The 230,283-nt window shown below is 41.4% G+C and overlaps 2 protein-coding genes across 7 annotated transcripts; both read left to right on the top strand.

Annotated features, from left to right (window-relative positions):
• Window positions 1–6,058: 6,058 nt before the first annotated feature.
• On the top strand, window positions 6,059–141,660 carry LOC110501594 (nck-associated protein 5). 4 transcript variants are annotated; one of them, XM_021579268.3, is made up of 14 exons: window positions 21,750–21,858; window positions 24,250–24,345; window positions 25,031–25,150; window positions 53,998–54,088; window positions 55,747–55,908; window positions 61,139–61,207; window positions 73,005–73,043; window positions 74,048–74,167; window positions 104,745–104,918; window positions 105,078–107,986; window positions 114,868–114,985; window positions 116,601–116,682; window positions 119,848–123,031; window positions 141,374–141,660. In XM_021579268.3, the coding sequence occupies exons 3-13, from the start codon at window positions 25,122–25,124 to the stop codon at window positions 120,324–120,326; spliced, it is 4,272 nt and encodes a 1,423-aa protein (XP_021434943.3). In that variant the 5' UTR covers window positions 21,750–21,858; window positions 24,250–24,345; window positions 25,031–25,121; the 3' UTR covers window positions 120,327–123,031; window positions 141,374–141,660. The 4 variants fall into 4 exon arrangements, with proteins under 4 accessions (XP_090071865.1, XP_090071866.1, XP_090071867.1 ...); XM_090215739.1 differs by lacking the exons at window positions 21,750–21,858; window positions 24,250–24,345 and adding an exon at window positions 6,059–6,729; XM_090215740.1 differs by lacking the exons at window positions 21,750–21,858; window positions 24,250–24,345; window positions 114,868–114,985; window positions 141,374–141,660 and adding an exon at window positions 6,059–6,729 and having other exon boundaries at window positions 119,848–122,627.
• Window positions 141,661–170,487: 28,827 nt separating this feature from the next.
• On the top strand, window positions 170,488–228,150 carry LOC110501591 (ly6/PLAUR domain-containing protein 1-like). Of its 3 annotated transcripts, none has more exons than XM_021579266.3 (3): window positions 170,488–170,778; window positions 177,175–177,309; window positions 225,823–228,150. In XM_021579266.3, the coding sequence occupies exons 1-3, from the start codon at window positions 170,730–170,732 to the stop codon at window positions 226,077–226,079; spliced, it is 441 nt and encodes a 146-aa protein (XP_021434941.1). In that variant the 5' UTR covers window positions 170,488–170,729; the 3' UTR covers window positions 226,080–228,150. The 3 variants fall into 3 exon arrangements, 2 of the variants coding, with proteins under 2 accessions (XP_021434941.1, XP_090071864.1); XM_090215738.1 differs by lacking the exon at window positions 170,488–170,778 and adding an exon at window positions 170,802–171,222; XR_016490573.1 differs by lacking the exons at window positions 170,488–170,778; window positions 177,175–177,309 and adding an exon at window positions 214,575–215,205 and having other exon boundaries at window positions 225,823–225,960.
• The last annotated feature ends 2,133 nt before the right edge of the window (window positions 228,151–230,283 follow it).

Here is a 230,283-nt window from a genome sequence, read left to right as displayed (position 1 = left end):
CTCCTTGGGATGTTTAAAGATTGGGAAATCTTTTTGTATCCAAATCCGGCTTTAAACTTCTTCACAACAGTATGTCGGACCTGCCTGGTGTGTTCCTTGTTCTTCATGATGCTCTCTGCGCTTTTAACGGACCTCTGAGACTATCACAGTGCAGGTGCATTTATACGGAGACTTGATTACACACAGGTGGATTGTATTTATCATCATTAGTCATTTAGGTCAACATTGGATCATTCAGAGATCCTCACTGAACTTCTGGAGAGAGTTTGCTGCACTGAAAGTAAAGTGGCTGAATAATTTTGCACGCCCAATTTTTCAGTTTTTGATTTGTTAAAAAAGTTTGAAATATCCAATAAATGTCATTCCACTTCATGATTGTGTCCCACTTGTTGTTGATTCTTCACAAAAAAAATACAGTTTTATATCTTTATGTTTGAAGCCTGAAATGTGGCAAAAGGTCGCAAAGTTCAAGGGGGCCGAATACTTTCGCAAGGCACTGTATATCATCTACTGCATCTTGCATGTACATGTATCACTAGCCACTTTAAACCATGCCACTTTATGTTTATATATATACCCTACATTACTCATCTCATATGTATATACTGTACTCTATACCATCTACTGCATCTTGCCTATGCCGTTCTGTACCATCACTCATTCATATATCTTTATGGACATATTCTTTATCCCTTTACACTTGTGTGTATAAGGTAGTAGTTGTGGAATTGTTAGGTTAGATTACTCGTTGGTTAGTACTTCATTGTTGGAACTAGAAGCACAAGCATTTCGCTACACTCGCATTAACATCTGCTAACCATGTGTATGTGACAAATAACATTTGATTTGAGTTATGTCATTATTGCCTTTTGTGATTGGATTTAAAATGACAATTTTCATAGAAATGGCTCACTCCAAAAGTGGTCAAGGATAGGGTTAAGTTTAGGGGTGGTGCTTAAACTATTCAAGATAATATGTTCTAATGTCCTCCACTTTGGAATTTGGGCGATGGTCAGGTCACTTCCTGTTTGGTATAAATAAGAAACTGTGTTTACAGATGGGTCCTTGGTAATTTCCTGTAATTAAGCATACATCGCTTTTAGTCAGTCAGTCTTCTGAAGGCAATTTTTGCCATCCAAGATACAGATGCATAATACCCTAGAGAATCAATGTTATGTATTCATATAAAGCATGCACTTTCACTATACGTTCAACTAATTGCATAAAGTATGCCAATTAAATGAATCTATACTGAACACAAATATAAACACAACATGTAAAGTGTTGGTCCCATGTTTCATGAACTGAAATTAAAGATCCCGGAAATGTTCCATACGCACAAAGCTTATTTCTCTCAAATTTTGGGCAGAAATGTGTATTTAATCCCTGTTAGTGAGCATTTCTCCTTTGCCAAAATAATTCATCCACCTGGCAGGTGTGGCATATAAAGAAGCTGATTAAACAGCATGATAATTACACAGTTGCACCTTGTGCTGGGGTCAATAAAAGGCCATTAAAAAATGTGCAGTTTTGTCACACAACACAATGCCACAGATGTCTCAAGTTTTGAGGGAGCGTGCAATTGGAATCCTGACTGCAGGAATGTCCACACGAGCTGTTGCCAGTTCATTTATTTACCATAAGCCGCCTCAGATGTTGTTTTGGAGAGAGAGTGTGGGCGAGTGGTTTGCAGATGTCAAAGTTGTGAACAGAGTGCCCCATGATGGCAGTGGGGTTATGGTATGGACAGGCATAAAGCTACGGACAACGAACACAGTTGCATTTTATCGATAGCAATTTAAATGCACAAAAATACTGTGATGAAATCCTGAGGTCCACTGTGAGGACCATTTTTTAAAGGAATCTGTGACCAACAGATGCATATCTGTATTCCCAATCATGTAAAATCCGTAGATTAGGGCCTAATAAATGTAGTTAAAATCTATGAAATTGTTGCATGTTTTGCATATTTTTGTTCAGTGTAGCTTGGCTACAAGAGGGATATGTACTGTATGCATGTCCACTATGCATTGTGATAATTCTACTTATTTAATTCACGTTATTACTCATTTATAATTTCATCTTCACATTTTCATGTTTTTAATTGTCTTTGTGTATCTGTGCACTGTGAAATTTGAGTGTTACATTACAGAGTACTGTAGTGTGTATTGTGAGGCTATTTGCCTCCCTTTTGACTCACAGTATTAACCATTTGATGACATGCTGGGGAATTTGGCTAGATGACAAGATAGTGCTGGGACGAGATGATTACACTCATTGGTTACATGAGGGCAGTTCAATCGAGTACAGGCTTAACTGAATGAACAACAAAGGTGGAATTTTATTAAATAGTTTCGGGATTGGCTTCGTCTCTGAAGGAAGATCCTCAAAGCTAGATGATGTGATGCCATCAGCCCCACATACACCCCCCCCCCCACACACACCTCCTGAAAACCCTGCACAGCTAAATCAAGTGTACCTAAAGTAACTGAAAGGAAGGAAACATCATATTATTTTTACCCTGGTCTGTTTTACATACATTTGAAAGCCCACAAGCGATCTGATGGTGTGAGCTATCAATGCATTCCAGAGATAGAATTTGATGTTGCACCCTTGTATGCATGCACCATCGTTATGAATTTATGTACTTGCATGGTTTGTGTACTTTAGGTATGTACTTTAGGTCCTACAGTAGGCTGTATTTGTTTGCATTGGCGTTTAAATGCATTTGTACTTTCCCTCTTAATGTGTGCACATTAATCTCTTTGAGCCTCCAGCTGAGGCTCTTAGTCATACAGTTAATGCAGCCATGCAGCTTCATCTCATCAGTACAGTACATACTGCACAACACACACAAATACACACTCCCTGCCAGCCTTGGGAGCATCAGGCCCCAATGTAGGTCACAGCATAAGCCCAGGGGTGTCCTGGTCCTCCCAACACTCTCACACACACGTATGGACTTGTACATGGAACCCTATTCACATTTTTGCTATTTTAACATCCAAACAGTATCTACCTCAAACTCATATATTAGCACTCACTCTGCACTTTGTTTTGAAAAGCTACCTAATGTAATCTAAGCAGCTGTCACTCATGTCCCCATGTATTAGCTTACTTTTATGGGATGAAAATGGTCCAGGTAATGCGTGGCATCTGGTGGCTTAGAACATGTTTGTCAGCCACAAGTCTGAAGTCTCATGTATTTCCCTCATGTAAAGGAAATCAACTGATTGAGCATTAGATAGATAGGTACTTTATTTATTCCCAGGGAAATGTAATTTAAGCTTCTCTCGGTCTCGAGCTCACTCGGGCTCTCTCTCTGCTTCCCTCTCTCACTGTCTTGTTTTTTGCTCTTTTCCTCACTCTCTTTTCCTCCCTCTCTATCAATCTACACCCCACCCTCCCTCCCTATTAACCTCATTAGGCCTAGTGAGTCACTTCTGATAGCCTTAACGACTGTAAATGCAACCATGCTAGATTCTAGGTTGACACTTCCTTCTATAAGGACTTTCAAGGAGGGCCCTTTTAGATACTCACTAGAAAGTGTAGATTAGGTAGTCACTAGGCAAACAGACATTATGATAGAGTGGCATTGGTTGTCTGTTACTGTATATTTCATAGCAATAATATACTGTAGATATTATATCAAATCAGGTGTTAATGTTACAGCCCTTATTTTCACTATAAATATTCATATCTAATAAAATGTTCACTGTAAACATTTCATTGTAATAATCCAGTGTTTTTAGAGTTTTGTGCCTTTTTAGTTCTTCAATAGATGCGACATAGGATTCTTTCGACATGAGTTAGCCTGACAGTGTTTCAACTGAGTGTCATGTGACATGATACAGACATAAAGGATCTGATTTATTTACAACAGTTTCCAACGTACTATTAATAATATTCCAGAGCAGTTATTTTTTTCTCTCTCTGCCCTGTCAAATGCATAGATAACTCCGTCTTCAGTGCATCTTTTATTAAATCATACGACTCCGCTGAAGAAGGACTAATAAATGATGTGCGCAAATGGGCAACCATTCATAAGCAAGTTATTAAGCTGATATGTGAAACATAACATTTTTTTCTTAAGTAAGGTGTTTTCGCTGTGATTTTATCATTTTATTTCGGATAATTTGAGACCTGAGGCCAATTCAGTCGTTACAGCATAACATTATCTTCCTCGGCAGTACCCAAAAGTCAAACGCATTCCTTTTAAACCTAATTTATTCTGCCAATTCAAAGAAAGTAATGTATACCGTTGGTCAAATATCTTGGAACTACCTTTTGACGCAGTGTTAGAATAATTGCCCTTCTCATGTAAAGTATTATGTATGTATTGTGATTTTGAAGTAGCTTTGGAGGAAACTTACAGTGCCTTGCGAAAGTATTCGGCCCCCTTGAACTTTGCGACCTTTTGCCACATTTCAGGCTTCAAACATAAAGATATAAAACTGTATTTTTTTGTGAAGAATCAACAACAAGTGGGACACAATCATGAAGTGGAACGACATTTATTGGATATTTCAAACTTTTTTAACAAATCAAAAACTGAAAAATTGGGCGTGCAAAATTATTCAGCCCCTTTACTTTCAGTGCAGCAAACTCTCTCCAGAAGTTCAGTGAGGATCTCTGAATGATCCAATGTTGACCTAAATGACTAATGATGATAAATACAATCCACCTGTGTGTAATCAAGTCTCCGTATAAATGCACCTGCACTGTGATAGTCTCAGAGGTCCGTTAAAAGCGCAGAGAGCATCATGAAGAACAAGGAACACACCAGGCAGGTCCGAGATACTGTTGTGAAGAAGTTTAAAACCGGATTTGGATACAAAAAGATTTCCCAAGCTTTAAACATCACCAGGAGCACTGTGCAAGCGATAATATTGAAATGGAAGGAGTATCAGACCACTGCAAATCTACCAAGACCTGGCCGTCCCTCTAAACTTTCAGCTCATACAAGGAGAAGACTGATCGAGATGCAGCCAAGAGGCCCATGATCACTCTGGATGAACTGCAGAGATCTACAGCTGAGGTGGGAGACTCTGTCCATAGGACAACAATCAGTCGTATATTGCACAAATCTGGCCTTTATGGAAGAGTGGCAAGAAGAAAGCCATTTCTTAAAGATATCCATAAAAAGTGTCGTTTAAAGTTTGCCACAAGCCACCTGGGAGACACACCAAACATGTGGAAGAAGGTGCTCTGGTCAGATGAAACCAAAATGGAACTTTTTGGCAACAATGCAAAACGTTATGTTTGGCGTAAAAGCAACACAGCTGAACACACCATCCCCACTGTCAAACATGGTGGTGGCAGCATCATGGTTTGGGCCTGCTTTTCTTCAGCAGGGACAGGGAAGATGGTTAAAATTGATGGGAAGATGGATGGAGCCAAATACAGGACCATTCTGGAAGAAAACCTGATGGAGTCTGCAAAAGACCTGAGACTGGGACGGAGATTTGTCTTCCAACAAGACAATGATCCAAAACATAAAGCAAAATCTACAATGGAATGGTTCAAAAATAAACATATCCAGGTGTTAGAATGGCCAAGTCAAAGTCCAGACCTGAATCCAATTGAGAATCTGTGGAAAGAACTGAAAACTGCTGTTCACAAATGCTCTCCATCCAACCTCACTGAGCTTGAGCTGTTTTGCAAGGAGGAATGGGAAAAAATGTCAGTCTCTCGATGTGCAAAACTGATAGAGACATACCCCAAGCGACTTACAGCTGTAATCGCAGCAAAAGGTGGCGCTACAAAGTATTAACTTAAGGGGGCTGAATAATTTTGCACGCCCAATTTTTCAGTTTTTGATTTGTTAAAAAAGTTTGAAATATCCAATAAATGTCGTTCCACTTCATGATTGTGTCCCACTTGTTGTTGATTCTTCACAAAAAAATACAGTTTTATATCTTTATGTTTGAAGCCTGAAATGTGGCAAAAGGTCGTAAAGTTCAAGGGGGCCGAATACTTTCGCAAGGCACTGTAAGTCTATCATGGTCACTCTCATTAAAATAGTCCAAAATGCAACGGCTATCCTCACCCGCCTTGCAGGAGCAGAACGTGCCACCTATGAAGTCAGCAGTCCCCAACCCCCACCCTGAACACATGTTATACATCCGCTGGGCACAGGCTGAGCATAACGCTGAGACACAGCTGAGAATACGGAGAGAAAGAGAGGGAGAGAAAGAGAGGGGGCACTGAAGTGGAAGTATGAGTGAGCATCAGAGAGAAGGACAGAAATAGAGCGCTAAAGGAACGAATTGCAGAGGGAGGATCAGAGAGAGAGAGCAATGGTGGTGCACATGGGTTTATGGTATTGTTGCAAGAGCCTTTTCTGTCATTTTCTGTGGACATGAACCTCACGTGGATTTTCTCAGACTCCCAGTGGATTTCCCTGCAATTCCTCCCTGGATCTAAACAGCTGTTGAAGACTTGAAGACCAAACCATGCCTTCTCTTCATTGTAGCTTCAACATGGGACCTTGACTGGGTTCCCTGGCTGGATTCTGACTACCACGGATACCCTTCACAATTTTTTATTTAACTCTATCTTAGTCCAAATGAGATCAAAATACCTATTTTTCAAGGGAGACCTGACGACGAAGGATGGCGCTATGTGGCACCTCCACTAAGCACCACCCCTCAGTGCATGCTCTGCAGTGAAGATTCCTCCATGTGCTATCTATACTGACGTCCCTAATCGTGGATAGCCACTGACAGGGTAAGATGCTGCCATGATGGCTGCTTTGAATTAATGGCTGTCATGTAGAAATGTAAGACTGTTCAGTGTGGCATTGAATTACCACATCGTAGGTGTGTTATACATGGCCTGAGAATTGCTCTGGTAGCACCTATCTAAGCAAGTCTGCACACACATCCAAAAAGGCGATTACAGAATTTTGAGAAGTACGTAGTCATGTGTTGAAAGTGCGTAGCAGCCGATATGTGATATATTGCTTCCTGATGAATAGGTAGTCTCATACAATAGAAATGGAAGACTATGGCAACAACACCACAGCAGCCCTGAATAGGACAGAGCACTTACTCAACAGTGGATGTGATGTGGCTCAGGGCAAGGGGATGGTCAATGTCCACAGCTAGATTTTCATGCTTGGCCCGTCAAGGCACACAATCGACTATGTGGACAAGGGAGACTGAGAAATGCATTTAGGAAGAGGTAATTTGTCTAAATTTTTTGGATACAGTACAGTAATTAGTCTAAATTTTTTCTGGATACAGTACAACAAGAAGATGATAGACAGTGAAACATAGATATGTATGCATATGGTAGTGTGCATACATTTTTATTTAATTAAATCAAATAGTTAATGTAATCAAGGTGTTGTTTATGTAATCAAGACATATGTGCGTGCTGCAGCAAGCAATAGCTTGGGAACTATGATGGCTAGCCCCGCTTATACAGACGTAGCGGTGTTGTAACCAAGCTAAATGTAATGCACACCCACACAACAATTATTAGATGTCGAGGTTAAGTTCATTTTCAGCTGACTTCGGAGGTTTAAACAACAGTTTTTTATACTTTATTTTAGAACATTACTGGAGTTGTTTCCAGAACAGTTGGTCCAGCAGAGGACACTGCCGTAATGTCTGTTAGCACTACTGCTGAATCTGAGAAGTGGGGGGGACATAGTTGGTTCTGGGTTCTGGAATAAAACAGCACAGTACACTGTATTAAGACAAATTAAGTCAAATTATTAAGTTGTCTGGGTTGCAGCTGCATGTGATTTACTGAAGATGTATGTATTTAAATGCTCCGGGGGAAGGTCCCAAGGCCAATGTGAGAGGAAGAGGAAAGCTTCCTCAATTATACCAATTTACCCCCTACCCAGAGGAAGACATTTAATGACACTTTTCTGGCCCAAGTCTTTCCATATAAGCACACATACAGAAAACTGCTGCTGCTGACAAGACGGTAATGGAATGACTGTAGGCCCATCCTCAGTTGTTCCCATACCATGGGCTCAATTTAGGACTGTGGCTTACATGTTTGCACACATTTAAGTATTGCTCACGTAAGGTTCAACATAATCTTACTCTTATATTTTCACTTGTCATGGGAACAATTTGTGAGGATAATGTGGAACTACACAGCAAATTCTCTAGTAAAAAATACAGTGCCTTGCGAAAGTATTCGGCCCCCTTGAACTTTGCGACCTTTTGCCACATTTCAGGCTTCAAACATATTTTTTGTGAATCAACAACAAGTGGGACACAATCATGAAGTGGAACGACATTTATTGGATATTTCAAACTTTTTTAACAAATCAAAAACTGATAAATTGGGCGTTCAAAATTATTCAGCCCCCTTAAGTTAATACTTTGTAGCGCCACCTTTTGCTGCGATTACAGCTGTAAGTCGCTTGGGGTATGTCTCTATCAGTTATGCACATTCGAGAGACTGACATTTTTTCCCATTCCTCCTTGCAAAACAGCTCAAGCTCAGTGAGGTTGGATGGAGAGCATTTGTGAACAGCAGTTTTCAGTTCTTTCCACAGATTCTCGATTGGATTCTGGTCTGGACTTTGACTTGGCCATTCTAACACCTGGATATGTTTATTTTTTAACCATTCCATTGTAGATTTTGCTTTATGTTTTGGATCATTGTCTTGTTGGAAGACAAATCTCCGTCCCAGTCTCAGGTCTTTTGCAGACTCCATCAGGTTTTCTTCCAGAATGGTCCTGTATTTGGCTCCATCCATCTTCCCATCAATTTTAACCATCTTCCCTGTCCCTGCTGAAGAAAAGCAGGCCCAAACCATGATGCTGCCACCACCATGTTTGACAGTGGGGATGGTGTGTTCAGCTGTGTTGCTTTTACGCCAAACATAACGTTTTGCATTGTTGCCAAAAAGTTCCATTTTGGTTTCATCTGACCAGAGCACCTTCTTCCACATGTTTGGTGTGTCTCCCAGGTGGCTTGTGGCAAACTTTAAACAACACTTTTTATGGATATCTTTAAGAAATGGCTTTCTTCTTGCCACTCTTCCATAAAGGCCAGATTTGTGCAATATACGACTGATTGTTGTCCTATGGACAGTCTCCCACCTCAGCTGTAGATCTCTGCAGTTCATCCAGAGTGATCATGGGTCTCTTGGCTGCATCTCTGATCAGTCTTCTCCTTGTATGAGCTGAAAGTTTAGAGGGACGGCCAGGTCTTGGTAGATTTGCAGTGGTCTGATACTCCTTCCATTTCAATATTATCGCTTGCACAGTGCTCCTTGGGATGTTTAAAGCTTGGGAAATCTTTTTGTATCCAAATCCGGTTTTAAACTTCTTCACAACAGTATCTCGGACCTGCCTGGTGTGTTCCTTGTTCTTCATGATGCTCTCTGCGCTTTTAACGGACCTCTGAGACTATCACAGTGCAGGTGCATTTATACGGAGACTTGATTACACACAGGTGGATTGTATTTATCATCATTAGTCATTTAGGTCAACAGTGGATCATTCAGAGATCCTCACTGAACTTCTGGAGAGAGTTTGCTGCACTGAAAGTAAAGGGGCTGAATAATTTTGCAAGCCCAATTTTTCAGTTTTTGATTTGTTAAAAAAGTTTGAAATATCCAATAAATGTCGTTCCACTTCATGATTGTGTCCCACTTGTTGTTGATTCTTCACAAAAAAATATAGTTTTATATCTTTATGTTTGAAGCCTGAAATGTGGCAAAAGGTCGCAAAGTTCAAGGGGGCCGAATACTTTCGCAAGGCACTGTATATGAAAAAAGAACACTGTTAAATCAACACTGACAGTGGACCCATATATTGTTGTGGCCAAAAGTTTTGAGAATGACACAAATATTAATTTTCACAAAGTCTGCTGCCTCAGTCTGTATGATGGCAATTTGCATATACTCCAGAATGTTATGAAGAGTGATCAGATGAATTGCAATTAATTGCAAAGTCCCTCTTTGCTATGCAAATGAACTGAATCCCCCAAAAACATTTCCACTGCATTTCAACCCTGCCACAAAAGGACCAGCTGACATCATGTCAGTGATTCTCTCGTTAACACAGGTGTGAGTGTTGACGAGGACAAGGCTGGAGATCACTCTGTCATGCTGATTGAGTTCGAATAACAGACTGGAAGCTTCAAACGGAGGGTGGTGCTTGGAATCATTGTTCTTCCTCTGTCAAAAATGGTTACCTGCAAGGAACACGTGCCGTCATCATTGCACAAAAAGGGCTTCGCAGGCAAGGATATTGCTGCCAGTAAGATTGCACCTAAATCAACCATTTATCGGATCATCAAGAACTTCAGGGAGAATGGTTCAATTGTTGAAGGCTTCAGGGCGCCCAAGAAAGTCCAGCAAGCGCCAGGACCGTCTCTCCTAAAGTTGATTCAGCTGTGGGATCGGGGCACCACCAGTACAGAGCTTGCTCAGGAATGGCAGCAGGCAGGTGTGAGTGCATCTGCACGCACAGTGAGGCGAAGACTTTTGGATGATGGCCTGGTGTCACGACTTCCTCCAAAGTTGGTTCCTCCCCTTGTTCGGGAGGCGTTCGGCGATCAACGTCACCGGCTTTCTAGCCATCGCCGCTCCATTTTTCATATGTCCATTTGTCCATTTGTCTTGTTCCATACACACCTGATTTTCATTCCCCAATCAATCTACATGTATTTAGTCCTCTGTTCCCCATCATGTCTTTGTGTGTAATTGTTCATTGTTTATGGTGTATGTTCATGTAACGGATGTGAAACGGCTAGCTTAGTTAACGGTGCGCGCTAAATAGCGTTTCAATCGGTGACGTCACTTACTCTGAGACCTTGAAGTAGTAGTTCCCCTTGCTCTGCAAGGGCCGCGGCTTTTGTGGAGCGATGGGTAACGATGCTTCGTGGGTGACTGTTGTTGATGTGTGCAGAGGGTCCCTGGTTCGCGCTCGGGTATGGGCGAGGGGACGGTATAAAGTTATACTGTTACATTAATGCTGTTGACCCGGATCACTGGTTGCTGCGGAAAAGGAGGAAGGTCAAAAGGGGGGTGAGTGTAACGGTAGTGAAACGGCTAGCTTAGTTAGCGGTGCGCGCTAAATAGCGTTTCAATCGGTGACGTCACTTGCTCTGAGACCTTGAAGTAGTAGTTCCCCTTGCTCTGCAAGGGCTGCGGCTTTTGTGGAGCGATGGGTGCTTCGTGGGTGACTGTTGTTGATGTGTGCAGAGGGTCCCTGGTTCGCGCCCGGGTATGGGCGAGGGGACGGTCTAAAGTCATTTTTGTGCCTATTGTTGAAAGGAATAAAAGTGTGCATATTTACTCTATTCTGCTCTCCTGCACCTGACTTTGCCTCCCTTACACCGCCATAACACCTGGTGTCAAGAAGGGCAGCAAAGAAGCCACTTCTCACCAGGAAAAACTGCTGAGGACTGGGGTAAAGTCATTTTCTCTGAAGAATCCCCTTTCCGATTGTTTGGGGCATCCGGAAATGTCCGGAGAAGACAAGGTGAGCGCTACCATCAGTCCTGTGTCATGCCAACAGTAAAGCATCCTGAGACCATTCATGTGTGGGGTTGCTTCTCAGCCAAGGGAGTGGGCTCACTCACAATTTTGCCTGAGAACACAGCCATGAATAAAGAATGGTACCAACACATCCTCCGAGAGCAACTTCTCCCAACCATCCAGGAACAGTTTGGTGACAAACAATGCCTTTTCCAGCATGATGGAGCACCTTGCCATAAGGCAAAAGTGATAACTAAGTGGCTCTGGGAACAAAACATCGATATTTTGGGTCCATGGCCAGGAAACTCCACAGACATGAATCCCATTGCAAACTTGTGGTCAATCCTCAAGAGGCGGGTGGACAAACAAAAACCCACAAATTCTGACAAACTCCAAGCATTGATTATGCAAGAATGGGCTGCCATCAGTCAGGATGTGGCCAGAAGTTAATTGACAGCATGGCCGCGACTGTACAAATGGCAACAGTGTTAAATTAGCGTGCTGCTAAAGCCTTATTCAAATATTTCCCAGTGTCTTGCCTTACCCAGAGTTACCACCCATGACTGTATTTTTTATTGACAGACATGGTTGTTGCATTCATCCATTTTCAGCCCTATGGACTTCACCAATTGAGATCCTATGGGAATATGTTATAATAAATACAGTGCCTTCGGAAAATATTCAGACCCCTTGACTTTTTCCACATTTCGTTACATTACATTTCCTCAGCAATCTACACACAATACACCATAATGACAAAGTGAAAACAGGTTTTTAGAAATTGTAGCAAATTTATTAAAAACAAAAAACAGATACCTTATTGACATAAGTAAAAATGTTAACACAATAGCATATGTATTTCAATATCTATGTTTGTGCATGCACATTGCTTAATTAAAAGTCCCAGGGCCACTTGATTTCTGAAACGTAGGACCTCTTTAGGTATCAATTTTATATAATATATTTCTAAAAAAAATACATATATATAATTTGATGAAACATTGAATTTGGCCATCGTTTTATTTCCCCAAAGAAACGCATTGTATAACAGATTCATTCAGAACTGAGTGCTCGGATTGGGGTGTAGGTTTTTTAGCATAACCTGAAGGTAGGTAGGGGCAGTTCCGCTTTCTGTTCTGTAGGTAAGCACCATGGTCTTGTAGCCAGTGGAGTGTGTTAAGGAGCTGGGTAACAAGAGAACTTTGGAAGGTTGAAAACCAGGCAGCCTGTAGCGTTCTGGATAAGTTGCAGGGGTTTGATGACAAAGCGAGGAGCCCAGCCAACAGCGAGTTGGGAGTCCAGATGGGAGAGGACAAGTGCCTGAATTAGGACTTGCGCCACTTCATGTGTGAGGTAAGGTTGTACTCTACGGATGTTGTAGAGCATGAACCTGCAGGACTGAGTCACTGCTTTGATGTTTGCAGAGAACAACAGGGTGTTTTCCAGGGTCACGCCAAGGTTCTTTGCACTTTGGGAGGGTGACACTGTGGAGTTGTCAACCGTGATGGAGAAGTCTTTAAGCAGGCAGGCCTTCCCCGGGAGAAAGCAGTTCAGTTTTGTTGAGCTTGAGGTGGTGGGCGGATATCCAAGTTGAGATATCTACCAGGCATGCAGAGATGCGTGTTGCCACCTGGGTGTCAGAAAGGGGGAAGGACAAAAGTAGTTGAGTGTAGTTTCAACGAGTAAAATCACATTCATATCTATTCCTCAGAGATCGTAGAAGGTAACAAGACTTCACTATTTCATTAGGGGTGTAGTGTATCCTATAGGACACCATATTTGGTCAGAGAGCGACGCCTTCATAGCACGCCGATGACGCGGGTGGCCATCTCTTGTATCTTTGTCAAATAAGCACCATTTGGGATCAAACAAAGCTAGCTCGATAGCCAATGAGCAGGAGTACCAGGAGTACCCGGAAACCCTGTATATGTTGTAAAATGTAGCTTCTAACCTTGTATGACAGCATGCATTTTCATTTTGAACAAAAATTATAAGGATATTCAGAGTTATGAAAACTGGTTGAAAACTAATTCTGAATGCACGTTGCAGGTGAATAAAAATTCCAGCTGTTGAATATCCTGACTCTGGATGGATTCCAATAGGAATTACGCATCAGTTAGCAAAGTAAGCATTTCACTGTAAGGTCCACACCTGTTGAATTCGACGCATGTGACAAATAAAAGTTGGTTTGATTTTCTGTAAATGCTGGTTGAAGGAAGTGAAATGCTTACTTTACAAGCCCTTAACCAACAATGTTTTAAGAAGTTACAAGGTACCACTAAAGTGAAATGTGTTTGTACCCCTTTTATCTAAACCTTTTATTCTGAGTGTAATACAATGGACTGAAACTCATGGTTTACAGACCACATCAGGCCTGCAAGTCACTTTAAGCAGGATTGAACGGTGATTCCAATTGGAATCTAGCCAGTGTGGGTATTTCCCCCCAAAATGTCACCCACAACCTTTATTTAGAATGACTGCCAGGGTTGGGAAGACTATGCTATGAGACTATCTAAAGCGTCTAAACTGGAACAAGCATTTCAGTAATGGGTGTAATAAGTCCAACTAACATATTGGATTAGTTTAGAAATTTTTTGAAAATGTATATTTGAGTAGTATAAAAATAACGACTAAATAAATCAATCAATGTACATGCACAAACAATTCAAAAAATCTAACTGCAATAGAGCTTGTAGGGAAATATGAAAATCATGGGTGTGGTTTTGGTTCAAAGTGATTCAGGCCCCTTTATTAGGGTAAAACTAGGCCCTCAAATTATGAATGATGTATGATAGGCGGTGTTTACACAGGCAGCCAAATTCTGATCTTTTTTCACTAAGTTGTCTTTTGACCAATCAGATCAGCGCAGAAAAAGATCCGATGTGAAAAGATCTGTTGTGATTGGTCAAAATACCAATTACTGAAAAAAATATCAGAATTGGGCTGCCTGTCTCAACATTGCAGTACTGTGTTAAATTCATTTTTTTTATGACTACATATTCAGTTAGCATCTCACTTGGTGAAGTCCATAGGACCCAAAAATGGATGAATGCAACAATGATGTCTCTGTTAATAACAGATACAGTCATGGGTGGTAAAGTCTACAATTTACTCGAAAGGCACTCTGGGAAATATTTGAATAAGGCTTTACACTAAGCAGTGTGTTAATTTAACACTGTTCCGGTGTGTATATGGGTCCACAGACTCCACACATTCAGTGTTGATTTAACACACAGTGTTAATTCTTATTTTTTATGTTGGATCATTTGGTGTGTATTAATCCACTATGACCATTGGCTACAATGTTATGCTCTACCCGGGTCACCATACAGTGGATGTTTTATTTATCTGAGCATATGAGGGCCTATCAAGGTTGTCCTCACAGTAAATCCCAACAGTGGGTGAATCATTTGACTTGGTAATGTAATTATGCAACAAACAAACCACAGTACAGCAGCACTTGTACAGCCCTTTTGTAACAATTCTCCCCCGTCTGAGGAAGAGTAGTCAAGATCGGACCAATACGCAGCGTGGTAAGTGTCCATGAGAATATTTTAATATAACAGAACACAAAACAAAAATAACACAGAGAATGTAAGAAACAAAACAGTCCTGTCAGGTGAAACAACACAAAACAGAAAACAACTACCCACAAACACAGGTGGGAACCATACCATACCTAAGTATGGTTCTCAATCAGAGACAACGATTAACAGCTGCCCCTGATTGGGAACCATACCAGGCCAAGCACATATAAGTACAAAACCTAGAACAAAACATAGAATGCCCACCCCAACTCACGCCCTGACCAAACAAAATAGAGACATAAAAAATGAACTTAGGTCAGGACGTGTGACGACCCTCCCACTCTGTCTGCTGTATTCTCTCTTTGTTCTTGTTTCCTTATTAGGATGCCGGTGGGCGGAGTTGGAAGGGTCATCAGCTACATGGGAAACACCTGGGCCAGGTGTGTCCCAGGATAAATAGACCTCTTCCACATTCATGGAGGAGATTCTCTCCATGCAGATACTTTTCTAGATTTTGTTGTGTTTCTTGGTGGCGTTTTGGTTGTTTGCTTTGGCACCTTTCAACACCCTGCATTATCACATTCATACATGCAAAACACTCACTTACTCTACTGATTACACACACCATTGTATATTATACTTAGTTACTTTTTTTAATAAATATATATTTTGTTACTCCTCATCTCCACGTTGTCTCCCTTTTTGTTACGGGCTTTGAGCCGGTTCGTGACAAGTGGGGGCTCATCCGGGATCTTTGAACTATTGGTTTGGGAGACCGTGGAGGTACGTGTTTAGTTTGAATATTTTGTTTGAGTTTGATAGGCCCAATATTGGTTGCTTTTGTTTGGTTTGTGTGCTGCATTGGAGAGAGTATAATGGTTAGTTTCCAGGCCCTGCCTAGCCTTGGAACTCTTGTTATACTTTCTGTTGGGACATCAGTCTGAGGTGAGTAATTGGCTGTGTACCTCGGTGGGAGATTTGGGTAGGGTAGTGGAACTTGCTACACGGAGCTATAGCCTTTTTCCCCTGATAGGCTTAGTGATGTGTTTCATTTTTTTGGAATATGTTGGGCATGGTTAATGTTTATTTTTTGTGTGGTGTCTGTGGACTGAGCAGTTGTCTCAGGGGCACATCCGTGGCTTGGTGGAACTTGCCAGCATGCTGGGGAGTTTTTTTCCTTGCCAGCGGGCTACAGTGCATCAATTCCCACCGCAAATCCGCACGAAGACTAGGGTTGAGTTACAGAGCTTCCCCAAAACCTACAGTATCTCATCTCTCCTGTGGTGCTCAGGGTGATTGTCAATTCTCGGGTTGTGGTCTGGTGTGCTCAGCAGAGGGGAAGAATGAGATTTTTTTTTTTGTGACTATGTAGAGTTCATTCGGAATTGTTAGATTTAGGTACTAAAGAACAGCTGAAGGTCGCTGAACACTACAAGGTTGAAATTAGTGATAAATGTTTAAAGAATTATATTAGGTTGATATTGAAGGCCAATCTGATGGAGAGTGGTATTCTTGAAGTTACCACTGGGCCAGTCTCTGCTGAGGACTTGTCTTCTCCCCATAATGTTACAATGGCCATTCCATCGTTTAGTCCTTAGTAGCCTTTTTGAACAGCAGAAAGAACTGCTTCTGTTACAGCTAGAGCATGATCGGCAGCATGATCCTGAGAAGCTAGAGCATGATCGTGTAAAGTTCGAAAAGGAATTGGCATTTAAACAAGATATGGAGCGTGCTAAAATCAAGTTGCAACAAGAAAGTGTAGAGTTGGTTAGGGAAGGAAAGATCTCAGGGGAGTGTTTGTTCTGGGAAGGTGACCCAGATTTACCTAGGGGTAGTTCCTCTTTTGGTCGTGCCCCAGAGATATTTGATATTGTTGGGAACTTTTTAATGAAAAAGACCCTGAGACATTATTTTTGTTGTTTGAGTGTTTCTGCCTATGCAGTTGTGACTTTCCAAGGGCTGTGTGATCTGAGTATGTTAGAGCAATTTAAGGACACAATTCCTGATCGTATTGCCACGTATATTAACGAACGGAAAGTAAAGAATGTCGCTGAAGCTGCGGTTTTGGCAGACGAGTATGTGTTGACTCACAAGTGTCGTTGCAGAGCCCCATATTCGGAAAGAGTGGGGGCGTTCGGATAGATTTGGGCTTTGCTCACCGAGATACTTTGGTTCACAGGCAGTTCTATTCAACTAGGGTTGAGCCTAACTCTCATGGAAAAGCTGACTTTGGGCAGGAGTGTCACTACTGTCAAGGTTCAGGTCATTGGAAAAACAAATGTCCACTTCTCAAGTCCGCAAAATCTAAGCCTACCGCGTTAGCTGCACCTGTTCCACATCAGTTCACTCATGACTCATTTCCTTAGGCCCAGGAGAATGTGAAAGTCCATATTGATCCAGACTATTTACCTTTCATTACGGAAGGTTTTGTGTCTGTTAGGAAGTAAAGACCTAGTGCCAGTGAAGATCCTGAGACACAGGTGCCTCTGAATCATTTGTGTTGGAGTCTGTGTTACCCTTTACTGCTGAGACTGATTCGGGGAATAGTGTTCTAATTAGGGGAATAGGTTTGAATACTCTGTCAATTCCATTGCATAAACTGATGTTGGATTGTGAGCTGGTGAAGTTGTTGTGGGGGTGCGCCCTTCCTTGCCTATTGAGGGTATCGACGTTATCCTTGGGAATAACTTGGCTGGTGAGCGTGTATGGCCTGTCGTATTTCCATCTCTAGTGGTTTCCACTAAGCCGTCATTTGTTGGGATTCCCGATGAGTGTACAGAGTTTCCCAGAGGTGTTCTCTGCGTGTGCAGTGACACGTTCTATGAGCCGTGGTGAACTGGTCACTGCGCCGACTAATGATGATGATACAAAGAAGTGTCACTTTTTTCCCTGTTATCCCGTTATCTGTAACCCGCTCAGATCTGATCAATGCGCAACGGGATAACCCCATGTTAGAAGAGTTGCGTGACCAAATTGTGCATGTAGAACAGTTGGGAGATGTCGCCCATGGCTATTTTCTCCAAGAGGATGTCCTGATGAGAAAGTGGGTGTCTCATGATAGTTGTTTTCTGGGGGTGGCAATTAGTCAGGTTGTTGTACCAGTTAAGCTTCGTGAGTTGGTGTTGGAAACTTCTCACAGCGACATTGCTGGACATATGGGGGTGAGGAAAACCTACAATCGCATATTAAGACATTTCTTTTAGCCTAGATTAAAGAGGGATGTTTCTGATTTTATTAACTTGTCACACCTGTTAATTAACTGATAAGCCTAATCAAGCTAAGCCGGTACCCTTGTTTCCTATTCCTGTACTCAGCCAACCTTTTGAGTATCTGGTTATTGACTGTGTGGGTCCTCTGCCGCGTTCTAAAAAGGGTAGCAGTTACCTGTTCACTGTGATGTGTCAGACCACTAGGTTTCCTGCTGCCTATCCTCTCCGATCTATCACGACTAAGTCTGTGGTAAAAGCTTTGACTCAGGGATTCCAAACAATGAGAGAAACTAAGGTCATTCAGTGATCAAGGATCTAATTTCACCTCTAATCGGTTTAGTCAGGTTCTTCAACAACTCCATATTAAACACAATTTGTCTAGCGCCTATCATGCGCTAAGTCAAGAAGCACTGGAACGTTTCCATCAAACACAAGTCTTTGTTGAGAGCTTATTGTACTAGATGGATAAGGATTGGGAGGAGGGGTTGCCTTGGTTACTGTTAGCCGCTAGGGAAGTTTCACAGGAGAGCACGGGTTTCAGTCTAAATGACCTTGTATTTGGACATAGGGTGCGTGGACTTTTATCTGTTCTCCAAGATGACTGGAAGTCTCCCGAGCCTCCTCAGTCCCTGTTATCGTATGTGTGTGATTTCCAGCGACGCCTGTACGCCGCTGGTGAAATGGCTAAAGAGAAGTTATCATCTTCACAGGAGAGGATGAAGGGCATATTTGATCGCCGAACTGAGCCTCGTCACTTTAGTCCGGGTGACCAGGTTCTTGCGCTGCTGCCAATTGTTGGTTCTCCTTTTCAAGCCAAGTTTCAAGGTCCATATACAGTGGTGTGCCAGTACACTGAGCAAAATTATCTAGTTGCCACTCCAGAACAGAGGAAAGCACACCAGCTGTGCCATGTAAATCTGTTAAAACCCTATTATGCACGTTCCTCAGACAGAACAGTGGGAGTCTACAGAGGATGGTAAAACCTGTTCTTTTGGCTGATACCGTTGTTTCCTTGGGTTCTTGTCGTGCTTGATCTGTGCATGAGGAGGATGTTCCTGGTCCTGACGATTGTATATTGCAGGGTAGACTGAAAAATTCAGAAACACAGGATATTTTAGACAGTCTTCTCCCTCACCTACCTGTTGATGGGCGGAAAGTGATGGTTGGTCTGATACAGATTTCCAGGTTTGTTTTCTGATACACCTACGCATACAAACTTAATAGAACATGATATTGACATTGGAGATGCTGACCCCATTCGTCAGCGGTTCTATAGAGTTTCTTCAGAGAAACTACGTTGTCTGGATGCTGAGGTCAAGTACATGCTGACATGCTGGAGAGTAAGATAGCAGAGCCTTCTTTCTCCAGTTGGGCTTCTCCCTGTCAGTAAATCGGATGAAACAAACCGATTTTGTACGACTACCGTAAGGTAAACAGTGTCACAAAGCCAGATTCATTTCCTCTTTCTCGAATGGAGGACTGTTGATGAAGTCGGTGCAGCTAAGTTTGTGAGCAAATTTGACTGACGACTAGGGCACTTGGAATCACTGCCTTTATTGCACCCTTTGGTCTGTACTCGTATTCGGTTTAGGTCTGCGTAATGCACCTGCCACTTCAGCAACTTATGAACAAGGGTTGTCGCCGGTCTGACCGGGTGCGCTGTTTATTTCTGACGATGTAGTTATATATGCAGATACTTGGGAAGAACATTCAACATATTCAATCCTTGTTCAAACGTCTGGCTGATTGTGAGGCGACCCGCAATCTGGCTAAATGTGAGTTTGCTCAGGCGACCGTTACATACCTTGGAAAAGTGGTTGGGCAGGGTGAAGTGTGTCCTGCTCGGGCTAAAGTGGTGGCTATTGATGCTTCTCCACCACCAACTACTAAAAAGGAACTGATGCGTTTCTTGTGCATGATTGGTTATTACCGTAGTTTTTGTAATAACTTCTCTACTGTGGTCGCTCCCTTGACAGATATGCTGAAAGCTAAGGCTGTTTACATTTGGTCTACTCGTTGTCAACACGCTTTTGAAAATGCAAAGAGGTAGCTTACCTCAACTCCGGTGCAGGCTGCTCCTTGTGTGGATTTGTAATTTACCTTGCAGGTGGATGCTTGTCATGTGGGGGCAGGTGCAGTTTTGCTGCAAGCAGATGTGTCTGGGGTTGAGAGGCCTGTTTCTTTTCTAAGAAGTTTAACGATTATCAGTTGAACTATTCGGTTATTGAAAAGGAAGCGCTAGCACTCATTTGGGCGCTACAACACTTCGAAGTGTATGTCGGGGGTAGTACCTATTGTGGTCTTCACCGACCATAACCCCCTCACTTTTTTGAGGTCCATGATGTGTCCAAACCAGAGGATAATGCGATGGTGTTTATTTTTACAATCATTCCATCTCGATGTGCGGCACATCCGGGGGATTGAAAACGTGATTGCTGATGCGCCCTGTTCCTAAATGTTTACGTGACTGACCATTATTTCGTATTGTCATGTTCTCTCTGTCCTGTCTGCCCCCTCCTGGTCTTGTTTTCTACTTTCCTCTTAAATGTTGCTTCCTGTGCGACGGTTGCTGAGGTCTGGGGAGGAGGTTGGCTGTGTCAATTTGGGACGCAGGGGCTGTGTCAATTTGGGACGCAGGGGCTGTGTCGTTGTTCCGGGGGCCTTGTTGGTCCCCGGTTTTATGGGGGGGAATGTGACGAACCTCCCACTCTGTCTGCCATATTCTCTTTGTTCTTGTTTCCTTATTAGGATGCCGGTGGGCGGAGTTGGGAGGGTCGTCAGCTACATGGCAAACACCTGGGCCAGGTGTGTCCCAGGATAAATAGACCTCTTCCACATTCATGGAGACTCTCTCCATGCAGACACCTTTCTAGATAGTTGTTTCTTGGTGGCTTTCAACACCCTGCATTATCACATTCATGCATGCAAAACACTCACTTACACTACTGATTACTGATTACACACACCATTGTATATTATACTTAATTACTTTTTTAATAAATATATATTTTGTTACTCCTTATCTCCACGTCGTCTCCCTTTTGTTACGGGCTTTGAGCCGGTTTGTGACGGGACGTGACACCTTCAACATCCTAGCGTGACATTCCTAGGTCACTTGTCCTGAATTCCAGCAGATCCTAATTCAGTGAACTCTCACACAAATCAAGGATCTTAATTTATTTTGTGGAATAAGATTATCTTATTGTAGCCTCTGAGCTTTCACAATCTCTTTGATTGATATCGCCTACTGTATTTTAAATGCAGAGTCTGCATTAAAAAAAAGATAAATTAGCTGATATCAAGCTAGGTATAATGCTTTCTTAGAACGGTCTTGGTGTTATGATTATGAACCATCTCCATGGATCCATAATCCACAAGCTATAAAATGATGGCATTGTAACCGTGTGCAGATACACATGGTGTGCTGCCATCCTGTTAAAGGTAACAGATTATTTTATTACAATGGTTCAATTGGATTTTCATTGTGTTCAATGGTGTTATTTGCCCCCTAGTGGATGTTTCTGGTACTTAGAAAGACTACGCAAACAGGAAGTAGAGAATTTGTTCTGCACGCATAGAAGCAGCTACAAACAACGCTACGGTGCAGGTCTTTCAATGTAGTTATTTCTTGTCACGCTTCAGCCTTGGAAAATATTTGTTTGTAAGTTCAATTCAAGCATTTAGCTAATGATTATAATCTTGTTATTGATAGCGTTGCTTACATATCAATGTTGGTTGCATTTACTCACAAATTGCAATGCCTTTCATGTATGTCGTTAGCTGTATTACTTTGCTCGTGCGTCATGCAAACGAATTGTAAAATATACAATACTGTAGTTGTTACTGTTCCTAGTGTAATATGCTTATTCTACATAAATGGTTGTGCATTATTAGAGTAATGAAAGGAGCCAATTACCATATGAGTAACAATTAGCTATATGGTTTGGCATCATGCCAGATGCATGGTACCTTAGCGCGTGCTTTGTATTTATGCAACTTCAAATGTATAATGTACAGCTACAGTGTTTCGGTGTGAATTGAATACTAAAGTATATTCTTTTCTGTATTTTGCAGTTTCACAACAAACGTTTTCAATATATTCATTCAAGAAAAGTCACGCCTTGGGAGTTTTATTGAAGACTTAGTTGTTAGCTATCTGTCTAGTTTTGCATGGGAACGCAACTCAAGGGCAGAATACATGGCACTTATCAACTAAGGCATTTAAAAAAAAAAAAAGAGAATCCCCATTAGTCGACATCAATGGCGACAGCTAGTCTTACTCGGATCCGACAGAACTAAAGACATACAGACAAAAGACTTTACAATTTGCATGCATTCAAAAACATTAACATCTAGTGTGTGTGTGCATCTATTAGTTACTCGTACATGTCAGTACATACACACAAGTAGGTCACATGGGGGAGAGGCATTGTGCCGTGAGGTGTTGCTTTATTCATTTTTTGTAACCAGTTTTGCTATTCACTTGTATTATATAAGATGGGAGTTCCATGCACTCATGCCTCAGTAATACTTTATTTTTCCTTGAATTTGTTGTGGGACATAAAAAGGTAAATTCCAGGTCATTCATAATTGCATGTCAAAAGTTCATGCTCTTGGACTGAGCGCTACCTCTGCAGGGGATAATAGAGCAAAAAGATAATTGATAATGTTATGAGGCAACCTGTTATATAATGCCCCTACATAAGACTGCGTTTAATAACCAGTATAGTGCGTTTTCAGTGCATTTTTAAGACAAATATTTGTCCTTTATGTATATTTCCAATACACAGAACATCCATAACAGTGACAAACACAGACATAATGCTAATACAAGAAGAAACATGCTGGGATTAAATCAAACGTGTCACATGACATGGAGCCCCGAGGGTCTAGTAACTGATGGTGTTCACCACTAGATGGGAGTGGTGACCCAAGTTATAGTCAATATTGCCAGGCACCTGATCTTGGCAACGCAGAGACAGAAATTATACAAAATTGACATTCAAATGTATGTCTCGCACATTTGTAGTTAAACTGTAAAATGTTTTGGTAGATACTTCCAGAGATTAAATTGGTTCCTATCCAACAAAATTAAATCATTGCATAATTTTAAATTGCATACAGGTATAATGAAAATCTTTCACTCTGGGAAAGATTGAGTCAATGAACCAACATTTTACTGCAGTTAGCTCATACATACTATCACAGAGCTGACATTGTCTGGAACACACTAGGTTGTGTTACATGTGACTCATTGGTTTTGGATCTTTACAATTCTGTGATTGTTACATCCATTTTTGGACTTTTCAGTTAATGCTATATACCCATTTATTCTTGAAGAATATAACTTTTGAGGCCAGTTGAGAACAAGTCCTCATTTACATCTGCGACCTGGCCAAGATAAAGCAAAGCAAAGCAGTGCAACACACAACAACAGAGTTACACATGGAATAAACAAACGTACAGTCAACACAATAGCCACTTTAAACAATGCCAATTTATATAATGTTTACATACTCTACATTTATCATCTCATATGTATATATTGTACTCTATACCATCTACTGCATTCATATATTTTTATGTACATATTCTTATTCATTCCTTTACATTTAAGGTAGTTGTGAAATTGTTAGGTTAGATTACTTGTTAGATATTACTGCACAAGCATTTTGCTACACTCGTATTACATCTGCTAACCATATGTATGTGACAAATAAAATGTGATTTGATTTGACAATAGAAAAGTCTATATACAGTGTGTGCAACTGAGGTAAGATTAGGGAGATAAGGCAATAAATAGGCCATAGTTGCGAAATAATTACAATTTAGCAATTAAACACGAGTGATAGATGTGCAGAAGATGAACGTGCAAGTAGAGATACTGGGGTGCAAAGGAGAAATAAAATAAAATAACGATATGGGGATGAGGTAGTTGGATTGGTTATTTACAGATGGGCTATGTACAGGTGCAACGATCTGTAAGCTGCTCTGACAGCTGAAGCTTAAAGTTAGTAAGGGAGATATGAGTGATTTTTGAAATTTGTTCCAGTCATTTGCAGCAGAGAACTGAAAGGAAAGGCGACCAATGGAGGAATTGGCTTTGGGGTTGACCAGTGAAATATAACTGCTGGAGCGAGTGCTACAGGTGGGTGCTGCTATGGTGACCAGTGAGCTGAGATAAGGTGGAGCTTTACCTAGCAAAGACTTACAGATGACCTGGAGCCAGTGGGTTTGACAATGAATATGAAGCGAGGGCCAGCCAACGAGAGCATGCAGGTCGCAGTGGTGGGTAGTATATGGGGCTTTGGTGACAAAACGGATGGCACTGTGATAGACTGCATCCAATTTGCTGAGTAGAGTGTTGGGGGCTATTTTGTAAATGACATCACCGAAGTCAAGGAACGGTATGATAGTCAGTTTTACGAGGGTTTGTTTGGCAGCATGAGTGAAGGATGCTTTGTTGCGAAACAGGAAGCCGATTCTAGATTTAATTTTGGATTGGAGATGCTTAATGTGAGTCTGGAAGGAGAGTTTACTGTCTAACCAGTCACCTAGGTATTTGTAGTTGTCCACATATTCTAAGTCAGAACCGTCCAGAGTAGTGATGCTAGACGGGCGGGCAGGTGCGGGCAGCGATCGGTTGAAGAGCATGCTTTTAGTTTTACTTGTCATACCTTCAACCTGTAAACTATGGGGCTTTTACACATTTTTGTGGAGTTCATCTACAGTATCAACAGTTATTTTCTCATGTTGATGAAAAAAGTGAACATATGTAGCCTACTATATTTTTTCATTGTATTAAATTATTATACTATTCATTCCTCTTACAGCCTGAGCGATCCGAAAGTCTAGCCGGAGAACAAACAACATCTGGGCGTGGGGAGAGAGGACAGGGACGAGACTCAGCAAGGATATTAGCAGATGGTGTCACTACAACAACACTTTGTCAGGTACTGTAACGCAACTTCATATCCACCCACTCCACCTTAGGGAGCCATGCAGCATATATGTAAAGCAGTTAAATGATTTCCCTTCCCTTATGTGTGAGGGAATTACGCCTGTAACTTATAGATGGTAATATGGCAACTCAAACCACACCTCACCAACCCCCAAAACACCATGACAATCCACAACAAACTTACATCCATGACATTTACTGGTATGTTTGAGGAATTTCAGGTGGAAAAGATTGGAAGAATGGTACCAGAGGGGATGGCTGCCATATTACGGGCTCCTAACCAATTGTGTTATTTTGTGTTTTTTTTCCGCATTTATTTTGTACATTATGTTGATGCTACCGCCTCTTATGAATGTAAAGAGCTTCTGGATATCAGAACAGCGATTACTCACCTAACTGGCCGAATTGTTTTCTTTAATGAGTCTGACGCAAAGGATAAAGATTTCTTTTTTTTTAAGCTTGGCATTTAAGAAATAAATTGTGATGCATTTGTGACATGCAACAGGCTGGCAGGAGCACTCAGCATCTCAACAACACATCAACAACAGCATTTCAACAACATGTCTATACATTTCTTATTTAGGCTGTATAAAATTATCTGTAAAAAAATATGACTTACAATTAAGTAATTTTGAAACGAAAAATGCCTTATTAGGCTATACAGTCATTCTACATTGCCTTTGGTTAAGGATCATGCGGTGAGCTATGCATGCCTAGTTTGTTAATTTAGCCTAGAAGACGCCTTTACAGTATATTCCTATGCCCTAATCACAGTCAACACAAATCTATTTTGTATCAACAATAGCATGGAATCAATCAATCAATCAAATGTATTTATAATGCCCTTCTTACATCAGCTGATGTCATAAAGTGCTGTACAGAAACCCGGCCTAAATCCCAAAACAGCAAGCAATGCAGGTGTAGAAGCACTGTTGTGGCTAGGAAAAACTCCCTAGAAAGGCCAGAGCCTAGGAAGAAACCTAGAGAGGAACCAGGCTATGAGGAGGTGGAGATTATAACAGAACATGGCCAAGATGTTCAAATGTTCATAGATAACCAGCAGGGTCAAATAATAATAATCACAGTGGTTGTCGAGGGTGCAATAGGTCAGCACCTCAGGAGTAAATGTCAGTTGACTTTTCATAGCCAATCATTCAGAGTATCTCTACCGCTCCTGCTGTCTCCAGAGAGTTGAAAACAGCATGTCCGGTGAACAGGTCAGGGTTCCAGAGCCACAGGCAGAACAGTTGAAACTGGAGCAGCAGCACAGCCAGGTGGACTGGGGACAGCAAGGAGTCATCAGGCCAGGTAGTCCTGAGGCATGGTCCTTAGGGCTCAGGTCCTCTGAGAGAGAGAAAGAAAGAACGAAAGAGAGAATGAGAGAAAGAAAGAGAGAGAGATAATTAGAGAGAGCATACTTAAATTCACACAGGACACCGGATAAGACCGGAAAAATTCTCCAGATATAACAGAATGGCCCTAGCCCCTCGACACAAACTACTGCAGCATAAATACTGGAGGCTGAGACAGGAGGGGTCAGGAGACACTGTGGCCCCGTCCGACGATACCCCAGGACAGGCCCAAACAGGCAGGACATAACCCCACCCACTTTGCCAAAGCACAGCCCCCAATAAAATAGAATAAATTAGAAAATTATAGTTATAGTTATATATATATAGTTATATATAGTTATAGTTAAAGTTATAAATGCGTACAGGCCTCATGATGATATGCAACTGCAATGTTAAAAAACAAATGGCCTTTTCTCTAAATTCATGTGTGATACTTCAGTTGGTTCTGTTGCGCTCTATTTTTACAGTCAATACACAACTTTAGCACTGTTTCAAACTTAGACTATGTATAGAAATAAAAATATATACGGTGCTGCAGCATGCACCCATTCGTTGTCATGCTCTGTTGTGGTATTAAAAAAATATATTCTGCTTGTCTCCAGTCATGTAAAATGCATAAAATGCGTTTATAAAAAACATGTAGTTTCTCAGACCGCAAATAAGGTGATAGATTCATGAGGGGCTTTTATTATAATGGAGATCTTTTCATGTCTACCCTTGTCCGGGGTGGTCTGCGAATCCACAAACTTCTGACTACTTTGCCATGTAATGCTTACGAAACAATGAACAGTTTCTGAAACTGCATAGGCCTATATAAGGCTCTGGTCTGTCCTAGGAGTGAGGGTAAATGGTAGGCATGTTCTCTGCTATCGACTTTGTGTTTTAATTATTACTTTGGGTCTAGAGAACGGTCGCTTGTTTTTTTCAAGGGTTCAGGGAGGGTCGGGTAAAATGATATTTTATTGAAGGGAGGGCCATCCATTTTGATTTCAGAGGTCCGATTTTCTCCTGGTATCAGTCAGTATAAATAACGTAAGCTACAACACATGCGAAAATGAAAAACAAAAATCTGAGTTTGCAAGTTTTTTGATAATTGACTTTAAAGGTAAAAAATAACCGAATTTGTATGATTATTTTTTGTTGTTGTTCACGTTTACATTTTAGCAGACGATCTTATCCAGAGGATCAATTAGGGTTAAGTGTCTTGCTCAATGGCATATTGGCAGATTGTTAATTAGTCAGCTCAGGGAATCTAACCAGCAACATATTGGTTACCGGCGCAATGCTCTTAAACCTCTAGGCTACTTGCCATCCTAATACTAATACTCAAGAAATAATTCAGTATTTTGACAACCCTGCTTATAAATTATATAAAACTCAACCGTTTATCTTTTCCAGTGACGAAGACATGGATGTCTCACAGCAGGGTGTGGTATGTAGAATGGATCAACTGTGAACACCTCTATCTTATAAATGTTTTGACATTCAGGTCCAAAAGGTAACTTTATGACCACTTCTATAAGAAAATATGTAGTTTAATTCAAATTAAAAAGGGGTGCGGACAATAAGTTATGGAAATCAAATGGAACAATCCCATGGCAACCTATACAGACTTCAGACAAGGTAACCCAACCCAAACACTGTCATAACCTATTCAACATATCACTTTTTTTTTTTTACTTGGCAAGTCAGTTAAGAACAAGTTCTTATTTTCAACGACAGCCTAGGACAGTGGGTTAACTGCCTTGTTCAGGTGCAGAACAACAGATTTTTACCTTGTCAGCTTGGGGATTCGATCTTGCAACCTTTCGGTTACAAATCCAACGCTCTAACCACTAGGCTACCTGCCACCCCATCCTGCTGATAATCCACCTTAATATCAAACTGTCTATCACCACAATAAACCTCTATGAAGCCACCCGCTGGGCACACACTGGTTGAATCAACGTTGTTTCCAAGTAATTTCAATGAAATTATGTTGAATCAACGTGGACTAGACATTTTTCAATGAACAACAAAGCCAGGTGTGAACACTTTTCTCCAAAACGTAATATGAAGTGTTAACCATTTGCAAAAAGCCGGCACTGCATTTATTTTATATCGTTCGCCTTCTCAGTGCATTAGAAAGGAAAATTAGACTGCTGTTGCTGCATTCTGTCCTACCAACTATTAGACCAGTGACAAGCATGCATGCTCCAAGGGTCCGATCCCATCTATGTGTGCGAGGTGTGAGATTAGGCTCAAATGATTTATGTCTATAAGTTAACTCACCCTGTTGAGCTCAAGATATTACACACATCACTCAGAAGCTTGCCACTGAGTAAAACCAAGCTAATTGGAAAAAATATTATTATTATCACATATTATTCTGTCATTGTAAGTAGTAGAGGAAAGTGGAACGATGTGTAGGCCTACAATGTAAACTGACATTAATTGTATGACCTATCAGTGACAAGCATATCATCAGGTGGATGTGGAGAATTAAAAAGTAGCCTTAGTATTTTAGATAGGCTAAATGGATATTATACACTCTATAGGGCCAAGTGACACATGATTTTAACTGGCTTTGAATGGACAACTTCAACATAAGGGGGTAACATAATTATATTGTAAATTGTATTTCTTCACACAATAGTGTTTATTGAGTAATTCTTCCCAAATTGCATAACATTTCTCAGATGGTGTATGATACTACACAGTAGAGCTTGCCGGTTTGTGCAATGTTGGTGATTTCAAAGCATGGAAAATGTAATATTTTATAAAGCACATCCAATCAACACATTCACTATTTTACATTCACATTCACTATCTTCATGACACTTGCTCCTCTGAACATGAACATCATATGGTATGTGTGAGAGAGATGTTTATGCTCCTTTTTAAATGATTTAATTTGGATTCATTGTTACGATTGTAGAGTACTAACGATTCAAGTATTTTAAATGGAGTGTGTAGAAATTCCAGGGAAATTAAAGTTCCATCCATAATTGTATTTCTCTAAAAAAAAAATACAGCAAATTTAAAAACTGATCCGGAAAAAAATTCAGAATAACATTTGGGATGTTGTAAAGCACTGTTACACTCCCACTGACATTAAACAATAAATATTATGACAGAACCAGAAAATCTATTACAGCAAATGCATTATGAGGTTGTGCTAATGAACATTGGGCCATATGTCATCAGTCAGATGGAAGTGAAACTCATTTAGCTATGAACAGTGGAGAAAATCTGTTGCGTTTGAGTTTTAGAACACCCACTCATTCAAGGGTTTTTCTTTATTTGTACTATTTTCTACATTGTGGAATAATAGTGAAGACATCAAAATTAAGAAATAACACATATGGAATCATGTAGTAACCAAAAAAGTGTTAAACAAATCCAAATATATTTTATATTTGAGATTCTTCAAAAAGCCACCCTTTAACTTGATAACAGCTTTGCACAATCTTGGCATTCTCTCAACCAGCTTCATGAGGTAGTCACCTGGAATGCATTTCAATTAAAACCTGTTAAAGATATGGCTGACTACTGCCCCCTTTGGAGCAATTGCGTGCCCATAGTAAACTGAAAAAAAAAATGTCAAAAATTGCTAATATATGCATATAATAATTATTATTGGATAGAAAACACTCTAAAGCTTCTAAAACCGTTGGAATTATGTCTGTAAGTATAGCAGAACTCACAGGGCAGGCATTCTTCCAAACTAGTTTTGTGGTCATGAAAGTTGGAGCAACTTTGACGTCATCGCCCCCACCCTTCCCAACCACTTATGGATATGGGGACACTTTCTATGTCTTCCACTAGATGTCCTCATTCTGTAGAGCGTTTAATCGTTCAAATCCCGCGAGAATTGGCCCTATGGGAGTGATTTGAGTAAGTGCCGCGAGAAAAAACCTGTGCGTTAGGGCGCGAATTGGTCACAGCCATTCCTTTGTTCCAGTACTCAGAAGAAGGACAAACAATGACCGGTTGAATTGAAAATTGTTTTGTATGTCTATAACATCCTAAAGCTTGGTTTTGTACTTAGTTTGACCTGTTTAGTCAACATATAATATGTAATTTTGAAGTTTTGATGCGCAACTTTTCCGGACCAGAGGACATTTTGGGTGCATTTCAGCTGATGTTATTAGCAGTAGCTAATACAAAGACGCAAGACTTGAAACCAAACGATGTATTGGGTAAGTATGAACCTTTCCAGAACATTCTGAACGAAGACCATCGAAGGTAAGGGAATATTTATGCTGAAATCTGTGTTTCTGTTGACTCCAACATTACGGAGAAATGTAGCTTATATCTGAGCGCCGTCTCAGAATATTGAATAGTGTGCGATTTCTGTAACGTTAAAAATAAATGTAACAAAGCGATTGCATAAAGAAGCAGTGTATCTTTCTAACTATATGTAGAACATGTATATTTAGTCAAAGTTTATGATGTCTATTTACGTTATCTTGCGGCGCTACCTACATTTTCTGCGGACATTTTTGAGTATTTTCTGAACATGAATTCAATGTAAATGGACATTTATGGATATAAATGGCATATTATTGAAAAAAAAAAAGTACTGTGTAACATGTCCTATTACTGTCACCTGATGAAGATTTTCAAAAGGTTAGTGAATGATTTATTTTTTAATCCTGCTTTTATAATTTTATATTTTCTGGGACAAAATGGCTGCCTCTTGTCTTGGTTTCGGTGGTGGTCTAATATAAATATGTGGTGTGTTTTCGCCGTAAAACATTTAAAAAATCTGACATGCTGGGTAGATGAACAAGGTGTTTATCTTTCATTTGAGCTATTGGACTTGTTAATGTGTGGAGGTTAAATATTTCTAAGAATATTTTTGCGTTCCATGCGCCACGGTTTGAGCTGAACGGGGGGGGGGGGGGGGGGGGGGCGTTCCTCTAGGGGAACCCCTGGCGTCAACAGGTTTTAACAGGTGTGCCTTCTTAAAAGTTGATTTGTGGAATTTCTGTCCTTCTTAATAAGGCTAGGCGTCCCACTAAGCAGGACACCTGTCGACTACATCCGGTGAAATTCAAATTCAAATAAATAATCGTAATATTAAACATTTATGAACATACAAGTATCTAATATTGTTTACAAGCTTACATTCTTGTTAATCTAACTGCATTGTCCGATTTACAATAGGCTTTACAGCAAAAGCATCCCATGTGATTGTTTGAGAACGGCGCCCCACATCAACACATTTTTCAACAAGCACAGGCTTCATAAAATCACAAATAGCGATTAAATAAATTGCTTAACTTTTGAAAATCTTCCTCTGTTTGCAATCACAAGGGTCCCAGCTACAACATGAATGGTCGTTTTATTATATAAAATCCTTCTTTAAAAAATCCACTCATTCAACGTGCAGACAAAGGAGCCCAAAAAGCTACCGCTAAAACTTCGTTCAAACTATGTTTCTACCCAATCCGCAGGTATCCTAAAATGTAAATGAACTACAATATTTCATATGGAAAGAAGTATGTTCAATAGAAAAGTAAAATTATTAAGCGCATCCTCTTCATCGCGCACCTACAGACTGATATTGTACCGGGATTCTTTGTACAAAAACTCTAACTTCTTGCTCATTTTTGAAGAAACAAGCCTGAAACAATGAACAAAGGCTGTTGACATCTAGTGGAATTGCAACATGGGAGCTGGAATTACAAAGAACCCATAGCCCATTTCCATTATAAGAGCCTGGGAGCTAAAAACAAACAAATTCTGGACGGTTTTTCTTTAGATTTTCGCCTGCCATATCAATTGTTTCATAGTCTCATACATTATTTTAACATTTCTACAAACGTCAAAATGTTTTCTATCCAATGCTACCAATGATGTGCTTATCCTGGCTTCTGGGCCTGAGTAACAGGCAGTTTACTTTGGGTCAGTCAGGCGGAAATTCTGAAAAAAGGACTCTAGTCTGAAGAAGTTCTTAATGCATTTGAGCCAATCAGTTGTGTTGTGACAAGGTAGGGTGGGGTATACAGAAGATAGCCCTATTTGGTAAAAGACGAAGTCCATATTATGGCAAGAACAGCTCAAATAAGCAAAGAGAAATGACAGTCCAACCTTACTTTAATTAAGACATGGTCAGTCAATATGGAACATTTCAAGAACTTTGAAAGTTTCTTCAAGTGCAGTCACAAAAACCATCAAGCTCTATGATGAAACTGTCTGTCATATGAGGACCACCAGAGGAATAGAAGACCCAGAGTTACTTTTGCTGCAGAGGATACGTTCATTAGAGTTACCAGCCTCAGAACTTGCAGCCCAAATAAATGCTTCACAGAGTTCAAGTAACGGACACGTCTCAATATCAACTGTTCATAGGAGACTGTGTGAATCAGGCCTTCGTGGTTGAATTGCTGCAAAGTAACCACTATTAAAGGACATCAATAATAAGAAGAGACTTGCTTGGGACAAGAAACACAAGCAATGGACAATAGACTGGTGGAAATTTGTCCTTTGGTTTGAGTCCAAATTTGCGATTTTTGGTTCCAACTGCCTTGTCTTTGTGTGGGTGAATGGATGATCACCGCATGTGTATTTCCCACTGTAAAGCATGGAGGAGGAGGTGTTATGGTGTGGGGGTGCTTTGCTGGTGACACTGTCTGTGATTTATTTAGAAATCAAGGCACACTTAACCATCAAGGTTACCACAGCATTCTGCAGCGATACACCATCCCATCTGGTTTGCGCTTGGTGGGACTATCATTTGTTTTTCAACAGGTCAATGACCCAAAAAACACATCCAGGCTGTGTAAGGACTATTTGATAAAGAAGGAGAATGATGGAGTGCTGCATCAGATGACCTGGCCTCCACAATCCCCAAACCTCAACCAAGTTGAGATGGTTTGGGATGAGTCGGACCACAGAGTGAAGGAGAAGCAGCCAACAAGTGCTCAGCATATGTGTGAACTCCTTCAAGACTGTTGGAAAAGCATACCAGGTGAAGCTGGTTGAGAGAATGCCCTTTTTTGGTTACTATGTAATTCCATATGTGTTAATTCATAGTTTGATGTCTTCACTACATTATTCCACAATGTAGCAAATAGTAAAAATAAAGAAAAACCCTTGAATGAGCAGGTGTTCTAAAAGTAGTGTAGTGTACCTCTCCCTTAGGCTCAATGCCATTGGGCATAGGTAGTAGATATAGAATTATGTTATTATAGCCTGAAAAAAAAGGTCTGCTTTTTGTTAGAGTTCCTTAATTGGGTTCCAACTCTGGTTTGAGGACAGACAGAGATAGCTGTAGCGGTAATGCTATTTTTTAGTCATTTAAAAATCAGACATTTTACAACTATGAACAGGAATAAACCCAGTTTAACAGGCACACAAAGGATTGCTCCCCCACAAAAGTAAATGAGGTGTTGGCCTACAGAAAGTTTGTTTGGCCTAATTGAGGCGTATCCAAACAACTAAACTGCAAACAACTTTACAGACCTAAACTACAAACGCACTTTTGCAAAATTAACTAACACTATCACAATTTAAGTTACAGTACATGTTACAAAATCAGCTAACTTTGTCAAAATATAATATTTAATCATCAAATTAGAAGGTAATCTCACCACTCATTAGATAATGGCTAAAACAAATACTAACTATAACCATCAATAGGCCAACTTTTTCTGTGGAAAAGAGTAAATGGAATAAGATGGTAATGAAACATTTAATAGAAGTGAGACTATTCTTAATCCCTGAATAAAGATCCAATATTTCCCAAATAGTTTCCTTCACAGTGTTCAAGTAATCGAGAAAACTGCAAGTGCTTACATAACCATTAGACTTTTCCAATTTAATGAGGGGAATCCGTGTCTGTTGTGTGGGTGGCACAGCACCCACCATCGACCATGTACCATTTAAGGTGAAGATTTCACGTTCTGACCTTAGTTACTTTGTTATGTATTTGTGTTAGGTTGGTCAGGGCGTGAGTTGGGGTGGGCAGTCTATGTTCCTTTTTCTAGGTTGTTATATTTCTATGTGTTTGGCCTAGTATGGTTCTCAATCAGAGGCAGGTGTCATTCGTTGTCTCTGATTGAGAATCATACTTAGGTAGGCTGTTTTCCCCATTTTGGTTGTGGGTGTTTAATTTCTGTTTAGTGTCTGTTCACCTGGCAGAACTGTTTTGTTTTCTCTTCGTTATTATTTTGTGTAGTGTTCAGTTTGTTCAATTAAAACACGACGAACACTTACCATGCTGTACTTTTGTCCTCCTATCCTTCCACCAACGAGAAGTGTTACAGAAGAACTTAAACTTCTGTGATTTAATCTTATCCATGCATTTTTTAAGGTGGATTTTCCTCATGAGCTACTGCCAATGTGTGTAAGTGATCTTATGACTTCACAATAGACTCATTATGTGAAAGCCAGGGTAGATAGAGCTCACCAAAAGGCCAACAATGAAAACACAGTTAAAGCACTGTGTGACCAGGCTGTGTTTTTGAATCTTGGTCAAGATAAGGCATGAGGTCGACCTGCGTGACCCCAATTCATGAAGAAACAAGCACCTGATTGTTTTCCTGTCTCTAAGGTGATTTGTAGCTGTCATGTTTTGATGCTGTCACTATTAGAGGCACATATAACAGTAATGGAGTAAAACATTTTAATAATAATTGAACAGGGTGCTGTACTAGGACCATGCAAGCCAGGTATGTTACTACCTGCCTCCTATCCTACCGCCTGGTATGGCAACTGCACCGCCCTCAACCGTAAGGCTCTCCAGAGGGTAGTGAGGTCTGCACAACGCATCACCGGGGGCAAACTACCTGCCCTCCAGGACACCTACACCACCCGATGTCACAGGAAGGCCATAAAGATCATCAAGGACATCAACCACCCGAGCCACTGCCTGTTCACCCCGCTATCATCCAGAAGGCGAGGTCAGTACAGGTGCATCAAAGCTGGGACCGAGAGACTGAAAAACAGCTTCTATCTCAAGGCCATCAGACTGTTAAACAGCCACCACTAACACTGAGTGGCTGCTGCCAACACACTGACACTGACTCAACTCCAGCCACTTTAATAATGGGAATTGATGGGAAATGATGTAAATATATCACTAGCCACTTTAAACAATGCTACCTTATATAAATGTTACTTACCCTACATTATTCATCTCATACGCATACGTATATACTGTACTCTATATCATCGACGGTATCCTTATGTAATACATGTATCACTAGCCACTTTATACTATACTATGCCACTTTGTTTACATACTCATCTCATTGTACATACTGTACCCGATACCATCTACTGTATCTTGCCTATGCTGCTCTGTACCATCACTCATTCATATATCCTTATGTACATATTCTTTATCCCCTTACACTGTGTACAAGACAGTAGTTTTGGAATTGTTAGTTAGATTACTTGTTATTACTGCATTGTCGGAACTAGAAGCACAAGCATTTCGCTACACTCGCATTAACATCTGCTAACCATGTGTATGTGACAAATAAAATTTGATTTGATTTGATTTGAATTTGTTTGTGCTTTTACATGTGTACATTGTCTCTCTGGCAGTCCCCCAATCCCTTTGCCTTCCGTCTGCCTGCCTGACTGCCTGTCTGAACTGTCCATCTGCCTGGAAAGATGACATATCATATAGCCTAGTTTCATGTACTCAATGAAAACAAAGCAATTGTTGTAATGATAACTGTGATTAGGTGGTATCTTAGCAACATTTCTATAGTGTGTCATGCATGCTTGTTAAAAGCAGTGAGCAGTTCTGATATTTTTTAACTGTAAGAAATGTAAGTCCTGTATGAGGAAAATAATAACATAGTTAGGGTAAGAGGCCGACGACCCATTTTTTCGAAATGCCCACTCATACACACGAAATACAAACTGACTCCCAGATACAATATGGATCTGAGGAATCTGTGCACCATGTTTGTAGCGTTATTTAGAGGGAACAACAACGTCCCTGAAATTGGATTGGAAAAACAGCAGGGGGTGAGTGGTTGAATGTGTGTGAGAAGAAGAGTCTAAAGCAAGGTTTTATTTATATTAAAGATAAAGAATAGTTTGGTTTAAGAATATGCCATTTTATATGAATTGCAATGAATGAAGTGAGACAGAGCTGAAATGTAATGAGATGGCGATATAATGAATGAGACATTGCTTTGATGTTCTGAGGATCATACTATATGTGTTTGAATAACGGGGCTGAGATGTAGTGAGACAAAGCTGTGATAAATGCAGCATTAGAAGAAAGGACATCTTCAAATATAAGAAACTGGAACACAAAAGTAGTAAAAAGTCCAAAGTTGGGTTGGCACGGTAAGGATAAAAACACAGCAAACAGAGGACATAGAAGGCACGGTTTGTGGGGCAAGTATGGTTGTGGTGGAATTTTGTGCAGATATGGGATATACATTTTAAAATAAATTACAAATATAGTCTATTTATTGTCCTATCACGATGGAACCGTCCCCAACCCAATACCCTAAACACCGAACCTTAGTGACCCACACACTAAGGAGAAGTCCTTCACTGTTTTATAGGCCTACTGAAAGTATCCTATAGACAACCAAGACAGAAAGATAAATTGCGTTCAGAGACCCACTAAAGCAGCACCGTCCCCTCAAGAGTTTGAGGTTGCCTCATCAAAGCCCCCGGGTGAATGAGCATAATTGTCAAGGAATTTCTCAAAGCTGCTTAATGAGAACCTTGACAACCTTTTACTTAAGTGGTGGGAATTCCAGGGGAGACCTCATCCCAGGTAATGGCAGTGCTGGCAACACTAGCTGCAGTAACACATGGGGAGAGGGTCAAACTCGGACAATCAGAGAGGGAGCAAATTATTGTGGCCCGGTCGGCACAAAATAATCAAAAGGTTTGACTGCCCAGAGATGCTTGGGAAAATGGTCACAACGGGGGACCAGCGTGTGTGTGTTTCAGGGGAAAGGGGTGTTTCTGTGCTCCTTCAGCTAGGACTTGACATTGGTTAACTTGTTATGGCTGTGTCATCAACAACCGCTGAATAGCATAGTGCTACATTCAATAAATATTACTACAAATATTTATATTCATGAAATCACAAGTGCAATATAGGAAAACACAGCTTAGCCTTTTCTTAATCCACCTGTCGTGTCAGATTTTGAAATTGTGCTTTACAGCGAAAGCAATCCAAGCGTTTGTGTAAGTTTATCGATCGTACGACAAAACATTAAGTACACTTAGCATCAGGAAGCTTAGTCACGAAAATCAGAAAAGCAATCAAATTAATCCTTTACCTTTGATGATCTTCGGATGTTTTCACTCACGAGACTCCCAGTTACACAACAAAAGTTCCTTTTGTTCCATAAAGATTATTTTTATATCCAAAATACCTCCGTTTGTTTGTCCCGTTATGTTCAGAAATCTACAGGAAAGAGCGGTCACGACAACGCAGACGAAAATTCCAAATAGTTTCCATAATGTCCACAGAAACATGTCAAATGTTTTTTATAATCAATCCTCAGGTTGTTTTTAAAATATATAATCGATAATATATCAACCGCAAATGTCTTTCACAGTAGGAGAGGGAAAAGCAATGGCTGCCCAAACTCTGTTGCGTGAGCAAAACTAATGTGACCACTTGAAGCGATGTTATCGTTCTGGCTCATTTTTCAAAATAAAAGCCTTAAACTATGTCTGAAGACTGTTGACACCTTGAGGAAGCGATAGGAAAAGGAATCTGGTTCATATCCCTTTAAATCCAGCAAAGGGAGGCTATGGAACATGGAGTTTTCTAAATAGAAGCCACTTCCTGTTTTGATTTTCCTCAGGGTTTCGCATGCAATATCAGTTCTGTTATACTCACAGACAATATTTTGACATTTTTGGAAACATTAGTGTTTTCTTTCCTATACTAATAATAATATGCATATATTAGCAACTGCGACTGAGGAGCTGGCCATTTACAATGGGCACCTTTTTATTCAAGCTACTCAATACTGCCCCTGCAGCCATATGAAGTAAAGCAAATCTCCCCATTCTTGCTAAATTTTGCATGCCTCCTCAAACAGCTACAACTGTATATGCATTTGCGCATCAAGTATTTTCTTGAGTTTGGCTCGGAGATGGAACAACTGTTGAACATCTGAGCTTGTGGTTGTTTGAGGGGGAACGGTGGGGAGAGTGTGTGTATGTATCCCACATCTGTTGCTAAGGGGTAATGATGTTAGGTAAAGTATAGGATGAATTACAATAACTGTTTCACAAAATATTAATTGCTTGCCAAACAGTTGTTTTTGTAATGCCGGTCCTAATTATAGGTAACAATCCTTTGTATGAAGTGCCTACATTATTACGCATATTATTAGTTAGTTGTGGATATGTTTTATTATTACTGTTATTAGTTTTTTTACCTTTATTTAACTAGGCAAGTCAGTTAGGAACAAATTCTTATTTTCAATGACGGCCTAGAAACAGTGGGTTAACTGCCTTGTTCAGGGGCAGAAAGACATATTTTTTACCTTTTCAGCTCGAGGATTCAATCTTGTAACCTTTCAGTTACTAGTTCAATGCTCTAACCACTAGGCTACCTGCCGCCCCAACAATTGAATTAAGATGTGCAATATATACAGTGGGGCAAAAAAGTATTTAGTCAGCCACCAATTGTGCAAGTTCTCCCACTTAAAAAGATGAGAGAGGCCTGTAATTTTCATCATATGTACATTTCAACGATGACAGACAAAAATCCAGAAAATCACATTGTAGGATTTTTAATGAATTTATTTGCAAATTATGGTGGAAAATAAATATTTGGTCAATAACAAAAGTTTATCTCAATACTTTATATACCCTTTGTTGGCAATGACAGAGGTCAAACATTTTCTGTAAGTCTTCACAAGTCTTCACACACTGTTGCTGGTATTTTGGCCCATTCCTCCATGCAGATCTCCTCTAGAGCAGTGATGTTTTGGGGCTGTTGCTGGGCAACATGGACTTTCAACTCCCTCCAAAGATTTTCTATGGGGTTGAGATCTGGAGACTGGCTAGGCCACTCCAGGACCTTGAAATGCTTTTTACGAAGCCACTCCGTTGCCCGGGCAGTGTGTTTGGGATCATTGTCATGCTGAAAGACCCAGCCACGTTTCATCTTCAATGCCCTTGCTGATGGAAGGAGGTTTTCACTCAAAATCTCACGATACACGGCCCCATTCATTCTTTCCTTTACACGGATCAGTCGTCCTGGTCCCTTTGCAGAAAAACAGCCCCAAAGCATGATGTTTCCACCCCCATGCTTCACAGTAGGTATGGTGTTCTTTGGATGCAACTCAGCATTCTTTGTCCTCCAAACACGACGAGTTGAGTTTTTACCAAAAATATATATTTTGGTTTCATCTGACCATATGACATTCTCCCAATCTTCTTCTGGATCATCCAAATGCTCTCTAGCACACTTCAGACGGGCCTGAACATGTACTGGCTTAAGCAGGGGGACACGTCGGGCACTGCAGGATTTGAGTCCTTGGCGGCGTAGTGTGTTACTGATGGTAGGCTTTGTTACTTTGGTCCCAGCTCTCTGCAGGTCATTCACTAGGTGTGGTTCTGGGATTTTTGCTCACTGTTCTTGTGATCATTTTGACCCCACAGGGTGAGATCTTGCGTGGAGCCCCAGATCGAGGGAGATTATCAGTGGTCTTGTATGTCTTCCATTTCCTAATTATTGCTCCCACAGTTGATTTCTTCAAACCAAGCTGCTTACCTATTGCAGATTCAGTCTTCCCAGCCTGGTGCAGGTCTACAATTGTTTCTGGTGTCCTTTGACAGCTCTTTGGTCTTGGCCATAGTGGAGTTTGGAGTGTGGCTGTTTGAGGTTGTGGACAGGTGTCTTTTATACTGATAACAAGTTCAAACAGGTGCCATTAATACAGGTAAGTGGAGTGGAGGACAGAGGAGCCTCTTAAAGAAGGTCTGTGAGAGCCAGATATCTTGCTTGTTTGTAGGTGACCAAATACTTATTTTCCATCATAATTTGCAAATAAATTCATTAAAAGTCATACAATGTGATTTATTTATTTATTTTTCTCATTTTGTCTGTCATAGTTGAAGTGTACCTATGATGAAAATTACAGGCCTCTCATCTTTTTAAGTGGGAGAACTTGCACAATTGGTGGCTGACTAAATACTTTTTTGCCCCACTGTATATATAAATATGCTTTTTGGTGTTAATCTGCATTTGTTCTGTCGGTGGCACTGTGTGCTCTTTTTAAAGGATGGGTCTCAGTCTCTCAAAGGCCCAAGGATCCAGGTGGACAGGGGTGGACTGCCAGTCACTAGGATGACATCCCAACTTGGGATGGGGGAAGGTTTTAGTGGGTGGAATAGTGAGAACAGTTTACTCAGTAGCAGTGCAAATATCATGATACAGCTGTATGGACACTCAATCATCATGGTACTTAAAAAAAAAATTAACAAACATATATTACGATAAATATATTTGAAACTTGTATCTCATTATGGTAAATGGAGAATAAGTGTAGCCAGTTATAATTGTAATGGCTTAGCAGACAATAAGAAAAGATGATCAGTATTTACCTCGCTAAAAGAGAAGGCATTAAATATCTATTGTTTACAGTAAACTCATTCAACAATTTTAGATGGAGTTGTATGGGAAAAGGACTTGGGGGGGGGGGGTGATATATAATTCTCCCATGGGCAAAGAAACTCAAAAGTTGTGATGCTATTAATTAACAATAATTTATCCGAATGTGCAAATACTCCAAACAGATCGACAAGGTAGATTGGATCTTTTGAATATGTTATTAGACCATAAACAGATTTGGCTCATTAATCTGTACGGTCCAAATAATGATGATCCATGCTTCTTTGAAAACATATATAATAACTTATCAAGCCTACAATCAATGATGGCGGTGATACAATCTTCGGCAAAATCATTCGCAAGGAGATTCCTGCAAAAATATTTTTGGAAGATTCTACTATTATGGTGGGAGATTATAATACAGTTTTAAATACCTCAATGGGTGGTAAAGGAAATCACATTACAAACTACAGTATCACCCTCATGCATTTAAGGAAATCATGAATATCATGGATATATTGGAACTAGTGGATATATGGAGGCTTAAATATCCTGACCTAGTGAGATATACATGAGGGAGGCTCAGTCAAGCTAGTCGTCTTAACTACTTTCTTATGTCATTCTCGCTGGCACCAAAAGTTTTAAAAAGTGTTGATACGGGACTAAATGCGCTAGGACCATCCAGTAATTGATATATACATTACTCGGACAGAATTGCCACGTGGACGAGGATGTTGGAAATTGAATCAAAGCCTATTGGATGACAACTTGTTATTGACCAGGACAGACGCATTTATAACTGACCTTTTCCAACATGACATAGGTACAGCAGATCACCTTATTCTATGGGAGCTTTTATATGTGCCTTTAGAGGCCAATGCAATACTCATCTTTTAAACCAAAGCAATTTAGGTCAAAAGAGTTCATATTAACAAAGGAAATAGAGAGACTAACAGTACAGATAGCAATAAAAACTGTACCATAGAGGCAGTGAATAACTTATAGGAAAAACAAAAAGAATGGGAGGAACTTATTCAAGAAAGATCAAGTGTAATATATTATAAAAAAATAAAGTGAACTGGATGGAATTTTGGAAAAAATGCACCAAATTCTTTTTAATCTTCAACATAGAAATGCTATCAAAAATAATTTACTATAACCTGTTACAAAGGATGGAGTCACCCATGATTCACCAACCATATTTTGAAAGAGGAAGCAAAGTACTTTAAATGTAGGTTCTCATTACAGTTTACTCCATCTCCACTAACCAAAGTTAATTGTAAAGATTTGTTTTCTATTCATAATGTAAAATGAACAGCTGTACAGAAAGACTCATGTGAACGCCAAATTACAGGTGAGGAACTTGATACTTGACTGGCATACCAGTGGAAGTATACCAAACCTTTTTTCATGTACTCAGAGGACCATTATTAAGTTTTAACCACTCCTATAAAAATGGTAGATTATCCAATACTCAACAAGAAGGTCTGATACCCCCCCCCCCCCCCCCAAAAAAATTGGAGGCTCCTTAGACTTAGTGCATAGAATTATAAAGCTACTGTACGATATTTTTCATCCCTTTCAGAAAGCTTTTTTACATGGATGATACATTGGAGAGAATATAAGACAAGTAGTGGAAACACTAGAACACTATGAAAAATCTGGTAAACCAGGATTAGTAGACAAAGCTGTCGTTGAAAAGGCTTTTGATGAAGTATGCCTGGACTTTAAATATAAATGCCTGGAATATTTCCATTTTGGAGAATCTATTATACAATGGGTTAAAGTTATGTATAGTAACACCCCGCTCCGGCAGGTATATTTCACTGGTCATCCCCAAAGCCATATTTATTATGGCCATCGAAATGTTAGCTATTAAAATCAGAACAATAATATCAAGGAGCTAGAAATCCAGGGTTTAAAAACAAAGGTGTCATTGTATGCTGATGTTTTCTTTTAAATCGACAATTTGGATCCCTCCAAAGCCTCGTAGAGGATCTAGATAATTGTTCTAAACTCTCTGAATTACAACCAAATGGTGTTTACTATACTGTACTGTATTACATGTTGGATCATTACCATGTAGTTTACCAATAAAATGGTCTGATGGTGAAGTGGACTTGGTATTCATATCCCAAAAGAAAAAAATGGTCTCACTACAATACATTTTAATAGAAAGTTAGCAGAAATAGATCTTGCTACCAAGGAAAGGAAAATACCTATTTGTGGAAAAATCACCCTAATTTAATGCTTTAGTCATATCCCAGTTTATCAATTTGCTTATGGCCCTGCCAACACCTAATTACTTGTTTTTAAAATTATACTGAACAAAAATATAAATTCAACATTCAACAATTTCAACGATTTTGCTGAGTTACTCTTCATATAAGGAAATAAGTCAATTGAAATAAATTCATTAGGCCCTAATCTATGGATTTCACATGACTGGGCAGGGGCACAGCCATTTTTTTCACCTTTATTTAACCAGGTAGGCTAGTTGAGAACAAGTTCTCATTTACAACTGCGACCCGGCCAAGATAATGCATAGCAGTGTGAACAGACAACAACACAGAGTTACACATGGAGTAAATAGAGTCTATATACATTGTGTGCAAAAGGCAGGAGGAGGTAGGCGAATAATTACAATTTAGCAGATTAAACACTGGAGTGATAAATGATCAGATGGTCATGTGCAGGTAGAGATACTGGTGTGCAAAAGAGCAGAAAAGTAAATAAATAAAAACAGTATGGGGATGAGGTAGGTAAATTGGGTGGGTTATTTACCGATGGACTATGTACAGCTGCAGCGATCGGTTAGCTGCTCAGATAGCAGATGTTTAAAGTTGGTGAGGGAGATAAAAGTCTCCAACTTCAGCGATTTTTGCAATTCGTTCCAGTCACAGGCAGCAGAGAACTGGAAGGAAAGGCGACCAAATGAGGTGTTGGCTTTGGGGATGATCAGTGAGATACACCTGCTGGAGCGCGTGCTACGGGTGGGTGTTGCCATCGTGACCAGTAAACTGAGATAAGGATGACTTGGAGCCAGTGAGTCTGGCGACTAATATGTAGCGAGGATAGGGTCGATGAAGAGCCATGAGTGGACCTGGGAGGGCATAGGCCCACCCACTGGGGAGCCAGGCCCAGCCAATCAGAATGAGTTGTTCCTCACAAAAGGGCTTTATTACAGACAGAAATACTAATCAGTTTAATCAGCTGTTCGGGCAACTGGTCTCAGATGATCCTGCAGCTGAATAAGCCAGAGGTGGAGGGGTTACACGTGGTCTGCGGTTGTGAGGTTGGTTGGACACACTGCCAAATTCTGTAATATGACGTTGCAGGAGGTTTATGGTAGAGTGTACATTGGTGTACATTCCTGCAGTCAGCATGCTAATTGCACCCTGCCTCAAAACTTGAGACATCTGTGGCATTTTTTTTGTGAGACATGACATTTACATTGTAGTCATTTAGCAGACGCTCTTATCCAGAGCGGCTTACAGTAGCGAGTAGATACATCTTTGTACTTTTTCTGGTACTGGTCCCCTGTGGGAATCGAACCCACAACCCTGGCGTTGCAAGTGCTATGCTGTACCAACTGAGTCACTGAGCCAAAACTGCGCATTTTAGAGTGGCCTTGTGTTGTCCCCAGCACAAGGTGCACCTGTGTAATTACCACACTGTTTAATGATATGCCACAACTGTCAGGTGGATGGATTATCTTGGAAAAGGAGAAATGCTCACTAACAGGGATGTAAACAAATTTGTGCACACATTTTGAGATAAATAAGCTTTTTGTGCATATGGAAAATATCTGTGATATTTTATTTCAGCTCATGAAACATTGGACCAATACTTTGTTTACATGTTGCGTTTAAATTTTTGTTCAGTGTATATGAGCAAAACATATTCTATTTTATTTGGAATGGTAAGCCAGACAAAATTAAACTGGCCTATTTATATAATGAATATGAATTCGGAGGGCAGAAATGATTAAATATTAAAGCATTAGTGAAGACATCACAACTCACTAAAGGCTTCAGTCATACAAAAGCTATACTTAAATCCGAACTGGTTCTCTAGCAAATAAGTAAGAATGGCTCACCCCATGCTCAATAATGACCCTTTCCCTTATTCAGATTGCTGCAACCATTTATTTTGGTTATTTGAAAATGAAATAATCTCCAAAATGTAGCCATTTTTAAAACAAGCCATAGAAAACTGGTTGCAATTTCAGTTTAATCCACCAATAAAGATAGAACAAATATTATGGTTAAACTCAAACATACTAATTGATCAAATAAACTATTTTTGGAAAAACTGTTTTAAAAACGGTATAATCTTTGTAAATGAAATCATAAACACGACGGGTGGAGTTATGTCACACATGCAGTGAACAAAAATATATGGACATGTCTACTCTATCCAAAATTACAACCAACTAATTACAGCATTACTGCAAAAATGGAAGAGGCAAGTGGAAGGGGGGGAAAGTAAGGAACTTGTCTGTCTTCCCTGTGTTAAAGACTGAAATGGTTAAAGAAAATTGTGACAGATAAAAAGGAAAGCAGTTTAATTTAAGGACAAAAAAAATACAGATTTGCAATAGATTGCTAAATAGTTGGGAAGAGATTTTCAACGTACCGATTCCATGGCGCATGATTTATGAACTGATACACAAAACAACGCTGGATTCAAGTCTTAGTTTTTCAAAATTAAATTATTATACAAAATTCTTGCAACAAACAGAATGTTTTATATATTGGGGATACAAGCATCCCAGCACTGCAGAATTTGCTATGAAGAGACCCGAATCATTAGATAATTTATTTTGGTACTGTCCAAGCTTGTTTTTGGTCTCAGGTTCAGGAATGGCTGAAGAATTGCAACATTTACCTGGAGTTAACTCTACAAAGAACACTGCTGGGTGATCTGAAAAGTCATAGTCAATCGATAATTTTTTTTTGCTAAGAGTATTATTATATTATTTATCTTTAATGTAAAAACCTACAGAAACTATGAGAATAGAAAGGTTCAGAACTTTTCTGAAACATCAAAGCTCAGTTGAAAAATATATGGCAAATTGAAATCAAAACTGGATGGTCTTCAGAGACAGATAGCTGAAGGACGGGACTAAAAACAAACAAAAGATAACTCATGTAAAATATACTGTGTCTGTAAAATGTATATAGTATGTACTGTATAAGCTGGAAGGAGACGCATAAGTGTTGTCCAATAGTTTACCCCTTTAGGGGAGGGGTGATAGGGTTCAGGACAAATAAAGGAAAATATATTCTAAAAAAAGATATACAGTGCCAGTCAAAAGTTTGGACACACCTACTCATTCAAGGGTTTTTCTTTCTTTTTACTTTTTTCTACATTGTATAATATTAGTGAAGACATCAAAACTATGAAATAACACATATGGAATCATGCAGTAAACAAAAAAGTTTTTGTATTTTATATTTGAGATTCTTCGAAGTAGCCACCCTTTAACTTGATGACAGCTTTGCACACTCTTGGCATTCGCTCAACCACCTTCACCTGGAATGCTTTTCCCACAGTCTTGAAGGAGTTTCCATGTATGCTGAGCACTTCTTTTCCTTCACTGCGGTCCAACTCATCCCAAACCATCTCAATTGGGTTGAGGTCAGGTGATTGTGGAGGCCAGGCCATCTGATGCAGCACTCCATCACTCTCCTTCTTGGTCAAATAGCCCTTACACAGCCTAGAGGTGTGTTGGGTCATTGTCTTGTTGAAAAATAAATGATAGTCCCACTAAGCGCAAACCAGATGGGATGTTGTATCGCAGCAAAATACTGTGGTTACCATGCTGGTTAAGTGTGCCTTGGATTCTAAATAAATCAGACAATGTCATCAGCAAAGCACCCCCACACCATAACACCTCCTCCTCCATACTTCATGGTGGGAACCACACATGCAGAGATCGTCCGTTCACCTTCTCTGCGTCTCACAAAGACACGGCGGTTGGAACCAAAAATCTCAAATTTGAACTCATCAGACGAAAGGTCAGATTTCCACTGGTCTAATGCCCATTGCTCGTATTTCTTGGTGCAAGCAAGTTTATTTTTCTTATTGGTGTCCTTCAGTAGTGGCTTCTTTGCAGCAATTCGACCATGAAGGTCTGATTCACGCCGTCTCTGAACAGTTGATGTTGAGATGTGTATGTTAATTGATCTCTGTGAAGCATTTATTTGGGCTGCAATTTCTGAGGCTGGTAACTCTAATGAACTTAAACTCTGGGTCTTCCTTTCCTGTGGCGGTCCTCATGAGAGCCAGTTTCATCATAGCGCTTGATGGTTTTTGCAACTACATTTGAAGAAACTTTCAAAGTTCTTGAAATGTTCCTGATTGACTGACCTTCATGTAATGATGGACTGTTGTTTCTCTTATTTGAGCTGTTCTTACCATAATATGGACTTGGACTTTCACCAAATAGGGCTATCTTCTGTATACCACCCCTACCTTGTCACAACACAACTGATTGGCTCAAACACATTAAGAAGGAAAGAAATTCTGCAAATTAACTTTTAAGAAGGCACACCTGTTAATTGAAATGCATTCCAGGTGACTACCTCATGAAGCTGGTTGGGAGAATCCCAAGAGTGTGCAAAGCTGTCATCAAGGCAAAGGGTGGCTACTTTGAAGCATCTCCAATATAAAATATATTTTGAATTGTTTAACACTTTTTTGGTAACTACATGATTCCATGTGTTATTTCATAGTTTTGCTGTTTCTTCACAATTATTCTACTATGTAGAAAATAGTAAAAATAAAGAAAAACCCTTGAAGGAGTGGGTGTGTCCAAACTTTTGACTGGTACAGTATATTTATAAAAAAATATATATGTGGGATTGGAAATAATGCAGACAATTACATTGATAGAAGCCACAATCTATTTGCACTATTAAAGCTGATCCACCCCAAAAAACTAAAACGCTGTGATAAATGGAATAGCACTGAGATGGGGATATGAATGATATTCTGAATGAGACATAGCTGATGTAGTGAAACTGGTATGGAATACATTGATTGAAACAGTGATATCTGTGAATGAAACAGTGATGTGAAACTTTGTGACACAAAGCACCAGGCTGCCATAGGTTAGCCCGAGTGTCAAGGTCAGTCAGTGTGACAAGTGAATGGAGAGCAGAAAAAGGGGGGATGGAGTGTCCAGTATGACGGTTAGACAAGCTCTGAGAAGAGGGGCTCCCTCAGCAGGGTTGAGAAGAGGTTATGGCTAAACGTCATGGTAAGAAATCAATGAGGGAGAGCAGTGTGAAAAGTATTTTAGTAAAGTACAGTATTATGTAAACCTTTGATACAGCTCAGCAATTTCTATGCTTATGTAACCACAAAATATCACACAGTGAATCTGTTGTTCTTAATACTTTTCTCTAATAAATACATAGAATTAAATGTATCTATTAGGATAAAGTACTATGAAACTACAACTGTGTAGCATTGTTGCATTAATGAATTTCGTTACTTTCCTTTTGTTTTATTTATTTCAATCCTTCATTTCTTTCTAGCTAAAATTCATGGAATTTGTTTGTAATTTCCTCCTAGTCAAGCATACTGTTAGTGGCCTCACTCCTCCTTTTCATTTGCTGGGTGGGTTTCAGGTCAGTGACAGTGTTAATTTCCAATATCCAAGACCCTCTCTGAAAGTGTTGCCTAGCAAGACTGTCAAAGGCCTGGTCACAGTTAGCTGGGTTGGACTAATATCCGTGCCACATGCATTAAGCAGAGAAGGGTTGCTATGGAAATGACTGGGCAAAATGTCACTGAGTACAGCGTTATGGGAAACACGGTCAGTGTCTCTCAAACATCCATTGTTCTAAGGGAAAGCAATTATAAATCAGTAAACAAGGATCTGCCAGTTTAATGAGGAGTAAGAGTGCAAATGTCAGCTAGCATGATGGTTGTTTGCAAAGGTTACTAACTGATGGGCAAAGCATTCACCAGTAGAGAAATTTAAAGCATGGATACAATGGGCGACTGATGGCCCCTTTGTAGGCTACTTGTTGTTAGTGAGGAGGTTTTGATAATGTGGTTACACTATGCATTCATAATTCTTATATGATGGCTAAGTCAGCTGGGAAATAGTCATGCGTTATGTGTCCCTTAGAATAAAGTGTTACTTTGCTGTGTTGGTTGACACACTATCCTGGGTGTCGATCTGAAACGCAGCCAATATCAGCCTCATGACTTGTGCTATTATGCATTTCTCCCTCTATTGATAAACTACAGGGATGTTTCTGCCATTGCAATCATTGGGCAGGCCGCCTAAGCCTTTCTTTGGGTCACCTTAGTCCAAACAATGTTTAAAGAATATACACTACAATTCAAAAGTTTGGGGTCACTTAGAAATGTCTTTATTATCCAAGTAAACATACATGAAATAAGTTGCAAAATTAATAGGAAATATAGTCAAGACGTTGACAACGTTATAAATAATGATTTTTAATTGAAATAATAATTGTGTCCTTCAAACTTTGCTTTACTCAAATAATCCTCAATTTGCAGCAATTCCAGCCTTGCAGGCCTTTGGCATTCTAGTTGTCAATTTGTTGAGGTAATCTGAAGAGGTTTCACCCCATGCTTCCTGAAGCACCTCCCACAAATTGGATTTGCTTGATGTGCACTTCTTATGTACCATACTGTCAAGCTGCTCCCACAACAGCTCAATAGGGTTGAGATCCGGTGACTGTGCTGGCCAGTTGACGGCTTCTTCCCTAAATAGTTCTTGCACTGTTTGGAGCTGTGCTTTGGGTCCTTGTGCTGTTGTAGGAGGAAATTGGCTTCAATTAAGCGCCATCCACAGTGTATGGCATGGCATTGCAAAATGGAATGATAGCCTCTCTTCTTCAAAATCCCTTTTACCCTGTTCAAATCTCCCACTTTACCACCACCAAAACCCCTCCAGACCATCACATTGGCTCCACCATGCTTGACAGATGGCGTCAAGCACTGCTCCAGCACGAATGTTCTTCTTTGTGATCCGAACACCTCAAACTTAGATTTTTCTGTCCATAACACTTTTTCCCGATCTTCCTCTGTCCAGTGTCTGTGTTCTTTTGCCCATCTTAATTTGTGAGGACTTGTGAGGTGTCTGTTTCTCAAACTAGACGCTCTAATGTACTTGTCCTCTTGCTCAGTTGTGCACCAGGGCCTCCCACTCCTCTTTCTATTCTGGTTAGCGCCAGTTTGTGCTGTTCTGTGAAGGGAGTAGTATACAGTGTTGTACAAGATCTTCAGTTTCTTGGCAATTTCTCACATGGAATAGCCTTAATTTCTCAGAACATGAATAGACTGATGCGTTTCAGACGAAAGTTCTTTGTTTCTGGACATTTTGAGCCTGTAATGAACCCACACATGCTGATGCTCCAGATACTCAACTAGTCTAAAGAAGGACAGTTTTATTGCTTCTTTAGTCAGGACTACAGTTTTCAGTTGTGCTAACATAATTGCAAAAGAGTTTTTTAAATTATCGATTAGCTTTTTAAAATGATAAACTTGGATTTGCTAAAACAACGTCCCATTGAACACAAGAGTGATTGTTGCTGATAATGGGCCTCTGTACGCCTACGTAGATATTCCATAAAAAATGTGCCGTTTCCAGCTGCAATAGTAATTTACAACACTGTATTTATGATCAATTTTATTTGAATGGACAAAAAATGTGCTTTTCTTTAAAAAACAAGGACATTTCTAAGCGACCTACTTTTGATTGGTAGTGTAAATACAAATAAATTATATATATACAGTACCAGTCAAAAGTTTGGACACACCTACTCATCAATAGTCTTCCTTTATTTTATTTATATGTTCTACATTGTAGAATAATAGTGAAGACATCAAGCTATGAAATAACACATATGGAATCATGTAGTAACCAAAAAAGGGTTAAACAAATCAAAATATATTTGAGATTTGAGATTTTTCAAAGTAGTCATTCTCCCAACCAGCTTCATGAGGTAGTCACCTGGAATGCATTTCAATTAACAAAGTAATTAATTAATTAATTCCTTCTGAATGCGTTTCAGCCAATCAGTTGTGTTGTGACAACGTAGGGCTGGTATACAGAAGATAGCCCTATTTGGTAAAAATCCAAGTCCAAATTATCGCAAGAACAGCTCAAATAAGCAAAGAGAAACACAATTATTACCGTAAGACAGGTCAGTCAATGCGGAACATTTCAAGAACATTGAACGTTTCTTCAAGTGCAGTCGCAAAAATCATCAAGCGCTATTATAAAACTGGCTCTCATGAGGACCGCCACAGGGAAGGAAGATCCAGAGCTACCTCTGCTGCAGAGAATACGTTCATTAGAGTTAACTGCACCTCAGATTACAGCCCAAATAAATACTTCACCGAGTTCAAGTAACAGACACATCAACTGTTCAGAGGAGACTGCTTAAGATCAGGCCTTCATGGTCAAATTGCTGCAAAGAAACCACTACTAAAGGACACCAATATGAATAGACGACTTGCTTGTGCCAAGAAACACAAGCAATGGACATTAGACTGGTGGAAATCTGACCTTTCGTCTCATGAGTCCAAATTTGAGATTTTTTGTTCCAACTGCCTTGTCTTTGTGAGATGCAGAGTAGGTGAACTGATTATCTCTGCATGTGTGGTTCCCACCGTGAAGCATGGAGGTGTGATGTGTGGGCGTGCTTTGCTGGTGACACCGTCTGTGATTTATTTAGAATTCAAGGCACACTTAACCAGAATGGCTACCACAGCATTCTGCAGCGATACACCATCCCACCTGGTTTGCGCTTAGTGGGACTATCATTTGTTTTTCAACAGGACAATGACCCCAAAAACACCTCCAGGCTGTGTAAGGGCTATTTGACCAAGAAGGAGAGTGATGGAGTGCTGCATCAGATGACCTGGCATCCACATTCACCCGACCTCAACCCAAGATGGTTTGGGTTAGACCGCAGAGTGAAGGAAAAGAAACCAACAAGTGCTCAGCAAATGTGGGAACACCTTCAAAACTGTTAAGAAAGCATTTTTCATGAAGGTGATTGAGAGAATAACAAGAGTGTGCAAAGCTGTCTTCAAGAATCATGAAGAATCTCAAATATATATATTTTTATTTAACACTTTTTTTGTTACTACATGATTCCATATGTGTTATTTCATAGTTTTGATGTCTTCACTATTATTGTACAATGTAGAAAACAGTAAAAATAAAGAAAAACCCTTGAATGAGTAGGTGTGTCCAAACTTTTGACTGGTACTGTATGCATGTACATAGAAAAGATAAAAGACCTATGTAAACTTAGTTGCCAGTTTCTCTAGTACTGGTCAGAACCACCTTTTCCTCCAGAACAGCCTTAGTTCTTTGTGGCATTGAAACGTTGCTCAATTGGTATCAACGGACCTAACATGTGCCAGGAAAATGTTCCCACACCCTTACACTACATCTACCAGCCTGTAGTGTTGACACCAGGCAGGATAGGGTCATGGCCTCACTCACTCCAAATCCTGACTCTGCCATCAGCATGACGCAAAAGGAACCGGTATTCGTCAGACCATGCAATGTTTTTTATTCTCCTCAATATTCCAGTGTTGGTGCCCACTTGACCAAGTTTCTTCTTGTTTTCAGCTGATACGAGTGGAACCCGATGTGGTTTTCTGATGCAATAGCCCATCTGTGACGAGGACCGCTGTGATTTCCGAGATGTCATACTGCACACCACAGCTGTACTGTTCCTTTATTTGCCTGTTTGTGGTCCGGCTGTTAGCTTGCACGATTCTTTCCATTCTCCTTCGACCTCTCATCAACAAGCTGTTTTCGCCCACAGGACTTCCGCTGACTGAATGTTTTTGTTTGTTGCACCATTCTCGGTAAACCTTAGACACTGTTGTGCTTGAAAAGCCTAGGAGTTTTTTTTCCTTATTAAATACTGGAACCGGCGCGCCTGGCACTAATGATCATACCAAGTTCAAAGTCATCTAGGACACTTGTTTTGCCCGTTCTAACATTCAATCGAACACTAACTGAATGCCTTGATACCTATCTGCCTGCTTCATAAAGCAAGCCACAGCCACAGGGTGTTGTACCTAATAAACTGACAACTGAGTGTATTTTTCTCATCTTTGAGAACCAACAATCACCAAGCTAGACAGTCAGGGAGAATTGAAAATTCCAAAAACAATGAATTTAGCAGTATTGATTTTGTCATAATCTTTGAGTATGGATGTCATTTTTGTTTTTTGGCACTGGCCAGCTGGGCTAGTAGACTGCAATATTTTACGAGACCTGGTCCAAAATATGTTCCATGAGATATTTGAAAATACAGAATTTCAATAGCAGGCAGGCTAGTTTACCACATTTACAACTAGCCTTGTCTGAAAAGTACTAGCCACCGGCTAGCGGGCAGCTTTTGTCCATCCCTGTGTTGGAGCAGAAGAACACAGCATTAGCCATGGCAGAACGCATAGAATTACATAAAATTCGTTTTAAAACTGCAAAATGTTCTCTCAGCTCCATGGCACAATGTGTATAATTGTAGGAAATTAGCTTTAAATTGTAAAAATGTCTCTCAGCTACATTGAGAAAATGAATGGCAGAAAATTGGCCACAAAATTCAAAAATGTCTCTAAACTGGCAAGATGGGGGGGGGGGGTAGTAGAGAAATTCAGTCTCGTTGACGGGTCGATCGCTCCCATTGCCACACCCCCTGCCATGCCCACCACCTAATCCCCTTTTTGATCCCGAAAAATACCTGAACTAGCCTATTGCTCCTATATTGGAACCTGGATTGTGTTCATTAGGCACCAAACAGAATGAAAACTGACTGAAACGGATGAACTAACCATTTTCTGTTGCATGCCTTCCAGGCTTGTTTATTGCATGGTCTATGTTCTGATTGGTCCCAATGCTCTGTGTTGCTGCAGTATGGAGGAGACTGTGAGGAGCCTGCTACAGAACCAGGACACACTGGAGGGCCCCAGCGTGGATCCACTGGACCTTATGAAAGCCTACAAGGTAGAACATTGACCATATTTGTTCTTACTTGATTTCTGTTTATTTGATTAAATAAACAAAATATTTTATTATGCAAGTATGCAACCCTTGATAAATCATCCTACAGGTTCCTTTATAAACTGTGTTGATTAAAGGCTGTGAACAATCCATAAAAAATATATGTCCAATCATTGGCAATCCCCTGAAATTTTGTACTGTACACAGTAGCATGGTGATAGGGCATTCAGAAGAGATAGAGGGAAGAGTGGCAACCCTTAGGTTAGATGCTATCAAATCTCCTGACGACTGTCATACAGCATCTTAGGCCTGTCATACATTCTGACACGAATGCAGCTACCACCAGGAGTAAGTACCACCACTGGTGGTATTTGAACCTTGGTCACCTGGACCCAAGGTGAGTATGCTAACCACAGTCCCAAAGAAGTTAAATAGCTGGGGAGTGCTGGTTCAAAAGGCCAGGTTCATTAAAATACAATGCGGTGACATCTTACACATTTGTGTAAGATTAACCCAATGTGAGGTCTGCAGCAAATATTCAGGTTTTAAGTACCTGTAACATATTCTTAATCAGGATTAATGAGAAAATGGTTCCATTATAGTGCACGATTATGTAAAACATTGACATTATACATTTTAGCAGACACTCTTATGCAGAGCAACTTACAGTACTGAATGCAAGCATTGTTATACTTTTTCATACGGTTCCCCTGTGGGAAACGAACCCACCACCCTGCCGGTGCAAGCACCATGCCCTACCAACTGAACCACACAGGACTACACTGCATTTCATTACTACACTGCAAGTCATTATGAGCCAACTATGCTTGCCTGGAGGCCTTACTAATTGTCTACTGGATGGTTGCTTGGTTCTGAGAAAGTTGCAATGTGATGAACTCTAAATCGATTTGAGGCCATGACGTTTTGAAGACTAGACGGCACACTATGCACCCACACGCCTCTATCTTTTCGATTAGTCCTCACCTTTAGCACTTGTGAGATGCAATTGATTGGTGTAGGTAGCGAGGGTCAAGGTGCTTGACATAAAAACCAACGAAGCGTATTACAAATGCAAATAAGTCTCATAATTCACAATGCATTTTTAAACAGCAGTTCACAAGACTTAATGGATTGATGCAAGGAAGGAGACCTTCGTAAATGTTGATGTTTTTGTAACATCTGGGGTCCCATTTTTCATAATGTTAGAAAAATTGGGATGAATTATCTCTATGGTTCAATCAATAAATATTGGGGGGTCAACCAAAGACACCCATATGAGTTCAGGTGGAAAACCAGTCAAATGAGCAGCCAGAAAAATAAGAAGTAACCTACAGTATTAGTGGTGGCTATCAAACTAACTATAATTGTGAAGAGGCAGCTACAGAATATAAATATAACATCAAACATATCCTGTGATTGATTTTCTTGGAAGGAGTCAAAATACAATGAATTGGAAGTCTAATACAGAATAGCTGTTCACCTACTGTACATGATTAAATAAAATCCACAAATGATGGCCAAATTCAAGATCTTTCCATTAATACTGTGTATCTTGTAGGTTGGAGAAAATTGACGAGGCACATACCCCGTTAGTTCCAATAGGCAATGCAACTGTTTCAACAGCTCTGTGTTTCTCTCCAACCTCTCTTTCAATGGTTTAGAACAAACTCCTGGAGGAGATGTGGAAACAGCAGAACAGTCTGGAAGGCCCAACACCCCCTTTGATAGATAGGAGGCCCAACTCTCCAGGATGCAGCAGTAGGGGACATGAGGAGGACTCCCACGAGGCCAAGCCCCTTCTAGAGCGACTACGGGCCCTGGAGGTAAGCTCAGGCACGGTAGGGTCTCTTCTCCACTTAGTACCTCTCTCCATCCTCAATTATGGATAATTATTACTTCATAGGGTGATTTACCATGGTTTATTTTTTTTGCTGTAATACCATATACAGTGCCTTGCGAAAGTATTCGGCCCCCTTGAACTTTGCGACCTTTTGCCACATTTCAGGCTTCAAACATAAAGATATAAAACTGTATTTTTTTGTGAAGAATCAACAACAAGTGGGACACAATCATGAAGTGGAACGACATTTATTGGATATTTCAAACTTTTTTAACAAACCAAAAACTGAAAAATTGGGCGTGCAAAATTATTCAGCCCCTTTACTTTCAGTGCAGCAAACTCTCTCCAGAAGTTCAGTGAGGATCTCTGAATGATCCAATGTTGACCTAAATGACTAATGATGATAAATACAATCCACCTGTGTGTAATCAAGTCTCCGTATAAATGCACCTGCACTGTGATAGTCTCAGAGGTCCGTTAAAAGCGCAGAGAGCATCATAAAGAACAAGGAACACACCAGGCAGGTCCGAGATACTGTTGTGAAGAAGTTTAAAGCCGGATTTGGATACAAAAATACTTCCCAAGCTTTAAACATCCCAAGGAGCACTGTGCAAGCGATAATATTGAAATGGAAGGAGTATCAGACCACTGCAAATCTACCAAGACCTGGCCATCCCTCTAAACTTTCAGCTCATACAAGGAGAAGACTGATCAGAGATGCAGCCAAGAGGCCCATGATCACTCTGGATGAACTGCAGAGATCTACAGCTGAGGTGGGAGACTCTGTCCATAGGACAACAATCAGTCGTATATTGCACAAATCTGGCCTTTATGGAAGAGTGGCAAGAAGAAAAGCCATTTCTTAAAGATATCCATAAAAAGTGTTGTTTAAAGTTTGCCACAAGCCACCTGGGAGACACACCAAACATGTGGAAGAAGGTGCTCTGGTCAGATGAAACCAACTTTTTTTTTTTTTTTTTTTTTTTTTTTTTTTTTTTTGAACTTTTTGGCAACAATGCAAAACGTTATGTTTGGCGTAAAAGCAACACAGCTCATCACCCTGAACACACCATGCCCACTGTCAAACATGGTGGTGGCAGCATCATGGTTTGGGCCTGCTTTTCTTCAGCAGGGACAGGGAAGATGGTTAAAATTGATGGGAAGATGGATGGAGCCAAATACAGGACCATTCTGGAAGGAGTCTGCAAAAGACCTGAGACTGGGACGGAGATTTGTCTTCCAACAAGACAATGATCCAAAACATAAAGCAACATCTACAATGGAATGGTTCAAAAATAAACATATCCAGGTGTTAGAATGGCCAAGTCAAAGTCCAGACCTGAATCCAATCGAGAATCTGTGGAAAGAACTGAAAACTCACAAATGCTCTCCATCCAACCTCACTGAGCTCGAGCTGTTTTGCAAGGAGGAATGGGAAAAAAATTCAGTCTCTCGATGTGCAAAACTGATAGAGACATACCCCAAGCGACTTACAGCTGTAATCGCAGCAAAAGGTGGCGCTACAAAGTATTAACTTAAGGGGGCTGAATAATTTTGCACGCCCAATTTTTCAGTTTTTGATTTGTTAAAAAAGTTTGAAAAATCCAATAAATGTCGTTCCACTTCATGATTGTGTCCCACTTGTTGTTGATTCTTCACAAAAAAATACAGTTTTATATCTTTATGTTTGAAGCCTGAAATTTGGCAAAAGGTCGCAAAGTTCAAGGTGGCCGAATACTTTCGCAAGGCACTGTACTTGGTTATAATCGAAGTTGGTCAGGAATTTGAAGCTCACTCACATTGGCACATGCTTCATTTGTATTATATCATTAAGATCATGATTAAGCATAAATGAAAAGTAAATACAGTGCCAGTCACAATGATGTTACTTGTATGTAGGTCAGGGATGGACAATCTTGGAGGCTTTCTCTCCCACCAAGCAGAAACACTTGATTCTGTAAATCAAGGCCAATTGGTCCTGCTATGGTTAGTTGAATTAGGTGTGTTACTGCTTGGCTGGAGCAAACACCTGCCCCTGCTTGTATCTTTAGTCTGAATATGGCCCACAAAGATAACTTTTTAAATTCTTCAGTATTGTATACGATATTGCATCGGGCATTGTACTAAAGCGGATAGAAACACTGAAAACTATACACATTAATTCTGTCTGTTTTAGCTGCCAGGTATCATTCCTTAGACCGTCAATCATGGCTGATTCCATTGTTCCAGGTTAAAGCAGACAGAAGCTTGGTGAAAAAATACGATGACAATTATTATTTTCTACTTTATTCTGTCCATTTTTAAGTAATTTATATGTAAAAAGTCCTGAGAAAAATTTACATTTGGGGACCTGGAACCCCGACTACCGGGGTCCCTGCGTACCTGTTCGGTAATCCGGCCCTGATTCACGCAGAGAAGACTGGGTCTGACTTGACAGTACTTAGTCATATCCTGTGTGTGATAATTCAATCACTGACAAGGTAGTTGAAGGCCCAGTACATTCAAAAACACTATAAAGTTGGAATAATTCTTTGAAATTAAAAAAATTATGATAATGCCCTCTTAGTGTAAGAGCTGTTTGAAAAGAGTGCATGAAATTTAAGCCTGTTGTGGTGGGATGGTGTTTTGGCCTGCCTGGTGTCATCACCAGGCAGTAAATCTGCTAATAGACCAATAAGAAAGTGAGTTCCAAACCTGAAAACACTCCCAGACAGTCTTAGCAAAATTGCTTGAGAAATTGCTCTTTGATAAGATGTTTTTTAAATTATTTATGACAATTTTAATTGAGAACAATCACAGTATGGCACTTAATTGTTACCCAGAAATGATTCCATGCACATGATCCTGTGATAGTATTCCTCAATCACACCTGCTCTACAGAAAGCTAATAGAACTTACCATCTGTCTGCAGACCCCAGATCAGCAATAGTGATCTGTTTTTTTCCTGAAATACATTCATGTGGAATAGTGATGCTCTGACTAATGCAAACTTACCAGTCTTTTTTTGAACCAGGAAAAGATAGAGATTCATGCACTACATAAAACACATACTTTTAGGATAAATAGTACGATAAAAAAATGTGTCTACCTTTGCTTTACCAGTTCATACAGAAAGGATTTCATAAATGTGCCTCACCCCGTGTGACTGTGATTTAGGTCTATACCCCAATCAGATATATTGATGATCAAGGGATCAGCAGGAGTAATGAACTATTATATCCATCAATGAATTAGACTGGATTAATGCAAACATTGTCATCTAACTCAGCAATAGCATTCATAGTTTTCATTTTATTATAATGAAATTCATCTGGAATTGAGGACATCTCAGGAGGACGATATCCAAATTCCATTTAGCATGCAATCATGACCTTGACTTTTTTAGTAATGCCATTAGATAAACTGGCTTCTTGAATTACATTGATTAACTTGTCTGCCTCTGTAGACCCTATTGGATATTTTCAGACTTTAAGACTCATATTTTCATGGTGGATGCTATCCCTTTAAATTCTACATGTAATTACACTTTTAGACTGAAACTCATTGACCTGACATGTTTTTCCATTTAATTTCAAACTACTTTCCTAGTTTTCCAGCCGTGAAGGCACACTTGAGAGCATGTGTAATATGCAATGAACAATTTGCTGCATATGAAAGTGAGTCAATAAACAAATGAACACAGATCCAGCCCACTGTGCTCACTGTCTGGAGAAGCCTCTCATATGATTCTCTTCACAACCTCAACCAAAAAGTAATTTGTTTCACATTTGCTTGCTGAGGAGTGAGACAGATATCTGGGTTGAAACTGTGTTAACTGCATGTCAATCAAAATGGAAGGCCTGGATAACGCCAGCAAGTAGTGGAATGATCGGCAAATGAGTGCAGCTTGTAAATCAATAAGACTCATTTGGAAAGGTGAAGTGATATTACATCAATAGCAGATTGAGGCCCCATCCAGCCCATATCTTATAAGGCACCTCTTAAAGTTCAAGCTCATAACTTGGATTTCCGTGACCTTTAAATGGGATAGTCTTATAGGCTCTATGACTTTGTTGGCCTTTTTAACTCAAAGTGAAGGGAAAGGGGTACCTAGTCAGTTGCACAACTGATTGCATTCAAATGAAATGTGTCATCCGCATTTAACCCAACACCTCTGAATCAGTGTCCTATGATCTATCAGTGTCCTACGATCTCTTTCTCCTCAGAAGCACTTTGCCTTCTTTTCAGACACTGTTGTGATTTATATTGCCACTCTTTTTAAATGAGTGTTGCTCAGACGTTCACCATTCCAGAACCAGTGCTAGGCAATAACTCCACACAGTAGGTCATATGAACACACCTGGAGAACTAAACAACCTGGATCACTAGCCAAAAGCCAGCAATGAGCCGTTTGAACTTACAGCATTCTGTCAACGGTCATTTAAAAATCGCTCTCTTCTTTTCTTTGTCTTTCCTATTATTTATTTTTTTTTACCACAATTTCTTGGTATCCAATTGGTAGTTGCAATCTTGTTCCATCGCTGCAACTCCCGTACGGACTCGGGAGAGGTGAAGGTCGAGAGCCGTGCGTCCTCCGAAACACAACCCAGCCGAGCAGCACTGCTTTTTGACTCCATGCCCGCTTAACCCGGAAGCCCAGCCGCACCATTGTGTCAGAGGAAACACCGTACACTTGGAGACCGTGTCAGCGTGCATTGCGCACGGGCCCGCCACAGGAGTCACTAGAGCGAGATGGGACAAGAACAAACCCTCCCCTAACCCAGACGACGCTGGCATGTTTTAATAGAGATGAGCTGGAGGAATTACACATCTGAGTAGTCAGATTCAATAGCAGGAACACTGAGATAAGGGTGCTTTACAATAACCTTTAACCTCAACACAGATTCACATGAATGTCTAAGTTACGGGCATGTAACTCTGGTCAGAATTCTGTTAGTATATGTTATGGACAGTTAATGTGATGGACAGTTAATGAGATGAAAGGCTTGCTCTAATTCATTTGGTTAGAAGTAAAATCTCATGGCATGACCATGTTAAGAAGCACCGGGGTTACCTTCAGCTCAGTCAAGAGACAATGTGTATACGTTGTATACACGTGGTATCTTTATCTGGAAGACTGGAATTGTTCACAGATTTATATTTAGAATATGGACACATGTGAAGGTGTTTTTTGTGTACATATTCAGTTTATCTGGAGGTGTTTGCTATTACAGGTGGAGAACTCTGCCTTGACGATGGAGAACGATAACCAGAGGAAGCAGTATGAACGTTGTCTGGATGAGGTGAGTGTGTATTTCTCTCTCTCTATCTCTCACAGACACACAGTTCACTTGGTTTACTCTAAGCTGAAATCCTTGATACGGTCTGGAAAGGACTAGGAATTCCTGTAGTTTCCTTACAGAAACATCCACAAAGTATAGAGTGTAGTTATACAGTTCTAAGGAATGAGACCTCTCCTCCTGCTCAGAGACTGGCCAGGAGCGAGCTAGTGTGGGTTGAGTGTGCTCCTTTCCTCCTCTCCTCCATTACAACGGGCTGATTGTCTCTCCATCTCCCTCTCCATTTTTGAAGAGGCTTCCTTAATGAGGCAGTTACCATGGCAATTGCTGCCCTCTTGAATTTTAAGTATTCAGGTAGAAGACAAAATGTTTCAACACAACTGTAGTGAGAGTAATTCACTCTGCCAAAAAATCCCATCAAAAACTAATGTTCCAAACTCAGGCAATCTCTCAGGGTGCTTTGTGTCATGATGACATCAGATTTGTCATGATAGTTATATTTATTTGTTTATTTAACTAGGCATGTCAGTTAAGAACAAATTCCTATTTACAATGACGGCCTACCCCGGCCAAATCCCTATGGGACTCCCAATCGCATCCGGTTGTGATACAGCCTGGAGTTGAACCAGGCTCTGTAGTGACACCTCTAGCACTGAGATGCAGTGCCGTAGACCGCTGCGCCACTTGGGAGACCCATATTAAAGGGCTATATTTTCTATTGAATAGAAATGGAACAACCGACTCAACTATATTGGTTCATTCATAACCGAGTCATGTCAAGCCAAGCTGTACTGCAGGGTTCCTCAACTGTCTGCGGGCCGAATTTGGGTGGTTTAATTTGGCCCCCCCAAGTCTTCTGAGCAAAAAAATATATACAGTGGGGAAAACAAGTATTTGATTGTCACGGTCGTCCTCCTCTTCGTCTGAAGAGGAGAGGCGAGAAGGATCAGAGGACCAATATGCGGCGTGGTAAGTGTCCATGGTAAAATCTTTAATAAAGAAAGACTGAACACTATACAAACGAGTAACAAAAACAATAAACCAAATTCGACCGTGAAGCTACAAAATGAGACCTGTGCTGAAACAAGCCACTAACATAGACAATCACCCACAAACAAACAGTGCAACCCAGGCTACCTAAGTATGATTCTCAATCAGAGACAACTAATGACACCTGCCTCTGATTGAGAACCATACTAGGCCGAAAACATAGAAATGCCCCAAAACATAGAAAAACAAACATAGACTGCCCACCCAACTCACGCCCTGACCATACTAAATAAATACAAAACAACGGAAATAAAGGTCAGAACGTGACATTGATACACTGCCGATTTTGCAGGTTTTCCTACTTACAAAGCATGTAGAGGTCTATTATTTTTTTATCATAGGTACACTTTAACTGTGAGAGACGGAATCTAAAACAAATCACATTGTATGACTTTTTAAGTAATTAATTTGCATTTTATTGCATGACATAAGTATTTGATCACCTACCAACCAGTAAGAATTACGGCTCTCACAGACCTGTTAGTTTTTCTTTAAGAATCCCTCCTGTTCTCCCACCTGTATTAACTGCACCTGTTTGAACTCTTTACCTGCATAAAAGACAACTATCCACACACTCAATCAAACAGACTCCAACCTCTCCACAATGGCCAAGACCAGAGAGCTGTGTAAGGACATCAGGGATAAAATTGTAGACCTGCACAAGGCTGGGATGGGCTACAGGACAATAGGCAAGCAGCTTGGTGAGAAGGCAACAAATGTTGAAGCAATTATTAGAAAATGGAAGAAGTTCAAGATGACGGTCAATCACCCTCGGTCTGGGGCTCCATGCAAGATCTTACCTCGTGGGGCATCAATGATCATGAGGAAGGTGAGGGATCAGCCCAGAACTACACAGCAGGACCTGGTCAATGACCTGAAGAGAGCTGGGACCACAATCTCAAAGTAAACCATTAGTAACACACTACGTCATGGATTAAAATCCTGCAGCGTACGCAAGGTCCCCTGCTCAAGCCAGCGCATGTCCAGGCCCGTCTGAAGTTTGCTAATGACCATCGGGATGATCCAGAGGAGGAATGGGAGAAGGTCATGTGGTCTGATGAGACAAAAATAGAGCTTTTTGGTCTAAACTCCACTCGCCGTGTTTGGAGGAAGAAGGATGAGTACAACCCTAAGACACCATCCCAACCGTGAAGCATGGAGGTGGATGATCATTCTTTGGGGATGCTTTTCTGCAAAGGGGACAGGATGACTGCACCGTATTGAGGGGAGGATGGATGGGGCCATGTATCGCAACATCTTGGCCAACAACCTCCTTCCCTCAGTAAGAGCATTGAAGATGGGTCGTGGCTGGGTTTTCCAGCATGACAACGACCCGAAACACACAGCCAGGGCAACTAAGGAGTGGCTCCGTAAGAAGCATCTCCAGGTCCTGGAGTGGCCTAGCCAGTCTCCAGGCCTGAACCCAATAGGACATCTTTGGAGGGAGCTGAAAGTCCGTATTGCCCAGCGACAGCCCCGAAACCTGAAGGATCTTGAGAAGGTCTGTATGGAGGAGTGGGCCAAAATCCCTGCTGCAGTGTGTGCAAACCTGGTGAAGAACTACAGGAAACGTATGATCTCTGTAATTGCAAACAAAGGTTTCTGTACAAAATATTAAGTTCTGCTTTTCTGATGTATCAAATACTTGTGTCATGCAATAAAATGCAAATGAATTACTTAAAAATCATACGATGTGATTTTCTGGATTTTTGTTTTAGATTCCGTCTCTCACAGTTGAAGTGTACCTATGATAAAACTTACAGACCTCTACATGCTTTGTAAGTAGGAAAACCTGCCAAATCAGCAGTGTATCAAATACTTGTTCTCCCCACTGTATATATATAAAGTGCCTTAGGAAAGTATTCAGACCTTTACTTTTTCTACATTTTGTCATGTTACAACCTTGTTCTAAAATTGATTAAATAAAAAAACTCCTCAGAGATCTACACACAAGACTTCTGAGTGAATCAGTCATCTAAGGCATCACAGTGCTAGCTGTGCCACTAGAGATCCTGGTTTGAGTCCAGGCTCTGTCTCAGCCAGCCCCGACCAGGAGACCCATGGAGTGGCGGACAATTGGCCCAGCGTCGTCCGGGTTAGGGGAGGGTTTGGGCGGCAGGGATGTTCTTGTTCCATTGCGCCGGGCGCAGTGCCCGCTGACACGGTTGCCAGGTGTACGGTGTTTCCTCCGACACATTGGTGCGGCTGGCTTCCGGGTTAAGCGTGCATTGTGTCAAGAAGCATTGCGGCTTGGCTGGGTTGTGTTTCAGAGGACGCATGACTCTCGACCTTTGCCTCTCCCGAGTTTGTATGAGAACTATAGCGATGGGATAAGACTTTAAGAACCAAAACTGTACACACAAAACCCCATATTGACAAAGCGAAAATAAAAAACAGATACCTTATTTACATAAGGAGTCAGACCGTTTGCCATGAGACTCGAAATTGAGCTCAGGTGCATCCTGTTTCCCATTGATCATCCTTGATGTTTCTACCACTTGTTTGGAGTCCACCTGTGGTAAATTAATTGATTGGACATGATTTGAAAAGGCAGACACCTGTTTATATAAAAGTCCCTAAATTGGTAGTGCATATCAGAGCAAAAACAAAGCCATGAGGTCGAAGGAATTGTCTGGAGAGCTCAGGGGGTTGTGTTGAGGCACAGATCTGGGGAAGGGTACCAAAACATTTCTGCAACATTGAAGGTCCCCAAAATGGAAGAAGTTTGGAACCACCAAAGACTCTTCCTAGAGCTGGTCAAACTGAGCAATCGAGGGAGAAGGCCCTTGGTCAGGTAGGTGACCAAGAAACCGATGGCCACTCTGACAGAGCTCCAGTGTTCCTCTGTGGAGATGGGAGAAACTTCCAGAAGGACAACCATCTCTGCAGCAGTCCATCAATCAGGCCTTTACTGACGGAAGCCACTCCTCAGTAAAAGGTACATGACAGCCTGCTTGGAGGTTGCCAAAAGCACCTAAAGACTCTCAGACCATGAGAAACAAGATTCTCTGGTCTGATAAAAGCAAGATTGAACTCAGAACATGCTGTAGGAACGTCTGGAGGAAACCTGGCACCATCCCTACGGTGAAGCACGGTGGTGATCACGATGTGGGGACGTTTTTAAGTGGCAGGGACTGGGAAACTTGTCAGGATCGAGGCAAAGGTGAACAGAGTAAAGCAAAGTACAGAGAGATCCTTGAACAAAACGTGTTCCTCAGACTGGGGTGAAGGTTCACCTTCCAACAGGACAACAACCCTAAGCACACAGCCAAGACAACTCAGGAGTGGCTTCAGGACAAGTCTCTGAATGTCCTTGAGTGGCCCAGCCAAAGCTCAAATTTGAATCTGATCGAACATCTCTGTAGAGACCTTAAAATAGCTGTGCAGCAACGCTCCCCCTCCAACCTGACAGCATGTGAGAGGATCTGCAGAGAAGAATGGGAGAAACTCCCCAAATACAGGTGTGTCAAGCTTATTTTTCATACCCAAGAAGACTCAAGGCTGTAATTGCTGCCAAAGGTGCTTCAACAAAGTACTGCGTAAAGGGTCTGAATACCTATGTAAATGGGATTTTTTCAGTTTAATTTTAATACATTTGCAAACATTTCTAAAAACCTAGTTTTTGCTTTGTCATCATGGGGTATTGTGTCTAGATTGATGAGGGGAGAAAAACTATTTTATCAATTTTAGAATAAGGCCACAATCTAACAAAATGTGGAAAAAGTCAAGTGGTCGGAATACTTTGCGAATGTGCATATATTTTCTATTTTTGTTGGACACAAGGGAATGAGCTCCAAGTGATTTTAATTTAAGAAATCTGTTCCCTACTATTCCCACGTATAATAAAGAGACACGTGATTGTATAAAAATATAAGCAATGTTTGAAAGTATTATGTTTTAGTCAAACATATCTGTTTGCTTCTTGCAGTCAATTTGCAGTCGACAAATGATTTGTTATTATAAACTGGGTGGGTCGAACCCTGAATGTTGATTGGCTGACAGCCGTGGTATACCACAGGTATGACAAAACATGTATTTTTACTGATCTAATTACTTTATAATAGCAAAAAGGCACTTCAGGGGTTTGTGGTATATGGGCAATATACCATGGCTAAGGGCTGTATCCAGGCTCTATGCGTTGCTTCGTGAATAAGAACAGCCCTTAGCCGTGGTATATTCTCCATATACCACACCCCCTCGGGCCTTATTGCTTAATTATGTTCCAGCCCCCAGACCATCCGCTAAAGAAAAAAATAGACCTGCGACTGAATCTAGTTGTAATCTAGTTGTATTGTGTCTGAGCTAGCCTGGGTACTCATCTACCATAGTTTCAGGATCTGCTGAAATGGACAATGTGAAAGAAATGATCTGAGCCAGCATGGTATGTTAGGGGGAGGCGCAATTGTCTTTCAGACAAAGAATAATCTGTTTGTGTTCAAATTTCTGTTTACAGATTACTGCTGTACATCAATTTCCAACCTTCCTCCCATCCTTCAGCTCTTATTGATATTACATAAGGTTAGCGTAACTCATTAGATAAAATTATGCCATGTTATAGCTGTGAATTTGTGGTCACTGTGACGCAACTCTTGACCAGTCATCACCTTTCAAAGTGCCCTCCAAAAGCACCACTATCTTCTGCCCCCTACCAGCTCACACAGTTGGCAATATGTAATGCATTCAACATCACACTAGAAAATGCAAAAATGTTGAATGATCTCTGAAACTAAACAACATAATTGCACAATTATATAAATTCAAGCCTTTCAGGATATTCTGCTACCTTAATTCATATTCAATGCTACCATAAAATAAATGTATCCCCAGAAAAATAATAATCCAGCTTTGAGGAAGAGGACGGAGGGCCTCTCATATTAAAACGTTATTGAAAAGATTTGAGATTGTCACGTAAAAGTTTGTTTTAATTATAAGAAGTACAGCAGTTTAAACAGACAGATTTTAAACAGTGTAAAAGAGGATATAATATCAAATATCAAACCAGGAGTAACAAATGTGCAAGCTACTCTCCTAGTTAGGTAGCTGCACTAGGGTCGGACAGCATGACAGTGTAGATCAATACACAGTGGCCAGCGTGAGATAAAAAAAAATGTATCCCCTTTTCTCCCCAATTTCGTGGTATCCATTTGTTAGTAGTTACTCGGGAGCTCGGGAGAGACAAAGGTCAAAAGCCATGCGTCCTCTGAAACACAACCCAACCAAGCCGCACTGCTTCTTAACACAGCGCGCATCCAACCCGGAAGCCAGCCACACCAATGTGTCGGAGGAAACACCGTGCACCTGGCGACCTTGGTTAGCGTGCATTACGCCCGGCCCGCCACAGGAGTCACTAGTGCACGATGAGACATGGTTATCCCTACCGGCCAAGCCCTCCCTAACCCGGACGCAAGTGTTTCTATGTGTGAGTGTGTGTAGTGCTGTAAAGTACTTAAGTAAAAATAATTTAAAGTACCACATAAGTAGTTTTGGGGGGTATCTGTACTTTACTATTTATATATTTGACAACTTTTACTTTTACTTCACTACATTTTTCAAGAACAATGTACTTTTTACTCCATACATTTTAGAAGCATTTTAGAAATTATTCATACTTTGATACATAAGTATATTTTTGCAGTTATGCTTACTTTTGATACTTAAGTATATTTAAAACCAAATACTTTTATATTAAGGTATCTTTACTTTTATCCACATATGACAATTGGGTACTTTTTGTACCACTGAGTGTGTGAGTGTGTGGCATCAATTTGCTTGTGTGTTTTGTGTGTGTGAGCGTATGTAGGTGTATGTGTGTGTTGGAGTGTCAGTGTAGTATGTGTGAGGGTAGAGTCCAGTGAGTGTGCATAGAGCCAGTGCAAGAGAGTCCGTGCAAATAAAAATGGGGTCAATGCAAATAGTCAGGGTAGCCATTTGATGAACTGTTAAGCAGTCTTATGGCTTGGGGATAGAAGCGGTTTAGAATCCTTTTGGTTCCGGTACTGTTAGCCGTGCGATAGCAGATAGAAGTGGAGTCTTTGACAACTTTTAGGTCCTTCCTCTGACAACGCCTAGTATAGAGGTCCTGGATGCAGAGAGCTCGGCCCCAATGATGTACTGGTTCTTACGCATTACCCTCTGTAGCGTCCTATGGTCGGTAAGACAGTCAAGATGTTCTCATTGGTGCAGTTGTGGAACCTTTTGAGGATCTGAAGGCCCATGCCAAATCGTTTCAACCTCCTGAGGAGGAGAGGCATTGTTGTTCCCTCTTCATGACTGTATTCATACCATGAAAGGTCCTTAGTAATGTGGACACAGAGGAACTTGAAGCTCTCGACCTGCTCCACTACAGCGCCGTCGATGTGATTAGCAATTATTGTACTGGAAGAGCATCCGTAGTTTTGGGAGAGTTTGACATATACTAAGCCATAAACCACGCTGTACTTTTATTTTGACATTTCCATAGCGTGACGACGTAGTCTACACGGAGCCTGATTGGCTGAATATCCTTTGTTGTTCAACACACGTTCTAGTGCCATTAGAAAATGGCTGACATCGTTTCTGCTCATAGAGATATATAGAGGACTCATCTTTGTATCTGTGCCATTATAGCATCTGTGACACTATGGGCAGCGTTATTGAGGCTATCTCCATTTTGAAGTAGTCAATTTTCTTCTTCACGATTGGCTGATCCATCCTGATGATCCTGTTGGACATGATTCCAACAGGGTCACCAGGGGGGGGGATCAGTCAATGTAGTTGGAAGTCTCACCCAGTTGACTACAATAAAATGGCAGAAGCCTTCTGGTGCTGCCCATGTTAATATGGCCTTTTGACGACTCGATGCTTCTATCATTCTCTATGCTTCTGCTACCTGAGGACAAAAAGGGCAGCTTTTTGAAAAAACTAGCAGTTGTGTAATCGATGTAACAGTGGGGATAATGTGACAATTGTGAGTACATCGCATTTCTCATCCCTGGATTGAGATACATCAGAGAGAAAGGGGTGAAGCAAACTCGGCCCAAAATCTGTCTTCTCCAGCAGGTGTTTTTTTGCGCTCACCAAGCGAGAAGTTTTTGCAAGGAGGTCAATGAGAGTGTTGAAATTGGTCAACAAAAAATGTAATTGGTTACTTGCTACTTGACGCTTATTTGATCAAATACACATTTTGTAAATCTTAGGTTATTAGGTTGTTACGAGTGTACTGATATAAGTAGGACACGTGACATCACGGCAACTTTGAGAAATAAATACTCTATATTGGAGTTGTGCCTCTTTGTGCTATCCAGGGTCTTTGGGATGTCGCTTCCCTAAACCCTACCCTAACCATTTTAAATTTCAACTTCAGTGGGGTAGGGACAACCTAAGGATCCAGGATAGCAAGGACCGTTGTGGTTGTTCACACACGTATCTGCCCTCTCATTTGGCTAGAATGGTACCACCTGATCTTGCCTCATCACAACTGCCTTCCATTTTTAAAGACATTTATTTCAATTGTTAGTGTGGCAAAAATAGGATCTGGCCATATCTCCTCCTGGCTCTAAAGTGTCTCCATCTACACAGTCATGCTGTCCGACCCCAGCGCAGCTCAGTGTAAACAAGCATAATGGTAGAGTTGGCTGAACGACGACATGAATAACATACATACATTTTAAGCTTTTTCATCAGGATAGAACAGCGGCCTCTGGTAAGACAAGGGGTGGCGTTCTATGTATATTTATAAACAACAGCTGGTGCATGAAATCTCAAGTCTCAAGGTTTTGCTCGCCTGAGGTAGAGTATCTCATGATAAGCTGTTGACCACACTATTTACCAAGACAGTGAATTTTTCATAGCTCTCTATATACCACCACAAACAGATGCTTGCACTAAGACCACACTCAATGAGCTGTAAACGGCCAATAGCAAACAGGAAAAATGCTCATCCAGAGGCGGAGCTCCTAGTGGTTGGGAACTTTAATGCAGGGAAACTCAAATCCATTTTACCTTATTTCTACCAGCATGGTAAATGTGCAACCAGAGGGAAAAAAAACTCTAGACCACCTTTATGCCACAAACAGAGACGTGTACAAAGCTCTCCCTCGCCCTCCATTTGGCCAATCTGACCATAATTCTATCGTCTATCGTCACTTACAAGCAAAAACTAAAGCAGGAAGCACCAGTAACTCAGTCAATAAGAAAGTTGTCAAATGAAGCAGATGCTAAGCTACAGGACTGTTTTGCTAGCACAGACTGGAATGTGTTCCTGGATTCTTCCAATGGCATTGAGGAGTACACTACATCAGTCACTGGCTTCATCAATAAGTGCATCGTCCCCACAGTGAATGTACGTACATACCCCAATCAGAAGCCGTGGATTACAGGCAACATCTGCTCGGAGCGAAAGGACACATTCAAGGAGCAAGACTCTAACCCGGAAGCTTATAAGAAATCCCGCTAGGCCCTCCGACGAACCATCAAACAGGCAAAGTGTCAATACAAGACTAAGATTGAATCGTACTACGCCAGGTCCGACGCTCGTCGGTCCGACGCTCGTGGCAGGGCTTGCAAACTGTTACAGACTACAAAGGGAAGCACAGCCACGAGCTGCCCAGCAACACGAGCCTACCAGACGAGCTAAAAAACTTCTATGCTAGCTTCGTGGCAAGTAACACTGAAGCATACTACATGAGAGCTTCAGCTGTTCCGCACGACTGTGTGATCACGGTCTCCGTAGCCAATGTGAGTAAGACCTTTCAACAGGTCAACATTCACAAGGCTGTACTCCGAGCATGTGCTGACCAATTAGCAAGTGTCTTCACTGACATTTTCAAACTGTCAGTTACTGAGTTATTACTGAGTGTAATACCAACAGGTTTCAAGCAGACCACCATAGTCCCTGTGCCCAAGAACACATTGGTAACCTGCCTAAATGACTACTGACCTATAGCACTCACGTCTGTAGCCATATAGTGCTTTGAAAGGCTGGTCATGACTCACATCAACACCATTATCCCAGAAACCATAGACCCACTCCAATTTGCACACCCCCCCCCAACAGATCCACAGATGATGCAATCTCTGTTGCACTCCACACTGCCCTTTCCCACATGGACAAACACATGGACAAAAGGAACACCTATATGAGAATGCTATTCATTGATTACAAATCAGCGTTCAACACCGTGTGCCCTCAAAGCTCATCACAAAGCTAAGGACCCTGGGACTAAACACCCTCTGCAACTGGATCCTGGACTTCCTGACGGGCCGCCCCCAGGTGGTAAGGGTAGGTAACAACACATCCGACATGCTGATTCTCAACACGGGGGCCCCTCAGGGGTGCACGCACAGTCCCCTCCTGTACTCCCTATTCACTCATGACTGTGTGGCCAAGCACGACTCCAACACCATCATCAGGTTTGGCAACTGCTCGACCTCCGACTGCAAGGCACTACAGAGGGTAGTGCGTACAGCCCAGTACATCAAGCTTCCTGCCATCCGTGACCTCTATACCAGGCGGTGTCAGAGGAAGGCCCTAAAAAGTCTCCAGCCACCCAAGTTCTCTCTGCTACCACACTGCTACCACACTCTCTGCTACCACACAGAAAGCGGTAGCGGAGCGCCAGTCTAGGTCCAAAAGGCTTCTTAACAGCTTCTACCCCCAAGCCCATAAGACTCCTGAACAGCTAAGCAAAGGGCTACCCAGACCCCTCTCTACGCTGCTGCTAATCTCTATTTATTATCTATGCATAGTCACTTTAACTCTACCTACATGTATACATTACCTCAATTACCTCGACTAACCGGTGCCCCGCACATTGACTCTGTACCGGTAGCCCCTGTATATTGCCTCGCTATTGTTATTTTACTACTGCTGTTTAATTATTAGTTACTTATATTTTCTATTTTCTTCTTATTTATTTTTTCTTTAACACTTTTTTTTCTTAATCTACAGTGCTTTAATACGTTTTAAGGGCTTGTAAGTAAGTATTTTACTGTAAGATCTACCTACACCTGTTGTATTCAGCGCATGTGACAAATAAAATTTGATTTGAATCTTCTGGCATCTATTTTATCGCTCTTTTCCCGATCAACAAACACTAGATTTTAGCCATGGCTTAATACGCAACTGTACTGTATCAGAACTTAATGAGGGGCGTGTGGGGATTTACCATCTACAACATTCCACTGGCTGTCCTAAACACACACACACAATCAACTGTAGAGATGTATATGATAGTATAAGCTTTAAATATATGTAATGAAAGTAACAACTAGGGCCCTTGAAACAAACAAACAACAACAAGGCAACAGTAAACTTGTTGTCCCCCATGAATGATGCAGCACCCCCTTGGGCCAATTGAGATATTGAGTGTGACTAACTAATTTCAGTTAATTACTATCGCTCCCGCCTTTGGCCAATCCGTGTACTTTTGTATATGCCAGATCTCTATAGCAGGATGCATCATTCACCCAAGTCTAGTCAAAATCATCCCAATGCTGTCTGAGATATCGCGTGTGACTAAAGTACAAACAAACGGAGGGAGACAGATCTACAGTCCCCTCCCGATTTCATCATGGGGGAAAATTAAAACATTGGGGAGGTAAATGTCTCTGCATCTTCACACAAACGTTGTACAACAAGCCTGAAAGACAAAGATTTCTTTATCATGACATGCTGACTGAACATTGTCTTAACTTTTCTTTGAGTGTTGTGTTTATGCAAGGTCTCTCTTTTGTTTGTCTCCTCTCTCTCTCTGCTCTCTTTTGCTTGAAGGTGGCTAATCAGGTTGTTCAAGCACTCCTCACTCAAAAGGTTTGTCTTTGTTTTGTTTGATTAAAGCATCATTAGTCAATCAAGTCTAAGGGAGGCTATAAAATAAATAATGATGGAATGCTAATAATGATAAATAGAATTAGTTGTGTTCTAGTTAGCACGTCATGTCTATTTTAACTGAAAAACCACATGCTCACTACTAGTTATTACATTGACTAGTCAGGCCATTACTACTGTTCCAGCTAGCTGATTGCCGTTGTTGCTTATAATGTAAAGCATAGCACAGAGAATTTTTAACCAACCAATTTTTAACCAATCAATTTCCGACTTGGAAGGCAATGCATGTCTTCTAAACTTCCATTGCTAGTTGCAGGTGGTTTGTTTGAATTAAGAAAAAGTTATTAAATAAAATCAAGGTTTTGCTCCATGAAGTCTATTCTATTTCCCATCTATCTCAAATCATGCTTTGCGTTCAATGACACTCACCTGTCTTGATCAATGAGAAGATTTGAAATAGGTAATATAGCGGCATACACTTCATGGAGCAAAAAAATGATTTCATTTAATAAGGTAACATTTTGTCAATTTAAAATGAACCACCTGCAAGTAGCCATGGAAGTTTAGAAGAAATGTGTTGTCTTCCAATTCAGGAATTGAGGAAGTAACATATCGCCAAGTAAGGTTGGCTGAAAATTCTCTGTGCTTTACATTACCTAGGTAAGAATTGCTATCAGCCAGCTGGAACAGTAGTATGGTATATGCTTATCAACTTTCTGCTGATGTGCCATGCTTGGGAATTAATAGTATAGGGACACTTTCTATGAGTCGTGTGTATGTAAAATATTATGAATGCATACTACCATTTTAATGTATGAAGATTGTCTTATAGGGCCCTAAGTGTTTCCGGGTTAGGTCACATGGTCAGGAAAAACTCCTAGCGCTACATAAATCATAATGGAAGGCACAATGGACATGTATAATTATAAGCCGGTTTATACAACGTTTAACCCACCTTCTTTGTGCTTGTGTGGGTGAATGTTCAGGACCTAAAAGAGGAGTGTGTGAAGCTGAGGACACGCGTGTTTGACTTGGAGCAGCAGAACCGCATACTGAACGTTCTGTTCCAGCAGAGGGTCAAAATATCCAGCAACCCTGTCTCCCAGGTAGGCTTGGCTTAGTATAGACTGGATAAAGACCAACAATAAATCTAGTTAAAGGTAAGCTATATTAGCTCTTGAGCAGGTTCATGGGATTGGTCAAAAAAATGTTTACTTCATTGGGGCATGGACTCTACAAGATGTCAAAAGCTTTCCACAGGGATGCTGGCCCGTGTTGAAAGCATTCCACAGAGATGCTGGCCAATGTTGACTCCAATGCTTCCCACATTTGTGTCAAGTTGGCTGATGTTTTTTGGATGGTGGACCATTCTTGATACACACTGGAACTGCTGAGCATGAAAAACCCAGCAGCGTTGCCGTTCTTGACGCCCTCAAACCGGTGCACTTGGCACCTACTACCATACTGTTCAAAAAGCACTTTACTCTTTTGTCTTGCCCATTCACCCCCTGAATGCCACACATACACAACCCATGTCTTAAGGCTTAAAATTCCCTATTTAACTTGTCTCTTCCCCTTCATCTACACTGATTGAAGGGGATTTTTAACAAGTGACATCAGTAAGGGATCCCAGCTTTCACCTGGAAGTGGATTTCTATGAGTACTGTAAGTCTGTCATGAAAAGAGCAGGTATTTTGTATGTTCAGTGTATAGACATTGCTTATCCTGTTGAGTGTAGGGGGCAGTATTTTGATGTTTGGATGAGAAACGTACCCAAATAAAACTGCCTATTTCTCAGGCCCGGAATCGATAATATGCATATAATTGTCAGATTAGGATAGAAAACACTCTAAAGTTTCCAAAACTGTCCAAATATTGTCTGTGAGTATAACATAACTGATATTACAAGCGAAAACCTGAGGAAAATCCAACCCTGAGGTGCTGTTTTTCCTGAAATGTCTCTGTTCCATTGCCTGCCTTCGCTCCATTTAAAGGGATATCAACCAGATTCCTTTTCCTATGGCTTCCCCATGGTGTGAACAGTCTTTAGACCTAGTTTCAGGCTTTTATTTTGAAAAATGAGTGAGAAAGATCACATCGCCTCATTGGATGGCTGGGTGCCAGCAGCGTTTTGCATGCGCAACAGTTTGGAGCAGACATTTTCTCTCTCTCTCCTATTGAAGAAGCTACAGTCCCGGTTGAAATATTATCGATTATATATTGTAAAAACAACCCGAGGAGTGGTTATAAAAAACGTTTTACATGTTTCTACGAACTTTACGGATACTATTTGGAATTTTCGTCTGCGTGGTCGGGACCGCTCGAGCCTGTGGATTTCTGAACATAACGCGCCAACCAAATGGAGGTATTTTGGATATAAAATAATCTTTATGGAACAAAAGGAACATTTATTGTGTAACTGGGAGTCTCGTGAGTGCAAACATCCGAAGATCATCAAAGGTAAGCGATTAATTTTGTTGCTTTTCTGACTTTAGTGACCAATCTACATGGCTGCTAGCTGTTTGTAATGTTTTGTCTACTGAGAGAGATGTCCTTACATAAATGCTTGATATGCTTTCGCCGAAAAGCTTTTTTGAAATCTGACACGCCAGGTGGATTAACAACAAGCTAAGCTGTGTTTTGCTATATTGCACTTGTGATTTCATGAAAATTAAATATTTTTAGTAATTTAATTTGAATTTGGCGCTCTGCAATTCAACGGATGTTGACGAAAATGATCCCGGTAACGGGATGGGTGCATCAAGAAGTTATTGAAGACAATGACTTACATACAGTACCTGTCAAGAGTTTGGACACACCTGTTCATTGTGGTTTTGATTTATATTCTACTATTTTCAACATTGTAGAATAATAGTGAAGACATCAAAACTATGAAATAACACATATGAAATCATGTAACCAAAAAAAAGTTAAACAAATCAAAATATATTCATATTTGAGATTCTTCAAAGTTGTCACCCTTTGCCTTAATGACAGCTTTGCACACTCTTTGAATTCTCTCAACCAGCTTCACCTGGAATGCTTTTCCCACATATGCTGAGCACTTGTTGACTGCTTTTCTTTCACTCTGCGGTCCAACTCATCCCAAACCATCTCAATTGGGTTGAGGTCGGGTGATTGTGGAGGCCAGGTCATCTGATGCAGCACTCCATCATTCTCCTTCTTGGTCAAATAGCCCTTACACAGCCAGGAGTTGTGTTGGGTCATTGTCCTGTTGAAAGATAAATGAAAGTCCCACTAAGCGCAACCAGATGGGATTGTGTATGGCTGCAGATTGCTATGGTAGCCATGCCGGTTAACTGTGCCTTGAATTCTAAATAAATCACAGACAGTATCACCAGCAAAGCACTCCCACACCATCACACACCACAGATTTCCACCTATCTAATGTCCATTGCTCGTGTTTCTTGGTCCAAGCAAGTCTCTTCTTATTATTGGTGTCTTTTAGTAGTGGTTTCTGTGCAGCAATTTGACCATGAAGGCCTGATCTTAAGCAGTCTCCTCTGAACAGTTGATGTTGAGATGTCTGTTACTTGAACTCTGCAAAGCAGTTATTTGGGCTGCAATCTGAGGTGGACTTAACCCTAATGAACTTGTCCTCTGCGGCAGAGGTAACTCTGGGTCTTCCTTTCCTGTGGCGGTCCTCATCAGAGACAGTTTCATCATAGCACTTGATGGTTTTTGCGGCTGCACTTGAAGAAACTTATTTTTCCACATTGACTGACCTTCATGTCTTAAAGTAATGATGGACTGTCGTTTCTCTTTGCTTATTTGAGCTGTTCTTGCCTTAACATGGACTTGATTTACCAAATAGGGCTATCTTCTGTATACCAACCCTACCTTGTCACATCAGAACTGATTGGCTCAAACACATTAAGAAGGAAATAAATTCCACAAATTAACTTTTAACAAGGCACACCTGTTAATTGAAATGCATCTCATAAAGCTGGTTGAGAGAATGACAAGAGTGTGCAAAGCTGTCATCAAGGCCAAGGATGGCTACTTTGAAGTATCTCAAATATAAAATATATTTTGATTTGTTTAACACTTCTTTTGGTAACTACATTATTCCATATGTGTTATTTCATAGTTTCGATATCTTCACTATTATTCTACAATGTAGAAAAGGGTAAAAATAAAGAAAAACCCTTGAATGAGGGGGTGTGTCCAAACTTGTGACTGTTACTATGTGTGTGTGCATGTGTGCGTGTGTGTGCATGTGTGTGTGTGTGTGTGTGTGTGTGTATACACACAGACTAATCATGTAATTTAAATGATATTTCCGAATAATAATTTAGTGTTATGACATCCAATTACAGTATCTTGTTAATTGTCTCATTTAGATATTCAAAAACAGTTGTTAATGATATTGATTTCACAATAGCTAACGGCAGATCCAAGACAGAGGAGACCAACCTTAATTTCCTTGAACAGCTAACTTTGTCATCTCAGGGTGTGGCTGCTTTCAAGACTCCTAGGAGCTACTTTGTTAATACCCCAAAGTTCGAGGTAGATCAGCCGAACTTATAGTGGTTTCACATAGGATTTATGGTATTTTGCCTATTAAAAAAATAGGCAATGTTTATATGACCCCCTTACAAACAGGCCCATTTTAACCACATTCTTGTCTGGATACACCTTTTATACCTCGCATGTGCATGCCAGTGACAAGTGGTAGTAGTGGTGTGAAGATGTGGTTGGGCGTCTATTGTTTAGGCAGGTCCTAAAAAACACAAGACTAATATAATTTATTTTCAGAACAATAGAATAGCATATTTTGAGTTTGTTACATCCAAATGAATGAAGTCAATAGTTCATTATTTTGTTCATTAAACAGACAAACACCTACCCTGACCACAGTCAACACACATATTTGTTTGTAAGAATATAATTAAATATAACAGAATAAAATGCAAATAATATATTTTTCCCACACATCTTGTGTCACGGAAAGGTGTGGAACTGCTGTCATATAAAAAAAAAGTGAAACAGAGCCCAAGGCAAGTCCATGCATTTTTTTTTTTATCCTTTCATCTCTTTCCTACCCTCACTCCTCTTTGTTAGGGAACAGGCGTAGGGTCTTACATTGAGAGTAGGCTATCTTCATCATGATACCGAATGAAAATAATAGCAATATATATTTTCAAAAGCATGTGTCTCATTCATATTTCACAACCTCTGTTGGCTTTTGGAGTCACCTTTACACAATCGAACAAAATAATAGACCTATACTTTATTTAGTCTACATTATGCAAGGGATAATCAACACGGGATATGCTTTCTATGGAAAATAGTGAACGACGTGGAAGCGGACCTACCACAGAGTTGCATTATTTTCCAGAGAACACATAGAACCCCGAGTTGATTATCCCTTTTATACCATGGCTATAATTTAACACATTTGCCACTAGAAATGTGTTAATTTGTTGGTAGAAATGTGTTCAACATCCACTGAAGTAAGTAGCAAGTTTACTAGATAGCTACAGTAGTTGCTGTGGTAACAAAACAAACAGACTTGATAGTTTAGCTAACCATGAAAATCTATTTCAACAATACCAATACTGTTTTCAATTTGACTTTTGCTTTCATAAGCATATCAAACAAAACGTGTAAAACTGAACTATAGCAATTTAATTCTACCGTGCAAATATAAGCCAATCAGAAAGGAGTATTCAATGCCATTATATAATGCATGCTAAATGTTTCTAATCAGTGATAATTGAGCAAATGAATAGATGAGCTATACCACCACTTATTTGATCAGCCAGATAATTAACCAAATATACAGAAGGAGATTCAGTGAAACAAAATCACGTTAAGATAAGTCAGAGGCTTTTAGTTGGGAGTAGGCCTAGGCTACAAAGTGACTTCGAGTGAAGAGCAAAATAATCCACTTGTTAAGCTACATAACATGCTGGCAAAATGTTCTGATTAGTGCTAATAAATTAACCAACTGGGAAAGATGATAATGATCAGCACTCAACCCAATTTAGCTAATATTTCTACGGCCAAATTGTAGCCTAACCAATATCCAGAAAAGAAAAATCTGACGATTGATTTATTAAGACGAGTCTACACACTTGTCTCAAAGCAACTCGAAACCGTGGAACACATGCAGGTAGGCTTATTGCTTAAAATGAATTATAACAATTGGATGACTTTTGGAGTTTCAGTAAGCAACAATTTGACCAATTTGACCTACTTTCGTCCAATATTTTTGTCATTCAGTTATATTTATTCCCACAGTAATTCTTTATAGATCTATCCAGTTGTGGTTAAGAAAACAGTGCAAATGGTGGGCTATTCGAAGAGATGGGTGAAGTGACACGCTTCGCAAAGTTTAGTATTACCAGGAGGATAGTAGTAACAGGCCTTGCCTAGCAACCATCAAGAGCTTAAGAGCGTAGTGAGTGCCAATTCCGCCTCAGCATTAAGGTTACATTTCACACTAAGCCGTAGGCAGAACTTTACTGCAATCATGACTAGGTTGGTTGGCGGAAATAAAAGTGGTGGCTTTCTTATTCCACATTTTGTTGTGTTACAGCCTGAATTCAAAATGTATTATATTTATATTTCCTTACCCATCTAAACACAATAACCCATAATGAAAAAGTGAAAACGTGTTTTTAGAAAATGTTGATAATTTATTGAAAATGAAATACAGAAATATCTGATTTACAACAAGTATTCACACCACTGAGTCAATACTTTGTAGAAGCACCTTTGGTAGTGATTAAGGCTGTGGGTCTTTCTGGGTAAGTCTCTAAGAGCTTTCCACACCTGGATTCCCATGATTCTTTTCAAAATTATTCAAGCTCTGTGAAATTGGTTCTTGATCATTGCTAGACAACCATTTCCAGGTCTTTCCATAGATTTTCAAGTAGATTTAAGTCAAGACTGCAACTCGGCCACTCAGGAACATTCACTGTCTTCTTGGTAAGCAACTCCAGTGTAGATTTGGCCTTGTGGCAGCCACCACTATGGTTGAAAATGTGGAGACTAGTACTCAGTAATGTGTTCTATTGGATTTGCCACAAAATTAGCACTTTGTATTCAGGACAAAAGTTAATTGCATTGCAGTATTACTTTAGTGTGTTGTTACAGACAGAATGCATGTATTGGAACATTTGTACTCTGTATAGGCTTCATTATTTTCACTTTGTCAGTTAGGTTAGTATTGTGGGGCAAAAAGTTAGTGGGATGCTAAAGTTGGCGGAAAAACATCTTGGTTTGAAAGGTGTATGAGACACTTTTAATATTTCTGTCTTGTGGGGGATTCAGCACATCTACTCCCTGTGCAGTCTTGTAGATGTTTTCACATCTACTGTACGGTGGATCATTTTATCTTTTTGCAAAGCCTTGGCCAGTTAGGAGGCTACACAGGTCCACAAGGGAGTAAAAAATCTTTGACGATTTAAATGTTGGTATTTAATTTTAAGAAAAAGGAAATGCAATAGAAGGAGAGAATTACAGATTACAATTATTATGGTCTCTGTCTTGTTCTTTTCCTTTTTTGACCTCACTGGAAATGGTCATGGTTTGAACATGAAATGTTTGATTCCCCTGTCAGTTCATTAAGTTTACTATGAGCTTAAAAGGGCAGTAAACCGTTGTCCCACATCCCTGGCCTTTTCTGTAAAGGTCAAATTCACCAACTCACTAAGGGAGCAACTGACTGCACTTCTTCCTGCCGGAGATCAGTGGTACTGAAGCAGGGAGTTGTATTGGTACAGATCCGACAGGGTAGAACCAATAGTGTACATCAGAGATGGGCAACTGGCGGTCCGTGGCTCCCCTTTTGAAGGCCCTCAGGTCAATTTACCCAAAAAACTAAACAAAAACAATTTAAAAAACAAAATAATAACAATTTTGGAACTCAGTCAGGCTTTCAACTTACTGTTGAAGGTTAGATGGTAAAATACACAATTTCAATATTTGATTTTCCATCAGCAGTTGTTCTCTTGTTATGTCAGTCAATTGGGCCGGCAGGGTAGCCTAGTGGTTAGAGAGTTGGATTAGTAACCGGAAGGTTGCAAGTTCAAATCCCCGAGCTGACAAGGTACACATCTGTCGTTCTGCCCAGGCAGTTAACAGGCAGTTAACCCACTTCCTAGGCCGTCATTGAAAATAAGAATTTGTTCTTAACTGACTTGCCTAGTTAAATAAAGGTTAAAAAAAATTGGCCATGTCAGTGAAGTCTTTTTAGACTAAGTTAGTTTAGCAGTCAGCTTTCTAAACTTGTTATCATGGTCAAATTAACAGCTGCAAACATTTCTCACCACCCTATGGCAAAATGTGTAGAATTGCAGGAAACAGCTCATTTTCCTCTCCGCCCCATGACAAAATTTGTAGAATTGCATGAAATTAGTTATAAAATGAGTTCAGATTTTGTGTGGCCCCCACCCCCATCAAAGTTGCCCATCCCTGATGTATTTCAATCATGGATCTCTGATGCTATGTACTGGCCAATGATAGGCGTTTGAAGCCACCGGTCAGCTTTTTCATTATTTTTTACTCATCTACCAATAGGTGCTCTTAATTGCGAGGCGTTGGAAAACCTCCCTGGTCTTTTGAATCTGTGTTTGAAATTCACTGCTCGACTGAGCATGTGTGGGGTACAGAGATGAGGCAGTCATTGAAAAATCATGTTAAACACTATTATTGTGAGTTAATGCAACTTATTTTGTGGCAAATATTTACTCCTGAACTTATTTAGGCTTGCAAAGGGGTTGAATACTATACTATACTATATACTATTAGTTAATTTTAGTATACTGTAAATGAATGGTATCCTTTCAGTTGATTGTACTAGCACTTCACCTGTATACTGGAAGTGTATCCTGTTGCTATGCAACTTCTTGCTAGCTTGTTAGCATAACAAATTACTAGCTAGACATCTTACAACTTCATTAAGAATGTCCATTTGAGAACGCACAATGACTATACCACTTAGCTAAACTAGCATTTCATGAATAATCAAGTCAATACACATTGGGTAGTTAGTTAGATTGCATATGGTTAATATACTGGCAAGTTCGATGTATTAGTAGCCAGCTAGGTAGCTAGCTAACAAACTGGTACATACAAGCAACTGTTATGACATGCTATGTGGTTTGTAAGGCTAGCGTAGCTAACACATTGTAATCCAACATAATATGTAACGTAACTTACGTATTTGAAAAGTAATTACTTTATTACATTGCTAAAAAATGTCTTAACATTTGTCATAATTTGTTGAAGCAATTAATGTATATCTGTTTTCGGCAGAGTTCGGCTGTACATATTCCACCATTTTCTTAAAATCTGAAAACGTTGTAAAGCTACGCCCATTTTCTGAAGAATTGCATTATTGCCCTAAAAGCACGGAAATTTTGTCCACTGCTTGTGGTGACGCAGGGTACCATACTAAACTACAAATGACCTCTAAGTATCGCAGCATAATTACAAAACTTTTACTGGAGTAAACCACTGTACTTTGTTTTTTGGCGAATGTAGTAGGACATCCGGGAGCTTTTGGCATACTAACTATATCCATACTATGACCAATAATCATACTACATACTGAATTTACTTCACAAATAGTACAGTTAGAATGAGTATTCAAATGCAGCTAATATGATATATTTAGCATTGGAATAAAGTGGTAATGGCCCACAGGAACATGTAATGTGGAGATTGCTCCCAGTTCTGACTTATTGGTTCAGCACACACCATTATCCAATATGCTGTGGGTGTACTAGACAGCCTTACTATGCCATTGAGATGCTTAGGCAATGACTTTATGCTTTTAGGCAGAATCATAACTTGAAATCTGGGCATGTAACTCACATAATGCTATTCTTCTATAGACATTAATACATGATTTTTACATACAGTATCTCGTGTCAGGGTTCGGTCCACTTGCTACCGGTGTTCATTCATTGAGGGAATTTACGGTACTTATTTGATCATGTTTAGATTCCAATAACAATCCACCTTTACTCTATCCACATGACACTGGACTGAATAAATGTCCTGTTTTCTCCGTTCAGAGTGTCAGTGATGTGATTTGATGTGTTCTGAAATCACTTAACTGGAAGAGCTCGGTGTCACCCGTCCCTCTAGAGGTTGGCTGACAGTGTTGAGTGAGTCACTCTACCCATCGGTGACATCTGCCTCACTTGAGCCTCAAGCTCATTCAGTACATACACTGAGTGTAAAAAACATGAAGAAAACCTCCCTAATATTGAGTTGCACCCCACCCTTTTGCCCCACTTATTTAACCTGTGTCCTCCTCTTCATCTACACTGATTTTAAGTGGACATCAATAAGGGACCATAGCTTTCACCTGGATTCAGCTGGTCAGTCTGTCATAGAAAGAGCAGGTGTCCATAACGTTTTGTATACTCAGACAGAGATAGACGAAGAGTGAAAGAAGGGGTTGATGAAGACAGTAGAGAAAGGAAAGAGTTGGAGTTGGAATTATGTACCTTGTGATTTACATTTTAAAAGTATTCACTGTTTTCAGTTAAATGTTAGACATTAAGTTTGTATAGAACTGTATTATATCCGAGACATATTAGATGTAGAAGCCTTTGCTCATGCATTACTACAACAGTCTCAAGGCCCTGTCTCTCTAATGTGCAACAATGAAGCCTGTGATGATCAAGACAAGGGTCCATGGCCTTAGGACTGCAATAGTGCTGGAGCAAAGTGCCCAGGTTCCATTAGAGGTTGTGATTTCTCTATACGGCTGCAGAGAGCTGAAACATCTTATTATACCTATCACTGGCAATTTCCCAAATAGCCAAAGCAGACATACACATACTAGAGATGGTGGCTATAACCATTGCCTGTTCAAACACACAAACATGAAATCAAACAGGGCCCAGAAACAAGATTAATAACATGATGGAGAGTAGAAGTATTTTGGGTGTTTCCCAAAACCTTTGTAGCTAAAGTGGTATTTCGTACATATCAACGAGCCAGATGCTCACCACACATAAAACAGCAGTGCTTAATTTAACGACTTGCGTTCCTTCAGGCACAGAAGGCTGATTGTCAAACATCTATTTTTACTATCGTTACTGTCTCATGAAGTGTGGCTGGGTTGTGGAGAGCAATGAAGATTCAAACATTTTTTTAATTGTTTATTTAACCCTCCTGTTGTGTTCCGGGTCAAAAATGACCAGTCATTAGAAATGAATGGGTGAGACTACAATTAGTGTAGAAAAATTGAGTTCAGGCACATGCCCATTCATCAGATGGACACACTTCCTCTCTCAAACCCCCACATGCATGTGTGTTTGAACACACACACACACACACACACACCCACACACACACACACACCCACACCCACACCCACACACCCAGACCCACACACCCACACCCACAGCTCTGGTATATAAAGCTTCTTTGAGGCCTTGCTCACAATTCTTTCTGTGGCAGCACAATGACCAAATGATATACTGTATGTGAGGCTCTTGATCATATCTTTGAGGAGGAGAGAGGCCAAGGAGGAGGAGGAGGAGAGGCCAGGAGGAGGAGAGGCCAGGAAACTGACAGTGAAGTAGTCTGATAAATAGCACAATATGTTTCCACTGAATATTTGTTATAGTCAAAATAATCCATGCATTATGCTTTTTTTTTCTATCTCAAAAATGAGTTTATGGCTTTCAGGCCATAAATAGCAAATAGAAACTTGTAATGTTCACAAAAAGATCTAACACAACATTATATATATGTGTATATGTATATATAATCAGATATATTGGGGCAGTCAATTTGGACCGGGTACACAGAATGAATTAACATGAAACGAACACAACAGGAGGGTTGAACTTTATTTAACTAGGCAAGTCAGTTAAGAACAAATTCTTATTTACAATGAAGGCCTACACCGGCCAAACAAGAATGACACTGGGCCAATTGTGCACCGACCTGGTTGTGATACAGCCTGGATTTGAACCAAGGTGTCTGTAGTGACGTCTCTAGCACTGAGATGCAGTGCCTTAGACCACTGCGCCACTTGGAAGCCACTTAACATACCAAGGTTTTGGGAAACTCACCCCAAGACAATAAGTCACTTTAGAAAGGTAGTCATATTGAGGCTCTGTAGAAAGGTCACATAGAGGCACACAGGAGATTAATTCCCTCAGGGTTACATTACGCTACATAGGCCAAAACCTAGCTTTATCTGTTGGCTTTCCAGGCCACCAGTGCTGGTTTCACCATCTCTCTGTCTAGTGTGAAAATGAAAGTGAACAGCAGTACAGCCTAATTATTGTGTGAGGCATGGTGCTCAGCAACCAAGAGGAAATAGGAGAGATGAAGAAGATGTAGAAGAGGGGGAGAGGGTGACTAGCTGAGGGTGGGGCAGTGGGGGTCAGGGAATGGAGAGGGAAAGAAGGTGGGCAGGGGAAACAAGAGGGACAAGAGCACTGAGGAGAATGATTACCAGAGAGCCAAGTCTACGTCCAAGAGGCTCCCAAATACTGTAGCGTCTACCCCCAAGCCATAAGACACAGGTGAGGGTAGCGTGTCACCTTAGCTAGGGTAGTGTGTGGAGGGGATATAGTGGAGGGGATATAGAGATATATTTGGAAATGTTTGCTACAAACGATTAATTGCAAAGAGAACCATGTCAATAAATCATGTTTACTTTGCCCCCATTTCAGAGTTCGTGGTCAGAATAATAGATGTTTGAGGCAAAGTGGCATCAGTAGAGAAGCATCAACAATTTCTCCAAGACTTGTCTATACTGTACATGTGTGACACAAACACAGATATTGTTTAACTTTCTTGTGGCATTTTTTACGCAATCTTCAATGTTCTGAGGGCTTTGAAGCATAATTATTCTCCAAACAAGTTTCCAGAAAGTCTTCAATATGCCATTTTTTTGTAGTGTATGTCCTCCACATGCAAAGAGTGTACGTTTTACCAATGAGAACTCCTGACATACGTTGCTTGATTGTAAATGCACATATACAGTGGGGTCCAAATGATTGAGACCCTTGAAAAAGATGAGCAAATATGACTGTATAAAATAAATAATTAAAATACTAAGCTATATTGTATGAAAAAAATTATATCATTTTATACCAATACAATTTCTCGGAGAAGCTAAAAGGTAGGGGTTTCAATACCTTTCAACATCTCACCTTGTGATGATAATGGCACTGAGCCTTTTTCTAAAATGTTTTATGAGTTGGAGAACACACAACATTCTGTATAGACCATTCTTCCATAGAGAATCCTTCCAGATCCTTGATATCCTTAGTCTACTCTTATGGACTGCCCTCTTCAATTCAAACTACAGGTTTTTAATGGGTTTCAAGTCTGCAGACTGAGATGGCCATTGCAAAATGTACATTTTGGAGCCAATTATACATTTTGTTAGGATGGGGGAGGGTGATGTGTGCTTGGGGTTATTGTCCTGCTGGTAGATCCACTTGTGGCCAAGTTTCGTAACTACTAGGTTTTTGGCTAAAATGTCCTGGTACTGGGTAAAAATAATGATGCCGTTGACCTTAACAAGGGCCCCAGGACAAGTGGAAGCAAAATAGCCCCATGACATCAAAGATCCACCGGCCCAGACGGAATCTCTAGCCTCATCCTCAGAGCATGCGTAGGCCAGCTGGCTGGTGTGTTTACATATTCAATCTTTCCCTATCCCAGTCTGTTGTCGCCACGTTTCAAGATGGCCACCATTGTTAATGTACCCAAGAATGCAAAGGTAACTGAACTAAATGACTCACTTCTGTCATCATGAAGTGCCTTGAGAGTCTGGTCAAGGATCATATCACCTCCACCTTACCTGCCACCCTAAACCCACTTCAATTTGCTTACTGCCCCAATAAGTCCACAGACGATGCAATCGCCATCACACTGCACACTGCCCTGTCCCATCTGGACAAGAAGAACACCTATGTAAGAATGCTGTTCATCGACTACAGCTCAGCATTCCACACCAAAGTACCCTCCAAGCTCATCATTAAGCTTGAGGCCCTGGGTATCAACCCTTGCCCTGTGCAATTGGGTTCTGGACTTCCTGACGGGCTGCCCCCAGGTGGTGAAGGTAGGAAACAACATCTCCACTTCGCTGATCCTCAACACTGGGGCCCCACAAGGTTGCATGCTCACCCATGACTAAGTGGCCATGCACGCCTCCAATTCCATCATGAAGTTTGCAGACGACACAACAGTAATAGGCTTGATTACCAACAACGACGAGACAGCCTACAGGGAGGAGGTGAGGGCTCTCAGAGTGTGGTGTCAGGAAAATAACTTCTCACTCAACGTCAACAAAACAAAGGAGATGATCGTTTACTTCAGAAAACAGCAGATGGAGCTCCCTCCTATCCACATCGACTGGAGAGCAGTGGAGAAGGTGGAACGGTGTAAGTTCCTCGGCGTACACATCACGCACAAACTGAAATGGTCCACCCATGCAGACAGTGTGGTGAAGGTGGCGCACCAGCACCTCTTCAACCTCAGGAGGCTGAAGAAATGTGGCTTGTCACCTAAAACCCTCAAACTTTTACAGATGTATAATTGAGAGTATCCTGTTGGGCTGTATCACCGCCTGGTACGGTAACTGCACCACCCACAACTGCAGGGCTCTCCAGAGGGTGGTGCGATCTGTACAACGCATCACCGGGGACAAACTACTTGCCCTCCAGGACACCTACAGCACCCGATGTCACAGGAAGGCCAAAAAGGTCATCAAGGACAACAACCACCCGAGGCCCTACCTGTTTACCCCACTACCATCCAGAAGGCGAGGTCAGTACAGGTGCATCCAAGTTGGGACCAAGAGACAGAAGTTGTTTTTCAATCTCAAGGCTACTGTTAAACAGTCATCACTAGCACAGAGAGGCTGCTGCCTTACATACAGACTTGAAGAATCATTGGCCACTTTAATAAATGGAACACTAGTCACTTTAATAATGCCACTTTATTAATTTTTACATATCTTGCATTACTCATCTCATATGTACAGTGCCTTGCGAAAGTATTCGGCCCCCTTGAACTTTGCGAACTTTTGCCACATTTCAGGCTTCAAACATAAAGATATAAAACTATATTTTTTTGTGAAGAATCAACAACAAGTGGGACACAATCATGAAGTGGAACGACATTTATTGGATATTTCAAACTTTTTTAACAAATCAAAAACTGAAAAATTGGGCGTGCAAAATTATTCAGCCCCTTTACTTTCAGTGCAGCAAACTCTCTCCAGAAGTTCAGTGAGGATCTCTGAATGATCCAATGTTGACCTAAATGACTAATGATGATAAATACAATCCACCTGTGTGTAATCAAGTCTCCGTATAAATGCACCTGCACTGTGATAGTCTCAGAGGTCCGTTAAAAGCGCAGAGAGCATCATGAAGAACAAGGAACACACCAGGCAGGTCCGAGATACTGTTGTGAAGAAGTTTAAAGCCGGATTTGGATACAAAAAGATTTCCCAAGCTTTAAACATCCCAAGGAGCATTGTGCAAGCGATAATATTGAAATGGAAGGAGTATCAGACCACTGCAAATCTACCAAGACCTGGCCGTCCCTCTAAACTTTCAGCTCATACAAGGAGAAGACTGATCAGAGATGCAGCCAAGAGGCCCATGATCACTCTGGATGAACTGCAGAGATCTACAGCTGAGGTGGGAGACTCTGTCCATAGGACAACAATCAGTCGTATATTGCACAAATCTGGCCTTTATGGAAGAGTGGCAAGAAGAAAGCCATTTCTTAAAGATATCCATAAAAAGTGTTGTTTAAAGTTTGCCACAAGCCACCTGGGAGACACACCAAACATGTGGAAGAAGGTGCACTGGTCAGATGAAACCAAAATTGATCTTTTTGGCAACAATGCAAAATGTTATGTTTGGCGTAAAAGCAACACAGCTGAACACACCATCCCCACTGTCAAACATGGTGGTGGCAGCATCATGGTTTGGGCCTGCTTTTCTTCAGCAGGGACAGGGAAGATGGTTAAAATTGATGGGAAGATGGATGGAGCCAAATACAGGACCATTCTGGAAGAAAACCTGATGGAGTCTGCAAAAGACCTGAGACTGGGACGGAGATTTGTCTTCCAACAAGACAATGATCCAAAACATAAAGCAAAATCTACAATGGAATGGTTCAAAAATAAACATATCCAGGTGTTAGAATGGCCAAGTCAAAGTCCAGACCTGAATCCAATCGAGAATCTGTGGAAAGAACTGAAAACTGCTGTTCACAAATGCTCTCCATCCAACCTCACTGAGCTCGAGCTGTTTTGCAAGGAGGAATGGGAAAAAATGTCACTCTCTCGATGTGCAAAACTGATAGAGACATACCCCAAGCGACTTACAGCTGTAATCGCAGCAAAAGGTGGCGCTACAAAGTATTAACTTAAGGGGGCTGAATAATTTTTCAGTTTTTGATTTGTTAAAAAAGTTTGAAATATCCAATAAATGTCGTTCCACTTCATGATTGTGTCCCACTTGTTGTTGATTCTTCACAAAAAAATACAGTTTTATATCTTTATGTTTGAATCCTGAAATGTGGCAAAAGGTCGCAAAGTTCAAGGGGGCCGAATACTTTCGCAAGGCACTGTATATACTGTATTCTATATTATTTATTGCATCTTAGCCTATGCCGCTCTGTCATTGTTCATTCATATATTTTTCTGTGTCTATTGGGAATCGAACCCACCACCCTGGCGTTGCAAGTGCTCTATGCTTTACAAACTGAGACACACGATACCACAGTATTAAGACATTTTAGCTAAAAACCTAGTGGCCTCTGCTAGTAGGCTGAAACTTGTCCACAAGTGAATCTTCCAGCAAGACAATATCTCCAAGCACACATCAACATCCACAAAGAAATGGTTAATTGGCCACAGAATCTACATTTTACAATGGACAGCTCAGTCTCCAGACTTGAAACCCAATGAAGAGCTGTGGTTTGGGAATTGAAGAGGGCAATTCATAAGCACAGACAAAGGATATCAAGGATCTGGAAGGATTGCTCCCAATGTGTTCTCCAACTCATAAAACATTTTAGAAAATGGCTGTGCTGTTATCCTCGCATGGCGAGGTATTGAAAACTATTGAAAACAAACATTTTGACCCCTACCTTTTTGAGAAAAAAGTATTACATCTTAAACAAAATCTCTTTCTCTGAGCAATATAATTTCCCTATTTTTTGGCAAATAGAATATAGCTCACTATTTAAATTATTTAATTCATACAGATATATTTGATAATCTTTATCAATGGTGTCCATAATTCTGGGCCCCACTGTTTGTGTCAATGCAGGAAGTAAACTGAAATTCTCAAACTGATAAGTAGAAGATTAATGTTTTAATTTTGAATTCGCATCACTTCCTGAATTGACTGCTTTCATTTCGAATGGAATGAAAGTTTAAATGAGTCAGCCTTATAGGGTTTCACTATACGATTAAACTGACATTTTGCAATTACATTAATCACAGCACAAATTACAGCACACATTCAAATATGTGTAATCCTCCGATGTCCTTCAACATTGGAATCCGACTTCTGTCAATTCTTTACAAGAATGAGGTAATGTCAACCAATGTTAACTCAGCTCTTAGAGGGGCATAGAGTAAGCAGGCTAATGATCTGCTCAGATTGACATTTGATTGTTACTGAGTAGGGTTGCAAAATTCCAGGAACTTTCAATAAATTCCCTGGTTTTCCCAAAATCCCGGTTGGAGGACTCCCAATATCATGATCGAATAAACAGGAAATCTGGAATCTTTCCACTCTCAATGTATGTTCACTAAAATACCTGCTTCATCCGTCAAGACAATGTTCTAAGTCCCTAATTATATAAAAGCCCAGGGCATGCTTGAATATTCCATCTCCCTCCATATAAAGTCATTTAATAAGCAATGTTGCACAGAAATCAGTCTGATCGAAATCTGTAGTAATTACTGTCCGCGCTGCAGAGTTTGTCCAGTTTTCTTCAAAAGGCTATATCAATAACACATTACATTGCTTATACAGAGGATGGACCACTATTTGAGGAATGTGCAAAAGGAAAGACATTTAAATTGTCCAGGTCAGTGGTTCCCAACCTTTTTCAGTTACTGGACCACAAACTGACTTTTGCTCTGCCTGGAATACCCCTATAGTACCCCTTGTGAATTTTACCAGTAGGCCTATGGTCTCATGAGTCTTTTCAAGTACCCCCTGGGGATAAGCCAAGTACCCCCAGGGGTCCTAGTAAGCCCTGGTTGGGAATCAATGGTCTAGGTTAAGGTCCAGGGCACTAATGTTTTTGTGCCAACTCCAAAGTGTTGTAGCCTTTAGGTTAAAAAAAAGTATTGTGCAATGAAGGCCAATCTTTCATGGCTAAAGCAATTGTTGTGTTACATTCAATTGTTCTGTAGTTCCTCCAAATTGTAATTGTGTCACTTTCAAAAGTAATCTCAGTAGCAAAAAAAACACAAACATTTGAGTTATTGTACAGTAAACTTCCCTTAAAGTCCTTGAGATAATGAAAGGAGGAACAATTCTCCCAGCACTGGCACTGAAGTCACCCTTGAATCGTAGTTGCTGCTGTAAATTCAATGTTTTTATCTGACTTTATCAGTGATGTAAAATCTCTGAGAAACTCTTGGAGTTGCCAACGGCAATTAGCTCCCAGATTAGTCCGCTGGAACGTGCTTTGGTTTGGCATTCTGCCGCAGCGCATGGGAAATAAAGAATAGAGCGGATCATCAAATACTAGGTGAATATCAATGAATGGACCAAATTGACCTCGTCCCCAGCTCCCTGATGCAATTATTTACTATTCACATCAATTATTGCTAACAGACGACACTAATGATTTTGAGCGAAAGTTGGCGATGGCTGCCCTTCTAGAGATCAATGCTACTTAAAGAGGAGTCACAGCGCACACAACACTTGCCATCTTTCAGGGTGTTTCTATCTGGATTTGACCCAGAACCGCATTGAGCAATTATAGCACGCTTTTGACGCAGCATCTTTAAGTCATTTATGTGTGTGTGTGTGTGTGTGTGTGTGTGTGTGTGTGTGTGTGTGTGTGTGTGTGTGTGTAACAGTACTCGTCTTGCGTTGTGTACAATCAGTCATCGACACGGAACTCCAACATGTAGCACCAGTCATGTAGCTTTATTCTGATAAGAACGACACAAAATTGCACGTCATGCAATGCACGTCTCACCATCCAACTCTGCACTCACGCACGCTGGTTTGGTGCTTGTTCACTGGGACAGTTACCAAAATAATACAATTACAATATAATATATTTAACAATGTACCTGATAAGAACGACACAAAATTGCACGTCATGCAATGCACATCTCACCATCCAACTCTGCACTCACGCACTGTACAAAATATATGAACCCCCCCACCAGACACAGTAAGTTGCTAGCTAATACTGGCGGGAATTCTCTACAACAAAATGCACAACAAATATTCTCCAAAAACCGCTGCATCTTATCGAATAACATTTACAAACAATTTGATATAAATTGTACATTTAAATTATCACTTGAGAGTATAAAAATCACTTTTGATGTACAGTGCTTTGCAACCAACAACTTACCGCTGGTTTGGTGCTTGTTCACTGGGACGATTCTAACTGGAACATCCCCCCTCGTAAGCAAGCTACGCAAACCAGCCAATAAGATGCCATGTTGAGTAGGTGAAGACAAAACAAACTCAAACCTAAAACCCATTGGCTTAACAATAACGTGGCAAGTGGAATCACCAATATAACTCTGTTACACTCCCCCCTACTGAATTCCACTTGCCAAGAAAAATAACAAAATACAAAACGGCACTGTGCAAACATACCAGATACAGAGACACTCAACATATGTACAGAATAATCCAGAGAAAAAAAAAATATATATACTACCTAATAGAGAGAACAAAAAGGTAAAGCTGTGTATATCAAGGATGCAGACCCTGCTTTAAATCAGTCACTAAATATTCCAGTCATTAGACTATTCTCCTTGAGAATTAGAGTGAAAAGCAGTTGATCAAACCCCTTAGCCCTCATAGGTAAACATGCCTGTCACATGTTAAGTACACTCAGTGACTTTAAAACATCCAAGTAATAAAATAAACCACCATAAGAGACTATCATATCCGTCACATTACCATCCTGCAACCTCTAATCATGTTCACAATGATGTAAAAGCAAAACAAATAACAGATGTCAATACCATTGACCCTCTATTCACATATTAACCTTCAAGAGCTAACTTTCTGCTGATTCATAATCTCAATCAGTCTTGACACTGGTTTAAATAGCCTTCCTGCCCTTGACCTAATATGACCCCGACTACCTTCAACTGCATAAGGGGTAACAGTGTTGTGTACTGTTGCAATAGTGTGTCCGTCAACACAATCAGTACGTAACTGATCAGGTAAGGAATGGTCCGTGTTTGGTAGGTCAGTACGGATATCGTAAGCAGACTGGTCAATTAGCTCACTCACTACACTGTTACAGTCTCGGTCAGATTCTTGAAGACTCTCTGATCGAGGCAGACCTTCCAGCTGCAGTATATCATCCACGGAATCCAAAGGTGAAATATCCTGAGCATCCAAGGATCGCACATCACCCTCCAGGCTTGTGTCACCTGTTCCTTCAGAAGACAACTCTGACACCCACACTCTGGTTCTGTACTCAGCACCATCATCCACTGCAGTGTCCATGGCAGCTGAGACCACAAGGCTGTCATTCATGTCCTCAGACATGTCTGTTCTCTCCTCAACAGCAGCATGGGGAAGAGGAAGAAAGTTGACTGGCATTATCAGGTTGCGATGTACCGTCTTCTCCCGTCCAGTGGAGCTGTTCTGAATCTTAAAAGTGTGACTGACAGCATTCAATCCAGTGACAAGGTAGACAGTATCCTCCCAACGGTCAGCGAGCTTCCGCTTTCCCCGCTCCCCCTTGTTAGCCAGCAATACTCGATCCCCAATCTCCACTGGTGCTCCTCTGACTCTTCTGTCATAAAGGTCAGCATGCCTCTTCAACTGCTTCGCTGCAGATGCCTGTGCTGCATTCATGGCTTCTTTCAGATCTCTCCTCAAAGACTGAACAAACTGGTCATAGTCGACAACTTCTGGGTTCTCTATGACAGAGCCAAAGACTATGTCAACAGGCAGTCTTGGCGTCCTCCCAAACATTAGCAGGAAAGGGGCAAAGCCTGTGGTCTCGTGGATTGTACAATTGTATGCAAACGTAAGGGACTTCAGCGCCTGAGGCCATCTGTGCTTTGCTCTCGTTGGCAGGGCCCGGATCATATTTCCCAAAGTCCTATTCATCCTTTCGCAGGACCCGTTCCCCATCGGATGGTATGGCGTGGTGTGAGACTTCTGAACGCCTGCAACACTCAACAGTTCGGCTATTAAAGCGCTCTCAAAGTTGGCTCCCTGGTCTGAGTGTATACGACGAGGCATCCCGTAGACACAGAAATAGTTGTTCCACAACTGATGAGCTACTGACTTAGCAGACTGGTTCGGACACAAGAAGGCATGAGCCAATTTGGTAAAGTGGTCAGTAACAACGAGCACATCCAAGGATTTGTTTGAAGAATCTTCTGCAGACCAGAAGTCTATGCACACTAGTTCAAGAGGCTCAGTTGTTATTATGCTCTCAAGAGGAGCTCTTGCTTCCGGATCAGGAGTCTTGCTCACCACGCATCTCCTGCAGCACTTCACATAAGCTTTTACCTCCCTCTCCAGGCCATGCCAGAAGAACCTCTGTCTTGTCAGGTAGACTGTTCTCTGTTGGCCCTGGTGGCCAGCTTCATCATGGACACCCTTCAACACCATTGCTTTCATGGAGGCTGGAACCACATACAGATACATTTTCCTCTTTGTAACCACATTCTTCGAAACACGATACAGTACACCCATCTTCATGGTCAACTTGTCCCAACTTCTGAGAAGACACAAAACCTCAACACTCTCATGGGCACGCTCTCTCCGGGATGGTCTTCTCCCCCTCTCCACAAAGAAGATGACTTTGCTGATCACGTTGTCATCACGCTGCTTACTCATCAGTAAGTCGTGTGGCAGAACATCGACATCGGTCTGCTCTGATGGCATAACAGCCTGTGGGAGCTGTGGCAACAGCAGTGCATGTGAGCCCACTTCACCCACCCAGCACCTGTGTGAATGAAGAACAGCTGCAACTTCATGTCTTGATAAAGCACCAGATGGGGGGTCAACAGTAGCCTGACAGCTAATGACCACTTCGTTGGAGTCAGAGGCTTTGTCAAAGGGGTGGCTGGACCAGCGAAACACATCTTGCACTCTGTCTGTGCGCACAGCGTCGGCTTCAGCTAGTAAGGTCTCGTACGGAACCCTTGTCAGGCGATGGAGTGCACTGGGTCGTACGAAGGGCTCTCTGCTCAAAGCATCTGCAACAACATTTATTTTTCCAGGGATGTACTTGATGTCAAACTCGTACGGTGCCAGCTTGGCGACCCATCTCTGTTCACAAGCATCAAGCTTTGCTTTGGTCAGAATGTATGTCAAGGGATTATTATCCGTCCATACCGTGAACTGCTGTCCCCGTAGCCAATGGTGGAACTTGTCACAGATAGCCCATTTCATGGCAAAGAACTCGAGCCTGTGCGCAGGATACCTCGACTGTGCATAACTGAGGGACTTGCTCGCGAAGGCTATAGGTCTCGCTGTAGTTCCCGGTTCCTGCACCTGAGATAGCACAGCACCTAAGCCATTACTGGATGCATCCACCGAGAGTAGAAAGGGTTTTTCGAAGTTGGGGTGGGCCAACAAAACCTGGTCCAGTAAGGCTTGCTTTAGCTGGAATAAGGCCTGTCTGCATTCTGTTGTCCAGTCGGCAGCCGTCAACTTCCTGACAGGTGAGCTTCGCTTCTTTTTCCAGCGTGGAGCCTTGTGTCCAGTAGTCAATCCAAAGAGAGGCTTTGCAATGGTCGAGCAACCTTCAATGAACTGTTGATAATACACCACCATCCCAAGGAATGACCTCAATTTCTTCTGAGATGGAATGTCAGTGCCATCTTTCATCAGATCGGCTTCTGTTACTCCTGTAATGGCCCTCACCTTCTCAGGGTCTGTAGCTACACCATCCGCACTAATGATATGCCCCAGAAACTTCACAGACCTCTGCAGAAAGTTACATTTTTTTGGCGCCAACTTCAGGTTGTGAGCCTTGAGACGCTCAAAAACCATTTCCAGGCGCTGTATAGCCAGATCTTCAGTGGGCGCATAGACCAAGACATCGTCAAGGTAACACAGCAGGCTAAGAAAGTTCTGATCCCCAAAGATGTTTAGCATCATCCTCATAAAGGTTGCCGGACTATTACATAACCCCTGTGGCATTCGATTGTATTCGTACAATCCAAATGGCGACGTAAAAGCTGTGAATCTCCGGTCATCCTCATGCACTTCCACATTGTAGTAGCCAGAGGTAAGGTCCATTGTCGAGAAAAAGGCATTTCCACCTAACGCAGCCAGCGCGTCAGCCTGGTGAGGGAGTGGGTGGGCGTCTTTGATGGTGCGAGCATTGAGCAAACGAAAATCAGTACAGAGTCTCAGGTCTCCAGACTTCTTCCATACAAGGACAAGGGGAGAGGCGAACTCACTACTAGACTTCCTTATGATATCACGTTCTTCCATCTCATTCAATGCTTGTTTGAGCTTCTCATAATTATTTGGTGAAAGGCGTCGGTAGGGCATCCGAAAGGGTTTCTCATCACTCAGTTGAATGCGGTGAAGACATCCGGAAGCTTTTCCACAATCCAACTTGGAAAAAAAAAAATAGACTGGTACTCAGCTATGAGCTGGATGAGTTTCTTCTTACCAGCAGGAGACGCTTGACAGGAGGAGACATCAATATCAGTCAAACCTAAGTCACGTAAGACCTCAGGATCGCTTGAACTGTCCGGTCCGTCAGTATCGTGAAGTTGGCTGGAACCGTCAGTCAGTGTCAAGTCATCTTGGCAGTCAGTGAGTATATCAGCCGTTCTCTGCACTTGCTGCTGGAAAGCTGCTGATGAATCATCCTTCACACACGAACAGTCAAAGTCCTCTAGAGCCATGCAAGGAAAGACATCGGCTAGAGTGGCGTTTCGTCTCAATGTCACTGTCTTCTGAGAAGGGTTAATCACTCTAACAGGGAGCCACCCATCCCCCCGCAATAGAGCTACTGTCCTCCCTACGAGTATTGACCTTGGTGTTGACCTTGAACTGCTGGGCTCAATGACAACAGCACTGCCAGCTGATAGATTCTGAGTGTTTCGTAGTCTGCCCCAGACTAAGTGCTCCTGCATAGGCTCTAGAGTCACAGCCCCTTTTACTCTCACAGTTCCAACTTTGTCAGGTACTTCACTGTCTCTCCATCTCTCCACATTAGCCATCATATCGATTAGCTTGCTCTCCTCACCCCCGTCACACACAGGAGTATAAACCCTCTTCCAGAGATCTCCATCCGTCTTCAGGTGGCGAATCAAGTGCTTTAGGAGATTGCTGCCCAAGATGAGGTCATCACTCTGGCCTTCCACCACCAGTGTAGGCACAGCAACTCTACATCCGTACACCTCCATCTCCAGCTCACATACTCCCAAAGGCCTCGTCTTCAACCCACCACAACCAACCAAGACTACCTCTGTAGGACTCAATGATGGACTTTTCAACACTCCTGCATGCAACAGTTCAGGTAAGACCCTAGAGCTCAAGGTACAAGCCATGGATCCACTGTCAAGCATAGCTCTCACTTCTACTTCTCCTCCTATTAACACCTTGGCATAGAATAAATCATCATACGGGGTAAGTCTCTGTGTGTTCTGCATTATGATACTCTTCTCAGTTTCCATTTCGTCACAAACACTTTTATATACAGACTCCAAATCAACAGCTCTCACTGATGGGGACTCTACAAAAGGCCCAACACTCTCCCCTTCTACATGCAGGCCTACTAGTTTTCCGGAAGCTGAGCAGTGATTACTGTAGGGACTCCACCAGCTGTGCTCAGAGCTGCGGCCTTGGGGCACTGAGAGCGTGCGTGACCAGCTACATGACAAAGAAAGCAGAGGTGATTGGCCCTGCAGTGAAAGTAAGTATCATGTCCGGCATCCCCGCACACGTTACATGGCCCATTAGACTTCACTTTGCTCCTATTCCCTTTTTGGAACTTATGGTCAGACTGTTGTGGCCTCTGCTCCAGCACACGCTCCAGCATGGCAAGGATACGTTCCATCGGCTCATTGGGTACTTCCATGTGGGTTCTCACAGCAGGCATGGTGATCGGCATGACAGCACCAACTTCCTGCTTCATTGTTGCGATGGCTGGGGTCAACTTAGGTAAGTGAGAGTACCTCCGCTCCCTCCTGTACTCATCCAGCCTCTCATGAACATCTGCAGCAGTCCACTGCTGTAATGGCTTGCACTTAAAGATAAGCGACAGTTCAGCATTAGGGCAATGTCTGATAAACATGACTGTGAGCTCACGAGATGGGTCTTCAACACTTTTTCCCTGTCTCTTTAGACAATCTTCAGCAACCTCCATAGCCCTGTTCAGTCTGAGCCAATATTCAAATGGTTGTTCATCAGTCAGAGGTAATGTGGCATAAAAGTCAGCAAGGGGCATGCTTGAAAAAACAGTGTCACTAAAATGTTGTTTCAGTATGTCAAAGATGGGACTCGGGCCTTTAGATAAATCAATGGAGGGATTGCTGCGTATGCCAACTTTAACAACATCGCGGGCCCTTCCCATTAGCCTGCCCATAACCTCAACTGCTTGGTCCATCACAGACACGCCCCTCTTACGCATGTAAACCCTTACCATATCCTCCCACTCATGCACTGTGCACTTTTCAGAGCCATCCCCCCGAAAGTACACCGGTTCCCTGATATCAGACTCCAATACCAGGTTCAGGCCTGACACATCCATACCCCTCGAGCTGCATACACTCCCCATAACATTGTCCCCAACATGCCCAACAATTGCCTTTGACTCCAAACAGGAGGCAATGTTCTCCCCAATGGAATGACCAATCTGCTGTACTATGTCTGCTATCAAATCCATGGAGACCTCCCCACTCCCTGTATTTGGCAAAACTCTTTCATACACATCCTTGGGCGTGTCCATGGGTAACCTATCATCAAAACCCTCCAGTTTGGGCATAGGTGTAGAAGTAATGGGAATTTTGGCTGAACCCCTACCAACAGATGGTGACATATTAAATGACAGGAAACCCCTACCTCTCCCAACACTTTCCATTTTAACAATGGGAAATCAACACCCTAATAAAAATGTAAATAGCAAAACATGTATATATATATATATATTTTAAACCTCACGTCAAAATCTAACCTATATCTAGTACACTGGTAAAACTCACCCTACTTATATCAGATATACATTAGAATTGCAATTAAACAAGTAACACAAAAGTTCATCAATTTCGATAATAAAACGTTCTAGTGGCGCCCTCTTGTGGCGAAATGCGATATCGCCATAAACTGCACCAGCAACGTCTTATCTGATTCTTCAACAGCAACCACGGCGAAGTTCTGAGATGGAAATCCAGCGAAGGATGATCCGATCCAGAAGAACGGTAACGGCACCACTGTAACAGTACTCGTCTTGCGTTGTGTACAATCAGTCATCGACACGGAACTCCAACATGTAGCACCAGTCATGTAGCTTTATTCTGATAAGAACGACACAAAATTGCACGTCATGCAATGCACGTCTCACCATCCAACTCTGCACTCACGCACGCTGGTTTGGTGCTTGTTCACTGGGACAGTTACCAAAATAATACAATTACAATATAATATATTTAACAATGTACCTGATAAGAACGACACAAAATTGCACGTCATGCAATGCACGTCTCACCATCCAACTCTGCACTCACGCACTGTACAAAATATATGAACCCCCCCACCAGACACAGTAAGTTGCTAGCTAATACTGGCGGGAATTCTCTACAACAAAATGCACAACAAATATTCTCCAAAAACCGCTGCATCTTATCGAATAACATTTACAAACAATTTGATATAAATTGTACATTTAAATTATCACTTGAGAGTATAAAAATCACTTTTGATGTACAGTGCTTTGCAACCAACAACTTACCGCTGGTTTGGTGCTTGTTCACTGGGACGATTCTAACTGGAACATCCCCCCTCGTAAGCAAGCTACGCAAACCAGCCAATAAGATGCCATGTTGAGTAGGTGAAGACAAAACAAACTCAAACCTAAAACCCATTGGCTTAACAATAACGTGGCAAGTGGAATCACCAATATAACCCTGTTACATGTGTGTGTGTGTGTGTGTGTGTGTGTGTGTGTGTGTGTGTGTGTGTGCGCGCGCGCGTGCGTGTTTCCGTCCGTGCGTGCGTGCGTGCGTGTTTCCGTGCGTGCGTGTGTGTTTGCGTGTTTCCGTGCGTGCATGCGTGTATGTATGTATGTATGCCCAACTTTGGGATGGGACTAGTTGTGAATGGATAAACAAAGGTTTATCCCTCATACAATTTGATACTTGCTAAATAATAGTGGAAAGACTACTGAAAATAGAGGGCTACATACTTGTTTTGCTACTGATGTAACTTCTCACCCATCAAGTATGGCTGAAAACACTCTCTCTTTGCTCACAGACTATGTGATTGACATTTTGATGAAGAATTTTCCTTTTGGGAAAGAAGATTCCATGGTTCCAGCCAGTGAGGCAGAGGCTAAGAGAGGAGGAATGAAGCTGAGTAATAGATCACTGCGTGATTATTGATCATTGCCCATACTGTATTATGCATTACCTTTTGAGATATGATAGAACTCCAAAACCCAGCTCCAAAACCCAGGGGGCAAGCGCCAGAACCGTCTCCTAAAGTTGATTCAGCTGCGGAATCGGGGCACCACCAGTACAGAGCTTGCTCAGGAATGGCAGCAGGCAGGTGTGAGTTAATCTGCACGCACAATAAGGCAAAGACTTTTGGAGGATGGCCTGGTGTCAAGAAGGGCAGCAAAGAAGCCAGGGACAGGCAATAGACAAGGCAAGGCAGGCAGAGGTCAGTAAACCAGAGGTGGGGCAATGGTACCAGGCGGCAGGCAGGCTCAGGGTAAGGTAGAGGTTGTTAATCCAGAGTGGGGCATAGGTACCGGTCGGCAGGCAGAGTGGTCAGGCAGGCGTGCTCGGGAGTCAGGACAGGCAAGGGACAAAACCAGGAGGGCGAGAAAAGAGAGACTCGAAAAAGCAGGAGCTGAGACACAGGTTGACTGGAACAAACAAGCCGAACTAGCAACAGACAAACAGAGAACACAGGTTTAAATACACAAGGGATAATGGAGAAGATGGGCGACACCTGGAGGGGGTTGGAGACAATCACAAAGATCAGGATGTGACAAAAGAATGCAATCTTTCAGTTAACATGCTAATAGAGGTAAAGTGCCTTGCAAAAGTATTCATCCCCCTCTGCGCTTTTCCTATTTTGTTGCATTACAACCTGTAATTTAAATGGATTTTTGGGGGATTTCATGCAAACATTAAATAGTCCAGATTGGTGTGAAATGAAGAAAATAACAGGTTTAAAAACATGTTAAACTGAAAAGTGTGCATGCATATGTATTCACCCCCTTTGCTATGAAGCCCCTAAATAAGATCTGGTGCAACCGATTACCTTCAGAAGTCACATAATTAGTTAAATAAAGTCCACCTGTGTGCAATCTAAGTGTCACATGATCTCAGTGTATATATACACCTGTTTTGAAAGGCCCAGAGTCTGCAACACCACTAAGCAAGGGGCACCACCAAGCAAGCGGCACCATGAAGATCAAGAAGCTCTCCAAACAGGTCAGGGACAACGTTGTGGAGAAGAACAGATCAGGGTTGGCTTATAAAAAAATATCTGAGACTTTGAACAACCCACAGAGCACCATCAAATCCATTATAAAAAATGGAAATAATATGGCACCACAACACACCTGCCAAGATAGGTCCGCCCACCAAAACATCATGGACCAGGCAAGGAGGGCATTAATCAAAGAGACCAAAGATAACCCTTAAGGCGCTGCAAAGCTCCACAGCGGAGATTGGAATATCTGTCCATAGGACCACTTTAAGCCATACACTCCACAGAGTAGGGCTTTATGTAAAGAGTGGCCAGAAAAAATACATTGCTTAAAGAAAAAAATAAGCAAACACGTGTGGGAGACTCCCCAAACATATGGAAGAAGGAACTCTGGTCAGATAAGACTAAAATTGAGCATTTTGGCCATCAAGGAAAACGCAATGTCTGGCGCAAACCCAACACCTCTCATCACCCCGAGAATATCATCCCCCTCAGTGAAGCGTGGTAGCAGCATCATGCTGTGGGGATGTTTTTCATTGGCAGGGACTGGAAAACTGGCCAGAATTGAAGGAATGATGGATGGAGCTAATTACAGGGAAATTCTTGAGGGAAACCTGTCTTCCAGAGATTTGAGTCTGGGACGGACAATGACCCTAAGCATACTGCTAAAGCAACACTCGAATGGTTTTTGGGGAAACATTTTTAAATGTCTTGGAATGGCCTAGTCAAAGCCCAGACCTCAATCCAATTGAGAATCTGTGGTATGACTTAAAGATTGCTGTACACCAGTGGAACCCATCCAACTTGAAGGAGCGGGAGCAGTTTTGCCTCCCAGTGGCTAAATGTGCCAAACTTATAGAGACACCCCAAGAAACCTGCAGCTGTAATTTCTGCAAAAGTTCGCTCTACAAAGTATTGACTTTGGGGGGGAGTTATGCACGCTCAAGTTTTCTTTTCTTTTTTTGTCTTATCTCTTGTTTGTTTCACCCCCAAAAATATTTTGCATCTTAATTAAACGTGGTAGGCATGTTGTGTGAATCAAATGATACAACCCCCCCAAAAAATACATTTTAATTCCAGGTTGTAAGGCAACAAAGTAGGAAATGGCCAAGGGGGTGAATACTTTCGCAAGCCACTGTATTTTCAGTTGAAGTCGGAAATTTACATGCACCTAAGTCAAATACATTTATATTCAGATTTTCACAATTCCTGACTTTTAATCCAAGTAAAAATGTACTGTCTTGGGTCAGTTAGGATCACCACTTTATTTTAAGAATGTGAAATGTCAGAATAATAGTAGAGAGAATGATTTATTTCAGCTTTCATTTCTTTCATCACATTCCCAGTGGGTCAGAAGTTTACATACACTCATAGTATTTGGTAGCATTGCCTTAAAATTGTTTAACTTGGGTCAAACATTTTGGGTAGCTTTCCACAAGCTTCCTACAATAAATTGGGTGAATTTCGGCCCATTCCTCCTGACAGAGCTGGTGTAACTGAGTCAGGTTTGTAGGCCTCCTTGCCCACAAATGTTCTATAGGATTGAGGTCAGGGCTTTGTGTTGGCCACTCCAATACCTTGACTCTGTTGTCCTTAAGCCATTTTGCCACAACATTGGAGGTATGCTTGGGGTCATTGTCCATTTGGAAGACACATTTGCAACCAAGCTTTAACTTCCTGACTGATGTCTTGAGATGTTGCTTCAATATATTCACATAATTTCTCAACCTCATGATGCCATCTATTTTGTGAAATTCACCAGTCGCTACTGCAGCAAAGCACCTCCAGAACATGATGCTGCCACACCCGTGCTTCACGGTTGGGATGGTGTTCATCGTCTTGCAAGCGGTAGTCATTATGGCCAAACAGTTCTATTTTTCTTTCATCAGACCAGAGGACATTTTTCCAAAAAGTACGATCTTTGTCGCCATGTGCAGTTGCAAACCGTAGTCTGGCTTTTTTTATGGCGGTTTTGGAGCAGTGACTTCTTCCTTGCTGAGCGGCCTTCCAGGTTATGTCGATATAGGACTCGTTTCATTGTTGATATAGATACTTTTGTACCTGTTTCCTCCAGCATCTTCACAAGGTCCTTTGCTGTTGTTGTGGGATTGATTTGCACTTTTTGCACCAAAGTACATTTACCTCTAGGAGACAGAACGCGTCTCCCTCCTGAGCGGTATGATGGCTGAGTGGTCCCATGGTGTTTATACTTGCGTACTATTGTTTGTACAGATGGACGTGGTACCTTCAGGCATTTGGAAATTGCTCCCAATGATGAACCAGACTTGTGGAGGTCTACCATTTTTTTTCTGAGGTCTTGGCTGATTTCTTTTGATTTTGCCATGATGTCAAGCAAAGAGGCACTGAGTTTGAAGGTAGGCCTTGAAATACATCCACAGGTACACCTCCAATTGACTCAAATGATGTCAATTAGCCTATCGGAAGCTTCTAAAGCCTTGACATAATTTTCTGGAATTTTCCAAACTATTTAAAGGCACAGTCAACTTCTGACCCAGTTAAATAATCTGTTTTTAAACAATTGTTGGAAAAATTACTTTTGTCATGCACAAAGTAGATTTCCTAACCGACTTGCCAAAACTATAGTTTGTTAATAATGAGACATTTGTGGAGTGCTTGAAAAATGAGTTTTAATGACTCCAACCTAAGTGTATATAAACTTCCGACTTCAACTGTAGATAGTACTTTGGCCTCTTCTGCTGCACATTAGTTTTTACTTTGTATCGTACTGAGCAGTAGGTGCCTGGATCACTATCTACTCTCCAGAGGCAGTAAAGATTGAATTGAATTTCTGAACACACTCCTTATTTTTCAGGAGGTCCAACGGAATGGGAAGGCCGGTGTTCCTGCAGTGAGGTGGCCCAGCCTGCTGAGTCTGACCTGTCCACACAGTAGCTGCAGTGGCAGTGAGGCCTCCTTATCCAGTGCCTGTAGTGAGTACTCCAGTGGCTCACATACTTGGGCAGAAGGACGCGGCTCCACCAAGCAGGTGAGTCTCCCAGTCTGATCTTAAACAAATTGCTGTTTCATTCAGTGAAGTAAACTTGTAATAAGTTACTATGCAGGAAGGTTCCTCAACATTCATCAATAAATTCCATGTCTTCTTTTTTCTTGTTGATGACTAAATTGTCTCTCTCTTTTGTAACAGTCTGCAATAAATCGAGAGAAGAGGATGAGTGCAACTTATTGCTCTGTCTCAGCAGAGCAGCCGGACCTAAGCTGGAAAGAGGGCCACATTCTGAAGGGCCTAAAGAGGCTCCAAATGCGCAGCCCAGCTCCCCAGGAGCCATCTTCACTTGCCTCCACGTCACATTTCAAGAACTGCATGACCTCCAACGAGGGCATATACTCTCTAGGGGTCAAGTGTCATCCAATAGGGGTACTGCCCGCATTGGCAAAGGGAAAGCCTTTCAAGCCAGGAGCAGGAGTCAGTACCTTAATCTCTGACTCGGACGATGCAGATGATGAATCGCCTCAATCCCCAGTCAGGGAGTCTTGCTGCCCACCCATCAAAGACACTCATCATCTGGAAGGACAGCCTGCGTCTGAATTGGAAATGGCACAAGGGGAAAAGAGCTTTACGGACTACAACTCCCAAGAGGAGCCTGTAAGACTCGTAAGAAGTCCCAGCAACCCCCCCTCACCTATCAAAGACGTCTTCTTGCTCAAGGGTCCTACACTGAAGCCTGGACTTAGCCCAACAGCGACCCCTACCACTGTGAGTGGACTTGAGAATACAAACTGGATAGAAAAAGACAAGCAGTCTGCCTTTACAAACTGGAATGTTATGGACAGTTGCAATTTGAGGCCAGAGAGTGTTAAACAGCCACAAGAAAAAGTTACAGACAAACAACTAGAGACAGGGGCTAGGGAAGTGAGACAACCCATTCATCATTCAGCATCCAGAGCTCTGAGTTGGGTTAGTGAGGTCAGACAGCGCAGTGCTTCCATGGATACGAAGCATTACAGAGAGCCGAACAGCCAGGGTGAAATTGATACCAAGGACTACACCATTTTGGAGTCCCGACAGAGGAAAGCAAAGCCTAAGGCCTGCAACTCAGCAAGGAAGGCCTTTTTCCTCCGAAGCAAGAGTGCGGACGGAGGCCCAGACCAGGCCAAGCTACACCAGCCTCTACATCAGAAGCTGATAAAGGTCAATCAAAGGTCCAAGAACCACATGAACACTCCTGAGTCCAGTGGCCCTGGCACAAAGACTTACCTCAACAAGGCACCAGGTCCAGCAAAGGCATCAGTACAAATGTTTGAGAAAGGTAAGAATGCTACTGGTGCAAGAACTTCAGGGCCACTTGAGAATAGGGTACAGAGGTCCCCTTCTTCTTCACCTCAGAAACTGGTCAAGGTATTTAAGCCCCCTGGGCTGAATGATTACCCCAAGAGACCATCTAAAGTATCCCAACCAGTCTCCAAACTCCCATCAAGTGGAGCAAAAGCCCCCAACTCCAACAATTCAGCTTGCTTTCCACTCAAACAGAGACAGCAAGACCAGCACTCCGATCCACCTCGCAATGATATCACGTCCCTTTCTCCTCCACCCCCACCAGGTCGGACCACCTCCCTACTAATACGACCTGATCATGACTCATTACCTCAGGCGCATAAGCCTGTGGTTCAGCCCCAAACCTCTAGCACTGTGAAGGCAACCACCAATAGCACCAAATCTCAGTCAGGTCATCATTCATCTATTTTACAAAAGCAAGCTCAAGCCCCCATCAAAATGCAAGACACTCATCATATGGATCACAAAATGGGCTCTCAGATGAAAAAGTATCCGAAACTGGTCCCTACCAAAGTTCACCATACCTTACCAACTTCTACCCCTATTCGAGAATCTAAGGAAACAGCCTATTCCCAATCCTCACTGAGCTGGACTGTGGCACAAGCTTCCCATCAGGAAAATAGTGCCCCCTTTGTGGTGCCAAACCAGGGCTGTTTACCTGTGTCCCAGCAAAGCAATGATGAGCTACAAAGTACAGAGCTCTTACCTCAGGCCTCAGCATCTCTTCTCTGCCATGGCATAGTTAGTAACTCTCAACATTCTATGACCAGGGTAGTGAAGTCATCCATTATTTTTGGCTCCAAAACCAATGAGTCAACCTCAAAGCCGGGCAACAACTCTACAGTTAACACTGCTACAAGGGGAGTGCAGACTTTTGAAAACCTTTACCAGGACACCTACACACGTCCAATGATGCACTGTGTCAATGCAGCTGTAGCCAAGGTCAATGCTAGGAGAAATCTCAAGACCCGCTGTAGCTCACTAGAGGAGCCTACACTCCCACCTACAGCAGCAGAGAATGGTGTAACTTTGGACTGGGGATTTGATGAAGAGGGCTGGCTATTCAAGCGCTCAGTCTCAGTCTCTACCCAGCCTCCTATCCACCCAGTTATGGGGATGAACGGAGCAAAGGCTCGCAGTCAAAGCTTCGGAGCACGTTACATGGACAGACCAAACGTCAGCAGATCAGGAAAAGTCCGTTCTCACATCAAAACTAACTCAGGAAGCTCTTTGAACTCTCTTGGTGATGTATTTTGGGGCAGTATGAGTTGCTCCAACAGCTACCATTGTCCCATGAACAGATCCCACGTTAACAATTTCATGATTGAGGAAGGCTTACCACTACCTCCACATCTGGGGGCTTCCAGTGATCGATTTGATCTGAAACACAAGAGGTTAAACTCAACATCACATCTCCAGACTGAGATACAGCTCTCTAGCACCTTCTGTGAACCCATCCATGGGGAACCAGAAAGGCAGTCCATCATCGAGGAGAAGGTCATGATGGGAATCAAGGAGAATTTGCAGAAATCTCAGGAGCAGGAGAAGACAACTGAAACTAAGCAGAAATCCGTCTCATCCCTGGCAAACTGGTTCGGATTCCGTAAGAACAAGCTCCCAGCTCCGAGTGGCAAAAACGTAGATACTCAAAAGGGAAAGGAGGAGAAGAAGGAGCCTAAGCTTGGATCTCTCTTGGGTGGGAAGCAGGCAAAGTCCGACAAAAAGGAGAGGAGGAAAAGTGAAGGTCATCGAATGGACAGGTAAGGCTTTTATATTGTTTAGGTTGGGTAGCTGAGAAGTCATGTTGACTGTTTTACTGCTGGGAAAATAATGTTTTTGAGAGGCATCAAGATAATGTAACATCTCATTAATTACAAAATAATGCTTTGCTTTATTGAAATGCATTTGTCATACTTACCACAAAGGCCGAAATATACTGTACTATATATTCGTAACCAGAGATGCAGTAAAGATTAAAATCAATGAAATCCAACATCAGTATCTCTGCTTAAACCCCCTAGAGTCGACTGACGCACCTGTGCATCAATCTAAGTTGCATTACAAAAAAATCCCCATCAAAATCTGTCAGTTTTATCTGTTTGTTTTGCATTGGATGCGTCTCAATCCATCAAAACCACTAGTGTCGCAATTCCTCATCTGCGGTCTAAGATAGCAGAGCTAGAGCTGTGTTATTCAGACCATGAGACATTCTAAAAATGTGTCTTCTCACGTAAATGTCTGTTGCATCTGAACGGTTTGGCCGACAAACTCAGTTTTACTCCAAGGCCCCCACAAGTGTCAGGAGACTCGTCTGAAGTCGATACGGTCCATGTGCCAATTCTGTTTGGTAGAGTCCGAACCGTTTGAGCTACAAACTAATGGGACTCCACTGTGGAAAGAGGAAATTCTCTCAGTTTTTCTCTACGACCCCCACAAGTGGCTCAGGACTCGTCTGGATGTAACCGGTACCGGTTAAGAAAAACAAATGAAAGAATGAAGGTACAGTAGTCTGTGCTTGACCAAAAAAGAGGTTCAATATGTGTAAAAATATATATATAAACATATATACAGTTGAAGTCGGAAGTTTACATACACCTTAGCCAAAAACTCAGTTTTTCACAATTCCTGATATTGAATCCTAGTAATAAATCCCTGTCTTAGGTCAGTTAGGATCACCACGTTATTTTAAGAATGTGAAATATGTCAGAATAATAGTAGAGAGAATTATTTATTTCCTTTCTTTCATCACATTCCCAGCGGGTCAGAAGTTTACATACACTAAAATATTATTTGGTAGCATTGCCTTAAAATTGTTTAACTTGGGTCAAATGTTTCGGGTAGCCTTCCACAACCTTCCCAGAATAAGTTGGGTTAATTTTGGCCCATTCCTCCTGAGAGACCTGGTATAAATGAGTCAGGTTTGTAGGCCTCCTTGCTCGCACACGCTTTTTCAGTTCTGCCCACAAATTTTCAATAGGATCGAAGTCAGGGCTTTGTGATGGCCACTCCAATACCTTAACTTTGTTGTCCTTAAGCCATTTTGCCACAGCATTGGAGGTATGCTTGGGGTCATTGTCCATTTGGAAGACCCATTTGCAACCAAGCTTTAACTTCCTGACTGATGTCTTGAGATGTTGCTTCAATATATCCACATAATTTCCCACCCTCATGATGCCATCTATTTTGTGAAATGCCCCAGTCCCTCCTGCAGCAAAGCACCCCCAGAACATGATGCTGCCACCCCCGTGCTTCACGGTTGGGATGTTGTTCTTCGGCTTGCAAGCCTCCCCCTTTTTCCTCCAAACATAACGATTGTCATTATGGCCAAACAGTTCTATTTTTGTTTCATCAGACCAAAGAATATTTCTCCAAAAAGTAGGATTTTTTGTCCCCATGTGCAGTTGCAAACCGTAGTGTGGCTTTTTTATGGCGGTTTTGGAGCAGTGGCTTCTTCCTTGCTGAGCGGCCTTTCAGGTTATGTCGATATAGGACTCATTTTACTGTGGAAATAGCTACTTTTTTTTACCTGTTTCCTCCAGCATCTTCACAAGGTCCTTTGCTGTTGTTGTGGGATTGATTTGCACTTTTCGCACCAAAGTACGTTCATCTCAAGGAGACAGAACGCGTCTCCTTCCTGAGCGGTATGACGGCTGCGTGGTCCCATGGTGTTTATACTTGTGTACTATTGTTTGTACAGTTGAAAGTGGCACCTTCAGGTGTTTGGAAATTGCTGCCTAGGATGAACCAGATTGTGGAGGTCTACAATTTTTATTTCTGCAGTCTTGGCTGATTTCTTTAGATTTTCCCATGATGTCAAGCAAAGAGGCACTGAGTTTGAAGGTAGACCTTGAAATACATCCACAGGTGCACCTCCAATCGACTCAAATTATGTCAATTAGCCTAACGGAAGCTTATAAAGCCATGATATCATTTTCTCTAATTTTGCAAATTGTTTAGAAGCACATTCAACTTAGTGTATGTAAACTTTTGACCCACTGAAATTGTGATACAGTGAAATATAAGTGAAATAATCTGTCCGTAAACAATTGATGGAAAAATGGCATGTGTCATGCACAAAACTATAGTTTGTTAAAACCTCTCTGGGATATGTGGGATGCTAGTGTCCTACCTGGCCAAAAGACAGTGAAAATGCAGAGCGCCAAATTCAAATAAATTACTATAAAAATCTAACTTTCATGAAATCACACATGCAAGATATCAAATTAAAGCTACACTTGTGAATTCAGCCAATATGTCAGATTTCAAAAAGGCTTTTCGGCGAAAGCAAACGATGCAATTATCTCTGAGGATAGCACCATAGTAAACAAACACTGACAAGCACATTTCAACCCTCCAGGCACGACACAAAACGCAGAAATAAAGGTATAATTCCTTATATAATTCCTTACCTTTGGCGAGTTTCTTTTTTTGGCACTCCAATATGTTCCATAAGCATCACAAATGGTCCTTTTGTTCGATTAATTCCGTCTATATATATCCAAAATGTCCATTCATTTGGCGTGTTTGATCCAGAAAAACACTGGTTCCAACTTGCTCAATGTGACTACAAAATATGTCAAAATGTACATGTAAACTTTGCCAAAACATTTCAAACTACTTTTGTAATACAACTTTAGGTATTTTTAAATGTAAATAATCGATACAATTGAAGACGGGATGATCTGTGTTCAATACAGGAGGAAAACAAACTGTAGCTAGCTTTCAGGTCACGCGTCTCTAACAAAGAGTCCTCTTCACTCTAGTCTCGTTCTGAACTGTGTAACTTCTTCATTACACAAAATAAAAAACCTCAACCAATTTCAAAAGACTGTTGACATCCAGTGGAAGCGGTAGGAACTGCAAGAAGGTCCCTTAGCAATCTGGATTCCCAATGAAAACCCATTGAAAAGAGTGACCTAAAAAAACAAAAACTGAATGGTTTGTCCTCGGAGGTTCGCCTGCAAAATAAGTTCTGTTATACTCACAGACATGATTCAAACAGTTTTAGAAGCTTCAGAGTGTTTCTATCCAAATCTACTAATAATGTTCATATCTTATCATCTGGGGATGAGTAGCAGGCAGTTGAATTTGGGCATGCTTTTCATCCAAAATTCCGAATGCTGCCCACTATGCACTTTTAAACAAGAAATGTGTGGAGTGGTTGAAAAACGAGTTTTAATGACTCCAACCTAAGAGTATGTAACTGTAAACTGTCGTGGCCAAAAGTTTTGAGAATGACACAATTATTAATTTCCACAAAGTTTTCTGCTTCAGTGTCTTTAGATATTTTTGTCAGATGGTACAATGGAATACTGAAGTGTAATTACAAGCATTTCATAAGTGTCAAAGGCTTTTATTGACAATTACATGAAGTTGATGCAAAGAGTCAATATTTGCAGTGTTGACTCTTTTTTTTCAAGACCTCTGCAATCTGCCCTGGCATGCTGTCAATTAACTTCTGGGCCACATCCTGACTGATGGCAGCCCTTTCTTGCATAATCAATGCTTGGAACTTGTCAGAATTTGTGGGTTTTTGTTTGTCCACCCTTCTCTTGAGGATTGACCACAAGTTCTCAATGGGATTAAGGTCTGGGGAGTTTCCTGGCCCTGGACCCAAAATGTCAATGTTTTGTTCTCCGAGCAACTTTGACTTATGGCAAGGTGCTCCATCATGCTGGAAAAGGCATTGTTGGCCACCAAACAGTTCCTGGATGGTTGGGAGAAGTTGCTTTCCGAGGATGTGTTGGTACCATTCTTTATTCATGGCTGTGTTCTTAGGCAAAATTGTGAGTGAGCCCACTCCCTTGGCTGATACGCAACCCCACACATGAATGGTCTCAAGATGCTTTACTGTTGGCATGACACAGGACTGATGGTAGCGCTCACCTTGTCTTCTCTGGACAAGCTTTTTTTCTGAATGCCCCAAACAATCGGGAAAGGGGATTCATCAGAGAAAATGACTTTACCCCAGTCCTGAGCAGTCCAATCCCTGTACCTTTTGCAGAATATCTGTCTGTCACTGATGTTTTTCTTGGAGAGAAGTGGCTTCTTTGCTGCCCTTCTTGACACCAGGCCATCCTCCAAAAGTATTTGCCTCACTGTGCGTGCAGATGCACTCACACCAGCCTGCTGCCATTCCTGAGCAAGCTCTGTACTGGTGGTGCCCCAATCCTGCAGCTGAATCAACTTTAGGAGACGGTCCTGGCGCTTGCTGGACTTTCTTGGGCGCCCTGAAGCTTTCTTCACAACAATTGAACCGCTCTCCTTGAAGTTCTTGATGATCCGATAAATGGTTGATTTAGGTGCAATCTTACTGGCAGCAATATCCTTGCCTGTGAAGCCCTTTTTGTGCAAAGCAATGATGATGGCACATGTTTCCTTGCAGGTAACCATGGTTGACAGAGGAAGAACAATGATTCCAAGAACCATCCTCCTTTTGAAGCTTCCAGTCTGTTATTCGAACTCAATCAGCATGACAGAGTGATCTCCAGCCTTGTCCTCGTCAACACTCACACCTGTGTTAACTAGAGAATCACTGACATGATTTCAGCTGGTCCTTTTGTGGCAGGGCTGAAATGCAGTGGAAATGTTTTGGGGGATTCAGTTCATTTGCATGGCAAAGAGGGACTTTGCAATTCATTGCAATTCATCTGATCACTCTTCATAACATTCTGGAGTATATGCAAATTGCCATCATACAAACTGAGGCAGCAGAATTTGTGAAAATTAATATTTGTGTCATTCTCAAAACTTTTGGCCACGACTGTACACTACCGGTCAAAAAGTTTTAGAACACCTACTCATTCAAGGATTTTTTTAAATTATTTTTACATTTTCTACATTGTAGAATAATAGTGAAGACATCAACACTTTTAAATACACGTATGGAATCATATAGTAGCCAAAAAGGTTTAAACAAATCAAAATATATTTGATATTTGATATTCACCAAATAGTCAGTTTTTGCCTTGACAGTTTTGCACACTCTTGGCATTCTCTCAACCAGCTTTACCTTGAATGCTTTTCCAACAGCCTTGACAAATTTGTCACATATGCTGAGCACTTAGTGGCTGCTTTTCCTTCACTCTGCAGCCTACTCATCCCAATCCATCTCAATATGTTCAAGGTTGGGGGATTGTTGAGGCCAGGTCATCTGATGCATCACTCCATCCCTCTCCTTCTTGATAAAATAGCCCTTACACAGCCCGGAGGTGTGTTGGGTCATTGTCCTGTTGAAAAATAAATTATAGTCCCACTAAAACCAAACCTGATGGGATGGCGCAACACTGCAGAATTCTGGGGTAGCCATGCTGGTTAAGTGTGTCTGTGATTTATTTAGAATTCAAGGCAGTGTCACCAGCAAAGCACCCCCACACCATAACACCTCCTCATCCATGCTTTACGTTGGGAAATACACATGCGGAAATCATCCGGTCACCCACACCGCGTCTCACAAAGACACGAAGGTTGGAACCAAAAATCTCCAATTTGGACACCAGACCAAAATACACAATTCCACTGGTCTAATGTCCATTTTCTTGGCCCAAGCAAGTCTCTTCTTCTTATTGGTGTCCTTTAGTAGTGGGTTCTTTGCAGCAATTCGACCATGAAGGCCTGATGTGTCTGTTACTTGAACTCGGTGAAGCATTTATTTGGGCTTCAATTTCTTAGGCTGGTAAATCTAATGAACGTATCCTCTGTAGCAGGGGTAACTCTGGGTTTTCAATTCCTGTGGCTGTCCTCAGGAGGGCCAGTTTCATCATAGCGCTTGATGGTTTTTGCGACTGCACTTGAAGAAACTTTCAAAGTTCTTGAAATGTCCTGTGCTGACTGACCTTCATGTCTTAAAGTAATGATGGACTATCGTTTCTCTTTGCTTATTTGAGGTGTTCTTGCCATAATATGAACTTGGTCTTTTGCCAAATAGGGCTATCTTCTGTATACCACCCCTACCTTGTCACAACACAACTGATTGGCTGAAACACATTAAGAAGGAAAGAAATTCCACAAATTAACTTTTAAGAAGGCATACCTGTTAATTGAAATGCCTTCCAGGTGACCACTTCATGAAGCTGGTTGACAGAATGCCAAGAGTGTGCAAAGCTGTCTAGGCAAATGGTGTCTGTTTGAAGAATTTCAAATATATTTTGATTTGTTTTACACTTTTTTGATTACTACATGATTCCATATGTGTTATTTCATAGTTTTGATGTCTTCACTATTATTCTAGAATGTATAAAATGGTAAAAATAAAGCAAAACCCTTGAATGAGTAGGTGTTCTAAAACTTTTGGACCATCCCAACATCTTAGTCTGAAGAATTAAAGATACTGAGTTCTCCATTTTAAGTCATTCATCATGTGCACTTAACCATCACCACTTGACTGAACTATCAAACAGATCTCTTCATATCTTTCCTTGATATCTTAAGCTATTTTTTATTAAGCGCTGTTAGAAACATTTATAATACTTCTAAGTCCTGAGACCAGTTCTGACACATTTCAGACACTTAGCACAGTGAGAATTCAAGAGGTAGGCAGCGGCTGCACATTATACTTTATTATCTGGAACACCCTGGGCATGTTGCGTAAATATGAAAGATACGTAGATTATAGTGGTCGAGTGAACCTGTTTTCTTTCAGCTCGGTGGGGAAAAGAGACTCCCAAGATGCATTTCTCCTCTGCCTCTCGATGGCCTCCCAGGGAGCCTCAGTTAACAGCAACATGCAAGGACAAACTGGCATCTGTGGGGACACAAAGGTACATTCCATTTGACCCAGAATGCAGAGAAGGACTGTGTTGTCGGTTAGGGCCAATTTCATGTAGATTTGATTCAGTGCAGGGATTAAATTGTAACTGGAACTACAATTGAGAACTGCTCAATTCATGTTATGGGCATTTTCCCATACACATTCTATGTCCAATCACTTTCCTGAATTGACTGGAAAATTAAATGACCATAACTCTACGACGTGTCAATTAAATGTCTAAGGATTTTTATTGAATATACATGTCTGCATGGCCAGTGAGAGAACTGTATTTCTGTGTATGACAATTTGTGCCAACACCACTTTGCATGGACCATAAGTAAGATAAGGAAATTATATTAACATTTAACTGTGCTAGTTCATTTCAACCTGTCAGTAGCCTAGATCCTCTGAAAGACTTGCAATCTCTTCCCTAACACTAGAAAACACAATTTCTGAATGGTAGTATTTCTGTATAATACCACAATCTATACAGAAAGGAAGTGAAGCGAAATAAATACTGTATTATCAAAACTGACCTCGCAAGGTCCCATCTAATTCAAAAGTAGAAATGTGAGATTAATTCAAGAAAAAAGGGATGGGTGACCGAAAGAAAGGAAAATATGAGAAGAATATAAAGGACCCAGGAAGATATGTGGCAGATCAGATGGATATGGAATTAGGGTGAGAGATTAAAAAACTATAAACTACTAGACACCAATGAAACAGATAACCAGAACAAAACTTTGTGTTTCACAGATTGTGTGAATCACTCCAACACACGTTCACGCATGTCACATGCTTTCACACATACATGCACACAAACATGCAGGGAATACTGGAGATACTTCATGTAGATACTGAGGGAAATCTATGGACTATTTAGATACAGTATCTACAAACATTCACAGGCAGTCTTGATAATGGAGTGATCATTAGAATGAACACTGCTTAAAAGCATTTTCAATGACAGTCCATCATTGTCCTGATGTGATTCAGATAAATATTGTTAGCCTGTTGCACAAATAGATAATCTAGACAACTAAAATGGCAATTTAATTAGTTTATAGAATTAGTTTTTCCCACCAAACTTAACAAAAAGTCTGACCGCCGCTGTTCAATTAGATTACCAAGGGGTAAAAATAAGTCAACAATGCCAATTTCTGTGAGATTGTGCTTTACAAAGAACTCAAAACATGTCTTAACATAGAGGATTGCATGAAAGACGAAATTTGAGTCAGCCAATCAGTCTGCGTTTGTAAGGAATACAGTCATACCACTTTATAATCATAGATTCATGCAAACCACAAATTAAATATAAAAGATGTAATCACAAGTATAGAGAACTCATTTTATTGATTTATTTAACTAGGCAAGCCAGATAAGAACAAATTCTTATTTACAATGACGGCCTAGGAACAGTGGGTTAATTGCCTTGTTCAGGGGCAGAATTACTTTTTACCTTGTCAGCTCAGGGATTTGAAATAGCAACCTTTCGGTTATTGGCCCAACGCTCTAACCAGTAGGCTACCTGCCGCCTCATCTACTTCTTTACAATTCACAGAGCCAAATTTAGTCCTCTGTTCCATACAGGTATAATTATTCTCTCTTCTTGCTCCCACAAACAGACAAAAACACAGAGGATGAACCTCAGGACTGATAACGACAATGGAGCTGCATTAAAGAGCCCCGGTCAAGATCACGTGACCGGTAAGGGATTTAAGAAAACAATTTGTATTGAACTTGGTAGATTGGACCTGTCGAGAAGCAACCTTTTGCTCCTGCCCATGGGAACTTCATGTAGATTTAAGAATTAGATAGGTGTTTCATGGTCATAAGCCCAACTTGCACCTATCCAATCCTATTAGATCTACACAAGTGTACTCTTTCCATTAGTCAAGGCCAATTTTACCCTCTGTTTAAACCCCAATATAGTATTTTTCAAACTTGGTTCCGAAAACCTTTTACATTTTTCAGCCATCAAATTACTGAGGCATTGCTAATACTGGCAGATTTACTTCCTAGCTCTCTGACCTCTTTTCTGACATGTCAGTTTAACCTGTGAACCAGAGTGAAAGAGATGGAACCACAGTTGAAAGAGCAAGGTTGTGGGCATACACTGTGTTTTGACTGTACGTGACACCCCCTCACTCAGATTTATTGATTTCCTTCTGTGCATTTAACTTCACAGAGAAATACTGAAGTACAGTGCTCTTTCGCTCTGTCTCTATAATTAAGGACGATTTAGATAGTATCAAAGCCCCTGCCAAGCATGCTAAAATGAAATGTTTCAACTCTGCATGAGTCTAAGAAGTAATATAAGTATCCAATTTAAAGGCAACTAGAATCAACTTCCAAGTGAGTGGAGGTCTAAATGTCACTCAGTATATTTGAGCAATTTTCTTTGTGCCATTTGAGGAGAATATGCTGATGTGTTTTTAAATATTTGGCTTTTTGAATTAATTTACTTGTAAAATCGGTCTGCCAAGACATCTGTAAAGTGTGCATGTAACAAATGCATTTACGTCTCCTCGGAATTAATTCATAGACTCATAAAGATCTTTGGTCTGTACTGAAGTGATTTTCTAACTTTTTAGGCTAAGAACCCCTACCCCTATCAACCCATACCAAACCCATGACAGTCATTTTTTTTAATCAACATTACGTCATTTCTGGGTAACAAACCTAACTGTAATGGCTTTCCATTAAAATGGTCAGAAATAGATTTTTAGCAAAAAAACTATTTCTCAAGCAAGAATGTTGTTAGGACTGTCTGGGAGTGGTCTAAGTGAGGAAGCAAAAACTGTTATTGGCAGAGAGGTTTGGAACTCTGTCTTATTGGTCAATTAACCAATTTACCGCATGGTGATGTCACCTTGGAAAGCCGAAACTCCCACCCATGCAAACCTGCTGGTCCTGTGTAGATTGTATTTTCAACCAGAAACTATCAGGAAATAACACAGATCACATTTTTTTCACACTTTTAAAGAGTTTCATTAGCTGAATGTGACAAAGACTGTATTGACTAGGTTGACTTTTTGCAAATTCAACCACCTAGCCACATTGACGCAAAGTTGATAAGTCAGTTGAAATAATGAAGAAACTATGTTGATTCATCCATTTTGGCTTATTGGGGTATAGTTGACTGAAATGACATGTCAGGCTTTAGTATGAACATGTGACTATGTTAGACTAGTACTTTGAACTATGCTGCTATGCATTGAACTTCAAACATTATCTTGAACGCTTGAATATGGATGAACTGTAAACATCATGCCATGTATAATACTACGCTCCTTCTCATGAATATTAACAACAGTTGGGGACTATAGTCATCCTTTTATGAATTTCAATTTTCATACTGTTCCATTTGTGCATCTTCGGCTGTTTGTAGCCCCTGAACTTTTTAGGTGTTAGCTTGTTAGTCATCATTCAGTCTTTTCATTCCTTCAGGCCAATTGAAAGGAGATCAGACAAGGACATGATCCTTAGCTAGTGTGTAGTGTAGAGCTACTTTCATCGTTATTTATTTCTAGAGCTGTTTATCACAATTTGAAACTGACCACCTGAATCATTTAAGTTTAATCATCTTGATTCATGAATAAAATGCATACTAAATGAAGACACCCAATTATCAAAGAAGTTGTCAAGCTTTCCTCTGGATCACTGGAGAGGAGACAATATTTTCCGTTGATAAAGAAATCTACTGGATATTATGTCAAAAATCATGTTAGCATGACAAAGACTTTGATGTTTGAATTCAGGATATCTTGTTCTGAGCTGTGTTTGTCTGTGCCAGTTCATTGGAGGGATAGTTGAAACATTTCAGAATAAAGCATCAGCGGCTTGGTCAGGTTTTCGATTTCATGACAGCAGGAATAAAACCTTCTTTTTTTTTCAATTCTTTCAAAAAGTTCACATAAGATCTGAAACTGCTGTTTTTTTCATTGTATCAAAGCGAGAAGTATGAGAATGAAAAATAAGTAATTACTGTACTTGAACTATTATGTAGGCCAGAATACTATATGATGTGCACAGTTAATTGTATTACATTTTAAATGTATACGTTACAGCTTGAACAGTAATTCATTAGCAATAGGTTTGCCACCAACAAGTACAATATCAAATCAAATGTATTTATATAGCCCTTCGAACATCAGCTGATATCTCAAAGTGCTGTACAATAGCATATATTCACCTCATTTGACACTGACACCAAATCAATGGTTAATGTGCCTGATTTTCTCTGGTGGAAACAATAGCGAGGAATCATAAGCCAGCGTCACAGTTACATGTAATTGTACTGAACTGCCATCCATTTGGTTCTTAGAGGACATTTGTCGAGTGTGGTAGAATGAAATAACCAGACCATCTGTTGCATTTATGCACTGAAATTCTACAAGGCTGCCTGGGTGTCAGGAGCCAGTCACAACTGGTTAAGACGCACTCATGCACAACATAATGTAGGTGAGGTAGGACAGGGGCAAGGAGGAAACATACAATCAAATCAGGTTGGAGAGAAAAAAATGCATGAAATTTAATGGATAATGTTGTGGATAGTGTTGCACTTTGAGATTGCAGTTCATGTTGTTGAGACATATTCCCAATGTTATTAGAAACACATTCATTCCTAGATTATTAAACTGGTCATGAGGAAGTTTATATTATTCTTAGGGTATAAATAATTGTTGCAGTATTATTGTATCTCATTTTTATTTGATGCACTACAATAGGCATGTGCTTGTCTTTTGTTGATTCCTCTTCAACCAATTATTTAAAAATGTGTCATTCCGTTATCTCTTTCCTTTTGTTGTGTGTAACTCTTGTCATTGCCTGCATCCCCAAGCCCCATCATGTGTTCTCCTTGTGTCTCAGGCTCTGGCTGCAAGATGCGAACATTGGACAGCGGCATTGGAACGTTCACCCTCCTTGATTCCTCCTCCTTCCTCCACTTCCTTCCCAAGTCCCCATCGGCCCGGGGTCACTCCCTCAGCCCACCCACTGTGCCCAGTTCCTCTAGTGCAGAGGTGTCGCTCTCCCCATTACCCAGGTGGAGAGTGCCTGCCGGCTCAAAGGACCATCCCTGCAGCCAACCAGAGCTTGTCAACTCCTCGTTATCCGACACCACTGTGACCCGTGTTCAATCAGTGCCTTATCCCACTGTGGCCTTCCTTCAGCCCATCCAATCCCTGTCTGAGCCCCTTGTGACCTGTGCCAGTGTATGTGATACTCAGAGCAGGCTGCCCAGACTAGTCTCAGGTAAAGCCCAGAGATATCTTGTTCAGAGATACAGTGCCTTCAGAAAGTATTCGTACACCTTGATTTATTCCACATTTTGTAGTGTTACAGCCTGAATTCAAAATTGATTAAACATATTTTCTCTCACCCATCTACACACATTACCCCATAATGACAAAGTATAACGTGTTTTTAGAAATTGTAGCAAGTTTATTGAAAATGAAATGCAGAAATATCTCATTTACATAAGTATTCACACCCCTGAGTCAACTTTGCAGAAGAACCTTTGGCAGCGATTCCAGCTGTGAGTCTTTCTGGGTAAGTCTAAGAGCTTTCCACACCTGGATTGTGCAACATTTGCCCATTATTATTTTCAAAATTATTCAAGCTCTGTCAAATTGGTTGTTGATCATTACTAGACAACCATTTTCAGAACTTGCCATAGATTTTCAAGCAGATTTAAGGCAAAACTGTAACTCAGGAACATTCACTTTCTTCAGGTAAGCAACTCCAGTGTAGATTTGGCCATGTGTTTTAAGTTATTGTCCTGTTGCAAGGTGAATTAATCTCCCAGTGTCTGGTGGAAAGCAGACTGAACCAGGTTTTCATCTAGGATTTTGCCTGTACTTAGCGCCATTTTTTAATCCTGAAAAACTCCCCAGTCCTTAACGATTATAAGCATACCCGTAACGTGATGCAGCCACCACTATGTTTGAACATTTGTTTATTTATTTTTACCCGGCAAGTCAGTTAAGAACTAATTATTATTTACAATGACGGCCTAGACAGAACACTTTGTATTCAGGACAAAAGTTAATTGCTTTGCCACATTGTTTGCAGTATTACTTTAATGTCTTGTTGCAAACAGGATGCATGTTTTAGAAGATTTTTATTCTGTGCAAGCTTCCTTTTCACTCTGTCAATGAGTTTAGTACTATGGAGTAACTATAATGTTATCCTATCACAGACTGTTTGAAAGTTACCATTGGCCTCATGGTGAAATCTCTGACCAGTTTCCCTCCTCGCCGGCAACTGAGTTAGGATGGACGCCTGCATATTTGTAGTGACTGGGTGTATTAATACACCATCCAAAGTGTAATTAATAACATAACCATGTACAAAGGGATATTCAATGTGTTTTGTTTAGTATCTTTCCCTCCCGTCCACTAAAAGTGCCCTTCTTTGCGAGGAATTGGAAAACATCCCTGGTCTTTGTGTTTGAAATTCAGCGCTTGACTGAGGGATCTTAAAAGATAATTGTATGCGTGGGGTACAGAGATGAGGTAGTCATTCAAAAATCATGTTAAACACTTCTTGTACACAGAGTCCAGTCCATGCAATTGAGCACATTTTTACTTCTGAACTTATTTAGGCTTGCCCCAACAAAGGGTTTGAATACTTACTCAGCTTTTAATTTGTAAAATTTTAGAAAAGCATAATTCCACTTTGACATTATGGGTATTGTGTGTACGGCAGTGACAAATTACAAATTGAAACTTTTAATTATGTCAGTCACATAAAATGTGGGAAAAAAATCAAGGGGTGTGAATTCTTTCTGTCTGGTCATGAGCATTAACAGAGGATTCGATTTGGGGCTAATCAAATCTCAGGGCTAATCAAATCTCACTTAGGGGACTCAAAATGCTAGTTTCAATGGAAGGCAGTATCAAGGGATAATATCATGCCACATACAATCACAATAGGTTAATCATTATCTCAATATTGACTGAAGTATTATTGAAGTGTGGCTGGGAACTTCAATGTCCCATCATGCCCGTATTATGACTGTTATGGCACTAGGGTGCCAGTAAAATAGAAATAGGGTCCTATAAATGCAATAACTCGATGTAAATATAGTCCTGGAGGCGACAGGGATCAGGCCCTGTTATTACTACAACTAAAGCCAGCATCAAGGCAGACGATCACCTTTTCAATGAGCAGAGGAGAGGCTTGCCCAGATTAGTATGCAAATGATAGCCCCAGTTTAGACTCTGCCAAATAGACACAAAATGATCCTGTCATGAGGGGAGATGTATTTCACAGAAATAAATTATATCGGTGGTAATTTAAATTCATACCTCATTGCAGAGAGGGTGATCAGGTGGCCCAGACTGCTGTATTTTTTGGTTGGCACAATTTCTGAGGTGGGGTGTACTGTCAACTGGAAAAACAAAACAAAATCACCAATGTTAAGTGATGACCATGCCTTAAGACGGGACACTAGCAAACCTTTTTGATTACCGAACACCAGATTCAGTGAAAGAGGCTCTAGATGTTTTATTCTACAACTGTCTTGCTCTCCTGTTACTGTGTGCAATTCAACAGGACATATTCCTTCAACTTATTTTCTGTATGAGGTTCATTTTGTGTGTAATGACACTCGACAGTGCCATGGCAATAATAATTTTTCGCAACAGCAAGGATTGTTTGTCATATTTAGTTTGAAACAAAAAGGTTTGTGCTCAAACAAATAGAGGTGCTGCAGAAAAATGTCTAACTACTGGGAATGGATGTAAGGAAGGCACAACACTCTTCATATATCAAGTGATTTAATTTAACGTAATAAACTAACTTAATGTAAAAAAAAATACTTTTTATACATGGAGTGTCACAATTTACCAAATTCGTATGCACTGCAGATACTGTAAACCTGAGGTTGTAAGAGCAAGGTAACTTGACACTGCTGTTATAATGCGGTCTTAGAATTTCTTAGAACTTAAAACAGTGCTCTCAGCTACTGCTCTTTTTCCCCTTTTCTCGGCAGTTAGAATAACATGATCGTGAAAGAATGACCAGGACGACTGCTAAGAAGCCATCAGCAGTGAGTTTTTTTTAAAATGATTGTTGCTTTTATTGGTAGGTGGAATGTAACCAACAAGATTTAACCATTTCAAATCAAAGACCACCCCTGCTATGAGCCAACAGAGAGAGCAGTCGATACTCCAGTTTAAGCACTGTTAGAACCGGTTTTATATCCAATTAATTGATTATAGCAATCAAGTAATGCAAAGGAGTTTTCTGAATGAAATAAAAGTCTCTTAAATCCGCTGTAGTTGAGCAACCATAGGCATGCACTTACAGGAGTGGATATGTAAAAGGTTGGGTTCTGTGGAGCCAGTTTAAATACAAAATTACACACAACAAATCAAATGTGGGATAATGAGCTCCGAATCCTTTGGCAAACCATGCATAAGGCCTGATGAAGTGCGTGAGTCATGGTTGATAAAGTGTCTGCCTATTGCAAACATCACATTTGTTAATGAAAGCAGATGTTAAGTTCCAATGAATAAGCACTATGCTCAAGAGGCCTCATTCGGTATTTTATTAGGAACCTGAAATCTCTCTTCACGTACATTTGTAATATTTTTTAAATTGCTTAATGCTTAAAATGATTACTATTTCTTTTCATGGTTTCCACAAATGGCCCATCCTGTCATGTTCTATAATGAATCAAGGATTTCCGATGTGATGGTCACTACAAGTTTTTTCGTAATCTAGAGATTAATAAGAATTGTCTTGTGAAAAGGATTCACAATGGTTGACATGTCAATCAATCATACAATGTATGTTAATTGTATAAAATGCCCCAGGCATATTTTGTAATCCTTCACAGCATAAGAGAATATCTTGTATATCCTTTTTTGTTTTGGTGGATATCAAATACAGATGGAATTGATTATTTTTTTTCAAGAAAGTTCAAGGAGTCTTATCTATTTTGAAATAGGTGGTGTTGTTAGGTTTGAGAACGCAATCTCTTTAACAAACAAGTGGGTCAATTAATATCAATTAATTTAGTCTGAAAAGTATTATATTGTTTCCTGGTTGCATTCGACCACCACCATAAATGCTCTCTTGGTTATTTCTCTTCAAATCCCTTGCCAAATTGGAGCATGGTGAGTCATTTAACAATGTCCTGTGCACTTATAGACTGGGGCCAGCCTGATGTCTCTGTCAGGATTGAGAATATTGACCATCACAATACAACCCCACAGGTCTAAGCTATTTGTCAAGCCTCTAACTATCCTATTTCACTGAATGTCTCCTGGAAGATTGATAACAGACAGCAGGAAAGAATGACCATAAATCTACTCTGTGTATTCCAGTGGGTCACTTTAAGTCACATGTATTGATTGGAATATCAGCAACAATTAGTATTTTGTTTCATTTTTATTTTACTTTTATTTATTTAGGAGAACCCATTGAGACCAGAGACAACACATAATGGCGCTGGAGGGGAGGGCTGCCGTTTTACGGGCTCCTAACCAAATGTGTTATTTAGTTTTTTTTCTAAATTGTTTAACTCATTTTGTACATAATGTTGCTGCTACCGTCTCTTATGACTGAAAATAGTTTCTGGACATCAGAACAGCGATTACTCACCTCAAACTGGACAAAGATGTTTTATTTAAATAGTCCGACGCAAAGGATATACTGCTTTGTCGAGACAAGGCCCAAATCCCAGTCATCAGCGTAAAGAAAAGACAGAAAAAGGGGGAGGAGGGCGGGGTGCCTTTAAGAATTTGCAGACGAGTAGGTAAACCACCACTAACCTCTGTATTATTGGCCAACATGCAATCATTGGAAAACTACCTGGATGATCTACAATTAAGACTATCCTAACAACGGGACATTAAAAACTGTTGTTTCACCGAGACTTGGCTGAACGATGACACAGATAATATAGAGTTGGCTGGCTTTCTGTGTTTCAGCAGGACAGAGCAGTTACTTATGTTAAGACGAAGGGTGGAGGTGTGTATTTGTCAATAACTGCTGGTGTGCAATATCTAATATTAAAGAAGTCTCGAGGTATTGCTCACCTGAGGTAGAATACCTCATGATAAGCTGTAGACCACACTATCTACCAAGAGAGTTTTCATCTATATTACTCGTAACAGTCTATTTACCACCACAAACCGATGCTGGCAATAAGACTGCACTCAACGAGCTGTATAAAGCCATACGCAAACAAAAAATGCTCATCCAGAAGCGGCACTCCTAGTGACCGGGAACTTTAATGCAGGCAAACTTAAATCCGTTTTACCTCATTTCTACCAGCATGTCATATGTGTAACCAGAGGAGAAAAAAAACCTCCTAGACCACCTTTACTCCACACACACAGACGCATACAATGCGCTCCCTCGCCCTCCATTTGGCAAATCTGACAATAACTCTATCCTCCTGATTCCTGCCTACAAGCAAAAACTAAAGCAGGAAGTACCAGTGACTAGGTCAATAGGGAATATGATGAGGATTCTATGCTACAGGACTTTTGCTAGCAGACTGGAATATGTTCTGGGATTCATCCAATGGCATTGAGGAGTATACCACCTCAGTCACTGGCTTCATCAATAAGAGCATTGACGACGTCGTCCCTACAGTGGCCGTACGTATATATCCCAACCAGAAGCCATGGATTACAGGAAATATCCGAGCTAAAGGGTAATCCGGACACTTATAAGAAATCCCACTATGCCCTCAGACGAACCATCAAAAAGGCAAAGGGTCGATACAGGTCTAAGATTGAATCCTACTGCACCGGCGCTGACACTCGTCGGCTGTGGCAGGGCATAAACTGTAACGGACTACAAAGGGAAACCCAGCCGCGAGCTGCCCAGTGATGCAAGCTTACCAGATGAGCTAAATGCCTTTAACGCTCGTTTCATGGCAAGCAACACTGAAGCATGCATGAGAGCGCCTGCTGTTCCAGATGACTGTGTGATCAAGTTCTCTGTAGCCGATGTGAGCAAGACCTTTTAACAGGTCGACATTCCCAAAGCCGCGGGGCCAGACAGTCCACGTCCTGGTAATCCAACTGGCAAATGTCTTCACTGACATTTTCAACCGCTCCCTGTCCGAGTCTCTAATGCATACATGTTTCAAATAGACCACGTATAGCGCCTGTGCCCAAAAAAATGATGGTTAACAACGTGAGTGCTACCGGCCCATGGCACTCACGTTGGTAGCCATGACTTGCTTTGAAAGGCTGGTCATGGGTCACATCAACACCATCATGTCAGAAACCCTAGACCCACTCCAAATCGTATACCGCCCCAACAGATCCACAGATGACAATCTCAATCGCACTCCACACTGCCCTTTCCCACCTTGACAAAAGGAACACCTATGTGAGAATGCTGCTCATTGACAACAGCTCAGCATTCAACACCATACTGCCCACAAAGCTTATCACTAAGCTAAGGACCCAGGGACTAAATACCTCCCTCTACAACTGGATCCTGGACTTCCTGATGGGCTGACCCCAGGTGGTAAGGATAGGCAACAACACATCTGCCACAGAGATCACTCAACACTGGGGACACTCAGGGGTGCGTGCTTAGTCCCCTCCTGTACTCCCTGTTCACCCCCGACTGTGTGGCCAAGCACGACTCCAACACCATCATTGAGTTTTCTGATGACAACAGTGGTACGCCTGATCACCAACAACGATGAGACAGCCTATATGGAGGAGGTCAGAGACCTGACAACAACATATCTGTCAATGTGAGCAAGACAAAGGAGCTGATCGTGGACTATAGGAAAAGGAGGGCCGAACAGGTCCCATTAATATCGACAGGACTGAAGTGGAGCTGGTCAAATGTTCCTTGGTGTCCACATTACCAACAAACTATCATGGTCCAAACACACCAAGACAGTTGTGAATAGGGCACGAAAACACCTTTTCCCCCTTAGGAGACTGAAAAGATGTTGCATGGGTCCCCAGATCTTCAAAATGTTCTACAGCTGCACCATCGAGAGCATCCTGACCGGTTGCATCACTGCCTGGTATGGCAACTGCTCGGCATCTGACTGTAAGGCGCTACAGAGGGTAGTGCATTCGGCCCAGTACATCACTGGGGCCAAGCTTCCTGACATCCAGGACCTCAGAGGAAGTCCCAAAACATTTTCAAAGACTCCAGTCACCAAAGTCATAGACCGTTCTCTCTGCTACCGCACAGCAAGCGGTACCGGAGTGCCAAGTCTAGGACCAAAAGGCTCCTTAACAGCTTCTACCCTCAAGCCATAAGACTGCTGAACAACTAATCAAATGGCCACAAGACTATTTACTTTGAACACCCCTTTTATTATTCTATAGTAAAATTGTTAAATTACAAGCCTAGTTGGTTTAGCCACAGAAAACGAGTGCAATTTTCCCGCTAGCCGGGATTGGCTGAGATAATGAGTGGCCTGGACATGCCGAACGATGAGTTTGGATTGGTCAGCTTCTTTTTTTTTTTTTAAATGTATCTTAAATGGAAACTTTTGACTGGTACTATATACAGTGCTGCGAAAAAGTATTTGCCCCCGTTCCTGATTTCTTATTTTTTTGCACATTTGTCACACTTAAATGTTTCAGATCAAACTAATTTAAATAGTACACAAAGATAACAAGTAAACTCAGCAACCATCACTCCTGTGTTCCAATGGCACGTTGTGTTATTATTATTGTTTTTTTAAATCAGCCATTTCCAGCCACAAAAGTTGTTTACAACACAATGTCTACACTTTATTTCGGATGAATTGGATGTTATTTTAAATAGACAAAAAAATGTGCTTTTCTGATTGAGCAATAAAAGCCCCACTTTTTTCCATAAGAAACGTCCTTTCTGAATGTAAAAGTAATCCTCAAAGTAATCAGTTTTCAAAAGTATCTAATCTGATTACAATATTTTAGCTGTTTTAACGTAGAGGATTACATGTAAATTTGTTACTCCTCAACCCTGATGGTAGACGGCATTCAAAGGTTCAAGAGTAGTGTCTGCTGCATTCTTATAAATGGTGTCACCATAGTCAAGAAATGTCAGGAAAGTTGACTGTACAATCTTCCTCCTGCTGTTTAGGGAGAGGCATTATTTTTCTATAAAAGAAGCCTACCTTCAATCTCAGCTTCTTAATTAGCTCATCCATATGTTTTATAAACACCTTGTCCCCCTCCCGGTCTTGACTCAGAGGGAGAAAAGAAAATCTCCACTTCGGAGAAATTAGTAGACGTGCCACCACTGCAACGACCAGATGCTCTTGGACTATGAGAGAAAGAACAGCTGGAGTAGCAGTGTTCTCTGGGGTGATCCATGTCTTCCTCAGGGCCAAAAAGTCTAGGGACAGAAGGGTAGCATAGGCTGAGATGAACTCACTGTTCTTGAAAGCAGTGTTGTGTCTTTGCTATGCCAGATTAAATGATATAACATGCTATTCTACAAAATAATTTATCCGTAATTAATATCACCTGATTGAGCTAATTATGTAAATGTAATTAACTAGAGAGTCGGGCACCACAAAATAATATTTATAGAGCTGTTATCTTCCGAATAAACTCTTAAAGACCTAGTAATATTTTACATCAACAGTCAGTCAATATCAATTGTCATCTTAATTCAGTCTCATCTGAAAGTTGTAAATCCTTTTAATGCACGAACCCTATGTAACGGTTTTCTTTAGGTGAAGGAGAAGCGGACCAAAATGGTTGTTATTCATGTTTTTTAATGAAGAAAACTATACATGAATAAACTAACAAAACAATAAATGTGAGAAAACCTAAACAGCCTATCTGGTGACAACAAAGACAGGAACTGTAACGGTTTTCTTTATGAGAAGGAGAGTCGGACCAAAATGCGGCGTGTAGATTACGATCCATGTTTATTGACTATAGCAACACGAATCTAAATACAAACAGTGCAAAATAATAAACGTAATGAAAACCGAAACAGCCTAAACTGGTGCAAACTAACACTAAGGACACAAAGGACAATCACCCACGACAAACTCAAAGAATATGGCTGCCTAAATATGGTTCCCAATCAGAGACAACGATAAACACCTGCCTCTGATTGAGAACCACTTCAGACAGCCATAGACTTAGCTAGAACACCCCACTAGCTACAATCCCCATACAAACACACCACATACAAAAACCCATGCCACACCCTGGCCTGACCAAATAAATAAAGATAAACACAAAATACTTTGACCAGGGTGTGACAGAACCCCCCCCCTAAGGTGCGGACTCCCGAACGCACCTCAAAACAATAGGGAGGGTCCGGGTGGGCGTCTGTCCATGGTGGCGGCTCCGGCGCGGGACGTGGACCCCACTCAATCAATGTCTTAGTCCCTTCTCCTCGCGTCCCTGGATAGTCCACCCTCGCCGCCGACCATGGCCTAGTAGTCCTCACCCAGAACCCCACTGGACTGAGGAGCAGATCGGGACTGAGGGGCAGCTCGGGACTGAGGCAGCTCGGGACTGAGGGGAAGCTCAGGAGTGAGAGGAAGCTCAGGAGTGAGAGGAAGCTCAGGCAGGTTGACGAATCTACCAGATCCTGGCTGGCTGGCGGTTTCGGCAGATCCTGGCTGACTGGCAGATCCTGGCTGACTGGCAGATCCTGGTCGACTGGCAGATCTGGAAGAGTCTGGTCGACTGGCAGATCTGGAAGAGTCTGGTCGACTGGCAGATCTGGAAGAGTCTGGTCGACTGGCAGATCTGGAAGAGTCTGGTCGACTGGCAGATCTGGGAGAGTCTGGTCGACTGGCAGATCTGGGAGAGTCTGGTCGACTGGCAGATCTGGGAGAGTCTGGTCGACTGGCAGATCTGGGAGAGTCTGGTCGACTGGCAGATCTGGGAGAGTCTGGTCGACTGGCAGATCTGGGAGAGTCTGGTCGACTGGCAGATCTGGGAGAGTCTGGTCGACTGGCAGATCTGGGAGAGTCTGGTCGACTGGCAGATCTGGGAGAGTCTGGTCGACTGGCAGATCTGGGAGAGTCTGGTCGACTGGCAGATCTGGGAGAGTCTGGTCGACTGGCAGATCTGGGAGAGTCTGGTCGACTGGCAGATCTGGGAGAGTCTGGTCGACTGGCAGATCTGGGAGAGTCTGGTCGACTGGCAGATCTGGGAGAGTCTGGTCGACTGGCAGATCTGGGAGAGTCTGGTCGACTGGCTGCTCCATGCTGACTGGCTGCTCCATGCTGACTGGCGGCCCTGGCTGCTCCATGCTGACTGGCGGCCCTGGCTGCTCCATGCTGACTGGCGGCCCTGGCTGCTCCATGCTGACTGGCGGCCCTGGCTGCTCCATGCTGACTGGCTGCTCCATGCTGACTGGCAGCTCTGGCTGCTCCATGCTGACTGGCTGCTCTGGCTGCTCCATGCTGACTGGCGGCCCTGGCTGCTCCATGCTGACTGGCGGCCCTGGCTGCTCCATGCTGACTGGCGGCCCTGGCTGCTCCATGCAGACTGGCTGCTCCATGATGACTGGTAGCTCTGGCTGCTCCATGCTGACTGGCTGCTCCATGCTGACTGGCAGCTCTGGCTGCTCCATGCTGACTGGCTGCTCCATGCTGACTGGCAGCTCTGGCTGCTCCATGCTGACTGGCTGCTCTGGCTGCTCCATGCTGACTGGCTGCTCCATGCTGACTGGCGGCCCTGGCTGCTCCATGCTGACTGGCGGCCCTGGCTGCTCCATGCTGACTGGCGGCCCTGGCTGCTCCATGCTGACTGGCGGCCCTGGCTGCTCCTTGCAGACTGGCAGCTCTGGCGGCTCCTTGCAGACTGGCAGCTCTGGCGGCTCCTTGCAGACTGGCAGCTCTGGCGGCTCCTTGCAGACTGGCAGCTTTGGCGGCATCCTGCAGACAGGCAGCTCTGGCGGCTCCTTGCAGACTGGCAGCTCCATGCAGACTGGCAGCTCTATGCAGACTGGCAGCTCCTTGCAGACTGGCAGCTCCTTGCAGACTGGCAGCTCTATGCTAACTGGCAGCTCTATGCTAACTGGCAGCTCTATGCTAACTGGCAGTTCTGAACAGGCGGGAGACTCCGGCAGCGCTGTAGAGAAGGAAGGCTCTGGCAGCGCTGAACAGGTGAGAGACTCCGACAGCGCTGGAGAGGAGGAAGGCTCCGACAGCGCTGGACAGGCGAGGCGCACTGTAGGCCTGATGCGTGGTGCTGGCACTGGTGGTACTGGGCCGAGGACACGCACAGGAAGCCTGGTGCGGGGAGCTGCTACCGGAGGGCTGGGGTGTGGAGGTGGTACTGGAAAAACCGGACCGTGCAGGCGCACTGGAGCTCTTGAGCACCGAGCCTGCCCAACCTTACCTGGTTGAATGCTCACGGTCGCCCTGCCAGTGCGGCGAGGTGGAATAGCCTGCACTGGACTATGCAGGCGAACCGGAGAAACCGAGCGCAAGGCTGGTGCCATGTAAACCGGCCCAAGGAGACGCACTGGGGACCAGCTGCGTAGAGCCGGCTTCATGGCATTAGGCTCGACGCTCAATCTAGCCCGGCCGACACGCGGAGCTGGAATATACCGCACCGGGCTATGCACCCGCACTGGAGACACCGTGCGCACCACTGCATAACACGGTGCCTGTCCGGTCTCTCTAGCCCCCCGGTAAGCACAGGGAGTCTGCCCAGGTCTCCTACCTGGCGTAGCCATACTCCCTGTTAGCCCCCCCAAGAAATTTCTGGGGTTGCCTCTCAGGCTTCCATCCGCGTCGCCGTGCTGCCTTCTTATACCAGCGCCTCTCTGCTTTCACCGCCTCCATTCTACGGTAACCTTCCTCGCACTGCTCCAGCGAATCCCAGGCAGGCTCCGGCACTCTCCCTGGGTCGGCCGCCCACCTGTCGATCTCCTCCCAAGTAGTATACTCCATACTGTACTCCTCCTTGGGCTGTTCCTGTTGTTTCTTCTCCCGCTGCACCTTAGTGCGGCTACACTCCCCTGGTTTAGCCCAGGGTCCTCTCCCGTCGAGGATTTCCTCCCATGTCCAGAAATCCTTATTGCGCTTCTCCTCGCGCTGCTCCTGCCTGTTGACACGCTGCTTGGTCCTTTTGTGGTGGGTGATTCTGTAACGGTTTTCTTTATGAGAAGGAGAGTCGGACCAAAATGCGGCGTGTAGATTACGATCCATGTTTATTGACTATAGCAACACGAATCTAAATACAAACAGTGCAAAATAATAAACGTAATGAAAACCGAAACAGCCTAAACTGGTGCAAACTAACACTAAGGACACAAAGGACAATCACCCACGACAAACTCAAAGAATATGGCTGCCTAAATATGGTTCCCAATCAGAGACAACGATAAACACCTGCCTCTGATTGAGAACCACTTCAGACAGCCATAGACTTAGCTAGAACACCCCACTAGCTACAATCCCCATACAAACACACCACATACAAAAACCCATGCCACACCCTGGCCTGACCAAATAAATAAAGATAAACACAAAATACTTTGACCAGGGTGTGACAGGAACAATCACCCACGAAACACTCAAAGAATATGGCTGCCTAAATATGGTTCCCAATCAGAGACAACGATAAACACCTGCCTCTGATTGAGAACCACTCCAGACAGCCATAGACTATGCTAGATACCCCTACTATAATACAAACCCAACACCTAACAAAAACCCCAAGACAAAACACACCACATACAAAACTCATGTCACACCCTGGCCTGACCAAATTAATAAAGAAAACACAAAATACTAAGACCAGGGCGTGACACCCTGGCTAACAAGTTGAATCAGCAATACAAAATTGGGTTTAATTATTTATTTACTAAATACCTAACTAATTACACATACACACAATTAATCATAACTTTATTACAAATTATGTCATAAAGGAAAACGTCCCTAGCGGGCAGAACAGATATGACAGCTTGTTACACAAATGAAAAGTGTCTGGGTTGAGTGAAAGAGCGGGAGACTGAGGAACAAAGGGAAAAAGCTGTGCTATGGTAAATACAGTATCTACAGTAACCGCAGCTGCGGTTGCTAACTCAACGGCTAGGAGGTATCACTTCTGTAGTGAATAAGAGTTCAAAGTTCATACCATTCGCAACCAAAGCTCACGCTGATGTTGGCTTCATTCTGTAGTTATTATCTGAACCATTCTGACATAGGACCGTCATCCTCATATCATCGGAACAGGAAGTTATGTTGTCATCAAGAGCTTATATAGGAAGGGAGAGGAGGGTGTGTTTGAAAAGTTTTATAGCCCTTGTCCATTCACAGGGGAGGGCCACTGATTGAGCAGCCCTATCTTATGAAAACCCAAATGTCACATTTTAGAAGCTAAAATCACATTTCATCCCATCACAAATAATTTCATATTCAAATTCATTTAAATTGAACAACAATTCCATGTGAATCCGATAACTCTGATGTGTAGACTTTCCATTGTAGAGTTTATGTCATCTTATCATTGATGAAAATGTCTCAGATGACAACGGAACTGACATCATATTCATTAAGTACCACCACATATGTTCAATTGTTTGGATTACCAGAATATAGTTAATTTCTTGCCACATTCTGACGTTTCCAGAATCTCTATGTTAACCAAGGGTTTTGCAAATGTAACCTCAGAAGGGTAGAGGGGAGACTGAAGAACTATCAATAATTGCTAATTGCCTAGCAGAGGTGGAGAGCCACTCACCCCCCAATACAGATACTGGTTACCAAACAAAGTCACAAAATGCCCTGCCCCTTGATCCTGGTTGATGTGTCAACAACTATCTGCAAATTATGAGCAGTCAGCCGTTTACACACCAAGTAGACCACTGGGAAAATAGGCAGCACTTAAAGTACATGGCACTAGCTAGCAAAAAGATGGAACTCTACCACAACAGATAAAGACAAAAATATATTATACTTCTCACTAGTTCCTACACCTCCTCCCTCCTTAATTCTCCACCCCTCCCTCTCTGCAGACAACTTTGTCAACCACTTTGAAAAAAAGGTTGACCACATCTGCTGCTCATTCATTCAGCCTATTGAGTGCACTGGTCTCACTCACACAGAACTACCCTACACCTTGACCTCTTTCTCCCCTCTCTCTCCAGATGACATCCTGCAACTAGTGAGGCCTGGCCGCCCGACAACCTGCCCGCTCGACCCCATCCCCTCCTCCCTTCTCCAGACCATCTCTGGAGACCTTCTCCCATTCCTCACTTTCCTCATCAACTCATTCCTGACCACTGGCCACGTCACCTCTGACTTCAAAATGTCCCGAGTTGCTCCCCTCCTCAAGAAACCAACACTAGACATATCTGACGTCTGATCAACTTTTTCATTATCACTCTCAGAACGATCCTCTTGACCCTAACCAGTCAGGCTTCAGGATGGGTCACTCAACCGAGACCGCTCTTCTCTGTGTCACGGAGGCTCTCCGCACTATCAAAGCTGACTCTCTCCCCTCTGTTTTCATCCTCCTAGATCTATCCACTGCCTTTGACATCGTGAACCATCAGATCCTCCTCTCTACCCTCTAAGGGCTGGGCGTCTCAGGCTATACACACTCTTGGATTGCATCCTACCTGGCAAGCTGCTCCTACCAGGTGACGTGGAGAGGATAGTTCTCTGCAAACATCAAAGCAGTGACTCAGTCCTGTAGGTTCATGCTCTACAACATCTGTAGAGTACGACCGTACCTCACACAGGAAGCGGCAGAGGTCCTAATTCAGGCACTTATCCTCACCCTTCTCGACTACTGTTGGCTAGGCTCCCCGCTTGTGCCATAAAACCCTTGCAACTTATCCAGAACGCAGCAGCTCGCCTGGTTTTCAGCCTTCCCCATGTTCTCTAATGTCACCCTGCTCCTTGACACTCCACTGGATTCCAGTTGAAGCTTGCATCCACTTGAAGACCATGGTGCTTACCTACGGAACAGCCTACATTCAGGCTATGCTCAAACCCTACACCCCAACCCGAGCACTCTGTTCTGCCACCCTTACGGGAGGGCCGCTCCCACTCAGCCCAGTCCAAGCTCTTTTCTGTCCTGGCACCCCAATTGTAGAACCAGCTTCCCCCTGAAGCTAGGACATCAGACTCCCTGCCCATCTGGAACCCCAGCTCTTCAAACAGTATCTTAAATAATCCTCCTCCTTACCTCGAAAAAAACACCAACACTTGCACTAGACCCCACTAGACCACCACCACCCTCTTCTAGCTCTGACTACTGACAGCTAAGGTATTGAGGAAAAATGTACTTTCTATGCCTGTGATATGTGGTTGTCCCACCTAGCTATCTTAAAATGAATGCACTAACTGTAAGTTGCTCTGGATAAGAGTGTCTGCTAAATGACTCAAATGTAAAATGATTGAAAGAGAAGTTGGGGAAACACGTGTACAACATTTGACACCAATACTCCAAACTGAGAGAATTAAAAGATAATCTGCGGAAAGAGGAGATCATCATGCATATTGACTTTGCAGAGACTACCTGTGTAAACACACCAGTGAAATCCAGGCAACTCACTTAGGTGATTCTCACAAGTAGGTGACCCTCCACACCTGTGTTGGATATGCCACAAATGTGACCCAATTCAGGAAACTAGGGGTATGTCGCAATTCACGACGTCACAGGAGAGCCGTTTGAATGTAAAAAATGTGTTTTTATCAAAATGCGTTTTTTTGGCAGAAATGCCTTCTCGAACATGTGAACCTTAATATCAAACTCTGTAAAGACTGATAAAATTGCTAAATTACAAGCCTAGTTGGTTTAGCCACAGAAAACGAGAGTAACCTTCCCGCTAGCCATGATTGGCTGAGATAATGAGTGGTCTGGACATGCCGAGAGATGGGTTTGGATTGGTCTGCCTTATAGCACGCTTGTCAAACACAGCTTCCTTTTTTAAATGTATCACGTAGTAAAACTGCATAAACCTAATGTCAAGTTAAAGTGTACTGTTAACGTTAGCTGGCTGGCTCACTATCTAACGTTATGTGCATGCTCTCCATTTTCTGGAGGACTGAGTTTTGAAATCAGTGGAATTCGAGTATGATAACAAAGGAGATGGAGAAAACACCAGTCTGGATTACATCTTCAAACTATGGGCAACCATGCATGGCATCAGACAGGAGACACGTCCAACCATGATGTAAGATAGTCTAGCTAGCAACATTTTCAGATATTACACATTTCTAATTTTGACAGAAAGTGGTAGCTAGCTAGCTACATTTCTTAACAAAAGACTCCACTATGCAAGTATCCATTCCAACTGTTGATAAGACGTACTAGCTGGTAAATTCGCTCTGGCTATCTACTCTGATTTCAGACCATGGTCTAGCTAGCTACATGTTCAGATATTACGCGTTTCTAAATTTGACAAAGTATTTTCATGCCAAGTTAGTGTACTGTTAGCTAGCTAATGTTAGTTGGCTAGCTCGCTAACTAACGTTACGTCATGCGTTGGGATTCATTGTTTACCTAGCTAGTTATCTAGCTACATTGTTTAACAAAATACTCTCATTTTAGTGTGCCAGAGCGCAGAATAACAGATTAATTTTTGAACACTCAACACCCGTATAATAAGTCTGGTGTCAGTAAATGTCAACAAAGCATAATTCAATTGTTGCCAGCAGCACAGTTACAGTCACCAACGCTCTGGATAACATGGAAACAGCCTAACCAGGTCTGCTAGGGTGGTCAGAGTGGGGTGGTCAGAGTGGGGTGTTCTCTCATTATGTGTCTGGAAGTAGCTAGCCAATGTTAGCCAGGTAGCTTGGGTGCTTGACTGTCATTGTGAGGTCCAGTGTGTGCTCTTAACACGGAACACTCTGCATTTACGAACGGACAATCTGACAGCACAGTTACAGTCACCAATGCTCTGGATAACATACAGTAACAGCCTAACCAGCTCTGCAAGGGCAAGTAATGTTCACTCTCGCTCTCTTAACCCTTGTGTAGTCTTAACAGTCTGCATACTCTCCTTGTCCTAAGGGTCAAAAATGACCTGCCTTCACTATCTAAAATAAAGAAGCTTAATTGAATTTTAAACCCCAAATCTATTTTGCATGAAGAAATAACCAGCCATTCATCACAAACTTTGTGAATATCTGGGTTTTCCCTCTTCACAATACAGAAAGAATGCATTTAATCAGTGGACACCACTAATTTCTATTACAACACACTTGTCATAATTGTTTTCTTTACTAAAATAGAGGTTTATTATTGTTATTTATTTTTATTATTGCTAAAGGTACTGCATAGGTGTAAACATAATATTTTTTGCAAGATATAGCACTTGTATGGCTTAAGAAAGTAGCAGAAATGTGCAGAAAGTAGTTTTGAATGCATTTCATTGAAGGGAAAAAATAACAGTCTTAGTGAAATACTCTTACATACTGTTATATTCTTGTGAGTATGTTATACTCTTATATACTTATGTACAATGAGGAATTCAACTACAAATGACTAGTCTTCCCCCATTTTTAACCATTGCCCCCACCCACATGGTGTATAAACAACAACAATAAATAAGAATAAAATAAGATAATAGATACAAAACAAAAATATGAAGAATGTAAATCATTCAACTCTAATTAGCACATGTAGGACAGTATGCAAGTGTGTATGCACGGACTTTGCAGATGTATTTCTCAAATGTGCAGCACAGAGTATTTGTTTTTACAGTCCTTCTTTGGGGGGCAGAATAGGCATCTCCTCCTCTTGCCTGCCCTAGCTGCAGCCTCGGGTGGATCAGGACAAGATTTAGCTCCCTGAACAGGTTTCACAAGTGCTGCAGAGGCTGCTGTGCGGGGGATGCACTCCCTTCTTTGAATGTGTGGGGTTGCAAGTGCCTTTCCCAGCTGCTCCAGGATCACCCTCCTCTTGTTCCGCTTATCAAGCATCCAGGTAGGGTTGATCTTGTTCCATATCACGAAGGCTATGTATGAGGACCAGTAGCACACAATCTCAATTTCTAATTGTGTGTGTGTCTTTGTGGTTTTTGTGGTGTGTAAATGATTTTAGAACTGCCGGGTCAAACATGACCCTAAGACAATCTTTGCACCCTGGTGATGTACAGCTTTCATGGAAAAATGAATAATGGCGACTTTTTCTAATGTTGAGGTCACTCTAGGAAAAGTCATCAAATTTCAAGTTGAAAAAGTGTAATTTAGGGGGGTTTCTCTACTGTTAAACATAGTGGCGGGTCATTTTTGACCCTTAAGACAACACAAGGGTTAAATGTCTGGAAGTAGCTGGGAAGTTAGTACAGAACTCACGGATCAACCCTTAAAGAGATGGGTGGGGCTAAAGCTTAAGAGGGTGTGAACAATGCTGAATGGGTGTAGACAAAGAAGGGCTCTCCAATAGTTGTACCAAAACATTGAAAGACGGTTTTCTCAAAAGTGAGTGTACAAGTTGATCAACTTTCAAAGCAAAATTACTTTCCCATTGTTTCCTCAAATTCAGTGTATGATATACCATTTTGTAGCTCTGAGTCTCTACTTTTAACATAGTGGCGGGTCATGTTTGACCCTTAAGACAATACAAGGGTTAAATGTCTGGAAGTAGCTGGGAAGTCAGTACAGAACTCACGGATCAACCATTAAAGAGATGGGTGGGGCTAAAGCTTAATGTACCTAAAAAGTTTGATGGACCCAGATAGCAAAGGGCTCACCTGCATAGAAGAGCTCAGTGAGCAAAGTGAAACTGTATAATTTGTGACTCACCACCTGGATTCGTAGGTGTAGACAAAGAAGGGCTCTCCAATAGTTGTACCAAAACATTGAAAGATGGTTTTCTCAAAAGTGAGTTTACAAGTTGATCAACTTTCAAAGCAGAATTACTTTCCCATTGTTTCCTCAAAGACAAATATACAATTTTGTCTCTACTTTTATCCAATGTAAAAAACAGAAGTTGAAATGTTGCTACATAAGAACGAATCCAGGTGGTGAGTCACAAATTATACAGTTTCACTTTGCTCACTGAGCTCTTCTATGTAGATGAGCCCTTTGCTATCTGGGTCCATCTCTCAAAAACACCTTGAGCTCTGCCCATTGGCTACTTTTGGAATCGAACTTTGTTAAACATTTAATTAATATAAGACAATGGTTGTTGTTCAAAATGTACTGTAAAATCATACTTTTTTATTTTACATGTAATTTCCACCACACCCATATTTTTAGGTACATTTGTATATTATGTATAATTTACATTTGATTTGTTTTAGATATGGAAATCATATGGTTGGCTGGATATATCTTATTTTTCACGATAAATACATGTTTTCAGCTGTCACAAAGGCAAGTTTATACATTCATGGGTCATACTGAATTATTAATATTAGGAAAACCTTAAACATCCCTAAAAATAATATTCAATACAAGTTCATGTACAAATGTATAAGACATTTTATAAATTAATTGTATGATATTTTTAATTTTCAACAATAATGGATGTTTAATGACGTGATGGAAATAAAATTTGTCTATGGCTGTCCTCAGACAAAAATGACAAAAATATATACATTCCTGAATAGTACGATCGCAGTCATTATCAGACAAATCTAAAGCAATTATAATACTAGTAAAATGGTTTCAATAAGTTTTAATTTCTGAGAGGTTGCAGGGCCAAAGTAGCCAAAGTTGCAGAATCACCCACACACTGTTTTAGACTATTACAGAACTGCTCATATGAACAGTTTCTGCCTTATGTCTTGTTGTTTTAATAGCAGCAGAATACTTTTAAAAAATTCTTTATACACCCTTCACTGTACCGTAGTTTGCTGAAAGGTTAGATATTCAATGGCCCGATGACTGATATGTGTTATGTTCTTGGCACCTTTATCTGTCAGAAAACTTTTGTGTGCATGAAATTGAAGTTGACATGAAGTGTGGCTTCTGTATCATATTTCTGTATAGGTAGCTTTTTTTCTAAGACGAATTCAGGAAGTGTGTGTGTGACATGTTTTTTTCTCCTCACTCCAGGCAAATTTCAAACCTCTGTTCCGGTAGCCCTGAAAGTATCTTTGCAATGTCCTGGTCCCAAGGTCAAAATAGAATATTATCAAGTTTTTATTTTTTACAATGCCATAGTTATTGTCTTCCTATTCAAATACGGCTTTTATTGAAGCATATTGTTATTAACAAAGTCATAGTGGTTTGCTACCTGTATTTAGCAGGGGTTGGAACCAAAATTATTTTCCAATCTTTTCGTTATGAACAGAACCATTATTTTTTTTCATTCCGTTCCACTATTCCGAGGTGTAAAATAAAGTTCTAAAGTGGTTCGAACCCAAAGAAAGTACAGTTTTTTATCGTTCCTTTTTAAACCTCTAATTTATTTTATTAGCTCTACATTAAATTACTTCACCAGTCAGTACAGGTAGAGCAGCTTGCTATGCAGGGGGCAACTTATAGTTTTTTTTAGCCTAGGCAGTCAACTGAATTTTTGTTTTGTATCAGTATAGGTCACTTTCGTTCCCAGTTTTCGTTGCTGTATATCAACAAATTACGTTATTTTACAGTTTTTGGTTCTGTTCCCTGAACCGGTTCCAACCCCTGGTATTGAGGCAGGAAGTCCTTTGTGGAGCCTTAACAATAAGTTTAGTACTTTGGTGTGTAGATTATCTAAGTGTATAATGGTTTTCTCATTAGGGTGTACCATTAGTTGGCTCTTCACAGTATTAATAGTAATGTAGGATTGGTGATGATTAGGAACCAGGGATTTTGCTGGTCACGACACATGCAAGGGAAAACTTTGGGCCCTATATACAGCTGTATTTAAAAAAAATGAACTATCTTTATTTCAGTCCTCTAGGTCCCCACTTTCACCCAATGATTGGCATGATGATTAGCATTATTGGTATGTATTTAACAGCCAAACGCAAGACCTTATCCATCTGTGCCCCTACACAATTTCCCATTGAAACCAACTAAATAGTCCAGCAAAGAGACATAGTTCCTCAAATGTTATTAATAAACACATCAGCATGTTTCACCTTTCCTCAAATCCCCCCCCGAAAGTCTGCCCTGTAGGTTTTGTTTAATGCACTAATATGCACTTAATTAAGGTTTAAAACTCCTTTGCCATTTGAATAACTACCGTCAGACTTAATTTTATGGCTTTGACCCGATGTTACATTCCAACACGTTGGCAGCTGCAGAGCGACAGGTCTCAAACATTTTGCTGAGCTTATAATCGTTCAATTGCAAGTCATTCATGCCATTTGCAATGAAAATCCACTATTGTCCATATGGCTGAAACACTAAGATTTGATGTACTAGGAAAGTTGACCCAGTTTTACTTTCTGCCCAACAGCAGTGGGTGAGCAAAATTTGCGGTTTTTCATAATGAAACAATGGCATTTGCATTTGTTGTGTAACACAGATGTTGATTTTCCCCACTGCATCATCTAATCCTCTTTTCCTCTTCCATTTCAGACTAAATGATCAAACAAAATGTGCAGCATCGTGGGGAGAGGGCAATCAGCAGCCATGTAACCTGAAGGAGAGAGTCATGATTATAATGGCTCATGAGTCAGGCAAAAGCTACCATTCCTACCTATACCATCCTGGCTCCACCGAAGCTCAAATCATGGCTCATCGAAAAGCAACACGGTGTCAGTGAACAATGGGTGCTCGCTGAAAACCTGTGATAATGGATCAACCTCTGAATCATGTCTTTATTCTGTGTGTTTTGAATTTCAGAATAAAATTGCCAAATACAATGTTTTAGGGTAACATATGAAGGCTACTAGAAGCCTGAAAGCTGCCCATTTCTGTCTGATGGGTTTCTATCCACAGTACGTACCTGAAGTGTTAAGATCAGCATGCCATTGATTTAAAGTCAAGGGAAATAGTCATGGTCTGCTGTAGTTGACACACATTAGCCTCATTAGTAGCTTTACCAGTTAGCTCACACTTAGCTACGGTACTGTAGCTGACTAATTGTTCCTTATTTTGTCAACTTACATGTAGATGGATGGCTTGGGAAGAAGGTCCCCATGATCTTCATTCTTTCACAGTTTTTATTAAAGGGATAGTTCACCCAAATTACAAACTCACATACCTTGTAAGCAGTCATTGACCAAGGTAAGGCAGCAATCCATGCTTTGGTTTTACTTACAGTGTAAGGAAAGCAACATATAATTTGTGTGAACTATCCCTTTAACAGTTTGCAATACAATACAGACTGACTAGCTCCAGTACAAATAATTAGCTAGGTTCTGTGCTGGGCAATATGTACTGTCAACTGACGCTTCAGTTCACAACAAACAACTTCAAGGCTCTCTGATTTGGATAATAAGCCACCAATCAAAGAAGTACAGTGTAGGCGGGATCTCTACTTATAACTGTACATCAGTAGATGTAGTACATTCAGCCTCAAACCGTATGAACAAGTAAATATAAAAGCAGGTTAACTTTGTATTTATCAAGCACTTTTTATTACGTGTTACACATTCCTAAACTTGTGTATAGTCATATAGGCCTCAGATCTCAGTTATACATAAGCTCAACATGAATATTGCTATGCAGCTTGCTCAGGGAAATGCAATTACTCATTTAGGAAATATTTATTAATATATGGCTATATTGAAGTTATAAGTTATAAGCAGGTGTTCAATTCAACCCCAACACGTACACTAAAAGAAAATCTAGTTTCACCTAATTATTATCAAGTATCTGGTTCCTCAGCTTTTTTTGGTTTACTTCACTTTTCAGTCAGTGTTACCTGAACGTAACATTTTTAGTTTGCCCAAACTTGAGAAAACATATGCACATTTCAATTTTTGTCAATCAAAATTTTTTCTCAATTTGTCTCATATGTTCATTCAATTAGCAATTATTATTTTGGCATCTTACCGGGAAAAAAAGGCTGGAAGTACACACACACACACATACAATGTTTTCAACTTACTGTACTTACTGTACTTAGTGTAATTATTAGGACAGTGAAGTATTGTTTCTTCTGGCTCTATACTTCAGAAGTTTGCATTTAAAATCAAACACTGACTAGGGTTAAAGTTCAGACAGTCAGCTTTAATTTGACAGTATTTTTTATCCATATCAGATAAACCATTTTGAAATTACAGCACTTTTTGTACATAGTCCCCCCATTTTAGGAGAGCAAAAGTATTGCGACAAATTCACTTATGTGTATTAAAGTAGTGAAAAAGTTAAGTATTTGGTTCCATATCCATAGCATGCAATGACTATATCAAGCTTCAAACCCCTCAAATGTGTTGGATGCACTTGCTGTTTCTTTTGGTTGTGTTTTAGATTATTATGTGTCACTTGTAAATAATAATAGAAAATGTTTCTAAACACTTCTACATGAATGTAGATGCTACCATGATTACGGATAATCCTGAATGTATCGTGAATAATGATGATTGACAAAGTTACATATGCACAAATATCATACCCCCACAAAAATTATAACCTCTCCTTATTGTAATGTTCTGTTAATAGTACACAATAAAAACTATTTTATTAATAATACTGATTAAGGAATAACATCAAAACAGAGTAATATGCCCTACCAACATTTGACAACTATACAGAAAACCTAAAATTGCTTAAATAAGTAAATCAAATTAATGATGAGAGAATAGTCAGATTAAATGATAACTGACACAAACATGGTGGCGTAGCAGGAATATCGGAATGCCATGTTGAATAATAGTTCATGTATAAATGAACTATGTAAGCATGTGCAGTGCATTCAGAAAGTATTCAGACCCCTTTAGTTTTTCCACATTTTGTTACAGCCTTATTCTAAAATGCATAAAAATAAATCCCCTCATCAATCTACACACAATACCCCATAATGAGAAAGCAAAAACATGTTTTAGGAATGTTTGCAAAATTATTACAAACAAAAACTTGAACTTGAACTTGAAGCGCCGTTGGCAGCGATTACAGCCTTGAGTCTTCTTGGGAATGACGCTGCAAGCTTGGCACACCTGTATTTGGGGTAAGTTCATGTTCATTCTTCTCTGCAGATCCTCTCAAGCTCTGTCAGTTTGGATGGGCAGTGTCGCTGCACAGACATTTTCAGGTCTCTCCAGAAATGTTTGATCGGATTTAAGTCCAGGCTCTGGCTGTACCACTCAAGGACATTCCCATCTCTACAGAGGATCTCTGGAGCTCTGTCAGAGTAACCATCGGGTTCTTGGTCACCTCCCCGACCAAGGCCCTTCTCCCGATTGCTCAGTTTGGCCGGGCGGCCAGCTCTAGGAAGAGTCTTGGTGGTTCCAAACTTCTTCCATTTAAGAATGATGGAGGCCACTGTGTTCTTTGGGGACCTTCAATGCTGCAGAAGTATTTTGGTACCATTCCCCAGATCTGTGCCTCGACACAATCCTGTCTCAGAGCTCTACTGGAAAATTCCTTTGACCTCATGACTTGGTTTTGTTCTGACATGCAATGTCAATTGTGGGACCGCATATAGACAGGTGTGGCCTTCCCAAATTATGTCCAAGCAATTGGACTCCAGGTTGTAGAAACATCTCAAGGCTGCATCTGAGGTCAATTTCGAGTCTCATAGCAAAGTGTCTGAATACTTATGTAAATAAGGTATTTGCAAACATTCTAAAAACCTGTTTTCGCTTTGTCATTATGGGGTATTGTGTGTAGATTTCTGAATGCATTGTACGTCAATGTGTCAAATATGTTGAAAATATGTTAAAGGTACTGTGTGTGTGTGTGTGTGTGTGTGTGTGTGTGTGTGTGTGCGTGCATGCGTGCGTGCGTAACTAGTTCCACCACCTTTTTTTAGGTAAGATGCCAAAATAATAATTTCTAGTTGAATGAACACATGAGACAAATTGAGCGTAGTGCACATTTAACAGTTGACAAATAACAATATAAAAATACAACAGAAATACTATTAGTCTTTTATGGACTACATCTGATACTTTTTTAGGGCCCAGTGCAGTCAAAATGATATAGTGTTTTATACATATTAATAACACACTCTAAGGTTGGAATAATACTGTGAAATTGTGAAAATGATGATAATGCTCATTTAGCGTAAGAGCTGTTTGAAAAGACTCCTTGAAATTTCAGCCTGTTTTGGTAGGATGGAGTTTTGGCCTGCCTGGTGACGTCACCAGGTCGTAATTTGGTAATAGACAAATAAGAAATAGTTCCAAACCTCTCTGCCAATAACAGCTAGTTTTCCCTTCCCAACTCAGACGACCCCCAGACAGTCCTAGCTACATTTTTGCTTGAGAAATTGCTATTTTCTAAGAAACTTTTTTTTTTTTTTACCATTTTAATTTATGGTAATGTACTTAATTGTTAACCAACATGTGTTTTCCATTCATCCAACTTGATCTAAAATGGCTGTGTGAGGTATTGCATGTAGGCAACTCCATTTTATGCTCCAAATATAATGTATATTGTCTGACCTTTTACTTGTTATGAACGCATCCTGACATGTTTGGCAACTTAAGCTGCTATATGAAATGTTTTACTTCCCTAACGCTTTTGGAAAATGTTTCCCTGCCTTGCCTTGTGATGACCATTTACCTCAGGGCGGTCTCTCTCCTCTTGTGTATATAGTTCATCTTCAGTCCTGTTAACCTGGGGTATATAAAAAAAAAATGTACTTAGAAGAAATTGGCCCACAACTCCACCTATACAACAACATAGGCCTATGCATCCTAAGCAGGGTTCATACAGACATTGGCAAGTCAAATTCAAGGATTTTCATGGACTTTTTCATGCACTTCATTGTTATTTTCAAGGACCTCAATGTTATATAATTGTACATATAGGGCCTAATATAGAACTCCCCCTCCCCACAAAAAGCATGCAAAAAATGTCCAAAACGTAGGCTTTTTTCTGTAGCCTACAGTATGTGGCACACATAATTAGACATGCACAGCGGTAGCATTAATCTCACCATTGGAATCTCACCATCGCTGTTATATGTTTTTATAATGAGAAAGTGACCAAAAATGAAGTAATTTTTTTAATGGAAAGCCAAGTCGAAGCCAACATTAGATGCTGTCGTCCTCATAATAACCGCAAATGGTTTTACCGCAACATAGTAGTGCAACACCTTTCAATTGAAGAGGCAGGAAACAAATAACAGAAAGAAATAACAGATAATTATAAGGGGGAGGGATAACTTATACATAGGCTACAATAAACATTAGAACTTTTCAAGCATCAGATTGAGGATTGTCTGAAGGTAGTAAATTAATTTCGGAGCTTCAAATTCAAGAAGGCTACTTCAAGCCCCTTGTATATTGTTTAAAATTGCAGGTCTAACATGGAAAACAAAATGTATTTGTCATGTTATTTCATTACCAAATCATATTGTGAATAAACCCACTAGGCTATGTCATTTTGTCATTATATCCAGAATAATTAATAATGTTGCGTGTTGCTCAATAGTCTATCCTACACAATTGCTCACAGTAGACTCCGTGTCCAATCTATGGCACAAAAACATATAAAAACATGAAACTTGACTATTTCTCTGTTAAATCTAACGAGACCCTGCTGTAAATCAAGCAGACAACAACAGATGATGAACATCAATTAACTAGGGATATTAGATCCAATGTGGATCCAGGCACAATCACTGGTGTAACAAATGAGACCAAAAAATATTCTGGACATTCCTCGCAAACACCTTTTTTTCCAGCACTTGGGCTGTTGTTGCACCACATGCCCTATCACAACATCAGTTTTCACTTGACTGTCATTCTGAAAATGTCTTCCTGGATCAGATGATGTGTGAAAATATCATGGGGTAACTATTCAGCTGGACACCAAATGTGCATCCAATAAATATTATGCATAATTATTGAATAATCACATTAATCACAGTATCGATTTAGGTTTTATGTATCAAGGTAAGGGGATACTTTTGGTTAGAAGCATTTGATTTTGCAATGCATACTTTATTTTGGATTTATGTGCCCATAAACTGTTCACCCCCTAACATAAAGAGACACAAAATGTTACATAGTTACACTGCATTTCTGAAATCCTTATAGAAGAAACTGTCAGACAGCTGGATCCAGGATTCAAGTTCCACTTAACTGATTAATTCTCAATATATGATACAACGATAACTTACACAGCCGTAAATGCAAGGCCAGAAAAGTAATGTTTTATGTCACACGATTTTGGACAAATCCGTCAAGACACCAACCATAAAGGGTTAAACATTGGTTTAAAATCAACTCATTAATTGTATTGAATATAGCTATGATTCCCCATTATATCTTAATGTAATGGGATGGGAAAAAATTGCAGATTATTATCAACAGCTGTAACAAGTTGTCCAGTGAATCCTCACTGGTGCCCTAGTTTATAAAAGAAAAAGACCCATATATGTTACCTATTGTATTGCCCCCATATTCCCAACTGACCATAGTCCAGCCTACATCATCACTCATGACAAAATGGGTAAATGTATTATGACAGAAAAAGCCTTTGGGCTTTCTGAGAATCAAGCCAAAAAATGCCTAAAACTATTGGGATACATATCAGGTACATTTTCAATATGACTACTCTATGTATACTCCCTATAAACAAACAAAGGGAAATCTGCAGTTCAAACGATTACAAAGCACATCCCCCTCCACCGTTTTGGTAAAAGCTGGTGGGTCTTGAGAAATGTAACCACTCTCAAATTCATAGACAGGGATACAGATGCAAGGACTGACCATCCATGATATCACAATTATAGTTTTAACCATGTTTTTAGGCTGTAGAGTGTTTGTTTACAATTACATTGTGACAAACAATGGAGTAAAACAAGCTTATATTTTGGGTTCTGAAGGGGTATGACAGCTAAGCTAATGGGCCATTTGTAAGTTAAACTCTTTAAACATAATGGGTATGTATCATTCATTTAAAAGTCCCAAAATGGATACAACCACAGATTGCCCCTTTAAACTATTGTGTAACATTAATTGACGACAATGAAATGTTTGTCAACAGATTGTAATGCAATTTCAAACAAATAAGTAATTTGACTAGATGCCACTTAAAATGTTCTGCTTTCCCCTAATACACACTAACACGTACATATCAGTGTTTACATTCATTATAACCCTTTAATTATTGCAATTTTTCATTTATATGTAAGAAAATAGGAGTAACTGTCCATTGTTGTTTTGAGTATCGCAATATACAGGTAACAGCAAAAATAAAGGACGTTGGGCCACCAGGAACTGCCAGAACTTCACACTTTAAAACCCCTATGCTCCTTTGAGACCCCTATTTCAAAGTCACTGAGATATCTTCGAGCCATGGTAGCCAAAATAATAGGCAACACACAGCTCAGAAACCCATGCATACCCCACAAGACATGCCACCAGAGGTCTCTTCACAGTCCCCAAGTCCAGACCAGATTATGGGAGGCGCACAGTACTACATCGAGCCATGACTACACGGAACTCTATTCCACATCAAGTAACTGATGCAAGCTGTAGAATCATATTTAAAAAAACAGATAAAAATGTCACCTTGGAACAACAGGGACTGTGAAGAGACATGCATACATTGTGATATTGTTGTATGGTGGTATTGAACATTTTGTGTTGAGGATATGTGATGGTGTAGGGATGTTATACAAACATAGTTCACTGTTTTATCTTTTGTTTTATATATAATTTTGCTTTGGTGTGTTTGGACCCCAGGAAGAGTAACTGATGCCTTGGCAGCAGCTAATGGGGATCCCTAATAAATACAAATACAAATGATGGTATGTTAATTGCTTATTAATTAACTCAGGAACCACACCTGTGTGGAAGCACCTGCTTTCAATATACTTTAAATCCCTAGTTTACTCAAGTGTTTCCTTTATTTTGGCAGTTGCCTGTACATGTGTAATGTATACTAGCCATTTAAACCATTCTAAAGTGTCAATCAAGTCTTCCGATGTGGTACTAGTAGAGAGAGTATAGAGTCTGTGTTTTGATATTTATGGAGAGTCAATTTCAAAGGACTATTGTATTTTTCTAGCATTCCTGTCTTAATACCCAGTATTTGTATGCGGTACTATGTATTATGATTAGTGTTCTTCACCATTTCTTCTCAGCTGCCTGTTTTTCTATGAACCCAATGCCAGTTATGTTCCCACATGTGATAATTTCTCCAATGTTTGACAGTAATATCTTCTGTTCCATGCTAAACTATTATCAGGGTGAAATAAACTACTTCAGCACTTATGGTGTTGCTACAACCATAGGACATTGTTATAGTGTTATATTGACCAAAGAACATTTGTGTGTTGTGTAAAGTATTTATGTCTGTGTGTGAAGAGTCAATCTGGTTTGTGAGGGCATTAGTAGATACAATTGTGATATACTGTACGTACTGTGTAAACTGTGTGTATACTGTACATAAGACTTACAAAGCTGTCACATTGCCTTAAAATCATTGTTGAGCGTTAAGTCCATGGGTCAAATAATCATTGATCACCTAAGGCCACAAGTGACCCGAACCTCACCTTTGCAAAAACAACCTGTCTTTTCTCCCAACTCTGTCTCTGAATGTGGATCTACTGCACTTCCAACTAATCCTCTAAAAGTAAAGGTGCCTTTAACCTTGAGCAGTGAGAGCTGTCCAACGTGTTATTAAGTGGATCTAAAACTGATCGGATTGAATCTCGGCCTTAGTATCATTCTGCAACATTAATAATAGGGATAATAAGTCAAAGGACAACATCTCTACATTTCACAAAATGTTAAATATGAACCGAAAGGTTCAAATCCCCGAACTGACTAGGTGAAAAAATATGTTGATCTGCCCTTGAGCAAGGCACTTAACCCTAATTGCTCCCGGGTCTAAATAATGGCTGATCCCTGGCTGTGACCCCACTCTCCAAAGGTGAGTGGGATATGCAAAAAACACATTTCCCATTTCACACCACACACTTGTACAGGTTACACACTTGAGTTAGAGATGAGGTTATTTTAAACTTAATAAAACAATCTTATTTTTGTAATGCCCTAAGGGGTTTATTTCAAAAAGTAATCTGAATCCCCCAAAATACCTTAACTTTTGTTCTGGCTTACTGGGGCTAATTAACAGATTTTGAGCTCTGCTGAAGCAGTGTACTCATAACAATTAACAGTCTCTCGGTGGGCAATTGTGGAGGAATAAATAAAGGTAATTAACTAATCTCTGTAGCCTATGTCAAGAGTGAATCCTTGATAGCCCTCTGATCCTCTATGTCAAGAGGTTTAGATGGAGGAATGTTGGGAGTACGCTGTAGTCCGTCCCTGCCTCCACACTCCTCCCCCACATCACTATGGCAAGAGTGCGGTTGCCATGCTCAAAGTTAAGTCAGGGGACACAAAATTTTCATGCCATTTCACCCAGTGGGCTGTGCTATACCTCACGGTGGGCGTAGATTTCAATGCGCACACGGGTGCCCACAGCTTCAAGAACAAGCCGAGCACTCACTCAAGGGTTAGTGCTATTGGAAATCCTTGGGACATCCCTACCCTAAACCATAACCTAACCTTAAACCTTGCCTTACCCATTTTAAATTTAAACTTCAATGGGTGAGTGCATTCGGAAAGTATTCAGACCCCTTGACTCTTTCCATATTTTGCAACATTACAGCCTTATTCAAAAATGGATTAAATTGTTTTGTTTTTCCTCATCAATCTATGCACAATACCCTATAATGACAAATATATATTTTTTTTTTAACAAATAGAAAAAATTGAAAAAGCATTCAGACCCTTTACTCAAGTACCTTCGCAGCGATTACAGCCTCATCTTCTTCTCCTTCTTCATCTTCTTCTCCTTCCTGGCTGGCCCTGTCCAGGGGTGACATTGGACGGGAACAGAGTGTCTCCCAACCCCCCGGTCTCAGTCCCCAGTAATTATTCTGCAATTGCTTATGTGTCAGGGAGGGCTAGTATCAGCTTGTCAAATCTGGACCCAATGCAGACCCAATGCAGATCTAGAATCAGATGTAGGCTGTCCTGATTAATGTGAGACAATAGTCAAGCATTTGTAACAAGAACATGGAGTGTTGTGTTGAGTTGAACATCCTTATTTTGCAAATGTGGATGTTTAGCTGATCTGCAGTGGACTACATTTCAATTTAAATGATTCTCTAGGACAGTGGTCAACATCCTTTTCTCAAGGTTGTCAAGATCACTTTCGCATTCAAAAAGTAAGCTGAAATCTACTGCTCAGATTTTTGGTTTTACATGAACCTCACACAAACAGTTTTGTAGGAATGAGGTTTGTGCAGTAGGCCTAATACATTATCACAGCATGTTGGTTATATGATTGGCATGCCAATATTGTTAATCATACCATAGTATATTTCAAAACTCAATCTTTGATAACAAAATAGATCAGTTGGTTTAGCACTGTGGAGCATGAATTGAAATAATTAGCTTTTTCATTTTACTGGACTGATGGTACCTGCATCTGATGGTCAACAAGATCAAATCACGACGTCAGTGATTATCAGGTCAAAAAGTCGGAGCTCTAGAAAGATGCTGAGTTTCCGAGTTGGATCACCATTCCCCAAAAAAATCCCAACTGCCTCTTGCGGTCCCTGCTCTCCTTCCTTTCCTCCGCTGAGACTGACCAGAGAGAGGGGACACCGTCTTCCACCTGATGGCGAAACTCAACTCGCACCGCATCTGCCTCATGCACAAATTCATGTTGTTCCTATGGCCAGAGAAAGTTCAATAATAATATTAAAGTGCACCTACCGGAAACAGCTCAACACGATTTTAAAAAAGGAGCACAAGCCTTTATCGTTCGTTGGCTTTAATACAGAAATATTTGGTGATCGACGAGGAATTCCTTAAAGATTGACCAGTTGATCACGATCGACCGGTTGGCGACCACTGCTCTAGGATGACTATCACCACTATATATGACTAACCATGCACATGTAGTCCACCACCCCTTTTCTAATAAATAGACCTCAATCTATTATAAATGGAACAATAAAGTTTTCCATGTATTTATGATTCATATTCCCTTTCGTCAATAACAGTTTCTAGACATCATGGCAATATGCTTGACTGAAAAATCTTGAAACATGTCTAGACTTTGAGGGTGACGTGGTTGCCCATTTTTTCAGTGAGATGTTGACTGTCCCACCCCTATCCCAACCATTTTCTTTCCCTCTCAGGATCTTGTTTGCAGACTTCTTCCTGGTTAACCTGATCTTGTGGGTGGAGGCCTTCAAGGCAGCCATCCCCTTCGGCACGCTGGAGGCCATCTTGGCTTTGTGGTTTGGCATCTCCGTGCCTTTTACCTTTGTGGGCCGCTAGCCTACTTTGGCATCAAGAGGCCTGTGAGTTTCACCTATTAATCAGTCTGTATGAATAAGGTCATCTTACATCATGTGCATTTCCCTCGTGTTTGCAACCTCTTTCAAACTGGCATAACAGAGAAAACATGGCACACTAACAAGCGTCTAATGTGTTTCTATGCTACTCCCTGTGCTCAAGACAATTGAGCAGCCATTGAGAACCAAGGAGATCCCTTGGCAGGTCCATGAACATTCTTTCTTTACCAAGCCCGTGCCCAGTAGCGTCATGGAGACATCCATCCCTTCGGCTACATCTTCATCCTCAATAGTATCTGGTTTGGGTTCCTGTTCCTGGTGTTCATAATTTTCCTCATCACCTACTCCAAGGGCACCATCCTGCTGTGCTACTTCCACTTGTGGGTGGAGCCATACATGCATGGATATGGTTATCACAATATTGGCATGCTGTGCTCTCTTTGCATGTAAATGCATGGTGTAATACCTGTAAAATGGATTTCCAACATTTCCAGTTTGCCAGATTATCTGTGCATTTTATTTAAGATACCAAGTGTGAAGTCTTCGTGTTAACAGTAAATCTATTTTAGTTTTTTGAAAACATACTAAATGATGCAACTGTTTCTATCTCATATCACTCCAATTTCTCTGCTTATTGATCCAAGCACTTAGACCTCACTAGTGTCAAAAATGTATTTTGAGCCAAACCTAAAGAGTGTGTTGCATAGGACTCACTGGTGGTGGCACTCCTTCCTGAACATCTCTTCATGGCAGTCTACCTGTTGGTCTACGACATGCACTACTTCTTCTCGATAACTGCAGATCATCAGTGCTGCCACTACCATCCTCTACTTCAATATGATCATCATCTTCACCACCACCACAAGGCTAGGCAGTAACAGGTTTTTGCAAATGAGTTCAAACAAATGGGGTATCTACTGATTTTCAATTTAACAAACAAACTGGAACTTTGTCAGTTGTTTCCAGCCACCTTTCTCAATAGGACATTTTATCCACCTTTAATACATATAAATTGGTGGTGCTGTAATAACGAGCCGAGTCAGTTGAAAATATTGATGCCAAGGATATTTTTTGTGTCTGTTTACTCTTTCATTAGTTTCTGCTTTTATTTATTTATTTCTGGTACCCTCCAACCTGCGTGGCATTGCATTGTTAAAATCATCCCCGTGTTGAGATGAAACACATGTGTGTTGCAAAGCCATATGCTCTAAGTCCTCTCTGCTCTACCTAGGTGTTTTAATGGGCGGATGTGGGTAATACTAAAAACAGAGAACCATTGTAAATGTGTTTTCTCCTCTTTAATGCTTTTTAAACCATTGTTTACCAAGTCAAAGCCCTTAAATCTGTAGTTTGAAGCATATTTAAAACCTTTGTTTCACTATTACATATCCAACAAACATATCACACAACACTTTTGCAAGGGTATCTGACAGAGGTGTGGACTCGAGTCACATGACTTGGACTCGAGTCATACTCGAGTCACAAATATGATGACTTGCAACTCGACTTTGACTTTAACACCAATGACTCGTGACTTGACTTGGACTTGAGCCATATGACTTGACCTGACTTGATACCCTCCCCAAGCCCAAATATAAAAAATTATGCTATTAAAAAAAGTGTGCAGCGCAGCAACTCTACATTTAACGGATTACAGTTTGAATCAGACAACAGCCAATCAAATTGTGCCAGCTGAGAAACAGTTGTGCGTGGCAGTGCAGAGGAACGTCGGCGGGTGAATTCAGATGGAGCCCTTGGAAAGATGATACCCAATATGATTAATTTAGGATATAAAGATGACGCTGTATCAACAAAAAACGGATTGCAACTTGCAAAACATGCTGTCTATTTCCATTAATCAATTCTTGTAATAAAAAGGTTTTGTTTGAAGAATCTACAGTCTTTCTTCCTTTCTGGTTAGAATTTCCAAGACACTAGCCAGAAGGCTCTAATGCTAGCTAACTAGATAACCAGCCATGTAATGCCAATAGAAAAGCATCAGCTTTGTAGCTATATGGAACCACTTGTTTAATTCTTACCTTCATCTTCCTCACCAACGCCTGAGCTTTCAAATTTACAGCTTTCAAATTCTGTAAATATAATTTAGCTAAATAGTTATTCATTTTAACAAAATATAGTAGATAGCGTGCTTCCAGACCGGAACCTTGTTAGGGCCTCCTGAGTGGCGCAGTGGTCTGAGGCACTGCATCTCAGTGCAAGAGGCATCACTACAGTCCCTGGCTGTATCACATCCGGCCGTGATTGGGAGTCTCATAGTGGCGTGGTCCAGGTTTGGCTGGGGTAGGCTGTCATTGTAAATAAGAATTTGTTCTTAACTGACTTGCCTAGTTAAATTAAGGTTACATTTATTTATTTATTTTACATTTAAAAAAAGTGAAAGTAGATTCAAGAACGACAATACCTCACCCGATTGGTCAGAAGAAAAATCCCTCAACCAGAACTCGTGTTTTCTGTGCTGTCTGTTTACAGATAAAAAAAAATTAAAACTGCAACACTTTGGCACAAGTTAGTTGCAAAATTAGTGCCAAAACTCTATTGTGTAGGGCTCTTTAGGCCTACTGTCATTAACATACAGTAGTCTACTTGTTGGATGGAGTGGATGAAAATTGGTGTCAAGCTGTAGCCTAGTTGTCTAGTGATATTGTCGAACATCAGCTGATCCAGGAAAGAAAACAAATATTGATAGAAAACAATAAAGATAAATGGTCGACTACTTCTGGCCACTGATGGCACGGAGAACACCAGTACCTGCGCGCACCTGAAAAACAAAGCAATGAGTGCTCTAAACAGCTGATTGACAAAAGCAAAGAATAATAAATCAGCGTATAAATCTAATGCATTGGAATGAAGGGGGGTTCCCGTTTCATTTGAGAGGTTTTATTTTCATATTTACCACTGTATTTTGAAGTAGGAGAATAGGTAAATTAGCATTATTTAGCGACTCCACAAAGTTGTACTTTTGTTGCATTTAGGGGAGGTAACATCTCATTCAGGGGAGCTGAGCCCTCCCCACCGAATGACTTGTAACTAGTGTGCTGCAATTAACTAAGGCCATTAAAATGAACAAGTGTGCCCTCTGCGGTCAAGACGGGCAAAATCAACACCATTACAATGAATATCTTTAAATCGCTCCGCCATTTCCTGGTTATTCAAATTCGAATTGTAAGCCAAATGGGAGTGTGAAAAAACAAGCCATTTATAGTGTAAAGAATCATTGTACCATCTAAACTGCTGTAAAATATCTGTTTAGTAACCAAAAATATTGTCTTTTCAGCTGTTTGAAGCTGGTGTTCAAAACCGAAAGTAAAAGACACAAAAACTAAACTTAAGAACAGGGAGCATAAAAATAGGCACATAGAAGATATCTACAGCTTCTTAATTTTGCTTTCAATGAGGATGACACATATATAACTCACATTCCTATGTAATTTAGCTATCCTCTAGGGACAAGGGCACATCTATGCTGTTGGCAGTGAAAGTCCGTGTTGCCCAGCAACAGCCCCAAAACATCACTGCTCTAGAGGAGATCTGCATGGAGAAATGGGCCAAAATACCAGCAACAGTGTGTGAAAACCTTGTGAAGACTTACAGAAAACATTTGACCTCTGTCATTGCCAACAAAGGGTATATACCCTTTGTTGGCAATGACAAAGTATTGAGATAAACTTTTGTTATTGACCAAATACTTATTTTCCACCATAATTTGCAAATAAATTCATAAAAAATCCTACAATTTGATTTTCTCATTTTGTCTGTCATAGTTGAAGTGTACCTATGATGAAAATTACAGGCCTCTCTCATCTTTTTAAGTGGGAGAACTTGCACAATTGGTGGCTGACTAAATACTTTTTTGCCCCACTGTATGTGGCAGGGGTGGTCATCGACAGTAATATGTCAATTAAGAACGGTGGCTTACAGCTTCAGTTATGTTGCGTGTAGCTTACTATTTCAATTTCACGGTTTTGTCATTATTCTAACAATTTGTTACAGGTGGAGCTTCAGTCCCGTAAGAACAGGTGACACCTTGCCGAACTGATCAGGGGGAAATGCTTCTTTATGCAAGCTTCAAACATCCTGCCCTACTAACAACGGTTTGGTCCCATAGCCGCCACCTTGCAAATTAAGGCTAAGTAGCAATGGGTTCACCACTCTGTTTCCTATATTGCTACCGCTCATCTGGCACCTGCACGGGTTTGGGTAGCACTCAGTTTTTTACATCACCTTTACTCAAGTGCCTTTTTTAAGGCTGGTCCCACAGTTTCTATGATCATGTTGCAATATCGCCTGATTTCAGATCTCATTATGGGTTAGACCACATGTGCCAAACTGACAATTACTCTTGAGGTGCTGACCTGTTTCACCCTCGGCAACCACTGTGATTATTATTTGAACCTGTTGGTCATCTATGAACGTTTGAACATCTTGAAGAACGATCTGGCCTTAATGGCCATGTACTCTTATAATCTCTTCTCGACTCAGCCAGAAGAGGCGTGGCCACCCCTCAGAGCCTGGTCCCTCTCTAGGTTACATCCTAGCTTCCTGCCTTTCTAGCGAGTTTTTCCTAGCCACCGTGCTTCTACATCTGCTTTGCTTGCTGTTTGGGGTTGTAGACTGGGTTTCTGTATAACACTTTGACTTCTGCTGATGTAAAAAGGGCTTTATAAATACATTTGATTGACAGGTCTTAAATGAAAGTAAAAACCTGCAGATACTCGGCCCTTCGTGGAATGAGTTTGACATCCCTAGTTTGGCTCTGAGTACGGTTTTACTACAGACGCTTCCCATCAATGTACATTTGGGGGAATTTTTAGACTAGTAGTCTGCAGTTAATCGGTTTTAGGTTACGGATAACTGGTTCATCTTTAGGGGTCCTGACTCATAGGCCCAGTGTCAGCATATCACACACTAGGCGAATCACATTAGTCAGGCACTATGTCTAGTCGCGTCGTCTCGTTCCCATTTATTTTATTTTACCATTTATATCCAATCAGAACGACTGTTCATTGCAACAGAACAATTTTAAGGCAAATGGTGGGTACTTTGAAGAATTTGATTAACACTTTTTTGCTTTCTACATGATTCCATATGTGTTATTTCATAGTTTTGATGTCTTCACTATTATTCTACAATGTAGACTTTTGAATAACTTAAAAAACATGAGCTGGCGCACACCCAGAATAATAGTTTGTGTTGAAGGTGCAGACTAACGGTGAATAAACTATAAACTATCAAAATAAAGTCACTCACTCCATGTATAATCTCCCAGCAATTTAATGGGTATTTACTAATGTTTTGGCATCACTGTGCCTTCCTCAGATCCTGAGGAAGGCACAGTGATGCTGAAATGTTGGTAAATACCCATTAAATTACCACATGTTACACAGGTGCACCTTGTGCTGGGGACAATAACAGGCCACACTAAAATGTGCAGTTTTGTCACACAACCCAATGCCACAGATGTGTAACAATATTTTTGTTCTGTATAAAGTACCAACTATACAGTACCAACAATTTTAATGGGTATTTACCAACGTTTTGGCATCACTGTGCCTTCCTCAGATCCTGATGCTGAAACGTTGGTAATTACCCATTAAAATTGTTGGTACTGTATAGTTGGTACTTTATACTGAACAAAAATATAAACGCAACATGCAAAAATGTCAAAGATTTTACTGAGGCACAGTTCAAAGGAAATCAGTAAATTTCAATAAATTAATTAGGCCCTAATCTATGGATTTCACATGGCTGGGAATACAGATAAGCAACTGCAGGTCACAGATTCCTAAAAAAAAATGGGCCTCGCAATGGGCCTCTGGATCACATCATGGTATTTCTGTGCATTCAAATTGCCATCGATAAAATGCAATTGAGTTTATTGTCCAAAACTTATACCTGCCCATACCATAACCCCACCGCCACTATGGGGCACTTTGTTCACAATGTTGACATCAGCAAACCGCTCGCCCACACAACACCATACACATGGTCTGCGGTTGAGAGGCCGTTTAGACGTACTACCAAATTCTCTAAAACAACGGTGATGTTACGGTGAGTGAATGAGGACCCAAAAGCGAATTAACTTAAACAGAGCTTCTTTAATTACCAAACATAGGTAGGCTCAGACGGACCGGCAGATTCCGACAGGACAAGACAAGGTTACAGCAAACATGACGACAGTCTGGTTCAGGCATGAAACACAACAAACAAGAATCCGACAAGGACAGGAACAAAAACAGAGAGAGATATAGGGGACTAATCAGAGGGAAAAGGGGAACAGGTGGGAGAAGGGGTGACGAGGTAGTCAAGAGGAGACAAGGAACAGCTGGGGGAAAGCGGGGGAGAAAAGGTAACCTAACAACGACCAGCAGAGGGAGACAGGGTGAAGGGAAAGGACAGAGACAAGACACAACATGACAGTACATGACAGTACCCCCCCACTCACCGAGCGCCTCCTGGCGCACTCGAGGAGGAAACCTGGCGGCAACGGAGGAAATCCTCGATCAGCGCACGGTCCAGCACGTCCCGAGAGGGAACCCAACTCCTCTCCTCAGGACCGTACCCCTCCCAATCTACGAGGTACTGGTGACCACGGCCCCGAGGACGCATGTCCAAAATTCTACGGACCCTGTAGATGGGTGCGCCCTCGACAAGGATGGGGGGGGGGGGGAAGACGAGCGGGGGCGCGAAGGACGGGCTTGATGCAGGAGACATGGAAGACCGGGTGGACGCGACGAAGGTAACGCGGAAGAAGAAGTCGAACTGCGACAGGATTAATGACCCGAGAAATACGGAACGGACCAATGAACCGCGGGGTCAACTTGCGAGAAGCCGTCTTAAGGGGAAGGTTCTGAGTGGAGAGCCAAACTCTCTGACCGCGACAATATCTAGGACTCTTAGTTCTACGCTTATTAGCAGCCCTCACAGTCTGCGTCCTATAACGGCAAAGTGCAGACCTGACCCTCTTCCAGGTGCGCTCGCAACGTTGGACAAAAGCCTGAGCGGAGGGGACGCTGGACTCGGCGAACTGAGATGAGAACAGCGGAGGCTGGTACCCGAGGTTACTCTGAAAAGGAGATAGCCCGGTCGCAGACGAAGGAAGCGAGTTGTGGGCGTATTCTGCCCAGGGGAGCTGTTCTGACCAAGACGCAGGGTTGCGAAAAGAAAGACTGCGTAAGATGCGACCAATAGTCTGATTGGCCCGTTCTGCTTGACCGTTAGACTGGGGGTGAAAGCCGGAAGAGAGACTGACGGAAGCCCCAATCAAACGGCAAAACTCCCTCCAAAATTGAGACGTGAATTGCGGACCTCTGTCCGAAACGACGTCTGACGGAAGGCCATGAATTCTGAAAACATTCTCGATGATGATTTGTGCCGTCTCTTTAGCAGAAGGAAGCTTAGCAAGGGGAATGAAATGAGCCGCCTTAGAGAACCTATCGACAACCGTAAGAATAACAGTCTTCCCCGCTGACGAAGGCAGTCCGGTGACAAAATCTAAGGCGATGTGAGACCACGGTCGAGAGGGAATAGGAAGCGGCCTGAGACGGCCGGCAGGAGGAGAGTTACCGGACTTAGTCTGCGCGCAGACCGAACAAGCAGCCACGAAACGACGCGTGTCATGCTCCCGGATGGGCCACCAAAAACGCTGGCGAATGGAAGCAAGCGTACCCCGAACGCCAGGGTGGCCGGCTAACTTGGCAGAGTGAGCCCACTGAAGAACAGCCAGACGAGTAGGAACGGGAACGAAAAGAAGGTTCCTAGGACAAGCGCGCGGCGACGGAGTGTGAGTGAGCGCTTGCTTTACCTGCCTCTCAATTCCCCAGACAGTCAACCCGACAACACGCCCCTCAGGGAGAATCCCCTCGGGGTCAGTGGAGGCTACTGAAGAACTGAAGAGACGAGACAAAGCATCAGGCTTGGTGTTCTTAGAGCCCGGACGATAAGAAATCACGAACTCGAAACGAGCGAAAAACAGCGCCCAACGCGCATTAAGTCGTTTGGCAGAACGGATGTACTCAAGGTTCCTATGGTCAGTCCAAACGACAAAAGGAACGGTCGCCCCCTCCAACCACTGTCGCCATTCGCCTAGGGCTAACCGGATGGCGAGCAGTTCGCGGTTACCCACATCATAGTTACGTTCCGACGGCGACAGGCGATGAGAAAAATACGCGCATGGGTGGACCTTGTCGTCAGAGAGGGAGCGCTGAGAAAGAATGGCTCCCACGCCCACCTCTGACGCGTCAACCTCGACAACGAACTGTCTAGAGACGTCAGGTGTAACAAGGATAGGAGCGGATGTAAAACGATTCTTGAGGAGATCAAAAGCTCCCTGGGCGGAAACGGACCACTTAAAGCACGTCTTGACAGAAGTAAGGGCTGTGAGAGGAGCTGCCACCTGACCGAAATTACGGATGAAACGACGATAGAAGTTCGCGAAGCCGAGAAAGCGCTGCAGCTCGACGCGTGACTTAGGGACGGGCCAATCAATGACAGCTTGGACCTTAGCGGGATCCATCTTAATGCCTTCAGCGGAAATAACAGAACCGAGAAATGTGACGGAGGAGGCATGAAAAGTGCACTTCTCAGCCTTCACAAAAAGACAATTCTCTAAAAGGCGCTGGAGGACACGTCGAACGTGCTGAACATGAATCTGGAGTGACGGTGAAAAAATCAGGATATCGTCAAGGTAAACGAAAACAAAGATGTTCAGCATGTCTCTCAGGACATCATTGACTAATGCCTGAAAGACAGCTGGAGCGTTAGCGAGGCCGAAAGGAAGAACCCGGTATTCAAAGTGCCCTAACGGAGTGTTAAACGCCGTCTTCCACTCGTCCCCCTCCCTGATGCGCACGAGATGGTAAGCGTTACGAAGGTCCAACTTAGTGAAAAACCTGGCTCCCTGCAGGATCTCGAAGGCTGAAGACATAAGAGGAAGCGGATAACGATTCTTCACTGTTATGTCATTCAGCCCTCGATAATCTATGCAGGGGCGCAGAGACCCGTCCTTCTTCTTGACAAAAAAAAACCCCGCTCCGGCGGGAGAGGAGGAGGGGACTATGGTACCGGCGTCAAGAGCTACAGACAAATAATCTTCGAGAGCCTTACGTTCGGGAGCCGACAGAGAGTATAGTCTACCCCGGAGGGGGGGTGGTTCCCGGAAGGAGATCAATACTACAATCATACGACCGGTGTGGAGGAAGAGAGGTGGCCCTGGACCGACTGAACACCGTGCGCAGATCGTGATATTCCTCCGGCACCCCTGTCAAATCACCAGGCTCCTCCTGTGAAGAAGAGACAGAGGAAACAGGAGGGATAGCAGACATTAAACATTTCACATGACAAGAGACGTTCCAGGAGAGGATAGAATTACTAGACCAATTAATGGAAGGATTATGACAAACTAGCCAGGGATGGCCCAAAACAACAGGTGTAAAAGGTGAACGAAAAATTAAAAAAGAAATGGTTTCGCTATGATTACCAGAAACAGTGAGGGTTAAAGGTAGCGTCTCACGCTGAATCCTGGGGAGAGGACTACCATCCAGGGCGAACAAGGCCGTGGGCTCCTTTAACTGTCTGAGAGGAATGTCATGTTCCCGAGCCCAGGTCTCGTCCATAAAACAGCCCTCCGCCCCAGAGTCTATTAAGGCACTGCAGGAAGCTGACGAACCGGTCCAGCGTAGATGGACCGACAAGGTAGTGCAGGATCTTGAAGGAGAGACAGGAGTAGTAGCGCTCACCAGTAGCCCTCCGCTTACTGACGAGCTCTGGCCTTTTACTGGACATGAAGTGACAAAATGACCAGCGGAACCGCAATAGAGACAGAGGCGGTTGGTGATTCTCCGTTCCCTCTCCTTAGTCGAGATGCGGATACCTCCCAGCTGCATGGGCTCAGCACCTGAGCCGGCAGAGGAAGATGGTAGTGATGCGGAGAGGGGGGCGACGGAGAGCGCGAGCTCCTTTCCACGAGCTCGGTGACGAAGATCAACCCGTCGCTCAATGCGAATAGCGAGTTCAATCAAGGAATCCACGCTGGAAGGAACCTCCCGGGAGAGAATCTCATCCTTTACCTCTGCGCGGAGACCCTCCAGAAGACGAGCGAGCAAGGCCGGCTCGTTCCAGCCACTGGAGACAGCAAGAGTGCGAAACTCAATAGAGTAGTCTGTTATGGATCGATTGCCTTGACATAGGGAAGACAGGGCCCTGGAAGCCTCCTCCCCAAAAACAGATCAATCAAAAACCCGTATCATCTCCTCCTTAAAGTCCTGATACTGGTTAGTACACTCAGCCCTTGCCTCCCAGATTGCCGTGCCCCACTCACGAGCCCGTCCAATAAGGAGAGATATGACGTAGGCGACACGAGCAGTGCTCCTGGAGTAAGTGTTGGGCTGGAGAGAAAACACAATATCACACTGGGTGAGGAACGAGCGGCATTCAGTGGGCTCCCCAGAGTAACACGGCGGGTTATTGATTCTGGGCTCCGGAGATTCGAAAGCCCTGGAAGTGGCCGGTGGATCGAGGCGGAGATGGTGAACCTGTTCTGTGAGGTTGGAGACTTGGGTGGCCAGGGTCTCAACGGCATGTCGAGCAGCAGACACTTCCTGCTCGTGTCTGCCTAGCATCGCTCCCTGGATCCCGACGGCTGAGTGGAGAGGATCCGAAGTCGCTGGGTCCATTCTTGGTCGGATTCTTCTGTTACGGTGAGTGAATGAGGACCCAAAAGCGAATTAACTTAAACAGAGCTTCTTTAATTACCAAACATAGGTAGGCTCAGACGGACCGGCAGATTCCGACAGGACAAGACAAGGTTACAGCAAACATGACGACAGTCTGGTTCAGGCATGAAACACAACAAACAAGAATCCGACAAGGACAGGAACAAAAACAGAGAGAGATATAGGGGACTAATCAGAGGGAAAAGGGGAACAGGTGGGAGAAGGGGTGACGAGGTAGTCAAGAGGAGACAAGGAACAGCTGGGGGAAAGCGGGGGAGAAAAGGTAACCTAACAACGACCAGCAGAGGGAGACAGGGTGAAGGGAAAGGACAGAGACAAGACACAACATGACAGTACATGACAGGTGAAGGCGGCTTATGGTAGAGAAATTGACATTCAATTCTCTGGCAACATTATTAGTGAACATTCTTGCAGTCAGCATGCCAATTGCACATTACCTCAACTTGAGACATCTGTGGCATTGGGTTGTGTGACAAAACTGCACATTTTAGTGTGGCCTTTTATTGTACCCAGCACAAGGTAAACATATAAAAAACTGCAGCCTATGAGAATGGCACACTAATGCAATTCTACCATGGTTGCTGATTAACCAATTGGCTCACTCGTGCAGTAATCACTATCCTTTCTTTCAACCAATGGGCATGAATCTAGAGGAGTATTTATATGTCAACTCAAACCTTATCTCCCACTTGTTGTTTTGCAGCAACAGTCTTCCAATGACCTTCCACTTCCCCACTACCACCAGCATAATAACCTTAAGGCCTGACATTGGAACACCTTTCCCCCAGCGAGGGGGTTTCGATTCCAGCTGCCCAGTATGGGGCAACCTGTCATCAACATCTGACTCTGAGGAGCATTCCTCAAAGACGAAGCCTACCCCAAACTATTCAATACAATTTCTTATTATATACTGTCTCTTGTCATTCTCTTGCCATTCAGTTAAGCCTGTACTCGATTGAACTGTGGGACTAACTACCTCGACTAACCGGTACCGGTACCCCTTATATATATTCTCATTATTGTTATTTTATTGTGTTACTTTTTATTTTTGACTTTAGTTTATTTTGTAAATATTATCTTAACTCTATTTCTTGAATTGCATTGTTGGTTAAGGGCTTGTAAGTAAGCATTTCACGGTATTCGGCGCATTCGGCATTTGATACATTGGCGTCAACATGGGCCAGCATCCCTCTGGAAAGCTTTCGACCCTTTGTAGTCCATACTCCGACGAATCGAGGCTGTTCTGAGGGCAAAAGGGACACCATACAGCTTATGTAGATGGGTCTACTATAAAACTCACACCATATCACACACATCATAGATTTCTTCAGCTGGATAAAAGTCTGTTTTTGATAGTTGAAGTTATTGTGTAGATAAATTAATACAGTTTAATAAAGGAAATCTGAGGAAAAATCTACCGAAGTTCTATCAACCCATCTCATGTTCTACTGACGCATCGAGCACTCTTGACCATTGCTACTCGCCCTTCCGGGATGGCTACAAGGACCTTCCCCGCCCTCATCAGATCACACCTCCATTTCTTTACTCCCCTCCTACAGCCAGAACCTTAAACAGGAAGTACCCGTGGAAAGGACTGTTCAACGTTGGTCTGACCAATCGAAATGTTCCGGTTTGTCTCTGAAAATAGTATAGACGTATATACTGACTCTGTCACTGAGTTCATCAGGAAGTGAGTAGAGGATGTTGTTCTCACTGTGACGATTAGAACTTATCCAAACCAAAAAACGTGTAGATGGCAGCATTCGCACAAAACTGAAAGTCTGAACCAACGTATTTAAACACGATAAGTTGACTGGGAACATGGACGTATACAAACAGAAACAATGGTGGACATCTTGAAGCCAAAACAACAGAATGCGGACAAAGTGGAGTTGCAATTCAACATCTCAGACATAAGATGTATGTGGCAGGGACTCCAGAGCCGTGTCCGCATAGCACGTGCAGACAAGCTGGCGGAGTGTTTACGGATATATTCACTCTCCCTATCCCAGTCTGTTGTCCCCACTTCAAGATGTCCACCATTGTTCCTGCACCCAAGAAAGCAAAGGTAGCTGAACTAAATGACTATTGCTGGAAAAAAGACTATCCCGAGGCCATCAGATTGTTAAATGTATTTTTTCTTTATTTAACTAGGCAAGTCAGTTAATAACAAATTCTAATGTTCAATGACGGCCTAGGAACAGTGGGTTAACTGCCTTGTTCAGGGCCAGAACAACAGACTTTCACCTTGTCAGCTCAGGGATTCGATCTTGCAACCTTTCAGTTACTAGTCCAATAATGTAACCACTAGGCTACTTGCCACCCTAAATAGTCAACATTAGCCTAGTGTACCCTGCCCTGAACCTTAATCACTGATACTAGCCAACAGAGACTGCTGTCCTATGTACATAGTCATTCAACACTGGTCAATTTTTACATACTGTTTTACCCACATATATACTGTTTTCTAGTCAATGTTCATCTTATATAACTACTGCTGTACACACCTTTTCTATTCATATACTGTCTATTTCACACCATTATATATATACAGTGCATTCAGAAAGTATTCAGACCCATTTACTTTTTCCACATTTTGTTACATTACAGCCTTATTCTAAAATCGATGAAATACTAATACATTCTCATTAATCTACGCACAATACCCCATATTAACAAATTGAAAACAGGTGAGGTCCACTTGTGGTAAATTCAATTGATTGGACATGATTTGGACAGGCACAAACCTGTCTATTTAAGGTCCTACAGTTGACAGTGCATGTCAGAGCAAAAACCAAGCCATGATGCCGAAGGAATTGTCCATAGAGCTCTGAGACAGGATTGTGTCGAGGCACAGATCTGGGGGAAAAAAATTATGTAGCATAGAAGGTCCCCTTGAACACAGTGGCCTCCATCATTATTAAATGGAAGAAGTTTGGAACCACCAAGACTCTTCCTAGAGCTGGCCGCCTGGCCAAATTGAGCAATCGGGGGAGAACGCGATGGTCACTCTGACAGAGCTCCAGAGTTTCAAGATTCCCTGGTCTGATGCAAACAAGATTGAACTCTTCGAATGCCAAGCGCCATGTCTGGAGGAAACCTGGCACCATCCCTATGTTGAAGCATGGTGGTGACAGCATCATGCAGTGGGGATGTTTTTCAACGGCAGGGACTGGGACAATAGTCACGATTGAGGGAAATATGAACGGAGCAAAGTTCAGAGAGATCCTGGCTGAAAACCTGCTCCGGAGCACTCAGGACCTCAGACTGGGCAAAGGTTCAACTTCCAACAGGACAACGACCCTGAGCACACAACCAAAACAACACAGGATTGACTTCGGGACAAGTCTCTGAATTTCCTTGAGTGGCCCATCCAGAGCCCAGACTCGAACCCGATTGAACAGGTTCAGGTCTCTGGAGAGAACTGAAAATAGATGTGCTGTGATGTTCCCATACAACCTGATAGAGCTTGAGAGGATCTTCAGAGAAGAATGGGAGAAACAGACCAAATACAGTTGTGCCAAGCTTGGAGCGTCATACCCAAGAAGACTCGAGGCTGTATTCACTGCCAAAGGTCCTCCAACAAGGTACTGAGTACTTCTGTAAATTAGATTTCATTTTTGTATTTTTTATAAATTAGCATAAAAGTCTTAACTTTTTTTGCTTTGTCATTATGGGGTATTGTGTGTAGATTGATGAGGGGGGGAATTATTTAATCAATTTTAGAATAAGGCTGTAATGTATAAAAATTTGGAAAAAGTCAAGGGGTCTGAATACTTTCCGAATGCACTGTATTTCACCAGTATTACAGTGCCTTCAGAAAGTATTCATACCCATTGACTAATTCCACATTCCACTGTGTTACAGACTGAATTCCTTCTGTTTTAGGTTATCCTGCTGAAAGATAAAATTCATCTCCCCGTGTCTGGTGAAAGGCAGACTAAACCAGTTTTTACTCTGTTTATTCAGGACATAAAGTGAATTTCTTTGGCACATTTTTGGAAGTTTTACTTTAGTGCCTTATTGCAAACAGGATGCATGTTTCCAAACATGTTTTATTCTGTACAGGCTTCTTTTCACTCTGTCATTTAGGTTAGTATTGTGGAGTAACTACACTTTTGTTGATCCCTCCTCAGTTTTCTCCTATCACAGCCATTAAACTCTAACTGTTTTAAAACCACCATTGGCCTGGTGAAAATCCCTGAGCGGTTTCCTTCCTCTCTGGCAACTGAGTTAGGAAGGACATCTGTATCTTTTTAGTGACTGGGTGTATTAATACACCATCCAAAGTGTAATTAATAACTTCACCAAGCTGAAAGGGATATTCAATGGCTGCTTTTTAATTTTTACTCATCTACCAATTGGTGCCCTTCTTTGCAAGGAATTGGAAAACCTCCATGGTCTTTGTGGTTGAATCTGTTTAAAATTCGCTGCTCAACTGAGGGATCTTACAGATTGTATGTGGGGTACAGGAGGTAGTCATTGAAACGCATGTTAAACACTATTATTGCCCACAGAGTGAGTCTATGCAACTTATTATGTAACTTGTTAAGCAAATTCTTACTCCTACATTTACTTAAGCTTGCCATAACAAAGGGACTAAATACTTATTGGCTCAAGATATTTCAGCTTTTGATTCTTTATTAATTTGTAGAACTTTCAAAAACCATAATTCCATTTTGACATTATGGGGTATTGTGTGTAGGCCACAAAATCTAAACGTAATCCATTTTAAATTCAGGCTGTAACACAAAATGTGGAAAAAGACAAGGGGTGTGAATACTTTCTGAAGGCACTGTAAATACTGTTAATCCCAGTTGTTTGGTTACATAAATTTCTGTTAATGCATGTATTACTTAGTCATTTACCGTTCTCATTCTTGGAATGGAAACATTGGTTTCAGAGTTCACAACAAAACAATTCTTGGTTTATTTCATACCCATCATTTACGAGATTTGTAAATGCTTTCATTGTCTTTTGTTTTGAGTGCATGTGAGCAATGAGCATATGTCTTGTTTCTCTGTCCTGATAATGTTGAGGGACTGCGTCCCTAGTAAGCTATTTGAAACATCTTTCCAACAATCTCCCCTTCGACAATCAACCATCCTCGGTGTGAAAGAGCAATGGCCGGCAATTTACCACGTTGTGTCAATATGGCAGAGGTTGATGATCTAGCAAAAGTTTACTTTTAACTTTGAGATTTTGATCATTTTAATTCAGGCTGTAACACAAAATGGGGCGGCAGGTGGTTAAAGCGTTGGGCCAATAACCAAAAGGTTGCTAGATCAAATCCCTGAGCTGACATCTGTCGATCTGCCCTTGAACAAGACAGTTAACCCACTGTTCCTAGGCTGTCATTGTAAATAAGAATATGTTGTTAATTGACTTGCCTAGTTGAAAAAAAATCCGATTTTTCTGATTAAACACATGACAATGATTAACATTACGACCACAAGATTTAATTTATTTTCCCAACACTTTCCCTGGCTGCCACTGCTCTTGCTCAACAAAAAGGTCCTCTGTGTCATCACAGTTTGTGGACAAAAATATAGTATTTACACTGAAATGTTAAACATGCTAATTGCTAACCCGTTGGCTAACATTTTAACGGACCAATAATCACAAAACGTTGATGGCTTGATTACAACATAACACTGTTGAAGGTAATGTATTTTTTAAACGCTGTTGAATAGGCCGATAATACGGGATTCTACGCTAGATAGCTAGCTACGTTTTGAAGAGAGAGCTTTCAATTGGTATTGCTCCCCCTGTTTTCAGTCACAGGTGGGGACTGGATTAGGTGTGAGCGGTGCAGTAGTGGACTCATGAGTTGGGATGAAGATTTACTGGGGATAGCTTTATTTGTAACCTATGTACAAATGAGCATCGTGCAATAGCAGAGCATAAGAGAGTTGCCACATCAATGTTACACTGAGTTAATTAGTTAAGTTATTGTTATTAAATGGTATTCCAATGTAATTTAATGCTATTAGTTATATTCTATTCCAATATTCTGTTCCAATTAATATTTTTTTAATGAATTAAAAACAACTATTGGAAACATTTTGTTCCTGAACGTCATATTAAAGACGGCTGGATATAAACATTTTTGTCAAGCCCTGATCTGTTTCACCTGTCCTTGTGCTTGTCTTCACCCACGTCCAGGTGGCACCCATCTTCCCCATTATCCCCTGGGTACATACACCCGTGTTCTCTGTTTGTCTGTTGCCAGTTCGTCTTGTTTGTCAAGTCAACCAGCGTTTTGTCTCAGGTCATGCTTTTCCACAGTCTCTCTTTTTCTTGCCCTCCTGGTTTTCACCCTTGCCTGTCCTGACTCTGAGCCCGCCTGCCTGACCTCTCTCGTGGGAGGCCTTTGCAGAGCAAAAAGAACAACTACTTCAAGGTCTCAGAGCGAGTGACGTCACCGATTGAAATGCTATTGGCGCGCACCCCGCTAACTAGCGAGCCATTTCACATCGGTTACATGTGCATAGCCACCACGGGCAATAAGGATGCTGAGGGTGCTGCACCACCCCTTGAAAATATGAATCAGAAAAAATGTATATACTGTATATTAAAAAATAAATATTTCCACAAATGTGCACTGGGCCTGTATTAGCAGAACGACGTAGCCATCTGTAGTGTGGGCAAATGTATTTTTTGGGGGTGCCCATTGTCGTGCCATTCATCTGCCGCCATCACCTCATGTTTCAGCATGATAATCCACAGCTCCATTTCGCAGGGATCTGTATACTCACCAGACATGTCACCCATTGAGTATGTTTAGGATGCTCCAGAGTGTTTCAGCGTGTTTCAGTTCCCGCCAATATCCAGCAACTTTGCACTGTCATGTTAGAGGAGTGGGACAACATTCCACCGGCCACAATCAACAGCCAGATCAACTCTATGCAAAGGAGATATGTTGCACTGCATTTGGGAAAGGGTGGACACACCAGATACTGACTGAATTTCTGATCCACGCCCTTATCTTTTTTAAAGGTATATATGACCAACAGATGCATATCTGTATACCCACTCATGTGAAATCCATAGATTAGGGCCTAATGTCTTTCTTTCATTGAATTTCCTTATACAAACTCAGTAAAATCTTTGACATTGTTTCATGCAGCGTTTATTTTTGTTCAGTATATTATTGCATGTTGACTAACCAATTACAGTAAAATTTATATTAAATATAGTCATGATCAGTTTCATGTATTTCATTCGGGTAAATTTAGTAGATTGGCTTGATAGCAGCATTGACGTTGTTGGTTGGCTCGCATGCAAAACTTGATGTTTACACATCGTTCACTTTTGGGAAAACGGGTCCAGCCACTTGGTAGCTATCGTTAGTTCAAATAAAGCTTTGTGTACTAATTGTGTACTAATATTAAAAGTGCAACAGTAAACTATAGTAAACAGTAAACTATATAGCATGAACCCACCATAATGATGCTGGTGAAGAAGTTAGGAATGACCGCACAGTCAGAGGGTTCTCGGTTTAACGTGGACGCGCATCGGACAGTCCTTGCACTTTGAAACCCACGCCCATCGTGACGTGTGGCACCGCATGAAATGGAGTGAAAAAAGTGTGTCCCCTTAAAATCAGAGGTTTCCAGCGCTGGACGTGTATAGAAGGCTACCGTGGACGTTCTTCGGATCCATGTATGAACTCTAACTCTGAGCTCCTCGCAACTTTGCTAGGTCTAATGTTTCCTGATCAAGTGACACCAGCGAGAGAATGCGGATGCTTACTTACGCAAGTTTGTTCTGGTTTATGTTCAAGTCAGGTATGTTACCCCCGGGATGTGTTAATTGCAATGACAAGCGCGTCTCTTGCAGTTTTGGAACACAATAGCTAGCCTACCTAAATTATTTGTAATAACATCAATGTACTAATTGTTTGTTTAACGATCTAACAATATTTGGAGAGGCAGAGAAGCTCAGGGTGGGTTATTGATGGCCAGTAGGCTACCATGCAGGGCAGGCAATGATATTTGGTTATTTGTTTAGATAAAAAAAAAAACATTTCGGGGTCATCAGTTGAAACCGTTATAATAGCAAACTTTTCGGTACTATTTTGTGACATTTCCTACTGCGTCTTTACGCACGGTTTGGAACGGTTGATGTGTGAACGCAAAATTATTTTTTCACACGAGCTTGTGGATGTGAAGAGAACCATGCGGGCTTGATTTCAGATGGAAACATTGTTCGAAAATGTTTCACAAATAAGGGTAAGCTACCCGTAGATTGAACGTGGTGTTTATTGATGTGTACATTATGGTATATCTGTTTTTTGTTTTGTTTGAGAATAGATCATGGGGAGTTCAACATATGAATGTGTTTTTCTCACAAATACAGAAGGAGTTTAATGCTAATAGAACTGCGCTGTGCTACATATGAAATAGTTCTGTCTGCCTGGCAATAATGTTTGATTTATCCCTGGAAGCTGGTTTGACTGATTTAGTTGAGGAATCCCCATGTACAGTGACATTTTGCCTACTGTCTGCCATTTACTAACAATTTTTAAGATGGATGTTTACCCAAGCAGAACTCCAGAATATGTGTGACATTTGGATTGTGTTTTGGCTACTGTTGCACACTGGATGATGGAAAGGAGGATACCTAGTCAGTTGTACAACTGAATGCATTCAACTGAAATGTGTCTTGCGCATTTAACCCAACTCCTCTTAGTCAGAGAGTTGCGGGGGGCTGCCATAATCGACATTCATGTCTTCGGCACCCAGGGAACAGAGCTGATTGTGCAGTCATTCTTTTTCTGTGAGTTGATGGATTTAGTTGCTTGCTGTGTCGTAGTTGGTAGAAAGTGAATAGTCTGCATTTATATTTTATTCAGGTCCATTTTCAAGTTTAATAAGGTCTGACAGGGCTTTCTTTCTCTCGAAGAAAATTGTATTTGCATCTACCATGTTGTAATATCTGATGATCTGTCAGGGGAGCACATTCTTCAACATGCACAGTGCATCAGGTAAATGTTTCTTTCCATGTCTGTCAGTGTCAAGGTATATGGTTTTGGTGAATTAAAACGGATACTTTATGATTATCTGACTCAGCCACAGTTAAGTAATTCAGGAATCTTGTCAACTCTAATAAGCCACTTGGACATTATCACCATCAACAGTGGTGTAAAGTACTTAAGTACTACTTAAGTTGTTTTTGGGGTATCTGTACTTTACTTTACTATTTATATTTTTGACTACTTTTACTTTTACTTCACTACATTACTTAAGAAAATATTGTACTTTTTACATGACACCCAAAGTACTTGTTACATTTTGAATGTTTGGCTGGACAGGAAAATATTTAAATGCACGCACTTATCAACCGAACATCCCTGGTCATCCGTATTGCCTAAACACATGCTTCGATTGTAAATTATGTCTAAATGTTGGAGTGTGCCCGTTGCTTTCCATAAATAAAAAAATGGTGCTATCTGAAATTATTAATACTTATGTATCAAAAGTACATTTTAAACCAAATACTTTTTTACTCAAGTAGAATTTTACTGGGTGACTTTTACTTGAGTCATTTTCTATTGAGGTATCTTTACTTTTACTCAAGTATGACAGTTGGGTACTTTTTCCACCACTGTTCATCAATAAGATTGTCCCTTCATTTCTTCATCAGCTATGAATCATATTATGAAAAGGTATGCCTACATGCTTTCACCTAAAAGGGTTCTTCTGCTGTCCCCATGGGAGAACCCTTTGAAGAACCCTTTTTGGTTCCAATTAGAACCCTTTTTGGTTTCAATTAGAACCCTGTTTAATGGGTTCTGGTATTTAATGGCGCCGAAGGAGATGGCCGCCACTTTACAATCCCGTAACCTATTGTGTATGTTTATTTTGAACATAATGTTTCTGCCACCATGTCTTTGACCAAAAAGAGCTTCTTGATATCAGGACAGCGATTACTCACCCTGTACTGGAGGAATTCTTCTTCTTCAACGAGTCGGACGGGAAGGATTTACACCAGACACCCAAAAAGGCCCTCATCCCTGTCATTTGCAGGAGGAAGAGATGAAGATATCGTGGACGACGGTCCGGGTGCCTTGTAAGGATCCATCACAGAGAGGATAATCTACCTTTACCATTGGTCTTATTAGCCAATGTACAATCAATCGATAATAAAATAGACGAACTACGAGCACGTATATCCTTCCAACGGGACATTAAAAACTGTAATATCTTATGTTTCACCGAGTCGTGGCTGAACGATGATATGATTAACATACAGATCGTGGGTTTTAAGCTTTTTCGTCAGGATAGAACAGCGGCTGGTAAGACAAGGGGTGGCGGTCTGTTTATTTGTTTGCTGTTGCATGAAATCTAAAGAAGTCTCAAGGGTTTGTTCGCCTGAGGTAGAGTATCTCATGATAAGCTGTAGACCACACTATTTACCAAGATTTTGCATCTGTATTTATCGTAGCGGTCTATATTACCACCGCAGACCAATGCTGTCACTAAGACTGCACTCAATGAGCTGTATACGGCTATAAGCAAACAGGAAAACGCTCATACAGAGGTGGCACTCCTAGTGGTTGGGGACTTAAATGCAGGGAAACAAATCAGTTTTACCTAATTTTTATCAGTCCGTTAAATATGCAACTAGGGAAAAAACGAGGGAAAAAAACTCTAGACCAGCTTTACTCCACACAGAAATGTGTACAAAGCTCTCCCTTGCCCTCCATTGGGCAAATCTGACCACAATTCTATCTTCCTGATTCCTGCTTTCAAGCAAAAACTAAAGCAGGATGCACCAGTGAATCGGTCAATAAGAAAGTGGTCAGATGACGCAGATGCTAAGATACAGGACTGTTTTGCTAGCACAGACTGGAATATGTTCCGGGACTCTTCCAATGGCATTGAGGAGTCCACCACAAGGCCTCCCGGGTGGCGCAGTGGTCTAGGGCACTGCATCGCAGCGCTAGCTGTACCACCAGAGACTCTGGGTTTGTGACCGGGAGGTCCGTGGAGCGACGCACAATTGGCCTAGCGTCGTCCGGGTTCGGGAGGGTTTGGTCGGTACGGATATCCTTGTCTCATCGCGCACCAGCGACTCCTGTGGCGGGCTAACCAAGGTCGCCAGGTGCACAGTGTTTCCTCCGACATATTGGTGCGGCTGGCTTCCGGGTTGGATGTGCATCGTGTTAAGAAGCAGTGTGGCTTGGTTGGGTTTTGTTTTGGAGGACGCATGGCTTTCAACATTCGTCTCTCCCGAGCCCATACGGGAGTTGTAGCGATAAGACAAGATAGTAATTACTAACAATTGGATACCACGAAATTGGGCAGAAAGGGGGGTAAAAAAAAGCAGAGTACACCACATCTGTCACTGGCTTCATCAATAAGTGCATCGACGACGTCATCCCCATGGTGACTGTACGTACATACCCCAACCAGAAGCCATGGATTACAGGCAACATCCGCACTGGATGACAGACAACATCCGACTCAAACCCAGAAGCCTATAAGAAATCCCGCTACACGTCCTGGTAATCCGTCTGGCCCTGTGGCCTTGTGAATGTTGACCTGTTTAAACATCTTACTCAAATCGACTACGGAGAGCGTGATCCCACAGTCATCTGGAACAGCTGGTGCTGTTATACATGTTTCAGTGCTACTTGCCTCAAAGCGAGCATAGAAGTAACGGCAAGCGGTACCGGAGCGCCAAGTCGAGGTCCAAAATTGCTTCTTAATAGCGTCTACCCCCCCCCCCCCCCCAAGCCGTAAGACTCCTAAACCACTGATCAAAGTGCTTCACAGACCCCTCTTTTACGCTGCTGCTACTCTCTGTTTTAAATCTATGTATAGTCACTTTATCTCTACCTACATGTACATATTACCTCAACTAACCGGTGCCCCTGTAGCCGGTGCTATACTACACCGCTGTAACTCTGCGTTGTGTGTGGTTGATAGAGACCATAAACGTGGACTTTGGAGATCAGGTAGTTTTAATCAAGCAGAACTGACTCTCTGCATCTTGCATCTGCATCCAAAAGGAAATAAAACATTTGTAGAGCACATCTGTTCTGAGAATCGTCGCCTCTTTCTCTCTCAGTGCATCAAAATGATTTTCGGAATACAAAAATTAATACACTCTCTCCTTATTATACATAACATATTTTACATTGATAAAACCACATACCTGCATCCAAAAGGAAATAAAACATTTGTAGAGCACATCTGTTCTGAGAATCGTCGCCTCTTTCTACAACAGATGCACAATAGGAGGGACTGGGATCATTCGAGGAGCTAGCCATCGTTCACACATACAATAGCCTGCTAATACCTTAGCTAGCTATTAACCACATGTTGAATTCAGAATGTTGATATCATCCTAAAAAGTACAATTACAAGTGCATCTTAACAATACCATCCACTTATGAGTAACCTCTAAATATACATCATTATTCATGAACAAAACATTGTGTGCATGACTTTGTACTTAAAATAATCAAACTTTTCTGAAGACAGAAAAAGCGTGCCTACCTCTCTCAGTGCATCAAAATGATTTGAGCACGAGCACGCCGGGCAAAACGCAAGTACACACTCCCCTTCTCCCAGGATGCAGGCATGCATAACAAATCAACACAACATATTGATATATGAACCTGGTGAAATTCACATAGTACTTTAACAACTGTTACACCCCCACACATTGACTCTGTACCGGTACCCCCTATATATAGCCATGCTTGTTATTTTACTGCTGCTGTTTAATATTTATTTTTATTTTTTTTACTTATCTATTTTTTACTTAGCACTTAAAACATGTTTCTTAACTTAAAGCATTGTTGGTTAAGGGCTTGTAGGTAAGCATTTCACTAATGTTGTATTCAGAGCATGTGACAAATACATTTTGATTTGATGTAGAAACCTTTTCCCAGAGGGTTCTACATTGAACCCAAAATAGTTCTACCTGGAACCAAAAAGGGTTATCTTTTTTGAACAGCCGAATAACCTTTTGGAACCCTTTTTTCTAAGAGTGTAGTAGAGTTTGGACATATCAACACATTTGTGAACTGTTTGATAGTATTACCATGCCATATGTCCTTTACAGTATATTTCATTGTCCATGGTGTAACAGGCTTTGGTTTTTCCAATTTATGTTTTGAGGTTGGATTTTAGCACGTACTGTACACCGATTAGTCACACCGATTAGTCAGTATGTGTTACACCAGTGCTGGCTTGTCCATCTCGTTAGTAGAAAGGTGTTTCACCTGTGTGGCCCAGGTGCTTTTTAAAGAGTGGCTGGCCCAGTACTCCAGGTATCTTGATAGATTCATTGGGTTAACACCTTTAGTTGGTGCTCCCTAATTAGATTCCTAGACAAAAAATCTGTTATCTGATTTCTCTGACTTAGTTTTGCTCTACCTTTTTGGTTTGCTCCCTGTATTTAAGTTAGGCCTGTGTTTTTCTTTTGTTTACCTGATATTGGGCAAATTTAGTGGGTGCTCATGGTGGGTCTCTTTTTTTTAATTTAAAATATTTTTTTAATTTTTTATTTTTAGGGTCCAGTTGTTGTTGCTAGTCAACTTTCAGTGGACACCCCATGAGTGTCTTTCAGATCCCCTTCTAAACCCCCATGTCATGTCCTGACCTTAGTTCCTTTTGTATGTTTCTATTTTAGGTTGGTCAGGGCGTGAGTTGGGGTGGGCATTCTATGTTTTGTTCTTGTGTTTATATTTCTATGTGTTTGGCCTGGTATGGTTCCCAATCAGAGGCAGCTGTCAATCGTTGTCTCTGATTGAGAACCATACTTAGGTAGCCTGTTTTCCCACTCTTGTTTGAGGGTGGTTATTTTCCATTTCAGTGTTTTTCACCATTCGGGACTGTTAAGGTTATTATTCATTCGCTTGTTCGTTTGTTTCCTGTGTTCAGTGTAATAAATATGACGAACACTTACCACGCTGCACCTTGGGCCTCTCCTTCTTCCACCTACGAGAATCGTTACACCCCATCTGTTTAGTTTTGGTTGTTGGTCCACTGACCTTTAGATCATTCATCTGTTTGAGTGACAGTTTTTGCTTTTCTTGCTGGAGAATGTAACAATAGGTATACCAGTGTCTCACTTTATACTTTTGTATTGTACTTTGCAATTCATGCCGGTAAGTCAATTAAGAACAGATTTGGAATGACAACCTGTGTTACTCCTGTATGTTGTAGGGCTGGCTCTGCAGATCCAGTGTTATCACTGTGAAGAGGTCACTCAAAATGACTGCTCCACACCTGAGTTCATCGTCAACTGCACTGTCAACGTTCAGGACATGTGCCAGAAGGAGGTATTAGTGACAGAAGACGGTAAGCCAAATGTGATATGAATTTACTTGACTTAAACCCTTCTACTCTGTGAGGAACATACAATAGGTCTTCCTAGCTGAGAAAGAGTTGTTTTGGTGGTTTGTTCTTGCTGACGAATGTGTTGATCTTTCCGCAAGGTGCCTTCTATCTGTAACGTGTATAGGTGGATATATGCTCTGTCTTGAATAAGAAATGAATGCATCCAAATGCAAGAACATGAAGGACTGTCCGACCTCAACCTATCCACCTGCTGCTAGATAGCCAACTTCTATCGTCTACTGGGTTCACAGACCCAGGATCAGCAGAGTTTGAATTAGCCCACGGCAGTCAATGGTTTTGATGAAAGGCAAAATGATTACAGTGCAGCATTAAATCAGTATTCAAAATCATAGTCAGTTATTAATCATTATGACTGTGATGAATGTGAAAATTATAATATTAAAACATTCGTCAGAGCCATTATGGCCAAGTCAGAGTTGTAAATCTCAACTAATACACATGACCCTTTGTATTCTTTAATTTGTGTTTTTATAGCTTTGAACAAAGAAACATTCACAAAAACTAAGTAGTGAGTAGAAGATAAATCATGTGTAACCTTTTCACGTGTGAGTTCCAAATTACTCTAACGGTCACCCCAGCGCTAGTTTTAAAAAAATATATATACAGTGGGGCAAAAAAGTATTTAGTCAGCCACCAATTGTGCAAGTTCTCCCACTTAAAAAGACGAGAGGCCTGTAATTTTAATCATAGGTACACTTCAACTATGACTGACAAAATTAGAAAAAAAAATCACATTGTAGGATTTTTAATGAATTTATTTGCAAATTATGGTGGAAAATAAGTATTTGGTCAATTTGATGAGAGAAGTTTGTCCGGCTCAGTAAACCATCAAATAAATGGTCCACAACAGTGAAATGGGCTACTTATGTGAATTAATGAGGCGGAACACACCTCAATTCAAACTGTTAGAAAATTATTTGAAATTGACAAGTTAAAACATAGATATTTAGCAGGCCTCATACCTTTGTTTGAGGGCAGTGCGGGTTAACTGTCCTATTGTATAACAATCACATTTTGGAACAGTGAGTGCATTGACATACATGCATGCATACATACATACATACATACATACATATTGCCCAAGCACTTCCCCAGTGTTTCCAAAGATCAAGTATGAAGACAATGCGCATCTCCAGTCAAAACAGGCCTCGCACAAACTTTTTCCACCTGCACATTTTCTGGATGGCGCCCACATTGCTTTCATTGTTTTCCTTACAAACTGGACTTTGGCCGTGTGGTTCTATCAAAGTAAGATGCTTATTTTCTGTATATAGTGTTGTCGTTTCTACAGTAGCACACCAAATGTATGTATGGATCATAATGTATTTGCTGTTTAATTCATGTGTTTTCAAGTACTGGTGACACAGCATGCATTCCAATTCTTGCATATATTGTAATGGACACGTGTGTGTGTGTGTGTGAGTGAAACTTTTTTGAAAGTTGTACTGATTATGATGAGCTAATGCTAAGCTTTTTGCCGGCTATGTGTGGCGCCATGTTTGTTGACATTATACAATGCATTCTGGTTGTCACGTAAGCATCGGTCAGACCAAAGATGTTATAACAAGGGATAGTTCACTCGACTGACATGGTGCTTTCAAGACAACTGGGAACTCAGAAAAATACTAGGTCAAATCATGACGTCCGTGATCTTCAGGTCGGAAAGTCAGAGCTCTAGATAGTGTCCCGAGTTGGATGACTGTTCAATACAACCTTTCCCAGTCGGAGCTAGTTTTCAGATCTCCCAGTTGTCTTGAACCCACTGAAGTCAGATTACCAAGTTCCCAGTTCTGAATGTGCCATCAGTCTAACTTTGGCACCTCAGAGTTACCAGCTTAGACCCTCCTTTATTTTATTTAGCATACACATTTCTGTGTTTGCCCCCCATTTATTGATAGAGGATTTATGATAGTAATATTTCCTGCATCATATCTCTCCACAATACCTTCCCCCATGGACTTGAACAACCCCCACATATAAAATGAATCCCCCCTAAAATGGTTTCATCCCTGTTTTAGCTTTTGCGCTACGGTTAGGCAGTAGGCTTGTATTTGGTCTGATGTTCCGAGGTAAGGTTTTATTTGCTTTGTGATTTGCCAATGTTAAATGACTTGTCAAGTCATGTGCTCTGTTCTTGAATACACTGTAACAAGTACATTTAAGATTTGTATTATGCAGAAAAGTGTCTAAACTAAGTTCACATTGTTCAGGAAATGGGTACAGCCATCTTTTGACTTTTTATTTGCGTCTTAAAGTGAATTCTGGGATTAGCGAGTTTTCGCCAACATAAAAAAACGTGGCTGCCATCAAAGAATGTATGTCCTGTTAGCTTAGCTGACGCATCTCTTTTCTAAACAATAAAATATTTTCCCCTTGTGCTCACCAGAGATGCGGTACATTGTAAACAAGTCTAGCTGTTAGGTCGCTAAATGTTTTTTTTTTTTTGTCAGCACAACCTGTTATTTCGACTGGTTCATGGAATGAATTTAGCTGTGGATGTGTGATGTTTGGATTATGAAGTTCGCATTTTTCTCATACAATAAAAGGTGAACTTGAGGACAAAGTTGTGAAGACCTATTTTATTTTTTTATTTTTTTCCCATCAGTTTTCGATGCTTTTCAGACAACAATGTTGTTTTGACGTGTTTGTTGCATCGTACGTTCTGTTGCTACTGTTCCAATTGCACAATTGTGATCGTACGCTACAGGGACCACTCAACAGTGATCACAAATATGTGATCGTATGCGTCAAAGGGTTAACAGTGAAAAAAAAAATGTTATTCGTATACACATGTGTAGACTAACAGGGAAACTTACCAGCCAGTCCCAACAATGCAGAGTGAAATAAAATAGAGTAATAAGTAATAACCCCTTCTAAAACAAGTAGTAATACACAATGACTAACTCTGCTATAGACACAGGATACCAGTACCAAGTCGCTGTGCAGGTGTATGAGGTAATTGAGGTAGATATGTACATATAAATAGGAATAAAGTGACTAGGCAACAGGGTAGATGATAAACAGTACCAGCAGTGTATGTGGTGACTAAACAAGGTTCAGTGCAGATAGTCTGTATAGCTATTTGGTTAACAATTTAGCAGCAGTCTTATGGCTTGGGGGTAGAAGCTGTTCAGGGTCCTGTTGGTTCCAGACTTGGTGCATCGGTACCGATTTCCGTGCGTAGCATAGAGACCCATTTGTGGCTGGAGTCTTTGGCAATTTCTAGGGCCTTCCTCTGAAACTGTTACGTCATTATCTCTGGTATAGAGGTCCAGGACGGCAGGGAGCTCGGCCCCAGTAATGTACTGAGCCGTGCGCTCTACCCTCTGTGGCGCTTGAAATGGGTTCACCTAGGGGTCAGGATAGGGGCTGTACCAAATGTTTGATGTATTATAATAATTTGATTATGCTTATGTTGTATTTATAGAAGGGGAGGGGTTATTATATATATATATATATCTCTTATAGAGGTTTAATATTGTTCCACAGTACTGTTCTACTCTCTGACTATAATGAAACTGTCTGAGAAATGTGACTGAAGACAGAACTCTGCAGGGGAGTGTAAGAGATTAGTCAGACATTCCACTATAAATCAACTTGGACACTTACTGCTAACCTTTTTAGATAGCTATATAAACAAGTGTTTTAGTGTTGAGTAGGCATGGTTTTGGTCTCATAAGTAGAAGATAATGACGTAGGCAGTGACATCACTAGGGCTGGACTTCGGGTATAATGAAAATAACTTGACCTTTTCTTTGATGCAGAACTTACTCGAAAACATGCGTTATGTTCCTGTTGTCAACTTATGTCTGCAATTCCATTAAAGGTTTTTGAATGATTTAATTAAAGATATTGTCATAATGCTAATTTCACCAATGAGCCAATGATTGACAACGAACAAGGAAACGGACCCCAACATGCTTTGTGGCCGGATGCCAAGCAGTTGCTGTTGATGCAGCCTGTCAAGATGCTCTCAATGGTGCCGGTGTTTAACTTTTTGAGGATCTGCGGGCCCATGCCAAAGCTTTTAATCCTCCTGAGGGGGAAGAGGTCTTCAAGACTGTGTTTGGTGTGTGTGTGGACCATGAGAGAGTGATGTGATATGGACACAGAGGAACTTGAAGCTTCCGCTCCATTACAGCCCCGTCAATGTGAATGGGGGCGTGCTTGGCCCTCAGTTTCCGTTTTTTGCGTAGCTGTTGCAACTAGAACATCTCATTTGTGCATCAGGTGGTTCCAATGCTTTGACTGAGTATAATAAACCCTGGCAAGTGTAAAATATATATATATTTCAAGTAAAAATATTTGTTGAAGTTAAAACGGAACCATGTTACAGTATTCAAAATTTAAACCACAGAGACCAAAGAACTGGTTACAGGTCACCCAACGTGTTAAGAAAACATTATCTTCATGCAATGCAAAACAAATGGTATTTTTATTCAAGGACTTCCAATGTTTTATTGTTTTGTTGTTTGCCCCCTTGAACTAATTTTGCCACCACCTATCTGTGTACAAAGTCTTACTGTAGAACATAAGTCTTCTGAGCCACCTTGAGAGTTAATTTTATTTGATAAAAAATATGCAGTACAAGTCAAAGGTTTGGCCACTTACTCAATGGTTTTTTATTTTATTTTCACTATTTTCTACTTTGTAGTGAAGATTTCAAAACTATGAAATAACACATGGAATCAGGTAGTAACCAAAAAAGTGTTAAACAATGGTGGGCTGTTTCTCTTTGCTTATTTGAGCTGTTCTTGGCATAATATGGACTTGGTCTTTTACCAAATAGGACTATCTTCTGTATACCACCCCTACCTTGTCACAACACAACTGATTAGCTCAAAGGCATTAAGAATGAAAGAAATTCCACAAATTAACTTTTAACAAGGCACACCTGTTAATTGAAATTCCTTCCAGGTGACTACCTCATGAAGCTGGTTTAGAGAATGCCAAGAGTGTGCAAAGCTGTCAAGGCTAAGAGTGGCTACGTTTGTAGAATCTCAAATAAAAAATATTTTGAAATAAACAAATATAAAACACTTTTTGGTTACTACATGATTCCATACAGTATGTTATTTCATAATTTTGATGTCTTCTACAATGTACAAATAAACAAAACAAAACTTGGATAGGTGTCAACTTTTGACTGTGTGCTTTTTAAAATGTTCATATTTATTTAATTCAGTCCGTTAAACAAATTCTTATTTACAATGATGGCCTACCAAAAGGCCTTCTGCGGGGACAGGGGCTGGGCAATTATTTTTTTGACAAAACCCACCACGACAAGAGAAACCACAACACTACATAGAGACCTAAGACCACAATAACACAGCATGTTAGCAACACAACATCAATATGGCAGCAGCACAACATGGTACAAACATCATTGGGCACAGACCACAGCACAAAGGGTAAGAAGGTAGAGACAACAATACATCACGTGAAGCAGCCGCAACTGTCAGTAAGTGTCCATGATTGAGTCTTTGAATGAAGAGATTGAGAGAACTGTCCAGTTTGAGTGTTTGCAGCTCGTTTCAGTCGCTAGCTTGAGCGAACTCAAAAGAGGAGCGGCCCAGGAATGTGTGTGCTTTGGGGACCTTTAACATAATGTTACTGGCAGAACGGGTGTTGTATGTGTAGGATGAGGGCTGCAGTAGATATCTCAAATATGGGGGAGCATCAACCAGTGGGACTTGCGACGGGTATACAGAGATGACCAGTTTACAGAGGAGTATAGAGTGCAGTGATGTGTCCTATAAGGCATTGGTGGACAATCTGATGGCCGAATGGTAAAGAACATCTAGCCGTTCGAGAGCACCCTTACCTACCATAAATTAAGTCTTCGTAATCTAGCATGGGTAGAATGGTCATCTGAATCTGGGTTAGTTTGACAGCTGGGGTGAAAGAGGAGCGATTTATGATTAATCTAGACTTGGTTTCCTCTAAATTTATCCTGCAGCTTTGATATGTGCTGAGAGCAGGACAGTGTACCATCTAGCCATACTCCCAAGTACTTGTATCAGGTGATTACCTCAAGCTCTAAACCCTCAGAGGTAGTAATCACACCTGTGGGTAGAGGGGCCTTATTCTTACCAAACCACATGACTTTTGTTTTGGAGGTGTTCAGAACAAGGTTAAGGGCAGAGAAAGCTTGTTGGACACGAAGAAAGCTTTGTTGTAGAGCATTTAACACAAAATTCAGGGAGGACCCTATCATCTGCAAATAAATGGGTGAGAGCTTCCTACTGCCTGAACTATGTTGTTGATAGTGACAGGCAGTGGTGACAGGCAGTGGCTGAGACAGCAGATGTTCTGACTTTATACACTGCACTCTTTGAGAGAGCTAGTTAGCGAACCAGGCCAAAGACACCAATACTCCTTAGCCGGCCGACAAGCTTTGGCCAAGTCAATAAAAATAGCAGGGCAACATTGCTTAGAATCAAGAGCAATGGTGACATCATTGAGGAACTGAGGACCCCGGTTGGAGACCATGTCCACTGGGAGTCCATGGATCTGGAAGATGTGGTGCACCATGAGCTGGGCCATCCCTTTGGCAGAGGGTAGCTTGGAGAGAGAAATGAAGTGGACGGCTTTGGAAAACAGGTCCACTACTGTCAGGATGGGGATGTTGCCATCAGACGGGGGAATACCCGTGACAAAGTCCATGGATATGTGATACCAGGGACTGTGAGGAACAGGGAGAGGTTGAAGGAGACCAGCCGGGGAGTCTTGTTCTGCGCACAGATCGTGCATGCCGCGACGAACGCTGACGTGTCAGGATTCTGGTAGGCCACCAAAAGCGTTGTCGCACAGGGTCCCGGGTTCGACGGGAGCCCGAGTGGCAGCAAGCTTGGAGGAGTGGGCCCACTCCAGAACCGAGGAGCGCACAGCGTCAGGAACAAACATCCGGTTAATAGGCCCCCACCCCCCGGGGTTTGGCTGGGAATGCTGCGTCTCACGAACATGCTTCCCTACGCCCCACCCGCTATAAGCGGCGTGACAGTGCAGTTGTACTCTGGATGTAGGCTGGGGCAAAATCTACCACCCAGGAACCCAGGAAGGGGATGATGAGCGATGGAATTTGCACTCATCTGCTTTCACAAAAAGCTGGTTCACCAGGAGGCGTTGGAGAACCTGTCGGATGTGGAGCATGTGTTTTCGGAGAAAACGAGGATGTCGTCGAGGTAGACAAAAACGAACCGGGTCAAATTGCATGACGAGATACTTGTAGTGACCACTGGCCATGTTGAAGGAAGTCTTCCACTCATCCCCTTCCCGTGTTCACACTAGGGGGTAGGCGTTCCGTAGGTCCAGCTTGGAGAACACGGTGGCCCCCTGGAGCGGCTCGAAGGCAGAGGAGAAGAGTGGGAGAGAGTAGCGGTTGTTCACCGTGATGTCGTTGAGGTCCCGGTAGTCGATGCACGGGCGCAGGGTTTTGTTATTTTCCACAAAGAAGAACCCTGTGCCGGCGGGGGAGGCAGAAGAACAATGAACAATGAACCCTGCAACTAGGGAGTCCTCAGTGTAGTTCTCCATAGCCTTGGTCTCCGGACCCGACAGAGAGTACAGTCGTCCCCGGGGTGGAGTGGTGCCTGGGAGAAGGTTGATCCTGCAGTCATAGGGTCGGTGCGGCAGAAGCGAAGTGGCCCGGGCCTTACTAAACACCTCCGAGTTCCTGGAAAATCCCAATACCACGGGAACCTGAGGAGACTTAATAAACAGGAACTGGATTGTGGCCACAATGACCAGTAGTCCCGCAATACAGGCAACTCTTCGTGTGACGCCTGTATAGCCATTCGGCTGTGGACAGTCTAGCTCTGTCTAGTTGCATCGGCTCAGGAAGAGGTACTCCGGAGACTTTCGGGGTAACTCGGGTAGCCTCGGATTCTCTCAGAAACGTAGACATCGGGGACTTCCGGGATGCCTCTGAGGTGAGGTGGAATACTTGGGTGGGCGAGGGGGAAAGGAATCGGATCTCTTCCGTCGGCAGTTCCCGGGCTGCGAGCACGTTCTTAACTTCCTCCGACAATCCGTTTTAAGGATCATGTTGAACAGGGATTCTTGGTAGCAGGCACTCTCGGCAGCCAACGTGCGGAAATCCACTGCAAGGAAAAACCAGTTCATAAATTATTTTGTCTTGTTTAATTAAGTGCTGCTTGTCATCTAGTAGGCTTTGATAAAATTCAATTTCACTACCCATGTGGAAATTCAATAACAGTTACAGTGCCTTCAGAAAGTATTCATACCCCTTGACTTATTCCACATTTTGTTGTATTACAGCCTACATTCAAAATGGGTTGAATCTTCATTTTTCCCCCCCATCTACACACAATAACCTATAATGACAATGTAGAATTGTTTGCAAATGTATTGAAAATGAAATTCAAAATGTAAGAATCACCTTTGGCAACAATTACAGCCGTCTTTCTGGGTAAGTCTCTAAGAGCTTTGCACACCTGGATTGTACAATATTTGCACATTATTGAAAAATGTCTGTCAAGTTGGTTGTTGATCATTCGTAGACAGCCATTTTCAAGTCTTGCCATAGATTTTCAAGCAGATTTAAGTCAAAACTGTAACTCTGCCAATCAGGAACACTGTTTTCTTGGAAAGCAACTCCAGTGTAGATTTGGCATTGTGTTTTAGGTTATTGTCCTGCTGAAAGGTCATTTCTTATCCAATGTTTTCCTCTAGGATTTTGCCTGTGCTAAGCTCTATTGCATTTTTCTTTTTTTATCCTGAAAAACTCCTTAGTCCTTAACGATTAAAAGCATACCAACAACATAATGCAGCCACCACTATGTTGAAAATATGGAGAGTGATACTAAGTAATATGTTTGGGGCTAATCCAATACAACACTTTGTATTCAGGACAAAAAGTGAATTGCTTTGCCACATTTTGTGCAGTTCTACGTTAAGATGCGTGTTCCGGAATATTTTCATTCTGTAAAAACTTCCTTCTTTTCACTCTGTCAATTAGGTTATTATGGTTGAGTAACTATGTTGTCTATCCATCCTCAGTTTTCTCCTATCAGTCATTATACTCTAACTGTTTTTAAAGTCTCCATTAGCGTCATGGTGAAATCCCTGAGCGGTTTCCTTCCTCTTCAGCCACATAACAAAATAAAGGAAAAGGGGGATAGAAGAAGTAAGAACCTATTAAATAGAGAAAAATAAATGAAATAGTACTGAGGACAATAAGACCTAAACCAGATTCCAAGATGACTCCAAACATTTTTTTTTGCTGTTATCTAACCTATTGGTATGTTGTTCTTTTGGGTTGTTTGTTTCTCCCTGGTGTTTGATCTATCATCTGTTTCTTAGCCCTGGGTCTGCTTTGTTATCACACTCCTTGAAATTGGGTAATTTTGTTAGGGGGCATTTTCCCCTCCAGACGAACAAAAGCAATAAGCGCCTGTCTTTGAATGTACAGATGTAGGATCTTAATTTGATCACTCTTTTTGGTGCTGAAAATGTCAGACTTGATTTGTCCTAATGAAAAATGTGTCAACCCCTACTGAAAATGTCCATTAATTATAATCTACATAATAATTCACATTTGCTGTTGCTGCAGGATTATTTTTGGCTCAAATTAAGAGCCAAAAATCAAATTAAGATCCTACATCTATATGATGTGATTCCAGATCCAAAGGACATGAACATTGTACTGCGGAGTTGACAGCTCTTTTAATAAGAAAATGTCCACATGAATGCTCATGTATATTTACGCTTTTATGTGCCACAAGGTTCGGGAATTCCTCTGACCAGCTTAAGCCTTATCACTGTTTGAAATGTAACACATACATTTCCAATTTTGTAGGACTCTCTGGGGCAACATTAATTAAAAACCACAATCAGTCTGTTTGAGTTAGGTAAGTTGACTTAGCTCCAGCATTTCATTGGCTTCCTAGAAAGGGCTTCATAGAAAGATGGAAGTGTCTGAAGTGTGTGTTCTAACATAGATTGAGTACCTGGCTTGGGATCTAGTCATTAAGCTGTCTACTTCCATGAACAATCCCAATTCTTCTCTGCCAAGTGGCTGATGGTAGAATATTGGACATCGCCCAGAAGAGCCATCTATGAAGAAAATCCATCTGAGGAAAAAATCAACACTTCATATTCAAAGGATGGTCATATTCAGCCATGCTCCCTCCTTGCCCACCTCTGATTAGGTCTTGAGAAATCACAGGGTGTGCGACTGCTTCACTTGGCCTGGAGTGCTTTCTCAACTCTCCTGGCTGGGATGATGATTGCTTGTCTCTGCTTGGTAGCAGTTAATTTCAATGTCTGCTTGTTCTTTTGTGGAGCGCTTCAGCCAACAAGCGTGAACTACTTGAGGACTCCAGTGGCTGAGAAATTCTCATTGAAATGTAAGTCTTAGAAGATGTTTTATGTGCTCTCTTTCTAAGTTTCCTGTGTTTAAGTTTTGTTTATGCGTCTTTTGGTTTTGTAACCCAGCTTCAAATGGCTAAAAATACAATATTTTGGGAAATGCACTCTGAAATGTGCAAAAATTGAATTCCAAAAATACAGATTTGTTTGAATTGGAAAAAATATAACTTAAATTCCATAACTTGAATATTATTGACATTTTAATTGTATTCAACATTTTCCACTTCTTGGGTTAATTTAATTGGAATTTCCATTTAGGAGAAATGGCCACCCATCATACAGTATGTTGGCAGCCATCTTTACAATAGTTTGTAAATAATTCAGTATAATCATACAAACAGGATGGGAAATCAAGGCATAAATGTAAAATTGATGGATGCTGCCTGCCTCTCTCTGAGTGGGCATATTGTTAATAGTGGTTCAACGCAGAATGCTCATATAATGGGACATGTATGTATTACTTTTTGGACAGTATACGACATTACTGAAAGATAATTTGATTGCCTTACTACAAGGTAAACATTCCTGACAACCATTCGGAGCTGTAGGCTACAGGTTTACTGATGTGGTCCATGAATTACTTTTCTATGGTAGATCTTGCTATGTATGTACTCCACATGCAGTAAAGGTAGCATAACATATGAACATTAACGTGTCAACTCCTTAATTCATAAAATGTGATTTAATGTACATGGTAAGCAGCAGTAACATCAATTACGACTGTTTCATATACATGTTTTATGACATACAGATATGCTTACAATTAGTCTGCCTTATTTGCTGTGTATATAGTATGTCACTTGTTCAGCTTGTCTATTCTAAGGGATCTGTTCATTCTATTGTCACTTGTGAATATTAACTGGGAGAGGCGGTGTGCTAAGCGCGGCTTTGATGACAAGACAAATAAGTGTAATGATTCCCTTTCGATTTGGCTGAAGGACAATCTGAATACCAAGCAATAGCAGTGAATCACTTGTGCTTTGAGGCTTTCCAGGTGGTACCGGTATCCATAGAGAAGTACCGTGCCACCAGCCGAGCAGAAAAAAAAACATGTATTGGGGGTGCTTATAAACATTTGCTCCATTCAATACGTTTTCAATTAAAATGATAGCTATTATGACATAGATAGTTCTGTCAATAATCAGCTATAGGCTTACCTAAAAGGAGGCATTTTGGTTCAAAATACCATATGATGTGAGAAAAGCTTCTGTATATTTTGTGCTGGTCCTGTAATCCGATCCAAGTAAAGAGTAATGCACAGAAGCGAAGGTCACCTTGTTGATAGTTATGTATTTGGGGAAGCATACATCCTCTTTGTGTTAATACAATTTACTATGCACTCAGAAAATGTTGTAGTTTGTGCCATTGTGAAATCGTAGACTCCTGGACAGAGCACGGACTAGCTTCTCAGCAGAAATACCCCACCTTATTTTGCAGTTTATCTAAATTAGGAATTACTATTCATAAGGATTAATTTACCGTATAAGTCAAATTAGAATGCAGTTAGTCACAAGGTGTCAAATCCACTGTTTACTTAGGTTGTAAAGACCTGAAATGATTATTGAAGTTCACCCTGTTGTAATGTGAGCACAGTACTTTGTAATTTAGTCTGGTTGAGATTCAGAATCCTATGTCCTTGTGAAGGTTGTTGATAAGATGTTTGGTATATTTGATTATTCAACTAATTCGCTGGGGTACTTTGTTTGAATAGAGTCATAGATAATACAAATACCTTTTTAAAGGGCGACTTTACTTCCTGATTTGGCCTTCTTTTTCATCAATGCTCACTAAGAAATGCTAGAAGCCACGACTGACTACAAACCAGAGTTGTCTTGAATGTGTTTTGATGTGGGTTTTTCTAGGGTGTAACTTTGCCATTCAATCTCAACAAAAGTAGTAAGTACAGCTCGCTAAGCTATCTTTGCTATGGAGAGAATTCAGTTTTGAAGTTGAGGACTTTCTCCTCCTGACTCGCCACCTCAAGATGGTCAGCTAATTCAATTCTATGAAGGCTAAAAGCATGCGCTGATCTTGTTTCGCCAAGTTGACTTCAGCTAGCTAGCATAGCTTGGTGATAGCTGCATCTGGCTATTGTTAGTGATTAAATACTGGAGAGTTGAGACCAAATCACGGACGCTGGACAGAGTGGATTTCAGTTGTAACAAAAGACAGTTTTAATGAGTCAGAGATATCTTGTCCCGCAGTTTTACGTGCACGGACCTAGTTCACATAACTCGGCAAGGAGCCAGGTGAAAAAGAGGCCTTATACTACGGTTACATTCATTTTTATACATAGAATAAAGTAGGTGGAGTCTTGTCGTTTCGGTCTTCTTGAATGGTCGGAGGGTTGGAGGCGGGCCTTGCTCTAGCCAGAGCAGAAGCCCCATTGGTGCACAGCAGAGCCTTATCCTGAGCATCCGACCAATAGAGGGGGTCAGTCTTGTGGCTGGGTGTATGTGTTCTTACGACGGAATGTCTTTGTTTATATGAGCTATGTGTATGAATACTTATATAACAAATCCCTCTCTTCACGTCTATTAGACGTGAAAACTATAGCAGAAAGGTGGCGGTTGCAATCGTGGGTATACATAAGGTGGTGCTCCTAACCTTGTCTGGTTTGCATGGTGGGTCTGTAGGTGTAGTGCTACGTTTGGGACAGGAGTGATTGGAGGGAGTGATATCAGGAAAGGAGTTAGGGACATGTGTAGGGGTTGGTGTACGTGATGTGGCAGGGTGAAATAGTTGTTCAATTAACCATGTGAAAGTCCTAGGGTTACTCCAAATATCAGTAGGAATATCACAAATAAGGGACCAGATATCCCCAGCCTCACCCAGAGAGGGAGAAATTTCCCTCTAACTGGGCGAGGTTCCCTTCTCAGGGGAGGCAGAGTTTGATGCCGCATCACCTGAGGAAGGAGTGTCTTCATTTGGAATCGAATTTAGGCCGCTCAAATCAGCTCTGACTTCAGTCAGTGTTCTAGAAGGAATTGGGGCTGGGGTGCAATGTGTAAGGCGGTGCCAAGGTGTGCCTGATTTACCTTTGACCTGGACTGAGTGTGAAGTAACCTCCTTCACTTCGTACGGTCCAGTCCACCTGGGTTCCAGCCACTTTCTCTTGTGGACTGTAACCCTCACCCCGTCACCAACCTTTACCTTCAGTAGTGGCGTGTCCCCCGGCAGCTCCCCCTCCTGGACCTTGTGAACCTGGGTAGAGAGTGCTGCAGAGAGAACCGTCAGTTTTTTCACATAATTAGACATTACAATTTGTTGTACATCAAGGGCGGGCATATGACCTCCCTCCCTTGGTGGACCATGCATGACTCTACCAGTCATTATCCCATGAGGCACATACTTTAGCTATCTTAGCTTTTGCTTTTGGTTTGACGTTCCACCAGATTTTGGGATTGGGGCCTGTACACAGATCCAAATCTGTGGGTTATGCCAAATCTTTCTTCCACCTGTCTCAGGTGTTTGTTAAATGTAAGCCATTTGTCAAATTTGATTTGTCTTGGGATGCCATACCTGGGTATTAGTTTGGTTTGTAGCCACTCAAAGACTGACCTAGCATCCTCCCCTTTTGTTAGTATTGCCTCTATCCATTTGGAGAACCTATCTACTATGACTAGGAGATAGAGTTTGCCTTTAGATACATTTTCGGGGCCCATGTCGGTGTAGTCTATACTAATATCCTGAAAACATGCATTAGGTATTAAGTATGAGCCCATTGGTGTTCGATATGGTTTCTTTGGGTTGTGTCTGTCACAACCATTGCATTCGTCACAAAATAAATCATCGTCATAAAATAAGTCAGTCATATTTTTTATGTGAGGGTGCCACCAGATGTGCGAGGCCTTTTTTGGAGGGTCTTTAGTTTGCCTTCGTGTGTGTGGCCATGTGTTTCTCATAAAAGTTCTGGGTCCATCAGTGTGGCATGCTTCATGGGCATGGGCTGAGTCTGTATAGATATTCAGTCTTTCCTTTTCCTCTGATGAGGACCTGCGTCAATCCGATGATTTCAGCTAATTTGGCCGATGCTGGTTGAGGGATGATGGCTGATTGAAGGGTGACATCACGAGGTGAGCTGTTTTTTCAATAGCTTTTGCTACTGCAGCAACGTATCTGGAGCATGTTGACTGTCCTACCTCAATGTGGTCAAGTTTGAAGAGTAGTACATCAAGACCCTTCTCTCCCCCTCTTGTTTCTGGAATAGGACGGATGAGGTGAATCCTTCCCTTTCAGAAACATCTAAATGGAACTTGTTCTTGTAGTCAGGTGCAGTCAGAGCTGCTGCCGCTGATAGATCTGTTTTCAGGAGTGCTATGGCTGTTGATGCTTCAGCCGTCCAGGCCAGGGGTGCATGGAGGTTCCTTGATCGTAGGATGACCGGTGCTGCCACCCCCTCTGGGCCACACCCAATGGTACAACACCTGATAGGTGGGGTCAGGTGCATCATGTCTTCGTCCCAGTCTGCAGTGTAGAGGCAGTCATCAGTTTCTGTTGCATTGAGTGTGCAATGGATCTCAGCTTGGGGAGTCTTATATGGGTGCAGAGTGTAGATTTGAGCTTTCAGTTGGTTGAACTTAAACTGGATGTGAGGGGTGGCAGGCCCTGTGGGTAGGCATTTTAGCCAGTACACTTCTTGGGCTTCAGACAGTGTGGTCATCGGCAGGAGTGGCATCCTCATCATTCTTACTGGGTGATCAGGTGTTGAAGTGGGAGGGTTGGTTGTAATCTTGCTGCTCCTGCTGCATGTGGCTAGATTCTGGGTGGTTGTATGCTGGCTGTTGCTGATGCATGGGTGTGGGTCCTGGTTGCTGATGTTGCAGAGGTGGGTTTCCCCCACTTCCTCTTGCTCTCCATTGCTGTTGCTGCGGGGAGAGTGGTTTCATGCAATCTCTGGCAAAATGACCGGGAATTCCGCAGTTAAAACACTGGTAGTTTCCCCCTCTGTGTTGTCCAGTGTAGGGACCCCGTCGAGCCCATACTGGGTGTTGTTGTTGCAGGATATACTGCTGTGGGGGAGGGTATTGGGGTGGTTGGGCCCCCCTAGTGGCCGTGAGTGAGGCTGCCTGCTGTTGGATCATCTGAGAGACAGTCTGGGCCATTATTTGGGAGATGTCTGTTTTGGTTCCCGGCTCCTTCGTTTCTTCCGCCACCATCTGTTTCTTAGGTTTTTCTCTTTGTTGTGCTTCCTTCAATTGGAGTTTCAGGAGTTGTACCTGGAGGGACTGCACCTGGCTCTCAGCACCCCCTCTTTCCTTGTTGTGCTGGGTCACATGGTGGTGCACATGCGTATTGAATTGGGTCAGAGGAAGTGCAATCAACCCTACCGTTCCTCTGAGTTTGGTTTTAACATCTCCAGGACACCCGTTGACCACCATTTCCTTCCACATGCTGAGTGTGGTATCAGTGTGATCGAATGGTTCTTCGTGGACCGATCTCCATGTGGTCTTAGCCCTGTCCAGGTATGCTGCAGGTTGCTCACCTGGGTTGATTGTGAAGGAGGATAAGGTGGCATGGTTTCTTTCTGTAGTAATTCTAGCTCTTTAGGAAATATAGATAGAATTTCTAGACAACTAAGACTTGTTCAGTGAATTATTTAAATACTTTCTGTAAACAATTCGGTAAATTCCTTTATGAACTTATATCAGTAAATTCGAGCGATTCTATAGCAATTGTCAGAATAATTCTATATCTTTAGGAAATATGGATAGAATAGAAAAACCCAAAAATCAGTGTGTAGCTTTTAGCGTCTGTCAAACAAAGTCTGTACTAAGCTCGGCGGCTTATTTAAATACTTTCTAGAAACAATTCAGTAAGTTCCTTTATGAACTTATATCAGTAAATTCCAGCGATTCTATAGCAATTGTCCGAATAATTTTAAACTTTAGGCAATATCAACAGGAATGAAAAAAAACGTAAATCAGTATTCCAGCCCGGCTGCTGTCAATCAAAGTTGCACGGCCATTCGATACTAAGGTGGCTTTGTCTATCAGCACGTGTGCCTAATAGCCCAGTTACGTATCCCAACCTACTCCGCGACAAACGTTTCTTTCAATTTAATTTCCCCCATCTCCAAATCATGGAATGTCAACTCTGGTTCATATTATGTTTATTGTTTGATGTGCAATGGCCACCTCATTCCCGATCTCTGTCTTGTGGAACGCCAAACTTACATATCCTGTATCTACTCGACTACACCTCTTACAAAACCTATTAAATAATACACAGCTTTTTTAATAGGGCATTTTTCATGCAGATTCATTCAATCCAACCACACCTCCACAAGACCTATTCGATGTTATATGTATCAACAGGAGATTTTACTTGCAGATCCGGTTCATCTATAATTCAACTATAACCACACCTCCACAAGACCTTATTCGATAGTACAGAACGTATCAAAATAGGACATTTTTACTTGCAGATTCGGTTCATCTATAATTCAACTATAACCACACCTCCACAAGACCTTATTCGATAGTACAGAACGTATCAAAATAGGACATTTTTACTTGCAGATTCGGTTCATCTATCATTCATTCATTCGTATGAAATTCTCATTGAATTTCCAACATCCATAATTGTGTCCTTTACGTGTTAAAACACAGCCACTATTTAACGTCACCTCTATACACAACCCAATACATATATAATTAGGACAGTTTTCTATGCAGATTTCAGAACAAATAGGGTCCCTGGAGGAATTTAACACATTGGTCAATCACAATTCACACATTCCTATTAAAATAACTGAGTATAGGCCCATTAATAAGAATATATATATATATATATATATATATTTTTTTTTTACAAAACAAGATATCTTTAATCAATGTCTTAGGTTCTTATGTAAAAAAAAAAATTTGGGCACCGATTCATACTCACGCCCAGTACTTTCTGATCAAAATTTGGTTTAGGCTATACTACAATATGCAGATTTCGATATAACGGGCTCTGCTCACCTTATATAGAGCGCTCCGATCAGATTTCCTGAGGCACGATGAATGGCTGGGGAAGTCACTCTTCCGTCTGATTTTTTAGCCGTGATCAGTCTCGTCCTCTCACACTAACTTATAATAGATCGAATTCAAGAATAACCAAACTCTGCTACCAAGTTCTGTTAGTGATTAAATACTGGAGAGTTGAGACCAAATCACGGACGCTGGACAGAGTGGATTTCAGTTGTAACAAAATACAGTTTTAATGAGTCAGAGATATCTTGTCCCGCAGTTTTACGTGCACGGACCTAGTTCACATAACTCGGCAAGGAGCCAGGTGAAAAAGAGGCCTTATACTACGGTTACATTCATTTTTATACATAGAATAAAGTAGGTGGAGTCTTGTCATTTCGGTCTTCTTGACTGGTCGGAGGGTTGGAGGCGGGCCTTGCTCTAGCCAGAGCAGAAGCCCCATTGGTGCACAGCAATCAATCAATCAATCAAATGTATTTTATATAGCCCTTCGTACATCAGCTGATATCTCAAAGTGCTGTACAGAAACCCAGCCTAAAACCCCAAACAGCAAGCAATGCAGGTGAAGAAGCACGGTGGCTAGGAAAAACTCCCTAGAAAGGCCAAAACCTAGGAAGAAACCTAGAGAGGAACCAGGCTATGTGGGGTGGCCAGTCCTCTTCTGGCTGTGCCGGGTGGAGATTATAACAAAACATGGTCAAGATGTTCAAATGTTCATAAATGACCAGCATGGTCGAATAATAATAAGGCAGAATAGTTGAAACTGGAGCAGCAGCACAGTCAGGTGGACTGGGGACAGCAAGGAGTCATCATGTCAGGTATTCCTGGGGCATGGTCCTAGGGCTCAGGTCAGTTGAAACTGGAGCAGCAGCACAGCCAGGTGGACTGGGGACAGCAAGGAGTCATCATGTCAGGTAGTCCTGGGGCATGGTCCTAGGGCTCAGGTCCTCTGAGAGAGAGAAAGAGAGGAGAGAATTAGAGAACGCACACTTAGATTCACACAGGACACCGAATAGGACAGGAGAAGTACTCCAGATATAACAAACTGACCCTAGCCCCCCGACACATAAACTACTGCAGCATAAATACTGGAGGCTGAGACAGGAGGGGTCAGGGGAGCCTTATCCTGAGCATCCGACCAATAGAGGGGGTCAGTCTTGTGGCTGGGTGTATGTGTTCTTACGACGGAATGTCTTTGTTTATATGAGCTATGTGTATGAATACTTATATAACACTATCCTAACTAGCTGATATCTGTCAAACCGTTATAACATTCATAAGACACTCGTTCTACAACACCTTGCTACAAAAGTCATTTGCAACTTAGTTTCAATGTTTCATCACGTCATGTTACTGTGGAAACGGTATAAACTACAAATTGAATGCCCGCCCTTACCGAAAAAAACATGCTTCTGGCAAACAGTTGTGGCAAACCTTTGGCCAATTTGCGGCAAGCTCATATTTTCGCATGCAAATTAGTTTTGTGGCAAACTGTTGCGGCAACTTGTGAACTTGGCAAACAATTCGGGGAAATTTGTGGCGAACATTCTGTTTGCTGCAAACGCAGTATGAATTTGCCAACAAAATCTGTTTTTTGTTTACTGTGTGTTAACAACATTGAAATGTTGTATCTACATAAACCAAATTGCATAACTTTAAATGAATTTACACTACATTACCAAAAGTATGTGGACACATGCTCGGCGAACATCTCATTCCAAAATCATGGGAATTAATACGGAGTTGCTGTAGTGCTAAGTTTAATTTCACTGGAACTAAGGGGCCTAGCCCGAACCATGAAAACCAGCCCCAGACCATTATTCATCCTCCACCAAACTTTACAGTTGGCACTATGTGTCACTGGTGTGGAAAGGAGAAGGCAAAAGGCAGTCGCACGTTTAGAACTACTGAATTTATTTAAGCACCATAGATCAAAGCGGGACGAAACCCAAACTCTGTTGTGCTCAAAATATATCTTCATAAACAAAAAGGCACAGGGCGAATGCAGAGTGCATATTATAAAATATTCAGGACATAGTAGGAGAGATTCCTCTCAGGAAAACAAGTAACATTTACAAAGACAAATGGCAGAGGGAGTACATATAAAGTGATAGAGTGGGGATTGGAACCAGGTGTTTGTAATATGACGATCCAGGATGTCCCGCTCGGGAACTCCGCACCACTCTTCGGGACCGTACCCCTCCCAGTCGACCAGGTACTGGCGAAGCTCCCCACAACGCCGTGAGTCTAACAGGCTGCGTATGTCATGGGGTCCAGCACTAGCCAAGGGACCAGCTGCTACCGGCCTGAGAGATGCATGAAATGAGGGTGAGATACAGTAATTGACAGGGAGCTGTAATCTGTACGTAACCTCATTGGCTCTCCTCATGACTTTGAACGGCCCCACAAACTGCGGGCTCAGTTTCCGGCAGGGCAGGCGGAGGGGCATGTCCTTCATAGAAAGCCAGATCCTGTCACCGAGGTGAAAGACCTGGGCCGCCGGAGACGGGTGTCCGCGGTGCCAGGGCCGGCTGATAGCCTAGAACATACTGAAAGGGTGTGAGTTTAGTGGATGAGTGACGGAGGGAGATTTGTGCGTATTCTGCCCAAGGTAGAAATGCAGCCCCACTCCCTCAGCCGGTCCTGACAGTAACTACGAAGGTACCTACCCAGTTCTTAATGTACCCATGATCCCCAGTCATTCCATGAAGTGAACTGAGGACCACGGTCAGACGGGATGTCCTCCGGGATCCTGTAGTGTCGGAAGACGTGAGAGAAGAGAACCTCCGCATTCTGCAGGGGGCATAAGGAGACCAGGCAGAGGAATCAAACGTCAGGCTTTGGAAAAACCGATCCACAACGACATTGTGGTGTGCCCCTCCAAGGGGGGAAGGTCTGTGACAAACCCGGATATCCCGGGCCAAGGTGGGCCACCAGTACTTGGTGGAGAGACCGTCGATAGCATGGGCTATACCCGGGTGCCCCGACACAGGTGCTGTGTGTGCCCAGGCGAGGAGACGGTCCCGCACATCAGAGGGCACATAGATACGCCCCTTGGGACAGTAGTCAGGTGAGGGCTCCTGTCGCAGGGCTTGACGGATGTCCACGTCCACATTCCACACAATAGGAGCCACAATGCGGGACAGGGGAATAATGGGTATGACTTTCTCCCTCCGATCCTCTGTGTCATGCACCCGGGACAATACATCGGCCTTAACATTCTTTGATCCCGGCCGGTAGGAGAGGGTACAGTCAAATTTGAATAGGGCCCAACTGGCCTGACACGGGTTCAGCCTCTTCGCTGCTCAAATGTACTCCAAGTTTCTGTGGTCCGTCCAGACAATGTATGGGTGTTTAGCACCCTCCAGCCAGTGCCGCCATGCTTCCTGCGCCTTCTTGACGGCCAACAACTCACATTCCACCACGTCGTAATTCCGCTCCGCAGGAGACAGCTTCCTTGAGTAGAAGGAGCGTGGATGGGGTTTAGGCGGTGATCCAGTGCATTGGGAGAGAACAGCCCCTACTCCAACCTCGGAGGCGTCCACCTCCACGATGAAGGGCAGAAACGGGTCAGGGTGAGCCAGAACAGGTGCGTTAGTAAAACGTTCCTTGAGCACACGGAAGGTTTCGTTGGCCTCCCTAGTCCAGCCCAGCCCAGCTGTCGAAGACCTCCCTTTGGGATGAAGGTGAGAGGGGCCACCACTGTGCTGAAACCCCTAATGAAATGCCTGAAATATTTTGCAAAACCAAGGAAGCGCTGCACCGCCTTGATGTTGGATGGAACAGGCCAAGACCGTACTGCACTGACCCTCTGCTCTTCCATCTCCACTCCCGCAGTAGATATACGATATACCAGGACGTCGGAAAAGAAAAGGCACTTTTCCACCTTGCCGTAGAGGTGATGCCTCTCCAAAATGGACCTGACATGAGACATGTTGCTCGCATTTAGTGAAGTACACCAAGATGTCGTATATGTACACCACTACACAGCTACCCAACATGTCTCTAAACACCTCGTTAATTAATGATTGAAACACAGAGTGTGTACTTGTCAGGCCGTAGGGCATTACTCTGTATTCGTAGTGCCCGGTGCTGGTGCTGAAGGCGGTCTTCCATTCATCCCCCTCTCTGATTGCGCTTCCAGGTTGTAGGCACTGCGTAAGTCCAATTTAATAAAGTACTTACCCACTGTGATCGAACAGATGCACAATGCTATGAAATGCAGGGAATTTAGCAGTAGCCTTATTCAGTGTCCGGTAATTGATACAGGGCGGAGACCTCCCTCCTTCATGACAAAGAAGCTGGAGACAGTAGGAGAGTTGGACGGACGGATGAATCCTTGGGCCTGCACCTCCTGGACGTAGGCATCCTGGCTTTGGTCTCTGCATGTGAGAGACGCCTGAGCTGGCCGGCGGGTGGGAGCCAAAGCGAAGGCTGGTGTGAAACTATGCATTGGGTCAGGTAGCGTTCTCCTGGCATCCGCCAATCCCAGATTTGTCCATCAGACTGCCAGATGTGAAGCGTGATTCATCACTGCAGAGAACGCGTTTCCACTGCTCCAGAGTTCAATGGCAGTGAGCTTTGCACCACTCCAGCCAAGACTTTGCATTGTGCATGGAAACAGCCATGGAAACCCATTGCATGAAGCTCCCCATGAACAGTTATTGTCCTGACGTTGCTTCCAGAGGCAGTTTGGAACTCGGTAGTGAGTGTTGCAATCGAAGACAGACTATTTTTACTCAAAATGCGCTTCAGCACTTGGCGGTCCTGTTCTATTAGCGTGTGTGACCGACAGTTGAAGTCGGAAGTTTACATAGAGTTAGGTTGGAGTCTTTAAAACTTGTTTTTCAACCACTCCACAAATGTCAACCACTCCACAAAGTCAGTTAATAGAAAGCACAGCCCCCACACCACTAGAAGGATATCTTCAACCAACTTACCATCCTGAGACAAGGCTGAGTATAGCCCACAAAGATCTCCGCCATGGCACAACCCAAGGGGGGGTGCCAACCCAGACAGGATGACCACATCAGTGAATCAACCCACTCAGGTGACGCACCCCTTCCAGGGACGGCATGAGAGAGCCCCAGGAAGCCAGTGACTCAGCCCCTGTAATAGGGTTAGAGGCAGAGAATCCCAGTGGAATGAGGGGAACCGGCCAGGCAGAGACAGCAAGGGCGGTTCGTTGCTCCAGAGCCTTTCCGTTCATCTTCACACTCCTGGGCCAGACTACACTCAATCATATGACCTACTGAAGAGATGAGTCTTCAGTAAAGACTTAAAGGTTGAGACCGAGTTTGCGTCTCTGACATGGGTAGGCAGACCATTCCATAAAAATGGAGCTCTATAGGAGAAAGCCTCCAGCTGTTTGCTTAGAAATTCTAGGGAAATTAGGAGGCCTGCGTCTTGTGACCGTAGCGTACGTGTAGATATGTACGGCAGGACCAAATCAGAGAGATAGGAAGGAGCAAGCCCATGTAATGCTTAGGTTAGCAGTATAAAACCTTGAAATCAGCCCCTGCTTTGACAGGAAGCCAGTGTAGGGAGGCTAGCACTGGAGTAATATGATCAATTTTTTGGGTTCTAGTCAGGATTCTAGCAGCCGTATTTAGCACTAACTGAAGTTTATTTAGTGCTTTATCCGGGTAGCCGGAAAGTAGAGCATTGCAGTAGTCTAACCTAGAAGTGACAAAAGCATGGATACATTTTTCTGCATCATTTTTGGACAGAAAGTCTCTGATTTTTGCAATGTTACGTAGATGGAAAAAAGCGGGGGGACCTAGTGAATGACTTGCAGAGAGCTGGGACCAAAGTAACAAAGCCTACCATCAGTAACACACTACGCCGCCAGGGACTCAAATCCTGCAGTGCCAGACGTGTCCCCCTGCTTAAGCCAGTACATGTCCAGGCCCGTCTGAAGTTTGCTAGACAGCATTTGGATGATCCCGAAGAAGATTGGGAGAATGTCATATGGTCAGATGAAACCAAAATATATATTTTTGGTAAAAACTCAACTCGTCGTGTTTGGAGGACAAAGAATGCTGAGTTACAGCCAAAGAACACCATACCTACTGTGAAGCATGGGGGTGGAAACATAATGCTTTGGGGATGTGGGTAATAATGCTTTGGGTCCCTTACTGCAAAGGGACCAGGACGACTTATCCGTGTAAGGGAAAGAATGAATGGGGTCATGTATCGTGAGATTTTGAGTGAAAACCTCCTTCCATCAGCAAGGGCATTGAAGATGAAACGTGGCTGGGTCTTTCAGTATGACAATGATCCCAAACACACCGCCCGGGCAACGAAGGAGTGGCTTCGTAAGAAGCATTTCAAGGTCCTGGAGTGGCCTAGCCAGTCTCCAGATCTCAACCCCATTGAAAATCTTTGGAAGGAGTTGAAAGTCCGTGTTGCCCAGCAACAGCCCCAAAACATCACTGCTCTAGAGGAGATCTGCATGGAGGAATGGGCCAAAATACCAGCAACAGTGTGTGAAAACCTTGTGAAGATTTACGGAAAACGTTTGACCTCTGTCATTGCCAACAAAGGGTATATAACAAAGTATTGAGATAAACTTTTGTTATTGACAAAATACATATTTTCCACCATAATTTGCAAATAAATTAATAAAAAATCCTACAATGTGATTTTCTGGAATTTTCTTTCTCATTTTGTCTGTCATAGTTGAAGTGTACCTATGATGAAAATTACAGGCCTCTCTCATCTTTTTAAGTGGGAGAACTTGCACAATTGGTGGCTGACTAAATACTTTTTTGCCCCACTGTAATTATCACAAAGTCTGCTGTCTCAGTTTGTATGATGGCAATTTGCATATACTCCAGAATGTTATGAAGAGTGATCAGATGTATTGCAATGAATTGCAAAGTCCCTCTTTGCCATGCAAATGAACTGAATCCCCCCCCAAAATGTTGCTGCATTTCAGCCCTGCCACAAAAGGACGAGCTGACATCATGTCAGTGATTCTCTCGTTAACACAGGTGTGAGCATTAATGAGGATAAGGCTGGAGATCACTCTGTCATGCTGATTGAGTTTGAGTAACAGACTGGAAGCTACAAAAGTAGGGTGGTGCTTGGAATCATTGTTTTTCCTCTGTCAAACATGGTTACCTTCAAGGAAACACGTGCCGTCATCACTGCTTTGCACAAAAAGGGCTTCTCAGGCAAGGATATTGCTGCCAGTAAGATTGCACCTAAATCAACCATTTATCGGATCATTGAGAACTTCAAGGAGAGCGGTTCAATTGTTGTGAAGAAGGCTTTAGGGCACCCAAGAAAGTCCAGCAAGTGCCAGGACCGTCTCCTGAAGTTGATTCAGCTGTGGGATCGGGGCACCACCAGTACAGAGCTTGCTCAGGAATGGCAGGTGTGAGTGCATCTGCACGCACAGTGAGGCGAAGACTTTTGGAGGATGGCCTGGTGTCAAGAAGGGCAGCAAAGAAGCCACTTCTCTCCAGGGCAAACATCAGGGACAGACTGATATTCTGCAAAAGTTACAGGGATTGGACTGCTGAGGACTGGGGTAATCCCCTTTCCGATTGTTTTGGGGCATCCGGAAAAAAGCTTGTCACGAGAAGACAAGGTGAGCGCTACCATCAGTCCTGTGTCATGCCAACAGTAAAGCATCCTGAGACTATTCATGTGTGGGGTTGCTTCTCAGCCAAGGGAGTGAGCTCACTCACAATTTTGCCTATTAACACAGCCATGAATAAAGAATGGTACCAACACATCCTCCGAGAGCAACTTCTCCCAACCATCCAGGAACAGTTTGGTGACACGCTTTCCAGCATGATGGAGCACCTTGCAATAAGGCAAAAGTGATAACTAAATGGCTCGGGGGAACAAAACATCAATATTTTGGGTCCATGGCCAGGAAACTCCCCAGACCTTAATCCCATTGAGAACTTGTGGTCAATCCTCAAGAGGCTGGGTGGACAAACAAAACCCCACAAATTCTGACAAACTCCAAGCATTGATTATGCAAGAATGGGCTGCCATCAGTCAGATGTGGCCCAGAAGTTAATTGGCAGCATGCTAGGGCGGATTCCAGAGGTCTTGAAAAAGGGTCAACGCCGCAAATTTTACTCTTTGCATCAACTTCATGTAATTGTCAATAAAAGCCTTTGACACTTATGAAATGCTTGTAATTATACTCCAGTATTCCATAGTAACATCTGACAAAAATATCTCAAGACACTGAGGCAGCAGACTTTGTGAAAATTTATATTTGTGTCATTCTCAAAACTTTTGGCCACGACTGTATAGTGAAAAAATAGTTGTCCTAGAACAGAATTTTGAGGAACACCAATGTACCATGCACAGAGACAAACTTATTTTTTCAACAAATAAGATCTAAATCAGGGTAAAACAATTAGGGTTTCCAATCTCTCCAAAATAATGTGATCGACGGTGTTGAAACCGGCACTAAGGACTAGGAGCACCAGGACTGACGCAGAGCCTTGGTCTGACGCCATTAAAAGGTAATTTACCACCTTCAAGAGTGCGGTCTCAGTGCTATAATGGGTTCTACAACCATACTGGAGTATTTGGAATTCATGATCTGTCTTCAGAAAGGCAGTAAGTTGCTTTTAAAAAGGGAGTTTGGTTACACATCTGGAGGATAGAGAGCAGTTTTATGTTCAACATAGGAGGGCCAAGCACAGGAAGTAGTTCTTTCAAAAGTAGGTGTTGGAATAGTGTACAGTAGACTGGTAGGTTTAGAGGCCATGACTATTTTAGTTAATGTGTCGAGATATGCAGGAAATTTTTTAAAACTTGTCTTCATTGATCCGTGTTCCTGGCAGTTCTGTGCAGACTCAATACAACTGAGTTTTAAAATATGCATATTCAAATAGTAATTAGTTTTCTACTGATCATGATATTTTCGTCATTAATTCATCACTGCTGAAGTGACGGCCATCTTCACTTGGGGAATGCTGCGTTTTAGTTATCTTTGGGACAATATCAACATTTTAAGTTTTGAATTGTTTTTATCCTCCTCAATCAGGTTGGAAAAGTAGGCTGATCGAGCAGCAGTGAGTTTTTTTTTAAATTGCACGGTACGGGCTTTCCAAGCTAGCCCGGAAGACTTCCAATTTGGTGGAGCATTCCAATTTTCTGGAAGCTTTCTTCAGGGCTCCTGAATTTTCTGTACACCAGGGAGCTCGTTTCTTGTGACCCTTTTTCTTTTGTTTTTAGCGATACAATCACATCTAGATTATTAGGTTTATATCCTCGTTTAGATGGTTAACTGAGTGTTGTACTCCAACGTCCTTGGGTAGCTTGAAGGGAGTCTGGAAGGGCATCTATGATAATCCTTGGTTGGGGTGTAAGCAAATGATTTGTTGCGATTGAAAAGATGGTTGTTCGATAGTCCAGGATTATGAGGATTTTTTTTTAGATCCACACTATCTATTCCACGGACACAACTAGATACAGAGTATGATTGTGGCAATGCATATGTCCCGAGGCATGTTGGACAAAATCCACTGAGTCATAAATGGCACAAAAGCCTTCTTCCGCTTCTCTTCCCTCCGCTCTTCACGCTGCCGTGCCGCCTCCGTCCTTTTGGCCTTCTTTCGGCGTCCTTTACAGCTGCCAACCTTCCATATTCTCCATGTCCTTCAGCACGGCCATCCACTCTGGTTCCTTATTATTTTTATTAGGAGGACTGAAGGATCCCACCTCCACGTCTGGACCCTTCTGGGAGGGAGAGGAGCCTACAGCCGCACAATGGGAGGAGGATGAGATGATGACCAGTGGGGTGATGGTGTGGCTGCCCCCCAGCGCCTCCTCGATCACCGCATATCACTTCCAGGATGCGGTTGTGGCCTCCCCTCCCTCCGTGCTGACTCCGGTGGGGGGAGCTTTCAACTTCTGAAATGATGGAAAATGATAGCTTTCAGCAACTAATATTGCATAACATGAACATACAGTCAGCTCAACACAGATAAACGGACGTGACAAATCAAGACACCGTAAAAAAAAGTCCAATCTTTTACAGTTAATTACTTTAAATGTACAGTATATTCACTGTCTCCAAAATTTACAGGATGATACTGTCAATATAAAAAACAGTAAGTTACAGTATTTTATGAATTTACAGTATTCCTGGCAGCACAGAATAACCTTTGTTTAGAATAACTACAGCGAAAATAGAGTACATGTACGTATCAGTCTAATGTATATTACCACACAAATATGGAGAGTCTGTGGACACGTGAATGTACAGTACATTTTTATGATCTCTAGGGGCGCGCTATTTCATTTTTGGATAAAAAACGTTCCCGTTTTAAGCGCAATATTTTGTCACGAAATGATGCATGCATCTCGACTATGCATATTATTGACCATTTTGGAAAGAAAACACTGAAGTTTCAGAATATGCAAAGATATTGTCTGTAAGTGCCCCAGAACTCATTCTACAGGCGAAACCAAGATGAAACGTCAAACAGGAAATGAGCAGAATTTCTGAAGCTCTGTTTTCTAATGTCTCCTTATATGGCTGTGAATGCGACAGGAATAAGCTTAGACCTTCTGCCGTTTCCCCAAGATTTCGGCAGCATTGTGATGTATTTGTAGGCATATCATTGGAAGATTGACCATAAGAGACTACATTTTCCAAGTGTCCGTCTGGTGTCCTGCGTCGAAATTGGTGCGCAAAGCCAGGTGCAAGTATTTTTCCATTTGATTGAGAGGAGAAACCATGCTTCCATGAACGATATATCATCGAAGAGATATGTGAAAAACACCTTGAGGATTGAACCTTGAGGATTCTAAACAACGTTTGCCATGTTTTCAGTCGATATTATGGAGTTAATTTGGAAAAAAGTTCGCGTTTTGAGGACTGAATTTTCGTTTTTTTTTGGTAGCCAAATGTGATGTACAAAACGGAGCTATTTCTAATACACAAAGAATCTTTTTGGAAAAACAGAGCATTTGCTATCTAACTGAGAGTCTCCTCATTGAAAACATCCGAAGTTCTTCAAAGGTAAATGATTTTATTTGAAGGCTTTTATGTTTTTGTTGAAATGTTGCGTGCTGGATGCTAACGCTAATACTAACGCTAAATGCTACGCTAGCTAGCTACTTTTACACAAATGATTGTTTTCCTATGGTTGAGAAGCATATTTTGAAAATCTGAGATGACAGTGTTGTTTACAAAAGGCTAAGCTTGAGAGATGGCATATTTATTTAATGTAATTTGCGATTTTCATGAATAGTTAACGTTGCGTTATGGTAATGAGCTTGAGTCTGTATTCACGATCCCGGATCCGGGATGGGGAGATCAGAGAGGATTTATGGCAAAAGGAATAGGCTGGACCACAAAATGAGCTATGCAAGAGGACTCTAGACAATAACATCCAGTTGAGCATATAATTACTTGTTTGCCTTCTCCTAAAATAATAAAATAGGATGTTGGCCTTTTCAAACAAAGACACGGAGCCTTTTTGAACATGCAATCATAACATAGGCATTAAAGTCACCCATTCCAAAACATGTAAATCTGTTTATCAGAACTAGAGTAAATACAGATGCAATGGTTGCCTCGCTCTTGCCTGCCCCCTTCTCTCGTGTGTGTTTATATTCGTCCTATTTCACAAGTTTGTAATTTATACATGTGTATTCAAAATGTGTTTTTTGCATCTCTCACTCTCCCTGAGACCCCCTCAGAGAGTGTGGTCATACCCAGGGTCAGCCATTATGAACGGCACCGCTGCAGAAATTAGGGTAAAGTGCCTCAAGGGCAGATCGACAGATTTTTCACTTTGTCGGCTCAAGGATTTGAACAAGCAACCTTTCAGTTACTGGCCCGGCCCTTTAACTGGGTGCAAAAAAACACAAATGAAAAGGATAGAGGTTCCACTCTTGCGTCTTCAACAAACTGGGACGTCAAATGTTTTTTTTTTTACATTTCGGTCTTTGAAGCCTTCAACCAAAATATAGAAGCCATTATGCAGGTAACTGAAATAGTCTGCTCTCAACATTGCAATTGTCCAAATGTATACTGTGTGTCATTCATACCTTCAGAACCACATAACAGAACTACAGAACAGCATCCCAGAAGCGCCCCAGTCCGCTGATCCTTTTTGCCCAGGTCTCCCCTAAGTTCATCCCAAAAATTCAGGCACTGAGAGAAACAATAACAAATCATACAGTATGTTACTTCAACCAATAACATTCAAATGAGCATACTGTATATAGTGCCTTCAAAAAGTATTCACACCCCTTTTTCCACATTTTGGTGTTACAGCCTAAATTTAAAATTGATTAATGTCGAAGTGAAATTTTTGTTTTTAGAATTTTACTAATAATTAATAAAAAATGAAAAGCTGAAATGTCTTGCATCAATCAGTATTTCAACCCCTTTGTTATGGCAAGCCTAAATAACTACAGGAGTAAAAATGTGCTTAACAAGTCACAAGTTGCATGGACTCACTCTGTGTGTAATAATAGTGGTTAACATGATCACCCTATCAGTTGAGAAATGAATTTCTAGCACAGATTCAACCACAAAGACTAGGGAGGTTTTCCAATGCCTCACAAAGGTCACCTATTGGTAGATGGGAGAAAGTAAAAAAGCAGAAACTGAATATCCCTTTGAGCATGGTAAAGTTATTAATTACGCTTTGGATGGTGTATCAATACACTTAGTCACTACAAAGATACAGGTGTCCTTCCTAACTCCGCTGCCTCAGACGAAGGAAACCGCTCAGGGATTTCACCGTGATGCGAATCAATGGTGACTTTAAGAGTTACAGAGTTTAATGGCTGTTATTGGCGAACTGAGGATTGATCAACAACATTGCAGTTACTCCACAATGCTAAACTAAATGACAGCATGAAAAGGAAGCCTGAACAGAATGAAGAAATATCATGCATCGTTTAATACTGCAAAGAAATGTACATTTTTGTTCTGACTACAAAGCATTGTGTTTGGGGCAAGCACAACACATCACTGACTACCACTTTTCATATTTTCAAGCATAGTGGTGGCTGCGTTATGGTATGCTTGTCATCCAGGACTAGGTTGTCATTTTTTTTAATGTATGTATGGAATAGAGTAGAGCTAAGCACAGGCAAAATCCTAGAGGAAAAACTGGTTGTTTGCTTTCCAACAGACAATGGGAGACAAGGACAATAATCTAAAACACAACGGCAAGTATACACTGGAGTAGCTTTCCAAGACAAACGTTCCTGAGTGGCCTAGTTACAGGTTTGACTTACATCGGCTTGAAAATCTATGGCAAGACTTGAAAATGGCTATCTAGCAATGATCAACAACCAATTTGAGAGCTTGAACAATGAAAATATAAATAATGGGCAAATATTGTACAATCCAAGTATGCAAAGCTCTTAGACTTACCCAAAAACACCCACAGCTGTAATAGCTGCCAAAGGTGATTCTAACATGTATTGACTAATCAAGAGAGTTTAAAAAAAAAATTATCATAGAATTTGCATTACACTTTGACATTCGTTTTTGTTTGTTTGTGGATCGTTGACAAAGGACCATTTTAATCCCACTTTGTAACAAAATGTGTCAAAATTCAAGGGGGTGAATACTTTCTGAAGGCACTTGAGAGGTTTTGAATCAGCCAATGTCTTTTAAATAACTAGATATACAGCATATGTCAAATGTAAGCTTAGCTACAGTTGGTCTAAACAACAAGAATCACTCATGTCTATCAACCAAGATTCAGTGGCCCATAATGTTGGCTATATTTCTCAGACTAACTGACACTCCAGAAGGAAAACCAACAACAACCATTTACAAACAATAGAGGCACAAAAACCAGTATCTAGCTTGCTAGCTCAATAGCACAGCTGAGGGTAGCCAAATGTCTAGCTAGTGACCATAAAACATGCATGCAAATCGATTGCATGCATGTATTTCAGCTTCCTGCGTATATGTATTTCAGCTTCCTGCGTATATAGGAAGTGACTTAATTGGGGGTCATAGGGGCTTTTCAAAGGGTTAAAAAGGTCACTCTTCCCAAATTGTACATATTTGTGACCGGGGGACCCGACATATGACATTTTGAGAGCCTTGTTATGAAGAGGATATTGGCCACATTGTTTAAGACTGACTTGAAATTGTTTGCCTGTCTGTCTGGGAGAGGGGGGAGAGAGAGGAGGGGAGGGAGGGAGAGAAGAGAGGAGGAGAGAGACAAAAGTGAGAAGGGGGAGTGAGAGAGAAGACAATGAGGGGATAAAGAGGAGGGAGAGAGACTGACATGAGAAATGTAAACCATGTGACACTGATCTTTTCCCATTGACTTCAATATATTGATAAATATGTCAGCTAATGTGCAAAAAACGTGCCAGGATGACATTATCCTATGATATCATGTTGTGTTTTGTTGTTTACTTGAAGAGAACTATCAAAACTCGAAACCCACCTTTTTATTAGGTTCCAATGCATTGTGTGGGTTTGAAATTCCCAAAATGTGTGCAGTGACTTCTACTAGCTGAAAAGCCTAAATGAGTATAACATACTGGCATTTTAAGCATACTCGATTTTTGAAATTTCACATACTATAAAACAAAAAATGTGTGTACCCAAAATGTCTACTATTTAGAACGCAAGTACGTGTATTCAGACACGGCCACAATCTCTCTGCCTGGTAAAGAACCTTGAGCCAGGAAGTTTCCGACCCTTAAATTTGTTGAACAGTGACTGTAAGATATTAGCCAAGACCCTCACCCCAAACCCTTAGAGACTATAATCCATCTAGACCAGTTTGGGTTCATCCCAGGTCGTCTCTCTGCGAAAAACATTTGAAGGCTACTTCATGTCATGTCAAAGGCTAACTCTCTTAAAGCCCCAGTGATGGCAGCATCCTTGCCGAGAAGACCTTTGCAGGATAGAATGGCCGTACCGGTTTCATACGCTCACCAAATTTGGCTATGGTCCCATGTTCATTAGCTGGGTTAGGGCCTTATACAGCACCCATTATAAAATATGGGCAACTCTCCCCTTAACTTTATGGGGTAGAGCTGGAATCTTATTAATGCATAGCCTAAGCTAGCCTATGTCATCTCTTCCATCGCTATCCAGTTCGGGCAAACTCTCTCCTTGCAGTTCTTATGGAAGAATCAGAAACCCAGGTTAAGGTATTGGAAAGTAACAACCTATATTCAAAGGTGGACAAGAGACCTATTTGCATGGGGCTAGTATTACTAAAAAACAGTGGTTATGCAATTATTACCCCAGAATGTTGCTATTCCAATTCGGATGGGACTTAAAAAAATAAAAAATAAATGTACAACTATGACGAAAGCCTGGAGGTTTTTGTTCTAGGCGTGAGGCTATTTCAGCATGTCCAACAGGCTACAAAGAACTTGAGCTTGTCTCCCAAGTATCTAAACCATACCAAACCATCTTTGGTAAAGTTTCGCCATAATATTTGAATTGAAGAAGTGTGATCATAATCATTAGGATATTTTATCTATACACAATACCTGCATATTTAAAAATATATATATATTCAATTAAATGCACGTCGCATTTACATACAGTGCATTCGGAAAGTATTCAGACCCCTTGACCTTTCCCATATTTTGTTACGTTACAGCCTTATTCCAAAATGTATTATATTGTTTTGTTTTCCTCATCAAGCTACACACAATACCCCATAATGACAAAGCAAACACAGGTTTTTAGAAATGTTAGAAAGTTATTAAAAAGAAAAGGCTGAAATATCACATTTACATACAGTGGGGCAAAAAGTATTTAGTCAGCCACCAATTGTGCAAGTTCTCCCACTTAAAAAGATGAGAGGCCTGTAATTTTCATCATAGGTACACTTCAACTATGACAGACAAAATGAGAAAAAAAATCCAGAAAATCACATTGTAGGATTTTTTCTGAATTTATTTGCAAATTTAGGTGGAAAATAAGTATTTGGTCAATAACAAAAGTTTATCTCAATACTTTGTTATATACCCTTTGTTGGCAATGACAGAGGTCAAACGTTTTCTGTAAGTCTTCACAATGTTTTCACACACTGTTGCTGGTATTTTGGCCCATTCCTCCATGCAGAGTGATGTTTTGGGGCTGTTGCTGGGCAACACGGACATTCAACTCCCTCCAACGATTTTCTATGGGGTTGAGATCTGGAGACTGGCTAGGCCACTCCAGGACCTTGAAATGCTTCTTACGAAGCCACTCCTTCGTTGCCCGGGCAATGTGTTTGGGATCATTGTCATGCTGAAAGACCCAGCCACGTTTCATCTTCAATGCCCTTGCTGATGGAAGGAGGTTTTCACTCAAAATCTCACGATACATGGCCCCATTCATTCTTTCCTTTACACGGATAAGTCGTCCTGGTCCCTTTGCAGAAAAACAGCCCCAAAGCATTATGTTTCCACCCCCATGCTTCACAGTAGTTATGGTGTTCTTTGGATGCAACTCAGCATTCTTTGTCCTCCAAACACGACGAGTTGAGTTTTTACCAAAAATATATATTTTGGTTTCATCTGACCATATGACATTCTCCCAATCTTCTTCTGGATCATCCAAATCCTCTCTAGCAAACTTCAGACGGGCCTGGACATGTACTGGCTTAAGCAGGGTGACACGTCTGGCACTGCAGGATTTGAGTCCCTGGCGGCGTAGTATGTTACTGATGGTAGGCTTTGTTAATTTGGTCCCAGCTCTCTGCAGGTCATTCACTAGGTCCCCCTGTGTGGTTCTTGGATTTTTGCTCACCGTTCTTGTGATCATTTTGACCCCACGGGGTGAGATCTTGCGTGGAGCCCCAGATCGAGGGAGATTATCAGTGGTCTTGTATGTCTTCCATTTCCTAATAATTGCTCCCACAGTTGATTTCTTCAAACCAAGCTCCTTGGTGCAGGTCTACAATTTTGTTTCTGGTGTCCTTTGACAGCTCTTTGGTCTTGGCCATAGTGGAGTTTGGAGTGTGACTGTTTGAGGTTGTGGACAGGTGTCTTTTATACTGATAACAAGTTCAAACAGGTGCCATTAATACAGGTAACGAGTGGAGGACAGAGGAGCCTGTCCTCCACTCGTTGCAGGTCTGTGAGGTCTGTGAGAGCCAGAAATCTTGCTTGTTTGTATGTGACCAAATACTTATTTTCCACCATAATTTGCAAATAAATAAATTAAAAATCCTACAATGTGATTTTCTGGATTTTTTTCTCATTTTGTCTGTCATAGTTGAAGTGTACCTATGATGAAAATTACAGGCCTCTCTCATTTTTTTAAGTGGGAGAACTTGCACAATTGGTGGCAGACTAAATACTTTTTTGCCCCACTGTAGGTTTTCAGAGACTTTACTCAGTATTTGTTGAAGCTTCTTTTGGCAGCGATTACCGCCTCAATTCTTCTTGGGTATGACCATCAGACCAGAGAATCTTGTTTCTCGTGGTCTGAGAGTCTTCAGGTTTTGGGCCTTTTGGCCCTTTTGGCAAACTCCAAGCAGGCTGTCATGTGCATTTTACTGAGGAGTGGCATCCGTCTGGCCACTCTACCATAAAGGCCTAATTGGTGGAGTGCTGCAGAGATGGTTGTCCTTCTGGAAGGTTCTCCCATCTCCACAGAGGAACTCTACAACAGGTGTAGTAGACCTTACAGTGAAATGCTTACTTACAGGGTCTAACCAATAGTGCAAAAAAGGTATTAGGTAAACAATGGGTAAGTAAAGAAATAAAAACAACAGTAAAAAGACAGTGTAAAAGAGTAGCGAGGCTATATACAGTAGCGAGGCTACATACAGACACCAGGTAGTCAGGCTGATTTGAGGTAGTATGTACATGTAGATATGGTTAACTTGACTATGCATATATGATGAACAGAGAGTAGCTGTAGCGTAAAGAGGGGTTGGAGGGTGGCGGGACACAATGTAGATAGCCCGGTTAGCTAATGTGCGGGAGCACTGGTTGGTCAGGCCAATTGAGGTAGTATGTACATATGTATATGAATGTATAGTTAAAGTGACTGCATATATGATAAACAAAGAGTAGCAGCAGCGTAAAAGAGAGGTTGGGGGGGGGGGGGGCAAACAATTACAATCATGTCCTATCAATTAAATTTACCACAGGTGGACACCAATCAAGTTGTAGAAACATCTCAAGGATGGACAATGGAAAAGGGATGTACCTGAGCTCAATTTCGAGTCTCATAGTAAAGGGTCTGAATACATATGTATATAAAGTATTTCTGTTTTTATTTTTAATAAATTCATGTCTAAAAAACAGTTTTTGCTTTGTCATTATGGCGTAGGATTTTTTAAAACATTTAATCAATTTTAGAGTAAGGCTGTAACGTAACAACAAAATGTGGAAAAGGTCAAGGGGTCTGAATACTTTCTGAATGCACTGTAAATATTATTCACACCCCTGAGTCAAATATATGTTAGAATTACGATAACAGCAGTAAGTCTTTCTGGGTAAGTCTCTAAGAGCTTTGCACACCTGGATTGTACAATATTTGCCCTTTTTAAATTCTTAAAGCTGTTGATCATTGCTAGACAGACATTTATGTCTTGCCATAGATTTTCACAACGATTTTAAGTCAAAATTGTAACTAGGCTACTCAGGAACATTCAATGTTGTCTTGGTAAGCAACTCCAGTGGATATTTGGCCTTGTGTTTTAGGTTATTGTCCTGCTGAAAGGTGAATTTGTCTCCCAGCGTCTGTTAGGAAAACAGACTGAACCAGGTTTTCCTCTAGTATTTTGCCTGTGCTTAGCTCTGTTCGGTTTCTTTTTATTATAAAAAAATCTTGCCGATGACAAGCATTTTGGTCTGAGGTCATTTTAGTTTTGTCCGAAATTGGGTTTTTTTCTCGAATTTCTTCGAATGTCTTATTTCATGTTTACTCGGTCAATACCGAGAATACCGAAAATATACTTTCTAACATCTCGTATCATTAGGTTGTCTTTCAGGCAAAATAATTATTCTCCACAACTGGAAGGAACGTAAGCCAACTTGCTATTCTGTTGATCATTGACTACTTAGACCTCTTATACATGGAACGTGCAGCTTGCCTGCTCAAGGACTTTGGTAGAGGTTTAGACACTGGGACACTGTATGCGAGTTCTTGGACTCTGGGAATGTACATTTGAAAGTTGCAATCCTCTAATCTCTACTTGAATATCAACCAAACTCAGTGACTCTGACACACCTTCCATTGACATGTGACTGTCCTAATATGGACACTGAACTCTGAAGATCTGAACATGGTTGTTCTTCCCTCAAAGTCTTAATAGGCAGCCATTGTCCCAGAGGAAGACCCATCTGTCTTCAAGTCTCAGGAGTAGGCAGTGCTCATAAGTGAACTTGACTATTTCAATACCTGCCTAAACCTTTGTAAAAATCCCCTAATAACGTCAATGAATTATTTATTTTAAAGTTTGAGTTGGGTACTGTGCTTGTTGTATATTCAGTCCTTATTGCTTTTTGTAGACTTAAATCTTTGCAGCCTTGTCCATCATGTATAATTTACAATTGGCGGATCAATGTGCAGTTGGGTTGTGAAGTGTCTGGTCCCAGAGGCCTTATCAGCCTATTTGTGAACAAACCTTCATTTGGTCTAACTACAGAATGTGCTGCCCTCTTTTATTCATTCCCATACAGACTGTATATGTCAAGATTACAGATTTATATTGATGTAATGTAATTAATGCTAAATCATTTTAATGCTTTGTCAAGATTGACATAAAACCGATAGTAAACACTTGAAAGTGTGAAATATAGCCTTCCAAATAATTTCTGCCAAAAGGGAAACGTCTCTTTTTCAGGACCCTGTCTTTCAAAGATAATTCGTAAAAATCCAAGTGACTTCACAGATCTCATTGTAAAGGGTGTAACTCTTTTGTGATAGGGGGCAGCATTTTCACTTTTGGATGAATAGCGTGCCCAGAGTGAACCTACTCTGTCCCAGATGCTAATATATGCATTTTATTATTAGTATTGGATAGAAAACACTGTGAAGTTTCTAAAACTGTTTGAATGATGTCTGTGAGTATAACAGAACTCATATGGCAGGCAAAAACCTGAGAAAAATCGTCTTCAGAAGCTTGAATGAGGATTCTACTATAAAGGAGGGGCTCATGAGACCTCTTTGAGTCAGTGGTCTGGCAGAGTGCCTTGGTCTCATGACGAGCACTCCCGACAGAGTTACCTCTCATTCCAGTGCTTTTCTTCAGACAAAGGAATTCTCCGGTTTGAACATCATTAATGTGTTATGGTAAAAACATCCTAAAGATTGATTCCATACATCGTTTGACATGTTTCTAAAGGACTGTAACGGAACTTTTTGTGTTTTTGTCTGGACGAAGTGCCTGCGCCTCATGAAGATGGAATACTGAGCTGAACACGCTAACAAAAAGTTGCTATTTGGACATCAATTATGGACTTTATCGACAAATCAGTCATTTATTGTCAAACTGGGATTCCTGGGAGTGCCTTCTGATGAATATCATCAATGGTAAGTGAATATTTATGATGTTATTTTTAACTTCTGTTGACTCCAAAATGGCAGATATTCCTCTGGCTGTTTTGGGTTCTGAGCGCCGTTCTCAGATTATGCTTTTTCTGTAAAGTTTTTTTTAAATCTGACACAGCGGTTGCATTAAGGAGAAGTCTATATTTAATTCTGTGAATAACACTTTTATCAATGTTTATTATGAGTATTTCTGCAAAATCACCGTATGTTTTGGAATCAAAACATTACTGCACGTAAGCTGCCAATGTAAACAGAGATTTCTGGATATAAATATGCACATTATCGAAAAAAAAAACATACATGTATTGTGTAACATGATGTCCTATGAGTGTCATCTGATGAAGATCATCAAAGGTTAGTAATTAATTTATCTATATTTCTGCTTTTTGTGACTCCATATTTGGCTGGAAAAATGGCTGTGTTTTTTTTATTTGGTTATGAACAAACATAATCATATGTTGTGCTTTCGCTGTAAAGCCTTTTTGAAATCAGACATGATGGGTAGATTAACATTGATGTTTATCTTTCATTTGCTGTATTGGACTTGTTAATGTGTGAAAGTTACATATTTCTAAAAAATATTTTTAAATGTCGCGCACTGCCTTTTCAGCGGAATGTTGTCGAGGGGATCCGCTAATGGAACGCCTGCCCTAGAGAGGTTATTAAACACTGTTTCCCATGCTTGTTGAACCATAAACAATTAACGAACATGCACCTGTGGAACGGTTGTTAAGACACTAACAGCTTACAGACTGTAGGTAATTAAGGTGACAGTTGTGAAAACTTAGGACACTAAAGAGGCCTTTCTACTGAAAGGGTCCCTGCTCATCTGTGTACCTGCCTTAGGCATGCTGCAAGGAGGCATGAGGACTGCAGATGTGGCCAGGGCAATAAATTGCAATGTCCGTACTGTGAGACGCTTAAGACAGCTCTACAGGAAGACAGGATGGACAGCTGATCGTCCTCGCAGTGGCAGACCATGTGTAACAACACCTGCACAGGATCGGTACATCCGAACATCACCCCTGTGGGACAGGTACAGGATGGCAACAACAACTGCCCCAGTTGGATGGGATGGTTGTATTTGCGTTTATTGTCGAAGTAATGAGCGTTACACCGAGGCCTGTACTCAGGAGTGGGATCGATTTGGAAGTGGAAGGTCCCTCATGGTCTGGGGCGGTGTGTCACAGCATCATCGGACTGAGCTTTTTGTCATTGCAGGCAATCTTAACGCTGTGCGCTACAGGGAAGACATCCTCCTCCCTCATGTGGTACCCTTCCTGCGGGCTCATTCTGACATGACCCTCCAGCATGACAATGCCACCACGCACAGAACGAGCAGTATGATTCATTTCCTGCAAGACAAGAATGTCGGTGTGTTGCCATGGCCAGCGAAGAGCCCGGATCTCAATCCCATTGAGCACATCTGGGACTCGCTGGATCGGAGGGCTAGGGCAATTCCCCCCAGAAATGTCTGGGAACTTGCAGGTGCCTTGGTGGAAGAGTGGGGTAACATCTCACAGCAAGAACTGGCAAATCTGGTGCAGTCCATGAGGAGGACATGCACTGCAGTACTTAATGCATCTGGTGGCCATACCAGATACTGACTGTTATGTTTGATTTTAACCCCCCCCCCCTTTGTTCAGGCACACATTATTCAATTTCTGTTTGTCACATGTCTGTGGAACTTGTTCAGTTTATGTCGCAGTTGTTGAATCTTATTTTCATACAAATATTTACAAATGTTAATTTTGCTTAAAAAAAAGCAGTTGACAGTGAGAGGATGTTTTATTTGTTTTTACACAGTGAGTCCTTCAAGGATGTCTAAGCCAGCTCAGAGATGACAGTTACTATAACTATTGAATATTGATTGTTTGTGCTGAAATACATTGCAGTGCCTTTATTAAACCACAATAGATGTTCTAGCCACATGCTTTTTTTTTGGGGGGGGGGGGGGGCTAGTTTGGCCATTGAGTAGGGGTGTCTGCTTCTCTGCCTTAATGAAACAGCATAACTCTCATGTAAAAGTTCATTCCTACCGATCTACACAAGGGTTGAGATGTATGGTTGTTTGCTGCTGTTCGCGCAGCCAACCATAGCATTTCTCATTAGTGTTAGGGGGCACTTGGTTCATTTTTTTACTCTTTGCCCACAACACCTCAACATTATATTTATATTTTAGACTAGGTATTGCTACAGACACTTTGGAGTTCCACTCTGAAATTTGAATGAAATCCCTCTAGCGGAAAAATGGTCTAAACACGATTGCTTCTAAAATCTTTATGGTCGTTCATGCAATATGAATTGAGTGTTTCACCGTTGCCTTGTGTTGTGAAATTTATTGTAATGGTATTGACCAAACATACCCGGCTCATCAAACACACACTTTTTGAGTTACAACTGCATTACTGGTGGTATGGAATACAATCATAATGCATAATACATAAAGGTGTAGTGACTTTAAAGCGTGTTAACCCTCGCAAGGCCCGCCAGCCCAGACGGCATCTCTAGTCGCGTCATCAGAGCATGCGCAGACCAGCTGGCTGGAGTGTTTACGGATATATTCAATGTCCCCACATATTTCAAGATGTCCACCATTATTTCTGTACCCAAGAAAGCAAGGGTAACTGAACTAAATGACTATCGGCCCCATAGCACTCACCACTGTCATCATGAAGTGCTTTGAGAGACGAGTCAGGATCATATCACCTCTACCTTACCTGACACCCTAGAATCACTTAAATTTGCTTGCCGCCCCAATAGATCCACAGACCATGCAATCGCCATCTCACTGCCCTATCCCATCTGGACAAGGGGAATACCTATGTAAGAATGCTGTTCATTGACTATACATGTAGCTCAGCATTCAAAATTATAGTACTCATCATTAAGCTTGGGGCCCTGGGTATGATCCCCGCCATCTGCAACTGGGTCCTGGACTTCCTGACGAGCCGCCGCCAAGTGGTGAAGGTAGGAAACTAAAACCAAATCCTCAACACAGGGACACCACAAAGGTGTGTGCTCAGCCCCTTCCTGTACTCCTTGTTCACCCATGACTGCATGACCACGCACGCCTCCAACTCATGAAGTTTACAGATGACACAAAAGTAGTATGCCTGATTACCAACAATGATGAAACAGCCTACAAGGAGGTGGTGACAGGAAATGAACGTCTCACTCAATGTCAACAAAACAAAGGAGCTGATCATGGACTTCAGGAAACAGCAAAGGTTGCACTCCCCTATCCATATCGACAGGACTGCAGTGCAGAAGGTGGAAAGCTTCAAGTTCCTTGGCGTGCACATCACTAACAAACTGAAATGGTCCACCCACACAGACAGTGTGGTGAAGGAGGCTCAACAGCACCTCTTCAACCTCAGAGGCTGAATAAATTTGGCTTGGCACCTAAAACCCTCACAAACTTCTACAGATGCACAATTGAGAGCATCCTGTTGGGCTGTATCACCGCCTGGTACGGCAACTGCACCACCCGCAACCATAGGGCTCTCCAGAGGGTGGTGCGGTCTGCCCAACGCATAACCAGGGGCAAACTACCTTCTCTCCAGGACACCAACAGCACCGGATGTCACAGAAAGGCCAAAAAGACCACTGCCTGTTCACCCTGCTATCATCCAGAAGGCGAGGTCAGTACAAGTGCATTAAAGTTGGGACTGAGAGACAGAATCTGTTTTTCAATCTCAAGGTCATCAGACTGTTAAATAGCCATCACTAGCACCTTAGAAGCTGCTGCCCTATATACTTAGACTTAAAATCCCTGGACACTTTAATAATGGAACGCTAGTCACATTAACTTGTTGAGTGTAGGGGGCAGTATTTTGATTTTTTTAATGAACAACGTACCCATTTGAAACTGCCTATTTCTCAGACCCAGATACTAGAATATGCATATAATTGTCAGATTAGGATGGAACACACTCTAAACTTTCCAAAACTGTCCAAATATTGTCTGTGTATAACAGAACTTATATTGCTCCATAGTTTGCCTTTGCTCCATTTAAAGGGATATCAACCAGATTCCTTTTCCTATCGCTTCCTCAAGTTGTCAACTGTCTTTAGACATAGTTTGTGTTCGCATGAGTTTTGCTTGCGCAACAGAGTGGGTCAGCCATTGTCTCTCCGTCTCCTATTGAAAAAGCAATAGATAGTGTAGATATATTACCGATTTATATATTTTAAAAACAACCTAAGGCTTGATTATAAAAAACGTTTGACATGTTTCTGTGGACATTACGGATACTATTTGGAATTTTCGTCCGCGATGTCATGACCGCTCGAGCCTGTGGATTTCTGAACATAATACGCCAAACAAATGGAGGTATTTTGGATATAAAAATAAACTTAATGGAACAAAAGGAGCATTTATTGTGTAACTGGGAGTCTCGTGAGTGAAAACATCTGAAGATCATCAAAGGTAAGCGATTAATTTTATTGCTTTTCTGATTTTTGTGACCAAACTACTTTGATGCTAGGTGTTCATAATGTTTTGTCTAGTGATCGATAAACTCACACAAACGCTTGGATTGCTTTCGCTGTAAAGCATATTTTCAAAATCTGACACGACAGGTGGATTAACAACAAGCTAAACTGTGTTTTGCTATATTGCACTTGTGATTTCATGAAAATTAAATATGTTTAGTAATTTTATTTGAATATGGTGCACTGCAATTCAGCAGGTGTTGATGAAAATGATCCCGCTAACGGGATTACTCATATGTTTATACTTTATTTTATTTTACTGCATTTTAGTCTATGCCGCACCGACATTACTCGTCCAAATATTTATATATTCTTAATTCCATTCCTTTACTTTAGATATGTGTGCATTGTTGTGAAATTGTTAGATATTACTGCATGTGTTGGCCTAGAAACACAACCATTTCTCTACACCCGCAATAACATCTGCTGAAAATGTGATTTTATTTTATTTGACTTCTTATCTAAATGATGGCAAACAGTGCCTCAGTAATCGTATACAAAGTTCAGGATAATACATGCAGTCATCCATATTATTGAAATAATAGCAACCTGTTACGACGAGCAATCCCGTATCCGGGAGTGTAATTTTAGCCTCAAGCTCATTACCATAACGCAACGTTAACTATTCATGAAAATCGCAAATGAAATAAATATATTGGCTCTCAAGCTTAGCCTTATGTTAACAACACTGTCATCTCAGATTTTCAAAATATGCTTTTCAACCATAGCAAAACAAGCATTTGTGTAAGAGTATTGATAGCTAGCATAGCATTAAGCCTAGCATTCAGCACGCAACATTTTCACAAAAACAAGAAAAGCATTCAAATAAAATAATTTACCTTTGAAGAACTTCGGATGTTTTCAATGAGGAGACTCTCAATTAGATAGCAAATAGTTTTTGCAAAAATATTATTTGTGTAGGAGAAATCGCTCCGTTTTGTTCATCACGTTTGGCCAAGAAAAAAACCCGAAAATTCAGTCATTATAACGCCAAACTTTTTTCCAAATTAACTCCATAATATCGACAGAAACATGGCAAACGTTGTTTAGAATCAATCCTCAAGGTGTTTTTCACATATCTATTCGATGATATATCATTTGTGGAAGTTTGGTTTCTCCTCTGAACGACATGGAAAAATGCATGCAGCTGGCGATTGCGCACCAATTTTGACGGAGGACACCTGGTAAATGTAGTCTCTTATGGTCAATTTTCCAACGATATGCCTACAAATACGTCACAATGCTGCAAACACCTTGGGGAAATGACAAAGTGTAGGCTCATTCCTTGCGCATTCACAGCCATATAAGGAGACATTGGAACACAGCGCCTCCAAAATCTGGAGCATTTCCTGTTTGACATGTCATCTTGGTTTCGCCTGTAGCATCAGTCCTGTGGCACTCACAGATAATATCTTTGCAGATTTGGAAACGTCAGTGTTTTCTTTCCAAAGCTGTCAATTATATGCATAGTCAAGCATCTTTTCGTGACAAAATATCTTGTTTAAAACGGGAACGTTTTTCATCCAAAAATGAAATACTGCCCCCAGTTTCAAGAGGTTAAAAATATGTTATGCATATTTCTATGATCTCATGGGGTACCAATTATTGGACATTGGGTACGTACATCAGACACAAACACAAGGTGACAGTTTGAATAGTTCTTGAATTTTGTTTATTTCATGTTGCACTGTTGTAGCCTGACAACAGAAAACAAACAATTGCATACTTCTCTGGATGCTATGCTGTCATGGTCTACTTATCGAAGATCTTCTTTTTTCCCAGAACTTTAAAAAAACTCATGTTTACCTGCTTAGGATGCCACTGCGATGACAAATATATGGACAAAGACCTTTAATTGTAATTATGTCACAGCCTCAGTTTCCACTTTTATGATGGAAAGGCACCGTGACAGTGTAAACTCTATGGTTGAAATGGCACACTAATAGGAGTGCTAGATGGGCTTTCTGAGACAAGGTGTCAGCTGAGCACTTTTTCGGCACCAACATTTGTTTTGATACAATGTTCAAAGGTTTGCTAGCACCGGTAGTATTTATACTTTGACATTCAGGCATGTACAGTGGTGCAAAAAAGTATTTAGTCAGCCACCAATTGTGCAAGTTCTCCCACTTAAAAAGATGAGAGAGGCCTGTAATTTTCATCATTGGTACACTTCAACTATGACAGACAAAATTAGATAAAAAATCCAGAAAATCACATTGTAGGATTTTTTATGAATTTATTTGCAAATTATGGTGGAAAATTTGTATTTGGTCACCTACAAACAAGCAAGATTTCTGGCTCTCACAGATGTGTGTAAAGGGTAAATCTTAGAGATTTACCCAAGAAGTCTCTCTGATGTAATCGCTGCCGACGGTGTTTCTAGCATGTATGCAATGACAATTTTAGTTACTTAATTTCTATCAATCTTTTAAAAAATAAATAGAAATCTTCCACTTTGACATTCAAGTATTTTTGTGTACATTGTTGACAACAATTACAATTACATCCATTTTAATCCAACTTTTTAACAACATTTGAATAAATCCAAGGCGTATGAATACTTTGGCAAGCACTGTACTTTCCGAATTCCTGTTCAGAGGAGTGCAGAGAAAGTTGACAACGGTTGTTTATTGCACTCCTGAGAGTATACTTTTTCATATCCCAAGAAAATATACTTAAATATAATTTTTTGAAAGTATACTTAAATGTCCACTAAATATATTTAAAGTATATTTTCAGAAACGTATGTGCACAAAAATGAGCATATTCCCCAGCATCCTTTTCTGCAGCTAAAGTTTTTATTTATAATATATTGTTTCTCATATTTTGCTTATTCAATATATCATAATAGGAATAGTTTCAAGTCTTAGTTAAACATTTGTCATTTTGCGAGACAGTGTTTATGTCTTTTCTAACATATTGTCATCTGAAATGAAGTCTCCCTATAGGCACAGTTCAACGTCTAGTTTTGATTTTTATTCGGTTGAGTTGTCAACTAACGTGAATTCAACGTGAAATAACCAAAAAATATCACCATGTCATTGGATTTAGGCTAAAAGTTGGGTGAAAGAAAATACTAAATTCCTTTTACGTTGATGACTTTTTGCAAATCCAATCACTTTTCCACGTTGATTCATACATCACATTTCATTTTTTTGTTGTTGAAATTGACGTGGAAACAATGTTTGTGACAGAATGAACTGTGGTTCGTCAATAGATTGTGTAATGGTGACAGTCATAACAATTTAGGGCTTAGGACTTTAAATGAAAAGACATATAAAATGTTAGAAATTCACACACTCAGCTGCTTTTGCCAGAATTGGAGTCCGAAATATGCCGCCACTAAGTACCACAGAACTTCTCTCTGTGAGTTAAATGCGAAGGTAAGTCAACAAGTTTTTCAAAAAGATGGTTTTAATAAACTGGGTCATCTTTGGTATGGAGTCTGTAGCTGCAGGATACTTTCTATTCAGAAGAATAGATAGCCATCAAATAAGAGCAAAAGGTCTTATGATACGTTTTGACATACTTTTTTGGGAAGTGGAAACAGGTCTGCTGTAATGATAGGTAGCTGTAATGATATTCGTATTGGCAAAATAATGCTATTTTGAGACAATAAGGGGATATAGTGAACTGACAGGAATTAAAAACAATTTTTTTAGTAAAATGCTTCTTTAAAGAATGTGAGTACTGGAATAAGAAATATCTATTGTTGCATCTTTCAAGTCAATTTTCAGATGCCTTGTTTACTTGACTGACTTTGCCACCGTTATAGTGCAATTAATATATTGTTTAGTGTTGTGGCTTTGCTGGCATGCATCTAAAACCATTTTGTTTTAGATTATCCCACGAAGATTTACATGCTAAAATCGCCACTTTCTAAAAGGAGAACGCTATTGTCTTGCATTTAAGCACAGCGTTCCACCACCTGACAGCTCTGCATGTAACTTACACTGATGTGTTCATCCTGTTAAGATGTGAGTCAGGTTTGATGACCCAGTGTCTTTGTGGTGTCGTAGGATATCCCCTTGTTTTCAGCCCACAAAGCCATAATGTTGTAGGCTATACTTCATCTGTTCAGAATTGAATGTTTGATACCAGTTGGGGAGAGAAGTGGATTTACAATAGTATCTTTAAATACAGCTACCAACTGTGAACCATTTCTTTATGACATTGTTTTGCATTTTAGCAGTGGCGATTTTAGCATGTAAATCTTCGTGGGGCAATCTAAAAAAAAAAAAGTTTTTTAGATGAATGCCAGCAAAGCCAGAACACAACACTAAACAATATATTAATTGCACTATAACGGTGGCAAACGGCAGTCCCAACACCTTACCACTGTTACACCTGGCAATCAGCGGAGCTTTGTCTGGCAGTGAAATAGTAAAAAAAACATAGCTGTACATTTTTTATTTAACCTTTATTTAACCAGGTAAGCTACTTCTCATTTACAACTGCGACCTGGCCAAGATAAAGCAAAGCAGTGCGACAGAAACAACAACACAGGAACATGGAATAAACAAGCGTACAGTCAATAACACAATAGAAAAAAAAGAAAGTCTATATACAGTAGGTGCAAATGGCATGAGGAGGTATGGCAATAAATAGGCCATAGTAGCAAAGTAATTACAATTTAGCAAATCTTTTCTTTTTTTGCTGAGTTTATTCCAAATCAGTCATTGTTGAATTTGCGATTTCCAACTTGTTGTGTAATGTTTATGTCCAATGGCCGATGAGCACCGATACGTTTTATATATTATTTATCTTCATAATTTGTCTTCATATCATAATTTGTCTTCATGTGACAAGGATTGAAAAGGATTTGCCAGTAGATTGTCGACTTGATTCATGATGATGCTTGCTAGCTAAGATTTTGGAAGTATAATGTTGAGTCCAGTCCAATCAAAGCTACTGTAGATATAACGTGATTTGAACACAGTGCAATTAGAGAACATTACTAACCCCTATGCTCCGTATTTTCTGCTGGCTGCCCCACCACTACAGAAAGCACTGAGCTAGCACTGAACACCTGCATTTTGGAGCTGCCTTATTCAAGAAAGCAAATAAGCATGTTTGTATGTGGCTTTTTTAACAAAAATGTTTTTCTTCATTGCTTGCAAACTGATATGTGACACGTATTAATGCCAAAATAACATGCAAAACATGTAAAATATGTATTTATTTTTAGCTAAACAGTTGGGGCTCAAAACAGTGGCGACCCTGAACGACGGGTTGCCCCTGCGTATTAGGCATCTACCGATTACTGCATTTCATGCTTTGCATGTACTGTTAACACTGGTTATTCCCCCATAAGTATCAGTCTGATATGGCAAATTGTCTTTCCTACATTGTATGCCACAGGCCTACATGTACATTGAGGTCTAAAAGATACGCATTGTCCTCTCACAAAATGATTATACTACAACTGACTATGTGTAGCAAATTAATCCTGACAAAATGTTTTACTAAATCATTCTCAAGAGCCTGATATCATGAACATTGCAACATCATTCTTGATAGCCGCAAGCCACTGGCAGCATCGGGGTAAATCTCTGGAATGTAGAATGCTGAAACATAAGTCATGTTGCGCTTGTTTGTAATTAGCATAGCCAGACACAGAACATAACATGGGCATGTGACAAAATGTAGAGAAATTTTTCCCAAAAATTGCCTAGAGAAGTAATGAGATTATTGTGTTGTAAAAGTAAACAATGCCATCATCCAAGTTTGTGGGCACGTCCCATCTAGGAGTGGTATCTGCATTCGTTACAAATGCCGGATTTTGTGGTTCACTATGAGCAGCCAAATACCTAGGAAGTCGAAACGTCTCGAATCTTGCAATGAAATGATGTGTTCGTTCTAGGTTGTGGTTACGATAATTTTTATGTTTATGATAACGTAATAATGTTAATATAGTAATGACTATATGCCGTGGCTGAGCCAGAGTGAAGTTTCCCTTTAAATAGTATTTATTAGTTTTACTAGCTCTGTGTATCCTCAAATTTAAAAAAGTGATGGAGTGCCACTCCCCCGCGCTCTGGCAGTACTACACCCGTACTGCGCAAACAGCATCTAATGGCTACGTTTCTGTTCTTGTTCCAGGGAAGCACTACCGCAAGTCCTGCGCATCGTCTGGGGCCTGCCTCATCGCCTCCTCTGGCTACCAGCAGTTCTGCACAGGGAAGCTCTACTCAGTGTGCATCAGCTGCTGCAACACTCCCCTCTGTAATGGACCCCGTCAGAAGAAACAGAGTTCCAGAAACAGAGTTCCCTCTGCCGCCTCGTCCCTAAGCCCACTACACAGCCTCTCCATCCTTTTTCTTCCCTTCCTCCTGCGCCCACCCTCCATATTCAGCTGAGAGCCTATGATTGGCTGGTTTGGTCTCATCAAGACTGTGGTTAAAATTTGAGGCTTGATACGGTGTCCATATCGTCAATGGATATATGACGCTGTCCTAACATAGACACTGTATTTAGATGATGTCTTAATAAGGATCATTTGTCCCCATGTGCAGTTGCAAACTGTAGTCTGGCTTTTTTTATGGCAGTTTTGAAGCAGTGGCTTCTTCCTTGCTGTCCGGCCTTTCAGGCTATATCAATACAGGACTCGTTTTACTGTGGATATAGATACTTTTGTACCTGTTTCCTCCAGCATCTTGACAAGGTCTTTTGCTGTTGTTCTGGGATTGATTTTCACTTTTCGCACCAAAGTACGTTCATCTCTAGGAGACAGAACACATCTCCTTCCTGAGAGGCATGACTGCTGCGTGGACCCATGGTGTTTATACTTGCGTACTATTGTTTGTACAGATGAACGTGGTACCTTCAGGCATTTGGAAATTGCTCCCAAGGATGAACCAGACTTGTGGAGGTCTACAAAAAAAATTATGAGGTGTTGGCTGATTTCTTTTGATTTTCCCATGATGTCAAGCAAAGAGGCATTGAGTTTGAAGGTAGGCCTTGAAATACATCCACAGGTACACCTCCTATTGACTCAAATGGTGTCAATTAGCCTATCAGAAGCTTCTAAAGCCATGACATAATTTCTGGAATGTTCCAAGCTGTTTAAAGGCACAGTCAACATAGTGTATGTAAACTTCTGACCCACTGGAATTTTGATTAAGTGAAATAATCTGTTTAAAAAATTGTTGGAAAAATTACTTGTGTCATGCAGAAAGTAGATGTCCTAACCGACTTGCCAAAACTATAGTTTATTAACAAGAAATTTGTGGAGTGGTTGAAAAACAAGTTTTAATGACTCCAAGCTAAGTGTATGTAAACTTCTGATTTCAACTGTATATTTGTAGATGAGCTGGAAGAGGTATATTTGTACAGCAAGGGCTCTATTCAATCAGTATAGCTGAAGCGCTAAATTTTGCGTGCTACTGTACAAATGTTCATTTCTGATTGAGTCTCTGCGACAGCGGGAACGTTGTCTCTGTGAATCATGCTTTAAAGCTGAACTGGACTACAGACACAAAATGAACAAAAACACAAATAAACCAACAAAGAGTAACTGACCTTTTTTTGTATTACGACATCCATTTTAGGAAGTCGTCAACTCTGTCAGTGGTCAGTTATGGATGCCATGCAAATCAATGGAAAATAATACTTTGGACACAATGTACAATGCAGTCACCAGGTCACGATGAACAGTGTTGAGAACATTTTGTGAATGTGATAATATGAGTTACAGTATGGAGAAGTGTTTATCAAGGAAACAAATCACTGTAATCAACACTTCCAATACGAACCTTTTTCAATGCTCCAACTTTTAAAATGTACAGTATGAGATGAAATTGCTAAAAATTATCCTGACTGTGCTTTGACTGCATGTAATATGTTAGACTCCTCACGTCTTTAGTCTGTAGAGGCACCACACTTATCAGCTTGTGACAGATTGTTGCAGTCTTTGTTGGAGGATATGCTGTATTCCTCTCCGATTGATTGATTGAATACCGTAATAGAGAAGACAGCTTAGTGGCTCTCCTTGGGTTAAATTTTCATGGTCACCTAGAAGTCATTCTTGACTGTGTTTGACTCACCACATCAATTCTACTTCATAACCGAAGCCAAGAAGCATATTTTGTCACGTTTATCAAATCAAATTGTATTCGTCACATGCGCCAAATACAACATTAAATGCTTACTTTGCATACAATGCAATTTTGTAGAAAATAAGAGTTAAGAAAATATTTACTGAATAAACTAAAGTTTAGAAAAAGTTACAATAAAAGAACAATAACGAGGCTATGTACAGGGGGTACCGGTACTGAGCCGGTACTGGGGGGGGGGGGGGGTACAGGTTAGTGGAGGTAATATGGGGGGGATCAATGCAAATTGTCCGTGTAGCCTTTTGATTAATTGTTCAGCAGTCTAATGGCTTGGGGGTATTTTGCAGCTATCAATAAAGTGCAGAAATTGTCCAAACTAATGCGTAAAAGCACATAGCTTTTTGTGAGCATGAGTGCGGCCACTGTCTAATATACGCTAATGTAGGCTTCAATATAAAGGAAACTTTAGAAGACTTTTAGATTTACACTTTATTCCTTTTATAAATCCATTTGCATTGCATGCCTGCTCCTTTGCACTTTTTATCGATTTGACGCTACTTTCCATGCATTTTCCTAATGTGACCACATGCCGACAGTAGGTTATCATATTAAGGTTCCGTTAGTGAATTATCAATGATTTGGAGGAAAGTAAACCACGTCGTTCTCCCAACATGTCACTTTTTTTTTCTTGTTGGTACTCTTTAGGTACAGTATATACTAAAGTGTATTCTCAAGACAAGATTACAATAATATAAAGACAACGTACACTACTGTTCAAAAGTTTGGGGTCACTTAGAAATGTCCTTGTTTTTGAAAGAAAAGCACATTTTTTTGTCCATCAAAATAACATCAAATTGATACATTGTTAATTAATGTTGTAAATTACTATTGTAGCTGGAAACAGCAGAATTTTTTAAATGGAATATCTACGTAGGCGTACAGAGGCCCATTATCAGCAACCGGTGAAGAGGCGACTCCTGGATGCTGGCCTTCTAGGCAGAGTTCCTCTGTCCAGCATTCTTTTGTCAATCATAATATTTTATTTTTATTGGCCAGTCTGAGCTATGGCTTTTTCTTTGCAACTCTGCCTAGAAGGCCAGCATCGCAGAGTTGCCTCTTCACTGTTGACGTTGAGACTGGTGTTTTGATGGTACTATTTAATGAAGCTGCCATTTGAGGAATTGTGAGTTTCTTAAACTAGACACTCTAATGTACTTGTCCTCTTGCTCAGTTGTGCACCTGAGGCCTCCCACTCCTCTTTCTATTCTGCTTAGAGCCAGTTTGCTCTGTTCTATGAAGGGAGTAGTACACAGCGCTATACGATAATTTCTCAGAACAAGAATAGACTGAGTTTCAGAAGAAAGTTCTTTGTTTCTGGCATTTTGAGCCTGTAATCGAACTAAAAAATGCTGATGCTCCAGATAATCAACTAGTCTAAAGAAGGACAGTTTTATTGCTTCTTTAATGAGCACAGCAGTTTTCAGCTGTGCTAACATAATTGCAAAATGGTTTTCTAATAATCAATTAGACTTTTAAAATGATAAACTTGGATTAGCTAACACAATGTGCCACATGAGTGATGGTTGCTGATAATGTAGATATTCCATTAAAAATCTGCAGTTTCCATTTACAATGGTAATTTACAACATTAACAATGTTTACACTGTATTTCTGATCAATTTGATGTCATTTTAATGGACAAAACATGTGCTTTTCTTTCAAAAACAAGGACCTTTCTAAGTGACCCCAAACTTTTGAACAGTAGTGTATGTAAACATACATAGGTAAAGAACAAACCTGTCCAGACCTGTTTGGATAATGCATTGCGTCATTTGGGGATACACTTTGTAGCCTATTCTACTCTGTGCATTAGGTCCTAAGTGTCATTTTTATTTATACTGTGCAGTAATTGTACTTTGTACACACACAAGATACTCAGCTCATCTGTGTGGTGAATTTTTTTATGGTTGGGAGAGATACTCGGAATATTTATCACTGCAACCAAATATCAACAGTTAAAGAATAGCACAAAATCAAATCAACCTTTTATTTAAATTGCATTTCAAGTTTGATTTGACTTAGTCCTATTCTTTAACTTAGATTTTTGGTTGAGATGGAGACATGAATTCAATTGATCAATTATACATTTGTAGACAAACTGGAATTAAAGCCAGACTAAGTCGGTGGCACAGATGGTACTATCCAAGCAGAAGATGCAGCTCCTTTAAATTTTGATATTTGGTTAAATTGACATTAAAACACAATTCAATATAACTTATGAAATTCAATAAATAGCCTACTAACTTGTTGACCAATTATTTGTTGAATTAACGTCTCCAATTTAGCCAAAAACAAAGGTTAAAGAATGTGATTAAGCCAGTGGCTCAGATGGTACCATCTAAGCAGTAGATAAATCTTCTTTAAATGTTGATAGTTGGTTGTGTTAACCAAACACAATTCAATATTACTTTTGTAATACAGAAAATAGTTTCAAGTTAAGACTAATGTA

This window comes from Oncorhynchus mykiss, chromosome 22 (genome assembly GCF_057628025.1).
Source record: "Oncorhynchus mykiss isolate SJ-2025 chromosome 22, ASM5762802v1, whole genome shotgun sequence".
In the NCBI taxonomy this organism is placed as follows: domain Eukaryota; kingdom Metazoa; phylum Chordata; class Actinopteri; order Salmoniformes; family Salmonidae; genus Oncorhynchus; species Oncorhynchus mykiss.
The sequence above is the reverse complement of the archived record's forward strand: the minus strand, read 5'-3'. Positions and strand labels throughout refer to the sequence as shown.

Bases quoted from the DNA above. Each gene is read 5' to 3' on its own strand.
- LOC110501594 (XM_090215739.1), top strand. From the start codon at position 25,122: ATGGTGTCACTACAACAACACTTTGTCAG. The intron at 73,044-74,047 runs GTTTGTCTTTGT...GTGAATGTTCAG, and splicing joins AAGCACTCCTCACTCAAAAG to GACCTAAAAGAGGAGTGTGT. The intron at 104,919-105,077 runs GTGAGTCTCCCA...CTTTTGTAACAG, and splicing joins GACGCGGCTCCACCAAGCAG to TCTGCAATAAATCGAGAGAA.
- LOC110501591 (XM_021579266.3), top strand. From the start codon at position 170,730: ATGCGGATGCTTACTTACGCAAGTTTGTTCTGGTTTATGTTCAAGTCA. The intron at 170,779-177,174 runs GTATGTTACCCC...TGTATGTTGTAG, and splicing joins CTGGTTTATGTTCAAGTCAG to GGCTGGCTCTGCAGATCCAG. The intron at 177,310-225,822 runs GTAAGCCAAATG...TTCTTGTTCCAG, and splicing joins GGTATTAGTGACAGAAGACG to GGAAGCACTACCGCAAGTCC.